General features: G+C 41.4%; 2 protein-coding genes across 3 annotated transcripts; both read right to left on the bottom strand.

The window, feature by feature from the left end:
• Positions 1-18,370: 18,370 nt before the first annotated feature.
• LOC122662655 lies at positions 18,371-26,096 on the bottom strand. The gene is made up of 2 exons (XM_043858358.1): positions 25,635-26,096; positions 18,371-18,742 (listed from the first exon to the last, which is right to left on the bottom strand). Exons 1-2 carry the CDS (start codon positions 26,038-26,040, stop codon positions 18,669-18,671), a joined length of 480 nt encoding a protein of 159 aa, XP_043714293.1. The 5' UTR covers positions 26,041-26,096; the 3' UTR covers positions 18,371-18,668.
• Positions 26,097-49,015: 22,919 nt separating this feature from the next.
• On the bottom strand, positions 49,016-256,434 carry LOC122661037. Of its 2 annotated transcripts, XM_043856340.1 has the most exons (50): positions 256,225-256,434; positions 253,262-253,339; positions 242,622-242,734; positions 242,373-242,466; positions 241,011-241,054; positions 240,629-240,697; positions 213,530-213,591; positions 195,680-195,887; positions 192,605-192,673; positions 192,404-192,483; positions 180,297-180,446; positions 177,716-177,779; positions 169,799-169,900; positions 169,347-169,544; positions 169,154-169,281; positions 165,301-165,451; positions 151,861-151,959; positions 151,611-151,712; positions 147,872-147,930; positions 147,649-147,751; positions 135,833-136,021; positions 135,626-135,742; positions 132,880-133,160; positions 127,762-129,353; positions 126,343-127,586; positions 125,875-126,003; positions 125,637-125,792; positions 118,713-119,327; positions 118,568-118,639; positions 118,031-118,495; positions 117,707-117,893; positions 116,843-117,620; positions 116,479-116,595; positions 97,370-97,643; positions 79,783-79,896; positions 79,620-79,703; positions 77,728-77,778; positions 77,461-77,637; positions 77,019-77,344; positions 76,801-76,940; positions 76,573-76,705; positions 76,287-76,371; positions 74,990-75,136; positions 61,291-61,395; positions 61,085-61,195; positions 60,919-61,002; positions 60,218-60,287; positions 59,370-60,081; positions 56,240-56,243; positions 49,016-49,027 (listed from the first exon to the last, which is right to left on the bottom strand). In XM_043856340.1, the coding sequence occupies exons 1-48, from the start codon at positions 256,319-256,321 to the stop codon at positions 59,411-59,413; spliced, it is 10,584 nt and encodes a 3,527-aa protein (XP_043712275.1). In that variant the 5' UTR covers positions 256,322-256,434; the 3' UTR covers positions 49,016-49,027; positions 56,240-56,243; positions 59,370-59,410. The 2 variants fall into 2 exon arrangements, with proteins under 2 accessions (XP_043712275.1, XP_043712276.1); XM_043856341.1 differs by lacking the exons at positions 49,016-49,027; positions 56,240-56,243 and adding an exon at positions 54,344-54,354.
• Positions 256,435-288,358: the final 31,924 nt, after the last annotated feature.

Genomic DNA, 288,358 nt, shown 5'->3' with positions numbered 1-288,358 from the left:
ATTATTTATTATTATTATATTATATTTTTTTTTGTTCACATAATCATTCAAATGCTGTAGTTGTGTTAATCATGCTATTTTAGACTGGAAACTATAAGCCCATAAGTGAATATTTCAAAATTTTCTGAAAATCCATTCTCTGGGCGATTCTCTGGGCGTTTGGCCCCATCGCCCAGAGAATCGGGGCACAGGGTATAACAGTTCGAGAGCTCTCATTTTCAACCCATTTTCTATCCTAAGTGTTCTAAACCCCTAGGGCAGAGCTCCAAAGGTTTTCTTGACTAATTCTACACCAAATCCAAGTGTCTTCACGAGTCTTTCGCGCATCCATGCGAGCCTAGGGTAAGATTTCTTCACTTTTTCTCCCTTTTTGGACTGCTGTCCACATTTTCCTTTCTTTTTGTTTGGAATTACAAATTTCAAGCCCTAATTCATTTTTTTTTTCTTTCTTGCTTGTAGCACCATGTCCACAAGTGGTAGACATAGTATAGCGATGAAGGCAGTGGCCCGCAAGCGTTTGCGGTCTGATCCTGTACCTTCATTGCCATCTACGGTACCTGCTGAATCGCCAGGAGATGATTCCTTGTCCGAGGAACCGGAGTTCGACCATTTTTGGTTTTCTAGGTACTAACATTCGCAAGACTGGGCGAAGTTCAAGTCTAAGAACATAGTGAATGGAAAGGTGGTGCAAGTTGATGACTTCCACCAGTATGGACTATATGCTAGATTTAATGACCTAGGCTGGGCATCGATGCTATCACCCACACAGCCATGCTACCTGAACCTTGTTCGGTACTTTTATTGTAACCTTGTACCAGCCTCTAGGGTGTACGGATTTGGTCTGGAGGGCAGGGTGAAGGGAGTGGATATGAAGTTCACCACTGCCATCTTAGCAGAGATCCTGGGACTGCCCGACACAGGCGATAGGTGTTATTACAAGCCTCAGGTAGATATTTTTGATATGTTTTCTCCAGAGACCAAGAGGACGGTCTTCAAAGCATTGATTGGGACAGATGGGGTTCCGAAGTCTGAGGCTGACTATAAGCCTATAGCTAGGATCATTAGCAGGTGCATCTCTTATAACATTTATCCGAAGGGCGAAAACTGGGGTAGTATTTCTATGCTCCGAGCATATATCATTTATTGTCTACTGGGGGCTGGTAAGGGGGGTCCGGTGATCAACCTCCTATATTTACTTATGCAGGTGATGCTCTATCACGCACAGAACCCTTCAGATGGAAACCTACCCTATGGGAAGTTCCTAACTCTTATGTTCCAGTACTTTGGGGTTACACTGGATGGAGAGTATGAAGATGGGGACAAGTCAAAACCCATTAGCAAGACCTCGATCCAGAAAATAAAGATGCAGGGGGAGCCTGAGAGCGATCTAGAGTTCGAGGAGGAGATGGAGCAGGAGCAGGAGGTTGCAGAGGGGGTTGGTTTGGGTGAGCAGGGTGATCCAGAGGGCACTGGTGCACAGTTTGTAGATCTGCCCACCTATGAGCTGACCGGTGCTACTAGTTCTCAGGTGCCAGAGTCCTATGGGTGGTCCGATATGATGGCACAGTTTCAGGATCTCCGCACCCAGCTGACTCAGATGTCGACGCGGATGGATCAGGGCTTCACTTCCCTAGAGGGGAGAGTAGCTTTTGTTGAGCGGCGCCTAGACTTCTGGGATTCCTATTACCGCGTTGACTCCTGACAGATTCAGCCTCCGCCGAGTGACATACCTTCCCAGGAGTAACCTTCCAGCACCAGATTACATTTTAGGATTTAGTCCCCTAATCTTTCAGCCTGACTTGATGTAGTTTTTTTCTTATCATGGATTATGTAGTTTTTTTTTTTTTTCATTTCATTTCCTACAGATGTAATTGGAAGTAGTACCTCCGTTGAACTTTATGTAGTGGCTCCTGCCATAGTTAACTGTTATTAGAAATTAATGTGTGTGTTCTGTCTTTTATTTACATTTACCCCCTATAGCTTTTAATTATTACATGTTTTATTTTCTTGCAATTTATTATTCCTATTCCGCTGTCTGTAAATGTAGAAAGAGCTTCTCACTCTGATACCAAGTTCTGTCACACCCCAAAACACCCCCTGGGAGGATTAGGTAGGTGATCCGAATTGTATGTCAACAATCCGCCAAATCCCACGGATCAAGAAGCAGTTAATCCATTTACAGACATACACATCCACCATAATACATCATGTAATACTCAGAGTGTTGCGGAAAGCTATAATTACACTAAAACATTTAAAAAGTGTAGCAGCACAGGAAATGAAAATATATACAATATTGTGTTTGTTCATTCCCTCATTCACACCCACAAAGAAAACAGTAGTACCTATCTCTATCATATACAAAAGAAATATATACAGGGCAGGGTAACCCGAGCCCCAAAAAAAAGCAAGAAGATAAAAAGTAAAACGGGAAAAAACTCCGTAAAAAATAAAAAGGAGTCTCCAAGACAAAAGAGTCAACAGCAACACCCCTCACGGGTCATCCTCAGCTATCACTGAGAATACACGCACCAACGGTATGACCTCCGTCCGGGTCCACACCAATATAGTCATAACCACCATGGCTCTCCTCTAGGTAATAAGTCTCCCCACCATAGTGACATCCACCTGTAGGATCATCTAACAGAAAAACATAAATAATAGAGTGTGAGCTTCACCGAGCCCGTGAATGAAATACATCACCATGCATGCATATGCAATCACAACCATATGAGTCCTACATGAGGTGCAATTCATTTTATTTAATTAGCCACCTAACATCACTACAAAGGCAGGTTAGTGATACTACAATCCCCAATACATGTATCCCTGGTGCGGGCTTTTAACCCCTTCCCGCGATACACCCATTGAGTTGTCGAAGAGGACCAGTCAGCTCCCGCAATTATCACCAAGGTCAGCCCGACCAGCCTTTTTCTTTTCTCTGGCTTATAGCCTATAATAACATTTTTGGTGCAATAACATTTCTTTCTTTTCTTTTTTTTTTTTTTTCTCATTCATATGGTCACTCCCACAGGCATCCAACACCTTAACCCCTGTTGGCAAGTGTGCGTAGCACGGGTGATGAAACTTTAGCCCAATATGTCTATATGGCATCATATGAGTTGGGTGGTGTCAACCGTATCCCATTCTACAAGCTACCACAGGCCCCATTTCCAAGCCGGCTACGACATCTAGTCTAACAATCACATACAGCATACAATATTCATTCATTGATTCCAGCAATCAACACATTGTTGTTTTCAGATTTCAAGCTTTATGAAATAAGTATACAGCACAATATCATTATGTTATGATTCATTTCAGCATATTAGTTATGTTACATTTACATACACGATGTAATTCCACTCACCTTGGTTTGCTCCTACTGGTTCAGTTGTTGGTTCAATTCCGACTGATGTCTGGCTGTGCACCTCAAGCACGGGATCAAATCCTAATTTAGTAAATCAGAAATGTGTTAATTAAATATTCAAAGCTGTTTTGGATAACCTAGTATTGGTCTAGGCTCACTGGTCTAATTCAGTGTTCAGTCAGTTGTCACTTGGAATTCTCGGGGTCTTGCACTGGGCTTTCGGGTCCATGTCCCGGTGCATCATCCAGAGATGTGGATTAGGGTTTGATTTGGTTCATATTAGTATAGTCAGTTGTACATGGTCTTGATAGTCATACAAAATAGTCCCCAGGTTAGTAGCTCTGCTGGACCATCCCTAGCATGGTTACCAGGCCCTGTGGGGCCCACTTGGGTACCCAAGGTGTGGATATTACCAAACAGATGTGAAGAGGGGTATTTTGGTCATTTACCACCTCTCACACTATGTATAGCTTATTGGTGAAGACCCACAGAGATAGGACAGCAGCACAGCCCAAATTAATTCTCTGGGCGATTCACTAGGTGATTGGGCCAATCGGCCAGAGCTTGTTTAAGGAGTGAACAGGCCTGGTTTCTTGGATTTTGCTGCATGGGCAGCCATGAGGTCAATCTGGATTGCATATAGGGTGGTTATGGACCCCATTTGGAGTGGAATCCAATGGTTCCCATGGTTAATGGCTTGGTTCCTCCATTTGGAAGCCAGGAGCTGTCCAGACAGCTCAGAGAACAGCAGCCCAGGCTGTGTTCCAGCTCAGAGCTATGGCTTGGGCTGCATGCAAGGGTGGTTTTACGTGTATAAACATGGTAGGGAGCAGTTCCAACACAACACTAGGCAAGTAGAAGCTTGTATGTAAGGATCCATGCCCAGACTACCCGTTCTGGGTGCAACTGGGTAGTGCAGTCTGGGACAGAGACTGGTCTCAGTCTCAGATGTAAAACAGCATTTGCAATCATGTTACATAGCTCAGATCTTGCATGCAACCGGTTTGTATGCCAGATCTGAGGTATCCCAAGGCACATCCATGGTGTCCTGGGCTTTACTAGCTAGGAACACCAACAACAAGGCAGAAATCAACAGATATCCATGGAAGGCAGCAGCATATGGAGGTGATAATGATTACCTGAGATGCGTGGGCTGCAGGAACAGAGGCTGGATGTAAGCCACAGTGTTCCCCTCCCCTTCCTCTTCTTCTCCTTCTCTTCTTCTCCGTTTCTCTCTTCTTTCCTTTCTTTCCTCTCTTTCTCTCCCTCCACGATTTGAACAGTGTAAGAAGTCTGGTTTTGGGCTGGGGTTTGCCTATTTATCGGCTAGCCATAACTAAGGCCTGTTTGGCTGCCAGCCCCCCCACTTCTAGAATGCATTTTTAAACTGATTCTAGGCCATTCTAGCAGCTCAGGTGGGGTCCATATGGGTCCAAGGGTAGGTAATGGTTCCTAAAATTTCCATCTACCCCTAGAGGGTTTCCATTGTCTATATGGGTGGTCCCCACATGTCTGGAGTCCAAAATACACCATTCAGCCACTTTGGGTGATTCACTAGGTGATTGGGCCAATCACCCAATGCATCACCTAGAGAATACAGCAATGTTGTAAATGCTCTATGCTTGCACAGGTGCTTGGCCCAGGGCTTGGGCTTTGCACCAACACCGCACCCAGGGTTTAATACACATCTTTACTAGTGTGGGCCCCATATTTATTGATAGGAGAGAGAATACTTAGGGTTTATATAGTACATTATGTTGTGGGCAGTGTAATGGGCTACAATCCACCTTCTGGCAGGTATGTAGGAGGACATCCTCGGAGGTTCAACTACTGGAGTGATGCTCCATAGTGTGTTTGGGTAACTGGTCTGAGGTCCCTATCCTTCATTCAAAAATTTCCAGCCAGTTAGGGGCAAGCTGGACATTTCGTATACCATATTTAAGGCTTGCCTGCCCTTGAAAACTTACCTAGGTGACGGATGCATTCATAGTGATGTGAATATAATTATTGAACTCATACTTATGTATATGTGTGAATTTAAAATAAAATAAATACATCCCTTAAACCTTAAAGTGTGTGTCTAGACTAATTCTCGTGCACTACAAATGTGATCTTGCCTTGACCTCACAATGTTAGTTAGTTTGAGCCCCGACCTTGGTCAAGTTAATTGTGGGTTAGTGGTCAATGAATTGGGCTATGACCGGATAGATCCCGGGTAGGTTAACAATTAAGACCTGCTTAAAAGAAATGACTTGGACTGAAACTAGTAAAAGAGTGTTTGGTTCTCGGAGGAGGACCATTGTAGACTTTCTCTAATGGATTGACCAAGTTGTAAAGTATGAGGTTGTGAAGGCTAAAACCAAAGGATGTAACAAAACCTTCTCCAACAAAATATATGAATGGGGTAATGGGTCACCAAATGCGTTCACTCCGTACTGGGAGTGAACAATAGGAGATTCCATCAATATTCTAAATCATTCTAAAGTTGGGTTAGGTAATTAAATAACCCGAAGTGAAAGCATTCAGAATATGAACCCTGTGTTGAGTACTAGAAAAAGTTGGATCCTGTAACTTAAGGATAACCAAAGTGTAATGCCGACTTGACCAGGGGGATCAGGGAACCTTTTGTTTCTTGTGACTTAACTTGGTATTTGAGGCGTTGTCCTTCCTGGGATATTGTAATCATCGATTCTTAACCCAGTTGAGTCCAGGGTTACTGTGGACCGCACCCCTGTGGTAATGCGACCCTGTAAGGAAGAGGAATTATAAGTCCTCACGTGCCGGGCCATGTAGACACTACCCCACCTTAACCGGACCCCCTGACTCAGTCTGTGTAGTGGGTGACTAGAGGTGTTGTTACTTAACAGTCCTCACCCATTGAAACCTTTAGAAGCGTCAAATTTTGGGGAAGAAATTTTTATAAGGTTGGGGGAATGTTACACCCGCACTCGAAATATATCCTAATACCCCGGGTCAAATTAGACTTTTTACCAACGGGTAATGCATGCCACGATGGCAGTGGGCAACACCTACGACCTTGAGCTTAAAATTTTATTATAAGTGTCCCCTCGAAGTCCTGAAAGTATGGGTCAAATCCCTACAACTTTCCTTGAGGTTTGGGCCTTGACAATAGCAACGGAGTCACGACTGGATTCACTCGACTGGTTTCGTTCGTGGATCCGTCCCTACTGTTTCTTGCCCTTTTAAAGTATTTTTTTGTGGGATCCATGTCCCCGTGTCCCAAACACCACAACTAGACCTTCGGACAACATGGACTCCCACCCTTACCATCAATTGATTAGTTGGGCCATGAAAGTAGGCCCACAAGACTTAACTTAAATAAATAATGAGTTATTCTATTTTAGCTTGAACCAAACAAACCTTAAAGACTAACATGTCTTTATAGGACTTAGGCCAAACCCAAACATGTCCTAATTAAGTAGACTAATTAGGGGGTGACCTTGGCCAAACAGGCCCTAAGGTTCATTAAACCTAGAAGACCATCTTGTATCTTAGAGACACTTAGGCAAACAGGCCCTAAGGTCTCTTTTGGTCCTTAAAAGATAAGGCATAACCTCATATCCTCCTATCTCTTCCCCTCCAAGCCAAACCATGGAGGAGAAGAGACAAGGAAGAAGAAGAAGAAGAAGTAGGAAGAGAAATGGGAGGGGAAGGAAAGAAGATGGAAGGCATATCAAAGGGGTTTGGCTGCCCTAGATCTTCAAAGCTGGCTAGGGTTGGGATTAGAGCTCTACTCACCAAGGTAAGCTCTATCTCTTGGTACCTCCCTCTTGTCCATTTACATTCTTGATTTGAAGTAGGTTCCTTGATTACCTAGGGTTCCATTTGGGACTCAAGGTGAGGTTAGTCCTTAAATGGAGCTCAAATGGTGAAGATCAAACCCTATTGAAGGCTTATATTGGTTGCTTTCTAGCCATTGTTGCTGATCCCTTGGTTTTAAACCACCAAACCCTACCCTTGGACCAAATGGAGCCAAACCCTTATGTGATTTTGGATCCATGAGATAAGCCTAGGTTCTAGTGACCCTAGGGAGACCTAGGACACCCCTCCATGACCCTAAGTGCCAGGTGAACTCCAGGCTCCAAGCTGGAGGGAAAACCCTAAGAAATCTCGAAAAAGAATTTTGATGGACGCACGAATGGAGTCACCATCGTGGTTACATCCGTAAGTCCGTCCAATTTATCCTAATGAAAATGGTTTGAACGGATGCAGGAACGGATTTACTCTATTGCCTCCGTCCGTGGTCCCGTTCCCTCTCGGGAATGTCTCAGGGATCGAATGGATGCAGGGACAAATTCATAAGGCGCTTCCGTCCGTAGTTCCATTCGCTCTCAGTTATGTCTCAGAATTCGAACGGATGCAGGAACGGATCCAGGTGGAAGTTTTGCCCGTGGATCCGTCCCTCGTGTTTTGACATTTTGGCTTGAACGGAGTCAAGGACGGACTCACCCTGTTACTTCCGTCCGTGAGTCCGTCCATGCTGTCTTAGTTGAAACTCAATTTTAACTTTGGGTGCATAACATAGGACCCCTCTTTACATCTTTTGACGTTTGCTCTTGCAATTGTAGGCTACCCAACTGGATGGATAGAAGGTGTATCGATGAGATTCATGTCAACCACGTCGGGTGACACCCGAGTTTGGTGAGTGAGTTTTGGGTGATTTGATTGGGCTTGAATATATACATTAAACAATCATTATCATGCTATTATATGAATTATAAGCATCTTGGGATTGCATTGTTTATCTCAAATGTGAACTGATATGAATGTGATGTGATAATGTTCTCACTATTGTATCGGGTTACGGTGTCGGGTGTACTAGTACCGAAATCCCATATTTAATTATGAAACTTGTTAATTGTCATCCTGATCTGTATGCGTCGTGCCGTACTGGTACCCGAGTACTAGATGGAATGGGACGTTGATGCACCAAGGAATACCTCTTGGGACGATAGGATTTGCATGTAGTATATCTGCGGCTAGGATTCTTGCTCCCTTATACTATGACCCTTACCAACAGGGGTTTATGTGTTGGATAGTCTGAGCACCTGTTGCCTGTGGGGGAGAGAGGCCAGGTCAGGGGTAGTGATGGCTATCGGGGTCTGCCACTGGATGGTCTAATGGCTTCTACTAGCATAGGCTCCCTCATGATAACTGAAGTTTCATTGGAGCGATAAGTTAAGTGACCCTCAGTATTTCCCGAGTTATCACTGTAGCATACACTTGACTTAGAATTTGTGTGCTAGGTGGAAATAAATCTAACATTAGCATGCATCATGAATTGGTTGAAATTGCATGTTTGCATGTATGAGTATTCCCCTTTTCTCTCTCATTAGCTAGTGGAGCTAACCCTGTTGTGCAACCCCTTTTTAGTTGATATGTAGGTAACCTCTTGATGAGCACTTATGGATGCGAATCAAGCGAAGCCGGTGGATGGGACTTGGATGTTGATGTACACCCAAGAATGGTGCCCTAATGGCATGATTTAATTATTTATTTCTATATTCATCTTCATTCATGTATAAACTTCATGTGTAATTATACGGAGGTAAATGAATGATTACGGGATATTGCAACTGTATTATGTGTTATCATTAGAGAATCGATGCTCTATATTTTCATGATTTGAATGAATTTTGCTTCCGCTAACTCTGTAATTGGAACGATTTATTCCATTAGATACGTTTCATGATGTTATCATGACTTGATAGCAGGGTGGACTGTGGCTCAGGACACTGTATCTGTGATCTTGGTGATATTGGGATGACACCTGTTGTCCCAGTCACCCCCTTATTATTGTAAAATATCTTCATCGGGATGGGGGCATGACACATTATGCATGCAGGGAGAGTATATACATATAGCATTCAAACATATAGAAAACACAAGAAAACAACCAAACCCCAACTCACTCGTGCCTTGGATTGATGTCAAGCAAGGAGGAGAATTAACCAAGCTTTAAGAGGAGGATTCAAGATAGTGTAAAGGCCTTAAAAATGGTGTTACAAAAGGTTACAGAAGGCCAAAACCCAAACCCAACCCAAACTGGGTCAAAATCCACACTCAACATAGTGTCGGATCTTCAAGCCCAGCCCAGCCTAGACCCGGGTGACCTCCCTTGAAGATCTGGGTCCTGTAATAGAACCCAGATTTTGTAGGTTTTGCTGAGTTTGGTCTCCAAACTCAGCACAAGGGGTCTAGAGGGTTTGGGGAAGATGGTGAACCCACAATTTGGGTCAATTCGCACTCATTGCATGCATGATCAAAGGATCATACATGAATCTACAAATCCAAGAAGGAATTTGAAAGATTTAAAGAGGGGAGTTTGGTCTCCAAACTCAGCACAAGGGGTCCAGAGGGTTTGGGGAAGATGGTGAACCCACAATTTGGGTCAATTAGCACTCATTGCATGCATGATCAAAGGATCATACATGAATCTACAAATCCAAGAAGGAATTTGAAAGATTTAAAGAGGACTTTGTGAGATTAAGTTGTAGGAACTCAAGAACTATGCATACAGGGTTTAGTTGGTGTTAATCAACAGAATTGAAATCCAAATCAAAGTTTAATGTTTTCCTATTGAAGAATCAACACCAATTTTGAAGGAAATTAAGAGATTCAGTTACAAGAACTCAAGAACAACAGTATAGGGTTCAATTTGATGTCTAGAACCAGAATTGAAACTATTGTAAGGGATTAGAACTTACCAACTGATGGTCAACCAAAAAGGTAAGTGCATTGGTAGCATGTATACAATCAAAGGGGGGGTCTCCAAGCAAAATTCCTCTTAGATCCTTCTTCCAAGACCAATTCCAACCTTAGCATTTGAGAAATGAATTCTCAAAGCTAAGCATGGTTATATATATCCCAGCCCTAAGGGCATGTTTGATTAGACCACTTATGAATAAGTTATTATAAAGTGTTTATTAAACTCTTAGTGGATTCTGATGCTAGAATCAGAATATAAGATCCCGAGTATTATTGAGATCATATCGGTATACGGTACGGGGTTTAAATGAAGTTAGAATATGCAGGAACCGCGGGGTAAAACTAAATATTAAGCCAGCATGGCCAGTCTATAGTGGCAGCGATAAACACGGCCAATCTACTCAGATTATGAAAAAAAGAAATTTGGTATTAATATCTAGAGAGGTTTTGGTACCTACTGGTCGGCATCTGAAATAGACAAATTCTTTATGTGCCCTATCCCACACCCTTCGCATATACAAGAAATGTGCGGGGCTTGACTGAACTCCTCGAATTCCACAAGAGCTATATTAGATGATTCTTCAGAGCCTAGTGTTAGTGAAACGGGGAATTAATGTTGCACCCGCACCCAAAATATATCCTAATACCATGGGTTAAATTAGACTTTTACCAACGGGTAATGCCACGGTGGCACTGATCAACACCTGTGACCTTGAGCTTAAATTACCATTATAAGTGTCCCCTCGAAGTCCCGGAAGTACGGGTTCAAGCCCCGCAACTTTCCCTGAGGTTTGGGCCCTGACAGCAACAACGGAGTCACGAACGGACTCACTCGACTGGTTCCGCTCGTGGATCCATCTCTGCTGTTACTTGCCCTTTTGATTTATTTTTCTGTGGAACCCACATCCCCGTGTCCCGGACACCATAATTAGACCATCGGACAATATGGACTCCTATCCATTAATTGGTTGTTTGGGCCATGAAAGTGGGCCCATAAGACTTAATTTAAATAAATAATGAGTTCTTCTATATTAGCTTAAACCAAACAAATCTTAAAGACTAATATGCCTTATAGGACTTAGGGTTAGACCCAATCATGTCCTAACTAAATAGACTAATTAGGTGGTGACCTTGGCCAAATAGGCCCTAAGGCCTCTTTTGATCCTTAAAAGATAAGGCATAAGCGTCATATTCTCCTATCTCTCCCCCTCCAAGCAAACCGTGGAGGAGAAGAGACAAGAAAGAAGAAGGAGAAGTAGGAAGAGGAATGAGAGGGGAAGGGAAGAAGATGGAAGGCATGCCAAAGAGGTTGGCTGCCCTACCCTCCCTCCTGTTGCTCGGCCAAGGCTTGAAGAAAAGAAGAAAAAGGGAAGAAGTAGAAGAAGCGAAGGAAGGAAAGGAAGAGAAGGAGGAAGAGGAGGTGGATCTTCAAGGCTAGCTAGGGCTGGGATTCGAGCTCCACTCACCAAGGTAAGCTCTATCTCTTGGTACCTCCCTCTTCTCCACCTACAATCTTGATTGGAAGTAGATTCCTTTAGCTTGAGCTAACCTAGGGTTCCATTTGGGACTCAAGGTGAAGCTCAGCCCCTCAATGGAGCTCTAATGGCAAAGACCAAACCCTATTAAAGGCTTTGATTAATTGCCTTGCAGCCATTGTTGTTGATCCCTTGGTTTAAACCACCAAAACCCTACCCTTGGACCCACTGGGGGGACGTCGGAAAATTGGCAGCATAAGCATCCCCTGTCACGACAGGAATAGAGGAGACATCCCTACGAGGACGCGAGGCCTTGGGGGCCGCCTTCAAAGCCGCCTTCTTCTTCACGGCATTGGCACGGAAATGATCGGGGTTGGGTCGAAGATTCACTAGCAACAGTAGCATAGAAAGAAATTGAGTTAGCATCAAGACAAACAAAAAGAGAATCAAAGCATAAATAAAAAACCAAACCAAGAACGCACCGGAACTCAACTTCCAAAGGAACAGAAAGGCTTCCGACTCCAACTGCCGAAAGTCAAACTTGTTACCCTTCAGGCACCAAGTGAAAGACGCGTTCTCAAAGTCATTCATGTCAAGAGAACGGTTCACATTCCTCAGGTCAATCGCCCCCCAATGGGCCGAAGTGGGCATTGAGGGATCGTGACAAAGAAAAATCGATCCCTCCAACGCTTAACTTAGTTAGGGATCCTCTTGAAGAAGTCAAAGTTAGCGAAGGGACCCTTGAGGGAACGACGGCAAAAATGGTACCACTCATCTCCCCTCCTCAACATATAAAAATGCGAGAATAAAGGAACAGTAGCGAAATGACCCAGCCGAGAAAAGAACATAAAGAAGCCTAGGATGACCCTCCAGGAGTTGGGTAACACCTGCCTAGGGGTGAGATGCTAATGGTCTAACACCAACTTGGCAAATTTAAGGATAGGGAAGCGAAGGCCGAGGGAAAACAAAACCTCATAAAGGCATATCTCATCTGCCCGGTGGGAGAAAGCACGATCACCTTCCTTAGGGGCACGGAGGATGATCTCAGAAGGAATGTGATATAACTGACATAAGGTCGCTAGGTCAGAGGTGGTCAAGACACTCTGGTACTGTCCCATCCTACTAGTCATATCCATCATTGGGGGAGACACCTCAGAATCATCTCCATCAAAACAACCATAACCTGGGCTCTCGTTAGTGCAGACGGAACCAGTGGCACCCTCGCCATCATCACTAAGTAGAGATCTAGGGGAAGGCAATGGTGTGAATTCACCTAGAGGGGGTGAATAGGTGAATGTAGTGGAAGGTATAAACTTTTGCGAAAATAAAAATGTTATCAATATAAAACAAGTAAATTGCAAAGATAACACCAAGATTTATAGTGGTTCGGTTAAAACTTGCCTACATCCACTCCTCTCACCATAGAGAGAATTCCACTAAAATCAATCTTGAGAATGAGCAAGAGAAGTCATACAAATCTTGATTAAGAGCAATAGGACTCACACAACCAACTAATCTTGATTTCGAGCAAGAGGACTTAAACTACCCTTGATTCCGAGCAAGAGGACTCAAACTACCATTAAAATAAAGGTACTAAAGAAAGAGTTACCTCAACCTTAGTAGTGTGTATGCTACCTTTCAACTTGAAGTTTAATGCTAAGTGAAGTGAAGGAGCATGTGAGAAAATATGCTTGAATGAATGCTTGAATTCTCACTTAAAGCTATTGCAATGTGAAGCTTGTATTGAAATCTCTTAAGGATGGTGATTAGTAGTTATTAGAGCTTAAACAGGTGCCTATTTATAGGCTAGATAGCTCTAATTAATTAAGAAACTGTCTTAAGATTGGATTGAATTAGACAGTCATAATCCGATATACCGGTTCCTAATCCGGTATGCTAGTTCACCAAATTTCCTAAAAAGGTCTTTGTTTCAACGGTCAAAATCACAATGGTTATATCATGATCCGGTTTGCCGGTTCAAGGTGGAACACAGCAAAACTTTGATCCGGTATGCTGGATCACAATCCAGCACACTTTGGAAGGCTATTGCAGGCATTTCCCTAAGATCATAACTGATCCGGTATCAGCTAATTTCTGCTAAAATAAGCTAAGTCCTTTGATGGACTAACTTGGGAGTTTCCAAATGAGTTTGGTCACATGACTTGGGGTTATTTTTAACCTCCTAAAGTCTATCTAAATGAATGCATGCTTGTGTGTGTGCATTACATTATTTGTGACTTTAAAATATTTACAATTTAAGTACAACTTGTCTTCTTCAAGTCTTGAACTTCTTGAGTGTCTTCAAAGTAAGTTCTTCTAACTTGTCTTGGTCTTTATCTTCAAAACTTGTTCTTCATTTTTCATGATTCTTGATGTCTTGAAAGATAGGACAAATATACTTTAGCATCAATCGCTTGAATTGAGTGCTCCCCCTCACTTGGTGTCATGCTCTTATCTATACATTTTAAACAAGAGTTAGTCCAATATGGTTTTATTTGTTATCATCAAAACAATGTTTTCATCTTGATAGATGATGGAGTTAAAGTATGAGGACTTTTGCCCAACAAATGGTGGGAGGATGTCCACATCAGACTCAGACGAGGATGAGCCTGAAATAGGTCCATCAGTGGCGTATCCCTCGTGTATAGTATCAAGATCAGAGTCACTTGACATGGCCACAGGAAGAGAAGACTTACTCGGATGAAGCTCCCCAACACCAAGTCAAACACCTCAAGAGAGAACTGCAACATGCCCAAGCAACCAAGTTAGTACCCAAAAAAAAAAAAGGGAAGATGGTAGACAAACCTGATGGAGACCGTGGACGAGACCAGTGGGCGAGACCGCGGAGGAGAGACCGCGATGGGTGAGATCGAGAGTAGGCGAGACCGCAAGCCTGAAGGCAAGACCGCGGGCGAGACCGGCGGGCGAGACCAAGGCGGGCGAGACCGAGGCCAGGCTAAGACCACGCAGGCGTGACCGAGAGCGGGCAAGACCGAGGCCGCAGACGAGACCAAGAGCGGGTAGGACCAAAAAAGAAAAAAGAGATGGGAGAGACCAAAAAAGAAAAAAGAAATGGGAAAGACAAAAAAAAAAAGAGAGATGGGAGAGACCAAAAAAAGAAAAAGAGATGGGAGAGACCAAAAAGAAAAAAGAAATGGGAAAGACCAAAAAAAAAGAGAGATGGGAGAGACCAAAAAAAGAAAAAGAGATGGGAGAGAGCAATAAACAAAAAAGAGATGGGAAAGACCAAAAAGAAGAAAAATATAGGCGAGACCAAAAAGAAGAACAAGATGGGAGAGACCAAAAAAGAAGAAAAAACAAAATCTCTCAAAGAGGGAAAATGACAAGCACTTGGGGGGCATGAAAAGTGGACTTAATGAAGAAAGGTGAAAAAAGGTAGAACTCCAATGAAGAGAGAAAATGAAAAAGTTAAGAACGAAGAGAGAGTGAAGAAAATAAAGAAAAATAAGGCAAAAAAGAAGACAAAAGGAGAATAAAAAGAGTAGTGGAGAGGGTTTCTACCCCTCACCTCTCCTACTTACTAAGAGGAGAAAAAACCATCTATCCTAAGAAGTGAAGTTCATCCAACGGTCACGAGATGCTCATCACAAAGCTCCCTCCAAAAAGCTTTAATTGCAACAAGCCTCTCACAAACTTGAAGACGACAAGGTACTACTCTCTTGAGCATTCCATTCTAAGAGAGTAGGGGGCAAGTGATAAACCAAAAATACATGGGCCAGTCCTGAGATGTCACGTGTCCTGACCCAAAGAAGAGGCTGGCCCAAGCCGGGCCACGACCGAACCCATTCGATAAATCCAAGAGGAATAGACCCAAGAAGTCATCCAGAGACCAAGTCTTCCACGCAAGCCAACGAGGTCTAACCATGACGTCACCGCCAATGTCTACGTCATTTTATCATTAAAAGGACGTTATCCCAAAGAGATGTGATCCTATCCGGACTCACACATCAAGGATTGTTATCCAACACGTGAAGAACACGTATATCTATCTATTGGGGAACCTCTTCCCTACCAAGACTCTACGTCTCATAAAGAGACACCCTACTACGTGATAGACTCTTTCACGAAGAATATTTATCACCAACAGGAACTCTCCACACCGTCATACTCAACTATAACTACTTAGGTATTCTAAGCTATGCTCGGAGTGTACCTGTGCTTAGGCACAACGATGCATTGGTCATTCCCTAGGCACAGGTACACTCTAAGGCACATCACTAATTAGCGTTCCTCCTTTTGTTTTTTAAAAGATTACATATTAAACTACGCTCAACAAAAAAATACAATGCAACCCAAGGGGGGAGGAAAGAAAGAAGAAGAAGAGAGGAAGGGTAGCAGTTAGGGAATATCTGTGTTCAAGACGGAGGGATGTTCGAACCAGGTACATGAGTCCAATCCTAGGGGAATCAATAGAAGGCCTTACAAGGATATCTAACCAAGAGGTGATTTCAAAAGAGATGTGTTGCGTTTTGAAATCTCTGGTAGGTCCTTCGGATGCCGCAACCTGCAAAAGGATGTCAGGGACAAGGGAAAACTGGTGTTGTTCCGACCTAGGATTCTCCAATGCCTAACACAAGTACACTCCGAAGCATAGCATCGGTTACCATTCTTTCTCCCAAAAACAAATTGCAACTTTACCCAGCAATGGTATTCACACAGCTAAGGAATGTTCACACCATGAGAACCTACTTTCTTGATATAGAAGAGCATTAAAAAGACAAAATCAGAGTGTCAAAGAGGATAGAAAACAACACTACTCTTCGTAAAAAGCTAAAAGAGCTACACACTGACCTTCCACCCGAAATGCCCTAGGCTTGTGAGAAACAGAATGATATGTTGTTTCGGTAGGCAGGACAAATTGGCATATGGAAGGATCCGTAGCATTTTCACTTAGACATTTTAAGGTGTCCTTAGATTGTTAGAAGACCTAGACAATTTGTCATGGAGACATAGACAACAAGCAAACTTTCCCTGACGTCAATCTGGAATCTATCCATAAGACCTAATTTAAATTCTTCATTTGGAAATGCATTCATGTATCACTTCCCACAAAAATAAAGATTCAGAAATTGCCAAGAGGAGCAATAGTTGCCATGCCACATTTGTGACCAGGAAAATGAAACAATATGGAATCAGCAAGTGTCACAGCAACTACAATGCTGTGATTGTGAACAGAGTTTCCTTAAATCCTTCACATTTTGAATATGTTAAATTCGGGTGGTGATTTCAAACTTTGTGCGATCATATGCAAATGGATAATGTTTTATACAGTTTCTGAGAAGTAATTTATTCAGAAGGATTTTAACATTTAAAAAAAAATTACTTCCTTGATGAGCATCACAGATCATGTGTTAACATCTGGAATGTAGTTGGGGTTTTCAAAAACATAATTTACATGATCATCTTTCTAGGAACCACCCATGTTTAATCTTGTACATCTTCCCCCATAATATGCTCGCCGTTCATCTATGATCCATACATTTTTTATCTTCTTTTTTCCCCCCTTTTCTCTATGTACAGAGTGCAGAGCCTGCAAACCCAAGAGATAAACCATCAAGATGGATCATTCAAATCAAATAACAGACCTTGACAGTTTCTTCCCCAAAAAAACCAAAAAAAAAAAAAAAAATTACAGAAGCAGGACAAAGTGTCAAGGACCAGCTCCACCAGCAAAACAATGATACAAGAGAACAGAGAGAGGTGGCTACAAAGCAAAAAAATGTAGCCACAAATAACAAAAAATAAAAATTGTTGCTAGGTACTAGAATTTTGAAACCTAGCCAAGACGCTGGTTAAACCAATTGACTCACTACCCAGTTTCCCATGATATGTGAAAGAGACCCTTAAACCAGTTAATCGATGATTTGGTCAATAGACCATCTGAGCAAGACAACTGAAGTCACCAAGTATACAGAGGTATGTCTCTTATGTAAATCTAGTACAGAAGATTGCTGCCAGGCTGCATGGCCACTGCACATATTTTACGGGAAAAAAGAAAAAACGTTCTCTCGCAAATGAGGCTTGAACAAACCTCTAAATCACATTTAACCCCTGACCTGACCCCGATGTTCAAAAACAGGCCTCCAGTTCAGAACATTGTCCTGTATACCAGTGATTGTCCCCAAATGTTTTATATGAATAGATTTCTTTTTTTTAACTTTAAAATATGATGTCATAGCAACAATTATAAGAGAAAATATTCCAGCAAGCCTTCACCTGGAATTAGATAAGCAAACCGTATGTTTGTTGCCACGTGGAAGGGCGACCTGGAAATTCTAACCTTTGGATGTTTAGAAAATTATGTGGATTGGATTGGCCAAATGCCAAATCTCAGATCTAGACTCAATCTATCCTCTCTAGTATGTAGGCATACGCTCTCATGTATGCCCATGCACCCAACTGCAGTCCTTGATTACTCAATACCTTTTTTTGGCCACTCGTAAACTCGGATTGAGCTGAAACTTAACAGGTCAACAGAGGACCAGGAGGTCCACCTGTACACAAATTTCAGCCTCACCTGAACTGCCATGTGGCAATTATCAGAGGGTGTGCTATTCTACTTCCGGGTCAGGGCCTGCTGAGCCCCCCTGCTCCCTAATTATAAATAGGGGGAGTGTTCAGAGCGTGGCCTACACCACCGCTCCCTGGATCTATCTCTCTTCCCCCAACAGGGGAGAAAGATGTTATTTCATATGGGAGAGGGGAGAGAGAGAGACAGAGAGACATGGAAGCACTGGCACAGGCCAGTGCTCCTGGACAGAGAACAATTTCCCTTATAAATAGACTATGTGAATCGGAAGTTCTATGATATAACATCTGGAAATATAACACAAATGTACATGTCCAAAGATGACACATCCTCCTTCCTAACATTGTTTCTTGGAACGAGGTAGCTACCTGCTCCGTAGATACCAGAAACATCAAGAAAGCTAAATTGCATTATGGACTCATTACTACCTATGGCTTAGTTGACTAATGACACAGGTAGGAGTGACAGTTATCATCAAGAAACAGTATGGACCTAGGCAACAAATACCACTCACCCTACATACCTACGTTGTCAGGGATGCAGCTCATCCTTCCTCGTCCTCGGATTGGGAAGTTTTCTTCGCATTTGTATTGCACTCCACCGGATATGGAGATTCACCTGCAGTCAAAAGGGACAATAATAAACTTGCTTATAAAATAGTCAAAATGTAATAAGGTTATTACTAAAAATTGGCAAAGGTAATATTTACAGCATTTTTTTTTTTTTTTGAAATTTGCTCAACATAAAAGACAGAATTGAATAAACATTTTGGAGTTTTACTGCTGCCTTGGTGTGACCACGGGTCAGGTGACCTTCCCTCTTCTCTCCCAATCTCTCTAGTTTGGTTTCTTCCCTCGCTGTCTTCTCCCTTCCCAGGTTAATTTCCTACTTCTCCTTGCTCTCTCCTTATATCATTAGATTTCTGTCGCTGGTACTCTCCTATTCCAACTGTTCAAACGGTACTCTATTCGTCTCACTGATCATTCCAAGTACCTCCTTAATAAACCCTTCACTAGGAATGAAGTGAAACAAGCAGTTTTCCAAATGGAGGGTCCTGGTCCTGATGGAATCCTCCACAATTTTCTTCTAAAAATATTGGGACTTAGTATGTGAAGAAGTCACAGAAAGTGTCCTTAGGTTCTTTAGCAATGGGTACTTTCTCAAAGAGCTGAACAATCCTTTTATATCTTTTATTCACAAAGTCTCTGTCCCAATATAGACCGATTAGTTCATGTACTACTTTGTAAAAGATCATCTCTAATATCTAGGCTAATCGGCTCAAGGAAGTGATGCATAAGACCATTTCACCATTTCAAGGAGCATTCATTCCCTGGGAGGCAAATTTCAGAAAATATTCTAGTCGTTCATGAAATTCTTCATATCATGAAAAATCTGAGTAATACCTAATTATATGGCCATTAAAGCTAATATCAAGGGTTTTGATAGAGTCTAATGGAGTTTTCTACTGCAGTTTGGGTTTTGGGGATAATTGGATAAACTAGATTGATCAATGCATTTCTACGGTCAAATATATAATTCTCATTAATGGTTCCCCTTCCACTACCATTAACCCCAATCATGGGCATTGTCAAGGAGGTCCCATAGCTCAGAAGCTATCTTGAATCATCAATAATAGGATTGATCAAAGGAGCCTCCCTACTTTTAGAGTTGGTAGAAGAGGCCCAAGGTTTCCCACATGTTCTTTGCTGATGATAGTTACTTCTTTGTGTGGACTACTCCTAGAGATGCTCAAGACTTTTGTGAAGTCATCTCTCCATGGAGGTGTGCCTAGCGTCAATCATCAAAAATCTGAAAAAAAAAAATCAGCAAGAATACTTCTGATCAAGTCAAAGTTGATATAATAGAAATCATCAATATGAAACATGTTTCCTCCCCTGGCATTTATCTTGGGTTCCTTCTGACATTGGTTGATCAAAGACTAAAGCATTCTCTTTCATTGTTGATAGTTAGGGATAGAGTGCAAGGTTAGAAGGAAAGACTTCTCTCCTACACAGGGAGAGAGGTTCTTATCAAATCTGTTGTTTCAGCTATTCCAAATCATTCGATGTCTTGTTTCCTCCTCCCAAAGTGTATCACTAAAGAAATTAACCCCATTCAAAGGCAATTTTGGTGGGGTCAAATCATGGATGAAAAAAGAATTTGTTGGGTAAGTTGGGATTTCTTGACCAAGAAGAGTAAAAGCGAAGGAGGATTAGGTTTTAGGGATCTCCGTCATATCAACCAAGCCCTTCTGTCAAAGCATGCTTGGAATTTGCTACTAATCCTTCTTCTATTTGGGCCAAGTGTATGAAAGCATACTATTTTCATAATGCTTCATTTTTACAGGCTCGTATTCCAAGAAAAGCCTCTTAATCCAAGAAAAGCCTCTTATGGTTGGAGAAGTGTCATTGTCGGAACTTGGAAGAGACATCCTCCTAAAGGGTATTAGAAGGATTATTGGCAGTGGCTCATCGGTTAATATATGATCTGATCCTTGGGTTCCCTTCACCCAAGATTCTTGAGTTTCCCATCCTAAGTCTGTTCACTGTAATTTAGAGTTTGTTGCTGATCTTATAGACCCAGTCACTAGGGAATGGAAAGTCAACCTCCTATCTTTAATCTTTCCATCTGACTACGCTAATGAGGTGGCAAAAATTCCCTAGAGTTCCACTATTTTTTACGATTCTTGGGTTTGGATATATGGTAAGGGAGTTTTTTTAATCAAAACAGCTTATCATGTTTCCAATTCATCTTCCCCTCCTTGATCATCCATATCAAACCCTCCTCTCCCATCTTCTACTTGGAAAGTTATTTGAAATTTAGATATTCCCCAAAAATCAAGTACTTTGTTTGGAGAGCCTGCCATGATGCTTTAGCTGTTAAATCCATATTAGAGAAATCTACTATTCTCAAACCCTTCTTTCCCATGTTGCAATGAATCTGTTACTCATGCCCTTCTATCATGTAATCACGCTAAGTTAGCCCAATTTGGATCCTCATTCTACCTTCGCCCCTCTGAGACTTACCTCTCTTTTCCTGAGCGGGTTAAATCCTGGTTTAAGATTCCTGGTTTGAATAAGAGGAGACTGTAGAAAGCTGGCTCAATTTAATGCTATTCTCTAATGGTAGATCCGGCGCACAAGAAATAGAAAAAAATTTTAAGGTGTTCATCTAATCCATATGTAACTTTATGTTTGGCAAATAGGATGATGCAAGACTTGGCAGCTATCTCCATTGACAACCCCTCTTCCACCAACAATCCCTCTTTGGGAACTTCTTTTTGGGCTCCTCCTATTATAGGTTATGCAAAGGTGAACTCTGATGGGACTTTTCTAGATGGTATATCTGTTGGTTATGGTGCTCTTATTCGGGATGATCGAGGACATTTTTTGGCTGGTACTGCTTTACAAGATAATCCCAGAACTGTCCATTTGCCGAATGTACAGCCATGAGAATTGGTCTTCAGCTGGCTTTGGAGTAGGGTACCCAAAACATAGCGGTGGAATCAGACTGTGCAGAACTGGTGGAATACATCAAACACGTATCTGATCCTCCTTGGGAAATTTTACCTTTTGTTCATGACAATGGAGTTCACTCTCGAAATTCCAATCTTCAATTGTTATGCATAGTATGAGGTCTGCAAACTCCTCTACCCATCTCTTAGCTTCTTTTTCTATTTCTTCTCATCTTTCCTCTCCTTGTTAGTGGGTGGGCATGCCCCCCTCAAATTTATTTGGGATGTACTTGATCGTTTTTCTAGCTTTAATGGATGATTCCTTTTTCGACCCAAAAAAAAAAAAGGTAATTTGTTCTAGCAGCAACAGTACCCTTATATTGATTCCAATCTCTCCCCTCCCTTTCCCTTTCTTCCCAAGATTTTGAGAGTTAAGTCCTTACCATAGGGTGGCCTAAGCCCTAGAGCTTCAGTCCAAACCAGTCCCCCTGTTAAGATAACCAATTTCAAAACATTGTGAATCTGAAATTTCATCCCTACATGATTTCTGAGATTTTTCTCAATCTGGTTTCTTTTGAAGCCATTTGTTGGGAGGGATTCAATAGGGCCAAAGGTTGAGAACCATACCCTGAAATACAGTTCAATCAGAGATCATATGAGGGAGATCTCCCATTCACAAGCACTCCCTATCCCACTGATTTTCTGGTTTTACGGAAGGAAGAAGAAGATAATATCTTCTATTTACACTAAAGCCTCTAGCCTTTTATATTACACAAAAGGCCCTGATTCTTAAACTTAGCTTCTATTTAAACCCATATCCATATTCATTTCCAGAACTGTCCTCTTCTCTTCAAATATAATTCCTGATCTGAAAGGGATCCAGACTTCCATTTATTTACAGTCATTATAATTAGATACTTATTGCTTTGGGTGGGCCCAAAGAAACCTAGAGCCAGGGTTTTGAGACCCAGGTTGCATTAGGCATTGTCAAAGAAACCAGCATATAAGGCATGCCAAGCATCCAGAGCAAAAGATAAGATACTGGCTAAACAAATTTCGTTTGACAGTCCAACTTGCCTTCTTCAACCAATATAGAATTACATTTAAGTCCCTTATATTCTAAGAGGCAACAAAGAGGATCAGGTTGGCTCAGTCCTGCAAGGAGAAAATCTAGACCTGCCCTCTTTTTCTGTGTGATTCATAAATGTGTGACATCCTTGATTCCTCACCCAGATGTGGTTTGTTATAAACGGAATGCACAAACATTTAAGGAACATCAACATGCAATCCCAACAGCAGTGAAAGAGGATTCAGCTACAGCTAAACACCCCCATATACCTATTAACAGTGTTAGCGCAGCAACTAGTTTATACCAAGATATAGTTGAGCCTCTTAAACTGAAAATGATTTTTTATTTTTCTTTTTTCCTTTTTAAATCAGGCTACCATAAACAAGGTGAAAACATAGAATCAGCCTCTCGCTAGAGCCAGCAGCAATGCTGATGGGACCAACCTCACTCCTGTTTGATTATCTCCCAAAAGGCATATTCCATTCATTTAGGAAAACTTCCTCTAAACTAGGCCCAAAAATATTTCTGTACGTAAGTCTTTAAAATCAGTTTTGCAAGTAATTTCACAGCACACCTAGAAGCAAATTTGAAGAGCATTTCTGTTCGTATGGGCAAAGCCCCACTGCTTTCTGCAAATCAAATCGATGGATTTGCTGTGGTGGATTTTCAAATCGCAGGTTTGAGAGGAGAGAGAAAGAAATAGAGATAGAAGGAAAGCCCAAATCGTTTGGGACAAGGGAGGAGAGAGGAGATACTACAATCTCTTCAACTCAAACAAACTAATTCAAATCCATTACTAAAATCGTGGGGAAATAAATAAAAGAACAAGACAAACTATGTGTTTCCAACAGCAGCATCTGTTGGGAGAATCCTTGATTGATTCAAACTTCTTAAAAACAAGAACAAACTATAAAGGAATGAAATAATAAAAAAGCTGACTTAAAATAACTAGCCGTCGACTTTTGGTAGAGAAGATTCCTGAAAATCAAGAATTCTATAACCGTATGCTATAAAAACTCCCAAAAATGGGCCCTAGAAGACACAAACTAATAGAATATCTTCCCACTACTGTAGTACTGTCACTACCACAACACTTGAACAAAAGACTGAAAAAAACTTTTAAAAAAATAATCCTCTGTATGTAGCCTACATTATTACAAAATACATCGAAGTTAAAATGTACAAATCCAAAGCCCAAAATAAAAGATCAAACCACATCCAATGGTGGTTATCATGCTCCTGCATTACTACCCCACACAGTAATTTCAAGAACTGGAATTAGCAAGCTTTCATCTGTATGACACGATTCTTTATTACTTTATTTCTTAATTATAGCCCATAATTGACAGAAACATATCAAATTATGAACTTATCAGCTTGTGTTCATAACAGCTACCAAATTGAACAACTAGGCAAGTTCCAATGCCATCAATAGTTCTAATACTTGTTTATCCATCATTTATTCGTTAAGGGTTAAAGGTTGTTGTTTAGGAAAAAAACTGCTCAGCTAGATACTAAACAATCCAAAACATTCAACAAATTTGATGTAGAATCTTAAAGCACAAAAAACAAACGTTGAAAGATATGAAGAGAAAACTTCTAGCAACCTAGATGAGCATTGTGGAAACAAATTACAAAAGAGTCTCCAAGAGTTTGATAGCTTGTTCCTTGCAACAATCATGAAGTTTGATGCATTCCTAACACATCCCTCAATATCCAGTGAGGGGACTAGTTCCAATACATACCGTCATTCAACAGTAACTATAAGCTCAGAGACTGATGACATGCAATTTTTCAGTTATATTTCATTGAGAACAAGAATACATAAATATCAAGATAAAATAAAGTCTTCCTGGACTCCGCTTGCAGCCTAATAAAGCAACCAGGAAACTAGGATTTAGCCTAGCCCAGCCCCAGCCCACCCCAATCCATGAAAAGCTAGTAACTCCACAATTAAGCAGCAATCAGAGGCAGGAGACTTTAAGGGGCTAGCTTAATTTGGACTCCTTGGAGCTTAAGATCTGGAGCATAGTCAATGTTAGACTCCTCTAGCATTCAAGATATGGTCCAACAAATTCTTTGAGCTCCTAATCCAACAACCAAACGGTGTCGATACTCAAGAAGATTAGAGCTAATTTGGAAACATCCAAATCATGATAAATCCGCTGACAAGCACCCTGTTTGCAAGTTCACTCCAGGAAAGTCCTTCCTATCATCTTATTCAATAGGGGTCTAGCCATCATGGTCTGAACACTTAGGATTATAATAGTAGTTCCAAATACGAATAAATGTAGAATGTCTTGTATTAAATTGAAGTAAACAAAATTTCCCACAAAACAGTGCTGTAAAGAATAATACATGTGGTAACCGAAAATAAATAGATAAACAAAAGAACCAAATATAACGCATCAGAAAGATAAAAGAACAAAATATGAAAGATTCAAACTACTCTAAGAACCCATTAGTAACAGTAGGGGAAAGAATTTGAATAAATTACCAGAGTCAACAATAATAATAACCCAAAAAAAAAGGGGATCAAAGGTAACAAATTTCTGTAAAGCAATTTAGTTTATTACCTATATCTAAGTCGCAAACCCAAAAACAAAAATTCCAGTAAAAAGAGCCGGAGGCCTTCAATCTAAAAGTTAAGATAAATTTTAAAAAAATCAACCCAACAAAATAATTTTAAACAGCTTCAACCTAGAAATTAAAAAATCTCACGCAAACCAATTGACAAAGAAAAAAAACAAACCTAAAATCAGCACTGAACCTAACAACATTCGGGGAAACTACAAACTAATTACACAATAAACAACCCACTACATCTCCGTCACCCCATACGGTGTTAAAACCATAATCGGATTCATAAAAATCATATATTTCAGCAAATAACAATCTAATAAACCAGAAAATCAACCAGCAAAGACTCGGATCAACATTGACCTTGGAAATCCTCGAATCAGCGATTTAACAAAACCTAATCATACCTTCAACGAAATATTGCGACGAAGGCCAACCGCGAACGGTCGTAAGAGCGAGCGATTCCTCTTCCGTCAAAGGATTCGCTAACTTCCCAACCAACTCAAGAAGTCCAGAAGGCCGTCTCCGAGGTGGAACCCAGTAAGACGATCCAGGTATGAATGGGAGCCAATCCGGTGCCGATCTTCTAACGATGATTCCATGGATTGCATCTTCGAGTCTCCGCATGCCTAGAACCTCAACTTCGTTGTCGGAATCGAGATCGACCTCGATTAGCTGCGCTTTCTCGGAGCCATTCGATCTATTCCTGTGGTTTAGAAAGCGTGACGATGGTGCAAGAGATGGATTTTTAGTTGAGAGAAACGACGGAGAAGAGGAGACTCGAATTAGGGTTTGGGAGAGGGCTCGAGCCATGAAAGAAAGCGGAGGAATCGAAGGAACAATAATTCAGAGAGAGAGAGAGAAAGGTTCTGAAATCTGAACTTCTGGTACTTCTAGATTGGAAGGAGAGCTGACATGACCTATAATAGAATTTAAATGAAATACGGAATCTGTTAAAAAATGGTTTCTACCAAAAAAAAAAATCTGTTAAAAAGATGGACACGTGTAACGATTCGACCGCTTTGTGCTAACAACCATTTTAAACTCGGAAATCGGAATCTGCCGATTGACAAGAATCGGTCCAAAAAATACAAGAATCAGTCCCAGATCCCCCATCATTATTCCGGTTTCAAAAACCTTAGAATCGGTAATACGTGTGATCAATCGTGGCCGATTCCGATCTGAATCGGTCCATACGGTTTTTAAAACGTTGGTCGTTGAGACTTTGATTCGGAGTGGAGATTGAGTTGGAGTTCAACACTGAAGGTGCTCCCTTTGATAATAATAGTTGGATTGGAATCATTATTGTTGATTGGGAGGGTGCTCCCTATGGTATCTGTTAAAATATGGAGTTGAAGTTTAACATTGGAGGTTTTCTCTTTTGATAATAACCATTAGATTGGAATATTGTTTTTTTGAAGTTTAACATTGGAGGTTTTCTCTTTTGATAATAACCATTAGATTGGAATATTGTTTTTGATGTTTTTGATAAAGCATTGTTATTAGGAAAAATGAAATATGTCTCGTCTGGTGGGCCCCTGAAAAATTAAAAATTCCATATAAAACTTATCTTCACCTCTTGCACGTGCTTTCACTGGCCACCTGACTAGGACTACCCGTAATCTCTTACCTCTTTTTTTTTTTGTTGGGTGGGTGGGTGGGTGGGTGGGTGGGGGTGGGGGTGTTGAGGGGAAATATCATCCCCTCCCCTCTAAGTATTTATAAATACCCAAGTGTTTTTTTCTTTTGGGAATTGGAGGGGGGGGGGGGGGGTGGGTTATAATCCCCTCCCCTCCCCTCTAAGTATCTATAAATATCCAAGTTTTCAATAATGATAATGCCCTCTTTTACTTTTCCAAGATTCTATCAACCAAACCGTAATTGTTAAAAAAGCGCCATTAAGTGGTAAATTCACGCCCTTATTCCGAAATGGAATATAACAGTAATAAAATGGGTGACTAGAATAACACACGTCAGTCAAATACACTATACTAGGATCACAGATATAGTGTCTCAACCACAATCCTAAACTAACATAAATGTTACATTCATATCAGAGTACAGAAAAAGGTAAAATAATTACATTTTCAAGAGTAAGCATCAAAGCGGAAGCGTTAAATCCATAGTTACATCATGTTCAACTTGTTACACCAGCACCTGAAATATACCCAAGTACCCCGGGGCAATTTAGACCTTACCAATGGGTAATGCCATGGTGGCAATGGTCAACACTTATGACCTTGAACCTAGTATTTTATTATAAGTGTTCCCTTGAAGTCCTGGAAGTACGGGTCAAAGCCCCACAACTTTCTTTGAAGTTTGGGCCCTGACAGCAACAACGGAGTCATGAGCGGACTCACTTGATTGGTTCCGCTCGTGGATGCGCCCAAGCTGTTACCTACCTTTTTGGTTTATTTTTTCGTGTCCCAGACATCATAATTAGGTCCCCGGACCAGATGAACCCTCACCCGTACCTTATGGTGGCAATTTCGGCCATGAAAGTGGGCCCACAAGACTTAACTTAAATAAATAATGGGTTTTATACCCTAACTTAAACCAAACAAACCTTAAAGGACAAATAGGTCTTATGAGACTTAGGACGTACCCAAACATGTCATAATTAACTAAATGGACGTACTGGTTTATGACATGGACCAAACATGACCTAAGGCCCAAATTAAAACCCATTTTATCCTAGAGACCACTAAGTGTTTTAGGGGTACCTAAACAAACAAGGCTTAAGGCCCCTATGGTCCTTAAAAGAAGGGATAAGTCTCCTATCCCCTTGTCTCTCCCCCTCCCAAGCAAACCGTGGAGGAGAAGAGACAAGGAAGAAGAAGAAGTGGAAGTAGGAGGGGAATGAGAGGGGAAGGGAAGAACGTGGAAGCCATACCAAGATGGCTGGCTGCCCCACATCTCCTCCTCTTGCTGCCGGACAAGACTGGAAGAAGAAAAGAAGAAGAAGAGATGGAAAGGAAGGGAGGAAGGAAAAGAGGTGGATCTTCAAGGCTGGCTAGGGCTGGAATTGGAGGTCCTCTCACCAAGGTATGACCTAAACCCTTGGTACTTTTCTTTCCATTTCCATTTTGATAGATTCCTTGAGCTTGAGCAAACCTAGGGTTCCATTTGGGACTCAAGCTGATGCTTGACCCTTAATGGGAGCTCAAATAATGCTGACCAAACCCTATTGAGACCTATATGTGCTGCATTATAGCCGTTGTTGTTGAACCTTTAGTTCTAAGCCATGAAACCCTATCTTTGGAACCAAATCCTTATGTGATCTTGAATCCATGAGGTAAGCCTAGGTTCTAGTGACCCTAAGGAGACCTAAGACACCCTCTCCATGACCCTGAGTGTTGGGTGTACTCCAAGCTTCAAGCTGGACTAAAAGCCCTTTGAAATCTCAGAAAAAGTTACTGACGGACGCACGATCGGATCCACCAATCATGGTACTGTCCGTCAATCCGTCTAGTATAACCCCAGTGACTTGACCTGAACGGATGAAGGGACGGATTCATTCTGTTGCCTCCGCCCATGGGTCAGTTCCCTCTCGGGTATGTCTCAGGGATCGAACGGATGCAGGGGCGGATTAAGATGGCGCATTCGTCTGTGGATATGCTCGCTCTCTGGTGTGTCTCAGAAATCGAACAGATGTACGAACGGAGCCAAGTAAGATGTTCCGTCCGTGGATCCGCTCTTTGTGTTTTGACCTTTTGAGCCTGAATGGAGTCAGGGACGGACTCACCCTGCTGCTTCCGTTTGTGAGTCTGCTCGTGCTGTCTTGGTTGAAACCTAATTTTAACCTTGAGGGCCTAGCATGGGACCCCTCTATACACCTTTTAATGATTGTTTTTGTGTATTTAGGCTACCCAACTCGATGGATAGCTGGTGCACCGGTGAGATTAATGTCAACCACACCGGGTGACACCCGAGTTCGGTGAGTGGGTTTTGGGTAACTTTTGTTGGGCTTGAATATACATATTAAGCAACCATTATCATGTTATTATATAAATATAAGCATTTGTGCGCATTGCATTAATTACCTCAATGTGAACTGTTATGACTGTGATATTATTCTCGCCATTGTATCGGGTGACAGTGTCGGGTGTGCCGATACCAGAACCCCAATTTATTTAATTATGAAAACTGTTATATGTCATCCTGATCTATATGTGTCGTGCTATGCTGGTATCCAGATACTAGATGGAATGAGACGTTGATGCACCCGGAATACCTCTCGGGACGATAGGACTTACATATAGTATATCTATGGCTAGGATGTTTGTGCCCTTATGCTATGACCCTTGCCAACAGGGGTTTATGTGTTGGATAGTCTAAGTAGTTGTTGCATGTGGAGGTGGGAGAGGCCAGATCAGGGGTAGTGATGGCTATAGGGGTCTGCCACTAGGTGACCGGATGGTTTCTACCAGCGTAGGCTCCCGTGTGATAATTGAGGTTTCACTGGGGCGATAAGTTAAGTAACCCTCAATGTCTCCCGAGTTATCACAGTAGCATACACTTGACAAATAGAATTGTGTGTTAGGTGAAAAATGAATCTAACATTAGCATGCATCATTCTGGTTGAAACTGTTTGTGTGTATGTATGTGCATTCCCCTTTGCTCTCTCACTAGCTAGTGTAGCTAACCCCATTGCGCAACCCCTTTTTAGTTGATATGCAGGTAATCTCTTGATGAGCACTATTAGATGCGAATCAAGTGGAGCTGGTGGCTGTGACTTGGATGTAGATGTACACCCAAGAATGGTGCCCTAGTGGTATGATTTATTATTTAATTTCTGTTTTTATCCACAATCATGTATAAACTTTATGTTTAATTATAAGGAGAGATTGAATGGTTACAAACATTTAAATTGTACTATTTGTTATTATTAGAGAACCGATGCTCTATAATTCACATGATTTAATTTAATTTCGCTTCCGCTAACTCTGTAATTGGAACGATTTCTTCCATTGGGTATGTTCCTTGCTGTTATCACGATTGATGACAGGTGGGGGGTGGCTCGGGACACTGTATCTGTGATCCTGGTAGGTATTGGGATGACACGTGTTGTCCCAATCACCCCCTTTTTTAGTAAAATATCTTTCATCAGGTTGGGGGCGTGACAGAGTGGTATTAGAGCAATGACGCTCTGCACCGACCACAGTCTGGCGTAACCTCTTGATTTACTCTCCACAATTAGGTTCTAAACTAACAATCTCAAGAGCATAAATCATTATGTGTAGACATAGGAGAAGATTGATTGTGGTGAAATGAGAACCTAGAAGATAATAGGCAACATTAAACTTAGGACTTGAAACATAGGCTGTCAATTGATAAACATGTTGATATCTAGTTGGGCCCTGAGTGATTAATAGATGGACAATTATATATAGGATGATTCACAGTAAACAATGACAAATCAAGTATGACCAACCTATAATTATCAACCATGATCCAAATAAGAGAGAAGTAACTAAATATATATATATAACTAAAAACAACTTCCAAATTGTTCTAATTCTTCCTTGAAGGCAGTCATGTCCTTCTCAATTCTGCATCCATGATTTCATCTATCCTAAAATTCAAAGCACATGCTTCAACCACCACATTGTTCCAATTCTTGCTTGGGAGTGATTATGATTCTCCAAACTCAATACACAAGATTCCAACAAATCCAATTCAAAATATATGATTTTGTCCACCCCAAATCAAAAGATATAAGATTCCACACAATTCCACCGCCAAAAGTTCCCAAAACAACTGATAAAAAAAAATAAGAAGAGAAAAGCAAGAAAACTAAAAGAAAAAAAAAAAAGTTCTACTGTAGATACTAGAATTTTGCCATCACCTTTAGCAATGATGAAGACGGGACATGGACGATGGGCGAAGCATCTTTCCCTTCCTAGAATCTGAAAGACAGGGCCCGTCTGGAACCCAAAAATGATGCAATTAGGCCCAAAAAATGAGATGGGGGGGGGGGGACCACACTGTCCACGGCGCCGTGGGACAGGCACTGTCAAGGTCCCCCCGACAAGGGTGTATGGAGCCATGCCGCCATGGGGGTTTTCGACGTCAGCCTGCTGACGTCTCCCATGGTGCCGTGGAAAAGTCCCCCATGGCGCCGTTGTGATCCTCCACAATGCCTTGGAGGACCTATCAGTGCCAGGCTGTGGGGCAACCCCCCTATAAATAGGAGGGTACCCCTCCCCTCATTTCATGGAGTTTGGGGGTAGGGAGACCCTTCTAATGTGAGATTTCCCCCTTTTATTGATTCCCTCTTGAGAGTGTCTGTTCAAGTGAGATTCCCGAACGTGGGTAGATCCTTCAATTACCCTTTCGGCATGAGAGTAATCCCGTTTCCTTCATACTTGTTATCCCGTCAGTGCACGAATAGCAAGCGGAACCCCACATTACAGCTGTCGTTCTGTCCTAGTGCTTACAACCAAGCCATCTAGAAGAGTCGTTATTCTGTCCAAGGAAATCGGCGTCGGTCCATTTGTCCGTCTCCCCTGAGCCAAGTGACTATCCAGATCTGAGGTGTCTCTTCAGAGAGGTATAATCACTGCATTTTTATTGTTCCAATGTAGTCATTAGTGTTTTACCGTTTTAATGCACATATTGTAGATATTAGTGTAACGTACATAATATGGTCCCGCCATAATAGAAGGAGAGAGTATTCATCATTTAATAGCGTCTATAACAAAAAGACCGACTTTCGTCGGGCAAGATGGGTGCCTAACACCTTCCCATGCTTGTAACCTGACCCCTTATCTAAATCTCTGACCAGACCATATGGAGTCCTGTAGCCTGACTCCGTTCATAACGGACAGGGTTACATTTATTGGGTCCTAGGCCCTAACCCTAGGTGGCGACTTTACATTTTTTAATATATTTTGATGTATGACCCTAATCCCATGATGATATGTCAAAATGACACCCTGTACATAAAATTAATAATCCTTGTTGCAAAACGAGGTTACGGAAACCTCGTCACCCGAGGACGCATTGCATGGGAACACTTTTACCCCCGTAGTTAGTCGTTGGACCCCATGAGTAGTCATGGGTAATTCACGGCAAAGCTACAACCTTTGATATTTACCATACGAGTTTAGAATCACCAGCGAGGGTATTTACTAGTGTGTTGTGGGGTGCTTTAGCCACCCAAAAAAGGCACTAGTATGACTATTCTGAGATTGTGTGACCTACTCTCCAGGTATATTAAAAGAACCACGTACCCGCAATTCGCAACCACGAGAGATAGGTATATTGGTTCTGTTAAGGGTGACCTTTTTCTGTCCTATCAGCCTACTCGTTGCATGCATCATGTAGGAAAATAGATCATATATGATTAGGGTACGACACAAACTAACCCTTGCTAGCTTCAAAAAGGACTGAGTTTAAGGTCACTCGATGATTAATCTGGCTTCAATACGAGACACCGCCCAAACTAGGGGAGTTCCATAGTCCCGCGATAGTCCCTCAAAGAAAGATGGAAGTCCACTCCCATATAATGGGATCCCATATGTCCCTCGAAAATGGGGCATCTCATGTTGATTCAAGATATAATCATCAGGAACCTGAAACTAGGCTTTCTTCTTTGTTTGTTTATTCTTCTTGTTAAGAAATGTTTGGGCGATGATGGCATTCAAAGTATAGTCGGAAAGAACTGCTATAATACCGGAAGTTTTGTCGATGACTTCGATTACTTGAGCCGAAACAAAACCAAAACAACAAAAAAATACAATAAGGATTGCAAAAAAAAAAAAATTAAAAAAGAACGAAGTACAAAAAAAGAACAATGAAGAAATTGATCCTAAACTGTTTAATATGCGAGCATTCTTAATTCAATCAATACCTAAATTAGGGCTTCTCCTTTTTTCGTAGAGGCACAATTTCACATCCGAAAAGATCATTCCCGCCCATTTGGATCCGACGAGAAGGAAGATTGATCTGAGCCAGTCCGTCACTCTTCCCAAACTCCCTGTCTTCTTCTCATTCTTCCGACTCTTCAACTGAGATATCACTTGGGGACAGCATGGATCTGATAGATGACCATTTATCTGAAAGTCATGTGGAGCACCGAGTGGATAGGTTGCAAACAGACATGGCCGAAATGCGATAACTTATGGCGCAGCTCGTGCAGTCAGTCAATGAAATCTCCAAGGGAGGATCCACATTTGGACCTGCAGAGCAAGAAGTAATGAGGACCATCTCTGTAACCCCCAGAACTCCGATCACCATAATGGTAGAGGAGGGATACGATAGTCAGCCTTCAAATCCTCCTAAAACCGAGAGAGAAAAGAAAATGAGAGAGAAAATTGCGGAACTTGAGGTGGCAGTTAAAGGCAAGGTCAAGGAAAAAGATGAGGAAGACTTGGTATTTTTCCCTAAGGGAAAAATCCTTGAAGACTTCAAGTGGAAACTAGATATGTTCGATGGGTCAGGAGATCCTCGAGCTCATCTCAAGATTTTTGCCACTATCGCTAGGTCATGGGGACTTTCCGAGAACCAAATGGGACAGGCATTCTTATACTCCTTGGCTGGATCTGCGTTGCGATGGTTGACCCAATTGGATCACACTCAAACTCAATCTTAGGCATCCATAGTAAAGGCGTTCACAAAACAGTATTCATACAATACTGAAATGGATATCAGCCGAAGAGAGCTGGAGACTCTAAGGCAATAACCAAATGAAGAGTTCTCAAACTTCATCATGAGGTTCAGAGAAAAGGCCGCAAAAATGTGGAACCGCCCTACAAAGGGGGAACAAGTCGAGATTCTACTAGAAAATTTGTATGGGGAATACCACAAAAATGTATATTACCAGCATATCAAGATGTTTGATGCCCTCATGACCATTGGAAAGAAGATTGAAGACAAGATCTTCAAAGAGAAACAAGCCCAAGGCGTGACCCGGGAGAATACAGGAACTTACTCTGGAAGGAAAAATTCAAGGGAAAAGGGAGGAAACGTGACAGGAACAATTCACCAAGCAGCAGAAGTGCAGGTAGTAACCACCGGGGCCACACCTTTCATGATCCAAGCTGGGCTAGAACCTCCTAAAAGGACTTTCGATTTTGGAGGGATGACACACACCCTGTTATTCACCAAGCTTAAAAGGGAGGGGATTATCAGTTCAGTTACCCTTAGGCCCGTGGATTTGAATAATCCACCCTCATGGTACAAATCTAATCACTACTGCCATTATCATGACCAGAAAGGCCATCACATGAATAGGTGTGTATTCCTCAAGCACGCGATTCAGACCTGATTGATGAAGGCAAAATAGAACTTCAGACAAAGCAACAACCAAATGTTACTACAAACCCCCTGCCTGCTTATGGGGTAAACATGCTCCGAGGAGATTCTAAGCAAGTGGACCCCACCTCATTGATCCAACCCATCGGAAAGAAGAAGAAATTGATGAATGCACGTGCTTATAGAGCAAGTTTGGCAAAAAGGTATAAAAGAGAAAAGAGGTGTCCAGTTCAGAAGGAAGTTTCCCAAGAGGTGGATCGTCCGGATTCCCCTTTCTATCATCCGAGGTCAGCAGGTGCTACATAGGTGGAACACCTAATACCAGCGTGGAAAGCGCAGCAGCTGCTGTTGAAAGGAACTTATTCTCCAGAATCTCCCACAGGGTCGTTAACATGTTACAAAAAGAAGCACCAATCTAGGACCTGACGACAATAATATAGCCTATCCCGTGGTATTTAGGGAAGGATGAGCAGGCACGCCAGATACGAGCTGAGAAAATGCAAGTTTGCATCCATTGTGCAAGGACGAACTGTGATGGAAATGTCCGGACGAGTGGACAATTGTATGATCGCGGCAAGGGCATGGCATCCAACAACCGGCTGCGAAAGTTGGATTTCTTAGAATTTGGGCTAGAAGGCCTAGATGTAGGAGCACCTCTGCGCAAGTATGGCTTCTCACCATTCAAAATTTGCCACCTGATCCCTAAAGAAGTAGAAGTAGAGGATTTCACACGAATCACACCAAAGATTCTCAAAGCGGTGTTGGCATTGGCCATAGGTCAAGCTCTGTTAGAAGAAATCTCTCTCATCCATATAGGGGAAACACTGATGATAGTACGGATGAAGTAGATGATATGGAAGTCCATGAAGAGTGGATGGAATATACTGAAGAAGAGCAAGACCCTGCGATAGTCAAGGAGGGATTCCACGCAATGGATTGGGTAAACAACATCGGGAATGATAATAGTGATGATCCAACCAATCTCATCCAACACATTTTGCTGAGTGATGATGAAAGTAGAGATGATGAGGAGATATCATCCCCGGAAGCTCCAAGAGGGGAGTGGACTGTATCTAGAGAAGACTTTAAACGCTAGAGCATGAGCGTCTTCTATCAAATATCAGACATACTAGACATCTCCACTAGGAAGTCCTCTATAAGGCCACTTCTCTATTCCCAGATCTGGTGTGCATTAATTTCGCGGCACGTTGTGAAAGACTAGTAATGCCAAACGAGAATGATGTGCTCGCTCGGACCCTCCATGAGTTAAAAAATATGACCTGGTTGGCCAATGCCCTGGCACATGATCTATTCGGAGCCCCTCCAGAGCACTTTGTCCTATATTCAGATACTTTATCTTACCCTGAACCACCCAAGAGAAGTGAAACATGGGAAGCATGGGTCAATGATATCAATCTAGGAGAATCTCACATTGACCCAGCCAACAACATCCATCCTATGGAGGTTGACGATGGAGAGGATTCAGATTCATCTAAAGAGAGTGAAGGCGAGCAGGAAATTGGGTCCAGAGATTCAGACGACGAAGAACCCAAACGAGAAGAAGAAACTGAAGACGAGAGCTCTGATGAAGGGGAAGAGCCTTATCGACCAAGGACACATCTTGACAAGTATGAGAATATTTGCGAACCAACGCCATGGGATTTACCGTTTCAGGTAAACAAAATTCGCAGAAATGTTGACAAAATTCAAGAAATGCTCACAAGGATGGTATTCATAGATGACAAGTACCAAGAGGAGCTTTGATAGCTGGCACCTGTTAAAGAACAATGGTCGCTCCCTCAGGCGATATGCCATCTAGAGAACTCTGTGAGATTGACTCTGGCCTTGGCACTAGATTTGTGTGGGACTCCTCCTCCTTCTCCTAACCGCGAAAGTAGGGAGCACTATGAGTGGATAAAGGCGTATGATGATTTCATCCTTTGCCATGTCAGTGAAGAAACATTAGCCAATGACCCGACAGGAAATATTCACCCCGTCATTTCTAGTCTTGAAGAGAGTGAAGAGTCCAACACTGAAAGTTCTGGTTCCTAAGAAAAGGAGAAAAACTGCAACTTCTACAAGTCCTTGGTGGAAGCAAAAAGAATGTACCAAGCTGTCCTAGAGGCTTTTCAGGCCATAAGCCAGCTGATCCCTGAGGATCCAGTAAGCCTTAATCATCACCTTATGGTCCAGCAGATTACCAAGAAGCAAGAAACCTTGTCTGAAATCCTAGGCCAAGCTCAGAGATCTATCATAGCCTTGACAGATCAGGAAGAAGTTAACCAAGAAGCAAAAAAGTAGAATCGCTCCAAAGGCCCCATTATCATCACAGATAGCGATGTGGAAGAAGATAGCCTCTGCCCAGTCGAGCTAATCATCAAGGAGAGGATCTTAGAAGTCATAGAAACTAGAAGTGGGAGGAATTTTAAAAATAAAGGGTTAACAGTAGAAAAGTACCAGCCCAACTAGCCGAGGCCAAGTGTTGAACCTGAAAATCAAGTGTTGAACCGATTGAAGAAGGCCCAAGCCAACATCTCGATCTGGGGATTGTTAATGGCTTCACTGACTCACCGAGAAGTTGTTTTGAAGGCTCTCACTAAGGTATAAGTGCCCATAGAAATGGGACCAGAAGAGTTGTCTCACATAGTAGGGGCCACTTACGCTATCTAGTCACTATTTTTCTCAGAGGAAGACTTACCCCCAGGAGGGAAGAATCACAACAGGGCACTTTACATCACTGTGAAGTGTAACAAAAATCAAGTCCCTCAAGTTCTGATTGACAATAGATTCACTCTTAATGTGATGCCTCTAAGGGCTGCAAAATGCATGGGTTTACCCCTTAACAAAATGAAGTCGTCCAGTCAAACCATCAGGGCATATGATATTCCCAAGAGGGAGGTGATTGGGATTCTCACCACCGATATCAAGGTAGGGCCTACCTGTTTTACTATCGATTTCCAAGTCATTGACATTCAGGCATCTTTCAATATGCTGCTTGGAAGACCATGACTACATTCCATAGGAGCTCTAGCGTCAAGTCCCCATCAGAAGCTGATGTTCATACATGATCAAAAAGTGATTACCATCTTCGGAGACCCAGAGATGGTACATACCTTGGCCAACATAGAGGTGGGTCGTTCGCCCTTACCAGAAGTGCAATTAGGAGGGTTTGAAATTGGAAATGTCTACATGGTATCTACAAATGAGGAAGAGCCTGTCTTTGCAAAATTTCCGATGACATGGAGTAAGGCCTCTATGAAGATCATAAAGAAAATGAAATATTTTCCAGGGTTAGGGTTGGGACAGAATCAACAAGGAATCCTGACATTTCCAAAATACAAGCCAATGCCAACCATTACGGCTTGGGTTTCGATCCAAGAAGGAACCTGAAGAAGGATGCCTTGGAACAAAGAGACAATGCAGTAGGGAGCACTTCTTACTGCAAGACTCTGAACGGATACTTCATGAAGGAAGGGGAGAACTTTCCCTATTATGGAAATCGAGAGCCATGGTTTGATCAAGGGAAAGGCCAGCTTCAGCCAGGGTTTGAGATATTCTTTGAAGATGAAGTGGACTGGATAGCCATGGAACTAGATCAAGCAAGCAAGGATGGAATCCAAGAAGATCAAGGGATTGGCAAGCTGTTTGAAGTAGCAGTAATCATCGAGGAAGAAGAAGAAGGGCCAGCACCGCAGCTCCTCATACGACCTCTTCAAGGATCCATAGCAAATTGGGCAAGGATGATGGAGAATTTCCATATCAATGAGTTTGAAGTTGTAGCCAGCTCTAGCTTAGTCCTATCTGAGTCTATTTTTGGGTCTGTACCTATTTTCCCAAAAGAAATTGGAAACTTCCAATTTATTGAGTCCATCTGTACTCCTTTTATCATGAATGAAATCGTTGATTCCGAGTACGATTCGTCTTCTTCTTCTTCTTCTTCTAAGGATGACAATATTCTCGAACATCAGAACTTATTAGAACAATTGGAGCACATGAGAGCTCAACCCGTCCGAGAGGACACAAATCTCATAAATCTAGGAACTGACCAATGCCCTCGAATGATCAAAATTGGTTCTTCTCTCAATAATGATGAAATATCCCGAATGACCTCTCTCCTTAAGGAATTCAAGGAAGTTTTTGCCTGGTCTTATAAGGACATGCCCAACATTGACCCAGAGATCATGCAACACAGACTACCCACATATCCAGACGCTAGGCCGGTTAAACAAAAACTAAGGAGGATGCGGCCGAAATGGAGTGAGAAAATCAGGAAGGAGGTCATCAAACAATGGAATGTAGGATTCCTCCAAGTAACCCAATATCCCCAATGGTTATCCAATATTGTCCCAGTTCCCAAGAAAGATGAAAAAGTCAGAATGTGTGTTGACTTCCATGACCTAAACAAGGTCAACCCTAAGGATGATTTTCCACTACCCCACATCGACATCCTAGTCGACAATATTGTAGGCCATGCTCTACTACCCTTCATGGACTATTTCTCAGGATATAATCAAATCAGTATATGTCCAAAGGATAGAGAAAAGACAACATTCACCACACCATGGGGGATATTTTGCTACAAGGTGATGCCTTTTGGATTGAAGAATGCTGGGGCAACATACCAAAGAGCGGCCATGGCTATACTGCACGACATGATACATAAAGAAGTGGAGGTATATGTCGATGATATGATAGTCAAATCCGTTGATCGGTAAGGCCATTTTGCAGCTCTAAGAAAGTTTTTTGAAAGAACAAAAGAATACAAGCTAAGATTGAATGCCTAGAAGTGTGTGTTTGGAGCGAAGGCAGGAAAGCTACTGGGCTTCCTTGTTAGTGAAAGAGGCATAGAGGTGGATCCTGACAAAATAAAAGCTATCATAGAAATGCCACCATCAAGGACAGAGAAAGGAGTGCGAGAGTTCTTAGGCCGCATCTAATATATCAGCAGGTTCATATCTCGTCTAACCGCAACATGTGAACCCATCTTCAAAATTCTAAGGAAGAAAGAACCAAAAGAATGGAATGATGAATGCCAGGATGCCTTTATGAAAATCAAAGAGTATTTGCTCTGTCCCCCTATACTGATCTCTCCCGTATTAGGTGAGCCTTTGCTCCTGTAGCTGTCAATAGGGGAAGCATCGATTGGATCGATGATGGCACAAATTCACAAAAAGAGATGGAGAAGAACATGCGATCTATTACTTAAGTAGAAAATTACTAGAGTATGAAACTCGCTATACTCCAGTGGAAAAAACATGCACTTCTCTGGTTTGGGTGACTAAAAGGCTGAGGCATTACATGATGTCACATCCAGTCAAACTTGTCTCAAGGATGGATCCAGTCAAATATCTCTTCGAGAAACCAGCATTGGCCGAAAGAATGGCCAGGTGGTTATTATTACTATCGAAATTCGATATAACCTATGTCAATCAAAAATCCGTAAAGGGGCGAGCAATCTCAGATCATTTGGCAGCATTTCCTGTGAAGACTGATTCACAATCGACAGAGGATTCCTTCCCCGATGAGGATCTACACTTTGTAGAAGAAAACCAAAATGAAGGATGACAATTATACTTTGATGAATCCGTAAATCAAAAGGGGTTTGGGGAAGGTGTATTACTCGTAACTCCAGAAGATTTTTACTTACCCATGGCATTCCGATTGGAGTTCAGTTGCACCAATAACATTGCGGAATATGAGGCTTGTGTAATTGGTCTGGAAATGGCCTTGTCAGTGGGGGTGGAAAAGATCAAAGTCTTCGGAGATTCTTCCATCGTGATCTATCAAACTCAAGGGAAGTAGAGGACTAGGGATTAAAAGTTAAAGCCCTACCAAATATATTTGAAACAATTGGCCAAATACTTCAAAGAAATCTCTTTTGAATACTTACTCAGGGATAGCAACTGGTTTGCGGACACCTTAGCTACTTTAGCCTCCATGGTGGAATGTGATCCTCGGGATAGGATCTAATCGTTTCTGATAGAAAGAAGGACTAGCCTGGCATATGGAGAGCCAATCAATGTGCACACTAAGGATGGAAGACCTTGGTATGCCCCAATAGTTGATAATATCAAGAAAAGGAGGTACCTCGAGCATTTCTCAGAAAGAAAGAAGAGGCATCTGCGGAAATATGCCACTCAATTCATCCTCCAAGGAAACCTGCTATATAAAAGATCTTATGATGGCATCCAGCTGTTATTTGTGAATGAGGAGCAAGCTCAAACCATTATGAAGGAAATCCACCAAGGAATATGTGGACCACACAAGAATGCAAAGATGCTTGCCAAGAAGATCCTCAGAATGGGATATTATTGGGCGACGATGGAAGCTGAAAGTGCTACCTTTGTAAAAAGATGTCATCGATGCCAAATATTTACCAATATTATCCATATTCCTCCAACAGAGCTGCACTCGTTGAACGCCCCTTGACCATTCTCTACTTGGGGAATTGATGTAATTAGGAAAATAACTCCCAAAGCCTCTAATGGACATGAATTCATTATGGTCGCCATTGACTATTTCACGAAGTGGGTGGAGGCTCAATCTTACGCATTCCTGACTGCCGCCTAGGTGCAAAGTTCATAAAAGAAAATATCATTTGCAGATATGGTGTGCCTTAGCAATTGATTTCGGATAAAGGATTGTATTTCAGAGGAAAAGTGGAGGAACTCTATACCAAATTTGGCATTGAAAGGCATAAGTCCACTACTTACCGACTTCAAACTAATCGGACAGTCAAAGCAGCCAATAAAAATGGAAAGGTCATATTGCAGAAGATGGTAGATACGCATAATGATTGGGCTGAGAAGCTCCCGTTGGCCTTATGGGCTTATCGGACATCAATCCGAACCTCTACTAGGACAACTCCGTACTCTCTTGTATACGGAGTAGAGGCTGTATTGCCCGTAGAAATTCAAGTCCCCTCACTTCGAGTTTTACTCGACAGCCAATTGCCAGAAGGAGAATGGGTGAGGGTTAGATATGAAGAGTTCAACCTCTTGGATGAAAGCCATGGTTAATCTCAATAAATACTAGCAAAGAATGGCTAGGGCGTTTAATAAAGGGGTGCACCCTCGAAACATTGAAGAAGGGGATTTGGTCTTAAGAGAGCAAAGGGCCCCGATTCATGATCCAAGAGGAAAGTTTTGGCCCAATTGGAGTGGTCCTTACAGAGTCAAAGCCATATTACCAGGCCAGGTAGTTCAACTTGCTGACCTTGATGGATAAGATCTTTGGGGATTAGTCAACATGGATCAATTGAAGAAATACTTTGTCTGAGTTTCTTGAGTAACTTGAACTACATTCCTCTCAAGGGATACGTAGGCAACTCGATGTATTCGGGTGCGGTCTCAAACAAAAAAAAAAAGAGAAAAAAATAATGCAAAAAGAAGGGGCAATGTGTTAGTCCATTTTGTAATCCTGCCATCCGACATCTCCTGCAAATATAGGTAAATCCCACCATTTGGCCTCCTATTCATTTCTTGGACTTATAATAGGTATAGGGTTGTTCAGAGCTGGCTATTAATTAAAGACTTATTCATTTCATGTCCAAGGCACCAATAGGATCCTTGATACAGGTAGCATGCGAGGACCAAGAAAAGAAGGGCTGGACGAACAGTTACGCCAATGGACTCTTCATTTGCACATGGATGGTCCTACACTTCTAGACGATCTTCACTTAACGGTGCTGGGAAGAATCAGATGTCTCAGGCTCCATCATGATTTACTCAAAGAAGTTTCAAAGTGCTGGGATCCTCAATTGCATGCCTTCCATTTCGGAAAGGTCAAGATAACACCAACCATTGAAGAATTTCGGGCCTGCATGATGATACCTCCTTGAGGAAAGTTGTTGCTCCTGATCGTGCGGAAAGATCAGCTTTTCAAAATGCTGGAAGAATTCTTCGCCATGGACAAAAAGGGGTTAAAGCAGATTCTTAACTACGACAAGGTTGATGCATTGAAGATAATAAGAATCTTTGGTAATAACAAGGCCGAAGAAGAAGCCCAAGCCCGATGCAAAAAACTAGCGTATCTTTTCTACATGATTGGGAAATACCTCTTAATAACTCCAGGGAAGGGAATGTCTCCAATGATCATAGAAGTTGTCAATCAAATAGGGGAAGGGTGTGACATCGTTCCTACAGTACTGGCGGAGACTTTCAAAGGATTTGTCCTCATGAGCCAATCTCAGAAGTATGGAATGAATTCGGTGTCCTCAACTCCGGCCGATGCATTATCAAGTAAGAAGAGAGACGTAGGAATTCTACAAGATCCAAGATTGGAAAGGATATCTGGCTAAAAGGACTGCTCAAGAGATCCAGTGGGATTGCCATTGGATAAGGATAAGGGTGGACTTATCAGAAACACCTGGATGCAACTACATGAGGCTCATGGGTCTGACCCACACTAGCTTTTATATTCCTTTATTAGCATCCCCAAAGCAAGAAGCACCTAAACTAAGGAATTTTTGGGCTCCAGAAGTTCTGACCCAAGAGGTGGTGATTTTGCTCTCAGAAAGCTGAAAGAAAAGTGTTGTAAACAAGTGATATCAAGTTGATCTATCTTCCTTCTGTAATTGAATCTATCATCAATAAAATTTGTGCTTTTATGAAAAAGGAAAAGAAACTGTTTCGGTATTGAATGAATGTATATAAAAAAAAAGTGTATAAATGATCTCAAAAAAAAAAGAAAAAAGAGAATAATCTTCTTAATGTACAGAGAACAACAAAATGTATATACATAAAAAAAAAGAGAGAAAATAAAAGGGGGACGGACTGTCACCCGTGACAGTAATCGTCCATTGAAAGGCTCCCCCTAGTGCCCTCGGCCACATCTCGATCTAGATGGAAACCATCGATCTCCACTATGGCATGAACCAGCTCGGCCTGGCATCTCTCCAACTCAGCCTGATGAAGCCTGTCCCGCTCTCTTTGAAAAAGGAAAAGAATCAAGCAATAAATAAAAAGCAAACATCAAGAAAAGGGAAAAGGGATGTAATGGAAGAAGACTCACCAGGTAGCATATCATCTCCCCTCGGGAGATGATGACCTCGTCCAGACTAGCAAACATACGCCGCATATTGGCATATCGGTCCGCAGTCACCTTCAAAGACCAAAAGGGGTTGAATAAAAAATTTATATAATAAAAAAAAAATGCAATAAATAATTGAACTTACCCCGTCGTATGGAAGAGGGAGGCCCAGGGCACGGTCTACTGACCTAGGGGTGGCAGCTCGACGTCCAACATGGTCAGATCATCGGGTCTGATGAACCAGGGGCGGTAGCAAGGGATGTGGTCATCCATGCCCGCCAACTGCACAAGCAGGACTCCACCAGAAGTCTCCGCCTCAGGCTCTGCCCCCGCCGTCCGAGAGGTGTGAGAAGACTGTCCTCGCCCGAAACTCCCAAGGACAAGAGGACGGACGAGATACTACAAGGGAATAAGAGTTAATCAGTACAATTCTTCACACTTTCTGATAAAAAATTAAAAAAAAAAGAAAATAGAAAGGTAATGATGTCTTACCAGTGTACCCTCCGGAGTCAAGGGGATGCAGACCATCTCCTGACAGAGAAAAGCATGTAATCCCCTGCGGCGGCCAACTGCGCCGTCGACTCACCCACTCGTAGGTGCTGGATCTCTGCCGGCTCCAGTAGATGGGGGGAGTGCATCTGAGCCGGAGGGAGATAGGGGAGGAGTCTCTCCTCAGACCGCTGCAGGGATACCCGCTCTCCCAAGTAGAAGGAGAATCCCCACGGACCCTCAAAAAGGATCCATCGGGAACAGAGAACGGATGCCCGAGCGAAGAGGTCTGGCTCGGGAAGATACTCCAAGAAGTAGAGGCGGAGTGTGGTCTGCCAAACACAGAAGGTGTTAATAAAACAAAAGACGCAAACAAAATAATAATAATAAAAATGCAAGAAAATAAAGGGAAACAGTGTCGAACTTACATCCTCGAGCTACAGCTCGTTCAAGAGACTCCGAACCGTCGACAGATCCTTATGGCGCCCGCTCTTCAACAAAGTCCTTGCGGACCAGTGCCAGGCCCGAGGGAAGGTGATGCCCTGATCCTCCCCTCCCTTGAAAAAGGGAGCCTGACAGGACATGACCTTATAGCTCCATGTCTAAAAAAAAAAAACAAAACAAAAACAAAAGAAGTTGGTTAGTTTACACAATAATAAAGATTTCTAATAGCTTTAAAAAAAATAAAAAAATACAAAAAGAGAGAGAAAGAAGGCAAGGGAAACATACCCATATGGCGTAGGACTACCCGATGAGGTTCGGGGAACCTAGGACCAAGAAGTCCATCATATAGAGGAGGTGGGCGTAAGCCGAACCTCCCCAATCAAACTTGGCCGCAGCGTCGAAGTCCTCGAAGAAGCTGCAGAAAGCGGCATCCACCGTCACCTTGCCAATCATGTCACTGAAGACGACCTCGGCCAGCAAGTAGAGGAGGAAGCACTTCGCCTCTTGGTTGTGCTCCTCCAAGGGGACTGATTTGTCACCCCTTTCACCTTCCAGAACTGCCTCATGGCGGCAGTTGGAATGCCTCTGTGGGTGACCTCGAGTTCGGTCATACTACTCCAGTGGGAGAGGCGGTTGGCCTGGTCCTCTGGAGTTAGTGCCACTGGCGCCCCTCCAAATTGTAGCCCCGTGATCATGTAGAAGTCGAGAGGCGTGATGGTCACCTCTCCTAGTGGGAGATGGGAAGTATGGGTGCTCGGCCACCATCTCTCCACTAGAGCCTGGATAGTCAGGGTGCCCAGCTCACGGACGGGGGCAGGCAACGATGTGCCCCAATCCGGAACTCCTGACCCAGGATAATACCTCCGGGTAGAGCTCTACGTACTACTCCCTCACTCTCTGTGTGCCGCAGTACTTCTTCGGCGTAGGAACAGTCTTGCCTTGCATAAAATAAGAGAAGAAAGTTTTAGTCAGATACCAGTCAATTGATAATAAATAATAATAATAAAAAAAATGCAAATTTAAACATGATCAACTCAGGCTTGTCCTGATTTGCGTGCCTAAAATGCTAAATCGATGTTTTTAGATTTCACCTCGATTTACGTGCCAAAAGATAGCCGATTTGGCATCTAATGGCATCGCCTTGGTTTTTGGGCCAGAAGACTACCGATTTGGTATCTAACAGTTGTGTACCAATTTGTGTGCCTAAAAATGCCTAAATCAGTGTTTTTGGGTTTTCCTCGATTTATGTGCCAAAAGATAGTTGATTTGGCATCTAATGGCGTCGCCTTGATTTCTGGGCCGAAAGATTATCGATTTGGTATCTGACGGCCTTGTACCAATTTACGTGCCTACAAATACCTGAGTTGGTGTTTTAAGGTTTTGCCTCGATTTGCATGCCAAAAGACACCCGATTTGACTTCTAATGGCATTGCGTTAATTTTTGGGCCGAAAGATTACTGATTTGGTGTCTGACGGCCTTGTATCAATTTGCGTGCCTAAAAATGCCTAAATCAGTATTTTTGGGTTTTGCCTCGATTTATGTGCAAAAGACAGTCGATTTGGTGACTAATGACATCGCCTTGATTTATGGGTCGGAAGATTACTGATGTGGTATCTGACGACCTTGTACCAATTGGCATGCCTAAAAATGCCTAAGTCAGTGTTTTGGGGTTTTGCCTCGATTTGTATGCTAAAAGATAGTTGATTTGGCATCTAATGGCATCGCCTTGATTTTTGGGCCAAAAGATTACCGATTTGGTGTCTGATGGCCTTGTACCAATTTGCGTGCCTAAAAATACCTAAGTCAGTATTTTCAGGTTTCGTCTCGATTTACATGCCAAAAGACAGCCGGTTTGGCATCTAACGACATCGCCTTGATATTTAGGCCGAAAGATTACCAATGTGGTATCTGACGACCTTGTACCAATTTGCGTGCCTAAAAATCCCTGAGTCGGTGTTTTAGGGTTTCACCTCGATTTGCATGCCAAAAGACAACCGATTTGGCGTCTAATGGCATCGCCTTGATTTCTGGGCCGAAAGATTACCAGTTTGGTGTCTGACGGCCTTATACCAATTTGCGTGCCTAAAAATACCTAAGTTGATGTTTTTTGGGTTTTGCGTCAATTTACGTGCCGAAAGATCGCCGGTTCGGCATCTAACGACATCGCCTTGATTTCTAGGCCGAAAGATGGCCGATTTGGTATCTGACGGCCTTGTACTGGTTGGCGTACCTAAAATACCTAAGTCTGTGTTTTAGGGTTTCACCTCGATTTGCATGCCAAAAGACAACCGATTTGGTGTCTAATGGCATCGCCTTGATCTCTGGGCCGAAGAATGACCGGTTTGGTCTTTGACGGCCCTGTTCTAAGAGCCTAGGAAGGTATTCTAAGGTCTTGCCTCGATTAGCGTACCAAAAGGTAGCTAGAATGGCATTTAAGGGCTCTGCATGGCTTTGTGCACCTAAGTTAATACCCGAGTATGGTAATACTACAATTAAATAAATGCAAATAAATACAAAGAGATACAAGATAAGGTAGAGTGCTTACCACGCGCAACCGCCCCCAGACAGTGCAGCAGATGTGGCGGGAAGTGTCCAGAAGAGTAGCCCTGACCGGGTACTAGTTAGCTCGATCATCCGCATAAGTGGTCGTCAGCAGTGGGCCGTGAGAAAACTGTCAAGGGCGTCTACGCTAGGCCATCTCACATAAAAGTGCTAAAAAATGTAGAAAATTGGCAGAGATTCGGGTCAGAAATGATGAAAGAATGAAGGGGGGACCCCCCATATAAATAGGGGAAGCAGCCATGATCACGACGTCGTGGATCATCCACCATGGTTCCTTGGAGATCCCCACGACGCCGCAGCCATCGACACTCCACGGTACAGTGGGAGAGCGGTGCCGCCCACCCCACGGTGCCATAGAGACCTCCAAAAAAAATAAATAATAATATATATAAATAATATATTTCTTTGCAGTTGATTGCAACCTTTTGGTATTAACGAAGGTTTTTACTGCGATTGATCGAGACCTATTTGTGGTTTTAGCCATCAGATCATTCCGAGGATTATCAGGAGATTTCCAATGATTTTTTGGTTTAACGAGGGATTTTATCGTTTGGACCAATTTCCTTGAGGTTTATTGAGATATTTTACCGCCTACAACTCTGCCACCCTTGAGCAAGGTGTCAGTAGTACATGCTCTTGGTGACAAAATCAGTTGGTCATGTGTCTTTACCCTTCGAATGCTGGCGCAGGCCTCGGCCAAAGAGGGGCAAACTGTAGACATTGGAATTTTGCCACCACCTTTGGCAATGATGAAGACGGGACACGGACGATGAGCGACACATCTTTTCCTTCCTAGAACCTGAAAGACAAGGCCCATGGGCCCGAACATATCCTAGAACCCAAAAATGACTCATTTAGGCCCAAAAAATGAGATGGGGGGACCACACTATCCATGGCGCCGTGGACAGTGTCCCACGGCAAGGTTGTACGAAGCCACGCCTTCGTGGGGGTTTCCGACGTCAGCTTGCTGACGTCACCTATGGCGCAGTGGAAAAGTCCCCCACGGCGCCGTGGTGATCCTCCACAACGCCGTGGAGGACCTATCCGGACCAGGCTGTGGGGCAACCCCCTTATAAATAGGAGGGTCCCCCTTCCCTCATTTCATGGAGTTTTGGGGTCGGGAGACCCTTCTAATGTGAGATTTCCCCCTTTTCTTAATTCCCTCTTGAGAGTGTTTGTTCAAGTGAGATTCCCGAACGTGGGTAGATCCTTCGATTACCCTTTCGGCAAGAGAGTAATCCCGTTTCCTTCATACTTGTTATCCCATCAGTGCACGAATAGCAAGCGGAACCCCACATTACAGCTGTCGTTCTGTCCTATTGCTTACAACCAAGCCATCTAGAAGAGCCATTATTCTGTCCAAGAAAATCGGCGACGGTCCATTTATCCAGATCTGAGGTGTCTCTTCAGAGAGGTATAATCATTGCATTTTTATTGTTCCAATGTAGTCATTAGTGTTTTACCGTTTTACTGTACATATTGTAGATATTAGTGTAACGTACATAATATGGTCCCACTATAATAGAAGGAGAGAGTATTCTTCATTTAGTAGCATCTATGACAGAAAGACCGGCTTCCGCCGGGCAAGATGGGTGCCTAACACCTTCCCATGCTTGTAACCTGACCCCTTATCTGAATCTCTGACCAAACCATCTGGAGTCCTGTAACCCGACTCCGTTCATAACGGACAGGGCTACATTTATTGGGTCCTAGGCCCTAACCCTAGGTGGCGACTTTACCTTTTTTTAATATATTTTGATGTATGACCCTAATCCCATGATGATATGTCAAAATGACACCCTGTACATAAAATTAATAATCCTTGTCGCCAACGAGGTTGCGAAAACCTCGTCACCCAAGGACAACGATACTTACATCCACCAATATCCATCAAAGATAAGAAACCAAAATAACTTATCAAAACGACTTCAAATTTGGTTGGAGAGAGAAACGGGCTAATCATCCATGCCACCACCACCATCGTGACCAAGGAAAGTGTTGATGTCGTCCACTCCTCTCTCTATGCCCTCGAGACACCGAGCTTCATTGGAGAACTGCTTCTTGACATCATCGAAGCCCTCCAACATCCTTAAATTTAGTCGTCTGATAGCCATAAGAATATCACTTCCACCTCCCCCTGGTGCACCAAAAGTCCCTGCAGTAAATGGCCCGAAACCCATGAACTCGATGTCATCATCACTATCATCATCAACATCTCTGGGTCCTCTACCCTTCCCATATCTGACTGGCTCTCCAAAACTGTCATAATCGCAGTGCAGTCCCATCTTTTGTAATATGTTGAACCTAATAGGTCCCTCAGTACTTATTTCCTTGGGCTCATGGTCAAGATCAATCCCAAAATACAGAAAGACTCGGGTGAGCAGTCTACCATATGGCAAAGTATTGTTGCGGGCAGGATTTAACACCGTGCGAGCCATATGCTGGATAATCACATGTGGCAGACAAATATGCTGGCCAGTGTATACGGAGTAAGCTAGTACTGTAGACATCAGAGGAGGCTGAGTGCTATGTGCCTTGGAAGGAGCCAAATTGGTCCTGGCTATGAATGTAAGAACTCGCTGTGAAGGAGGAAACCAGGAAAGGTCTTCATTCTCATCATACTTGTTGTTGGTGAGAGTGTTGAACAGTTTTTGATTCTCTGCTGGAGACAGACACTTGTTAGGATCATTGCCTAGGGGATGATAGACCCTATCACCCTCTGCAGATACATCCAGGAGAATCCCCAACTCCATTGCATTAAAACCAATGGTAATGCCGTGAGCCTGAAGGAAGTATACGACCCCTGTTTGGTGAAAATTTATGGGAAGAACTTAATTGCTCGACTGATCAAGTTCAACATGAAGGACTTTGACGTGATACCGGGCATGCATTGGCTATCCGCCTATGGAGCGAACGTCATGTGTGCGGAGAAGAAGATCATATTCAGGTTGAGTGATGGCTCGATTTTCACTTACTAAAGTGAACCGATGAAAAAGTCCAAAAGGTTAACTTTATCTGCCCTTTAGGCGTGAAAGTTGTTGAATGAAGGATGTTAGGGGTATTTGGCCATGGTGATGGATACCGAGGCAAAGATTAAGCCTTTGGAAGAACTAGACGTCGTTAGAGAATTTCCCGACGTCTTCTTAGAAGATCTGACCCAGCTACCGCCTGATCGTGAAATGGAGTTCACAATCGATCTGATTCCTGGTGCTGCACCGGTATCCAAGGCACCATATCGAATGGCACCTATAGAATTAAAAGAATTGCAGGTCCAATTACAAGATTTGTTGAAGAAGGGATTCATTCGACCAAGCGTGTCTCCTTGGGGAGCACCCATGTTAATCGTGAAGAAGGATGGTAGCATGCGACTGTGCATCGATTATCGAGAACTGAATAAACTCATGATCAAGAATCGATACCCGTTGCCATGCATCGATGACCTATTTGATCAACTACAGGGAGTAAGAGTCTTCTCTAAGATCGATCTTAGGTTTGGATAACACCAATTGAAGATCAAGGATAGCGACATTCATAAGACGGCATTCAGAACTCAATACGAACATTATGAATTCTTGGTGTTGTCGTTTAGGTTAACCAACTCTCCGGCTGCGTTCATGGACATGATGAATAGGGTATTCCACGATGTGCTGGAGAAGTTCGCCATTGTATTCATCAATGACATTCTGGTTTATTCTAAAAGTGAAGAGGAGCATGCTCAACACCTTAAGTTCGTATTGCAGCGATTGCGGGAGCACCAGCTATTTGCCAAATTCAGCAAGTGCGAATTTTGGCTCCACCAGATTGGATTCTTGGGACATATCGTCACCAAAGATGGCATCAAGGTAGACCCAGACAAGGTAAAAGCAGTTCTCGAATGGGAGAATCCGAAGAATGCCACTGAGATCTGTAGCTTCTTGGGTTTAGCTGGGTATTATCATAGATTTATCAAGAATTTCTCATGCATCTCAGCACCCATGACAAAGCTAACAAAGAAGGGTGCAAAGTTTGAGTGGACCGACGCTTACGAGAAAAGCTTCCAAGAGTTAAGGAATCGATTGGTGACGGCACCAGTGCTGACCATTTCAGATGGCATCGGAGGCATGGTGGTATACACCGAAGCATCTTGAACTGGATTGGGCGGTGTATTAATGTAGAGAGGTAAGGTGGTCGCCTATGCCTTAAGTAGTTAAAGGAACACGAAGAGAACTACCCCACTCATGACCTAGAGTTGGCTGCAGTGGTTTTCGCGTTGAAGATTTGACGACTTTATCTCTACGGTGAAAAGAGCGAGATCTTCAGCGACCACAAGAGTCTAAAGTATTTCTTCACCTAGAAGGAGTTAAACATGAGACAGAGACGGTAGTTAGAATTGGTAAAGGATTACGACTGTGAGATTCAATACCACCCTGGCAAGGCCAATGTAGTGGCGGATGCATTAAGCAGGAAGTCCCAAACCGTATCCCTTGCTTCCTTGCTTGTTAGCGAACAGTTGATAGAAGAAGCTTAAAAGTTTGATCTAGAACTCATGATCGAAGGGACGGCTATGCAACTAGCAGCTATGGATATACAGCCGTCGATCCGAGAGAAAATAATTGAGAAGCAGCCCAAAGACCCCGATCTAGCCAAGATAATCTGGGAAGTGAGGCATGGTGTTCACAGTGACCCAAACTTCTTGTTGGCCCATGATGGGACATTGAAATTTAGAGATAGATTTTACGTGCTTGGTGACTACAATGAGCAGGATAGAATTCTTAGAGAAGCACATAACTCACCCTACTCAATCCACCCTGGGAGCACAAAAATGTACAAGGATTTGAAGAAGTACTATTGGTGGATTGGACTGAAGCAGACCGTATCATTATACGGGTCTGAATGCCTCACCTATCAGCAAATAAAGGCAAAAAGACACAGACCGTATGGGTTATTGCAGCCACTCCCTATTCCTGAGTGGAAATGGGAAAGAATTACCATGGATTTTGTGACAAATCTATCCAACACCAGGAAAGGGATGAATGCAATCTGGATAATTGTTGAAGGACTAACAAAAGTGGCTCACTTTATCCCCATCAAGATAAACTATTCGATGGAAAAACTCACCCAATTATACATTAAAAATGTAACCTACCTACATGGCGTGCCCGTCAGCATCGTGTTCGACAGGGACCCCCGATTCACTTTAAGATTCTGGAAGAGTCTATAACAAGCACTGGGATCCCAGCTACATCTCAGCACGACTTTCCACCCTCAGACGAACGGACAGTCCGAAAGAACCATTTAGACTCTGGAGGATATGCTCAGAGGTTGTATATTAGAAATGAAAGACAGTTCGGACGCCCATATACCCTTGGTGGAATTTGCTTACATTAACAGCTACCACTCCACCATTGGCATGGCAACATATGAAGCTTTATATGGTTGGAAGTGCCTCACACCGTTGTATTGGGACAAAGTCGGAGAACGGAAGTATCTTGGGCCTGAAATGATATAGGCAACCTGTGAGAAGGTGGATATGATCAAAGAAAAGATTAAAGCGGCCCAATCCAGACAGAAGAGTTATGCCGACAATCGGAGGAAGGATATTGAATTTGGAGTCGGAGAGAAGATATTTCTCCGAGCTTCTCCAACGAAGGGGTTGCTATGCTTCAGCAAAAAGGGCAAACTGAGCCCAAGATATATTGGTCCAAGTCCTCAACAGAGTGGGACTCGTAGCATATCGACTGGCACTACTGCAGTCTTTGCAGGGCATCCATGATGTTTTCCATGTGTCAATGCTAAGGAAGTACATCAACAACTCGGCACATATGCTCTCAGCCGAACCCGAACAACTGGATGTGGATATGACCTATGAGGAGCAACCAACGGAGATATTAGACAGAAAGGAGCATAATCTCCATAACCGCACGGCCGCATTCATTAAGGTTCGGTGGGAAAATTGTCCCAAGGAGGAGGCATTGTGGGAACGCGAAGAGAAAATGTGAGAAAAGTACCCTCAACTCTTCGAACTACAAGATAAGCCAATTTCGAGGATGAAATTTTTGTAAGGTGGGGAGGAATGTCAAGCCTGCCCCAGACGGACTGGGATTTTGGATGAAGGACAGGAACCTGTGACCAGTCACCTTAACACACTATGGAGCATCACTCCAGTGGTTGAATTCAGTGGAGAAGATGTACAGTGGAGCATCAACCCTCGAGGATGTCATCCTATATGCCTGTTAAAAGATGGGTTGTAGACCCATACAACTGTACTACTCATAGTTTGATGTACAACTCCAGCCCTAGGTACTCTCTCTGCTACCCAAATATGTGGAGCCCACACCTGTTCAGATGTGTGTCAAGCCTTGGAAGGGGTGTTGGTGCAATGCCCAAGCCATAGGCCAAGCACCTATGCAAGCCTAAGGCCAAAACAACAAAGTTGTATTCTCTGGGCGATTGGCTCAAAGGCCCAGAGAATCGTCAGGAGTGGCTGAAACTGCTTTATTGGACTCCATACACTAGGGGACCATCTATACAGACCATGAACACCCTCTAGAGGTAGATGGAAATTTTAGAAATCATTACCCACCCCTGGTACCATGTGGACCCTACCAGTGCAACCAGAATGCACTAAAAAATGCATTCTTGGGAAATGGCTAAGGCCAAATAGGCCCTAGTCATCCTAGCATTATTAATAGGGAGGGACCTGCTCCCAATTTCGTTCCCTGTTCTTGTAGCTGAAATAGAAAGAGAGAAAGAGAAGGAGAAGGAAGAAGAAGACAAGGAAAGAGAAGGGGAGAAGAAGAAAGAAGCCCCTGAGCTGCATTTGGCACTGAATCAGCCTGCATAACAAGATCCAAGTAATGATCTTAGCCACTGTATGCTGCTGTTCACTATGCTTGACCACAATTCTCTGGTCTGATTGTTGCACCTCTGAACAGTAATGCTCAGATCACCACTGGGATGCCTAGGGAAGCTTGGGATCTTGTATGCATGATCATTGCATGCAAGATCTGATCATTTAATGGCATGTTATGCTGCTGTTTCTGCAGCTGAGACTGAAGTCAGTCCTGTGTTTGACGGCAATGCATATTTGCACCCAGAACAGGCAGTCTGGGCAGGGATCTCTGCATGCAATGAGATCTTTGCATACCTTAACATAATATCAGTGTTACTTCATGAAGATACATGTAGAACAAGCCATGCATGTAGCCAAAGCTGGATCCAAGAGCCTGAGCTCAGCCTGGACAACCTTTCCCTGTGCTGTTTGAGCTCCCCCAGTTTCCAAATGGGAAAACCAAACTCAAAACCAATTGGACCAATGAATTTTACCTTAATTATGGTCCATGAACATCCCATTTGCATCCTTGCTCAAAATCATGGCAGCCCCTGCTGCAAAATCCAAGAAAAAGACCAAAATACCCCTCCCCACTTGTCCTTGCTATCATCCATACCCTAGATGCTCGAGTGGGCCTCATAGGGCCAGGTAACCATGCCCAGGATTGGTTTCAGCTGGGTTGTTGACCTTGGCATTGGTTTGGATGCTTGTCTGGGCCATGCATAGGCAAGCTATGCTGTGGAAATAGCAAGTCAGGTAAATCTCACATCTCTGGATGATGCACCAGGAGATAGACCCAAAGACCCAGTGCAAGACCCAGAGAATTCCAAGTAATACCTGTGTAAATACAAAGTCAGTCTAGTTAAACCTAGACCAACTCTAGGACATTATTATAATTTTAAACATTATTTAACACACTTTTATGATCCGATAAATTAGGTTTTGATCTCGTGCTCGAGGTGCACAGTCAGATACCAACCGGGACCGAGCCGACAGCTGAACCAGTAGGACTAGAACAAGGTGAGTGAAATTACACCGTGTGTGTAAATGCAACATGGCTAACAAATCAAGGAAATTACAATGATGCTATTTACTCTAGTTCACTTATTCCAATTATTGTATATTCTGTTAAAGTAAGAAATGTTGATTGGTGAATTCTGAGAATGAACAATGAATGCTTGAAGAATTGCTATACTAGATGCTGTAGCCGGCTTGGAAATGAGGCCTGTGGTAGCCCGTAGAATGGGATGCAATTGACACCACCCGACTCATACTATGCCATATAGATGCATTGAGCTAGAGTATCATCACCCATGCTATGCAGCCAACAGGGGTTAAGGTGTTGTATGCCTGTGAGAGTGACCATATAAATGAGAAAAGAAAAGAAAAAGAAAGAAAGAGAAAAGAGATGAAAATGTTATGCACCGAAAGGGTGATTATGGGGCTGTATGCCAAAAAAAGAAATATGATATGTAAAAAAAGGATGGATGCCTGACAGGTTAATCCTAGAGTGCTGGTTGGGCTGACCTTGGTGACTGATGCCGGAGTTGATCAGTCCTCTCTGACAATTCAATGGGTGTATCGCGGGAAGGGGCTAAAAGTCCGCACTAATGATACATGTATTGGGGATTGTAGTAGCACTTACCCACCTTAGTTGTGATGTTAGGTGGCTAATAAATAAAATGAACTGCACATCATGTAGGACTCATATGGTTGTGCTTGCATGTGCATGCATGGTGATATTTCATTCACGGGCTCGGTGGAGCTCACACTTTGTTGTATATGTTTTTGTTAGATGATCCTGCAGGTGGATGCCACTGTGGGGGGGAGGCTTATCTCTCGGAGACGGGCTTTGGTTGTGATGATGATATTGGTATGGACCCGGACAGAGGTCATAACGCTGGTGCGAGCATTTTTCAGTGATAGCTGAGGAAGACCCGTGAGGGGGTGCAACTGACTCTATTTTGATTGTGGGACTCTTTTTGTTTTTACTGGAGTTCCCTCTTTTGCACAACTTTGTTTTGGGGCTTGGGTTGCCTTGCACTGTTTATATTCTTTTGTAAAGCTAGGTCGAATAGAGTTGGGACTGCTGCTATTTTGAGAGAGAGAGAACTAAACAATGTTGTTTGTACATATTTGCTTTCCCTTTTGTTTTCTTACAAGTTTTAATGTAAATATAGCCTTCCGCAGCACTCTGTGTTTTACATCTTGTATTATTGTGGATGTATGTGTCTGTGAATAGATTAACAACTTCTAGATCCTTGGGGTTTGGCGGATTGCTACAGTGCAATTCGGGTCACCTACCTAGTCCTCCCAGGGGGTGGTTTGGGGTATGACAATTTCAATTGGATTCCTTCAAAATTAGAGGCACACTGCCGGACAGGGTTCTTTTTCCCATTTTTCAGCTCTAGTACTACACTTCTTGACAAGTTAGTAGGGCCTTGGTCTTATCCCTATATCGACTTTCCATGTTTTGAAGAGATAAAGATAATTTTGCTAGGGCTTAAACATTTTTTAGGATAAAAGAATTTTGTCCGGGAGTGTGCTGTACACCAGCACTCCCATGAGTCACTCTCTCTCCTCCCCATATGAAAAGACATCTTTGCCCCCTTGTTTTGAGGAGGAGAGAGATAGACACATGGGAGTCCCAGATAGAAAACTTCCTTTTTTTTTTAAAATGAGAATAAAGGAAATGTTAAACTATTTTCTTCCTTCTCCTGCCTTCATGTAGACTGACAAGTCCGATGTGACTTTTAATCCTTATCCTCTTGGTATTGGCGAATATTGATAAAAAAAAAAAATACACTGTCTTTACCAAAAACAAAAAAAAAAGACCCACTGATCCTGTCAAGGCTCTGGGCAAGAGTCACACTTACTATTATATATATATATATATATATATATATATATTAGTAAAGTTGCACGTGCAAATGCACATGTTTGTTTTTTTTTCATGTATGAATCACCGAAATGAACACCCAACATTTTAGATGTTTTACTTAAATAATAAAATTGTTTAAGATAGAATGTTATTAATGGCGTAGAGGAAGATAAGATGTTATTAATGGATAAGATCTTAACTAATGCAACATAGAGGGGGGGGGGTTATCATGGATAATATTGTAATATTTTTTTTTAAAGATAAGATATTAATGGAGGAAGAATTGAATTTAACTGAAAATTATAACAATTAATTGAGGGAGGGTTTATCGATTGTTCAAGGAATAATGGATAATATTGTAAATTTTTTTTGGTAAGATAAGATGGGATTATTTTATACATTGGAAAGTGGGGTTTTATAGATTGCTAAACGAAAAATGGGATTATTTTACTCTGTCTTTCTAATTTCTAATTTCTAATTAATAATAATTATCTCTTATTGAATTTATTTGGAAAAAAGTGAGAAAATTTAGGGAAACGATTGTTCCCTTAATTTTTATAAAAGAATAATTAATGTAACAATGAGGGGGGGGGGGATTTATTACTGGAGGAAGAATTTAATTTAGCTGAAAATTATAACAACTAATAATTAATGAAGGATATTTTCAAAATTATAACAGTTAATTGAGGGAGGGGGGGGGGGAGTTATCGATTGTTCAAGGAATAATGGATAATATTGTAAATTTTTTTTTTTGGTAAGATAAGATGGGATTATTTTATGCATTGGAAAGTGGGGTTGTATAGATTGTTCAACAAAAAATGGCATTATTTTACTATCTCTTTATAATTTTTAATTTCTAATTAATAATAATTATCTCTTATTAAATTTATCTGAAAAAATGTGAGAAAACTGAGTAGGAAAACGATTGATCCTTTAATTTTTATAAAAGAATAATTAATGTAACAATGAGGGGGGATTTATTACTGGAGGAAGAATTTAATTTAGCTGAAAATTATAACAATTAATAATTAATAATTAATGAAGGGTATTTTTTTGAGCTTATTGATATTGTTGAAGGATATTTTTGGTATGAAAAGATTTGTCATGACTTTTGAGTTTCTACATTTATAATATTATATTATATATATATATATATATCTCGGGCTTTCACCGCATTAATTGCATTCTCATATAGAGGTTGTGGTGGGGGCATCTGGGTCTTGCTGCTTATTTTTATGACACAAACTTTGGATAAGCTGAAGGAGTGAGACTTTGACTTATTGTTCATATCTATCTTTTGCTTTGCTTTTAAACACACTGGCAACACAAAAATAATTAAACAAAAAACCATCCACATCATCTTCAAGAGTAACATAACCTACCTTCCCTAGCCATATAAGCTAGCTGCCCTTTTTTGCCAGTGATAAGCTTACCTATTACCTACTTCTTTCTAGTTCCTATGAAAAATTGGCCAGGGGAGTATCTTCAATAAGATCTAAACTTGTCCAATCTTATCTCATTTTTATTTCCCCTTGCCCATTCATGTTGGTGTTGATGAATCATGTGTTTATCATCTTTCTTAGTGATTTGAGACAGTTTCTCTAATTTTTATTTCAGTGGCAAAGCACTGGATTGATCCATCTAATGAGTAGACTAAAGACAGGCAATCTCAAGCTTTCTTTTGTACTTTATGTTGGTCTTACATTCCATCACCGTCTAGTTTGGTGAGAACACAACAGGATTGATAGGGGGGTTACTCACTTGATCATCATTTTTACTGATGGAAATTTTGAGGAAGGATGAGACCTATATAATTTTCAACCCCTCACCAAAGCATTGCTTGATGCAGGGAGTGAGGGGAAAGGTGTTACAAACAAGGTTTTAGGTCACGATATCAGTACTGGTATCGGTTACCAACACCAATACAGATACGTATTATCCGCATCGAACCAATTCAGTACAAGCAAACACTTTTTGACAAAAAACATGTCACTTTTTGATACCGAAATATGTATCGGCTGTTCCGGCCTATACCATACCGATACCTAAATCCATGGTTTGAACTCACTTAAAAGCATCAAAAGAGGCTCAGGACTCCACCACCTTCAATGTTCTAAAGATGCTAGAGATTTTCATCTGAACAACATTGCAATTTCCATGAAAAGTTGATATGTAGTTTAAAAAATTGATGACGATAAGACCTCGTGTAATGTGATGTTAAAATGTAAAAAGGAAATGCTGTTTTATGTATGCTGGAGGTTTCAACTATAAAAATGGAAAATGGAACTGCATTTTTTTTATGTACAAAGTATGTACAAACATTCCTAACCGTAATAATAGCACTGCATTCTTAATGCATGTAATATGTACACATTTTCCTTCTCTCTGATATACACTTGTTGCTTAAGCAACCTTCGAACACAGTACCCAACCTGTACAGTTTGGAATCCTCATTTCAATTCCTACCAAGAATATTTTCCCTACCAAGAGCAGGAAATGATGTTGAAAACAGTCTATTGACAGAAACATCAAATCTGGAGTTCTGGCCCATGCCCTGTCCAGTTATTGGCAATATAACTTGATAAATCCTCTTAATCTTCATTGCTTGGACACCATGCTAACATGAAAAAATGGCAGCACAATACGGGAGCAACACGGCAGTTAACCATCAAACATGAGCACAAATTGGTATTGATAACATGAGCCTTCAACGGATATTACCTTGATGCAAAACATGTAATCCCCAACCTTGATCCTTTCCATGTTCGATTGTAGCCAATAGTACCTGTAAAACATCCTCTGCCTCTTCCTTGGTTACCAATTCTATACTCATCTGAAAAAGCGGCACTGAGGCGGGAGTGCTGCATTGCTTTGTCCTTGAGCCACCTCTTTTTGATTCATGCTGCTTTAAGAAGTTATCTGAACGGCTTCCTACTATGTTCACCACCTCCTCTTCTCTATCAACATGAATCACACTCTCCAAGCCCATCTCTACTTCTATCACCCACTCTGGATCTGCAACACCTTGGAATTCTGTTGTACCCAATCCCTCCAAGCTCGAACAACAAACAACCAAGATGACTCTTAAAGTCATTATAACAAACTTCCCCGACTGTTTAAGCATTTTGCACATAACAAATATCTCATCCTTGAACTTTCTTTCATCCGCTTCCAATAGCATCCATGTCCCAATTGCTTCTTCCCAGGAATAGGGCCTCAGGGGCAACTCTCTGGCTAGAGGCCTCGGAAAGCGCACACGAAAATGGTGTGATTGGTGAGGGTTGCTTCTGTTTCTAATGCTCTGTGCAGTTTTTCCAGTGACTTCAAGAATGCTGGCCACTGGTCTGGCTACAAGCCCAGCAGTTCCAAGGGCTATTCCTGCAGGAAGAAAGTCATCAGTCACCAACATTTTTTTGCAAATGTACAAAGGAATGCACATGCATGCTCTCAAAGATTGTTTGCTGCTGCTGATGAAGGAATTGTCCATATGAATTAAAAGTGCATTTGGGAATACCTGATAGGACACCGGGAAGGCCATGTTTCTCAGCTCCTTTAATTGGTGATTGAAGGAATCCAGTGAGACCCTGTCAGGGAATAAAGTTAACCACGATATTAACAGCATTACGCAGTTATGCTGCTGACCTCCAGAGTGTGCATTTTCTTCGAAAGAGTTGTGGATGTATAAAGAATTTCAACTTTAACTGTAAAGGTTGATATGAACAGGTTTGCCCTAGCCACTGGAGAATGGGTTTATCTGTTATAGTTAAAGTAGAAAGGTATTTCTGATAAATTACATTCAGTTATTTAAGCATGAGAACACAATTTTTTTCTATGTTTTCTGATGTATGAGTTTTATAATTTACGTTATCTCAATGCTTAGGTATATCCATGTGTTACCTTCTGCATCCACAATACATTGGTTAAAGTAAACTTACCAATCCTCCCATGAAACTGGTAATTTAATCCTTGATGAGACCAATCTCATGTGAGTTCTCCATATTGCACTCAGATCCAAAATTACTGCCAGGCTGATCAATAAAATTTCACATCGGCCTTCAATAGGGAGATTGTCACTTGAGACTGGTCTCATTGACTACCTCAGAGATGCATGTTTTTGGAAACCATAAAGAGAACTTCACAGAGAAGTACATTTAAAAGTTCTTTTTACAATTAATTTAACATGTAAGAAGCACCGAGTAGATTGAGATGTTTTACCTCTAAGAATTCATTTAATACACCTTTCTGCTGCTTCTCCATTTGGGTAACAGCATGGTCATCAAATGTAAATGCAGCAACACCCTGCGTGGAGAAGTCTCCACTAACATATCAAGAATTAAGAGAACCAGGAAATCTTAAATGTGAAGATGCCATGTAACCATACCTTATGTGCAGCTTTACTGAACTGAGTTGCAGCATTACTAACTGCATAGATGGTGTTACTAAGTAGACTTGTGGTACCTTGTGCCATGCCGGTAATTAGGCCAGAAGGACTCTGCAAAAGCAAAGTAAATCCATGAATACTGGGATAAAAGGCATAGCTCATGACCTGACTACATGCTTTGAATTCTGCATGGTCCAAATGGTCACCTGCAAAATGCCCCTAGCAGGAACCGATAAGAAATCTTTTATGCCAAGTCCCACATTCCTCGCAAAGCCCATTGGATTACCAAATACACCAGCAGAACCAAATACCTGTGATAGAATTGCAAGATTAATCTTCTGAGCATTGAGAAACAAATGTTAATTGTTGGTAATAAGCTTAATACTATAGTTTTAAGATGGATCTTCTCAACACAAAGGAAGATATCTAAAAGAATAATAAACAAAATACAAAGAGAAATGAGAGAGCTGGGCATTGTTGATCTAGGAAGCCACAGCTCCTCCAGAGCCAAGTAGAGATGCCCATTATATTAAGTCAAGCTCTGACAACTGGCCTAATAAGCCTCCGCAGGAATTTTGTCTCAGGTGGGCCATAAGGATATTATAAAATTTAGTTAGCTGATTAGCTCAACCTTACGTGCATTAAGGATGTTTATCACCTGTGACTTGTGTTTACTAAAGAGAGTCTTAATCCAGCGCCACTAAACACTTAAAAAAAACTACTAAAATCAATTAAATTGAACCATTGGTTGAACCGGTTCAATTTATGAATAGAAACACCAAAATAAAACAAAGTACCAAACTAAAACAAATAATCCCATATGCAACCTAATTATCGATAATTTAGGTCCATAAAAGTGACCTATTACATTGAAAACCCATGGGATCAAAGGCCCAACATGTATATAACCCAGCCCTAGACTTATTCCTAATAAACAAGCTTGTTTTGGTGATGAATCTGCATCAAAAACCCGATTTGGATAGCTTTGGACCCATCTAAACACTTAAACAACTCAAGTGTTATGAATAATGGCAAATCTATAATTTCTATAGCAATATAGAGTGATGTTCAAGCATCATACCGGAAGAAGAAAAATTGAGATCATCAATCATCCCTTCAAAGAAGAAGCAAGGCAAGAAAACTCAAGCAAACATTATAGACGCCCAAGCAAATGAAGATCTCTGTAGGAAGTCATGCCGAGAAGATGGAGACTTGAAAAACTTAAAGGGAATGAATGCTTCACCAATATCCAAACTCAACAAATGATGATAAAATAAAGTCTTGGAAGCAATAAAGAAGATCAACCTCTAATACGATAGGTTATTTGTATTTAATTTGCAAATCTTTGTAATCCTATATGTATAGTATTAATGGGCCAAAACCCTAACAAAGTCACTAAATACCTTAAAGGAACAAACCCCAAACCTAAGTGGCTAGAAGACTAGGTTAAGACTGTCCAGACAGAATTTTGCTATCTGCACTCTGTAGTCGTCCACTTCCCCAAGGAGATGTCTGCTGACAAAGAACACGTCCACATAGCTGTGGAGACGTCTTGTTATAACTGGAGTATTTTCTCTGTCCTTTGGTCAGAAGTCGTCCATGTAAGAAGGGAGACAGCTGCTCTCTGTTTTGACCTCTGTTGCCAAAACAGGATGGATTAATGCTTAATTGAATCAATATGATTCCCTAAGCCCTTTATTATACTAATAAAATAGAATTACATGGACAAATATGCCCCTACATAGTATAAACAAAGGAAAAGAAAGAATAAACATAAGAGAATAAAACAAAAGGAGGAAAGGACAAGAATACCCCTACGGTATTCTGGCCTATATCTCTAACATTCCCCCTCAAGTTGGTGCAAATATGTCACACATGCCCAACTTGGCTAGAAAAGGATGAAACACTTTGCCACTTAGCCCCTTCGTGAACACATCAGCCAGCTGATCAGTAGACTTCACATAGGGAACACAGATTAGTCCAGCTTCAAGTTTCTCCTTGATGAAATGTTTGTCCACCTCCACATGTTTAGTACGGTCATGTTGGACAGGATTATGAGCGATGCTTATGGCAGCCTTATTGTCACAATATAACATCATTGGAAGTTGGATAGCAACTCCAATATCTTGCAACAGCCCCTTAAGCTACAACAATTCACAAATACCATGAGCCATCGCACGGAATTCAGCCTCAGCACTGGACCTTGCCACCACATTCTGTTTTTTACTATGCCAGGTGACAAGGTTCCCACCTACAAAAGAGCAATATCCAGAGATGGACTTCCTATCACTTGAACCAGCCCAATCCGCATCATTGTATGCCGCAACCTTCAGATGACCATTGGGAGATAAAAGTATCCCTTGCCCCGGAGCAGACTTTAAGTATCGTAAGATGCGAAGGACTACCTCCATATGAGAAGAATAAGGGTCATGCATAAATTGGCTGACCATACTAACTGCAATGTCAATGTCGGGTCGAGTGTGAGACAGGTAGATAAGTTTGCCCACCAACTGCTGATAACGACCTTTGTCAACTGGTGTGCCTGCTTTCTCCTTCAATCTTGTCGTGGCTTCTATGGGAGTATCAGGAGGATGACACCCTAGCAGCCCTGTTTCAGACAGTAGATCCAGGACATACTTTCTTTGAGACAGAAATATGCCCTTTAAAGAGCGAGCAACATCTATCCCTAGAAAATATTTTAGAGTTCCCAAATCCTTAATTTCAAACTCACGGCCAAGGAACAGCTTCAACCTGTTGATCTCAACACCATCATTGCCGGTCACTACAATATCATCAACATAGACTATGAGGAGAGTAACCCAATCACCTACACGTTTGATAAACAAGGCATGATCAGCATTGCTTTGCTGGTAGCCCACTGAAAGCATAGCCTTGTGAAATCTACCGAACCAAGCCCTAGGTAACTGCTTCAGCCATAGAGTGCACGCTTCAGTTGACACACCTTACCCTTGGTAGCAGGACTTGAAAAACCTGGAGGAATGTCCATATATACTTCTTCTTTTAGTTCATTATGGAGGAAGGCATTTTTCACATCCAACTGCTGAAGATCCCATCCAAGGTTCACTGCACAGGATAGCAATACCCTTACAGTATTGAGTTTTGCTACCACTGTGAAAGTCTCCTGGTAGTCAATGCCATATGTCTGAGTGAAGCCTTTAGCAAATAGCAACTAGACGTGCCTTGTGTCGATCCACTGTACCATCTGCCTTCTGCTTGACCACAAACACCCATTTACAACCTACTGGTTTTTTCCCTGGAGGAAGAGCTACAAGATCCCACGTATTGTTTTTGTTCAATGCTCTCATTTCTTCCAACATTGCTGCCTTCCACTTCCCATTTGTAGATGCTTCCTGCCAATTTTTAGGAATGGAAACAGAAGAAAGGGAGGAAAGAAAGGTACGAAAAGAAGGAGAAAGAGAGCTATAAGAAACAAAACAGGAAATGGGATGTAAAGTGCAGGTCCTGGTACCTTTGCGATGTGCAATGGATAGATCAGAAGAGGAAGGCTCACCAGGAGAAGGAGGATCTGGATCCTGAGGCGACAACTGGATGGGTATCGGTGCTGCAGTGGACTGATTCTGCCCTCTGTTAGAACATCTTCGGTTATAAGTGAGAATGACGGAATTGTCAATGGTCCTTCGAAAGTTACGAATGGTCCTCTGTACTGGAGTCAGCTCCCCCTGAGTAGGAATATTACCACCACCTGTTTCCATGATCTCCCCCTGTATTGGATTCCCCTCAGGTGAAGGGACAGCAGCCACGGGAGGCTGGACAGCAGCCTCGGGGGGCTGGACAGTAGTCACGGGAGGCTGGACAGCAGCCGGGGAGGGTTGGTCAGTAGCTATAGGTGATGAAGGGATGGGAAACCCAAGAGTATGAACCATATCTTCACTGGAACTCTCCCCCTGAAGAGGTGGGGAAGAATAATAGGAAAGGGTTTCATGAAAAACCACATCCATACTGACCATAGTACGACGGGTAGGAGGGTGGTAACACTTGTAACCTTTCTGGGTTGGAGAATAACCCAAAAAAATACATCTTAACCCACGGGGTTCAAGCTTGCCAGGGGACTTAGTATCCCTAGCATAACAGACACAGCCAAAGACCTTAGGAGGTACCACAAAGGAGGAATCTCCAAGTAAAATGTCAGATGGGCTATGGGAATCCAGAACCCGTGAAGGTAACCTATTAATAAGGTAAGCGGCAGTGAGAACAGCATAACCCCAATATTGGGATGGAACATGTTGAGCAAACATTAATGCTCTGGCCACTTCCAATAAGTGGCGGTTCTTCCTTTCAGCCACACCATTTTGGGCCGGGGTATCAACACAACTAGTCTGATGGATAATCCCATGATCGGCAAGGTACTTTTGAAATTGGGATTCCTTATATGCAGAACCATTATCACTCCGTAAAACCTTAAGAGTGGCCTGGAATTGTGTCTAGATTATTTTATGAAAATGTTGAAAACAAGAAAAAACTTGATTTTTTGTTTGAATAAGATAATAGAGGTCTTACAACTAGGGCCCCAAACATCCGAATGCACCAAATGAAAACAAGAAGAACTCCTTTTATTTGATAAAGAATAAGTTGCACGTGTCTGTTTGGCCAGAACACAAGCCTCACAAAATATTACATTTGGTGACCAAAGATGGAAATAAATGGGCTAAAATTCCTAATGGAGGGTGACCTAATCTAGAGTGCCATTGGTAAAGTTCAGAAGAGACCAAGGAGTTCTGATGGAGTGGAGAAGGTGCCGGTGGAGAGAGACGACCATCATCAAGCAGATATAGACCACCGTGTACTTTACCCAATCCAATCGTCTTCCCAGATGCCAGATCCTGAAAAACACAATGGGAAGGAAAAAAAGTTACCTTGCAATTAAAATCACGAGTAATACTACTAATGGAAAGTAGGTTAGTAGTAAAATTAGGTATATGTAAAACAGAAGACAAAGGAAGGGTGGAAGTGCAGTTGATGATTCCTTTTCCAGAGATGGAGGAAAGGGAACCATCAGCCACTTTGACCTTGTCTTTCCCAGAAGTGGGAGAATAGCGATGAAATAAGCTAGATGAACCAGTCATGTGATCTGTAGCCCCGGAATCAATGATCTAGGGATGGGATACCACAGAAGCACAATGACCACCAAATGGGATACCTGACACAGGCAAAATTTGAACCTGATGGAGCAGAAGAATTGGCAGTAGCAGCAGAAGTAGTAGAGGCAGCAGCAGCGGAAGACCTCAGCACACGTAGGAAGGCCTGTAGATCGTCCTGGGATAGACCAATGTATGTAGTCGGGGCTGTAGGAACAGATTCATATTGATTTGCCTTGCCTTTCGGTTTCTTGTTGGCAGCCCGCTTGGCTTCAAAGTCAGCTGGTTTCCCATGAAGCTTCCAACACTTGTCCTTGGTGTGATAAGGCTTGTGACAATGGTCACAAGTAACAGGGCCTGGAGTAGAACCACCAACAGATAAAGTACCAACAGGTGCAGCAAGAGCCTGGGCAGCAGTCTAGAGAGCCAATCTGTCCGAAACAGGAGGATGTAACATAGCAGTTCGGCGGTTTTCTTCTGAAGAGACCAAGGCATAAGACTGTTCAAGTGTGGGAAAAGGAGAATGGCCCAACACCTGAACACGAATCTGGTCATATTCAACATTCAACCCGGCCAGGAAGTCATAAACCCTGATTTTGTCAACATGTTTTTTATAGGTAGCTACGTTGGCAGGTGTATCAGGGTGATAATCTGAAAAATGGTCCAATTGCTGCCAAAGGCTGCTGAGAGTGGCATAATACTTAGAGAGTCAATTCCCCTTGAGTAGTATGAAGGACGTTTTTGCGAAGTTCATAAACCTGAGCATCATTACCAAGCTATCCATATGTCTCCGTACAGGCAGACCAAATCTGAGAAGCCGTATCAAGGAGGAGAAATCCCTGTGCAAGGTCTGAAGTCATAGAGCCAACCAAATAGGACATAAGAATACCATTGTTGGCAAGCCATCTAGTTTGGGCAGCACCTGGAGCAGTCGGCATAGGTATAGAGCCATCAATGTGGCCAGTGAGGCCCCTTCCAGCAATAGCAAAAGATGCAGATCGAGACCACAGCAGATAGTTGCTGCCATCTAACTTGATAGGGTTAGGATGGAGATCACGATAATCAGATTTATCATGGTTACCCAGATCAGAGGTGGCAGTCGAAGTATCAGTGGAGTCACCCATAGTGCTGAGCAGGGCTGTGATGTAAAGAAGCCCAAAAAAAAGCTAAACCAAGGGCTGAGAGCAGAGCCGAGTGCCCCTCTGTGATGAGAAACACACCCCCAAAAAAGGCAGCAGCAATAGAGGAGACCCCCCCAAGATCGATTGTGTTAGGGTTTTGGAAAAAACCCAAAAAATAGAAATCGATGTGGGGAGGAGAACCCAAAAAAAAATCTGCTGCAGAAGAAGCCTGTCTGAATCTGTCCAAGAGCCTGCAGGGAATGGCTCAGATGAAAAAAAAATCCAAAGTGAAACAGCAGCCGCAGCAGCCCTAGTCCCAATATCGATAATGCACAGGGTTTTGTTGGAGAAAAACCCTGAAAGTAAGAGATCGAATGGAAGAAGGGGTCTTCAGCACCTGTATGAAGCTTGATAGCAGCAGTCCATTGTCGCAGAAGGTCTCCAATATAGGGAGAAACAGCCCCAATACATCACAGGGCCTGATCTTCAAAAAAAATTGGAAACTCCAATTACCGCAAGAGAGAACCAGCAGCAGCCATCGGACAGGAATAATAGGTCATGAAAAAAGAAAAAAAGAGGTGGGAAGAGGGCAGCAACTAGATCATCTGATCACCTCTGCAGTGCTGCCCTAGAGAAGGAGAAGAAGCAAGGAGAAGGGGGAGAAAAAAGATTGAGAGAGAAGGGAAAGAGAAGATAACACGATGGGAGGGTGGGGGGTTTTGAAAACAGATCAGAGATATCGTGCCTCTGATGCCATGTTGTCAAAACAGAATGGATTAATGCTTATGTGAATCAATATGATTCCCTAAGCCCTTTATTTATACTAATAAAACAGAATTACATGGACAAATATGCCCCTACATAGTATAAACAAAGGAAAAGAAAGAATAAACATAAGAGAATAAAACAAAAGGAGGAAAGGACCAGAATACCCCTACGGTATTCTGGCCTACATCTCTAACAACCTCAAACTGAACAGATGAATGTTAGGCTTAAAATAAGTCTCACATGAAGTGTAGAACATAAGGGTGACAAACTCGAGACTCGTAGGATTCCAAGTCATCTCTCATTGAGATTTGGAATCAGGTTGATCAGATTTGTGGTTTTGTAAGTTATGGTTTGGACAGCTAGACTTCTCCATGCTCTACAGAACCCTGCTGACTCCATGGGTAACTTAGGAAAATACTTATGTTCATCTTTGGCCTGAGCTTAAAAATGAAAATTGTAGCTCTCTGAATCTCTTTTCAAATGAAAAAAGAATCCAGTCAATCCAAGGTCAGACGCGAAAGTGTCGGCCAAAATACTAAGACCTGTCTGGAGCCAAAATCAGAGGATGTCTGAACCCGAGTGCGGACGATCAAGCAGGGACACCCAAAAGCGTCCTCGGTTAAGGGGACGCCTGCCTGCCTTAAGCGGATGTCTGTTTGGGGGGAAAAATAGCCATTTTGCCCCTTTTTTAGCAGTTTGAGAGCCAAAAAGACTGTCTTTTGGAGGGATTCTTTGTGTTCATATATGAGGTAGTTGGAAACCTTTTCAGGTTTCTTTTGGGTAGTTAACGGAACATCTTCTTGGGTGATTTTTTGAAAGACAAAGAGGGCCAAGCTTGGAGGTACTCAAGCAGACCATTGAGATAAAATTGGAGCAAATCCTTCAAGGGATCGTGAGGAGAAGAACTAAGCCGTATGCGTTACAATGGAAGATCCATCTTCGAAATATAAATGTCTTGTGCTTAAATTGTTTATTCACCATACAAAGAGGATTTATTGTATGCTTTACTTTTTATATCCGCCTTCTTAGAGCATTGTGTGATTGAGTTGGGGACTCAATCCCAAGTTCCCAATTCAATCAAACTCTTGTAAAGAGTTGTAAAGGTTAGGAATGAACCTTAAAACAGTTACATTTGGTGTTAACTGGAGTGACACATCAGGTTTGATGGTGAACCCAGAAAACTATTAGGTTTGTTGCGAGCCCGGAAAACAACCAATGGTTGATAGGGAGCCATATAGAAAACTACACGTAAGGTTTGATTGCTACCCATTAAAGCAATTAAGACTTAGTGAGAAGCAAGGAGTGTGAGTATCTCCTTGGAGTGGATGTAGGCCATGTTGCCGAACCACTATAAAATTATTGTGTCTGTTTTGCTTTTCTTATCTTTATTTCCTTACATGTTGTTGAGTGGGTGAGAGTTCAAACTAGTTTTTGCTTCCATAAGGAAGTTTGTTCAATTGTTTAAACTAAAGTTTTAATTTAAGTAGAAGTATACAATTGGTAAATATCTTCTGCAACACCCTTTTGGGGTTGCCACCTGGTCCATCATACTGGACCAAAACCAGATTTGAACCCAGATCGTCTCAGTCGAGGCTTCCAAACAGGTTTGTGCCGGTCCACGCGCTACTACATCACCCTCAATGAGTAACCCATTCTTGTGTCTAGGTTTCCATAATGCATCATGTCAATCCATCCAATCTAATGCAATTGCTTCATTTACCACCCTCTTAAAAGAACTCGACTCCGTTGAGTTAGGCTTCGATTCTTAGATACCATTGTGGCTGTCTTGTTGCTGAGGTGGCACATATCTTGGAGAAGATGGTGATTGAAATGCAGATTCCCCTTTAGAATAGGATGGAACAACCTTGCTCACAATTGAAGATGGAGGAAACCGTTTTCCTGGCAGGTCCAAAAGCCTTCACATGAATCTTGCTCACATATATATGTTGAAGTACAAGGCAACATCAAATATTATCAACCTTTTTCCCTCAACTTGATGGTATTACGAGCACCATCATAAAGAATACCTGGTTTCCTTTTCAATGGTCACCCTAAGAGAATACCACAATTGGCTAGTGGGGTAATGATACAAGGTACATGATAGTAGAGTGGCCCAAACTGTAAATGCACTTGAACAGTAGTATCGGCCTCTTCTCTGGCTGCAGGTCCAAAACCCTTCACATGAATCTTCTTGCAAAGCTTTTTTTGTGGAAGGTTAAGTTTCCATACTAAGTTTGCTTGGCTTCTACTCTGCGTCAACAACTATATGAACTATAGTCGACTTCTCATCGTGATGCAGAATTCCCTTCTGTCTGAAGACGGGGAACCTCTTCCACAAGTCCATTACAGAAAACAGTGAGAGTAGCTGTGTAAGCTTCAACTTCATCATCATCAACATAAACGAGGTGTTCTGGATCGATAAGAAGAGCATCACAATACTCTACTGCCTCATCCTTGCTGTCCTATCTTTTAACTGTATCTCAACTGCATTCACAGAATGGGTCCTGTGTTGGCACTATGTCCTTCAACAACTCTGGCTTCTTTTCTTAAAGCATTTTGTGATCAAACTACCTTTCTTCAGTCCTAGATTTTAGCTTATAAGTTGAAGCAGTAGTCTGTTATCTATGTGTTGAGCAAGTTGCCACATATTTACTATTGTAATTGGTGTCAACGAGATTGCCAGAATGTCTGCATTTAATTGGTAAATTTAATGGGCTGGTTCAATTGAGGACCAAGTGTATTGGTTCAACTACTTCAGCAGCTCGATTGAATAGTAAGATAATTTTTTTAAAAGTCAGACTCGGGTACCACATGGATTATAACATTACTTCTACAAGGTTGCAAAGGTTAATTTGGACAGCAAATATGTTGGTTCAACCAAGAACAATTAAATTCTGGTGATGCGAATACTATTATGGACTCAAGTGCTTGAGTAAGAGCACATGGATGGTTCTGGTTCAATTGTGAGCCAGATTAATGATTCAATTGTCGGTTCAGCAAGGTGGATTGATGAAGTCAGCAGCTTAGTAGATGAGGTCAGTATCAAGCGGCATGGCATGATATGCTTACTAAAATCGTGTGGAAGAAAATAGTTTAGATATCTAAGGAGTTTAATACGATTTTCCTGTTACCTTATCTACATACTGAATTAAAGTTACAGCAAAAATGATGCGACAAAGATAAGAATGAGTTTGAGTTCCCTAAGTGTTGGCAGAACTGGGGTTAGAAAGAGAGAATGAGAGAAAATAATGACTTAGATTCATTGATAGGTAAGCCCCTCTATTTATAATAGAGGGGAAAGTTACAAAGGGACTGAAATAGACATAATTACCCCTAACTAGCTGACTCTATAAGAGCAGCAACTTAACCTAATGACATAAGAATTAAACTATCCCCAAAAGGACCAGAATACCCCCACGGTATTCTGGATTACATATTCCAACACTCCCCCTCAAGCTGGATTATACATATAAGTAAAAAGAAGCTCCAGCTTGAGCTAATAAGAAAAAAACTCCATAATAATGCTAACACTAAGGAATCTAAATGGATTGGTTGCAGCTATTAAAAAGGAGTTTTTTTTTTTTTGTTTGTATTCAAGAGTCGGAGACTATTGTTTTTAGATTTGTCAGGGCGTTGCTGCTTGAGAATTTCTATTTTTTCCGGACTCCATACGATTACTGCAAGGAGTTGATATCTCTTTTCTCTCTTTGTTTCACTGTCCAAGAGAAAGGAGTCCGGGAGGCCTTGAAATTTGCGATTATTTTGAATCTCTCTATGTTTAAAAATAAAAGGTGTTTTGCTGCTGATGTGTCAAGAAGAGTTTTCGATTCAATTTGAAACACCTTGAGCTCAGTGGATTGGTGATAATTAGCCTGCGGACTTGGTTACTTACAAGTACTGCCAGGACAAGAGATGTCCTAAGCTAAATGTGATGTTCCTTACAGATTGGTTCAATCTGGGACTGTTGATGCTGTGTGGAGTGAAATCAATTTAATGCACTTGTCTTGTCGTACTTTTTTCTCCTTTTTATACATGATATATTTCACATATTACTTATTTATAGTGTTTTATGCTTCAAAACTGTATTTTGCATCTATCTTAAAAATTTCCATATGTTTCTTTACTGTATCTTGTGTCTCTCCGATACGATATGTCTCTTAAAATCACCTTTTCGATATGATACCCGACACTGATACTTTAAATCTTGTTATGATCTATGGTGGTTGTTCTTTGGTGTTCTGAATAAGAAAGTGTTCTGAAATCTGAGTTCACATAAGCTTTGTTGCAAGGCCTGGTTCATCATAAAAGTTCTGATATCACATTGAAAGAGGTACCGTCACTACGCATCTGTGCATGCTTGGATTATGTTTTTCCAACTCCACTTTATTTGATATCCATTGAGATCTATATTGAAGAAGTGTTTGTGGTTATCACACCTAGTCTGAGAAGGTGTTCTTCAACTGAAGGTGTCTACACTACTGTGTGGATATTAGGCTTTGTTTCTGATTTTCTATTTACATGTATGTTTGCTTTGGGACTTGGGTAGACATCATGTATTAGGGGTTTTCATTGTAAACCTGACATTACTGTGATTGCTTGTAAACACTGTTATGTGGGTGCATGACAAGTGTATTTGGAGTTGTAGCTCCAAACATAGTGAGTTGGTGACAACACCTGGAGATATCAGAAGTGAGAATGCTGACATGAGTAACAAGAAATCCTGTGAAAAACACGATTGCCTGCCTGTGTGCCTTTTGGATTGTGTTTGTGCTTAAAGGTATTTGTTGATGTGAGTGCACGTGAGGGAACGATTTTAGATATCACAGATTCACCCCCCTCTCAATGATCTATTGGGTGTAATAGTTGGAATTTAGAAATGGATTGAATCTAGTAAGAGAACAAGGATTTACAGCTAGGAGAAGAAGAAGAAAAGAAGAGAAGAGAGAAAGAAAGAAGAGAGATTGAGAGAGAATTGATTGTGAGAGAGAGACTTCTCCCCTCACCTATTTTCTTCATTAATACCATTCTTAAAATTACATATGACTCCCTGAGGAGGTAAAAGGAAATAAGAACAAAAGATAGAAAATACAACTTAATATGACTTATAACAAGCCAGTTACAAAAGTACCCTTTATAACATAAACTCTAACAGTAACATAGTCTTAACCTTTCCCTTCAAATAGTTGATAGTTATTTCCAGTTAATTACACTGCCATTAGGATTCACATGCAAAGACCCTGACCAGCTAATACTCTCTAGTACAGAGTGTGGAAATGGAAGGTGCCAAGTATGTCCAAGTTCTTCTCCTGAATGGCAATAAGGTCCCTGTACGTTTGTAAGCAATCTCTTGATCAATGGGGAATGGGCGATCCAATGGTGCAGCCTTTGTGGGAAAGATTAAGATTCTCACCTTTTTTTTTTTTTTAAATAAATGTAAATGCATAGACACTGTGGGTCTGCTGAGACAAAATTCTCTAGGTACTGGTCTTTCCTCCTAATTCTTTCTTACCCAAGGGCTTCAGAAGCTTTGACCTTTAAAAATCAGAAAGAGTTCTTTAGATTTATTTGCAGACACACTGCAAGAAGGTTGAACAAGTTTAGGAAACTTTTTACAGCATCAGATAAATTAGTCAATGATCCGTAGGAATGAGCTCATACTAACTACATATAATCACAAAGGGAAGTCTAAGATAGGACTGAAGATTTTGTTGAATTTTATTAAGGTGTAAGTAGGGTATTACTTACAGTGACAACAAAATCGACTTTATTAAGAAGAAAGTATAAAGACCCAGAGCAAATAGAAAAAAAAAAAAAATTTGGATAAGCACAAAGAAAATCCAAAGGTAAGTAGGTAACAGCCACACCCAGCCGGCTACGCAAAGCTCCACAGTGAAATCCAAACACTGCCCTGTACCGAAAAATAAAAAAAATTTTGTGTTCTCGTGCCTAATATATTGTATCAAAGAAATCGATTTAATGGCATGGCCCCTTTCTCTATAGACAAGGACTGAATTCTTGTAATTTATGTAATGAATAGCAGATAAGATTTCTGTCAAAGTAATTGCTTTTATTGTGTTAGTTTCTACATGCATTTATGATTAGTTATTTATCCATTTAGCCCTTCGTTAAATCTTGAAATGATGCTGGTTGTTGCTTGAGAATTCTTCAGTCAGAATATCTTGAATTAGTTAATCAATAACTGGCGTTTGGATTCTTGACTAAGATTTCCTGATTCCTATAATCTTGATTTTCAAGATTCTACTCGTTCAACGTAAGAGGTGTGATTGAACACCTCTTATTGTAATATGTCAATCAAGCAAATATGACTTTTGACAATTCGACAAACAAGAAACCTGTATATCAGTTGAAATGGTACTTCTTCAGAGAGTAACTAGACCATGTCTACTAGCTGCATCTAAAGAGTCCTAAGAAAGTTTGAATTGGTCTCTCAGTCCATCCTATGTACTATGACATGATTTTAATGACCCAACTTTGTAAGAATAAGGCTATAATGGAAGAAAACTGCCTTACTGAATAAAATAGTTTTTGGTCCCCACTAGCATCATCTTAACAGCAAGGAGTTGAATCAGCTGTCCTACCTTTACCCACTAATTTTTAAACTAATGACTATAAACTTCCATTGTAACGGCTGGTTTTGAAAAGAAAATAACATCTCCCTGAACTTTTTCGTGGTTATTAATGACAAAGAGAATGTAATTTTGTAGATATTTTTAATAAAAATTGCACTATGTGAATACAACAGAGATGCCAACCAAATCTGCAAGAAATCATCAAGGCTTGATTAACCAAAAAATGCCACAAAACCATATCACAGAAATAACATGCGATGCCAATTTTGTGTGCAAGACTGGAGTTAAAAAATCCCAAGTGAAACTCACCTTGTACATTTCATGCAGGAATTGCCAAGTATAGTGCCTGATGAGGATATCTAGAATAGATTCCCAGCTAGCCATATGATGCATGATGGTGAGTTGGCGAAGATAGACTGGTGCTTCCTCAACATCCGCAAGAGCCATAAGGCTTCTCTGTAATCAAATGTGTGAGTAAAATAGGCAAGATATAGTTGCACATTTTATAATATAACAAGCATTTTATGCAAGACATTGATGAATAAGTATAGTCACTCAAACTGTAGCTTATTAAAACCTTAATGGTATACGTTGAAAAATCAGTGAAGATTATCTGTTACTGAAAAATGTTGACTACATGAAGACGCTGTGTGCGTTTCAATAAAATATGATGTAGAACATTTGAGATTTGCAGGTGATAATCCTGTGTATGCTGTTCCTGTTTCCATTTTATCCAAATTGAATCATGAGTTGTTTTAGAGGAGGAGGAGATCCAATGCAAATCTCCCTAACTGTAGCTTGGCGATTCAGAAACAAGAGTGAAGAAATTGAACCTTTTCAAGCCCAAGAGAACACCTGGGTCGGATAACATAGGATAACCCTTAAGGATACACGGGAAGCAAAATCTTCCAATTTGACTTGAAAAATCATGGATTTTCAACTAAAGGCAATGAACGTGTTCCTTAAGTTCTCTAGTGATCCAATGTGGGGATGGAGAGATTTCATCAACCGATCTACGTGCAGAATTTGGTCAACCAGAAATCCCAGAGGATGCCTCCTGAAAGCCTACTTTGCACATGAGTTAAGTTTCCAATATTATATTCTTAAGCTCAAATAAGGCTGATTTCTCCACCCAAGCAACATCTAATTCATGCTATTTTGTAAAGATAGTTAATGTCTGTTCTCCCACCATTCAAGATTCAAGAGGAACCAAACATAACTACCTAAACGTGGAAGACTGATCAATTACTAGAACAACCAGTATAGAGTGGAGAGAATAAGCTATCAGTTCTTAACAGTGTTTCGACAGAACTATGAAACTGTTATGCCCAAAATAAAGTTGGGACCTCTCTCAGTGGAATGACACTTTTGCCCATGGAAAGCTTAGGCTGTGGCTGGAAAGGAAGGTGATCTCTGCCTTCACACATACACCCTGAGGTCCACCATACAAACCTGGGTTGTGGCTAGAAGGCAAGATGATGTTGGCCTCCATTGCTAATACCTAGGGTATCATAGGGCCAAATGTGTCTGGTACTGCTCAAGGAACTGGCTACATGGGACCCATCCTAGTCAGTAACATAGAAGCATTGTATTTTGACATTCTCACCTGAACAGCAGTGCCACCGATGTGAACTAGAGATTCTGCTGGTGTAAGATCATAATTCCTATGCAACCAGGGAGTGCTAGAGAAACTGTAGATGTAAAGTGTATTTCAGCCATAAATTCATAAAATAGTAAATTCTGAACTAAACTAATAACCAAGATGGAATTTTCCCTTCAGGTGCCCCAATGGAACAAATAACTTAAAATAACAATGTGGGGGAGTTGTAGTTGACTGAATGTTCCACAAAGATAAGGGATGCATAAGACTGATATTAAGTTTGGGGAATTACCTTAAAGTCAATTTGATAGGATCTACATCAAAAATTTCAACATATATCTTTTTCTGCCTCCTTGCTAAGAGGTAAATTTGCTGCCAAGGAGCTCCAATCGGAACTACTGAAGGTAATGCTGGATTCCCATCGTCTACAAACATAAAAAATTCACAGGATGAAGTGGGGATTTTTTTAATTTCATTGAATCCTAATGCAGAGCACATAAAGAACATTCTTTTACACTACCTGTAGTATAGACAAGAGAATTCAGTGACGAATCTTGATGAGGCAATGCTCTGTTCTGCAACCTTGAGATCACTGTTCTAACAAATTCAAACAAGCTTAAAACCACTTCTTCCTCAAGCTCAAGACGCAAAGCTGCCAATCTGTAGGTATCCAACATAATACATTAATCCCTGGAAGTAACAACAACCATAACAATTAATCAATGTTGCAAAAGAGACCTTAAACTTATATATTCAAAAGAAACCAATGAGATTTCCTTTGTTCTCCATTTTGCAGCAGATAAACATAACATCGGTGTACATGAATTGTCGGAGGCAACGTGTATCACATTTCCATTCTTGACCTTAGAGCTGTAATCCATATTCTTCACCTGGTTGGCTGAATTTCCTCTGTGTGCATGATCAAAGGACAGGATAACAGGATATGGAGTATTATGCAGTTGGTTGTCAATTTGCAATGAATAGATTTGGAAGGAGAACTTTTGTTGATCCACACTCTGCAGTACATCTATCTTAGTGTCCTTTGCACATATAAAAAGCAATTCCTAAAAAAAAAGGATATAAGTGAGTTACTCAGAGACATTCGTCAACAATTCACTCTATCGAGATACAGAAATATCGAAGTCATAGAACTTGTAACTCGAATGTCTTGTTTATATACCTGTGGTTGAGAGTTCATCAAAGAAACTCCAATAAATGACAAATGAACAGAAATTCTCTCAGTGTAATCAACAATTTTCTCCTCCTGACCAGCTTTGTTTTTTCCTTTGAAGCTAGGAGAATGAGTCTTCTTCATATCTTTCAAGAGATGGTAACTTGAATCAATGATACTGAGTACCTGTCAAAGGCAAAAACAAAATGATTTTCTATTACCCAACCAACACTAAATGTTCCACTCAGCTACCAAGACAAAAGGTCAGAACTACACCTTAATAGCTCCTTCAGCGTGGATAGAGACAAACAATTTTCTTTCAGGTTTCTGAAGACAAAAAGAAGCGCAAGTTTGTAAAAAGTCAAACATGTAAATAAGCACAATAGGAAAAAAGACGAAGGCTCCAATTGGTTAATTAAATGTAAACAATTCAAGCTAGACAATAGACATTGTGTCGCACAATCATAAGATGCCTAAACTTACACTACCATATAATGGGTTCACAGTTTCAATTAACATAAGTTAGGGTTTCCCAAACCCTAAGCAAATATATGAAATGATAGTGGCATGCATAATGGCATTAGCATCATAAGTTCAGGAATCCAATAGGATCAGCCAACCCTAGTGATGGTTTGGCTGTACAACAACCAAGCAAAGGGTGCTTGACTGTCACGCTCACAACCACATGGGTTTATTCCAGAGCATGGTTGCGTAGACCTTTTATTTTTACTTTTTTATATATTTCTGTCAAACAGTTCAACAAGGTGAAAGAATAGTGTTAGCAGGAAGATAGAAATTCCATCCGTTCCTAGGATCATCATGGTTTAGCATTTTTTAAATCCTACACAAGTTTGAGATCTAACCTTGGTAAGCAAGTTAACAAAACATGGGATGGGACAAATTCAGGTATAATTTCATCTGATGATTGAAGCATATAATGAATTATATAAAGTTATATACTAACGGAATTTAAAAATAGAAACAAAAAACCACATGAATAATACAATTGAGGCACCAAAATACATGAATTTTCTGAACTTCGGAAAAAATAGTATTTGATGTGCATTTTTTCAAAAGTTGGTACTATGATAATAATTCAAAATTAACTATATAACAACAATTAAAAATAAAAGGACTTGCCCCCTAAAAATTAATATCCAACTAGCAGTTTGATACAAGTGCTAGCAATGGTGGAATTGGATTGTAAATGCCTAAACTGAATTTGGCAATTGTGAAACTTGTGTGTGACATGCAAACCATCAGGCAATGAATTACGCCAAGAAGAAAGTGATCCAATTCTCCTATATTCAGGTTACAACAAAAATTGCAAAAAACTTACTATCCACAACTTAAATATTAGGGTCAATGAATCCAAGCCAAGGAGCTCTCTGATGTAGGGCTTGATTCATGAAATCGGCATGAGTTATCCAACCAAATTCAAGTCCAAGAAGGGTCTTGAGTGTTTCATATCTATTCCTCCAGATCAATGGGCTGAATCAGGCAGAAAACTTTATAGATCTTGATGGAAGAATGAGGCCTAGAGGAGATCTCAAAGAAGAGAAGCAGAAACGGCAGGAGGCAACAATATTAACAATAGCAGCAGCTACCATTGGGCACATCTCTTCATATTTTTTTTTATCAGACTACTATCTTTTTCTTTGATTTCATTTGACCAGAATATGCTTTTGGGAGGCATATTGATAAAAGAAATATGATCTGGGTGTACCCAAGGCCCCACCTCAACCAATTGTGTCCAAAACTCATCTTTCTCAATGCATTGGCCCATATTTGGATTCATTATTGGGTACCTACAAGGATTCATGGGTATATTATGTTACTTTTGCTTTTATCATCAACCTATCCCTCCCCCCCGGTTTGCTATTGTAAAATTCTCATTTTGTGTTTCTGCACCAAGTCTGCCAAACGTTTGTACCCACCATTTATGATAGAGTCCAGATGTGGGTATGTCTGGACCTGATCCACTGCCATCTCTAATTCTAATTAGAAAAATATCATTTTTTGGTCAAGAAGATCACAGAGAGAGAGAGAAGGGGGGGGGGGATTTAAGAACAATACAAGTGGAAAGGATTGCAAAGAACATATGCATATGGAAATTAAGGAATTTGAATCAAGATATATATTATTGAATGTGGGAACAACTAATATACCTCGGGTGTCGAAGGTAAGCATACAGGTACATAGTCCTTCACTTGATCAAGGTCGAATGACCCCAAAACACGCTCTCCAGGTACCTTGTTCATTTGCAAATTACTATAAATTAGCCATGTTGACAATGAGTCCAACAGACAATAGTAAATGGGGTCAGAATACCTCAATGACGAGACGATGAGGAAAGCATGGTTCATCCCAAGCATAAGGGAAAGATGTGTAAGAATGGACAGTTGTGTCAAAAGTTTCACATTTTTGCTGATAAATTCGTAATTTCTACAAAGCAGCAAAAATTACAATTAAAAGACCACTCCATTGATGAGGTATTCCACAAAAAGAGGTTAGAAAGCATGAAGTTCATGTAACCTATTTTGTTAAAGTGTTTAAGTAATGCGCAATCGGGGTATTTTTCTCTTAGCTCTTATGTTTCGTGTTCTTACTTGCAATTTATTTCTTATCCTTACTTGTAATTCCAGAACTTACATTATAAATATATCTTATGGCTTACAGTTTCCCTATCTAGAGAAACTGTGAGCTCTTGTTTCTCATATACTTCTCTCCTCTCTCTCTACTTTTCTTCTCTTCTTCTTCTCGGTTCATCTTCTTGCACAGTTAGTGGCTTGCTAGTGTCTGATCTTGTTACATGCTATAAGAGTTCTAGTCCAACAGTACCTGTGGTGCTCTTATTTGTTTGAGGGGCCTTATAAGGATTCTTTCTTATTTGGTTAGCAGAAACCTATGCTACCCTTGGTGTTGTGAAACCCTAGTTTAGAGAACATGAACAAAAAATAAGGTTTCTTATTGATATGTTGTGTGATGATGGAGTATAGGTTGGTTGGTGGTGCTCCCCAATATTATCGGTGTTGATCATCCTACTGAAGCCTGTGACATCAGTTTTGGGTGATTTCTTTCATGCGCTAATCCTTTTTCTGGTGATTTACATCATGTGGTACTGTTGCCGATAATTTATCTCCATTAAACCCTGTGTTCTTGCTGCTATTTATGGTTTAATATGCCTCTATGATCTGCAAACAAGGGTGATTAACATATAATGATCTGATTATCATCTACTCGTTATTAGATCATGTTCTTGGCAGATTTGCAGCTATTTTTTGTGACCCTTCTATATTAGGAGATCTAGCCATCAGATCAGCTTACAATTTTGGGAGATTGTTCTTTATATCTTATACAGGTTTCGATAAGAATTTTATGGTCTTCTAATCATTGTAGTGGCTGATATCAAGTTCTCAAATTGTGTTCTTTCCTTTCTCCCGGCAGCTTTGGAATTCTGTTCTTTCTTGTGGTTTTACAACTAACTGTACGTATTATAAACTGTTACAGCAGTATTTTTGGGTGTTTTCAACCATACATTGAAATATTTATACAATTGCTTGGATGTCCTTCTACTCACTATTGAGTGCTTGGATTTGTTTTTGCTCTGTGACTACTTTGAGTGGTCATTTTCGACTCCTGCACTGGATATTTTCTTATGCTTTCTGCTTGACTTTATCTGTTATTATGGCTGATCATAAGTCAATGTGCAAATAACATATATCAAGTTAAATGGTGCCTCAAATTATCTTCTCTGGGCACAGGTTGTCATGGTTTACATTTATGCCATAAGTAAACTGGATTATTTAACTTCACCAGAACCTTCTCCTGATGATAAGATGTATACAGGATGGATGCTTGAAAATGACACATTGCTTGTTTGGTTGTGGAATAGCATGGAACCTTCAATAGCTGTTAATGTTATATTCCACACTACTGCTAAGGGTGTCTGGAATGTCCTGAGAGAGTTGCCCTCCTAAGAAAAAAATTTGTCACGCGTTTCTGACCTGTATGAGAAGATATTTTCTTTTAAAAGAAATGGGAAATCTGTAGGAGAATATTATGGCAGTGGTGGTTGTGGATGTGGCTCAGGCATTCCTGGTCAAGGACGTTGTTCAGGGGGAGGACAGCAGCAAAATCAGTCCTCATGCCAGTGCTCTCATAATGGTAAACTTAATCATACAGTTGACAATTGCTGGGATAATCATGGCAAGTCTGAGTGGGCCCAACAATTGGCCACTTCAGTAGTATCTGATGGGTGTTCTGATGCGGTGTCATCTAATGAAGACAAATCTGCCTTTACATCTGGATCTTGTCATTCAAGTTTTGTGTCTCGAGATGATTATAATCAGCTTCTAAAATGTCATAACAAACTTGAGGCTTCCACTTCTTCATCCACTGCCACTCTTGCCCACACATGTACTATTGCGCCTCTTGCCTCCTCTCCTACAAGTTGGGTTATTGACTGTGGTGCATCAAATCACATGAGCGGTAAGTCTAATATATTTTCTTCTTTTCATAAACTAACCATCCCTCTTGGGATATTCTTGCTAACGGTTCCTCTACTTAGGTATCTGGTCATGGTAGTGTTTCTCCCACTTCATCCTTATCATCGTCTTTTGTTCTTCATGTACCACATTTGCCATTAAATTTGTTATCCATTAGTCAACTTGTTAGAGCTTTAAATTACTCTGTGTCATTTATCCTTCTTATTGTGTCTTTGAAGATCTTAAGACAGGGAAGAAGATAGGTGGAGGGCATGAGAAAGGCAACTTATACTATCTTGCAAGTGATTCCTTTTCTATTGCAACCTCTGCTTCTTCTAGTAATGCGTCTACTTTCGATTGATAGTAATGCATCCGCTTTCGATTGACATTATCGTTTAATGTCACTCTCCTAACTCCAACAGATGGTTCCTAAATGCAAGTCGACTTCCAGCATAGAGTGTGAAGCTTGTTAGTTTGGCAAAAATAACCATACTTTTTTTCCTTCTTGGGGTGTGTCTACGAGTCCATTTTTATTTTTTATTAGTCCATTCTGATATTTGGGGTCCATGTCATGTCCAAACTCCAAAGTCAGTCAGGTTTTATGTACGTGTTACTTTTGTGGACAATCATTACCATTGAACTTGGTTGTAAAGATCGTTCAGAGTTTTATCTGTCTTTAAATCTTTCTATAATGAATTAAAAACATGGTTACCATCTATTAAAATTTTTGCGCTCCGATAATATATTGGAATACACTTGAGCTACTATATCTTCTTTTTGCTCTGAACATGACATTTGACATGAAACTAGTTGCTCTTCTACCTCTCAGCAGAATGGCGTCACTGAACAAAAGAACCGTCACTTGTTAGAGATTGCTCATTCTTTGTTATTTCATATGAATGTTCCTAAAGGTTTTTTGGGGAAATGTTGTGCTAACCTTTTGTTTTTTGATTAATTGAATGCCTTCTTTTATTCTTCAAAATAAGTCTCCTATGAGTATTGTTTTCCCTGATTCTCTATTTTCTTTACCACCGAGGGTTTTTAACTGCATTTTCTTTCTTCATATTTTACGACCAGGTTTTGATAATTTGTCTCCCAGGGAAATTAAGTGTGCTTTTCTTGGATAGTCGCGTACCCAGAAGAGTTATCATTGTTATGACCTAGTTACCCAGCAACATTTGTGAGTGATAACATAAGATTTTTTGAGTGTACACCATATTTTTTTTTTTTGGATGAATAAAAATTTAATTACGAAGAAAAAGAGGGAATATACAAGCCCAAGGGCAGCAAGCCGAAACTAGGGACTAGTTAGGGCGCAAAATGGACGTAGTGAGGCCCCAGGAGACAACAATGAGCCTGTTCCCTCGGGAATCCTTCACATCACGGAGGGGGAGGGATCTAGCTTTAGATGAAACATAAAAAAAGATGGTCTTCCAAATCATGTCGAAAGAGCGGGAGTTGGATGTCCATCTTCTAAGGTTGCGCTCCATCCAAATGTGAGAGATAGTGGCACAAAAGGTAATCTTGCCAACCGAGTCGCCAATCGACTTCCCTCCGAATGTCATGTCAATCCAAATCCATTCCCTACTGAGAGGAAGAGGAGTGCGATGACCAGGCTAACAATGGCGGAGAACACGGGTCCAAATGGAGGCAGCAAAGGGGCAAGAAAAGAAAAGGTGATCGACATATTCAGTCCCATTCCAACAGAGACAGTAGTTGGGAGGGACCTGAATATGTCGATAAATAAGGAAGGCTTGGGTGAGCCTCGGGGGTCTCGCCAGGTGCTGGAGTCTTGTCTGGTTCCCGGCGACTCCTCCGGTAGCGGTTCCTTTTATTTTTCCGGCCACGAGAGGTGTCTCCAGTAGTAGCGTTGGCAGAAACAGCAATGGAATCGATCGAGTTGGGGTCCATCGAGATGCCTTCAGAAGCAGCGGTAGAACCAACAGCGACCGAAGCAGCAATGGGGTCCATCAAGATGCCTTCAGAAGCAGCGGTAGATCCAGCAACGACAGTAGAATCAGCAGCAGGCACTGCAGCCGAGGACGTAGCAAGCTCATGAGCCAAAGACGGAGCAGATCTGTGTTCTTCTACGTAGGTCTCGGCCTTGACCTGATCCTCAGGAGCAAGCAGGGAAGTCGAGAGACTCTTGGAAGAAGGATCTGATACACAGCTCTTGGAGGTGTGACCGAAGATCTTGCAGACAGAGCAGTGGTGGGGAAGGCCTTCATAGAGAACTCGCTGAGTGAAGGAGTGTCCATCTTCTTCCTGGATGGTGACGTAGTCCGGTGGAGGGTCTTCAGCAGAGAGTTCAACGCAAATGTGAGCGAAGGAGAGTCGATCCATTCTCTTGGTGCGCTCGTCGGAGAAGAGGGGGTTGCCGATGGTCGATCTGACGATGCTAAGTCCAGAGGGGCACCAGTAATGGAAGCGGAGCCCAAGTAAGTTAATCCAAACTGGTATGAGCTTGAGGTCGATCCTGTTGAGTGAGGAACGATGATCCCACTGCCGGAGGTAGATCTGCTTCTTCCCAATCTGCCAGGGACCATCTTCCAGCGCACGAGCTTTGTCGGAATCGTCGGAGAACCTGAAGATGAACAGCCCACTTGAAAGCAAGTGAATGAAGACTGCGCCCGCAGCTCTCCATTGTTTCAGGAGGGAGGACTTGACAACATGGTAAGGAGGTCTGCTACCCAGGAAATTCCCAACAAGGCAGCATTGCCATTTTGAGATTTCATCGTCAAGTAATCCTTTGGGGCAGAACCCAATCTTGGAGGCATCAAGGGAGGTAGGGGGGACGAAATGAAGAGGATGTCCAGCAGGCTTTGTAGAGGTGTTGCCGGAGAAAAGGGGGGACCAAGGTTGTTCAATAGGGTTAGATTGGTCTACAACAAGGGTGGATGGGTCAAGGTGGGAAGCAGAGGGGGGGGTCTGGAGGAGAAGCAGAGGAGCAGGCAGCGGTTGGGGCTGCCGGAGAAGGGGAGGTCATGGCCATCAACTTCGTTTCTCCATGGTTTCGGGCTCCGGTAATTTCCAAGCTCTAACTAGGGGTCTACTGGGGGTTGTAACTAGGCAACTGACATTTTTCAATCTCTACCTCTACTTACTTTAGTTCCCCATTCAGATTCTTCAGATTCTCTACCTACATTACGGCCTGCTCCACTACAAGTTTATCGATAACGTTCTAAAACAACTGCATCTACTGTTGACTCTAATTCTCTGCTGCCCCCCATTTGATTAGATTCCTTGGATGCAGTTCCTAGTCATGTCTCTCCTTCCACTGAATTGCCAAATGCTACACGTAAAGGTACGCATTACTGTATACAGTGGTCTATGGAGCTCGCTAATTTTTCAGTCTTCATAGTTTTGCTTTGTCCCTGTCTGCTCATTCTCTTCCCAAATATAATCTTGATGCCCTATCTCAGCCTGAGTGGAAATCGACTATGAATGTGAAAACGGATACTATTCTCTCTCGCAAGGCATGGACCTTGGTTGATCTCACTCCAGGTAAGGAGATCATATGGTATCATTGGGTGTATACCGTCAAGTATCATCCTGAAGGCTCTGTTGAGCAACTCAAGGCCAGGTTGGTAGCTAAAGAGTATACGCAAACATATGGTGTCGATTATTTTGAAACTTTTTCACCCAATCGCCCTGTTGAATTCTGTTTATGTGCTTATATCTATTGTTATTAATTTTTATTGGCCATTATATCAACTAGATATTAAAAATGTATTTCTTTATGATGATTTCTTAAGGAGGTCTACATGGAGCAACCTCCTGGTATGTTGCTAAGGGGGAGAGTGCTAGTAAGGTGTGCAAACTTCATAAAACAATCTATGGCCTGAAAGAGTCTGCTAAAGCTTGGTTTGATAAATTCAGTATGGTGCTTAGTAAGTGTGGCTTTACTCTCACTCTAATCATTCGGTGTTTATACTAGTTGTAGATGTTGATGACATTATTATCTCTGGTAATGATTCGCCTGGTATTGATGAGGTTAAATTGTTTTTTTTTAACCTGGATACTACCTAGGACCTGGGCCAGCCCCTAGAATTTTATTAATGTCAAACCGTGAAAAAAGAATACACCGGGGGGGGGGGGGGCGTCCCGCCTAACCCCAACCCAAGGAGTAAAACTCTCACCAAAACTAGAACCAACCCAAACAAGCATTAACATGAAAAGCTTCACATTACTCTCCGAGAACTGGTAAACCAGCCCTGTCTTCCCGAAGAATACGCCGCAAGTCCCCCGGTGGCTGACTGCCAACGTGGAAAACAATGGAGGCACTAGTATCAAAAGCTAGGTTGGCAAGCCAATCCGCTGCCCTGTTACTTTCTCTGTAAGTGAAAGATAAGAGAGGCCGAGATGAACGTATGAGGGCCATGGACTCCGGGAACCAGTACGATCCCCTCCATAAGCTACACCTCCCTCGTTGAACCATCCTGATAGTAGTGGAGGAATCTGAGTTCACCACAAAATCAGTCAAGCCTAACTCACGACACAACTTCTATCCATCTGTCGAAGCTTGTAGTTCAGCAACAGAATTTGTGCACTCACCATAGAAATTAGAAAAGGCTGCCAAAACGACCCCTTCCTTATCCCTGATGATCCCTCCACCCCCTCTTGCAAAATTAGAAAAGGTTAAATTATATTTACAGTAGAATTTTCAGATGAAAGATTTGGGTGTTCTTAGGCATTTTTGGGGATGGAGGTCATGAGGAATAGCAAAGGCATTAGTCTCTCTGAGAGGAAGTATGTGTTGTATGATTGTATCTTCTGTTTGAGGCTGGTATGTTGGTTCCAATTTTCAAAGCCTATTAACACACCCATGGATCCACAACAACGGTTTGGAAATAATGATGGGAATCTTATTAATCTTATTGTAACCAAACCAGATATCTTTTTTCCAGTTGGAGTTATCAGTAAATTTATGGAGACGCCCAAACAGGCTCATTGGGAGGAGAAGCTTGATATGGTAGTGAACCTCGACTTGCTTGGAAGGACAGTTACGGCCGTGGGTGTTCAAGGTAAGACTTAAATTCATTGAGGAGCATGATAAGGTTGCAACGAGAGCTCTACAGAAGTGGAACTGGAAGAAATTTTCCTGGACAGGGATGGGCTGCTGTGATGATGCATATGGTAAGCACGAAGACGGGAGAGTGGGCAGAAGGAGAAGGGTCTTGGGAGAGGGAAGAAGAAGGGAATGGGGTTGATGATTGAGATGAGCTCAGGGGGATGCAGCAGGTGGTGGTCGTAATTGTTGGGCAGAGAAGGAAATGTAATGTGTATCGGGTTAGGGTTTATATCGAAGGCCGGCTGAGCGGGAGGGTCTAGCCTAGTGGGGGGAGTAGTGGATAGGGATGGCTGGGGGAGAACATTCAACACAGAGAAGTCCCGATGGGCCAAGGAATCGGGCCCAGAAGCTCATTTGTTAAAAGAGAAGTTGTAAGGGTGAGGTAGGCCGAGCCCAAAGGAATGAGGTAAACGGTGAGGAGCGCTTGGTCTAGGGACTGGGCCGATGGGTTGGTTAGAAGCGCCGACCTCAAAGGAATGGAGTAAACGGCGAGGAGGGCTTGGTCTAGGGACTGGGCTGATGGGTTGGTTAGAAGTGGGAGGTGCAAGTGAAGTGAGTGGGTTAAGTGGCTGGGGCCCAACCCAATGTCGGATGAGGGTAGGGGCAAAAAGGGAGAGGGAAGGGTTGAGGGGGTAATGAATCTTCCATTACCTTGATTGGAAGCAAGAGTCGACCGAAGTGCAAAGGAGATGATGAAGATGCTGCGGGAGTAAAAACGTAGGAATATGCTTCGTTAGGGAGGAGCAAGGCCTTCCTGGAGAAAGTGACCACTCAGAGAATCAGACTGATGGAAACTGATGGGGGTAGACTCTACTGCAGGTTGTCTAAGGATCTGTTGAGAGATTAGAATTAGGAAAAGTTAATGCTTGGAAGTCTAAGATAGACCCCAAGCTCTATATTTATAATAATCCAAAACATTACATGGACAGAATTGCCCTTACATACTAGAATGAATAATGAAGAGCAATAAAGAGGTAAATAAAGAGGTAAAAAGACCAAGAATACTCCCACGGTATTCTGGTGTACATAATTCAACACTCCCCCTCAAGTTGGAGCAAATATGTCAATCATGCCCAACTTGACTAGAATAGGATAGAACTACTTCCATGACAATCCCTTGGTGAAAATATCAACAACCTGATCAGTAGACTTCACAAAGGGAACACAAATTAACCCTTCTTCCAATTTCTCCTTGATGAAATGCCTATCCATTTCAACATGTTTGGTGCGATCATGCTGTACCGGGTTGTGTGCAATGTTGATTGCAGCTTTGTTGTCATAGTACAACATCATAGGAAGATGAACAGGGACACCAAGGTCTTGTAGCAAGCCTTTCAGTCAAAGAAACTCACAAATGCCCTGTGCCATAGCACGAAACTCTACTTCAGCACTAGAATGAGCCACCACATTTTGCTTCTTGCTACGCCACGTGACAAGATTGCCTCCTAAAAAAAGAACAATACCCAGAGATAGACTTCCAATCAATAGAACCAGCCCAGTCAGCATCGGTATACGCCTCTATCCATAGGTGACCATTAGGAGACAGAAGAATGCCTTTTCCAGGAGCTGGCTTCAAGTAGTGAAGAATCTGAAGAACAGCCGCCATATGAGAAGAATAGGGGTCATGCATGAACTGACTCACAGTACTCACAGCAACAACAATGTTTGGACGTGTATGTGAGAGATAAATTAGCTTCCCCACTAGTCTTTGGTACCAGCCTTTATCAACAGGTTCACCTTCCTTTTCTTTGAGATGGACAGTAGCCTCCATAGGAGTATCGGACAGGTGACACCCTAACAAACCAGTTTCAGCCAACAAGTCTAGGACATACTTCCTTTGGGAGAGAAAGATGACTTTAGAAGATCTGGCAACTTCAATCCCAAGAAAGTACCGTAGCTTCCCTAGATCTTTAATCTCAAACTCCTGGCCAAGCAACTTCATCAACCGGTTAATCTCATTACCATCGTTGTCGTTAACCACAATGTCATCCACATATACTATAAGAACAGTGAGTTTTTCACCAGCCCTCTTTATAAAGAGAGTGTGATCAACATTACTCTGCTTATAGCCCACAGAGATCATGGCCTTGTGAAATCGCCCAAACCGTGCTTGAGGTGACTGCTTCAGCCCATAAAGTGCTCGCTTTAGTTTGTACACTTTACCTTTATTACTGTCACAAGAAAACCCTGGTGGAATATCCATGTATACCTCCTCACCAAGTTCTCCATTAGGAAGGCATTCTTCACATCCAGCTGTTGTAGATCGCATCCAAGATTGACTGCACAAGATAGCAAAACCTGAACTGTATTCAACTTTGCAACAGGAGCAAAGGTCTCGTGGTAGTCGATCCCATATGTCTGTGTTAAGCCTTTTGCAACAAGATGTGCCTTATATCGATCCACAGACCCATCAGCCTTTCGTTTGACCACAAACACCTACTTATATCCTACTGGTTTTTACCTTGAAGGAAGGGCAACAAGATCCCAAGTATTATTTTTCTTCAAAGCGCTCATTTCTTCCAACATTGCTACCTTCCACTTTCCATCTGTGTAAGCTTCCTGCCAATTTTTAGGAATGGAAACAGAAGAAAGAGAGGACACAAATGCACGAAAAGATGGAGAAAAGAACTATAAGAAACAAAGCGAGAAATAGGATGTTGGGTGCAAGTTCTAGTACCCTTGCGATGAGCAATGGGTAGATCAGAAAGAGAGGTCTTACCAGGAGAGGGAGGAGGATCTGGGTCCTGAGCCGGCAACTGGATAGGTATTGGTGCCACAGTGGATTGATGCTGCCCTCTTTTGGTATATCCCTTTGTATAGGTGATAATGTTAGAGTTGTCAATTCTCTTATGAAATTCACCGATGCTTTTCTGGACTGGAGTCTGCTCCCCCTGACTAGGAACATTACCACCATTATTCTCTATAAGCTCCCCCTGTAAAGGATTCCCTTCGGATGAAGGGGCACTAGCCTATGGAGATGGGACAGCAATCACTGGAAATGGGGCAGCAACTAAAGGAGTTGGGGTAGCAACTAAAGGAGCTAAAGGGGATGAAGGGACATGTAATAGAGGAAACACATCTTCACTAGAGCTCTCCCCCTGAAGAGGTGGTGAAGAATAATATGAAAGACCCTCATGAAAAACGACATCCATACTGACCAGAGTACGACGGGAAGGTGGATGGTAACACTTATAACCCTTCTGGGTTGGAGAATAACCCAAAAAGATGCACCTCAACCCATGAGGGTCAAGTTTGCCTAGAGATTGTGTATCCCTATGTCACGCCCCCAACCCGATGAGAGATATTTTACAATAAAGGGGGTGACTGGGACAACACGTGTCATCCCAATACCTACCAGGATCACAGATACAGTGTCCCGAGCCACAGTCCACCCTGTCATCAAGTCATTATAATAGCAAGGAACGTACCCAATGGAATAAATCGTTCCAATCACAAAGTTAGCGGAAGCGAAATTTAATTAAATCATGTGAATTATAGAACATCGGTTCTCGAATGATAACACATAGTACAATTTCAATATCTCGTAACCATTTATTTCTCTCTTTATAATTAAACATAAAGTTTATACATGTATGGAATGAATACAGAAATTAAATAGTAAAACACGCCACTAGGGCACCATCCTTGGGTGTACATCGACATCCAAGTTATAGCCACCGGCTCCACTTGATTCGCATCCAATGGTGCTCATCAAGAGTTTACCTATATATCAACTGAAAAGGGGTTGCGCAACGGGGTTAGCTACACCAGCTATTGAGGGAGCAAAAGGGAATGCACATACATAAATACAAACAATTTCAAGCCGTATGATGCATGCTAATGTTAGATTCATTTTCTACCTAGCACACAATTTTATAAATCAAGTGTGTGCTACTGTGATAACTCGAGAGATACTGAGGGTCACTTAACTTATCACCCCAGGGAAACCTCAATTATCACACGGGAGCCTACGCTGGTAGAAGTCATCAGACAACCCAGTGGCAGACCCCGATAGCCATCACTACCCTTGACCTGGCCTCTCCCACCTCCACAGGCAACAGGTGCTCAGACTATCCAACACATAAACCCTTGTTGGCAAAGGTCGTAGCATAAGGAAGCAAGCATCCTAGCCACAGATATACTACATGCAAGTCCTATCGTCCCGAGAGGTATTCCGAGTGCATCAACGTCCCGTTCCATCTAGTACCCGGGTACCAGCATGGCACGGCACATACAGATCAGGATGACAGATAATAAATTTCATAATTAAAATTGGGGTTCCGATACCGGCACACCCGGCACTGTCACCCGATACATTCGTGAGAATAATAACACATTCATAATAGTTCACATTTGAGGTAACTAATGCAATGCGCACAATGGGAAACTAATGTAGGGGGAAAGTTTTGGGTCTTCAAATTTAATGAGAGGATGAACCCCCCTTCTCCCCCCACCTCCAGCCCTTCGCCGTCTCCATCATTACCCGCCTCCCCTCCCTTTTCTCCCCTGCACCTCTTCCGGCACTAACCCCCCCTCTTTCTCTTGCCCCCCCTCCACCCCCCCTCTCCACACCCTGTCAACCCTGCTATCCACCCCTTTGCACCTACCCCTGGTCCCACATCCTCCTGGTCTTCCCTCTTACACCAGGCTCCTTCTCAGGTTGATACCTCCCTCCATTATTTTGAATCCTCCACTGAAGATGGCGCTCCTTACGCCCTCTGCCCCAACTCAATCCTCTCCTCTGAACTCTCGAAATGGACCTCCTGCCTGGTTGGACATTTCTTAGGCTCTCGCTCATCCTTCAACATTGTTCAGGCTTCTCTCACCAAGCAATGGAAAGCTGCAGGTTTGCTTGACACCCACCTCCTTGACTCTGGAGTTTTCCTCTTCAAGTTTTTCTCTGACGAAGCCAAATCTCGTGCCCTGGATGGTGCTCCTTGGATGGTAGGCACCAAACCTATCTTCCTTCGTTAGTGGCAGCCTCATCTTCTCCTCCACAAGGTCGAACTCAACACCATTCCCTTGTGGATAGATCTCCCTGGTCTTCCCCTGCAATACTGGACCAAAGAGTCTCAACCGTATTGGGTCTGTCCTGGGCACTCCGCTTCGCATGGACCTGCGCACTCTCAAATTTAACAGGCTTTCGTTCGCTAGACTTTGTGTGGACATCTCGGCAGATGCCCCTCCCCCTTCGACCATTTCCATCAAGGATGAAGATGGGTTCTGGATTGTTCCGCCTGTGCGTTATGATTGGATTCCCCCCCACTGCCTGCATTGCAAGTCCTTTGGTCATTCAAACACTGCATGCCCTGCCACGATGTCCCTTGCCTCAGCAGCCATCGCTTCAGCACCTACGCAGCCTGCTTCCCCTTCACATCTTCCTCTTGCTGGGGTTCCTACTACTGCTTCGCTCAATGAAGCCCCCACTAACGCTGCCGTGCCCTTCGAAGATTCTTCTATTTCAGAGCACCGGGGCAGAACCCCTAAGAGAACTCGCCGCCAGCGTCGCCGGCCCAACTGTCGCCCCAGGAGCTCCTCCGTTGCCGTCGCCGTCGCCGACGGTATCACTGCTTGTTCTGAAGCGAAGCCTGTTCCTTTCACCGAGACACCTTAGGTTCTTGTTCCGCTCCCCCTGCAGTTGCCAGTGACCTCGATTAGTGAGCAGGTCGACAAACCAGCTGTTACGGTGCAAGAGAACCTCGTCTCTAGCATTTTCCCTGACTCGGCTCCCTGCAACTGCGCAAACACAGCGATGACACCCCTGCATCTGGCCACAGACTTCCCGTTTGAGCTTGGAAGAGGCTCTGACTCTTCACCTACCCCCTCTGGGTCGTTCAGCAACTCCCTTGCCGTGATTGGTCTTTCCGGTGCTGTTACAGTTGAACCTTTGGAGAAGACCTGCCCCCCTTGCCATTCTCGTGCTTGTCCCCCTCCCTCAGAGAATCCCTTGTCTGCTTCAGAACCCCTTTTGAACTCCCCTCAACTTTTGGCCCCCCCTTTATGTCCCAATCACCTCCCGCTTCCCAATTTACCCTCCATGTTTTCCCCTTTTTTACCTTTCTTTACCCCCTTTGCTCCCTACCCTTCCCACGTCACCCCATCTCTCTTCTGTTCCCTTTGGGCCCACTCCCTTAGCCCCTGTCCCCCCTTCACCTTTTGGGCCCATCTCTTCGGCCCATTACTCCCCTCCTCTCTTATCCTTTCCCCCGGCCCAGTCCCCCCTCTCATCCCAACCCACCCATCTTCTGGACCCCCTCCCCCCAGCCTAAGCCCAGTCATTCTGCACCTATAACCTGCCTATTCTTTCCCCTTGCCTACCTTTACCATAAGTTTTTCCCCAAACCCCCCTCCCAATCCCTTACCAGGTCCATGTCCTTCTCTTCCCTCTCGGACTCCCCCCTCGCCCCCCTTCCCCCTTACCCCCCGGTTCCATCTTCCCTCCCCCCTTGATCCCCCCTCCCCCCCTGCATGCCTCTTCTCCGATGCCTGGCCCTTGTTTTCTCTCTGCGACGCTATCGCAGCACCCCTCCGGTGCGTACCCTGGCTTTCCCCCTCTAGTTCTCATGTCTGATGGCTTCCTTTAGAATGTCAGGGGTCTCAACTCCCTGGCTAAACATCAGGATATCAGGTCTCTTATCAGTTCCACCCATTCTTCTTTTTGTGCCCTTCTCGAAACCCGTGTCCTCCTTGGCAATGCTTCCCGCATTGCAGCCTCTGTTGCTCCTTCCTAGTCCTTTTTGTCTAACTATAATCATTCCCCTCTTGGCCGTATTTGGTTCCTCTGGGACCCTTCCAAACTCACCACCACTCTTCTTCATTCTTCTTCCCAGTTCCTCCACCTCAGCCTTTCCGCCCCCAAAACCCTGCCTCTTTCCTCCTGACTGTTGTCTTTGCCAGCAACCTTGTAGCTGATCGCTCCTATCTTTGGCATGACCTCTCCCTCCTCAACCCCTCCTCGGACTCCGTCCCTTGGGGTTTAGGTGGTGACTTCAATGTGGTTCGTTCCCAAGATGAGAAGCTTGGTGGCAGACCGATCGACTCCCCCTCTGTTCTTGCTTTTAATGAGTGCTTGGAAGACCTCGGCCTTGAGGACCTTCGGTGGTATGGCTCCCCCCTGACCTGGAATAACCGCCACTCTGGCCCGAACCGCATTGCTTGCAAGCTTGACCGTTTCATCTCTAATGAGGCTTGGCTCTCCTCCTTTCCCCACTCTCTCGCCAATTTCCTCCTGCAGGGTCTCTGTGATCACTGCCCCTGCCATATCCAGATCTACCCCTATTCCTCTTTTGGCCCCAAGCCTTTCAAATTTTTCGACATGTGGACCTCCCATCATCTCTACCTTCCCACTGTCCTTAAGGCTTGGCGTACCCCGGTCTCCTCCCCTTCCCTCCCCCTCATCGCCCTCTCCAGGAAGCTCCGGAATACCAAAGCTGCCCTGAAAAGGTGGAATCTCTCCACCTTTGGTAGCATCAATTCCAGGCTTTCTTCTTGTAAATCCAACCTCTCCTCCGTCCAGCTCAGACTTTAATCTGACCCTCTCAACCCTTCTCTTGCCTCTGAGGAAAAATCCCTCTCTGAGGAACTGCATTCCCTCTCCTCTCTTGAGGAAAGCTTTTTGCGCCAGAAGGCCCGCATCAAGTGGCTTGAGCTGGGAGACTCTAATTCTGCCTACTTTCACAGATCTCTGAAAGCTCATCTCAATTCTAGCTCCATCACCCTTCTTCACTCCTCTGATGGTTCCCCTCTTACTTCAGTCCACGACATCAAATCGGCCTCCATTTCCTTCTTCTCTGATCTATTCAACCCCCCCCCCCTTTTCAGCCCCCCCGATCCCCCCGGACCTCATCAATAAGTTTCTCCCTCCCCTGCTAGCGGATTCCCTCATTAGCATTCCCTCCGATGATGAGATCTCCAAGGCTGTCCTCTCCCATAAATCCAACAAAGCTCCAGGCCCTGATGGATTCAATATGGGATTCTTCCTTAACTGCTGGGATTCCATCAAAGGAGATCTCTTCAAAGCCATCCGCAGCTTCTTTTATAAGCCCAGCTGGCTGGCCCAGGTCAATCAGACCTTCATCTGCCTCATCCCTAAAAAAGAGGGAGCCACCTCTCTCTCGGACTTCAGGCCCATCTCCCTCTGCAACCTCATCTACAAATTCATTGCCAAAATCCTTGCCAACAGAATTAAGGCTGTGATCCCCTCCCTGGTCAGCCCTAACCAATCAGCCTTCATTTCCGATCGTAGCATTGCAGATAACATTATCCTTTGCTCCAAGATTGTGCGGGGTTTCGACCGTAAGTCCCATTCTCCGGCCGCCCTTATGAAGATTGACCTCCATAAAGCTTTTGACTCCCTACGTTGGGATTTCATTTGCGGAGTGCTCTCTCAAATGGGCTTCCCCCCTACCTTTGTCCGCTGGATTCATGCGTGCATCTCTTCCCCCTCCTCCGTTCTGGTCAATGGTTCTCCAGCTGGTTTCTTCCACTCCAAAGTGGGTATCCGCCAAGGCTGTCCCCTCTCTCCCTTCCTTTTCTCCATCGCCTTGGAAGTTCTCTCCCGTAGCCTCCAATCCAAAACGGACATCCATCTCATCTCCCCCATCCCTAAATGCAAGCATATCAATCTCACTCATCTCGCTTTTGCTGATGATCTGATGATCTTCTCTAAGGCCACTCACTCTTCTATTTCTACGGGAGAAGAAGATATTGCAGGAATTAAGCCATCTGCCACCTTCTGGTTCTCCTCGAGGCGATGACACAGTCACTGCTTTTCTTCCGGTGGTGCATAGTTCCTCTTGGACCGATGGTTACAACAGATTTGAAGATCTGCAATTTGATGGCATCCCTGACATCTTGGTTCCCCATATGCTTGCTGCTCCTGCCAATCGCCATCATCCCAACAGCATCTCCCATGCAACTGCTCCTCTGAACCTCATGGTTTCCACTGCCCCCCACCCCCTTCAAGATTAAACTCACCTTACCACGCCTCGTCTCTCTCCCCCTTCCACTTCGAGAACCACCGGCTCTGATGAGCCTTCTCCCTAACCTCCTCCCTTCCCCCCTTCGTTCCTCCTGGTCGGCCCAGCCAATAGCGTTTTTCATGGTACTTTCTTGGGCCCACTGCTCCTAATACCCCACCGCTTCAACCCCTCTCCATATTACTTCTGCTCTTGGGCCTCATCCAGTTCGCAACCCAACCCACCCCACCTGTCCTAGTCCCATCCCAACAACTTTCCATCTTGTTCCTAGCCTCCATCAGATTGGGCCTTCTCCCCTTGGCCCAGTGTTGGGCTTCCATTCAATCCATCCCCTTTGGGGCTTATCTTTTTGGCCCAAATCCCTCAATGCCCCTTAGCCTCCAGAGCTGTTTCTCTCATCCTATTGGGTGTTCCCTCCTTGGCCCACCGGTTGCTCATGCCCTCCGGATTCTTCTCCCCCCCTCCCCTCTTAATTCAACGCCTTACCCCCTCCTGCCCTCAATCTCCCATCATCCTCCCTACGTTGTTAACACAAACGCAATATAAGCCCCCCTCCATACCCCAAGAATTTGTCACACCTACCCTCTTCTTTGCCCAGCCCTGAGAGGCTCCTGCTGCTTCTTCCGGCTTGATGTATCATGGGGGTCCTCTGGATTTCTCTTTCCACCTTCTTCTGTCCCAGAGAAGAAGGTTTTGGGATTTGATTATGGATATTCGTGGTCATGCCTATTGCCAAGTCATTTTGTTGTCATATGGTGAGCAGCCCTACATATATTGCGACTTCATTTTCTGGTTTGAGTACATCCTCTCAGGATGGTCCATATTGTCCAGATTTGGGTTTCTTTCTTATATGCTGTTAGATTTTTGTTTGCTTTGGCCCCTCTTGGTGAGCTAAATTAGTTTGTTTGTTGTTTTTTGGGTCTTACCCCTGTTCAGTCTCTGGTCTTTGCCTCCCTCCTTCTGTAAGGCTGGGCCGTGAGTTGTTTGTTGTTTTGTTCGCTCCCTGCCCCCTTCTCTTTTTCTTGGACAATGAAATCTTTTATTCATAAAAAAAAAAAAAATCCAAATAACAATGGATTACAAAAAGGGTCAGCATTAAGCTTGTATGTCTTTCCATTTACTAATGCATGGAGTTCTTTTCTATTGGGGCACCTAAGAGGAAAAGATCATAAGACTATCCAGAAGAGAAATAACTGTATAAAATTCCTTCTATTGAATATGGGAGTGATTCAGTTTCACTTCTACTCCTGCCTATACATTTCTTTCGAAATGAATCGAAAACACCTATTTTTTTGATAGACATGTAAAAGAAAAATTGTTGCATCACAAGGTCACTGGAACATTAAGTTTTTTTTTTTAAAAAAAAAAAAAAAACTACTTGCCTCCTTTGAGAAATTGTCAATTCTGTACGGCATAAAGCTAGTGTCATCATCTGATAGAAGAATCAAGTATGTCCCTGATTTTCCTTGGGAACTGCCAACAATTTTGTCATCTTTGATGGAAACATCAGCATTCTGAACCTCAACACGTATCATATTTGATGCACCAGAAACATAATTTCGCATTTTCATCTGCGTATCACCTATATGATCAGGGTAGAAGCTTCCCGACCAAAGCCATCCAGGTTCATGGAAGCGAATTGAAACTAGTAACTCCCTGCAACATCATAAAAGCAATAAGAAAAGTTCATTTTCATGCTAACCTGTGATTCAAACAAATTTCCATATTGGAAAATGATGACAGAATGATAAGAAAGGGAAAACAAAAAAGATTTCACATAACTACAACAGTGATGTCTCAATCATGCACAACAGGTTCACTTCTGAAGCATAGTCACATAACTACAACAGTGAGGTCTCACTTCTGTAATAAGTCATGGCACAAGATAAAAAGGAACCAAGCGCTGAATAGATTCAGGCACTGACACTGCCTTCATCACAGAATTTGTAATCAGAAATCGAGGAGAAGGTCACAGAAGTTCTCCCTCTGAGGAAGTCTATCTGGAACCAAACTTTCAAACTCAAAAGACAGAACAAGAAACTGGACTCTTTGATTGACAGTTCCAACTTTATTTGCTGGAAACTATGACCATGGAACACACTGTTGTAATCCCAAATAAACTGATCTCCAGGGTAGTAGATTCGACTCTTCAACAATGTGAAAGAAATTCGATCTCCAATAGTAGGATACTCAGTCTCAAGAATAGGGCAGCAGTAGTCCTCATAAAGGCAGCAGTAACAAGTCAACCAATCATGTTTATAGAAGCCAATCAATAGAACCAACAAGGTATGTAGTAAAGCTCAATAGAACCAGCAAGTATAAGATAATAACTCAGCAGATCCAATAGTAAGTGATGCAGCCAGCCACATAGTAAATAGAAAAAAATAGGTTGATATTGGTGAAATCGAGCCATATGAGTGAAACCTGAATTTTTTCAAAAAAAACTCCAAGAATGATGCTGATATTTAGGTCGTATGCTTCTCCGATATGTATAAGACTCTCCTAAAAAAATCAGCAAAAAAGAACAGCACTAACCCTAAGATCGATTAAAGTCCGGGTTTTGGAAAACCCTGAAAGTGAGATTGATATAAGGAAAAGGGGGCTGCAATTGTTGATGTAGATTTGCAATAGATGCTGATCTGTACTACTAGAATGGGACCTCCAATGCGAACATCCGATCTCCAGTAATAATGAGACTTGATCTTGAAGAGGGAGAAACACCAAAAAATTGCAATAAAATAAGGCAGCAGCTATCACAGAAAAAAGGAACTTCTTCAAGCCATTAATTGATAAGGTAGAGTCTCTCTCTTGATGGTAGAAACACCTCCATAAGATTACAGCAACAGCAAAAATCCCTAACCTAAAAATCGATGTTTCAGGGTTTTGGAAAGTAGAGATCGATTGGGGTAGGGGTCTTCAAAAAACCTTGGAAATATGCAATATTGAGGTCGATTGGTCCTTGTAATGGAAGTAATCAGCCCTCCAAAAATCAGCAAAAGCTAAAACCTGTAACCCTAAATTCGATTGGAGTCAGGGTTTTTAGCAGGTAATGAAATTAGAAGGTTAAGGAAGCCTTGCTGTAGAAACTAATCCAGCCAGCAGAAAGGGTCCAAACTCAGGTAGAGTAGGGCTTGTATAGGGTGTAACCCTTGCAAGAAATCCCAACCTGATCTGATGGTGTGATTGTGAAAACCAAGGATTGATCCAAAAATAGAAGGTTACTGGTTTGGCCAGATCTAGCCATTGGAAAAGAGTGAAAGTGGGGTCAATGGATGCTGGTTAAGGTTGCAGATGAAGCTCCAACAATGAACAATCAGCCTTCAATAGTGGTAGAGATCTGATCTTCAAAAAAAATCTGGAAAACTCCAATATCGCAGAGATGGTTCCAGCAACCATCGATCTGAAAAAAAAGGTAATGAAAATAGGTAGGATGGAAGGGGAGGGCAGCAACTAAATCATGGGTTTAGGTTTACCTCATTAATGCTGCCCCCTTACAAGGATGAGAAGAAGAAAAACCAGTAGAAGGTGAAACCGAGAAAAAAGAGCAAGGAGGGAGAAGTCGATTGAAGAGGAGGGTTTTTTCTTTCTTTCTAACCTAGATCAGATTTGGCTCTGATACCATGTTAGTAGAACTGTGGGTTAGAAAAAGAGAATTAAAGAATAGAATGTGTTAGATTCATTGATAGGTAAGCCCCTCTATTTATAATAGAGGGAAATATTACAAAGGAACATAAATAGACAAAAATACCCCTAAATAGCTGACTCAATAAGAGCAGCAATCTAATCCTAATAACTTAACAACTAAGCAAGCCCAAAAGGACCAGAATACTCCCACGGTTTTCTAGATTACATATTCCAACACGAACCACTATAAATCTTGTGTCTTTCTACTTTGAGCACTGCACTTTATTACTTTGCTTTTAATTTTAAGATAAATCAAAAAATTATAAAAAGACCTATATTTCACTAGTGATAACCTATTCACCCCCTCTAGGTTATCTAACAAAAACCACCTATATTTAATCATTCCCATGCAGTATTTAATGTAAACCATCCTATTTCAAAGGGAGTACCATGTACATTGGCGATGTCTAGACAGATAAGCACCGCCGAGTCAGCCACCCAGTGCTTTGGATCACTTTGCCACCATAATAAATATGGTTACAAACTGCAGTTCCCATAACAAAAAAATGACTCCTCCGTATGGAACGAGGAGATGAACCTCCCCCTCAGCAACTTTCACTCATTCAAAACATTCTTCGACAAAAGTTGTTAGATGATGAAAAATAAAGGGTTGAAATTTCAAAGGAGGCAATTGATCACAATGTCAAGGTTAGTGAGCAGAGGGTTGAAATTTCTGGTGGAAAATAAATTCAATGGACTCTTTTAAAAGTTGTGAGCCTTGTGGCGTTATTGATTACAGGAGAAAGAGAAAATCCCACATTTAGATAAAGAGGTTCAGAAGGCTATGGTAGCTCATTACACTTCATAAAAAGAATGAGATCACAAGATGTAATACGGGCAGGAAGTTGAGAGGCTTTCATACAAGTGGATGGGTCAAGACTCAACAATACAAGTTGTAAAGATAAGAGCTCAAACTTTTTTCATATGATATTCATTTTTAATGTTGAGAGGGTTTAGACATTTAGTAATGGTGGGGGCTACTTTAAGGGATATGGATGTGGGTTAGGAGGTTGGTTGTGGGGTGTGTGTGTATATATATTGGGGTTCTCATGTAAGAAGGTTGGGGACATTCCATTTCTGTGTGTTTGTCACTGGTGATTCTTTCTTCTGTTTCTACTACTGTCTTGGGGGATTCTCATGATCCTTTTGGTTCTCCCATGATTTTTTGGGAGTACAAGCTTCCTCTCTCCTTGTTAAAAGAATTTGGCACTTCAATGGATCTTCCATGTTAAGTAAAACTGTGAAAGAGAGATCACCAGCACTGGAACTTCTTCATAACAGCTTTCCGTGAGTGCTTTTCCCTCCAAGTGTTTTCCCCTCCTGTGAGTGCCAGCCACCATGGCTGGCCTCCCTGGTGTGGTGCAGTCACCATCCAGGCCCCTCCCCTCTCGCACCACCCGCTGATGCAGATTCGTCATCGAAATGGGCTTATGTCTTTAGAAATAAGTCTAGTGTTGGGCTATATATGTATATATGTTGGGCTTTTGATCCCAATGGTTTTCTATGTAATAGGCCACTTTTTTTTTTTTTGGATAAAAAATATATTACCAAAACGAAGAAAAGAGAGAAGGGGGGGGGGGGGAAAAAAAACCCCAAACCAAACTAAGAAAGGGAGTGGGGCTGTAAAAGAGCACTATCTAAACCCCAGGAAACAACAATATGCCTGTTCCTTAGGGAGTCACAAAAGGCCTTATGGGGGAGAAGAGTCAACTTAGAGGAGACATCCAAAGAGATGGCTTTCCAAATCTGATCATAGGACCGAGAATTGGAGGTCCATCTCCTAAGGTTCCTCTCCATCCAGACGTGGTACAGGACAGCACCAAACACAAGCCTACCAACAATGTCGCAGATAGAACATCCAGGGAAGGTCATGACCATCCAGAGCCATTCTCTAGCGAAGGGGAAGGGTCTCGTGCTGCGAGGCCAAATAGAAGAAAGGGCTTTTTGCCAGATGGTAGAAGAAAATGGACAAGTAAAGAAAAGGTGGTCAATGTCTTCAGAACCGTTCGACAGAGGAAGCACGCAGGGGAGACTGGGATTCTACGGTGAAGGAGGAAGGCTTGGGTGGGGAGGCAAAGGTTTAGGGTTCCTAAGGCTAAGAAGCTATGGCGAGGGGTGTGACCTTTGAACCAGACTAGCTTATGCCAAAGGACAGTAGGGGCCTGAGTTCTAACAAAGTTCCAAGTGGATCCAAAGCTAAAAAGGCCATTGGGGGAGTGGAGCCAAATAACCTTGTCCGATCGAGAGGGGGGGGGGGAGGGGGAAGGGGGAGGAGGGAAGGCCAGATCAGGTAGAGGGTGAGGGGAAGGGGGGAGGGGGGACCAGGAGCCATGAGAGATAATGGAGGAAAGGGGAGCGGACTTGGGGATGCTGGGGGAGTAGATAGTTATAGCCCCAAAGAAGTTGTAGAGCATCCCATTAGGGTGCCAGGGGTCAAGCCAGAGAGAGATGGAGGATCCTTCAGCAATAGAGGAGGAGGTGGCTCTAAGAGCCAAAGGGGAGAGGAGGAGGATCTTGCGCCAGACCCAGGAGGAATCAAAAGGAGTGGGGACGGTCTAAATGGAGTCATTCGTGAGGAGATGGGAGTAGACCCAATTAACCCAAATGGAGTCATGCTTATAGGAGATTTTCCAAATAAGCTTCAAAATTCCAGTCGTATTGGAGTCACGGATACGGCGAATGCCAAGGCCTCCTTCAGATTTGGGAACGCAGATGGATTTCTAGCTAATTGGGTGGAGGAATTTGGAAGTTTCCTTCCCTTTCCAAAAGAAAGCACAGAAAAGGTTCTCCTTGGCTTTGATGGTGGTTTTAGGGAGGCCAAAGATACCACAACAATAAATGAAGGAAGATTGGAGGACCGATCTAATGCATTCGAGCCTACCCGCATAGGAGAGAAGTTTGCCTTTCCAGAGTTGGAGGCGCTTGCGGATATTGTCAAGCATGGGGATGCAGTGGTGACTAGAGAGCCTAGTAGGGATGAGGGGGAGGCCTAGGTATTTCACTGGAAGGGAGCCCAGGGAAAAGCCCGTCAGGCATAGAAGGTAGTCTTTATCGGAATTCGAGATCCTAGAGAGAAAGAGCTTGGATTTAAGGAGGTTGATTCGGAGGCTAGAAAGACTCTCGAAGAGATGAAGGGAAGACATGATGGCCGAGATAGAAGAGGGAGAGGCCTTGGAAAAGATCATTAAATCATCCGCAAATGCCAGGTGGCTTAGAATGAGATGCTTACACTTAGGAATAGGGGAGATGAGGTGGAGGTCAGTTTTGGCTTGGATGCTCCTCGAGAAGACTTCCAGGGCCAGAGAGAAGAGGAAGGGAGAGAGGGGGCAGCCTTGACGGATCCCGACATAAGAGTGGAAGAAACCTGCGGGGGAACCATTGACAATGACAAAGAAAGAGGGGGAGGACATGCAGGCAAAGATCCACTTGATAAAAGCCGAGGGGAAGCCCATTTGGGCAAGCACATCGCAAATGAAGTCCCATCTGAGGGAATCAAAAGCTTTGTGGAGGTCAATCTTCATATGGGCAGCGGGCAAGTGGGATTTTCGATCAAAGCCGCGCATAATTTCGGAGCAGAGAATGATATTGTCTGCAATGCTCCTACCAGAGATGAAAGTCGATTGGTTTGAGCTAACTAAGGAAGGGATGACAAGTTGAATTCGGTTAGCCAAGATCTTTGCAATGAACTTGTAAAGAAGATTGCAGAGAGAGATAGGCCAAAAATCAGATACAGAGGATGCTCCATATTTTTTAGGGATGAGGTAGAGAAAAGTCTGATTGACCTGGGCAAACTGGCTAGGATTAAAGAAGAAGTTGCGAACGGCTTTGAAGAGGTCCTCTTTGATATGATCCGAGCAGTTGAGGAAGAACCCCATACTGAACCCATCAGGGTCCGGGGCCTTGTTGGATTTATGGGAAAGGATGGCCTTGGAGATCTCATCATTCGAAGGGAGAGGAGAGAGCTAGCCAAGGAGGAGGGGACAAATTTGTTGATTAAGCCAGGGAGAGGGGAGAGGGGAGAGGGAGGGGGAAAGGGGGGATTAAAGAGGGAGGTAAAAAAGGAGACAACCTCAGACTTGATGTCGAGGGCAGAGGAAAGTTAGAATCCATCACGGGCAATGAGTAAGATGATGGAATTGGAGCTCAATCTGGCTTTTAAAGAACGGTGGAAGAAAGCCGTGTTTGAATCTCCAAGCTACAGCCACTTAATACGGGATTTTTGGCGGAGAAAACTTTCTTCATTAGAAGTGAGGGAAGAGAGTTCTTCAGATAGCTTTTTCTCCTCAGCAACGAGCAAGGGATTGAGCGGATCCGATTGAAGGCGAGATTGCATACTGGCCAGGTCGGATCAACAAGAGGAGATCCGAGAATGGATATTGCCAAAGATGGAAGAGTTCTAAGATTTGAGGGCAGATTTAGTAAGACAAAGCTTTTTGGCGAAAGCAATGAGAGGGAGGGAGGGACGGGAATCGTGGGGGGGAGGGGTTCCAGGCTTTGAGGATGGTTGGGAGGTAGAGGGGATGAGATGTCCACATGTCGAAAAATTTAAAAGGCTTGGGGCCAAAGGAGGAGTACTGTTGAATAAGGAGGTGATAAGGGCTGTGGTCAGACAGACCTTGCAGAAGAAAATTGGCATGGGAATTGGGAAAGGTGGAGAGCCAAGCTTCATTGATGAGGAAGTGATCCAGCTTGCAAGCAATTTGGTCTGGCCCCCCTCTGCGATTGCACCAAGTTAGGGGACCCCAGACCATTTAAGATCATCAATACCAGCTTCCTCAAGACAGTCATTGAAAGCATTGACAGAAATGGAATCAAGAGGGCGACCTCCAATTTTCTCAGATTGAAATTTGATGACATTGAAGTCACCCCCAATCCTCAAGGGAAGGGATCTAGATCCGGCTTTAAGGAGAACCAAGTCATCCCAAAGGGAAGAACGGTCGGCAGCCCGGTTGAAGGCATAAACCACCGTGAGGAAGAAGGAGAGGGAGGAGTTAGGCATGGAGTAGAAGAGGTGAATAAACTGAGGTGAGGAGTGGGAAAAGGAGATGTGGATCTTGGAGGGGTTCTAAAGGATCCAAATACATCTGTTAGGAGAATGGTTGTAGTTGGATATGAAGGACCAAGAGGGGGCTATGGAAGCGGCAATGCGAGGGGCATTGGTATGGAGGACACGAGTTCAAGAAGGGCGCAAAAAGATGAATGAGAAGACTTGATAAGGGCTTTAATTTCATGATATTTGGCCAGGGAATTGAGACCCCTGACATTCCAAAAGAATCCTGCAGACATGGAAAACTAAAGGGAGTAGGGCGCCGAAGTCCTAGGGGGGACACTTTTGTACCTCCTGCGAAAGTACGCAAGGGTAGGGCAATGACGGGTAATGACGATGGCGGCAGAGGAGCTGACCAGCTCACAATAGGAAAGCAAAGGGGGAGGGGAAGGAGAGATCTGACCAGAAATAGGGGAGAGAGGGCTCTCTCATCAGACAAGGAAAGAAGGGTAAAGGGGTTTGAACAGGGGAGGGGAGGAGTGAACGGGTAAGAAAGTGTTAAAGTTGTGGGGAGAGGGTCGGGTTGGGTGTTGAGACCCGTTGATGGTGTTGGTGGAAGAGGTGGATGGGTTGGGGTTAAGGATACGGTTGGGATAAAGAGGTTTTGGGGGGATATGATGGGGAGATTATAGGTAAAAAAAGAAGGGGCAGGTTTGGGTAAAGGAAGGGCAAGGTTAGAAGGGGTTTAGATTAGGGAAGTCAAAGAGGGAGTAGATCGGTCAGGGTATGTTGTGGGACCAGGGTTATGGTGGGACCCTAGGTTAAGAGGAGGGTTAGGTAAAAGGGGTAATAGGTGAGATCTTGGGATAGAAGAGCGGTGGTCGTAATGGGTAGAGAAAGAGGGCCTAACTTCAGACTGGCTTTACGTATTCTTGAGACTCCCAGCTAGAGAGGAGCATCTGGGGTTTAGACAAAAACAATCCCTTTTAGGATCTGCGACCAAGGAAGCCAGGGGTGGCAGAGCTCTAATCGTTGAAGCATCCAGGCATGGAGAGGATATCTCGCTGGCAGCAGGAACATCTGTGGGGAACTCAACACTACGACAAGGCGAACTAATCAGCCGAGATTCAGGTTTTGCCATTAGAGAACTTGACCTAAAACAGGGAGCAATCGATCTTGAAGATCTTGAAGCAGTTGGAGGAGCCAGCCCATGGGGACCAAGGATCAAGGTTCCATCGGGGTTTGCAGACCGAGAAGGAGCATCGCTTGTCGGCGTAGATTCAGGCACAGGAATCGAGACTTCCCTGCACAACTGAGACTCAGAAATTGGAGCACGATGGCAGTTACGACGTCGATGGCGGAGGCAGACCTTGACCCTTTCCTCTAATAGGGGTTCTGGAGAGGCCTGAAGATGGGGGAGGAGCAAGGTAAGCGTCCAAGAGATGGAGCGGCGAGAGACTGAGGTGTGTCAGCAGCAGGCGAAGGCCTTGAAGATGAAGGAGCATGAACCGATGAAGGTTGAACCGAAGGAGTCAGGGCACTTGTAGGGGCGTGAGAAGTAGTATCTTGATCTGAATGAGCCAGATCATCATCAGGGGAGACGAGGAGCTTTGCCAGAGCAGTCACGAGAGTGGTATGCAAACACCTTGTAGTCGAGGCAGTGAGGAGGTAACCAATCAAACTTGATAGGCTGTTCAAAGCAAAACCCATCTTCTTCCTAAAATGGAGATGGAGGAAGGCGGTGGGCATGCAGCAGAGACATCAACACAAATTCTTGTGAAAGAGAGTCGATCCATTTTGAGAGTACGCACATCAGAGTAGAGGGGGTGTCCTAGGACTGAACCAATTCTACTGAGGCATTCTTGACTCCAGTAGTGAAACGGTAGACCTGGCAGGGTAATCCATAAGGGAATGGAGCTGAGGTCGACCTTGGGGAGCTGGATGTAGGGATCCCATTGGCGGAGGAAAATAGGCTTGGAACCGACGAGCCACGAGGTGCCGTTTAGAGCTCAAGCTTTAGTTTCCTCAGAGAAGAACTTGAAAACGAAGACACCATTGTCAAGTAGGAAGATATCAAGGGATCCATGAGCTTTCCACTGTTTACAGAGAGAAGCCTTGACAGTGTTGAATGAAGGCCTTGAGCCAAGAAAGTGTCCCATAAGGCACGATTGCCATTTGGAAATTTCTGGAGAGAGCAGGTTACTAGGGCAAAGAGCAAAGGAAACACCATCTTCAACAGAGGGCTTTACAAAGTGGAGGGAGAGGCCTGAGCTCGAGGAGGAGGGAAGGTGAGAGAGAAGGGATGATCAGGTTTTTGGACCACCGGGGGGGAGGGGGGTGGTTGATGTGTTGGCGATGGTGGTGGCGGAGTCTAAGTTGGTGGCGGGGATGGTTGTAGAGTTGGAGATGGTGGTAGCGGGGGCCATGGGGATGGAGGTGGAGAGAGTGAAGGGTACGATGATGGTGGAGGTTGGAGGTGGGGGAGGAGGTGTGGAGCTCATGGAGGAGGATGTCTTGGTTTCCGTAATAGGCCACTTTAATAGGCCTAAACTAGGGGTACATAGGTTGCATACGGGATTAGCCCAATACTTAGTTTATTTTCATGTTTTAGTGTTTTAAATTGAACCTTATTTTCATGTTTTAGTGTTTTAAATTGAACCGGTTGAACCACTGGTCCAATTTAAGTGAAATGTTCCTATTGGCTGATAGGGTCTTATATCCTATTGGTTACTTAGGAATCTTCTTAGTTTAAGTGTTTTAATAGGTTTTAAGTTGTTTATTCCTACATCTCCACTATTTCTGAAGGGAGAGAGAATCAGATTTGTATTAGGGATTAGGCTTTAAGCCTATTATTTATAATAAAACGTGGGAGACTCCCCACAAAATTTTCAGACTTAAAAAATCGTTTTGTTAGGCTGTTGGCATGAATGCTGCTGATTGCTCTTTGAGAGTGTTCTTTGTGAGTAATATCAAGGAGACCTTGTGAATCATATCAAGGTGGCAGGGATTGGTGGACTCCGATCGACTCCTTGCATCTGTTAAGATTGGGAGGTCCTGCTTAAGCTCATCTTCAAACTGTCATTGAAGAACCTGCAATTCCAGTAAGTTATTTAATATTTTCAGTCATTCCCTTCTTCTCCTAATCCTCTACAGCCTTCCCTATATTCGCCTACTTTTATTTTTGTTAGTTATATGTCCAGAATACCGTAGGGGTATTCTGGACCTTTCTTCTTTCTTAGTTGTGTTTATTATTTCGTTTTAGTCCCACATTGATTTTGTAATCTCTTTTATTCATTCATTATGATTATAAATAGAAGTGCTTGGTGATCACATTGATTATCCAAGTCTTACCCAAATTCAGTTCTCTCTACATGGTATCAGAGCAGAATTCGAATTAGGGCCACCCATCATTAAATCTCGATCTCTCTTCTCTCTCCATCTCTCTCGGATTTCTCCTCTCCTTCCTCTCTCTTCTCCCTTGTTCTCTATTGTCACATAGGGCAGCACTGATGAGGTGATCATACAATCCAGTTGCTGCCCCCATTACCTCATGAATGATATTTAATTCTTCTCGATAAGAACCAGCCATTGCAGCCTGCGGAAATTGGAGCTTCAGTTTTTTTTTGGGATTGCTTCTACTACTCATACAAGGAATCAACTCCACTTTTGAAGGCCACAACCTGCCGGCAGTATTCCCTATTGGTTCAAGTTCTTATGTCAGTTTTACAGCACTGTTTCAAGACCTCCTAGGATCGATCTTCATCAAATCAGGGTTTTTTCAAAAACCCTGACAATTGTCGATCTAGGGGATTGGGCTCACTATTAGTTCTGATTTTTTTGCATGCTTCTTCTCCACTTATAAGGAGTCATTCAAATGCTATTTGGGCCTCCACAGTTCTGGTTTTTTGTGAAGACTCCTTGAGATCGATTTCACCATCATCAGGGTTTTTTTTTTCAAAACCCTGACAACTATCGATCTTAGGGATTGCTGCTAATTATTGGATCTGTTTTTTTGAGGGTTATTTCCTCCATTATAAGGGCTATATTGACTTCAGTTGGGGTTATAATTCTGCAGTTTGGTGCCTTCTTATTCCCTTCATCAATCTCAACAAATCAGGGTTTTCTTTTTTCAAAACCCTGCCCAATATCGATATAGGGATCCTACCTTGCTGCTGTTTCTGATTTTTTAGGAGCTCATTCAGCCTAGTACTTGAAGACATTGTGGACTTCTCTGCTGCCAGTATGGGTGACTCTACCAACTCTACGGCTACTTCTGTTCATGATGGCAATAACAAGACAGATTATCTCAGCTTTCCACCTAACCCTATCAAACTGGATGGCTCAAATTACCTTTTATGGTCCAGATCAGCCTCCTTTGCCATTGCTGGTCGTGGCCTCACCGACCATATTGATGGCACTAGTGTTAAGCCCAGTGATGAAGGCCCTGCTCAGACTAAGTGGCTTGCCAATAATGGTGTTCTCATGTCCTACCTCATAGGCTCTATGACTTAAGCTTTACAGCATAATTTTCTTCTTTTGGATATTGCCGACCAGATTTGGGCTGCTTGCAAGGAGACCTACGGGCAGCTTGGCAATGATGCCCAGGTTTATGAAATTCGAAAGAAGGTCCTTCACACTACTCAAGGAGACCTTTCTGTTTCGGACTACTATGCTACTCTTCGCAGCATATGGTAACAGTTGGACCATTTCTCTGATTTTCACCCTTCTACAGTTGATGACATTGCTTCTTATAAGAAACATATGGACAAGATCAGGGTCTATGATTTCTGGCTGGTTTAAATATGGAGTATGATCCCATTCGTGTTCAAGTGTTGGGCCATCAACCTTTTCCCACACTTGAACACTCTTATGCATTGGTTTCTTCTGAGGAGAACCTCAAGGCTGCCATGTTACATCCTCCCATTACTGATAGATCTACTCTCAAGGCTGCTGCCCCCATCATTCCTATACATAGTGGCAATGCTTCTTTTGGTGATTCTCCTACGGGGATTGTCGTTTGTGAGCACTGTCACAAACCATATCACACCAAGGAGAAGTGCTGGAAACTTCATGGGAAACCAGCTGACTTTGAAGCAAAAAGAGCTGCCAAGACCAAGACCAAGACAAAGACCAAGGCCCATCAAATTGAGACTGTTACTACAGCCCCTACTACTGACACTGGTCTATCCTAGGATGGTCTACAGGCACTCCTACGTATGCTGAGGTCTTCCGCTGCTGCTGCCTCTACTACATCAGCTACTGCCAATTGTTCCGCTCATTCAGGTTCACACTTTGCCCAGTTAGGTATTCCTTTTGGAGGTCATTGTGCTTCTGTAGCCTCCCATCCTTGGATCATAGACTTTGGGGCTACAGATCATATGACTGGTTCCTCTAGTTTGTTTCATAGATATTTTCCTACTTCTGGGAAGGACAAGGTCAAGGTAGCTGATGGTTCCCTTTCATCTATTTCTGGAAAGGGAATCATCAACTGCACTTCCTCTCTTCCATTAACTTCTGTTTTGCACATTCCTAATTTTACTACTAACCTTCTTTCCATTAGTAGTATTACTCATGATCTTAACTGCAAAGTTACTTTCTTTCCTTCTCATTGTGTGTTTCAGGATTTGACCTCTGGGAAGACGATTGGATTGGGTAAAGTGCACGGTGGGCTGTACCTGCTTGATGATGGTTGCTTCTCTCTACCACCATTACCTTCTCCACTACACCAGAACTCCAGTCTCTTCTGAACTCTACCAGTGGCACTCTAGGTTAGGTCAACCCCCTTTAGGAATTTTAGCACATTTATTTCCTAGTTTGGTCACTCTACATACTAAGGATGATTTTTTTTGTGAGGCGTGTGTTCTGGCCAAACAGACACGTTCAAATTATCCTATTTCAAATAAAAGTTCTTCTTGTTTTCAGTTAGTGCATTCTAATGTTTGGGGCCCTAATCGTAAACCCTCTATTTCTGGCCATCGGTGGTTTGTATCTTTCATTGATTGTTCTTCTAAGAACACATGGGTCTATCTCTTGCACACAAAAAAATCAAGTTTTTTCATGCTTTCAACACTTTCATAAAATGGTCCAAACTCAGTTGCAGGCTACTCTCAAAATATTGAGAAGTGATAATGGAACAGAGTATAAAGAATCACATTTTCAAAAATATTTGGCTGACCATGGAATCATTCATCAGACTAGTTGTGTTGATACCCCTGCCCAGAATGGTGTGGCAGAAAGGAAAAACCGCCACTTGTTAGAAATGGCTAGAGCATTAATGTTTGCGAGGAATGTCCCGTCTCAATATTGGGGGGATGCGGTTATCACGGCAACCTATCTCATCAATAGGCTGCCATCTCGGGTACTTTACTCCCGTAGCCCCTCTAATGTTTTAATTGGAAATTCCTCCTTTATTGTGCCTCCCAAGGTGTTTGGTTGTGTGTTTTATGCTCGAGATACTAAATCTCCCAGCACACTTGAACCTCGGGGACTCCGTTGTATTTTCTTGGGTTATTCTACAACCCAGAAAGGCTATAAATGTTACCATCCCCCTTCCCGCCGTACCATGGTTAGCATGGATGTTGCTTTCCATGAGTCCCTTTCTTATTATTCTTCGCCACCTCTTCAGGGGGAGAGTGCTGGTGAAGATGTGGCTTTCGAGATTCCTCTACCTGAGGAGCCTCTGACTGCCCAGCTCTCTTTACCACCCACGACTGCTGTCCAGCCCCTTTTGGATGCTTCCCATCCACCCTTGGATGCTGCCCATCCTACTTTGCAGACTTCCCAACAACCTCTGGCGTTCCTCCCTCACCTAATGGGAATCATTTAAAGGGGGAGACCATAGCAAATAGTGTTGTTAATATTCCTACTCAGGGGGAGCAGACTCCGGTCCAAAGAACTATTGGTGAATTTCAGAAGAGAATTGACAACTCCAACATGATCACCTATACAAGGGGAAGATCCACAAGAGGGCAGTTGCATCCCACTATAGCACTAGTACCCATCCAATTGCCGGCTCCAGACACAGATCCTACATCTCCTGGTAATCCATCTCCTTCCGACCTATCTATTGGACTTCGCAAAGGTACTAGAACTTACACTTTACATCCCATATCTCATTTTGTTTCGTATAACTCTCTTTCTCCCTCTTTTCGTGCATTTGTATCTTCTCTTTCCTCTGTTTCGGTTCCTAGAAATTGGCAGGAAGCATCTACAGATGGAAAGTGGAAGATAGCAATGTTGGAAGAAATGAGAGCACTACACAAAAATAATACGCGGGATCTTGTGGCTCTTCCTCCAGGGAAAAAACCAGTGGGCTGTAGATGGGTCTTCGTAGTTAAACAGAAGGTTGATGGTTCAGTGGACAGGTATAAGGCACGTTTGGTTGCAAAGGGGTTCACTCAGACTTATGGAGTTGACTATCAGGAGACCTTTACACCAGTGGCAAAGCTCAACACCGTCAGGGTGTTATTATCTTGTGCTGTAAATCTTGGGTGGGATCTTCAGCAGTTAGATGTCAAAAATGCCTTTCTCCATGGGGAGCTTGAGGAGGAGGTATATATGGACATTCCACCTGGTTTCTCTGATGACAGGACTAAGGGCAAGGTTTGTAAATTGAAGCGTGCCCTTTATGGCTTGAAGCAGTTTCCCAGGGCCTGGTTTGGCCGATTTCATAAGGCTATGATTTCAACAGGTTACAAGCAGAGCAATGCTGATCACACTTTGTTTATCAGACGACTTGGTGACAAGGTTACTCTTCTTATAGTCTATGTGGATGATATTGTGATCACTGGTAATGATGATGCTGCAAAGGGATTTGAAAATTCTTCTTAGCCGTGAGTTTGAGGTCAAAGATATTGGTCCCCTAAAATATTTTCTAGGGATAGAAGTTGCTCGATCTTCAAAGGGAATCTTTCTTTCTCAAAGAAAATCTTTCTTTCTCAAAGAAAATATGTCCTTGATCTATTGACTGAGATAGGGCTACTTGGCTGTCATCCTTCAGATACTCCTACGAAAGCTACTACAAAACTTAGGGAGAAAGAGGGTGAGCCGATTGACAAGGGTGCCTATCAGCAGTTAGTAGGCAAACTAATCTACCTTTCCCACACATGCCCTAACATTGCAGTTGCTGTGAGTTTGGTGAGTCAGTTCATGCATGATCCATATTCCTCTCATATGGATGCGGTCCGTCGTATTTTGAGGTATTTGAATTTTGCTCCAGGAAAGGGAATTCTTCTATCTGCCAATGGTCACTTGAAGGTTGAAGCCTATACTGATGCCGATTGGGCTGGTTCTCCTGACAGGAAATCTATCTTTGGCTACTATTCCTTTGTGGGTGGAAACCTTGTCACATGGCGGAGCAAAAAGCAGAATGTTGTGGCGAGGTCTAATGCTGAAGCCAAGTTCCGCGCAATGGCACAAGGAATTTGTGAACTTCTGTGGCTTAGAGGATTATTGCAGGATATTGGTGTTACTGTCCATCTTCCAATGATGCTTTATTGTCACGCCATTAGCATTGGTCATAACCCTGCCCAGCATGATCGTACTAAACATGTGGAGGTTGACCGACATTTCATCAAGGAGAAGCTTGAAGCTGGCCTCGTTTGTGTTCACTTTGTGCAGTCTACTGATCAGCTAGCTGATGTGTTCACTAAGGGATTGAGTAGCAAGCTGTTTCATCCTATCTTAAAGTTGGGCATGCATGATATATATGCTCCAACTTGAGGGGGAGTGTTAGTTATATGTCCAGAATACCGTAGGGGTATTCTGGACCTTTCTTCTTTCTTAGTTGTGTTTATTATTTCGTTTTAGTCCCACATTGATTTTGTAATCTTTTTTATTCATTCATTATGATTATAAATAGAAGTGCTTGGTGATCACATTGATTATCCAAGGCTTACCCTAATTCAGTTCTCTCTACAATTTTATTTGAATTCCTTAAACCCTAGAAATTATCATCTCCACCATAATCCCCATCGATCCATATAAACCCTAGACCTTCATTAAGCTGTTCAGCCCAATTCCCCCATCAGTTTACCTGCAAAATTCAACAATAGCTCCTACTCATCAACCCTTCCACTCGACCTGAACCCTAGGCCCATCCTCTCCTCAAAAACCCTAATTCCCCTCAACCCCACTAAAACCCAAAACCCTAAAATACTGCCTAGACCTATCTAGCCACCCAAACCCATCCAAACTACAACTGAACTACTCTCTCACTGCCCTTAACACTCGACCAGAAGCCCTGCTCCAAAATCCCATCCTAAACCCAAATTTCATCCCCTTTTCTATTTCCCAAAACCCAAAACCCTAACCCTAATTTTCTGAAATTCAAATTTTCAGTTAAACAAATAAACATTATTCAAACCTACATTGTTAGCTTCCTCTAAACCTGCCTAGCTTTACTAAATAAAATCCCACCCCATTACCCTAAGTCTAACCCTAGTTTTGACCTAATTCCTTAAATCTGCCCCAATCAGCCAACTGTTTTAGGAAGGTCCTGGTTATTGGCTCCTAGTGAATTTATCATCTATCTAGGACTACATTACCGGCCCCATTCCCCTGTTCCCTCTCCCTCTCCCTCACCTTCTCGTCAACCAATGGCCTGGAGTGCCGTCTTCATCTAAGCACCAGCGCCTTCTAGAGAAGGTCTTCCCTTGCACTTCGTTGCCCTTCCTCTGTTGAAAGCTCTAAGGTTGCTCTCTGCCCGACTACCCTTCTGGACCAGGAAGCGAGCATCTGGCTCAATTCTTTGGAAGCAGACCACCATTTCATATTGTTAAACTCTCCCTCACTGAGCAATGGAGACTTCAAAGAAATGTAGAAACTCACCTGATGGATAATGGTTTTTTCATCTTTAAGTTCTTGGATGAAAATGACAAGCTCCGTGCACTGCAGGGAGCACCGTGGCAAGTCAGTCGGAAACCAATCTTCCTCCATCAACTGCAACTTCATTGAGCTGACAGGAGTACCATCCCTCTGTTGATCTCCTTGCTTGGTCTCCCCATCTACTATTGGTTTACTGACGGGCTCAGTATAGTTAGTTTCATGTTGGGGAAACCTCTCTTTTCAAATGCAAGAACCAAAAGGAAAGATCAGTTAGCTTTTGCTCGATCTATATCGAGGTCTCTGCTGAAGAACCCCTTCTGCCCTCCATCACAGTTGCTGATGAAGAGGAATACTCCTCCACACAAGTGTTCCCCCAAGGCGGATGAGGCTGTTGAACATGAAGATCTACCGATTTCATCAGACACCGTAACCTCTGTTCCCAGAAACCACCACTCCACCATCTACCCCCCTCCCCCTCACCCTCCTCATGGCCCAACCTCAGCTTCTGACCTTCGATCGCCCAGCCCTGTCCGGCGTCAAAGTCGCTGTCGTAGAGCCCCTAACCATTAAGAAAAACCCGCCTCTGGCTCTCCTCGGGGGCATGTGTCTGGCATTATTCCCCTACTGCTGGTCCATAGCCATACAAGGACCAACAGTAACAATCGGTTCTCCTACCTGTGGTCCGTGGAAGACAATAGCCCTGCAAGGACCTCTGTCTCTGTTGATGTCCCTGAGGCGGTGACAGTTACTCTCCCACCGAGTCATCGCTTTCTCCAAGAAGAGCTGCAACCTACTGCATCTGCTGAGTCCCACTCTTTTGATGCTGCATCGAATCTGCTCTCTACTGTGACTCTGCCTCCTTCTGTGGCTCCTGTCGCCATCGTTATCCCTCCAATTGGCATCGACTCTGCACCCCAGACTGTTCCTGTCGTTCTCTACTGCAACTCTGCTGCAGACGATATGCCTCTCCCCTGCCACTCTTCTGTACCTCTGATGGCTCTACATCCTTCCCTTACAGTCGAAGGGTCTCCATCCTCTCTCCCTCCCTATGGGTTTGCTACTTCTGCTTTCTCTCTGCCTGACGCTCCTGCTGTCGGCTTTTCGATCGTGGGGGTTAACCCCTCTTCAATCCCTCAATCCTCTTTCCCTCCTTTCTTATCTCTTCCTAACCCAAACCTTGGGGTGGGCCCCCCTTAAATCTTATTTCCTTCTGCGCCCCTCCCCTCTCCGACTCCTAATCCCGCTAGCCTTAATGGACCAGCCAATTTGCTCAGCCCACAAAATTCTTCTTCTATCCCTTTTGGCCCTTCAACCCTCTCGTCTAACCCATTTCACTTGACCCGTCCTTCTTTGGTCTCTTCCCCTGGGTTGACCCCCCCCGCGCCCCATCTCTCTCCCTCAGCCCCTCTTCAGTCTTCTACTGTCCCTTGCCTCCCCTTTCGTGTTTACTGCCAGTGCAACACAAGCTCCCCTCCTTATCCTAAGAAATGGCCTTACAGAGACTATGCCTTACCTTGCAACGAGAAGATTTTTCCTCTTAGTATGGAAACCAGAGGTCATGCCCTCTGTCGTGGCATTTCAGATCCCACTATTGGATGGTGCACTTTCATCGTTTGTGGGTATTGTTTCCTTATTGTGGTCGGGTTTTCCCCTTCTAGTGGCCTGTGGTCGGTTGGGGGTTCTCCCCTTCTTTTTTGCAGGTGCTTGCCTTTCCCTCTGTATTGGCAGGGCCTTATAATTGGCTTGTGCTTGGTTATCCCCTCCCCCCCCCCCCCCTTTTTTTTTCTTTTCCTCTGGTAATAAATTTTTTCTTCATCCCAAAAAAAAAAAAAAAAAAAAAAAAAAAAAAACACTGTGATACAGAGAAAGATACATCCAGTGAACAATAAACGGAGGAAATGTTGATCGAAGTTGGAACATAAAAGAGTTGCATATCACAAAAATCTAGCTAACAAAAGATCCACTGAAGTTGTAGCTTGACAATTAAATAAACACCTTGTTGTATCAGTCCAGTGAAGATGAGAATGTTGCCCAACTCCAAGGTTGAAAAGAACATCAGTTCCCTTTTGCTTGAAAGACAATTCCTTGCTGCAAGCATTACTAATAACATACCTGCAGAAGTTCAACGAACTCCATAAATATTTATTCCTCTGACAAGGTTAATATTGAAACTAGATCCAAATCTTACAGAGTATAAATTAAAGATAGTACCATTCTACTGCAAAAATAATAGTAATTTTTTCAATTATATATCTTATTATGTTATCACAAAGGAAATCACGTTTTAAATGAGTATAAAAGGGTCCAGTTACATTGCTAGTAATGCCAGAAAAAAAAACACTCAAATTGCACCTATTACCTGGGTTGGAAAGTTATGGCTCTTGTTCTTGTAGAAAAAGGTCCAGTAACTGGACTTGATGTCACAGATATTATAAATACTCCAGCTGTAGATGGTTGAGGAATGAGCACACTAGTTGAGCCACTTGGTGGAACAAGAAAAAATGGACTAGACCAAGAACTTTGGAAATTTTCACTCATAGTTTCAGAGAAGCTTGTGCTCAATCGAACCATAAGTTCACTTGCAGAGGAAATGGGATGAGGAGAATACATGCATGCCTTAACCTTTCTGCTGTTGTTGTCATAATGATAAGAACTCTTTTCACCTTCTTCAAAAACACTCATTTCACTCTTTATGTGCTTTGAACTGCTTTCAGTAGCCTTTTGAGCACAAGTATCACTGCTGTGAACATGCTCAAGAGAATATGTAGAAGAATCTGATGAAATAAAATCATTGCCAAGAGACCTATAGGTAAACAGGTTATGATTCTCCCTTAATGAGATGAAAACATTTGTTGGGAGTGAATTTCTCAAATCATCAATATTTTGGTCAGTGGCATTTGCACCATGCTTAGAAAATATAAGGCCAAGGCCTTGTTTTCTGGCCATAAGTTTTTCCTGCCCAATTAAATGGTAACAAGAAGGAATACTGTCGCAGTTTCCTTTCATTTCATTGCCAGAATCAGCAATGATAAGAGACAATGCAGTACAATTATATAGCAAAAACGGTACAGAGATGCAAAGTTCCCGTGCACCACAGAACGGATCCATCACCTTCTCCAGAGTAAGATGTACAGGACCTAGACAGACACAAACAAAACAAACTAAGAAAACAGACGAGTTAATAAATAAAGCCCAGACAGAATCACATTGGAAAGTGAACTACCATTGGATAACTCAGGATAAAATGTCAATGTTTCATATGAAGAAAACTTGGCTTCACTGAACTTAGACACTTCTGTAAATTTTTCTGCACGTGGAAACTTTGAAACGGTTTGTTTGAATCCATGCACATGAAACACTATCCCCAGGTCATGAGTAGAATCAATGTGAAAAATAGAAGCAGTTTCCACCTGAAGAAATTAGAGCTTTTAGTAAGCACATACAATTTAATTGACAGTTGACGCACAAAAAAAAAAAAAAAAAAAAAAAGAAAGAAAAGGCTTATCTGACTAATGGAACATTAGTTTAGCATGAAATCTTTACAAACCTCTGGAACGGATACTGTACGAGTAACTCCTCCACTTTCTATGGTCAATGATACTGCCCTTGGTAAATAGTTCTTCACCAAAAATGGAGTAATTAATGCCACCCGGTGGATAAATCGTTTTTTTGACTTCTCCAGTTTGCGCACGCCTTCAGCATCATTTTTGGCAGATTGCTTCACAATTTCTCTGACACAAAGAGGTGAACCCTTCTTTGGCACATTGGATGAAGGCAGTATGATATCTTCCACTGAGACACAACAGCGAAAGGGATCACTACTGGGATGAGATGGATAGCAAACAAAAGATCTCATAAATCCAAGCCTGTTTTCATGTGAGAGAATATTTGATAGCTGATGTGCTTCACTCCACAGGTAACTACTACCAATTGGACGCCATCTAATGCGACCGGCTTCAGCCAAATGCAAAGTCAGTGGAAACTCCTTACCAGGATATATCGGATCCAGAACCTGAAAAGGACTCCAAATTAGAAAAACCTAGTTAACAACATTTCTTTATGCTGTGGGAAAGAAAGGACATACCTTTGGGGATACACCAAATGGAATATCGAATCGTAGTTCCAACGGCATTGTAGTTGAATTGTATAGTATGACCTGAAGTTATTAACTGTAAGAAGCAGAACATAACATCATGAAGTAGACCGTAAAACTGGAAATCTGGACATACCGTTGAGTATAATCGCACTAACTTGCTGTAACGCTGTACAGAGACATCAAACACCACAGGAACAACAAATCTATCACCTGCATCCGTTCTACTTTTCTCTACAATTTTTCTATTGTACTTCAAAGCAACCTCATTTTTGTCTACTCTTTTATCTGATGCTTGAGAAAAATCTACCTCAAAATAGCTGAGGCCTACGATGTCCATTGATATGGGAGGAGACGGCCTAGATGTTCCATCAAGTTGAATTGATATCTTATGATGCAAAACCCCATTTGATTTTTTTTCACTGAGTCTATCAGAAGAGTTACCTGGCCTGAAACAAAATATCTGTTCCTCTGGAGTTTTGTCAATGTAAATTGGAACAGAAGAATCTGGTGGGACAAAATTCCCATCTTTCACTGCTAGTATATCAGAATCATCCCCATTAACAGACCCAGAGTACAGCTGGAAGGATAGGGGCAAAGATGTCTCATTTTGGAGTATGTAGGGGGCATATCTTCTTGTATATTCACTGTCACTGGTTTGACATTCCAGGAATGTCTGCCTTTCAGGAAGATCATTCAACCCAACCTGATTGCAAGCATCTTTCATCATCTCTTTCACCCTGCAAATAACCTTCGAAAAGATAAAAAAAAAAAAAAAACAAAAAAAAAAAAAAAACTAATAAGTACTGGAACTAAGGGTGTACCAATTAACTAGAGTAAATATAACAATCTTCACTCAATAGCATAAATAACAACAAACTAAACCTTATCCCATCTAAATGGGGTCGGCTACATGGATCCTTGCAAATCAAAGTAAGAGAAAAGAAGAAATGAAGACTCAATAGATTGACAAGTGTGCGAAAAGAGAAATGAAAGAAATGAAAGTAAATGAAAGTAAGAGGAAATAGGCCCAGCCCAGGAAGACATGGCATCTCAGTTATATGGGTCGGCAACATGGATCTTTGCCCTCCAAAAGGCTCTATCCGAGGTCATACTTGGTACAAGACCCAGACTACGCATGTCATTCCTCAGAATCTCTCCTATGGTAATTTTTGGCCTGCCCCTAGCTCTCTTAGCTCCTTCAATCAGAATCACATCACTCCTCCATACTGGGGCATCCTCAGGCTTCCGTTGAACATGGCCATACCACCTCAAACGACATTCTTGCAGCTTGTCATTGATTGGGAAAACTCCCAAATCAGCTCTAATACGATCTTTCCTTACTTTATCATTCATAGTCTTTCCGCACATCCATCTTAACATCCTCATCTCTGCTACACATAGCTTCTCTATTTGACATTTCTTAACTGCCCAACATTCCACCCCATACATTATAGCCGGTCAGACACTCGGTCAGCAAAAATGCATTTAAAACTCCGTTTTAAATGCGTTCCCATTTTTTACCATTTTAAACACGTTTTGCTGTATGTTTCCCAAACATACGGGAAAAAAGGACAAACGGCAAGCATTCCCGTTTAAAACACGTTCCCGTTTTTTTTGGCGTTTTTTAAGACCTTGGACTTGTTGAACAATAGCTTACTTAACTGACCATATCTCTCTCTCCCGAACTCTGATCGGCCTGATTCTTTCACCGATGTACAAATGACTCGAAAGGCTACATTTTTCATGATATCACCATCAACTCAAGGTCAATGCATAGACACCTAAATTAGAAGCATGTATTTCAAATAAAAATTGCTTAGTTTATATGAGAATAGTGCCGTTTTTTTGGTTCCCTTTTTTTTTTTTTTTCGAAATATAAACATTTAAAACCCGTACTGTCCATTTGCCATTTTTTACCGTTCACTGTTTTTTTGACAGTTTTATTTGATCGTCTGTTTGTAATTTTTAACCATTTAAAACCCATACCGTAAGATTCCGTATTTTTTTTTTGTTATTCCTGATTTTGCTAACTATGGTCGAACAATAGTCCTATAAACTTTCCTTTAAGCTTTAAAGGAATACGTCAGTCACACTATACTCTGGTCACACCTCTCCACTTCATCCATTCCACTTTAATTCTCTGTAAAACATCATCATCTATATCACCTTCTTTATTTATGGTTGACCCCAGATATCTAAAATAGTCAATTTGTGGTATCTCTGTCTCTGCAATTTTCACCATAACATTATCCATCATAGAGTGACTAAACTTACATATCATTTATTCCGTCTTTGATCTACTAATCTTAAAGCCTCTTGTTCCAAGGGTTGATCTCCACATCTCTAACTTAGCATTAAGCCATGCTTTAGTCTCATCTACCAAAACAATATCATCGGCGAAGAACATACACCATGGGACCTCGTCTTGAATGCTCTTTGTCAATTCATCCATGACAAGTGAAAACAAATAAGGGCTTAGAGCCGATCCCTGGTGTAACCCAATCGATAATTGGGAATTCTTTGCCTTGGCCTCCCACAAATCTCACATTAGTTATCACGCCCTCATACATATCTTTAATTACATCAATATATTTACTCGACACCACTCTCTTCACAAGAACATGCCGAATTAAGTCTCTAGGGACTCTGTCATAGGCTTTTTCCAGATCAGTAAGACTAAATGGAGATCCTTCTTGCTAGCTCTACATCTTTCCATGAGCCTCCTCAGTAGGTAAATAGGTTCTATCGTGGATCTACCTAGCATAAAACCAATTGGTTCTTCGAGAAATGTTTCTCTCTTCTCAAACGGGCTTCAATAACCTTCTCTCATAGTTTCATAATATGATTCATTAGTTTTAGGCTTCTATACTTATCACAGCTCTGAATATTGCCATTATTTTTGTAGATCAGCACTACACTGCTTCTCCTCCAATCATCTGGCATTTTCCTTAAGTTCATAATCTTGTTAAATAGCTTGGTTAACCAATATACCCCAGAAACTCCTAGGGCCTTCCACACATCAATTGGGATCTCTGGGCCCAATGTCCTGCCTACTTTTGTCTTTCTTAAGGCTTCTTTAACCTCTGCCATACCAACCTTTCAAACATATCTATGACGTGTGGTATCTTGATCAATAATGAAATCATTTGGGTGATTCATATTCGAGCTATCTCCATTTAATAGATCATAAATGTACTCATCCCATCTCCTCACAATGTCCTCATCTCTTACCAGTACTCTTCCATCCTCACCTTCGATACATCTCACAAGGTCAAAATCTCTACTCTTCCTTTCTCTACTTTCAGCTATCTTATAGATAGCTTTCTCCCCATCCTTTGTGTTTAGATTAAGATAGAGATCCTCATATTCCTTCGCCATAGCCTTCCTTGCAATCTTCTTGGACTTGTTTTTTTTTTTTTTTTTCTTTTGGTTTATCCTAAATATTACCTGGGACCCGGGCCAGCCCCTAGAACTTTATTAAAATCCAAAAATGAGTATACACGAGGGGGACATACCACCTTACCCCAACCCAAGGAGCAAAAACACTCTTGACCTCGTCATAACTCCAAGCCCATACATACAGGATGAAAACCACTAGTGCTATTTCTTGAGAACTGGCAGCCCTGCCTTTTCCTCCCGAAGAATGACCTGAAAAACCCCTGTAGGGAGACAGCCCTGCTGGAAAGTGCTAGACGACCCCGAATCACAAGGAAGATTAGCCAACCAATCAGCCGCCTTGTTACTTTCACGAAAAGCAAAGGACCCAAAAGCCCGGGCAGAAGAAACTAAGGCCAACACCTCCTAGAACCAGTACCAACCCTTCCACAAGCTACACCTCTTTTGGTTAACCATTCTGACAGTGGATGCAGAATCTAAGTTAACCACTAGGTCAAAGAGACCCAAAGCCTGACATAGGGACAAGCCATCACTCAAGGCTCTTAGTTCAGCAATCGAATTAGTGTAAGCACCATAATAGTTAGAGAAGGCTGCCAGGACTACACCCTTCGAGTCCCTGATGACCCCTCCACCCCCTCCAATGCCCGGAATGCCCCTACAAGTACCATCCATATTAAGCTTTACTGAGGCAAAGGGTGGACACCAATAAACTAGTATAGGGCGAGTCAACTTGGGTGTTGGAGCCAAGAGGCCAAAACACTGTAGAATCAAGCCATCCCTTACAAACTCCAGACGACAAACCTTGGAGGGAAGCTGAACCCCTTTCACCTAGAATTTAATGCACTCCACTATTGAACCAGCAGTACGCCTCGTTTCCCCATGCTTTCTATAGTTCCTCTCCTTCCAAAGCCTCCCAGACGACCAACGAAGGCAGGATTCCGGTGATATAAGCGCTAAGACTGTTATAGCTTGCTGATTGCTGCCAATGAGAGATTCGACCTCGGACATCCTGTGAGGGAATATAAGAGATGTCAAAAATATGAGAGAAGTACCCCAACACCTTAGAAGCCGTACTACCAAACACCAGGCAGTGATCGGTAGTCTCCCTCCATGGACTCCCACCACAGTTGCAGTTCGAAGCCAGGGGAATGTCAACCGCTATTAAAGAATCATCTGTGAGAATCTTTCCATTAAGGAGTTGCCAAGAAAAAAACGCCACCTTCAAGGGTACAGATTTGTTTCATAACCACTTAGCATAAGGGACCACAGGTGAAGTGCTCCTCACTTCATTCCAAGCCGACCTAGTTGTGAAACAACCATCACTCGAGGGGGTCCAAGCTAAAGCATCACATCTATCAGAGAGAGCAAAATTGATAAGAGTAATGCTATCCCTGACTGCCGCTGAATCAATGTGAGCAAGAAGGTCCTACCTCCAAGCTCCGTCCTCACCCAAAGCATCCTTGACCTGCAAGTCCATGTCTACTAGGAGACCATTATCAATATGGTCAATCAGAGGGTGTGCGCCAGTCCAATTATCCAGCCAGAAGGAAATATTTCCAGAGCCAAGCAACCACCTTGACCTATCCATCAAGAGCTCCTTACAGGGCAAAGTATTACGCCAAGACTTTGAACCAACTCCATTTACCTCAACTAGAGCAACATGAAAGTTTCTAAAGAACTTAGTCCTGAAAAAATCGCTCCACAGATATCGATAAAAAAAAACCCTCCAAAGGCCCTTAAGTCTGAGTAAAAGGCCGACATCCTCCAGAAGCCTAACCCCAAACCCCTTCATCGTGGGGCCTACAGATCTTCCTCCAACACACCTAGTGTCTGCGCTTCCCCCATTCTAAACATCCCCAAAGAAAATCAGCAAAGATCCCATATAATCTCTGAAAGACTGCCTTAGGCTGGAAGGGAAGGCTCCTATTGTCTGGGGAACTTCATTATACCTCTTTTTATCTTCTGTTTCTTTAGTTTGTTGCCTTATCTTCTGTTTCTTTAGTTTGTTGCCATGTCTTAAAACACTCTTTCTTGGTCTTGATGGCTACTTAGACCTCAACATCCCACCACTAAGTTTCCCTAGGGGTCTGACGTCTACCCTTCGCTTCTCCTAGGACTTTTTTGGCAGCCCTTTTAATACAAGTCAAAATCTCGTTCCACCTGACATTGGCGTCTCCCTCAAAGTCACACGTCGCTTGTTTGAGCACATTATCAGTAAATGTACCTAGGGACTCCCCCTTTAATCTCCACCACCTAATCTTAGGGTACATAGGTTCCCTCCTCCTACGCTTCTAAGCACTGAGATACAAATCCAGGACCTCCAGTCTATGTTGGGTGGTTAGACTAAAGTCCAAAATTGATGTCCCCTCTTCATTCTTCTCCGCAACCCCGAAGCCTCCATGGACACATTCATAGTCTCTACGATCCCTTCCAACATGTCCGTTCAGTCACCTCCAATAATAATTGATTCATAAAATCCTGCACCAAAATCATCCATGTGATCCCAAAATTGGCACTTACTATTTTCAAACAGTCCTATTTGGGGTGCATGCAGGTAAAAATATTGACAACATTTTTCTCCAACACCATTTTGATGGATATAATCCTATCTCCCATTCTTTTTTACCTCCACCACATCATTGTTTAGGTCTTTGTCCACTAATATGCCCACTCCGCTTCTATTACATTGATCTCTCGAATACCAAAGTTTAAAGTCGTCCAACGCCTTAGCTTTGTTACCCTTCCATCTAGTCAATAGCATAAATAGAAATAAATACAATATCTAAATAAAAAAAAAACAGTGAAAAAGAACACCATGAAGCAAGGATCGAAAACTCGGGTTTCGATCTGGCTGAAACCGAGTTTTGGTCGAAACCTGGGAATTTTTCATACTGATGGGGAAACCATGGTTTCGACCTCAGAAAAGGGTTTTTTAGGTCTGATATATAAGACATGCTTTAAATTGATCATCATCCAACATATATAAGCTATATTTTTTTCAAATAAATGTTGAATGAAAATGGCATTTATGAACAGAAAATTTAAAAATAATTCAACTATTAAAAAAAAAAATTAACTCCGGTAGAGTTGTAGATCAGGCCATTGTAACTCACATATATAAAATTGAAAGCATTCTACCATATATTTACTAAAAAAGTACCAAAAAAATGATTTTTTGGGTTTGAAACACTATTACTTTCTTCAAGAGATGATCAAATTGGAGTCCAAGAAGCAAATCCAAGCATTTTGTAGCAACTTTGTGGCAAGCTTGGTGCAAAAATGCAAAAAATTTGGGTAAAAAGTGGTTGTGAAGGGTCGAAACCACCAAAACCAGAGGGTTTCTATGGAGTTCTTGGCGAGACTTTCTGGGTCAAAATTTGGGATTTTATATACTTGGTTCCACATGGTTCAACCAAGTTTCGACCAACTGGTCGAAACCATTGAGTTTTGGTCGAAACCCAAGATTTTTTAAAATCACCCTTCAACTCGTCTCGGAAACCTGTGAAACCGAGTTAACTCGGTGATTTCGATAGGTTTCGATCGAGTTCTTCTTCCATGCTATGAAGCATAATTAATATTCCAATTCAATGCCAATTCATATATCAATGATCCAATAGAATGATGGTCCTAGAAACAAATAACAAGTAGCTCATTGCATTACCTCAATCAGGGGTTCTGTAAGGTTCAAATTAAGTTGTGTTGTTGACATCAAATGAAAATTCGTAATGAAAGAAGTGTTCAGAAGAGCGCTCTGCTCATTTTTTCTGATGATGTTTAGCTGAAACTTCCATGGCTCTACAAAAGGCTCCCACATGACCTAAAATCATAGTGAGCGGATATTAGTGATTAGAAACAACAATTATGTTCAGAGAAATGACATAGATATTTGCTCTATGTACCTTGTCAATGTTATTGTAGTTCACGCGAAGGTCACCGGAAACTGAGGTCTCCATGTTATCATTTGTTATGTAAGCATGCAAAAGCAGATTCCTCACCAAGATCACAAGAAGGGGTCCATTGCAAATCCACTGTATAAGAAGGGGAAAAGATTAGTTAGCACCAAAATATCTGGCAAATATTACAAAGGGCCCAAGGACAATAATTGGCTGTAGATTTAGCTGCCACTGTAGTCTGTAAACAAGCATCTGCATGAAGACCTATGCAATTAATATTAACCACCAACAGTTTAACGATGTAAATAAAGCTCATTTCAGAAGAATAATGTACAAAGCAGAAAAGAATAAATTACAAATATAGCATGCCAAAAATTACTAAGAACTCATGGAAATCCCAATAAACGTCAAGAAGAAAGATTTGAAGTTACATTGACAAAAGGTTAAAATAAATGGCTGCAGGAAACAACATACCCTTCCATCAGATAGAAGAATAGAAGCCTTTTTCAAATGCACCTTAAAATTAATGGTTCCAAAGGAAAAGTCTGATGATCCTGCTTCAAAAGTCTCGAAACCAATACCATGCCAGAAGTTAAATGTATGATATGACAGCCATACATCTAAATTTTCAATTTGTAGATCAGATGAGGCATGTACAAGTCCCTTCTTATCGTGTATTTCTCCAGCTACATTAACATGATATAACTTGAAGAAAGGCCAAGAGAAAACTCTTCCATCCTTGACATCTTCCAGCCTCCCACTTGTCTTTTCCACATTAAAATTAAATTTTGTACTTGTGCCACAAATTGTTAATTGACTACCTCTACCATGCAGAGTAACTGCAATATATTTAGCATGCTTTGGTTGAAAGGCTGCAGTTCCTTCAGTTATTTCAGTAGATAATTTCCTAAGGATCTCCTTTTGAGCTTCTGCTGATCCATATTTATCCAACACTTCTTCCTTGACCCAAACAGGGAAATGAAATGAAATGCCAATATTCTCTGCTTTCACAATAAGATGAACAGGATCTTGCATGATATTTCCGGATACAAAAGAAGTTGATGACTTGGGAGATTCTGGAGCATTTTGCAGCAAAATTGAGCCTGTATTTTCTGTCAGTTTCACTGAATGGATATCTGAATTAATAGTTGACCCAATCACGATGGAAGTCTTGGCTAAGGGCTGAGTATGGGAAACCACAAGGTCAATGACTTCCCTCCAGTCTGACAAGTGTAACCAAATGTCAAGAGAAGATATACTAACTACTAGCTCAGTGCCAGCTTCATCTGATTTGGAGAAATGAACATTGATACCCGAAGAAACTGAACCCTCGGAAGTACAGTGGACTAAGATAGCAGAAGTATGAAATGAATACAGAGTCAGAGAAGAGAAATCAACATCCAAACATAATGGTGTCTCATTTTTAAATGATGCCGATAATTTAAACTGCATGGCTGCCTCAGCTATCAGTTTTGATGGAACAGATTGTCCTCCCCTAGAATGATATAATTTTATATACAGTGCATTGACACAACATCTAAAAATGGTGAAGTTTACACTAGAGGCATCAGGATGAATAGCATGATCCTCTCTTAAACTCCTCTTGAACTGCCGAAACTGGAAGACATCCGAAGTAAAGCCTTTAGATTCTCTGTTAACTGATGACAGCTGACTAATCAAAGTCACAATAGTCTCAACACCATAAAAAAGATAGTCATCTGCAACAAAAAAAAAAAGGGAGCAAGGATGTATTAAATTTTAAATAAGCAGGTATAAATATGCATGGATTAGTATACATGTATTTCGTTAAAATTTTAACCATCATGAAACTCTATTGCACAAAGAGCAGTTGCAGACATCTGTAATAACAACTGAAGGGAAGCAGGATTCTACCTTGGGAAATAACCTGACAATTGCCAACCTTCATCATGACACATGTGGGAGCAGAAGAGTCTCCACAAAAGGTTTCACTTTCACATGGAATTCTGACCCATAAATCTGCATCTAGTGCTGCAATCAAGGAGACAAGTTGAGTATCTTGATGAAGCTCTGAAGAAGATTGTTCTTCATCCTTGATTAGCAGAAGTGATAGAGATACATCGCGCCCAAATACATTCAGAAGGTCAACTTTATCAGAAAGATTATTTGCTGGAACCATACATTCACAAGGAATGCCATTTACAGCATATACTGAGCTGCACCCTTGGACGAAACTTAAATATAGTTGTTGAGGTTCTAGTTGTACAGATTGATGTTCATTGTCCTCCAGGGGTAAAATCAATAGAGAGTCAAGGATCTCAATCTTGTAAGAAACACTAATTTGTGCATCATACTCATGATTTTCAGCAATACATTGCTTATTTCCATTTGGATTCCAGTCAGGGGAAGAAAAGTAACCAATTATAATGGCCAAAAATTCAGACATTAAAACACAGCATACATGCTGAATGCCTATGCTTATTTCAATTTGGGAACCCAATGCTCCACCATTTACTTTCCTCAAGCGAATATTAAGTACAGAAGAAAGATTCGGTAATGAGGAACCCCATAGATACTCCTGGAAATTTTGGCTAGACCATGATGAAGAGAGTAATAATTTGTCAACAGAACATAATACATCCCAATAGTGGATCCCATGGAAAAAAAGTAAGGATTTAGAGGCTGTTAGTGTTAGAGTTGCTAGAGTGCAGGAAGAATCATGAAAATGTACTCTGATTCCATTGAAATCCAACAAGACAACTACTGAATCAGCATCCTTACAACTCGCAGACGTACCAAATGCACCAGCAATGGATGGTTTAATTGTTGGGACTTTAAACATCTCTGACCTCTTCCATATGCCGAACTTTGGGCTTCTAACAGAATTTCTATCTCCAACTTGGAAATTCCTTCTCCATTGAGGAATGCTATAGACAAGTGAACTTTCAAGGTTACTGAAACAACCAGATTGGTGAATTGTTATGAAAGGAAAATTATCCAAAGGAATGCCAGCCATACTAGTGGCTTCAGTTCTGCAGAAGTTTGAAAAACCAAAAGTTTGGGACTCAAAAACTGATTCCAGCTGTGGGCACTTAAATTCCTCACAAAAGCCAGAGGAGTCCACTTCAGAAGAAGCTGATGAGTGAGCAACATGTGTAGACATTCTATCATAAAATTCAAGCAGCATTCGAAAAATATTAGGGTAGCAATGAATATCAACATCATTCAGGAACACTGTGAACCTTCGGCAAATTATGCCCACACTTCTTGATGATTCATAGTGTAAAAGAAAGCATCCTTCAGCTAACGCACTTCGGTCACCGCAACTGTCATTTGACTTGCCAAGCTCAAAACCCATTTTATGCTCATGCACAGAATTTGCAGCAGAAATATTCTTCGACAAGCACAATATATGTTCGGTAGTCCCATCTTTCACCACAGATGTGTTAATCTTCAGAGTCCTCACAGAGACACTACACTTGTCCATTTGTTCTTGTGAATAATACCTGTATTAAGGTTCAGAAGCAGATTCATTTGGACATTGACTGGAACAATATATTGGTTTTGTTATCCAACAAAAAAAATGAAAGTGATAAAAACTGTTCTGTCATTTTAGTGGTCAACCGAAGTAGGATTTTTGGTTCAAAACTGTGACTGAGAAGCTTTAATCCAGACTAAAAACTTTCCACAAATCAAACCTGTTTTAAACATTCAGGAATATGGAAGAAAAAGAATTTCTATTTTGGTTTATAAGCACCACCATAATGTTTTTCTCTCACATTTTACCCAATACCCATTGGTCCTATCCGTTTTGACATGTTCTAGCAGAGCAGAAGTTGACAAATGGACCCAAGATTGAGTCTTGCAGCTATAGTACATCTAAGGATATTTTAACCATTCGGAAACATATTTTATTTATTTATTTTTTGGTGAATAAAAAATTCATTACCAAAGCCCAAAAGGGGAGAGGAAAAAAGGGAAGGGGAATACACAGGGAAAAGAAGGGGTGTAGGAAAGCTATACAAGCCACAAGGCCTAGAAGGCCGGGCTAGGGGACTGCAAAAGAGAAGAATCTATGCCCCAGGTAACAACAATATCCTGTTCCATGGGGAATTTGTAAGAGAGCCATTGGGAAGCATATGAAGCCTAGAGCTGACATTGAAGAAAATGGCTTTCCAAATCAAGTCAATAGACTTGGTGTTGGAGGTCCATCTTCGAAGATTCCACTCCATCCAAATATGAGAGATAACAGCTTCAAACACAAGCTTGCCGGCAATATCACAGATAGAGCTACCTGAAAAGGACATATCTAGCCATCGCCACTCCCGAGCGAAAGATAGGGGACATTTACTATGGGGCCAAATGGAATCTAAGGCTTTCTTCCAAATAGTGGAGGCAAGGGGGCAAGAAAAAAAGAGGTGATCGACGTCCTCAACACCATTCCAGCAAAGGATACAGGAAGGAGAGATAGGGATATGGCAGAGAAGGAGAAATGATTGTGTGGGGAGGCAAAGGTTAAGGGTTCACCAAACATTGAAGGGCCTTTGAACCAAACTAATTTGTGCTAAGGGACTGAGGGCCATGCGATCTAACAAAGTTCCGAGTTGAGCTAGAGCTAAAAATTCCGTTAGAGAGGGGAGCCAGGTGACTTTGTCTGAATGAGAGGGATGGGGGGGAGCGAGACCCAAACCTGAATGAGACGGGGAGGAGAGGGGAGGGGGGGACCAGGAGCCATGGGAGATGATAGAGGAGGGGCAGATTTAGGATACCAGTGGAGTAGACCCCACGGGTACCTAAGAGGTTGCAAAGGACTCCAGAGGGATGCAAAGGATCAACCCAGAGGGAGGTCGAGGTCCCATCAGAGATCACAGAGGAGGTGGCACTAAGGGCTAAGGGACGGAGGAGAAAAATTTTGCGGCAGACCCATCCAGGCTGGGGAGCAGTCCAGATGGAGTCATTTTTTAGGAGATAGGAGTAGACCCAATTGACCCAAATTGAGTCTTGCTTAGTGAAAAAAATTATCTACAAAACTGATATGGATAGTATGGTATCGATTTGGTACCTATATGGATTGATACACTTGATACATAGGCCGCCAAAACCCAAAATTTCAACTTTTTAAAGAAACTTCTTCCTTTTCTGATTTTTTTTTCCCAAAACCTAACTGGATCACAGCTACACTAAAAAATGACACAGGAGGAGATTAAATAAGAAAAAATTTGCATTAAAGCTCATTGTTAACTTATGTAACCGTGTAAACAATGCACCGTGGGGTACATAATGTGGTGTGTATGTGTGTCCAAATCACGGTGAGGGGAATGTACCCATCGTGTTGTGTTGGACAGCTAGTTAGTTAGTTCTGCTTTTATATTTTGTTTCCTAGTTAGACTTATACTATAGATAGGATTAACTAGGGAAGCACTAGGGAAGCTTCTAGTTTGCATCAATTTTACTATTTATTAACGTGAAAGGGGAATGCCAAGGTAAGTCGATTCTGCTCTTCTTTCTTTGGCAGCCTCAGTATTCTTCTTCTCCTCTCTCCTTGCTGCTAGTACTGGCTATCTAGGTTTGATATTGTCACACTCATCAAAGTGGAGATCAGACATCAAAGCTGCGGGTTGAAGTATGTCAGAAAATTTTGAATTTTTTTTTTCTTGAATTTTGATTATTTATCTTGCTTGTTTTTGCCAAGTTATCACACCTAAACAGGAAAACTGACCAAGATTTGGATAAACTTGAATAATTTGTGATCTATAATATATAATTACAATTGTTGCTAAGTACTTATTATTAATAGTGACATAGTACTTTAGGTTTGTTTAATAAGTCACCAGTATAGTAAATGCGTGCATACTTAACGTATGTTACTTAATACTAAGTAGTATGTTTCTACTTACATGTTGCTTGCTTTGTTTGGACCTTCAAGGGTTACTTTAAGCCAGTATCCTAATATGCAAATAGGTCTTTCTTTCAAATCTTGTTGCTTAATTACTTCTTATTACTTAATACTTACTAATATGTTTGATATTGCACATTCAATCAAGATTTGAATTACATAGATGCTGTTAGGAAAGAGATAATATGACAGTGCTTGGATATCATTATTTACTGCTTATTTATGATGTGCAACGCTTAAAATGCTTGTTTTGCATGTATCATAAGCATATCCATACAAATCAAAATGTATCTTATGTGTATCTAGCGCCTCTCTGATCTGATACACTCCCCAATACCGATACTTGACAAACCTTGATTGGAGCTTCTAGATAGTGAACTGTTTCAACAACTCTGGCAAAATATTAATCTCAGGTGAATCTGTTAAGTGCAGAAAATTCATGGCTAATTTTTGTGAAGTAACTTGCTGGCCTCATCAAAGATAATCTGGAGATTCTTTATTGTGCCAGTTTCTAGTTTCTCTGTCATGCTTTCTGGTTGTTGGCAGTGTTGAAGCTTTCGGTCGACTACTATTGCATTTTTCTCAACTGTGATCTGGATTGAAGTGTGTAGATTTCCTCTTCTTTTTTTTTTTTGTTTTGTTTTGGATAAATCAAGCATTACTGAGGGGAAAATTGACAACTACAGCAGCATATGATACAACAAGATCAAAGGCCTGAAAGTCCCACTCCCACATGGGAGTTACTGATGCAACAGTGTGCCATGCCTGAAGCATTGGAGTAGAGAAAGGCTAATTGATGTTAGACATGTGATTCTTCTAGATGTCCTACTCTTTACTTTATAGTTTCTACGTTTGAAGATCTTTAAGTTTAAGAGAGCTCTATTTACACCCCCTGCATAGTTTTAGATACATATAGATAAGCCAGCATAAGCAACCTTAACAACTTTCTTTCTGCTTCCTACACATCTTCTAATCCAACAAACTGATATTTTTGGGGAATAAACTTTGTAGAAACTATAGCCCGTACGGTAAAACGTATGTTAGAACAAAGGACAAAATAAAGCCAAATAGAAGCGACTGCATCAGCTGTCAAGAAACATAATGAACATAAAAGAAATTCTAGACAAAGAACATACTGCATGTCCAACTCCCCCAGAGCAAAGATGAGAACCAAACTATTTTCAACATCATCTGCAAGGTCAACATGGAAACAAACACAGTTTAAATTAGCAGCAACAGAATACTGAAAAATAGAACTCCTTGGCTCCTCCATATTGAACTCAGACAAATCGAGCCTTCCATGGATTTTTAATTCTGATTTTGACTCTGGAATATCTAGATATGCAAAGCATTCCACAACTGCACCATATATTGATGGTGAGAAATGTACAGAAAGTGATGGCAAAACCAAATGAACCTGAAACAGAAGGGGGTAAAAAGGATAATTAAACAGTCGAAGAAAACTTGGACCTCTAGAAATGAATATGTAGACCTTATAAAAAGAAATTTTTATGAAAACTCATCACAAAAGCCATAATAACTAAGATATCATTACACATGTCATACTTCAAACATCTCTTACAACCAACGTATATTGTTATTTCCTAAAACAAATTCACAAGACCCAAGCTTCAGAATCATGTTTTTTTTAAGGGAAATGTTTTTCATAATTATATAATTGGGCTTAGTTATCTTGTTGGAAAGTTCAGCTACGAATGAAGACCGCTAAATTCAATTTTTAAAATTTTTTTGGACATAATTAAATGATTTTGATGAGAAATTTGGAAACTAAAGGAGTTTGTCCTTTTCATTAAAATATCATTGAAGATTAAACACATTACCAAATGATACAGTTATAGAAAAAAGTACGAACTTTTACCAATAAGAAAATTCTCAAAGAATAATTTGAATCAACATTATAAATACTCAGAATCCAAACTTATTTTACAAGAAGTGAGAAATGGGAATAGGAAGACCACTTGAGCTGGACAGATGACTACTGACAAGCTGGCATACAAGTAACAACCAGTCAACCATGTCATGCAAACACACAGAAAATAATTTACAAGGAGAAGAAAAATAAGAATGCAGGAAATAAAGAAGAGGAAAGAAAGTAAGATTTAAAAAAATTACTTTATATGAACCATTTCCAAAATATCTGATACAGCTTTGTTGTCAATAAATCAAAATGGTCAAAGTATCTGATATACCTTTGTAGACAATTGTGTTCAAAATAAATGAAGAACCACCAACCTAATGTTCATCTAGAATCCCAATCACAATAGCAGCTGACAGTCAGTACTATTTCATTTCCAGCCATCTGATCGTAGTTGGATTACAACTTTATAAAGAATCAAGATATTCAACAACTAAAGAAAGTTTTGTGATAATTGGATAGTTGTGAAGTTGGTTATAATTGAGGATTTGACTGCTGGATTTTTCATTACCAGAGAGATCAAAATCAAACTTGGAACAGAGTCTGTAAACTATCATTGAAGTCATCTTTGGATTCAGTAAAGTGTTATGCAGGAACTGAGAAAGAAAAGACAGACTTACTAGGGTACTGTGTCAATGGTGGAAAACAAAGAATAATTAACCTTGGAACTGAGTCCTAAAGTTTGTCAGGTAGTTTTATTGAATGAGGATAAGAGGTAGGATATCTCAGGAGCTAAGAAATAGTTGCTGGCTTGCTGCCTAGGAGAACAAAGTCATTAATAGTGCTTTGAAATACTAAATGTCTACTTACATTGTAATTTAAATTACTTAGCGGTGAAGATCAAATGTGTGGCTTGTCTTACATTAAAATTAAAGCGGGGAAGGTTTTTTCGTAGGTCCTTATAAGGAGATCGTGTAATGCTATTTGGAATTTGATCAAGTTGAATGAAAAAAATCCTTTTAAGTGTTCTTTCTTTTCTGTTCGGATTAGTGCTTTTGCACAAGGTCTTCCCTCCATGAAACCCAGGCTCTACATGTTTGGAGTACTCTTTCAACCACCAGCTCATCACCTTCACTGTGTCAGTTGTTCTGGGCCAAGGTGGGCAGGGTAATAGATGACAGTGACTTGTTAAATTATCCACCATCCATCGGAAGCGGCACTATCTGTTTCTGACAGCTTTTTGGTCAATGTCATACTCCCTATACTACAGACATGACTGCAAAAGTAAGTCTTGGGCTTCAATTCCTTCTCAAATAGTTTCAGAACAATCAATTTATGTTTTCAAGTACGTATTGAAGCAGAGGACAATAGAGTTGCGTAAATAAGACCATGAAAATGCTGGGTGACTGTGAGAAGCTTCCACTGTAAAGCAGAATGTTGCTTCCCTTATGGACTGAGACCACTCTGCCAACAATAACAAAGTCTGATTTTACATTGTTACAAACTTTATCATTGGTTCCTGAGATTTTAACAAGCTGCACAAGAAAGGAAGAAAACTTTCTTTGTGAGGACTGCCATGAGAACATAGGTATCATATGACCCTGATAAGGAATTGGAGATCCACAGGACCACAACTCAGAAGAAGGTATATCATCATCTAGGATAGAGTATTTAGTTTTTTACAAGAATAAGGATATGCAGATTTAACTTCAAATCGGCTTTCAGAATGTGTTCTTTTTTGCAGTTCTGTTGGTTGGTAAGTTTTGGGGCTATGCTTTTACTTCATGTGTTCTCTCCTGTACCATGCCTTCTCTTTCCTTTCAATACCTTGGAGCGTTGTCTCTCCAGTTTCACTACCATTTACGATTTTATGTTACTATGTCGGATTTTCATTGAGTAGAGAAGCAGAAAATTTGGCTGGTGGAGGGGGGGCGGGGCAGGTTAAGAAAAAAAATGATGAGAACAACCACACAAGTTTGATAATATATCTATGACAATTCAGTTACCTGCAACTGTTTCAACAACAATTCATCATGAATAATGCAAGACTCCAAGATAACAGTAGCGGTAAATTTTTCGAAAACTGACAGTGCTTGATGACTATGGGGAAATGTTATCTTCACCTGTATCATATGTATCCAAATTAAAAAATTAAAACTGAGGCCCTCACAAATGAAAAGGGAAGATCAAACAATTTGATAAGGATAACTGACCTCAAAATCAGTCAAAAAAATCTCAAAGCATTCATAGAGATCTTGAAGACGGATATTTGGTGATTTATTATTGATTGAAGTAGATCTTAGGACGTCTGAGGAAAAATAACTATGCAGACCTTCGACGCTTGATGCAGGGGAATGCATCTCCATCCTAGATCTAAAGCGAACCACCCCAACCTCCAAAATCTGCCATACATAGTAATTCACATATAATAAAAAAAAATAGTTTAAGGTGGGAAACACAGGGAATGCTAGTATTTGCAAGCATAAAATAAAATTGAAGAGAACAAAGACAGAGGAATATAGGAGCAAAATAACATTGGCTGCATGTGCACATTAAAATTTCCAATTAATAAGCAGTGACAAGGATAACAATTACAGTTGAGTCAATTGGCTTGAGAGGAAAATATAACAATTGATTTTTTCCAACATACCATTATATTAGTCATACAAAATGGAGCTGTTAGAAAATAAAACTAAGGAAGAAGATAAATAAAAACCACAGCATGATGCATTTAGAAAAAATCTTCTTACCCCAGTCAATAATGAAGATTATTTTTTTTGGTGCATAAATAATGTATTACCAAAGCCCAAGGGGGGGCGAGGAGAAGAGAAAAAAAAAAAAGGGGGGGGGGGGAATATACAAAGGGAGGATAGGGGGATAGGGAAGCGAACTAGCTAACGGGTTCTCAAAATAGAACTATCTAAACCCCAGGACACAACAATATGCCTGTTCCTTGGGGGATCCGGAAGGGCCTTCATAGGCAATACATCAAGTTTGGAGGAGACGTCAAAAAAGATGGCTTTCCAAATCAAGTCAAAAGAACGAGAATTGGAGGTCCATCTCCTAAGGTTCCTTTCCATCCAAATGTGATACAGGGCCGCACCAAACACAAGCTTGCCAATAGTGTCGCATATAGTTTGCCCAGGAAAAGTCATTTCCAGCCAAAGCCACTCTCTAGCAAAGGGGAGGGGTCTCCTTCTGCGAGGCCATATAAAAAAAAGGGCTTTTTTCCAGATGGTAGAAGAGAAGGGGCAGTCAAAGAAGAGGTGTTCAGTGTCTTCATGGCCGGTCCAACAAAAGATACAAGAGGGGGAAACTGGGATTCTTCTGTGAAGAAGGAAATCTTGGGTTGGGAGGCAAAGGTTGAGGGTTCTCCAGGCTAGGAAGCTATGGTGATGGATGTGGCTTTTGAACCAGACTATCTTGCGCCAAATGACAGACGGGGCTTGGGATCTAGCTAGGTTCCAGGCAGAACTGAAAGTGAAGAGGCCATTACGAGAGGGTAGCAAAATGATCTTGTCTGCATGGGATGGGGGGGGGAGGGAGGGAGTTCCAGATCCGGGAGAGGGTGGGGGGGAAAGGGGATGGGGGGTCCAAGTGTCATGGGCAATGATAACTGAAAGAGGAGCGGACTTGGGAATGCTGGAGGTATAAACTGCTCTTGCACCAAGGAAGTTATAAAGGACACCGCTGCAGTGCTAGGGGTCAAGCCAGAGGGAGGTGGCTCTAAGGGCCAGAGGGGGAAGGAGGAGGATCTTGCGCCAGACCCAGGAGGGATCCGAAGGGATGGGAGTAGTCCAGATGGAATCCTTTTTAAGGAGGTAGGAGTAGACCCAATGAGCCCAAATGGAATCGTACTTAGAAGAGATTTTCCAAATCAACTTCAGAATACCCGCAGTGTTGGAGTCGCGGATACGACAAATTCCTAGGCCTCCTTCAGATTTGGGGAGATAGATGGATTTCCAACCGATGGGGTGAAGGAAGTGAGAGGTTTCCTGACCTTTCCATAGGAAGGCACAGAAAAGGGATTCCATAGCTTTGATGGTGGCTTTTGGAAAGCCAAAAATGCCACACCAATAGATGTAGGAGGATTGGAGAACCAATCGGATGCATTCCAACCTACCCGCATAGGAAAGGAGACGGCCTTTCCAAAGCTAGAGACGTTTGCGGATATTGTCCAACATGGAGGTGCAATGGTGGCTGGAGAGCCTAGCAGGAATGAGGGGGAGGCCAAGGTATTTCACTGGGACGGATCCCAGGGAAAAGCCAGTGACTCGCAGGAGGGTATCTCTGTCAGAAGCTGAGACGCCAGCGAGAAAGACTTTGGATTTAAGGAGATTAATACGAAAGCCCGAGAGACTCTCGAAAAGATGGAGGGAGGACAAAATGGCCGAGATGGAGGAGGGGGAGGCTTTGGAGAAGATCATAAGATCATCCACAAAAGCAAGGTGAGTGAGGCTTAATCAAAGCTCCAATAGTCTATAAGAAATAGGATTGACTGAAGGAGGCAGTCTCCAAGCCAAATCTATAATTAAAAGAAAGAAATAGAGAAGGGGACCTCAGAAAGAAGCAAACACTCCAACACAACTGAATCTTAACCTGAAGACAGGACCCGGGGGGGGGGGGGGGAATGCAGCATGGCCAGATTGAATTCAGAATCAGCATAATTCAAAAGTTTGACTTTGTTAGGCTTAGGCAAAGTTCATCTAGGCCTACAGTGGACTATGATCTCATGGGCACAGTAGTTCGAAGAACAATCTCTTTCTGGAAGCAGCCACTACAGTGTCAGTTCTGAACTGGGGATCCTGAATGCACTATTGTAGTTGGCAGTAAGTTGACTAATTGAGCAAGCAGTTGGGAAACAGGTGAAGAAAGGGATGTCCCCACCCTAGTTGTACCAGGAGTAAGAGTGAAATACAAACAATGAAAAGAGAATGGAAAATGAAGAAACAATGCAATTTTTCTACAAAGAGTTTATCATATAAGAGAAATTTAAAGAAAACAAGCTCAACAACTCAGAACTGAACCAAACTTCAGCTGACTGATCTATAGGTGCCACTGCATCTGATAGTAAAATGCTTATTTATCTTAAAAAAAAAAAAAAAAAAATAAGATCATGTGTTGAACTAATAGTTCTTAACCAAAAGCAATGAAAATAACATTAATATCGAAACACTGAATGACCTTGTCTTGATGATGAGAAATGTAAAACTGGTTAATTGAAATCATTCAATATCCTTTTAGCTTGATTACCCAAAAGAAATATCCTGGAGAAGTAATTTCATGGACAGAGTTCTATAGTTGAGAACTCTGTTCACTCTACTCTGAAGTTGGGAAAAAAACTGGGCCTAATTACATCAGCTACTGAGGACCATTAGTTTGATTCGTCTTCCAGGGCAGAGATCTGTAACCACTTTGGGCTGGAAAGGTTTGTTGACCTTGAAATTTGGGGGAAAAAGGGGTCTATTATTTAAAAAGTTTATGTGACAGTGTAGAGAATTCTGTTCCAGAGAGGAGGCACGACTTAGTGAGTTGGTCCACTTGCCGAATTGCACACTTCATCTCTCATCATTTTCATTTACAGTTTAGCTTTCTAGTGTGAGAGTGAAGGTAAGGTTCTTAGCTTTGGCGTTTGTTTGGGGTTATGCATGTTGTAAATAAGAAAAGAGAAAGAAGAAGAAGAAGAAGAAGAGAAGAAGAGAAGAAGAGAAGAAGAGAAGAGAGTGAGGGGGAAGCTGGTTTCTCTATATTAAGAGAGACCAGACTAAAAAGCTTTATATATATATATATCAGCATTACAGGGGCAGAAAAGGAATAAAAAAGAGAGGAGGGGGAAGCCCTCTCGGTATTTGCGCTAGAATGTCTGATGCTAATCCCGAGAGGGGTCTTTCCCTTTTTACCCTCCAACATACACTTCTAACACTCCCCCTCAAGCTAGAGCATATATATCATGCCCAGCTTGTTACAAATATAGTCAACCCTCGCACTTACTAGAGACTTAGTGAAAATATCAGCACGTTGTTCTCCAATCTCGACATACTTTGTAGAGATTATGCCCTGTAGGAGTTTTTCTCTTACAAAGTGAAAATCCACCTCAATATGTTTAGTTCTCTCATGAAATACAGGGTTTGAGGCTATATGTATCGCTGCCTGGTTGTCACACCACAACTGCATTGGTGTAGAGCTCTCAAACCCTAGCTCAGTCAACATCTTCAACCAAACTAGCTCACAGGTAGCATGGGCCATAGCTCGGTACTCTGATTCTGCACTTGATCTCGCCACTACACTCTATTTCTTACTCTTCCATGAGACAAGGTTCCCTCCAACAAATACACAGTAGCCTGTAGATGACCTCCGATCCATCGGTGATCCAACCCAATCGGCATCAGAAAATCCCTCAACTCGTGTATGGCCATCATCAGTGTACACTAATCCTCGTCAAGGAGCCTTCTTGAGATACCTTAAAATCCGAATGACAGCATCCCAATGAGGTGTCCTAGGAGATGACATGAATTGACTTATAACATTGACCGGAAATGAAATATCAGGTCGAGTGAATGTCAAGTAATTCAACTTTCCAACCAACCTTCTGTACCTTTCTGGATCATCAAGGGGATCTCCCTCATCTGCAACAAGCTTGATATTGGGATCCATTGGGTTATCAAGAGGTTTTTACCCTAGCATCCCAGTCTCCATAAGCAAGTCAAGAGTATACTTTCGTTGCGAGAGAGATATTCCCTTCCGGGATTGAGCCATTTCAACCCCTAGGAAATAATTCAACTTACCCAAATCTTTAGTTTGAAATCTTTGTTGTAGATGAGTTTTCAAACCATCAATTCCTGTGTAGTCATCACCAACAATCACAATGTCATCAATCAGAAAATTTCTTCCACCACTTGTCCATTGGTAGAAAAGAGAGTAGTTACTATTGCATCGTGACAAACCAAACTCAAGAACCACTTCTGAAAATTGGCCAAACTAGGCTCGTGGAGATTGTTTCAGTCCATACAAAGATTTCTTCAATCTGCAAACTAACCCACAGTCCCTCTGAGCAACAAACCCCAGAGGTTGCTCCATATACACCTCCTCTTGGAGATCTCCATGGAGGAAGGCATTCTTAACATCGAGCTGATGCAAAGGCCACCGATGAGAGGCGGCAAAAGAAATCAAGACTCGAACAGAGGAGAGGTTGGCAACTGGGGAAAAGGTATCCAAGTAATCGACACCATACACCTATGCATAGCCTTTGGCCACCAATTGAGCTTTCAGGCGAGCAAGAGATCCATTAGCATTAACTTTGACCACATAGACCCACCGACAACCAATGGCAGATTTCCCAGGGGGCAGTGGAACAAGGTCCCAAGTGTGGTTATGTGCCAAAGCCTACAATTCTTCCTCCATAGCTGTCCTCCAGCCAGGAACAGATAACGCCTCTGCAATGTCCTTAGGAATAGGATGAGATGCAACAGTGGAAAGAAAGGTTTGAAAGCTAGAAGATAAACCAGAATAGGAAATAAGAAATTGGGTGCTTAACACACTGGCGGGTACCTTTCCAATGAGCAATGGGCTGATCCAAATTAGAAAAGAGAGGATCAGGGGTAGGATCCACAGACGGCAAAGACGTGGCAGCAAGCGGAGCATCAATAGGGGTAGCAACTTCTTCCCTAGGACGAAGTTCATAGTGATAAACATGAATAATTAGAGGCCAAACAAGAGGCTGCACAGGAGACAAAGCAACAAGAGGCTGCACAGGAGGCTGAATAACACAAAGAGGAACATCCTCATCAAAGGAAGGATCCTCAATAGGCTCATGCACATAAGATGGAGACTCAAAGTAAGAAACATCAGTAGTAATAAAATACTTGCGAAGAACAAGAGAATAACAGCAATAACCCTTTTGAACACGGGAATATTCCACAAAAATGCATTTAAGAGCTTTGGGGTCTAACTTTGACAACCCGGGAGTATGGTCACGGATAAAGCAGACACACCCAAAGACACGTGGGGGTAAGGGGAATAAAGATTCAGATGGAAAAAGCAAAGCATGAGGAATGCCCCCACCTAAAATAGAAGAGGGCATGCGATTGATAACATAACAAGCAGTTAACACTGCATCAGCCCAGAATGTCTTGTCCACCTTCATTTCAAAGAGAAGGGACCAAGTCACTTCCATCAAGTGACGATTCTTCCATTCAGCCACACCATTTTGTTGGGGTGTGTCAAAATAAGAAGACTGATGAATGATCCCATGAGTGGTCATAAAGTCAGAAAAAGGGGTAGAAAAATACTCTCGTGCATTATCACTACGCAATACCTTAATATAAGATCTAAATTGATTCTTAATTTCAGCAATAAATGAAGAAAAGATAGAAAACAAGTCAGAACGACTTTTCATTAAGCACAACCAAGTCACACGAGAGTAGTCATTAACAAAAGTAACAAAATATGTAAAACCCAACTTAGAAGACACACGACACGGACCCCATACATTTGAGTGAACCAAAGGGAAGGGATATAAGGCCAGTTTGTTGACACAAGGAGGATAACTCACACGGTGGAGTTTCCCAAACTGACACGACTCACAATCTAAAACTGATAGGGATTGCAAACTAGGAAACAGTTTTTGCAAACTCTGTAAAGACGGATGACCAAGGCGACAATGAAGCTAATGAGGGGTAGTTGTGCTTGAACAAGCAACTGAAGATGTGTCCTCAAGAAGATAGAGCCCCCCGAGACCCTGCCTCTACCAACCGTTCTCTTCGTCCGCAAATCATGAAAGACACAAGAATCAGGAAAAAATGTTATAAAACAATTTTAGGCATTGGTAAGTTGGCTAATAGGCAAGAAATTAAAAGGAAATTGAGGTAAATACAAGATAGAAGAAAGGGGCAAGGAAGAAGTGGGTTGAACAGTACTAGTGGCTCTAACTGTAGCACAGTAACCATCAGCTAAGGTGACATTCAAATGAGAAGGTTGAAAGAGGAAAAATACCTGAGATGCAAGACATATGGTCGAGGCCCCTGAATCAATAATCTAGGGCCTAGAAGTGGAGAGACACACAGTTGCATTACCTTTTTGGACAAAAGTAGCAGTGGAAGAAATGTCCTGAGCAGCCTTGCCCTGGCTGTAGCGAACATATTCCTCCTCTGTCATAGTCAAAGTCACATAGCGTTCCTCAACAGGTACAAGTGGGGCTGCAGGGTCAACACTGACAGTGTTAGCTATCTTGGACTGTGGAGATTTGCCTTGTAGCTTCCAACAAAAATGCTGAATGTGACAAGATTTGCCACAATGATGGCAAGTCCTTGGAGGACTAGATTCTCAGACTTCTCAGATGAGTCATGGGTACTAGCAGAAGGTGTAGCTGGGGGAACCTTGGCAGGTTGACGACCCCCACTGCGGCTACTACTCACAAGAGCAGAACTATTACCAGAAGAGACTCGAGTAGTGTCACGAGACACACAAAGAACTCGAGAAAAAGTGTCTGCAAGAGATGGAACTGTAACACCTCCAAGAATCTGAGACCGTACTGAGTCAAAGTCAGGGCCCAAACTGCCCAAGAAACTCATAACTGCTAGTTGCTCACGCTGTTGCTGCATCTGGGTAACATCAGAAGTAATGGGCAGCAAAGCATTCAACTCCTCATACATCCTCTTGAAATCAAAAAAGTGTTGGGTCAAGGGTCGACCCTTCCTATCAACCCGATAAAACTCTTGGGAGAGTTCATAAATCCTGGAGAAGTTGTTGTATCCAGAGTATAAAACAGCCAGATAATCCCATAGATCTTTAACAGTGTCAATATGGGTCACAAGGTCAACAATATTACTATCCATAGAATTTAACATCTGACCCAAGATACGAGCATCAGTAACCACCCAAGCATCATCATCCATGGTAGTAGGTTTCTTTCTAGTCAAGTGATGTTTCTCACCCCTTCCTGTAAGAAGCAAGGTCACAATCTTGTGCCATTGCTGAAAATTCTGACTTCCTTCTAGCTTTTTCGAGGTTACAAAATTTGGGGATAAGGATACAACCTTGGGCACAATCTTTGTATCCTTCGATGTCTCTCCCATAATTACCACCACGAAAACACCAAAGAAATAGCAACAGCCCACAAACAAGCACTAGAGATAAAGGCAACAGATCAACCAAGGTACAAATGGGCACTAAAGAGCCACCGAAAAGAGTAGAGCAGATCAGCCAAACAGTACACAACTTGGAAGTATCAAGGACATTGAGTCAGGCATTTAATCAAACAGTTCATAGCCCATACAACTCAAGAACATCCATAACAGTTCAAGATCAGTGACTCAGGCATTCAATCAAACTGCTCATAGCCTATAAAACTCAATAAGATCCATAACAGTCCATATCATATCACAACAGTCCCATAAAAATCAATCTAAGAATCGATATCAAGGCTGGAAATATTCCAACAGCAGAAATCAGGTCAAAATATGGATCCAATCACCTACAAATCCATACAAAAGACATCAAAACTGAGATGAAGGTCTGACCGATGTCTTCAAACCATTGGAGCAGCCTTTCAAACACTTCAACACTTCAGAAATGGGGTAAGATACCCCTTACAGCAGAGGAGACCCCTGGAGACTACAAACCGAGACTGAGTAGAGCCCTCTTTCTTCAATCGATTGTGCTAGAAAGGAACCGAGAGAAAGAAATAAAAAGAAGCAAGCCCTTCGTGATCAGATGAGCTCTGATACCATGTAAATAAGAAAAGAGAAAGAAGAAGAGAGTGAGGGAGAAGCTGGTTTCTCAATATTAAGAGAGACCAGACCAAAAAGCTGTATATATATATATATATCAGCATTATAGGGGCAGAAAAGGAATAAAAAAGAGAGGAGGGGGAAGCCGTCTCGGTATTAATGCCAGAATGTTTGATGCTAATCCCGAGAGGGGGTCTTTCCCTTTTTACCCTCCAACATACACTTCTAACACCTGTGATGTAGATGGACTGAGGAAGAGGAGAAAGGTCCAGCCAGCCAGCCCATTGAGCCCAACCCAATCAGCCAGCCAACCAGACCTTTAGGCCCACCTTTTGATTGAATATTGTGGCCAGGTTTAGGCCCATCATTACAATAGTTCATGCCTTGCATGGGGGCTTATTAGAAAATCTTCTTTTTCTGTTTTGTTTCTATTTTAATTATTATTGTTTAGTAATAGGTTCTAACTACATATTAGTTTCTATTTGTAATAGATTGCAATCTTTTATAAATAGCTAGGACTCTCTTATAAAGTCCACCTATTACTTTTAGGTAGTTTATAATTTTTAGTCTCTAAATTGGGTTTATCTAAAAGTTAGTAGTTAGATCTTAGGATAAGATTAGTTCTATTAAACATTGTACTACTTTGAAGGGTTATTCCTTCTCCATGGAAGAGGGAACCTGGTTGCTTTTATTAATAAAAGGAGGGGTTCTCACGATTTGAAAATTGAAAAAACAGGCAGGCTTTATGATGCAGGTTTATCACCAAACTGGGCTTCTTTCTTTAGAAATAAATATAGGGTTGGGTTATAGACATGTTGGGCTTATAACATGTTGAGCATTTGTCCCATGGGTTTTCAATGTAATAGGTCACTTTTAACGACCTAAAGTAGGGGTACATAAGTTGCATACGGGATTAGCCCTACTTATTTTCATGTTTTAGTGTTTTAAATTGAACTGGTTGAACCATTGGTCCAATTTAAGTGATTGTAGAATATTATTTTAGAATAGAATCTTTTTAACTTAAGTTATATTTTAGGGTCCACATCTCTACACGAATTTTAGAGAGGGATTGTTTTGTAGGCTCCACCTGGGATTTCCTATTCGTAGTCTGCATAGGAATTTAGGCCTTTGGCCAATATTAATAAAGAACCATTATGGGGCTCCTCTGTACCTCACTGTTTTAGAAAATTCTGGTCAAGCTGCTCTACAACTTTGTTCTCTCCCTTGGAGATTGTCTTGTGGTTTGATCCAATCGACACCTTGCGGTGTGAAGCCCAGGTGGTTCTTCAAGTTTTATTTCAAGTTCTGTCCAAGATACAATTTTTATTCAAGATATCCCTTAATTTCTAGTTAAAGATTCAATTTTTATTCAAGATCTACAATCAAACAAGCTGCTGCCAAGGAAATTCTGCAACAACAGTGAGTTTGAGACATCCCCATCCCCATCAGTCTTCTTCTAATCCTCGACAACCCCAACCCCAGTTTCCCCCTTTCCCTAAATTACCGACCAGATCTAACCAGCCATCAGAACTTCATTAAACTTCAACCACAATACCCCCAGCCCATCAGGAGAACTCGATCTCCCTTGCTGCCCATTCCAAGCACTGAAACCCTAATTCCCCCCATCTCAAATCAAAACTCAAAACCCTAATTTATGCCCAGCCCAAATCAACAGTCAGAACAGTCTACAAATCTGACGAATTATCCCTCATACCCTCCGAAGAAAAACATTCGAGTTTGGTTAACCTCTGTCCAGCCAAACTCTAGAAATCCATCTTTTCCTCTTTTCCAAAACCTGAAACCCTAACCCTAACTTGCTGCCCTTCAAGTTTACACATTTTCATCGATTGAAACATCTTAGGACCTTCACTGATAGACTCCCCTACCTCAACTTGACATAACCCATACATCAAACCCTAACCCTAACCAAACCCTAACCCTAATTTCACAAACCCTGTTTTTACCTAGCCGATTCACCTGTTCATAACAGAACCTAGTTTACTGGCTCCTAGTTGGTCTTCTACCAATCTAGGACTACATTACTTTATGCTTGTTTTGTTGAGAGACAGTGAGGTGAGACCCTAATGGTTGGTGAGAGACTGACCAAGGCTACAGAGGCCTTACTCATATCCCTTCTAGTTATCTCTCTTTTTCTTCTATCTTGTTGGTTTCCATCTTGCTTACGATTTCAGCAAGTTCTTTGCTGTTAATACCTTGCTGATCCTGTGGGATTTCATCACATGTTCAAATGTTGACGGTAAGCTTTAACAACCATTGAAGAATATCAGGTTGTCATTAGTTAAACAGACTAGTAGTACCTCTTTTATGTTTTCTCTCTCTGCTCTGTTTGGGTTATCATTACAATAATTTCTGACCTTTAGATCTGGAGAGTAGTTTGGAGGGTTAATCACTGCTCCCAGGGTGTTTATTCGAATAGAGTCTGAAGACTTTTTGGCCTTCTGATTGATCAGTACTGTTAGTTACGAAATTTGGTTCTTAGCTGCTAATATTGTGAACTGATGATCTGAGGTATTTAGCCATTGGAAGGGTTTGCCTTTTACATATATTAATTAACTCATGGTGTAATGTTTCTGTACATATTCTAGTGTTAATCTGCCATATGGATGTGGAGATTTAAGGCAAAGTTTTTCCTTCAGCAGTGGAGTAGGAAGAATTCCCTCACCACTGGTTAAGTGAGTCATGTGACCATGCAATGGGACTCTTGTCCCATCACAAACTCCGACCCCTATTGACGAATTTGAAAATACCCTCCCCCCAGGTCGCATGACGGTCCCAATGCCCATGACCAGGAATTCCTCTTTCACCATGGGTGAAGGGAAACTCGGTCCTAGATTTAATGCTGTTTCTAAATCTGGAATTTAGTTTCTAATTTCATCCTGTGGCTATAACTTCGAATCCAACCATTGGATTTTCATCCTCTTTTGAGGGATTGAGTTACTGTTAGCTATCTACACTTGACCTAAGCTTGGGGCTGATCTGAACCCTCGATTGGGGATAACTTTTGGTGTTTAACCTGCTAGTTTTGTGAGCCCTTTGATTAAGTTGGGTAAGATTCTAAATTCTACAGTGATGCTAGACTGAATCCACCAGCATGCTGTTGGCAGGACCGTCTCCAGGCTGTTTTAGTTGTGTTCGGGTCCTTTCCTTTGTCATTTTGCCCTTCCTGGTGCTTTTACTTTTCTATCTGGATATCCTCCCTCAGTCCCCCACAATAAAACTATTTTCTACTGTCACCTACCAGGAAAAAGAAAATGCAGAGCAGATTTTAGCAAGGAAATTACCATTATTAGTGATCCAGAATCAACATTTTTCCACGGAAATTTTATGATCACATCACTGAAATTGACATCCCATATAATTTTTGTGTGATTTAACAAGATGTACCTAAACAAAATAGCAAATGAATACATTGTTAGAACTTAGAAGTACATAAGCAAGAACTTGAGCAGTGTTTGTGGAGAAGTAAGCAACATATGCAGCATTTCAGCTGAAAAGGAAACTCACTCAGCTTTTGACAACAGTCGAATGTCAGTATCTTCAAAGCCATTGAGTGACAGAAGAACCTGTAGTTACAAAAGACAGCAGTTCACAAAAAATACAAATAAAAATAAAATTATTTCAAAATGTACTCATAAAAAGCAAGGCCATTATGCGTAATCAGAGATAAAGGCAAAGGTTGCAAATCTGACAGATTTCGCTTACCTAAACTCAATTTTTAGTTCCCATTAGATTACATCGGTCATGGGGCAAGTATTCATGTGTCTCCTGTTGTAATGGGCCAGTTCAATAAGTGCATATGATGGGGTAATCAGTCCTATATGAGATTTTAGTTCTAGTTTCTATTTTTCTTAAGTTTCTAAAAGTCATAGGTTAGTTTCTATTTCAGTCCAAGTAATTTTTAGGAGTTTCTATTTTCTGTTTTATGTAAGGTTTAGGCTAGGTGGAGCCATATCGATTTTCAATTTTGAGTGATATCTAGTTTTATAAGAGAGCTTGAGAATCTGGTTCCAGAAGTTACAGAAAGTGTTTTGGATTTCGTATTGCTGAAACAGTACCGTTGTTTTGGATGAATAAAAAATTCATTACCAAGGGAAAGAAAGGGGGTAGAACAAACAGCAACCAATTATGAGACCCTGCCTTTACAAAGGAAGGAGGCAAGGGCATCAAAAAAGGAAGGGGAAGAACCCCAACAAAACACAAAGGACAGGCACGAGCCTAACTATGACTCAGGAAACAGACCCAACATCAAAGAAATCTCGCGAGCACAGGATTGGGTGGACCACAACAAATACATGAAAGGCCACCTTAGCCAACATGATGTCACGACAAAGGACATGGCCACGGATATCTATATTAAGAGGCAAGAGTTTCTCATTACTGGGCAGGGAAAAGTCCGAGAGGGACCGCTTCTTAGGATAGGGAGGGGAACTTATGTCGGGACGGCAAAAGACACGGGGGGGGGGGGGGGGGGGTAGAGGAACAAGAGAGGTTTGCCCCGAAACAGTACATTCATTTGATTTAAATACTAAATCGCAGTCGAAATGGGTTGTTGTTTCAACCCATTTCGACATATTTTGACCGAAACCTGAGAATTTTACTTAACCCCTTGCTTTTGTGTTTTTTTGGCTATTGCACTTGCAAATCTTGGTAGAACAATGTGTTGGAGGCTTCTACAACACATCTGCAACAAAGATTTGGTGCATTTAAGCTAAATTTATTGAAGATTCTCAGCAAGGTATACCTTTTTATCCTAAAGTTAATTTATCCAAACAATAGGGCAAGTATGTAGTGGTTAAGCTTCAGTTTTATATGTTAGAAATTATAGGCCAATCTACGGCTTCATGGAGTTGAATTTAATTTTCTGTTTACGAATTATTTTAAAAATATTTTGGTTTAAAATTTGATATTCTTGAAAATTTTTTTTGAAAAGAATAGGGTAATACTTGGTGGTTGACTGTTCACTTATGGAGTTATAGTTGTAACACTTGGACACATGTGCGTGTATGGTGTACTTGTAGTTGTAAGTTGTAACATTTTGACATTTAATAATATTAACTTATTTTTATCCATTTGTAAATTATAATTACATATTTTAATTGTTTTCATTTATTTTTGTATGTTATAGTGCTAAATTATGTGCATCATAGACTAATATATTTGAGAAATATACAGCCAAGGTACGCCGTACACTACCAACCTCGGGTATGAAACTAAACTTTGAGTGTGTTTTTATGACAATCTAAAGATTCCATTGTGTTTAGGGATGCTTAGTTAGGACCTCCATGAAGTTTTGGGCCAAATATGGCCATCTGACCACTGAAATGGTCAAACAAAACCAACCGCCGAAATGTGTAAAGTTTTGACTGAAATTCTGTGGTTTTGCAAAATATTTTTATTTAGACTTCTGGAACCTTGCTACCAATAAATTAGGCCTATAACACACAAGATTCATCAAAACAATAGAAATATACATTATTAATGAAGAATCAGAAATCAGCAAGCATACATCAAAGTGTGAAACCATTTTAGCATTAGGATCATACATAAAGTGCTTCAGACTCCGTGGGGAATGAAGAATCACTGTAACTTCGATGAAATTGGGGAAATTTGGAAAAATAGGATGAAATGTTGGTGCAATTTAGACTCAGTGTGAAACCGGATGAGGGCGAAATTTCAGCGAAATGGGGTGACAGTGGCGAAACAGGATAAAATGGCGAAATTTTGCCAAAATCCTGTTTTCTTAATTCGCTAATTTTCCACAGGTAACATTAAACCTTAATTTCTTTAATTAAGGTCATGGTTTTGGGTCACCACCAGTTCTTTAATTTAAAGGCTAAGATACAAAACCAGAGATAACCTTTCCCTAGGTTTTCTCCCATCTATGCAACCAAACAATCGTATCTCCCATTTTCTCTGGATTTTCCTTGCCAGCATCATGAGGGAAAAGCAACCAAGATACAGCATAAAACAGAAACCAAAAGAAAACATCAGGAAAATGGGGACATGAAAATCCAGATTAATTTGTATATGGCATACATTCATGTACAATAGAGTAAAACAGAACCATAAGAAAACATCAAGAAATGGGGACATGAAAATCCAGATTCATTTGTATATGGCATATGGTCATGTACAGTAGAGTTTTTCTTTTTAATAAATACAGCGAAGTTTTGTTGACAGTTTACAGGTAGAATGGTTCCAATAAAGAACCTGGACACTACTGCCTGAGAACAGGCAAACCTGATTTATCTTCCCTCAGGATACGTTGGAAATCTCCCTGTGGCAAGTTGCCCTGACGGAACGTGGCGGAGAGCCCTTCATCGCAAGCATGATTTGCCAGCCAGTCTGCCACCCTATTGCTCTCCCTATATGCAAGGAAATGCAAGGCCTGACCAAGCCAATCAGCTCCAAAGATTCCTGAAACCAGTACCATCCCTGCCATAAACCACACCTTTTGAGGTTGATCATGCGCACCATGGAAACAGAGTCCGAATTACTCACCACCCCAGAAAGGCCCAAATCCTGACATAACTTCAACCCATCCCTCAAAGCACACAGCTCAGCAATAGAGTTCGTGCAGGGGCCATAGAAGTTTGCGAAGGCTGCCAGGACAACACCCTCGCTGTCCCTTATAACCCCTCCCCCTCCACCTTCACCAGGTGTTCCATTTTGGAGAGGACCGTGGGTGCACAAGTTTGGCTCTCGTGGTGTAGGATAAGTTTTGTTGGTTTTCAAGGTTTTTGGAATGGCGATGCCTCCTCGGGAGGATTGCCCTTCTGAGTCTGGGCTTGGGGGGGCCCCTACGGAGTCTCGACCCCCGTTTGCTGCCGTTGTCTCACAGTCTATCTGGAATGCGATTATTTTTCTTTCGTGAGTTCATTGGTTATGGTTATGTTACAAGGAAATGAAATTATTTTTCTATCGTGAGTTCATTGGTTATGGTTGTCTTTGTTTTGGATCAGCTTAGATGGATGCAAGCAAAGAATCCTATAAACTAGCTAGCCTTCTGATTCTCTTAGCTTTTACTGTCTTTTTGAACATGAGTGCAACACAGAAAGAAAACAAGTGAGCAGTATCAAGTCACTAACAGAAATTGATCTAAGATGAAAGAGAAACCCATTTATCTCAATAAGAATCATGTTGCAACTCTCTGTTGCACAGGGAAAAAGAAATCTAGTTTCAATAAAGGAAAGAAGTCTATAGATGTACGAAGAGATACAAGAAAGGGCTTAGAAATGCTTACTCGTTCATGATGAAACTGGAAGGACCGCAAAATGTAACAGAAATCCAGAAGATTAACAAAAAAATCCCTGTCAAAAGTAACTTCGATTGGTTGAAGTAGAACCTAAGCATAGAGGAATAGTCAATAATTAGAAATCCCATATCTGTACAAGTTTACTTGAGTTTTCTTTCATTCCGACCTTCAAATGATGTACAGTTATCAAACAAACTGCAAATAAATAATGACGTGTTTGTTGGACTGGTAAACCTACCTTCAATGATATTTCAAGGTCATGGTCAATTGGTGACGTATCAACTTGGACAGAGACACAAGGTTGTGCAATCTCCAATGCATTTGTCTCGCCATTAACCTACATTTACAAATAGTATACAAAAAAGTATGATAGAAAGGGGAGAAAACAGCTTCTTGTCAGCATCAGTCATAAACAATTTCTTCACAATCAAACTTTTGTGGGAGAACTTCAAAAGGCATAGTTATAATGCTCAGTTGATGCTTATTCACCTATGGGAGACTGAACAGTAGGATTTACTAAAGCAAGAGAGAGAGAGAGAGAGAGAGAACAGATACTGGGAAGGAAAGAGAGAAAAATGTTTTTGTCTATGAGAGGCATTGGATCGCCAATACATCGAAGTGGATGATCATGGATGTTGATCGAGTGGTGGAGACACAGTGTCAAATATCTGTATTAGGCAGTGTATCAGGAAGCTGGTTGTAAGAGACATCTTGGAGACATACCAAAAAGGCGCTAAGAGACAGTAGATATGCTTAAGATATGCATTAATATGCATGGATATGCATATGTACATGGAAAACCAGTATTTTAAGCATTGTTCACCATAAATAAGCAATAAATAAGGATATCCAACCAATGTCAAGCAATTTCTGTCTTCACAGCACTGATGTGATTTAAATCTTCATTGGCAAGTGCAATGTCAAACCTACTAATAAGTAATAAGACACAATTAAGCAAGCAGACCTGGTAATAAGTAGAGTGAAATCAGGTCCTCATTCGCTAATGTCCCAATGGACCCTCTCCTCTCACCCCTCCCTCTGCCTCCTTCCTCTTCTCCGGTGACCCCCACTGGCCCCACCATCTCCGCCTCCTCCTCCCCCTCCCCCTTATCCACCTTCACCACCCCGCCATCCTCATCTTCCACCACTAATAATACAATCCCCTCCGCCACCATCCCATCATCCTCATCTTCCACCGCCACCATCCCTTCTGCACCCGCTGGTCCTAAACAGTGGTCCTCCTCCTCCCCCAGCCAACTACCTCCACCACCGACACTACCCTCCATTTTGTCAAACCTTCTTCTGAAAATGGTGTTCCTTATGCCCTCTGCCCCAACTCCCTCCTCTCACCTGAAATCCCTCAATGGCAATCTTGCCTGGTAGGTCATTTTCTTGGTGCTAGACCCTCTTTCAACATAGTCAAAGCCTCCCTCTCAAAGCAATGGAAAGTCGCTGGTTCGCTGGACACCTTTCTTCTTGAAAATGGGGTGTTCATTTTCAAATTTTTCTCGGATGATGCAAAATCTGGAGCTCTTGATGGCGCTCCCTGGATGGTTGGTTCCAAACCAATCTTCCTCCGCCAATGGAAGCCCCATCTTCTTCTCCACAAGGTCGACCTAAACACCATTCCCTTGTGGATCACCCTCCCTGGTTTGCCTTTGCACTATTGGAGTCAAGAATGCCTTAGTCGATTAGGCTCCGTCGTCGGTTTCCCGTTGCGTACTGATTCTCCAACTCTCAAGAAGGATCGTCTATCTTACGCCAGGATTTGCGTAGATGTCTCGGCCGATGTTCCTCCTCCATCGTCCATCTCCATTATGGAAGAAGATGGATTCTGCTTCGAGCAACCAGTCAAATATGAGTGGATTCCTCCACATTGCAACCTCTGCAAAATTTTTGGCCACCATGCGAAGGACTGTGCAGCTACTTCTCCTCTGTCCACTGCTTTGCTAAACTCAACTCAGGCTTCTCAGCCTTCGCCTACCGCTAAGTGTCCCTCAACTTCTTTGGTTTCTCCTCGGATGGTTCTCACGACATCCCCGTCGACTGCTACTGCTCCTCCGACCGTTACTAGAATGGGCTTCTCCCTGGTTTTGCTCTCATCAATGCTTCTTCGACCCTTTCTGGCTCCCTCAGATCCCTTAGTCAAGGAAGAGACCCCGTCTTTCACCGCAATCGCCGCCGCCACCAGAATGGTCGTCAACAACACAGTTGCCGTAGCATCTCTCTTCGTGCCTCTAGCTCCCCTCCATGCACGATGGAGCTTCAGCTACCAGTTCCCAAGGCCCCCCTGGCCCCTACTGTGCTGGCTCCTTCCTTGTCGGCTTCTCTGACAATTGAGCTTGTCCTCTCGAACCATGAAGTTCCCTTTGGAGACAGTTCTTTCCCGTTTGCTACCTCTGCTAGGGCTCAGTTGCTACCCTTGTAGAGTATCTCTGTTGCGTGCTCTGAGCTTGGAAGACCCTCTTTGCCTTCTCCTTCTCTTGATGTGATGACAAGCAGGCTACACAGATCGCAAGCTCCTCCAGACGATGCCACAGTGGAAGCCCTGGCGAGCTCTAACACCAAAAGCCATTCTTGTGCTAAGGCTCCGTCTCCAACGCAAAGGTTAGTCCCCCTTTACCTAATCCAGCCTCCCAACCCCTTTTATCCAGCCACTTTCCCCTTTTACCCCCTTATTACCTAATCCCCCCTTTTTACCCCCTTATTACCTGACCCCCCCTTACCAGCTCCCTCCCCTACCACGTGCCCTCCTTCGCGACTTAAACACCCTCCCTCTCATCCATCCTTGGTCCTTTTCCCCCGATCCATGAAACCTCTTCCTTTGCCTCCCATCCTCCAACTTTCTCTCCCTTTGCCAAGCCCACCCTTTCGGCCCATCGTCTCCCTAACCTGATCCCCTCTCCCCCATCCCACGCCCAATCCTTCTTCACCTATAACCTTCCCATTTTCCAACCTCCGGCCCATCTCTATCAAAAACACTATCCCAACCCATCCACCCCCTCCCTGACCCGATCCATTTCTCACCCTTCTCTTTCGGCTAACCACCCCTTGGAACCCTCCCTCCCCCCCCCCCCTTTAGTAAATACCCTGCCCCCCCGCCCCCTTGAGACTGCCTAGCCTTATCCGCTGTGGTACACCCCCATCCCTGGCTCGGATTTGCCCCGGCCTCCCAGCAGGCCTGTTGTTCATAGCCTGCCTATTGCCTATTCTCGTCGTCAGTACAAGAGTACCCCCTCTCGGGAACCTTGCCTCTCTCCCTCTAGTTCCCCATGTCGGCCAGCTTCATTTGGAATGTCTGGGGCCTCAACTCCCTGGCTAAGCATCAGGATATTAGATCCCTTATTAAGTCCACTCACTCCTCTTTCTATGCTCCTCTAGAAACCTGTGTTCTCCAGGAGAACGCTGCCCGCATTGCAGCATCCATAGCCCCCTCCTGGTCTCTGCTCTCCAACTACAACCATTCCCCTAATGGTTGTATTTGGATCCTTTGGGACTCCTCTAAAATTCACTTCTCCCTATCCCTTTCCTCTTCCCAACTTCTCCACCTCCGTTTTTCCTTTCCTAACTCCCCCACCTCTTTCTTCATTTCTGTCATCTATGCGTGCAACCAGGCTGCCGATAGTTTGTCTCTTTGGACTAAGCTCTCCCTCCTCAAATCCGGTATGGATTCCCTTCCTTGGGGAGTGGGTGGTGACTTCAATATGGTGCGATCTCAATCCGAGAAAATGGTTAGAAGACCCATAGATCCTTCTTCTGTTAATGCCTTTAATGATTGCATTGAGGATCTCGGTATAGACGAACTTAGATGGTCAGGCTCCCCCCTCACTTGGCACAATCGTCGTGTGGGGCCTGACTATATCGCTTGCAAGCTCGACCGATTCCTCTCAAATGAAGCCTAACTCAACTCTTTCCTTCACTCCCATGCCAATTTCCTTCTTCAGGGCTTATCTGACTACAGCCCTTGTCACATTCTTATTCAGCCCTACTCTTCCTTTGGTCCCAAGCCTTTCAAATTCTTTGATATGTGGACCTCCCACCATCTCCACCTCCCCACCATCCTGAAAGCCTAGCGCACCCCGGTTTCCTCCCCCTCCCTCCGTCTCATTGCCCTTACTAGAAAGCTTCGTCACATCAAGTCCACCCTCAAAAGTTGGAACTTATCCACCTTTGGAAACATCCCTTCCCAGCTCCCCTCTTTTCAGTCTAACCTCTCTCTTGTCCAATCCATACTCCAATCGGATCCCCTCAATCCTGAGCTTGCCCTTGAGGAGAAACAACTCTCTGAGGATCTCTCCTCCCTCTCTTCCCTTGAAGAAAGCTTCTTGTGCCAAAAATCCCGCATTAAGTGGTTGGACCTTAAAGACTCCAATATTGCCTGCTTCCATCGGTCTCTAAAAGCTAGGCTAAACTCCAATTCCATCACCTTACTGCATTCTCCCGATGGGACTCCCCTCTCCTCGGTCCATGATATCAAGTCGGCAACCATTTCCTTCTTCTCTACCTTGTTCAATCCCCCCCTTTACCCCCTCCCCCCTTCCTCCTGGCCTTATTGACAAGTTTGTTCTCCCTCTCTTATCTGCTTCTCTTCTTGCCAACCCCCCTGATGAGGAAATCTCCTAGGCAATTCTCACCCACAAATCCAATAAAGCCCCTGGTCCTAACGGTTTCAGCATGGGTTTTTTTCTTAGCTGCAGGGATACAATTAAAGGTGATCTGTTCAAAGCCATTTGCAGCTTCTTCTTTAAGCCCAGCCAGCTTGCTCAGGTCAATCAGACTTTCATCAGCCTCATCCCTAAAAAAGATGGAGCTACCTCCCTATCTGATTTTAGACCTATCTCCCTTTGCAATCTTCTTTACAAGTTCATTGCCAAGATCCTTGCCAATAGAATTAAGACTGTTATCCCCTCCCTCGTCAGCCCTAATCAATCTGCCTTTATTTCTGGCAGAAGTATTGGGGACAACATTATACTTTGCTCTGAAATTATGCAAGGGTTTGACCGCAAATCTCACTCGCTGGTTGCCCTAATGAAAATTGACCTCCACAAAGCTTTTGACTCCCTCCGGTGGGACTTCATATGCGATGTGCTCTCCCAAATGGGCTTTCCCCTTGCTTTTGTTCGTTGGATTTATGCCTGTATCTCCTCCCCTTCCTTCTTTGTCCTTGTTAATGGTTCCCCTGGTGGCTTTTTCCATTCCAAAGTCGGCATTCACAAAGGTTGCCCCTATCCCCTTTCCTGTTCTCCCTGGCTCTGGAAGTCCTCTCTAGGAGCCTCCAAACTAAAACGGATCTCCATCTCATCTCTCCTATTCCCAAATGCAAGCATATTAACCTCACCCATCTGGCCTTTGCAAACAATTTGATGATCTTCTCTAAGGCTTCCCCCTCCTCTATTTCAGCCATCATGGATTCCCTCCACCTCTTTGAATCTCTCTCCGGTCTCCGTATCAATCTCCTTAAATCCAAAATCTTCCTTCCGGGCATCCCTGAGGCAGACAAAGAGACCCTTCTCCGTCTAACTGGGTTTTCCATTGGTTCTCTCCCTGTTAAATACCTCGGTCTTCCCCTTATCCCTGCCAGGCTCTCTACTCACCACTGTACTCCCATGCTGGACAACATCCGCAAGCGTCTCCAGCTTTGGAAAGCCAAACTACTATCCTATGCTAGCTGACTTGTGTGCATCCGTTCAGTCCTCCAAGCTTCCTACATCTATTAGAGTGGCATTTTTGGTATTCCTAAAGCCACCATCAAGGCTATGGATCGCCTCTTCTGTGCTTTCCTCTGGAAAGGGAATGATTCATCCAAATTCCTCCACCCTACTAGTTGGAAGTCAATCTGTCTCCCCAAATCTGAAGGAGGTCTTGGTATTCGTCAAATTCGTGATTCCAATACCGCTAGCATCCTTAAGCTCATTTGGAAAATCTCCTCCCGTTAGGATTCCATCTGGGTCAATTGAGTCTACTCCCATCTTCTCAAGAAGGATTCCATTAGGACTGCCCCCGTTCCCTCTGACTCCTCCTGGATTTGGCGTAAGATCCTCCTTCTCCGTCCCCTCGCCCTTCGTGCTACCTCATCCTTCATTGTAGACGGCTCCTCCACTTCCCTTTGGCTTGATCCTTGGCATCTGCTTGGAGTTCTTTTCAATGTCTTTGGGCCCAGGACGATTTATTCTTCTGGCCTTCCTGAAGATACCCCACTCTCCTCCCTCATTTCCCTTGGCTCTTGGACCCCCCACCCCTACCTTAATCCCTCTATTCTTTCCCACATTTGGCCGTCCCTCCCCCCCCCCCCTTCACCCCTCCCCCCCTCCTCATGCGGATAAGGTTCTCTGGCTCCCTTCCCCCAATGGCCTTTTTAGCTCCATCTCTGCTTAGAATTTTGTTCGAGACCCTTGCCCCACCATCCCCTAGCACAAATTAATCTGGTTCAAAGGTCATATCCCCTGTCACAGCTTCACAGCCTGGAGAACTCTTACACTTTACCTTCCTACCCAAGCCTTCCTTCTCCATCGCAATATCCCGGTCTCCCCATCTTACGCCCTTTGTTGGAATGGCCATGAAGACATACCCCACCTTTTCTTTGCTTGCCCATTTTCCGCCACCATCTGGAAAAAAGCCCTCTCCACGATCTGGCCCCGCTGTAGGAGACCCCTGGCCTTTGATTGAGAATGGCTCTGGTTGGACATAACCTTTTCCGGGACATCTATATGTGACACTATTGGAAATCTGGTTGTTGGCACTGCTATTTATCATATTTGGATGGAGCGGATCCTTAGGAGATGGACTTCCAACTCTCGATCTTTTGATCTGATTTGGAAAGCCATCTCTTTTAACGTCTCTTCTAAGCTCAGTGTTACTCGCTAGTCACCTTTTGGATACCCCAAGGAACTGGCATATTGTTGTCTTCTGGGGTCTTTATTTGTTTCTTTTACAGTCTACCACCTCTGCGTAGGTTAGGTTGCTGGTTCTTGTTTCCCCCCCCCCCCCACCCTTTTTCCCCTCTCTCTTATATATTCCCCCCCTGGAGTTGGTAATATATTTATTCACCAAAAAAGAAAAAAAAGCAAGCAAACCTTAAAAAAAAATCTATTGTGTATTAGGATAGTAGCCTAAAGTAACCCTAAAGGCTATATTTGAAAAAGTATGCAGTCAAGTACACTATGAACCTAGGGTACAAAACCAAATTAGCATTGACTGTGTTTTAAACAATCTAAGTGTTCTATTATGTTTGAGATGTGCTTAATTAGGGTCTCCTTGATGTTTCAGGCCAAAATATGGCCATTTGTCCACCGAAATGTTGGAAGGAAACTAGTGTAATACAGGTACAAGGGAAGAATTATCATAAGGGTATTTTAGTCTTGTACTCTATTCTGGAATGTTCCTCTATTCTATTATAAATAAAGTTGGCCTGTGTCACATTGACACAAGTCATTCTCCCATTTTTCCAGATTTCATCATGGTATCCAGAGCCAGGGAAAATCGACCTAGGTTTTTTGGTCATACGTGAGACTAAGAAAACAGCCGCCTCTCACCCCATTGCAATACCACTACCTTAGCACCACCACCACCACCACTTCTACCTCCCACCTCCAACACCGTTTCTGCCTTCCCTTTCTCTTCCGCCTTCTCTCTCTCTTCTCACGTCTCTCTCTCTCTCTCTTCTCGCGAGACCACCACACACCCTTCTCAACTTTTTTCCTTCAAGTTTTTTCCCCTCCCACTTTTTTCCGCCTCATTTTTCCTTTTTCCGCCTCTACAGCCTAAGCCGCAAGGGTCCCCTTCCCTGCCTATATCTTTCGACTTCCCTTGTTGGTGAGTGTATCCCACCAAGGGCTCTTTGCCTTTACCTATGCCTTAAATCTCCTTTTCTTTTGGAGATTTGTTTATGTGCCGCTTCGTTGAGTGATGCTTTGTGATATTTTTTTCCCTTCTCTGCGACCATGTCTGAGGACGAAAATTCTGCCATCTCTTCTAGACAAGTGGGAACCTTTGTGCATCGTGAGAAGGATTTCCCTAGTTTCCAGACTAACTCTGTTAAACTGGATGGCAATAATTACCTCATGCGGTCGAGGTCTGTTTGCTTGTCGTTGGTTCCCATGGTTTGAAAGGCCATTTGATGAGTACCACTCTTCGTCCAACTGCTGCAGGGAAGGCCCAGGATAAATGGGATCTCGATGAGTGCCTGGTGATGTCCCTTCTAGTCAGTTCTATTTATCCTGCGATTTCACAGAGTTATCTGTTGTTGGAGACTGTTGCCGATGTCTGGAGTATTGCCAAAGAAACCTATTCTAAGGTTGGTAATGATGCCCAGTGCTACGAACTCCGTCGGAAGATACAAAAGATGGAACAAAAGGATCTTATTCTTAACCAGTACTCCAATGCCATAAGAGGTATCTGGCAAACCTTGGATTTCTATGGGAAGTTTACTGCTATGTGTTAGGCTGACACTATTTCCTACCGCTACTGGGAAGAGAAGCTTCGGGTGTATGATTTTTTAGCCGGACTAAACATGGAGTATGATCCCATTCGTGCACATGTCTTAAATAGGGATTCCTTTCCAAACCTTTCCCAGGCGTATGCTATTATTGCTTCTTAAGAAAGCCGACGTGAGGCTATGGTACACCCTCCTACTATGGAGCGTGCTGCCCTTTATACGGCTCCCTCTAAAGGGGCTTTGACTTCCTCTGCGGCCTCTCCTACTGTTCAAAATCGTGGTTCTGCTGCCCCATCTGCGCAACCTCCTGTTAAGTGTAACTATTGTGGGAAAGAGCGTCACAGCAAGGATCATTGTTGGAAGCTTCATGGCCGTCCCGTTGAGTCCCGTGGGCATGGTCCACCAAGGGCTGGAGGCAGTGCTGCCCATCAGTCCATCTCTGAGGACGATTCTTCCAGTACACCTCTCTCTACCAATGAGATGACCCACCTGTGGAGTTTGATGTCAAGGCTGGAATCTACAACTTCAGCACCTTCGGCCCATGCCAGTGTTGCCTCTGCCACTACTACACCTTCCTCTGCCAGTGCTTCTACAGGTATTCTGTTTTATGGTCAGAGCTCCTCTGTCAAATCCACTTCTTGGATTATTGACTCTGGCGCTACCTACCACATGACAAGCTCTCCAAAACATTTTTCCCAGTATTATCCATTAGCTAGTAATCATAAAGTTCGGGTTGCTAATGGATCTTTTTCTCCTATATCTGGAAAGGGAGTTATAAATTGTTTACTTTCCCTTTCTTTATCTTCTGTTCTTCATGTCTCACATTTTTCTACTAACCTGTTATCCATTAGTAGCATTACACATGAGCTAAATTGTAAAGTGACTTTCTTTCCTTCTCACTGTGTCTTTCAGGACTTCGAAACGGGCAGTACGATTGCATGTGATAAGATGGAAGGTGGCCTATACCTATTAGAGCGGCCTCCTACTGCATTATCTACCGTGGCTTCTCTCCCAGGATCTGGATCTAAAACACTTGTTGATTTACACGCATTGCATCGAAGATTAGGACACCCACCATTAAGAACTCTTACTAGCTTATTTCCTAGTTTTTCTAGAGATTGTAATTTGAACAATTTTAATTATGATGCTTGCATTTTTGCAAAGCAAAACAGATCTACATACCCAATGTAGGATACTCGTAGTTTAATTCCTTTCAATTTAATTCATTCTGATGTGTGGGGCCCTACCCGTGTGGTTTCTTCTTCTGGTTTTCGTTGGTTTGTGACTTTTATTAATTGTTTTAGTCGAACAACTTGGGTTTATTTAATGCACCAGAAGAGTGATGTTTTTTCTATTTTTCAGCATTTTCATAACATGGTTTCAACCCAATTTGATGCTAAAATCAGAATTCTAAGGTCTGATAATGGCACTGAATATTCGATTGGGGCATTTCAGTCATATTTTTCTGCCCAGGAGATTGTTCACCAGACTTCTTGTGTTCATACTCCACCTCAAAATGGAGTGGCCGAAAGAAAAAACCGTCATCTCCTAGAAGTTGCTCGGTCTTTAATGTTAGCTATGAATGTCCCTGTTCATTTTTGGGGTGATGTTGTCACTACGGCGGCCTTTCTTATTAATAGGATGTTGTCTCGTGTCCAAAATAATAAGAGCCACATAGAAACTCTTCTTGGTAGTGTCACTTTCCATGTTCCACCTAAAGTTTTTGGGTGTGTTGCTTTTGTTCGGAATCATCATGTGCATGGGAAATTAGATCCCAGGGGTCTTCGGTGTATTTTTTTGGAATACTCAGCTACCCAAAAAGGTTATAAATGTTACCATCCTTCTTCTCGAAAAAATTTTGTTTCCATGGATGTTATTTTTCAGGAAAATGTTCCCTTTTACCCTGTCGCTCTTCAGGGGGAGTCTGTTCCTGTTCACCAGGAAGAGGTCCTTCAAATTCCCATAGATCTGCCTTAGGAAGAAGAGGATGTTCTTGAGGATGGGGTTACTAGTCAGGAACAAAGGCAAAGTGAGATTTCTGTTCAGGGGGAGACTCCTATGTCCTGTACTGTGCCCACTGAACCCATTATTCAGGCCAATAATCAGCCAGGCAATGGAAAAATGGTTCAGGGAGATAAGTCACTTCTGACATATGACAGGAAGGGAAAGCTCAACCAGAATAGGCCTCCGACCATCTTTCCTCTAAGATTGACTGCACCGGTTCCAAGTTCTACTACCTCTGAAGACTCTGGTAAGCTTCCATTTGTTCCTCCTTCTGATTCCAATCCTACTCTTGACCTTCCTATTGCTACTAGGAAAGGTAAACGTAGTTGCACTCACCACCCAATTTCAAATGTTGTTTCTTACGACTCATTATCTCCTATTTTTCAGACCTTTCCTGCTTCCATGTCCTTTGTTTCTCTTCCTAACTCTTGGCAGGAGGCAGTGGCACACTCGGATTGGAAAGAAGCTATGAGGGAAGAGATGAGCGCCCTTGATAAAAATAACACGTGGGATTTGGTTCAGCTTCCACCGGGAAAGAGAGTTGTAGGGTGTAAATGGGTATTTGCAGTTAAACACAAGGCTGATGGGAGCATTAAGCAATTCAAAGCCAGGCTGGTTGCTAGAGGCTACACCCAGACGTATGGAATTGACTATCACGAGACGTTTGCTCTAGTGGCTAAGATGAACACTGTGAGGGTTCTCCTGTCTTATGCAGTAAATCAGGGATGGAACTTATTTCAACTTGATGTAAAAAATGCATTCTTGCATGGTGAGTTGATTAAGGAGGTCTACATGGATATTCCACCAGAATTTGATTCTCCAGAGACTTAAGGAAAGTGTGTAAGCTCAATCGAGCTCTTTATAGGTTGAAGCAGTCTCCCCGGGCATGGTATGGTAGGTTTCATAAAGCTATGGTCTCCATTAGGTTCAAGCAAAGTAATGCAAATCACACTCTATTCATTAGAAGGACTACCAAACATGTGACTATGTTGATTGTATATGTTGATGATATAGTCATCACTGGGAGCAGCCAGGAGGAGATTGATTCTTTGAAAACATTTCTGGGCACTGAGTTTGAGATCAAAGACCTAGGAAAGCTTAGGTACTTCTTGGGGATTGAGGTTGCCTACTCTAACAAAGGAATCTCATTATCTTAAAGGAAGTACACCTTGGATCTATTGTCTGAGACAGGTATGTTGGGATGCAAGCCAGCAGACACCCCTGTTGAACCTAATTGTCACCTTCGGCTAAAGGAACGAGAACCTATGAATAGGGAGCAATACCAGCGACTGGTAGGACGTTTGATTTACTTGTCCCACACTCGTCCAGACATTGCCTTTGCAGTAAGTCTGGTAAGCCAGTACATGCATGGCCCCTATTCTACACATTTGGATGTTGCCTACAGAATTATTGAGGTACTTGAAAACTGCTCCAGGAAAAAGAATTGTCACATGAAAATTGAAACATATATAGATGCAAATTGGGTTGGATCACCTGATGACAGGTGTTCCACTTCTGGCTACTGCACTTATGTTGGGGGGAATCTTGTCATCTGGAGGAGCAAGAAGCAAACTGTTGTGGCTCATTCTAGTGCAGAGGCCGAGTATCGGGCTATGGCCCAAGGTATATGTGAAGCTCCTTGGCTTCAAGGTTTGTTGCAAGATCTTGGAATTGAGGTTGAGATGCCTATGCGGTTGAACTCTGACAACAAATCCACAATCAGCATCACTCATAATTCTGTTCATCATGATCAAACAAAGCATGTGGAGATTGATCGTCACTTTATCAAGGAGAAACTTGATAGTGGTCAGATGTCCATCACCTTTGTTCCTTCAAATGATCAGCTTGCAGATGTTCTTACCAAAAGCTTGAGTCCTAAGTTATTTGAGTCTATTGTTGGCAAGTTGGGCATGATAGATATATATGCACCAACTTGAGGGGGAGTGTTGTAATACAGGTACAAAGGTAGAACTGTCATAAGGGTATTTTAGTCTTGTACTCTATCCTGGAATGTTCCTTTATTCTATTATAAATAAAGCCGGCCTGTGTCACATTGACACAAGTCATTCTCCCATTTTTCCAGATTTCATCAGAAACCAACCACCAAAACATGCAGGGTTTCGACTACTTCTCGTACCTTGTTCCTACCAATCCTAGTTGGTCTTAATTTCTCTAAGTCAGGTTTAATGAGCCGGAAGCAAGTCCTACCTGGAATATGAGCTCCTCTGTCAATAACCTTGCAGGGATTTTATTTTCTCTTATTTTAGTTCTGTTCCTAGTTATAGGATTATGTGGTCAGCAAATAGGATAGTAATACACATTGCATTTGCCTAGTGAGTCCGAATCTGTGGTATGGGCACTAGGTTGGGGCCAGACTGGGATGGGATAGGAGGACCAACCTACAACTAGACTTTAGATTGGGCCTCAGCAGGTACATAAAACAGTCTTATCCATATTTTGGAATGTGATCGAGTTGTATTAAATACTGAGTTCTTGAGTTCCATATAAGGGACATCAGGTAAACCCACATGTTATTCTCAGTTTTTGTCATTTTTTCTTATTTTCTTTTAAGTTTTAATAGACAAAACAGTCCTTGATTTGGAACTTTAGTAGGGATGTTAGAGTTCTTTTAACTTAGAGTAGAGTTTTTACTTCATAAAAGCTTGTAACAACCATGTTTTGGTCATCTTCCTAATCAAAATTTTAGATCAGAAGTTCATATCTCCTTTGAGAACTTGTTATCTTTGGTTTGCTAGAATTTCAACAAGAGAAAATCAAGGTGTTTGATGGAGATCAAATCCTACCTTACTCTGTATGCTTTCAGGTTTCAGCTACTTAAACCAAATGATTGCAAAAGCCACATGAAGATTTCTTGCACGAAACAGGATACAATTTAGGAAAAAAAATACTTAAATGCCATTCCCTAACAACAGGCGTTCAGGATCACATCAAAACTAAAAGCCCTATTGCTCATTAGAGTGTTTTGCATCCTGCTTCCTGCTTTCCTTGGTTTTGTGAGACTCTGGTGGTGGATGGATGTTTCATGAAGAGTAAGGGGATATAACGAAACAAAAATATTAGGACATTAATAAAGAGACCCAAGCTTAAGCTTCCAGGTAGAATTGGTCAACTTAATAGAACACAAGATCAGCCAATTCCTCACTTTTGAATGCAATTAAGGCATTGCAGAGATTTTATTTAAATTGGCAAGAAAAATTAATGCAAAGGAAGTATACAAACCTTTTTGCTAAGCAAAATGACATTATTTGAACAAGGGTTGACCAACATCATGGAGTTAAGTGATGCAATGATGGTTGCAGAGTCATTCCAAAGCTTACATTCAATAATAGCTCCATCAAAAGTCAACTGAACCGTCTCCCTGCCATCCCTCCTTAAATTTTACAGAAAAACAATGAACACATGAAATTGATTAACATTAATCTCTAGCTCAAAGTACTTAAATGATGGAAATAAATCAAAGGCTCAATAAAAGAAAAACATTTTCAGTCACAATTCAATCTCAAAGACAAAGATCTACAAAAATTGACCATTTGCAATTTAAAATTCCATCCCCCTAGTCGACCCCTTGGGGTGTTTAAACAGGTGAGGCTCTGAAGAGCCTCCCTCATTCCCAGTGAGAGTCTAACACTCTCTCTCCTGTTTGACTTGAAACCCTGATGGGCTTAAGTGATGGACTTCTAATTAGTAAAGAAGCAGAATCTAAAAAGGGAATAATTTTAATTAATTAATTTAAACATTAATGAGCCTTTAATTAATTAGCATCAAGCCCATGCTAGTTTAAATATAATATTTAATAATTAGCAAATCCCAGAAATACCCCTACATATCAAATATGCACCAACCCTCGACTAAACAACATTATCGTCATGGAATCTAGGGCATGTATACTTGTACTGCCAAACCCCATTCCATGGTATATGTCCGTATCGGAGTGTCTGTGTACGTGATCGGAATCCGCAAAACAAAATTAAACTCTTTAATCAAATACATAATTATAAGTTATCATTTTTTGTGAAAATATGTTTTGCAAAAACCATTTAACAAACCGGTACAGGATCCTAATTCAAATCCGACCATCCATAGACTAACTCCCCTTGATGTTCCTCAATCGAGCAATAGAGACCATGTTGAGTGACTCTTTTACTCACACAATATTTACGTATTCCCAGAACACCGGCTTTAGTTCTCTTGAACAGCAGTTATTGATGAACCAAAGAATACACTCACATCATGCAGTGACAAGGCCCTCTCAGGTACTAGGTCTCGGTGACACATGTCTATCCCAAACCTACATCTGGCAGTAATACATTAGGGAAACGACAAAATAAGATTCTTCGCCAACACACACATCAACATGTGCGTACTCGCATTCGTACGCCAACATCAAACATGTCTAGGCATACCCAATGTGACGACGATGTGATAAGGGCTGCCCAATCCAAACCCTAGTCATGACTACCAATTTAAAGTAATACTTATGGACATACATTGCTCAAAAAGTTTCTATCGCATGTGATCATATTAAACAAAAATGTATGAAATGTCTAATACATAATAAACCAGGTCAAACCGGATTGAACCGGCTTTGATGGACTCACATATCCAACACTCTTTTCCTATGTTGGCTGCTTGAGTTAATCAGATCTGTTCTTTAGTCAGCTTATATGTATTGGCCGGCATTTTTGGACTGCCCAGTCTACTATTTCCAAAGTCTTTCATTTGTGGCTTTCTTTGAAAAGGTTGTGATGCTAATAGATTCCTTCACCTAGTTAGTTGGGATTTCGTCTGTCTCCCCAGAGCCATAGTACTAAAACTCGCAAAATTTCGGTCGAGATATCAAATATTTCGAGTATCTCGACCTGTCCGAAACGAAACGCAAGTCCGATATGAAAAAATGCAATATTTTGGAAATTTCGGTCATCTCGTTTCAAAAATTTCGGTAATTTCGGTAATCTCGTTTCGAAAATTTCAGAAATCTCAGTCATTTTTGGCATTTTACACCCACAGAAAAATACCATATTTCGACGAAATTTCGGTATCTCAGAAATTTCGGTCAGACCGAAACACCGAAACGAAACGAGATTTAGTACCATGCCCAGAGCAGAAGGTGGCCTTGGTTTGAGAAGAATCAAGGATGTTAATTATGCAGGCATCCACAAATTGATTTGGAAGCTCGCGGCTAAAAGGAAAAGTATTTGGGTTGAGTGGGTCTACTCCCGCTTTCTCTGTACTGAATCCATTTGGTTTGCCCTATTACCTCCAAATGTTTCCGGGGGTCTGGAGAAAGATTTTACAACTCAGACATCTTGCTTCAGGAGTCATCAAATCTTTGTTTGATGACAGCTCTTCTAAGTTATATCAGATTCTGGTTTGACATCTGCCACCCCCATGGAGTTCTCATTCTTTCGGTTGGTGCTACAGCTATCTATTCTGCTGGGTTTGAAAGACTTGATCAGATGTCGGATATCCCCCCCCCCCCTCCCTTCCTCCTCATTGTCAGCTGTTTGGAATGTGTTTTGCAAAGTATTCCCACACAGCCCTGAGGTACACATGATATTGTTATGTGGTCAGCATCCCAGTCGGGCCTCTTCAGTTCCAAGTCGGCTTGGGACCTAGTTAGGGCCCGAGGTCCTACAGCAGCTTGGAGCCATCTTGTCTGGTTCAAGAAGCATATCCCCTGACTCAATTTCACCGTTTGGAGGGTGTTCTCTTGTTGTCTCCCGACTCAGGCTTTGCTCATTCATACACAGATTTCCATCTCCCCCCAGTGCTGCCTTTGTTGGAATGCTACTGAAGACGTGGATCATATATTCTTTGACTGCCCCTTCTCCTCAGTTTGGCAAGGCCTTCTGGTCAAACGTTGGCCCCGTCTAGAAGGATTTTTCCCTATGAGAGATAATGGATCTGGGTAGAGATATGACCATTGCTGGAAACTCTAGCTGTGACTCAGTTGGTAAGCTCGCTTTCAGTGATGCCATTTACCATATTTGGTTTGAGCGCAATCTAAGAAGATGGTCCTCGAAGCCTAGATTCTTTCAACAGATTTGGGATCTCATCTTATTTGATGTGAACCATAAGGTTGCTGCTTCTCCCGTTAGGTGACCCAATACGCTTCGTAATTGGCTTATTATTAATGCTTGGGGCCTCTCCCATTCTCTTATTCAAGCCCATGCCTTCTCTTCTCCCCCCCCCCTCCCCCACCTTGTAATGGCAGGGTCTTGCTCCTTGTATTGTTCTTTCTTCTTTGGTAATGAACTCTTTTACTCAGCCAAAATAAATCCGCCAAAAAGAATTCCAAAAATGACCTTTATCATTTATAAAAGATAAAATGAACAAAGCATTCCATGGCCAACCTCGGCCCCCAACTCAGATTTCCTAGTTGCGGACCTCCCAACAGTGGTACACATTTTGACTGGCCTGCACCATGTGGAAATCCCTTGTCGGTAGAATGTTTCATGGTCTAGAAAGACCGGCCAACAGCTGGGTGGGACTAGATGTTTAACACCTTCCCAATATGTAACCTGATCCCTTACCAAGGCTCTGGAAGCTGCCCTTTTGCCTTAACCATCTCAGGAGTCACTTTTTTCCCCACTGAGGAGGGAAAGGCATCTAAGCAACCTAGGACCCCTAAAACTAGGTGGCGACTACAAAGAATAGAAAGGTGCCCCAGATCGACCCGATAGAGACCAACGTCTCAGTCGCATCGCCATGATCACCTTGGCCATCACCGGTCCCTGGTCTCCCCCCCCCCCCCATCCCCCACAATTGGCCAGTTTAAATCCTCTTGATTGAAGAACAACAAGAGTTATCACGAGGAACTACAAATGTAAAAACATTGTTGACAGAGGGCTCAAGTGAAGTATTTTGTTTTCCAAATGAGAAATGAGAAATACCAAAATAAATCTACTTAGGATCTAACAGCCACTCTACACTCAAATGGAAAATGTAAAGCAATACTAAATGATGCCTTGATTTTCATTCATAAGTTAATGGTCAGAAACCTTTTACAAAAGCAAAGATCATGGACAAATATAACAAAACAAAAGAGGATGAGTAAGAATGGCATCTGTACTTGCTCTTTAGTGTAGCAGTACTTTGATGAATGTTGAACTTGAATGACGAGAAATAGGTTTTATCTTTTATTGTTGAAACACCATCAAGTGAAGGTGGTGGATGGAACTCTGTAGCCTCATAGATATCCTGTTCCAAAAACATCTTTTAATTTCTGAAAGTAGCAGTTTTGAAGAGAAAAACTATATTTATACCTTGATAACTCCATCAGAAACAACACCAGAGAATTGGCTGGAATCTGCTGCTCCACCAGCACCAAGCACACCAAGAGACAACCAGTTCAGCCATCCGCGGGACCTGCCTGATGAAGTCTCGTCATTTTGCTGCTTCTCAACAGTACTATTGGAACCAGTTGGAACCATGTTGGAGGATGCAAGACTCAGTGGACTCTCCTGCAGAAGCATTTAATAATCATAAGATCTGCAGATGAATCAAAACAGAGGAACATCTCATTTTCATAAATACATAGTCCAGCTGGATACTATCAAAACATGGCTTCATCCAGGGGTGAGCTTACAAAATACAAGTTGAGACTGAGAAAATCTAAAAAACCTACCCATCAATCAAAAGTAATAATTATGTATAGCAAGCAATAAGTTCCCATTCATAAACTGAATATCCTTCCTCTTACTACAATTTTGCATACCTGCATCTCCTGTTCTGCAATAGACCTATAGCTCAGGATATCATCAACATCAGATTCTTTCTCCAACAACTCCAACTCCGAAAGAATATCGTCGCTGACAGCCTATCAATGACCGATAAAATAAACATTTTAGTAAAGCAACGTATTAAGGTGGGAAACATACAGATCCTAATTAAATAAACATTTTAGTAAAAAAAATATATTTATGTCATTACCTAAGAAAGACAGGTGCAGAACCGCTGCAGAAACACGACGAGAGGTCCCAATATACAATCCCTAATCCAGATTTCATTAAGTTTTGAAATATATTCCATTCACAAATGGTATTACTTGATCGCAAAGTTTGCTTTCTTTAATCAATTTGCTTGATTATGCCAATTGGCAAGGAGTCTTGAATGAATTGGAAATTCCTTAATCCTTAGTAAACTATCAAATTTTGAACCTTCATAACTCCTTATAGTGTAGGCCCCTAAAAAAATTATGTTAGCATTGTTATGGAGAGAGTTTTTTCTTTTAGAGTTTTTTTCTTCTTTTAGTCCAAGCTGGATCTTCCTTCTTTCTTATTTGTACAATCCAGCTTGAGGGGGAGTGTTAGAAGAATATACTCCAGAATACCGTGGGGGTATACTGGTCCTTTTGGGGGTATTTTATGTTATCAAGTGTTTAGTTGGCTGTGTGGGTTTAGTCCCACATCGCCTAGCATATGTAAGTTGTAACTTCCCCTCTATTTATAAGGGGGTCTTTTTCTCATTAAATCAATCAATTCTATTATTTTCTTCCCTCTCTCTAACCCACAGTTCAACCAACATGGTATCAAAGCTGGTCTGATCTAGGTTAGAGAGAAAAACCCTAATTTCCCCTCCTTTCCTTCCAATCGATCTCTCCTCTTCTTCTCCCTTTTTTTCGCTTTTTCCTGCTCCTGTTTTTCTCCTTTTCAGCACAAAAACAGGGGCAGCACTAATGAGGTAAACATCATATCGATGATTTAGTGCTGTCCCCTTTCTCTCCTATCATTTTTTATTAAAAAAACAGCTGGAAGCCTCTTCTGCGATTTTGGGGTTCCTCCTTCTTTGAGATCAGATCTCGATAAACCTGATCCTCTAATAGAGGAACACCCTATGCAGCCTTTTTCCATCCCTATGTTCCCCTATTCCTACACCTAACTTCCCTCTTTTCTTTCTCTCCATCAATTATTATTTTTTCCAACCTAGATCCCGAAATCGATTTCACCTTGTCAGGGTTTTTGAACCCTGACTCCAATCGATGTTGGGGTTTCCTTTGTCAGATGCAGCCAATATTTCATGGATATTTCCCACCTGATCCAAGCCCTAATCGACCTCAGTTTGACCACAATCTGATGGCTGGATCTGTCCCTACCGCAAAATCTTCTCACCCTGCCTTTTATGGTTCCCTGTTAAAACCCTAATTGAAATCGACCTTAAGGGTGCAGGTTTGAATTCTTGCTGCCTTTTTTTGAGGGATGATTACTCCACCTACAGAAAACACTCGACCTCAGTTTTTTGCCTCTTTCCCAGAATTTGAAGACCCCTAACCCCAATCGATCCTTCTTTTCAAGGTTTTTTTCAAAACCCTGCCCATATCGATTTTGGGTTAGGGTTGTTTGCTGCTGTTTGGAATTTTTTGTTGGTGTTTCTACCATCACGAAGGATATTCTACTTCAACTATTTATGGCTTGAAGAAGGTCTACTGCCCAAGATAGTTGCTGCCCTCATTATCTGCAATTTTTAGGTATTTCTCCCATGTGAAGATCAAGTCTCAATTACCAAGGAGATTGGTCATTCGAACTGGAGATCCATTCCAGCAGTTTTTGGTCAGCAAGTATTACAATAAGCAAGCACCTTTGACATGTCAGCCTCACCTTTGTTGAAGACCCCTTCCCTACAGTCGATATTCACTTCCAGGGTTTTTTACAAAACCCTGGCTATAATCAATCTAAGGGGTAGGGTAGTCCACAGTTGCTAATTTTTTGAGGAGAGTTTTATCAACATCAGAGGAGTATACAGCCCATTATTCAGCATCTTACATCAGGTTTTTTAGTAAAAAAATTCCAGTTCATTTTGTTGGCTTGGTTTCTTCAATTATCAAGCTGTTTTTCTTGTTCCTATATGGCTGGCTGCTTCAACTACCTATGGATTTGTCTGGTTATTTATCTTATTTGGCTGGTTATTATGAGCTTCACTACCTACCTGGTTGGTGTTATTGATTGGCTTTTGTAAGCATGACTGGTTGATGTGTTACTACTGCCTTCATGTGGAATACTGCTGCCCTATAATTGTGACTGTGTTTCCTCTTATTGGAGATCGAATTTCTCTCGTTATTGACGACTCGAATCTACTACCCTGGAGATCAGCCTATTTGGGATTACCACAGTGTGTTCCACGATTTTTTGGTTGCACCTACGAAACTATTCGGTCATGTGGAGCCTTTCTGGTTAATATCCAGCATACTTTGGAGCTTGCATACTAGCATTGTTACAGATTCAGATCTGACCCAGTTTTGTTGAGGCTACTTCCATTCATTGCTGTCCGGATATCTTCTTAGTACTGTCTAGCATGTGGGAGTTTCTACCATGGAATCTTTTGCACAATTGCTCCTCCCTATTTGAAGATTGAACAAGCCTTGACAATTGGAGCATTTCCTTACTCGAATCAGATTTGTATCTTTTTCAGATCTGAATATTGGGGTTATGAGTTTCTCCCCTGCAGGGGTTTCCATTCAAAGTGTTTGCTTGATTGATGGAAGAAGGTTGGAGCTTTCTATGTTACCCAAGTTAATCCTACTCCATTATCCCACTGTTGTTTTTCCTTCACCACCTCCCAAAACATACCTTTGGCATTACCCATAACACCCTTGGAAGTTAATGGTATTCTCTTCTTTACCATTTCTTCTTTTTTCCATTACACTTGGCAGCCATTGAACCATTCTGGAATGTTATATTTTGCCCTATCTCTAACCTAATCTCTCTTATGTCCACGTGCACTACACGTGAGGGGAGGATTATATACAGTATACCTACAGCCATTGCAGAGAGCAGAACATGCAGGGACACTTGGTGCAAAACATAGAAGGTCAGAGGTTTCACCATTGCCAATAAGTATCTACCTTGTTATTGTATCTACCTTGTTATTGGGTTACGTTTGCCGTAAGGGGGAGGCTGGTGTTAAAAGTTTTGAAGATGTTTGGTTATTGCCTGCCCATATGAGGTCCTACGTTTGGTTGTTTCCATTTGCTTGATCTTTCTTGCTTCGACTCATCTGCTTGCTGCCCTAGTTACTTACCTTCAAGATTATCAGTCAGAGATTCATCCCTGGACAATTGTTGAAGATTGGTACCAATTGATCAAGTCTGCCCAAGCTTGAAGGTCTATTTTTTTCAAGTTCTTGAAGTTATTTGGGAGCTGCATTCCTTTTGGAGCTGGATTCTACTACAACTTATTTTTCCCATTTTTCATTCAAGTTGGGCATTAGTACGTTGGATGCGCCAACTTGAGGGGGAGTGTTAGCATTGTTATGGAGAGAGTTTTTCTTTTAGAGTTTTTTTCTTCTTTTAGTCCAAGCTAGATCTTCCTTCTTTCTTATTTGTACAATCCAGCTTGAGGGGGAGTGTTAGAAGAATGTACTCCAGAATACCGTGGGGATATACTGGTCCTTTTGGGGGTATTTTATGTTATTAAGTGTTTAGTTGGCTGTGTGGGTTTAGTCCCACATCGCCTAGCTTATGTAAGTTGTAACTTCCCCTCTATTATAAATAGAGGGGGTCTTTCTCTCATTAAATCAATCAATTCTATTATTTTCTTCCCTCTCTTTAACCTACGGTTCAACCAACAAATTATCTAGCAGTTATCCTCTTTAGTTCTTTTACAACAAAATTGGCCTTTGGAGGTTGTCAATATAATTAGTGGTTACACACCTCAAGTAGGATTGGATAAACGTAGTAAGTTACAATTTTGGAAACACATGGATCAATTAGTGCAAGGTTTTAATCAAGGACAAAAGATTATTATAAGGGGTAATCTAAATGGACATGTTGGGAGAGATCGTAGAGGCTATGAATGTGTACATGGAAGCTGTGGAATCAAAGAGAGGAATGAGGAGGGGATCTCAGCTTTAGACTTTGTGGTAGCATATGATTTTTCCATTGTGAATACCTTCTTTGAGAAGAGAAATTAGTTATTAGTTACCTACAAAGGTGGGCATCATACCAGCCAAATAGATTTCTTCCTAACAAGACAGTCCGACAGATCTAGTAAGGATTGTAAGGTTATACCTGGGGAGAGGCTAACCACAAAACATAGATTGGTGGTCCTGCATATGTGCCTCATTATGAAGGACCGTAAGATAGGGGAGTGTATTTTCCCTAAAATAAGGTGGTGGAGGTTAAAAGGAGATTCCTTGAATGCATTTACTGATAAAGTGATCAAACAAGGAAATTGAGACTTTGAGGGAGACACTAATACAATGTGGACTGAGATGAGAACTCGTATTAAGATGATGCACTTAGTTACTTTAGCCTAGCTGGACCGACATGACCCATTTTGGAGGCCCAAACCAAGGATTGGTCCTAAACTGGTTCTCTGGTCTGGCAAGGGCTGGTAGTTACTTAGGATGCAATCCTTTAAATTATTTTATTTGAATGGGTAGATTACGTAGGTTTTTCTTTGGTAGTTTCTTTTTCTTAGATATGGTTATTTTCCTCTTTGAGTTGTTTCCATTTTAGTTAGGTTACCATTTCTATGCAAGAGTCTTCACTATATATGCATTGTAATACGGTAGAAGAGTAGTAAATTGAATAATGAAATTGATAGTTTGCTCAAGAAAGTGATTATGTCGTGTGTGTGTGTGTGTGTGTGTGTGTGTGTGTGTGTGTGTGTATCCCCTCTTCTCCCTCCCCTTGCAACTTTGAATCTTCCAAGGTTTTCCCTCTTCTCCTAACCGGCTCTCCACCATAAGAAGGTTGCTAAAGATGTTCTAGGGGAATCAAAAGGTATACGTAATGCCCCTAGGGAGACTTGGCAGTGGGATGATGAGGTCCAAGCAGTCATTAAGGCGAAGAAAGCTAGTTTTAAGACATGGCAAAGAACTAAAGAGGTAGAAGATCTAAAAAGGTATAAATTTGCCAGAATCAAAGCTAAGAAGATTGTGGGACAGCAAGGGCACAGAAATATGAAGATTTCTATAATAATCTGAACACAAAGGAAGGAGAAAAACCCTTGGAGGTTGTGGGGTTTATTGGTTAACCAATTTGTTTAACAGGATTTTGAACACAAGGAAGATGCCAGATGAGTGGCGAAGAAGCAGTGTAGTCCTGATCTACAAAAATAGAGGTGATATCCAAAGTTGCAACAACTATAGAACTTATTAAGCTTATGAGTCACACAATGAAACTTTGGGAGAAGGTTATTGAAATCCGTTTTAGAAGAGAGACTCATATCTAGGTGAACCAATTTGGCTTTATGGTAGGTAGATCCACGACTGAAGCTATCTACTTGTTAAGGCTTGTGGAAAGATATAAAGAAAGCAAGAAGGATCTCCATATGGTCTTTATTGACTTGGAAAAAGCTTATGACCGAGTCCCTACAGATATAATCCAGCATGTCCTAGTAAGGAGAGGAATTTCTAGCAAATATGTGGATGTTATTAAAGATATGTATGAGGGCGTGGTGACTAGTGTGAGATCTGTGGGAGGTCAGGGAAGGGAATTCCCAATTACGATTGGGTTACAGCAAGGATCAGCCTTAAGCCCATATCTATTCACGCTTATCATGGACGATCCAACAAAGAACATTCAAGATGGAATCCCATGGTGTATGCTGTTCGCTGATGATATTGTTTTGGCGGATGAGACAAAAGAAGGGATTAACTCTAAGCTTTGGAGGTCAACATTGGAAACAAGAGGATTTAAGATTAGTAGAACAAAAACGGAGTATATGTTGTGTAATTCTAGTCACACCGCTATGGATACTGATATAGTGCCAATTGAGGATAGAGAGATACCACAAAGTGACTATTTTAAATATCTGGGGTCAATCATAAGTAAAGAAGGTGGCATAGAGGATGATGTCTCACAGAAAACTAAAGTGGTATGGATGAAGTGGAGAGGTACATCGGGAGTGTTATGTGACCGACATATTCCTTTAAAGCAAAAAGGAAAGTTCTATAGGACTGTTGTACGACCGGCTATGATGTATGGGGCAGAATGTTGGGCAGTTAAGAAGTGTCATATTGATAAGCTTTGTGTAGCAGAGATGAGGATGTTAAGATGAATGTGTGGAAAAACAAGGATAAAGTACAGAATGAAAGTATTAGAGCAGGAGTGGGAGTCACCCCGATCAATGACAAGCTCCAAAAGAGTCATTAAGGTGGTATGGTCATATTCAACGGAGGCCTAGGGACACCCCAGTAGGAGGAGTGATATGATCCCGATTGAAGGAGCTAAAAGAGCTAAGAGCAGGCCTAAAATGACCATAGGAGAAGTGGTGAGGAAGGACATGCATAGCCTAGGTCTTGTACCAAGTATGACTTCGGATAGGGCCTATTGGAGGGCAAGGATCCATGTAACAGATCCCATTTAGCTGACATTCTCCTATCATGCTGGGTTGGGCTTCTTCGCTCTTACTATCCTTCATCTAGCATATTGCATCTTTCATTTGACATTCCCAGTTTGACATCTCTCTCTCTCTCTCTCTCTCTCTCTCTCTCTCGTGCTAGAACTCAGTTTTTCTTGTTGTGTGTGGATCCATGGAACCGACACCATTAAGTTGGGATAAGGCTGAGTTTGTTGTTGTTGTTGTTTATAATAATCTGAACACAAAAGAAGGAGAAAAACCCTATACGGCCATAAGGGTATGTGAACCCTATGATGGTGGGTGAACCGTCCTCTATGGGTGGAGGAAAACTTTCTCCTTAATAAAATCTTACTGTTATCTATTATCAAAAGTGAAATAATTCTGAAACAAAATCATGCTCTAGCGAAGGGAGATCCAGCCAATGTCGTAGGATGGAAGATGAATCCCGTAGAGGAACCATGGTGGCATGCTTATTCTTATCAGATCCATTTGGCACTTTATTTCTCAAATGCCTTGTTAAGCAAGAAGTGCTAATGAGCATAGTTCAAAATCTCGTCTCGTCTCGCCATTTCGGGCAGGTCGAGATTTCCGAAATATCCGAAATTTCCCCAAAATATGGTATTTCTTCTGCCATATTTCGGTAGTCCATCTCGGTGGGTTTTTGGCCATATTAAGGCCTGATACATCATATACACCCTTATTTAAGCTAAATAAACACATTTATACCTTCATATCGCAAAAAAAATGAACTCTAAGTGGTGTTTTGGGTTTTGCACCCTTGATTGACAGTATACGGTCGGACCCTGATGTATAAATAGTTAAATATACATTGTTTAAGTAATATACCGAAATTTGGACTTTTTTCATTTCGTATGGTCATCTCGTCTCGGCAGTGTCGAGATATCCGAAATATCGGCGATATATTGCGAGATTTTGAACCATGCTAATGAGGTGGCTGGTGATTTGGCAAAACAAGGAGTAGCCCATACAAGGCTTTTTTTATGGGAATTCTATTCCATTGTGAGTGTAGATTATTTCAGTTTTGAACGACGGGTTTGTATCTGATATAGGTTTTGGTTTAGCTCTTTGAGATGCTTCCCCAATAGGAGGGATACTGTTGTTGTTTCCGCTGTAATATCACTTCATATTCAAAAAACTAAACCTACTAAATAGATAGAAATAGAAACAGAAGTTTGTAGTCAACAATAAAACAAGAAATAAGAAACTTAGAATCCATATACAAGTGACAATGATTCTCCCCTAAAAGCATGCTTTCAAAAAATTTCATGTTTCATAACATAGAAGAATGAAACAAATGGTACAGCATTCACCTGATCTCGCTGAAGAAAATCAAGTTTTCTCTTATATAAGTTGACATATTTCCGGCGACTACTTCTGCAAATAACACAAGATTAAGACTGAAAAAGCTGCTAGCAGGCAAACAATAAAATTTACAAGACATTACTGCATGAGTGCAAGGTACAAACTATTATAACTAATCAAAAAGAAAACTCTTTTGAATATTATTCTTTGCTTGCATCAATATTTCTTGTTGTTCTAATATTTTTGTAATTCATTTAATCTCCTTAAGGAAATCATTCTCATTGTTGTTGTTAAAGCTTGTACCATATGTACCATGGGGGAACATTGTTATGTGTACCACGATACGGGGAGTGTCCCTGTCGTGGTTAGTTGTCATTACTTGTTTTGCTTTACTCTTTTCCTAGCTGGGCTAGATCTCTATTTCCTAATTAAAGTAGACTTCCTTACTAGTTAACTTATATTTTGAGTTTTCTTCTGCATGAGGACATATGTTCCTTGTCTAATTGTATTTGATTGGTCAATATATATATGCGGAAGGGGTACTGTCATGGGTGTCGATTCTGCTGATATCCTTGCCAGTTTCTCCCTCTTCCTCCTCAGTTCTCTTCTTCCTATCTCCCTCTCTTATGTGATTACTGGTATTTAGCTCCTGGTATTGTTACATGGTATCAGAGTACTAACAACCAGTTATCATCTTCATTCACTTGCTGGTTTGATAGTCCTTTCAAGGACTGCTATCGTTTCTGGTTGCAGCAGCCTATGCTGCCTACTTACTATTCACAGCCCTAGTTGATGATGATGCGAAGATAAACTAGCACATTCTACTACCATACGTTGCAGATCATGGAGTTTTCTGCCTTGCCCTCATCAAGATATGTGAAGATTATTTCTATCGGCTACTATTCTGGGATTTTTTTTAAGCCATCAAGTTCTAAAATAAATTTTCATCCAGCCATTGAGGAATGATTACTGTTGTGGAGAGGTACACTCGATCCCTGTTCTGGGCTGATCTAAGTACCTGATCTGCTGCTATTAATATTCCTTTTTTCCCTTGGACGATAACCTGTTTTGGGGGGAAAAGTCAGTCCATCGACTTCTGAAATTAAATTGGATCTAACCAGCCGACCAATCCATTTTTTTGGGAGATCAGCACCCTCTCCTAGGAGTCCCTACAACTTCAATTTCAGGTCCATCTGATCCGCTGATCTCTTATTTCATAATCACCCAAATCTGGGTTTACAACAGGTACCGGTTTGGAGTACTGTTGCTGCCGACTATTGAGTTCTTAAAAACAGTGTTGCTGCTGCCTGATTGTGTCACTACTCTTCTTCGGTTGCTGGACTGGATGCTCTCCTGGATTCCTATATTACCTATGTGACTGTGTGCATGATGGCTGATCCTAAATTACCAGTTGATAATGTTCATATAGGACTGTTGTACGACAGGCCAGGAGTAGGATGGATGAAGTGGAGAGGTGCGTCCGGAGTGCTGTGAGACCGACGTATTCCTTTAAAGCTAAGGAAAGTTCTATAAGACTATTGTACGACCAGCCATGATGTATGGGCCAGATTGTTGGGCAGTTAAGAAGTGTCATATTGAGAAGCTATGTGTAGCAGAAATGAGGATGTTAAGATGGATGTGCGGAAAAACTAGAAAGGATAAAGCAAGGAATGAACGTTACAAAGCTGACTTGGGAGTTGCCCCGATCAATGACAAGCTCCAAGAGAGTCATTTGAGGAGGTATGGTCATGTTCAACGAAGGCCTAGGGACACCCCAGTAAGGCGGAGCGGTATGATCTCGATTGAAGGAGCTAAAAGAGCTAGGGGAGTATTGTTTTCCAATAACAATGAAAAAGAAGGTATAAACAACACATCCAAATGGAAAGAGGAAATCCACAAAGCCCAAAAGTTTTAATATTTCTTCCTGAAAAACAACTAATTTAGAAAAATAATGGGGCCTTTCAGGGTGGAACCCACTAGGATCTTTTTCTCCTTTTAATTTGGATTTTTAAAGTAGCTGTAGAAATGTGTTCAGATATTAGAAACCACTTTAAAATAATTCAGACATGGTTCTCTATATATCCATGTCCATACCCTCCCTAACCGTTTCATGTTTATTGAATGAAATTGAGTTTTCTTGCAAAGTTTGATTGATCCCGGCTCTGACAATTTAAATGATCTAAGGATGGATTTAACCAGACCCTAGGGGGATCTTCAATTTTTCCTTTTATTTTATTCTTCTCTTCTCATACATTTCCTTTACTGTTACAGCAGCCCTCTTGGAGCCGAATGACAAGCAACACTTGCACCATTATTTCTCAATCAAACCTCTACCTTTAGTAACCACTCACCTTCCCAAATCAATCCCAACCATCCCCTTCATCTTTCAAACCAGGGCCATGTAATTAATTTCCCTTTCTATTTCAGACTACCTACTACAGAGTTCAGACACTTTCTACTGAAGTCAGACCTTTGGAACATGAAGAGCAGGCAAATGCACCAAATTTAGAGAACACAAATTGTCGCTCCATCAGCAAATACTTTATGTTATTGCATCAAAAAGATTGAATCTCAAGATAGTGAACTCACATTCGCCATCCAAGATATCTCCAGGAAGTTTTCCTTAATTTTCTACGGATCTCTAACAAGACACATTCTTGTGCATAGTGCCACCACATTCTTTGCCAACCCTTATATTTTTGTGATAAAAGATTAGACCAAGGCCGATAACGTCCATATCTGTAAAATTCAAGAGCAAACAAAGCAGATTCATTAGTACACATGTTTTTGGATGTGAACAACTTTTCCCAAGAATTCCGCACATAGTTAACCATGGAAAAAACATTATCAAAGTTTAAAACCTATGGGGCAAGAGATCAGATCTGTCTTCTGGGCAATCCAGCTAAGTTACCATTCACATCACAATTCATGGTACTATTCACGTGCTACTGTGCTGCAGTACATGCTACAGTGACTGGTGTTTGTTTCTTCTTTTTATTTGTTTTTTCCAGACAAGAATGCTCCTCTTGTGCTTAAGCAGGGTTATAAGTCTTTCATCTTTCTTTTAAGTTATTTTCTTTTTTGTCAGGTATGCACCTATATCCCTATTATAAGAGTTTATTTGGAATATTTTATTGTAATTAAAATTATTTATATTATAAATAAATAAAAAAAACCTCATTCATTTGTAGCAACAATAAATGTATGAATATATACATGCATACTTGAGAACTTACATAAAGGAAATGTCCTAAATGACATTGAAAACCAAGACTATAGACATCTATTCCCACTTTAAGAAATCACTATCCAAGTAAGGAAAACCAATTAGAAACACAGGACTCTCTACGGATACTTCTTAGTTAGTAGCTAGAGCCCATTACATTAGGTAAAAGCCAATGTCAGCACAAATACTTTTTTTATTGAAGTAATAAAATTGAATTAGACTTTGCCAAGAAAAGGTTTACAAGACGGATGACAAGCTACATAGCTATATAAGTACACACCCGACAAAAAAGTATCATCTCATAGCAAACAAACCAAAAAATTAAAATATGCCCTAACATTACAATCGGAATGGCCCTAAATACATGAATTTTAGTAATTTTCCAATCTTCATCTCCAAGAAAACAAGATGTTCCCTTGGGAACTCAATAATCTAGCCTTCCTAGTCAGCAAGGATCAAGAACTCGGTGCCAACACTGGTTTCGACCAGCCAGAAGCCGAGATTTCCCTCAGTCGAAACCTGGTACTTTCTTCAGGCTAACTTGAAACCTTGGTTTCGAGGCCCAGAAGTTTTTTTTTTTGCCCTGATTCTTGTTGTGCAGTCTATATTTGACATTTCGAACCCAATCCATGCATTAGTTTCACATAGAGAACACTCAAAATAATACTTGTGGTTTTGACCCAGGTTTGATAGTGTATATTGTTCTTGGACATGGTACCGAATAAGGTTTGACCGGAACATAACTCCTTCAATATAAATCAGATTTAAGCAATATTGGAATTTTTTTTTTTTTTTTTTTTTTTTTGGGATGAATAAAAGAATTCATAAACAAAGAGAGAAAAACAAAAAAGGAGGCCCCAAGGGAGAATTACAAGAGCAAATAGCTAGCCAAAGCCTCAGCTAATGGGAGCTGGAGAAACAAAAGAGACATTAGAGAGCCTCAGGATATAATAATAAGTCTGTTCCATGGGGTGTCAGAACAAAAAGAGGGAGGAGCTAACCAAAGCTTCGAGCTGATTTCAAAAGAAATGGAATCCCAAATCTGTTGATAAGAACGAGAATTGGAGGTCCATTTCCTAATATTACGCTCCATCCAAATATGATTGAGGGCAGCACAGAAAGCCATTTTCCCAACTGTGTCACAAATAGAGGATCCAGCATAGGTCATATCCATCCAAATCCATTCTCTTGAGAAAGGGAGAATTCTTCTATGGGCAGGCCAACATTTGCTCAGAATACCTTTCCAAATGACCTTCGAAGTAGGGCACTCAAAAAATAGGTGGTTCAAGTCTTCCACATTGTTCCAGCATAGGCAGCAAGCAGGGGAGACTTGGATTTGACGACTGCGAAGAAAGGCTTGAGTTGGAAGACAGTTGGTGAAGACTCTCTAGGCTGTGATTCCTGTGAAGCAATGGCGAGGGATATGATGCTTGAACTAGAGAAGATTCCTCCAAACAGCCGTCATGCCTTTCCACCGAATGAGATTCCAAGTTGCCTTGGAAGAGAACAAGAGCGAGCTGTTTGCTGACCAGGAAACACAATCACCTCTAGCTGGCAATCTTCTGGAAATGGACTGAAGGTCATTCCAAATGTGGATAAGAGCCGGGGAAGAGGTCGAGGGGGGAGCCCATTCATCATGATCTAGGATGTCTGCTATTAGAGCAAGCCTATGAAGCCCAGAAGCATAAATAATCCTTGGGGTGACCAAGTGTAAGAGGATCCCCTTAGGGTGCCAGTGATCCAACTAAAGGGAAGTAGAGAGACCATCACCGATCTGGGAGTGGATGGCATGAAGAACAAGGTGACGGGACTCAATGATCTTGCGCCAAACCCAAAAAGCATCAGAAGAGGCTGAGGTAGTCCAAATGGAGTCCTGTCAAAGAAGACCCGAATAAATCTAATCAACCCATATGGTTTTCTTTTTTTAGGCAATCTTCCAGATCAGCTTGATGATACTAGTAGTGTTCACTTCTTTGATTCTTCTTATACCCAAACCACCTTCCTTTTTTGGGAGGCACACCAAAGACCATCTTAAGGGATGAAGAAATCTTAAGGATTCGTTGCCCTTCCAAAGGAAGGAAGCTAACAGAGATTCCAAGGACTTGATGGTTGCTCGGGGAAGACCATAAATGCCGAACCAGTAGATATAAGAAGCCTCTAAGACAGATTTAACAAGCACCAACCTGCCTGCATAAGAGAGATGCTTGCCTTTCCACAACTGAAGCCTTTTCCGAATAAGATCCAACATGAGGGTGCAATGATGAGCAAAGAGCCTGACACAAATCAAAAGAAGCCCCAAGTATTTGACTGGCAGGTGGCCCTCTTGGAAACCTGATTTTTCGAGCAAGCCTACTTTGTACAGCTCAGAAACTCCAACAAAAAATAGGACTTAGAAGGGTCGATGCAGAGGCCTGAGAGCTCATGAAATTTTTGAAGACATAGCAAAGTGGACTCAAGCGAGACAATGGAGGCCTTGGAAAATATCATCAAGTCGTCAACGAAAGCCAGGAGGGTAAGCTTTAAAGCTTTACGCTTGGGCATAGGAGTGATGAGCTGCTGATCTGTACTGATCTGCATTTGCCTATAAAGGACTTCCAAAGCCAAAGTGAACAAGTATGGGGAGAGAGGGCACCCTTGGCGAATCCCCACTGAAGCTCCAAAATATCCTGCTGGCCTGCCATTAATTAAAACTGAGAACTTTGGGGAGGAGATGCAAGAGCTAATCCAATTAACAAAAGCCACAGGGAATCCCATCTTTAGCATAACTTGAGATAAAAAGTCCCATCTTAGGGAATCAAAAGCCTTGTGAATGTCAATCTTCAAGAGAATAGAGGAGGCATGATTTTTCCTATCAAAACCTCTGAGTATATCATTGCAAAGAAGAATATTGTCTAAGATGTTCCTGCCTGGGATAAAAGCTGATTGGTTGTCACTAACCAGTAAGTCCACAACACTTTTGAGTCTTCGAGCAAAAATCTTGGCAATAAAATTGTAAAGAAGATTACGTAAGGCAATGGGCCTGAAATCATTCATAGCCGAAGCACCTTCCTTTTTAGGAATAAGGCAAAGAAATGTATGATTGACACCTTTGATTTGGCTAGGGTTGAAGAAGAAGCTTTCAATGGCAGCAATAAGATCAGTTTTGATGATATCCCAGGTAGCTAGAAAGAATCATATACTAAAACCATCAGGCCCAAGAGCACTAGACACCTTTAGAGAATGAATAGCTTCCACAATTTCATCATCTTTTAGGATGGAGCTCAAAGCATCAAGATATTCAGGAGGAATGAACTTGTTGAGCAAGTGACTTGGGATAGGAACATTTTCCTCCAGGGGAGCAATGAAAATACCTTTGAAATGCTGAATAGCCAAGTCCTTTATCTCCTTTACAGTAGTGGCTAGAGAGCCATCATGGGAAGTGAGCTGAATGATGGAGTTTGCATTGACTCAGGCCTTCACTGATCGGTGATAGTAAGCAGTATTGGAATCACCCAGGTCAAGCCACTTGATTCTAGATTTCTGCTTGAAGAAACTCTCTTCCCGAGAGAGCATGGAGGATAGCTCAATAGAGGCCTCTTTCTCGGCTTCAGCAAGAAGGCTATTGAGATTGTCTGTCTGCAGCTGAATCTGAATAGAGGCAAGTCTACCTTTACACTCAGCAACTTGATGAGTAATATTACCAAAAGTGTTCTTATTCCAAACCATGAGGGCATCCTTGATATAGCAAAGCTTTCTGGAGAAAGCAATGAGGGGTAGAGAAAGCAAAAACTGGTTTGTTCCAAGCTTCCATAACCGTGGGCAAGGAGGAGGGGTGAGAGGACCACATATCAAAATACTTTAAAGGTTTGGGACCAAAGGAAGAGTAAGGCTGGATGGCAAGAGAGATGGGGGAATGGTCAGAGATGTCTGGGTTATCAAAGGTTTCATGGGAAGAGGGGAAAGTAGCTAACCAAGCTTCATTGACTAAGACTCTGTCGAGCTTGCAAGAGATGCGATGAATACCAGCCCTTTTGTTGCTCCAAGTTAGAGGGAAGCCCGACCATCTAAGGTCATTCACACCAATGTCCTCAATACACTCATTGAAAGTGTCCATAGCTTCCAAGTCTAAGTGATCTCCACCTTGTTTTTCAGAACTGAACTTGATGACATTAAAGTCACCTCCCAAGCCCCAAGGACGGGACCCAATGCTGCTGACAACGGAACGCAAATCAGCCTAAAGGAGAGTCCTTTGAGAAGGACAATTGTGAGCATAGATCACAGTGAAGAAAAAGGAAAATTGGCCCAGGCAGTCTAAAAAACTTAGATGAATGAATTGGGAGGAGGAGGAAAGAAGAGAGTTGGAGATTTTGCCAGGATCCCAAAGAATCCAAATTCGGCCATTGGGGTGGTAAGAATAGTTGGAAATGAAAGACCCGCCCGGAGCAATAGACTTAAAAAAAAATTCAGAATTTTGCTCCTTAATATGAGTTTCAAGAAGGCAACAAAAGGCTGAACGAGAAGAGCGGAGACGGGAATAAACTGTAGCATGCTTCGAGGCAGAATTCAAGCCCCTAGTATTCCAAATAAATCCTTGGATCATTGGGAAAGGGGGAGAAGGGGCAACGAAGACTCCAAAAGCCGAGCCATTACAGACCGAAATCTGGTTTCACTACGATGTCAATGCCTATAAGAGCAGTCGAAGGGAGAGGCAAAAATTGTCTTGTGAGAAACCAGGGGACTATGAGCAACAGGGATGTCAGGCAAAGGAGAAGAGGCAACTAGGTTGAGAGAGCTATCTGGGTTAGGGAGACGACCCGACCCAGTAGAGGACTCAGGTAAAAGAGTACCCGGCACAAGAACAGACAAGCCCAAGTCAGTTGAGCCCAGGTCATGAGCATAACAGGCGCACATGATTACCACATGGGGGTTTGCTGTGGGAGAGACAAAAGGAGTGGGCCCCAACAAGGATGGGTCAATTAATCCAGGAGAGGAGATTAACTCCTTTTTGCCTCGCACAGACGAAGCCAGAGAAAGAGATGATGTAGAAACCGAAGAAGGCAAAGGGTGGATTTCCGTAGGAGCCATCGACAGAGAAGCAGCTGTAGCAAGAATACCATCGCAAGAGCTAGGAAAGGGAAGGTCAGCTGCTGTGGTGTCTGATACGAGACTTGCTGCGCAGCATAACCTCAAACTGAAGCTTTTCAGGACAAGTGCAAGGATCCGTATCCTTTGCGTCAGCTAGAAGGCTAAACCTGTTCTGACCCAAGGAGGAGAGCTGCTGCCTCGAGTTAACCAAATCCTTTGTGACCACCACAAGCAACATCGCTGCACTGTGAATATTCCAGTGACGGGATCTAGTTCACTTCATGCCACGAGAACAAGGACGATGCCGATTAGGTTTCAGTTGATGCAGAAGATCCTCCCCGGCATTCAAAGCCACAGCATCGGCATTCAGAGTCACGCCATCAGGGGGAGCAGGGCCAGCAGAGGCATGGACCAAGGGAGAACAAAGATTGGAGTCATGTCCAAAGGTTTTGCAGACCAGACAGCGCAGCGGCTTCCAATCGTAGTGCACCTCTTGCTCGAAAGAGTAATCCTCTCCTTTCACCGAGATAAAAGTGGGAAGGGGATCTCGCGCAGAGACTTCTACGCAAATCCTCGCATAAGCCAGCCTATCCTTTCGTCGGGTCCTCACATCAGAGAACAAGGGCTTGCCCAAAACAGAGCCCAAGGAACTCAATCCATCAGTACACAAGTAATGGAGAGGCAATCCATGCAAGGAAATCTAAAGAGGAATCGTGGAGAGGTCCACACGCCTGAGTTGCAAGTGACAATGCCACTGCAGGAGAAAGATGGGCTTCTTACCAACCAGCCAAGGGCCTCCCTCTAGCGCAGACCTTGTCAAGAGTGGAGGAGAATTTGAAGATAAAAAACCCATTGTCCAAAAGAAAAGTATCCAGATTTCCCTGGAGTCTCCACTGCTTGGAGAGGGAAACCTTAATGATATGGAAGGGCGGACGGAAATAGAGAAAGTTTCCAACGAGACAATTCTCCCACAACTTAGCTTCAAATTCCAGAACATCCGGAGGGCAAAGGGCCACCTTGTTCAAGCCTTCTGAAGAAGGAACAACGAAATGGAGAGGCAGTCCTCTGAATTATAAAGCTTTACTCGAAAGCTTTCCAACAAATGCAAGAATGCTTAAATCTGATTTATATTGAAGGAGTTATGTTCCGGTCAAACTTAATTTGGCATGCATGAATGCTATTTAAAATCGTTCTGAATGGAAATAAATTATTAGATATCAAAACAAATAAATATTTAACCGCTCTTTTGGTTTTTAGCAATGTTTTATCATATTAAGATTTATGGAATTTTTAGATTTAAGGATCTCTATAACAACCAAAACACAAAAGAAGGGGAAAAGGGTATTTAAAAGATAGTTAAGATGAGAGAAAGGAAGAGTAGAGATTTCAATCAAGTGAGGTGTATCAAGGATAATGAAGGAAAAGTGTTGGTAAGGGATGAGGACAATGTGAAGAGACGGGATGAGCATATTTGTGACCTACTAAATGGAGATAGATCGTGTACAAATGATCCGGATGATTACATTATTCAACAAGACACCACGTGTCATAGATATGTACGAAGGGTTAGTGTGGCAGAAGTTAAAGAAGCCCTAAGAAAGATAAAAGCAAGCAAGACACAAAGCCCAGATGAGATTTTGATAAAATTGTGGAAAACCCTAGGAGGTTGTGGAGTATATAGGTTAAGCAATCTGTTTAATAGGATTATGAACACAAGGAAGATTCCAGCTGAATGGCACAGAAGCATCGTAGTCTTGATCTACAAAAATAAATCCAAAGCTGCAATAACTATAGAGAAACATAAAGCTAATGAATCACACCATGAAACTTTGAGAGAAGGTTATTGAAGCCCGTTTGAGAAGAGAGACTCATATCTTGGTGAACCAATTTGGCTTTCTGTCAGGTAGATCCACAACAAAACCTATCTACTTATTGAGGAGGCTCATGAAAAGATATAGAGATAGTAAGAAGGATCTCCATATGATCTTTATTGACGTGCAAAAAGCTTATGACTAAATCCCTAGAGATTTAATATGGTATGTTCTAGTAAGGAGGGCTGTCGAGTATATATGTGGATGTAATTAAAGATATGTATGAGGGCGTGGTGACTAGTATGAGATCTGTAGGTGGTCAGGGCAAGGAATTCCCAATTATGATTGGGTTACATCCGGGATCAGCGTTAGGCCCTTATCTATTTATGCTTATAATGGACGACTTAACCAATAGAATTCAAGACGAGGTCCGGTGGTGCATGCTCTTTGCCGATGATATTGTTTTGGTGGATGAGAGAAAAACAGGGATAAACGCTAAACTAGAGCTAAAGAGATCAACCTTGGAAACAATAGGCTTTAAGATTAGTAGAATGAAGGCGGAGTATATGATGTGTAATTTTAGTCAAACTATGATGGTTACTGACATGGTGCGAATTGAGGAAAGAGAGATACCGCAAATTGACTATTTAGATATCTGGGGTCACTCATAAATAAAGAAGGTGACATAGAGGATTAAAGTGGGATGGATAGAGTGGAGAGGTGCATCCAGAGTGCTGTGTGACCGACGTAATCCTTTAAAGCTTAAAGGAAAGTTCTATAGGACTGTTGTACGACAGGCTATGATGTATGGGGCAGATGTTGGGCAATGAAAAAGTGTCATATTGAGAAGCTATGTGTAGCAGAGATGAGGATGTTAAGATGGATGTACAGAAAAACTAGGAAGGATGAAGGAATGATCGTATTAGAGCTAACTTGGGAGTTGCTCCAATCAACGACAAGCTCCAAGAGAGCCGTTTGAGGTGGTATGGTCATGTTCAACGAAGACTGAGGGATGCCCAGAAAGAGTGATGATCCCGATTGAAGGAGCTAAAAGACCTAGGGGCAAGCCTAAAATGACCATAGGAGAAGTTATGAGGAAGGCTATGCATAGTCTAGGTCTTGTACCAAGTATGACCTCGGATAGAGCCTATTAGAGTGCAAGGATCTATATAGCAAACCCCATTTAGCTGAGATTCTCCTGACTTGCTGGATTGTGCCTCTTTCCTCTTACTTTCATCTTTCATCTTTCATCTTTCATTTTTCTTTGGGAAAATTACATACCCCTACCCTGTACTTTGGTCTAATTACACCTTCCTCCCTTGCATTTTCTCCAATTACATACCCCTTCCCTCTATTTTGAATAAAATTACTATTACACCCCTGCCATTAGCATCCGTCTATTAAGTGCTGATGTGGCATCGTAAGATTTTTTATAATCCCCAAACTAACCCTGGGTCCTTTTGAGATGACCCATTTGGCCTTTTGATTAAAAACGAATCTTCTTCTTCTCTTCTTCATCATCTTCTCTTCTTCCTCTTCTTCCTCTTCTTCCTGTAACCCCACCCACCCCCACCCCCACCCCCACCCCCACCCCCACCCCCACCCCTACCCCTCTGCAATCCCATTTGATTAAAAACGATTCTTCTTCTTCTCTTCTTCATCATCTTCTCTTCTTCCTCTTCTTCCTCTTCTTCCTGTAACCCCATCCACCCCCACCGCTCTGCAATCTTGCTCCATTGTCAACAGCATCGGTGATTTCGCTGCCACTTCCCTCGGTGATCAAGATACCCCATATCTCTGCATCTTCAAAGTTAGGCAGAGGTAGACCATCCAAAAAGAAAGAAAATCAAGCACAGAGCTGAGATCCCTCTGCAAAAAAAACTCACAAACCCATCTAACTTTTTTCATTTCTAATAAAAACCCTATCTCCCACACCACATAAGAAACCAGCCATGATTTGAGCGAGGCCACCTGCAGATGGGTTTTATCGCAAAACCCTTTTTCCTCCTCTCCTTCACTCTGTTCCTCTTAGCAATAACAAAGATAATCCATCCATTTACTATGAAGTTTAACTAATTACCATATAATTTTCTCCACCGAGAAAAGAAAGGTAAGACAGTTGAATTTTTTTTGGTAAAAAGACAGTTGAATGGATGTTATGGGTTTCATTTACAGATTCAAAAAGAGAATCTTTATCCCTTTTTCACATATCTTCAATATTCCTCAAAGAGAAATTTGATTTTGGACCTCCAAAACCATTCTTTCAAGCCTTTTATATGCTTCGATGGGCGAAATCCAGCATATGAACATGAAAAGGGCTGCCATGGCTAATCCCGAAGTTGCAGAAACTGAAAAAAAACCCATCTTTCTACCTCTCCCTTTCTCTGTTTCCTCTCTATTTACAGATTCAAAGTTGATTGATTCTAAGGGAGGACAGCAAAAGGTATTTCTAGATGGAAATTGGGGGTTCAAGAATGCTGGGAGGAGGGGAACAGATTTTGTCCCACGCAGAGATTTAGAGGCAGATTCAGGAGCTGCAAAGACTACAGTTAGCTAACCAAGAGCAACAACCCGTGTTCCAGAGAAAAAGTGATGAGAACCTTCCTAGGGAATATGCTGGGGAATACTACAGCCAACGGGTTCCTGAGAAAATGGTTCCAGCGACGATGTCGATTCCAGCGGCCTAAACTCAGCTTCTGCTCAACTTAAACAGAATTTCTACCAAAACATCTGCCTCAATGTTGAAAAATATGTTCGTAGTGTTGTTGAAAAGAAGTTCAATGAAACTTTTGTGACAGCCCCTGGCACTCTCAGACTCTTCTTCCATGATTGTTTTGTTCTGGTTTGTAGTTTCTTTGGAACTGTGTTTCAATTTAATTGATTCAAGACCGACCTGTCTTTGTAATGCATAAAAATCTTCCTAAAACTTCAATCAAACTCGCCTGAAAATCCTTAGCCGCAAAGCAAGACCTATCTTTGAACTCCACTAACGGAACGAAGAAAAATCGAAATCGAAATAAAGATTGGGGGAATTAACAAACTAGAAACACCAAAAGAGACTCAAAACCCTAAAAATCACTTAGTAAAACAAAGTGGAAAATCATTAGAAAACAACATCACTAAACCCTTACAAACTTGGAGCTTGCTGGAAATGAATGCTAGACCTTCGTTTTCCTCTGTTAGGGGTGTTTTAGGTTGAAGATGAAGATAGGGGTAGCAGTGTAATTTTACTTTTATATTTTAATACAAGGGCAAAATAGTCTTTTCCAAACTAAAACTAACAGCAGGTTAACACCGTCAGCCAGAGGGGGTCTGGATGTAATTGAGGAAAATACAAGGAAGGTGTAATTGGGCCATAGTACAGGGGAGGGGCATGTAATTTTCCCTTTTTCATTTTATTTTACATCTTTCATTTGTCATTTTGCATTTTTTCATTTCTCATCTCATTCCCATCCCTCATTTGTCATTTTCCATTTTTCATTTCTCATCTCATTTCCCCTTATTTGTTTAGACCTCAGTTTTCCCTACTTTGTTTTGTTTGGATCCATGTAGCCGACCCTAATAAGTTGGGTAAGGCTAAGTTTGTTATTGTTGTTGTTGTTGTTGGTGGTGGTGGTGGTGGGACTTTTAGGTTAAGAAAAAACCCAACATTTAAAAGTTGAAAATTGCACCTACCGCCGAAAATCCAGTTTTTGTTCTTGAACTGGGAGGCTGACTTTTTATCTTTTTAGAATTGATTTTTTTTTTAACTAATTTTATTGGATTCAAATAGGAGGTATTTGCTTATTTATGAATAATATCTTAAGTAAAAAATACATTTACTTAAATGATATTGGGCATGAAAAACTGTTTGTCCTGGTTTCGAGCCAAGTTTCTTCAAGTTTCGATGGAAACAAGTGAATTTATATAGGTGTTCAGGTCGAAACTTGCAAAATTACTGAAATATGGTCGAAACAGGGTCGAAACCATGCAAAACCCATCGAAACTTGGTTGAATTAAATTCAACCCATAACTCGTATCAGTAGCCTGCTACTTCGGTCGAAACTGCAGGTTTTGACCGAGTTCTTCCATGCTGGTCAGTGCTCAAACCTCCATGGAATCTGTACATCTTGGGATAAGGCTGAGTCTGTCCAAACAACTTAAAACAGGAATGAAATTAATTAATTAAACTCCAAAAAACTAGCCCACAATTTGGTTACTTGGTGTGAACCAGATCTTGAACCATGGGTTCAATGGTGAACCAGAAAATTGACCCAAAACCAGAACCACAAGGGTTGTTGTTATCATGCTCCTGCATTATTTAGTGTTACTGTTCACAAGTAGCATTCACAGCACCAGAACAGCATCTCTCATCCCATATATTGATATTTATTTTTTATTTTCTTCTTCAACCTTTTTCTAAGAGTTATCATTCAGCAGTGCTATTCACAAATCAAATAATCATTTAAACCTCATACAAAATGTTTTTATATCAACAGCGATGGTGTGATACTCCTTGACCTATATATATATATATATATATATATATATATATATATATATTACAGGATAAAAAACGAGAGATTAATAATAACAATAATAGCAACAAAACTTACCTCTTTCTCAGCTGACAATTGTCTAAATAATCCCAAAGAATCAAGATTTGTTGTAACTGAATCTCATTCAATACAATGACCTAATAAAATAAGGCAACACAACAAAAAAGATCAAATAACAATTCTGATCAGCATGTCAGAAAATCAGCAAAGTAAATAAATACAAATTACATATATGCCTTAGCATCACAAAGGACCAACCAATGCAGTTAATTCAGCAGTAATGGAATACTGCGGCGCACCATTCTCAATCTTTCCAGATCTGTTTACCTACATGAAACAAAGAACTCCCAACATAAAAAAGTTATAAAAACCAGTTGATACACTCCAAAAATTTTCAAAACTAGGGTTACGTTTAAGTATGGGATTTTCTTATTGACAGCTTTTGAAAATGACATAATTATAAGTCATTTTCAAATTATTTGCAAAACTCCTTTTTACCACCGACTTATGGAACTTTTGGGAATACGACAAGGGGAAATCAAAAGAAGGTTACAAGATCTAAATACACCTATAGAGATGTCATTTAGACAGTTCCTTTTAATATTGAGAATGCACCATAGTTGTCAGACCAAAATTGGCTGTGATTATCAAACCTACAACCTCATACCCAGCCAGAAAACAGAAGAGCTTTCTTAATTGAGATATCCATATTTAAACGATAATTAAATAAATTAAATATAACAAATATAAATGAATATAAAATTATTAGATACAATTATTAAATATTAACAAATATATACATAGAATTCGAAATTCAAAGGCAAACTAAATAAAAAATGCAATTCCAATTATCTTATTTGATTATTAAATTTTATTTCAATTTAATTGGATTTCCTATATATTTAGTTTTTTAGTTATAGTTTAGAAAATATTTTATTTTGATAAAAATGAGGGAGATTTATTTTTATAAGAACATGTCTATACCATATCAGAAAAATCAAGTGTAACATAGGATTCCTTTCGATGAATCTTGAAACAAGACATGACCACAACAAACAAACGAAACAAGATGGTTCGATCAAAAGTCATTGTTGCCTCGACTAAGCAATTATGTATAGGAAGTGCAATCTACAACAAGCACTATAATGCAAGGACATATCCACAACCACAAGAGCAGTCTAGCAAGAACACAACTTTAATTAAATAAAGAAATAACAATCCAACTAATGCAAAAGTCGACATTGAACCAGGGAAACCACCGGGAGAACGATTGCAGCCAGGATCAACACGATAAGGATCTATTAATGGTGTGCAACAACAGAAAACCTTAAAGATGATTGGGAATTGACTTTGGTCTTCACAATAGTTTATTGCAGTCACAGAAACAGCATAGCAGTGTATATCAAACAGGGAAGGGAGGAGAAGAGAAGAAAGAAGAAGAAGGGGGTAGGGGAATGGCTATCTCAGCCTGGGTCTCTCAACCATAGCTATCCCAGCTGTTCAATAGAGGTTTTACTCCAATAATCGAGTGCAAAAATGCCTCAAAACTTCATTCATTAATTCTGTCCCAATCAATTACAATAGTTGTCTTTATATAGACTGAGGCTAGGCTACAAAAATAGAAAGTAAAACTTAGAAACTGTTTGGAAAATAGAAACTAATGAAAATAGAAATTAATGGAAATAGAAACTAAATGAAATTAGAAACTACTAAAGGCTTTATAACTCAGCCTTCTAAACATGCAAAGATAACCAAATTAGAAACTAATATATAAATTAGAAACTACCTAATATAAAATGAATTAGAAACCAAGCCTAATAAAAATAGAAACTAAATAAAGTCTTCAAGTTGCGTTCAATCTCCACCAGTCTGTCCATATCAGCCCCAAATCACTGTTCACGTGAACAATGTCCCGTAAACAGTAACATTTTTTTTTTTTTGAATTTTGTCTGTCTTCTTCATGCTTCTCTCTGGGCTGGTGCTGCCTTAGGTGATGCTCCATCGAACCAACAGAAACTTGCCACATCATCAGACCAGGCTGCGTCTCATAGCAGTCGAATCCACAACCTTGCTGGGCTGGTTTTGGGGCTTGTTTCTTGCGGGTACATATGGACTTGTGATCTACATCACCAACACTCCAACTACATAGCTAAGCCAGCACCCTTACAATGCTTTGAAAAATAGAAACAGCTTGGCTTACTAGTTACTACTTCGGGACTCCACTGAACAAAACAGAAACCTACTAGATCTTCTAAACTCTTTAAGAACCCAACAACTAAGACCACTTTCTAATTTTCAATCTCGGATTCCACATACTATTTGACTCCATTTATAGACTACAAATGTAGCATCCCCCATGAGCGCTCCCAAATAAAGAAAATAGAAAGTGAATTTAAGCTACATACTGACATCTAATTTGAAAAAAAAAATAGAAATACAGCCCCAGTCTACACCTTGACTGTAAATTAGCCATAGCTCTTCGAAAACAACTTGAAATTGCAAGATCTTGATATATCTGAAAAATTAACTAAATACGCTTCCAAGTGGAACCTAAATCATGCCAAACAGAGAAGTTCTGCAGTAGCCCCAAAGGTAGGAGATGGAAATAACCCATATAGTGACTTGACATCTTGTGCAGTTCAAGATGCTACCATAGTTTGAAATTTCAACCGAAATGTCAAAATTTCGACGGCATATATCGTTTTTGACACTTATTGAAACGAAATGGAATGCCAACTGAAGGGCCTTCCATGTTTCTGTTTTTTACCCAAAATGGACCATTTTGCCATTTCAGCCATTTCAGCCATTTCAGTTTCAACCAGGGTCGGAATCCCAGTCAAAACCAAAATCTTGAACCTTGGCCCCAGCATCACATCTATCCCCTTTAATCCATCTCAATTCCAAAGTGATGGACAATTTGGAAAGAAAGAAATACAAGGATACTAGAAAAATAAGCTGCCTATAGGGTGCAATGATGCCAGTGAATTCGATTCTCAACCTCAATGATATGAATAACCTGCCTCAGTCTTCTTTTGGTACTAACTTCATGTCTATTGTATGGGATGTTTGCATGACTTATAACTAACCATATCAGAGATACACGAGGATACACTTCCCTTTAACAATTTTGGACTGCACATACATAAAATCACCCATCACTCAAAAGAAAATGAAATATAGTGTCACTAATTAATTTTACAAAGATATAAATCAAATAAAAAGAACCAAAAAAAAATAGTCAACAACGAGAGAACCTTAGTGAATGCAATAATAGGAAAAAATTAGAATGAAATAAAACCCCAAAAAATAAAATAATGTGTTAATCATACATACCACAAGAGAAACTGCTACATCAAGTGGGGCTAGTATGTAATCACATTTTTCATATCCCAATACTGGATCAGTAAGCACCTTAGAGTCACCAATGTTCTCAATATCAATACTACTCAGAGATCCGGGAATTGTGCTACAATAAATTTCAAGACTTGAAATCTCAACAATCTTGTTGACTTGACCTCCTCGAAGTATACCAAGAGATGACCTAGAAAAGAAAAAGACAAAAAGAGTGAATCAGGAACTAACTCATATTCTAAACTACAAATAACCATGATGCAAAAGCACTCCCACCAAGACTTTTACTTTGTTTAATTTTTTTCATTTTTGATGGGCAACAACAGAAACTTATTTACACTTGTTAAGATATTGGGGCCCGATTGTGTAAGTCACGATAGAGGGAGTCCCTCTATCGTGGGTATCTTGTTTCTATTTCTGTTACTTCTATTTTAGGAACGTAGTTTACTTTATTCTCCAACTTTTCTAGGATAGATTTTCCTCCTTATTCTTTCCTATTCTGTGTAGGAAAGTTTCTGATTGTAATACTTAGCTTCGTTTATTATAAATAAGATATTAGTGCGGGGAGACTGTATCGGCTCTGAGTTCTGTCCAGGAGTCTCTCCTCTTCTCTTCTCTCCTTCTTTGTCTCCTTGTTTCTCCTTGCCACTAGTATTATACTCTGATGTTGTAACATGGTATCAGAGCGGTAACTAGTACCTGATTCTCCACCACAATTTTCGTTTTGAGAGTCGCTTAAGTTTCTGGTTTGAAGAAGGAAACCCTAGTTCATAGAAGAAAGAAGAGGAACTAGGGTTTTGTATGGGTTTCAATAAAATCTGAAGTATGGTATGGTATCATACCTGCTGTTGATTCGATTGTTGCTGAGAAATTTCTACTACTATCATGTTCCCTGCTACGACTAGTAGCTGATTTATAATCGATTGCTGCTGATTGCTTTACTGCCACGATAGGGTTTGATCTATTGACATTTTGAATACTGTGGATTTGCTGCAATGTTTTTCAACTTCAGATTTTCTGTTATAGATGTGCTGCCATCGTGGTTGATTGCTGCTGATTATCTAATTTTTCTATCCATTGCAGAAAATACTATCGATTCTGGTGTGGCTGCTACTATTTGCAATCGATTCCTTGCTTGCGCTTGGTTCGCCGCCTCATGTTTTGAAGTTTTAATGCAGTTCTCCCCTTGCTGCTTCTTCATGCTTTAATTTGCTTAAAAAAAAATTCTGCTTCTTCATTCTTTTTATCTTTTTCTTTATCCTGGTTCTTCGGCCATAGTCTATCCAACGCGAGGTTGAAGAAACCTCATGATTGTTGTTTTAATTCTTTTTTATTTTGGATTCCAGAGCTATCCCCATCTTTACCATTATATCACTAATGTCCCACGAGTCTATCATGCATTAGTTGCTTTCTTTTATTCATTGAGTTCCCTTTTATACCCTTATCATCTTCCCTTATCCCATAATATCCATATTTTATCCTATCTTCCAATTTTACCCTTAGCCCTACTTGTGCTTTACTTGGATTTCGTCTAATTACAGCCATGCCCTTTCCTTTTCACATTGAGATAATTACAATTCTACCATTGACCCTTGCTATTGCCTGTTTTGTGTACTTGGGTGGGTCCACACTGAAGCCAATTGGGTATTTCGACCCGGTTTTTGCATCACTTGGAGATTGCATTAATTATTTACAGAATTGCCATTGGACTTACAAATTAAACAGTCATATATATTTACCATATTATTATTTGGTGGGCCCTTGATCACATCAATTTGGGGTTTCAATTTTTTTAAGATTGGCACTTGCATGACACTTATTTGCTCCAGTGAGGGGAGATTGGAAATTATTTATTGGGATCCTGTTGCAACGCTACCATAATAATTATTGGATTTTTTATGATGGTGATTATTGGTGGTCATTATTTGTCCACGTGTAATGTTACACGCACGGGGGAGATTGGAGCTAATGGATGGTGATTCTTTGTGTTGCTTGATTGGAGACCATTATTTATTGGGAGATTCTTAATCTGCTTGTACTCAAGTCATCAGCTCATAACATCAGCATATTACCAGTGGGCCGTAGCAACCTTATGCTACATATTACCAGTGGGCCGTAGCAACCTTATGCTACATATTATCAATGGGCCGTAGCAACCTTATGCTACACATTACCAGTGGACCGTAGCAACCTTATGCTACAATCGTGGCTTACACAATTGGGCCCTAATATCTTAACACAATTGTACCTTACAATTTGTTCTCTAACTGTTGCTACTGATGACTGCTATGAAATGACCTGATGAAGTTTTCTCCAAGGTTCTACACTGATGTTTGTGATGCTTCTCCTTCTCCAACGTGTATGTTTTTCAAGAATGAAGATCATGGGATGTCCTTGTTGTTGCAAGTTGGAGCTTTTGTTTGATATATGTATACTCCAGCTTGAGGGGGAGTGTTAAGATATTGGGGCCCGATTGTGTAAGCCACTCCCTCTATCGTGAGTATCTTGTTTCTATTTCGGTTACTTCTATTTTAGGAAGGTAGTTTACTTTATTATCCAACTTTTCCAGGATAGATTTTCCTCCTTATTCTTTCCTATTCTGTTTAGGAAAGTTTCTGATTGTGATACTTTGCTTCTTTTATTATAAGTAAGATATTAGTGCAGGGAGACTGTATCGGCTTTGAGTTCTATCTCAGGAGTCTCTCCTCTTCTCTTCTCTCCTTCTTTGTCTCCTTGTTTCTCCTTGCCACTGGTTTTATACTCTGATGTTGTAACAACACTGAAATATGTTGTTTGGAAGCATAGAAAAATACATGCTTTTTTGTTTTTACAATGGAATCTCTTAAGTTTCATTTTAACCACACGTTCCCCCAGGGAGCATGCACAAATAAGCATAGAACTAAAACTCGCAAGATCTCGACGAGTTTCTCGGTTTTTCAAAACCTCGAGACGAGATCTCATGCAATACGAAAAATTACCTCAACTCGAGCGAGATGTCGCGAGATATCGACCCAAACTCCTTATATGAGTGTCAAATCTTGACCAAGAGGCGAGATCTCGATGGGAAATCTTGGTATACAGAGACCTATCTATGCAAACCTTGGTATACAGACACTTATTTATGCAAGAAACCAGGACAGACACTTATTTATGTCTAATATCATTTAAGTAAATGAATTTGTATTTTATTTACTTAAGATATTATTCATAAATAAGCAAATACCTCCTATTTGAATCCAATAAAAATAGTTAAAAAATAAAATTTCCAAAGGAAAAAAAGTCAACCCCAATGCTAGGGTTTTTCTCAAATCTAAATATTCCAAAAATCTTAATAGATGTCCAAAAAAAAATTTTCATTCAGAGCGATTTTGACAGCATTCGCACATACCAAATTAAGTTTGACCGATACATAACTCCTTCAATATAAATCAGATTTAAGCAATCTTGGACTTGTTGGAAAGCTTTGTTTTGAAAGCTTTCAAAATAGTCCAAGATTGCTTAAATCTGATTTATATTGAAGAAGTTATGTACCAGTCAAACTTAATTTGGTGAGCGCGAATGCTGTCAAATTCGCTGAATGAAAATATTTTTTTGGGCATCAAAACAAATGAATATTTTACCGCACTTTTGGTTTTTAGCAATGTAATTTTAACATATTAAGATTTATGGAATTTTTAGATTTGAGAAAAACCCCAACATTAGAAAATTGAAAATTGCATCTACCGCTGAAATCCAGTTTTTGTTCTTGAACTGGGGGGTTGACTTTTTTTTCCTTTTGGAATTTGATATTTTAACTATTTTTATTGGATTCAAAAAGGAGGGTATTTGCTTATTTATGAATAATATTTTAAGTAAATAAACATTTACTTAAATGATAATAGACATAAATAAGTGTTTATCCTTTGTCTGTCGTGGTTTCTGGCATAAGTGTTTATCCTAAATCTGATAGTGCCTTTGTGTTTAAATAGCCCAAAATAAGCTGAGTACCAAGTTTCAGCCCCAAAATAGGTCTAAAGCCAGCGAAACCAGCCATCGAGTTTAAAAAAAAAATACCCCAACTCGTCGAGATATCACCAAGATCTCGACCCAACTCAAAAATTTGGCTAGTCGAAACTTGTACTCGAGACGAGTTTTAGTTCCTTGCAAATAAGAGCTTTCAAAAATCTTCCCCTGACTTGCTAACAAATAAGATGAAATGCACTTATTTGAGTATGTCAAACAACTCAAACAAGTGGTTCTTTACTTCTTTATGTTTTTTTTTTTTTTTTTTTTTTTTTGGGTGAATAAAAATTTCATTACTGAAGAAGGAGAAAGAATTTACAAGGCCCCCAAAAGGGGAAGAAACAAAACAGCCACTCAAATAAGAGGGCTAGTAGGAACTAAAGAGACAGAAGAGAGACCCCAGGATACAACAATGTGCCTGTTCCTTGGGGAATCAATACAAGAAGAAGGAGGAGCAAAAGATAACTTTGCTTTAATTTCGAAGGAAATGGATTCCCAAATCTGGTTGTAGGACCGAGATTTGGAGGTCCATTTCCTGATATTACGCTCCATCCAAATATGGTTTAGGACTGTACAAAAAGCCATCTTGCCAACAGAGTCACAGATGGAAGATCCTCCAAAAGTCATATCAACCCATATCCACTCACGGGAAAAAGGGAGGATTCTTCTTGGAGAAGGCCAGCATTTGGCCAGGATTCCTTTCCAAATAGCAGAAGCAGTAGGGCATAAAAAGAAGAGGTGATCCAAGTCTTCCATATTGTTCCAACAGAGGCAGCAGTTGGGGGGGACTGAAATCTGATGGCTGTTGAGGAAGGCTTAAGTAGGAAGGCAGTTCAAGAAGATCCTCCAGGCAATGAAGCAGTGGTGGGGGATATGATGTCTGAACCAAAGAAGCTTCCTCCAAGGGACTAAAGGGCCTCTCATGCGAACTAAGTTCCAAGCTGCTTTGGAGGTGAAGGTGGTGGAATTGTTTGAGGACCAACAGATACAATCACCTCTGTTCGGAGGCCTTCTAGTGATGAGATGAAGGTCATTCCAAAGGAGGTTCAGCTCAGGAATGGATGTAGAAGGAGGAGACCAACCAGCCTGTCCAATGATATCAGCAACCAAGGAGAGCCTGTGGAGACCCAAGGCATAGATGGTTCTGGGAGTAACAGAGTGGAGGAGAACCCCTCTTGGGTGCCAGTGATCCAACCAAAGGAAAGAAGAGAGGCCATCACCAATCTGAGAGCGAATGGAGTGAATCACCAAGTGACGGTTGGCAAGAATCTTACGCCAAACCCAAGAAGAGTCTATGCTGAAGCAGTCCAAATAGAATCTTGACAGAGACGCCCCGAGTAGATCCAATCAACCCAAATGCTCTTCTTTTTTAAAGCTAGCTTCCAGATTAACTTGATGATACCTGCAGTGTTCACTTCTTTGATCCTTCGGATTCCCAAACCACCTTCCTTCTTAGGTAAGCAAACAGAAGCCCAACTGAGGGGATGGAGGAATCTAGAAGAGTCGTTGCCCTTCCAAAGAAAAGATGCGAGGAGGGATTCCAAAGACTTGATAGTTGAGCGCGGGAGGACAAAGATACCATACCAGTAAATGTAAGAGGCCTCCAAGGCTGATTTGATAAGAATCAACCTGCCTGCATAAGATAATAACTTGCCCTTCCACAACTGAAGTCTTTTCCGAATAAGGTCCAACATAGGGGTGCAATGGTGAGCTAAAAGCCTGGCAGGGATCAGAGGCAGCCCTAGATATTTGACTGGCAGATGACCCTCAAGGAAGCCTGATTTGTCAAGAAAGTTTGCTTTGTCCGACTCAGAAACACCAGCAAAAAATAAGAGAGACTTGGCCGGATTGGTGCAAAGGCCAGAAAGCTCATGTAAGTGTTGCAGGCAAAGCAATATAGACTGAAGCAAAGTAATGGAGGCCTTAGAGAAGATCAAAAGGTCGTCAGCAAAAGCCAAGTGAGTCGGCTTGAGAGTCCTACACTTTGGCATAGGAGAGATGACCTGCTGGTCAGTGTACAGTTGGGTTTTCCGAGAGAGAACCTCCAAAGCTAAAGTGTACAAATAAGGAGAGAGGGGACAGCCTTGACGAATGCCCACCGAAGCACCAAAATATCCCGCCGGGCTTCCATTAACCAAAACAGAGAACATAGAGGACGAAATGCAGTAGGGAATCCAGTTGACAAAGACCAAAGGAAATCCCATCTTGATCATCACTTGAACTATAAAGTCCCATCTGAGAGAGTCAAAGGCCTTATGTATGTCAATCTTCAGGAGGATAGAGGGAGAGTGGTTCTTTCTGTCAAACCCTCTGACAATATCATGGCAAAGGAGAATGTTGTCAGCTATGTTCCTACCAGGAATGAAAGCTGATTGGTTGTCACTGACCAGGAGATCCACTACACTTTTAAGCCTTCGAGCAAGGATCTTGGCAATGAATTTGTATAACAGATTGCAGAGGGCAATGGGCCTGAATTCCTTCATAGAAGAAGCTCCCTCCTTTTTTGGGATTAGGCAAAGGAAAGTGTGGTTGGTACTTTTGATCTGGCTAGGGTTGAAGAAGAAGCTCTCAATGGTAGCAATTAGATCCACTTTGATGATATCCCAAGCAGCTAGGAAGAATCCCATACTAAAGCCATCAGGGTCAGGGGCACCATTTACCTTGAGGGAATGGATAGCAGTCAAAATTTCCTCTTCCTTTGGGATGGAATGCAATAAGTCCAGGTGATCAGAAGGAAGTACCTTGTTGAGTAAATGATTTGGGATAGTAGTTGTATCCACATGGGCAGCACTGAAAAGATCCTTAAAATATTGAACAGCCAACCCTTTGATGTCTTGAACTGAGGTGACCACAGAGCCATCTTGAGATGTGAGCTGGAGAATAGAGTTTGAGTTAACTCTAGCTTTCACTGAACGATGGAAGTAGGCTGTATTTGAATCTCCTAAGTCCAGCCATTTAATCCTGGATTTCTGCTTGAGGAAGCTTTCTTCCCGAGTGAGAAGGGAGGAGAGCTCAAGGGAAGTACCTTTCTCTTCTTCAGCAAGAGGGTCATTGAGGCTATCTGACAGCAGCCGAAACTGAATGGAGGAAAGCCCATCTTTGCAGTCCTTGACTTGCTCAGTGATGTTGCCAAAGATATTAGTGTTCCAAACTTTGAAAGCAGCCTTAACATTGCGAAGCTTTTTAGAGAAGGCAATGAGAGGGGTGGAGAAGGAGTAAACAGGCTTGTCCCAAGCTTCCTTAACCGAGGGGAGAAAAGTGGGCTGAGAGGACCACTTCCTTATGTTATAAGCACCATAAGCACTTATTTTAAGGCTTGCCAAATCCGAAGCTCGGCCATAAAGCAAAGGCAGCACCATCTTTAGTTCAGTAAGCGACTTGCTTATGGGAAGAACGCTTGTTTGCAGGAGCGGTAGGATAGCTAGCTCGGCTCTCTACTGACTTGGTACGGAGTTGGGCTTGGACTTGGGACCGATTCCTTAATAGGGCTCTTCTTCCGATGTAAGGAAATCACCAGTTGTTTGGAAATCCACCTTGGCTGAGAGCTCCCTCTCTTGATCTTTTTCTTTTAAGCGAAATGAGACTTTCATCTTAGGTGCCTACCCAAAAGGTACGGGCTGTAGCTCCTTTAATAAGGGTAAATGGGATCGTCTGCAACAACTTTTGTCCTGTCCTTCACCTTAAATAAGATCAATAGCTGCCCCAGATGGTTGGTTACTTTAGGATGTGACGGAAATGAAATCGGGCGATGACTCGACCTTAGCCCTCGTCCAAAACCTAGCAACCAGATCGTTGTGAACCACAAAATGTTGCGGTAGAAAGCACAAGAGATGACAGAGAAGCACAAGGAAAGGAAGGAAGGTCCCAGGCCTCTCTGACCTACTATGAGCTTAGCAACAGAGTATGCCCAAAATAAGGACAAGTGGCATAGCGATCCCTCATCAAAGTGATTTGACACCACATCTCGACCAGATCGTCCCTGCAGAGCGATTAACAGCGTCTTTTCTTTGGAGAGAATTCCTTTTCATTTATTGTTGTTAGTGCTAATTGAGTCGTGTATTGTGAGTGTTACAGATCTGGCTCTTCCAAACGGCCACTAACAAGAAGAGCAAAGGGAAGCGGGGGAATCATAGATGGCAAAGGGGGCAAAGAAACAAAAATAATAATAATAAAAAGCTCACAAACCAAGAAGCAACAAACCAACGCACCACTAAAGAAGCTTCCACCATACCTCTCCAACAACACCAACCCTCTGCAAAGAGATAACTCCCTCCTACAAAGCAGATTTTTTTTAGATATCTAGGGCTAAACTAAAAGGGAGAGGTGGTGGGAAAGCATAGGTCCAATTAGGATCTAAAGAAGGAGAATAAAATAGTAAAGAAATAGGATCCAAAGAAATTACTAAAGAAATTAACTAGACGGTGAAGTGAAGAAAGAGCATTGAATGAGGTTTTAACTTTGGAATGAAAAAAGTCAAAGCTCCAAATTTTTAGGCCATCTTTGGAGCATAGAAAGAGATCTCAGATGAAACTAACAGAAACCATTGAGATATCTCATTTCGACCGAGGTATCTCGGTTTCGCAAAAAACCGAGACAAGTTAAGGTGGGAGTTTAAAAAGTACTGGATTCCGGTTGGTTTCGACTAGTTTTGACCAATTTCGACCTATTTCAACATGTTTCGACCATATTTCACTAGTTTCAACCTGAATACCTATATAAGTGTCACTTATCCCCATCGAAACTTGAGGAAACCTGGTTAGAAACAAGGACAGACACTTATTTATGACAGAAACCAGGACAGACACTTATTTATGTCAAATATCATTTTAGTAAATGGTTTTATCCATTTACTTAAGATATTATTCATAAATAAGCAAATATGCCCCCATTTTGAATCCAATAAAAATAGTTAAAAAATAAAATTCCAAAAGGATAAAAAGTAAACCCCCTAATTCAATAACAAAAACTGGATTTTTGGCGGTAGGTGCAATTTTCAACTTTCTAATGCTGGGGTTTTTCTCAAATCTAAAAATTCCATAAATCTTAATATGGTAAAACCCTGATAAAACCAAAAGTGTGATAAAATATTCATTTGTTTTGATGTCCAAAAAAATATTTTCATTCAAAGTGATTTTGGCAGCATTCACGCACACCAAATTAAGTTCAACAGTAAAAAACTCCTTCACTATAAATCAGATTTAAGCAATCTTGGATTTGTTAGAACTCCCGCAATGGGAACCTAACACATGGTTTATTGACATTAAGCTGATTAAATAAATGGATCATAGGTTGGTTAAATATTTAGTTCCGCTTAGGCTGTGTATTTTGTTCACGTGCTACTAAGCCGCACACAGGATCCTAGACGAACGATCTTAGACAAGTTTTGTACTCTTTCGGGAATACAAATCAAGCCTCTCGATCTTTCATTATAGCCCGAGAAGTATAAAGAATTACAACCTCCATTCCACCAAAAATCCTAGGAATTCATTGATAGTTGGAATAGCTTTGTAGACCGGGTCGGATGATATGCTTTAAAATCTTTCTAAATTAACATTTAGACTATTCCTTCGGCTGGCCATGATATTCCTTTTAGCACTCTACTAAATTGCATTTCCTCCTTAGTGACTCCCTATATGAATGAGAATCTCTGTGGAATTCCTACTGAGAATGAGATTTGGGAAGCTGTCTCAAAGCTTGACCCTTACAGTGCCTCTGGACTTGATTGTTTCAATGGCCATTTCTTTATCTCTTGTTGGTCTATTATCAAATTTGATATGATTGAGGCTGTCCAAGATTTTTTCAAGGGAGCAATTCTTCCTCAAATCCAAGATTGCTTAAATCTGATTTATATTAAAGGAGTTATGTACCGGTCAAACTTAATTTGGTGTGCGCAAATGCTGTCAAAATCGCTCTGAATGAAAATATTTTATTGGACATTAAAACAAATGAATATTTTACCGCACTTTTGGTTTTTAGCAATGTTTTTACCATATTAAGATTTATGGAATTTTTAGATTTGAAAAAACCCCCAGCATTAGAAAGTTGAAAATTGCACCTACCGCCGAAAATCCAGTTTGTGTTCTTGAACTAGGGGGTTTGACTTTTTATCCTTTTGAAATTTGATTTTTTAACTATTTTTATTGGATTCAAATAGGGGTATTTGCTTATTTATGAATAAAATCTTAAGTAAATGAAATAAGAAATATAAAAACATTTACTTAGGTCAAAAACCACAAGCACCATTTTGAGAGTTTTATTTTTTTTTTGGAGAAAATAGTTCATGCATTGTGTTTTGAATGTCAAAAGTAGGCTGTATACAAAACATCAGACCTAAAAAACCATTTCTGGGCTTCAAAACCAGTCTCGAGTTGGCTGGAAAAAGCACCAGGTTTCGACCAGTTTCAACCATATCTCGGTTTCGGTCTAGTAGAAACCAAGTCGAAACCCGAGATTTAGAACCTTGCTTTAGAGCATGCAATGAAATACAAATGTGCAATTAAAATACGCACAGATAATGACTTTTAACAAATAGAATACATTCATTATAAAAAAGAAAGGGTAATATATCACTGTTCAGTCGAACTGGTGTTTGTGCATTGTCACAAGAGTAGATATCGTAAGTTAAGTTTCAGGAAGAGTTTTTGACGCAGACGGAAGGTTCAAATCTGTAATAGGGAGATCAGATCTAGTAAATAGGGAGGTTAGGGATACGATAAAAGGAGAAGACGACGTTTTAAGATCAGATTCTGATCTTGAATGAAGAGAGAAGTTGCAGGCTGTTGGGCGGTGAACAGTCAAGTTCAAAACAGACCACAATTTTGAGGTGTAGCCGTGTAGGTGAGGAAGGGGCTGGTGTGTTGTGGAAGAGATGAGGAATAAAAGGGGTTAGGTTTAAGGGTTGTAAGGTTGTTCAAAGGACTGGAAGATGAAAGGTCTAGTTGAGTTGCAGGTTTAATGGAGATGGGTTGGAGGTTGAAGATGTAAAGGAGGAGATAGCTGGGAGGGTTGTAGATTAAGATAGAAGAAGATGAGAGGGAGTACCATGAGAGAGAGCAGAAGAGATGAGATTGAGATGGGGAGAGAAAGAAAAACGAGATTAGGGAGAGGGGAGGGATAGAAGGTGATCAAACACACCTGCTGATTTCCAATTAAATCCAATATTCAATTCATTCTTCAAATCTTACTTTCATTGTTGGATTACATGAGTATATAAAGAAAATAAAAATGACTCTTGGACTTAAGCATTAATCACCTGGAAGCTAACTCCAATAAAGCATTAAATTACCTAGAAACTAATACCAAGTAAAATTAATTACTTACCACAAATTTTTGGACTCCCACATAGAAACTGAAAAGTCTAATTAAAGCACCTAGAAAAAGAAATCAACTCATTAACTAAGCCTAGGAAAATGAAAAGGCACTTTAAGAAAATTAAACTCAGGTCTAGTGGCTCTTTGAGTTGACTTCATGGGCCCCACCAGAAATAATATTGCAAGGACTAACCCTGGCCAGCTTAACTCACGGCTGGGATTAATTGGGGCTGGTTCTTGGCCCTGCGGTTTGAGTCTAGTTCTGATGTGGACCAAAACAGCATGAGGGATCTTCTTCAGGCTTGATACTGCATCAGTTTTTCTCGTTTTCTCCACATTTGTTTTTGTTTCTCTTTGTGTGTGTGTGTGCATCATGGAAGAAGAACTCTGTCAAAACTGCAAGTATCGATCGGGTTGTCTTGGTTTTGCAGCCCACCGAGACGAGATAGAGGTCAACTTTAAATTCGACCTGGTTTCAAGAGGATTTGCATGGTTTCAACACTGTTTCTGCCATATTTCGATAATTTCATAAGTTTCAACCTGAACACCTATATAAATTCACTTATCCCTATTGAAACTTGAGGAAACCTAGTTCAAAACCAAGGCAGACACTTATTTATGCCAAATATCATTCAAGTAAATGTTTCATTTACTTACGATATTATTCGTAAATAAGCAAATACACCGCACCTCCTATTTGAATCCTATAAAAATATTTAAAAACTCAAATTCTAAAAGGATAAAAAGTCAAACCCCCAGTTCAAGAACAAAAACTGGATTTTTGACGGTAGGTGCAATTGTCAACTTTTAAATTTTGGGGTTTGTCTCAAATCTAAAATTCCATATATCTTAATATGATAAAAACATTGCTAAATGTTTTGATAGACATCAAAATATTTCCATTCAGAGAGATTTTAAAACACATTTGCGAACACCAAATTAAGTTTGACCAGAACATAAATCAGATTTAAGCAATTGCAATTCCAAGATTGCTTAAATCTGATTTATATTGAAGGAGTTATGTTCCGGTCAAACCTTATTCAATACCATGTCCAAGAATAATATACACTATTAAACTTAGGTCAAAACCACATGTATTATTTTGAGTGTTCTCTATGTGAAACTAATACATTGATTGGGTTCAAAATGTCAAAAATAGACAGCACAACAAGAATCAGGCAAAAAAATACAACTTTTGGGCCTCGAAACCAAGGTTTCGAGTTGGCCTGAAGAAAGTACCAGGTTCCGACCAAGATATGGTCGAAACTTGGGAAAACTCAGCCTGGTGCGTGTGTATGTGTGTGTGTGTGGGTGTGTGTGTGTGTGTGTGTGTGTGTGTGTGAGAGAGAGAGAGAGAGAGAGAGAGTATCATCATTGAAGAGTGGTAAGAGTCATAAGTAACTGGTAGTTCATCCCTTCGTGTGAGAGAGCAGCAGCAGCAGAGAGAAAGAGAGAGTATGTCAGCAGTAAAGATGGTAGAGCATCATAACTCATACATAACTGGAGTTGTCAGGTAAAGAAAGAAGGTGTACAATAGAGATGCTCCCATTCTTTAAGAACTGCTGCTCCATATTTTTTGGAGTACGGATTCAGAACCAAAACATTCAAGGCCCAGTCTGGCCTGGCTCGTAATGTAGGCAGGCTTGGGCCTGAATGTTAGGGCCAAAGTCCAAGCCATGCCAAGTGACAGGCCTGGCATAAGGCCTTAATCCCCTAGTAACAGACCAACCCACCAGGAGCCTGTCCTAGCCTGACATACTGCTACCCCAATATCACACTAATAGTTCATTATATTGCTGATTTTTATTTCTTAATCATAGTTGTCATCATCTCATTACCAAATTAACTTTTGCTTCTTATTGATGTAAATCAGATTGCAACTCTGTTTACTTATTCAAAACAGAGCATATGGCGCACAAGCCAAAGAAACAGAGGAAACAATAGACTAATTCAATGGGGAAGACTGATCTAGTTGGAATCGCTTTTGTCGGCAAAAGCCATTAGAGAGTAATATGTTGCAAAGGATAGCACCCGATATATCTCTCCTATCTCAGATGTGTCAATTTTCTCGGTAAAGCAATGAATCTGTCAACCACTAGTTTATTCATGGTAATTTTGTGAAAGAGTTTGATTCCACTTATTCGCTCCTTGGAGTTTGCTAAACATCTCCCCTAGATATCCTCAATCTAGAATGATTCAGGAATTCTATCCCCTTTGGCCTTGGATTTCCAAAACTACTTCCACCAAAATTAAACTACACCGATGAGGCGATGATGAAATTGGGGCAATCCATTCAACAACGACCCTCTCTTTAACGGGATGAGATCTCACTACATTACCCCATTCCATGATAATATAATCAAAGAAGACACACCAAAAGCATTCTTTGTTGGAGGCCCTATGATCTTCCCTGATCAGTTTAACCCACAGTTCCAAGATTTGGTTTCAAGTCTGGTTTCGCCCAAGCTCAAAACCAAAGTATTTCGCGAAATCGCAAAATTTCAGGCAAAACCTGGTATGTTTTGCTGGATGATTTTGATTGGTGGTTTCAAGGCCCAAATGGACAAATTAGGTCCCAAAACTTCTAGGAAACCTCATTTCAGGCCCTCCAAACATAGTGGAACCCTTGTATTTAAAAAAAAAAAAACCACACCCAAAATGGTAGTTAAACTTTGGACCCTAGTTTGGTTATATACATTGTACAATGCAGTGTACATTCTCTAATATGGCCTCTTCCACACAAAATGTAGTACTAGAACACACATAATTTAATTAAAATTAAAACAAATTAAATATGCATTGGGAATGAGACATAAAATTATAAACCAATTCATAATTATTAAATGTTATACATGATTCATTACAAAGTGCCAAAGTTATGGAAGACAAGAATACAAGCAAGTTACTCCGATGCCCATCGTAGAGTTACTGATGGATGTAAAATCGAGTCTCATTGCCAATCCTTGCCAAGACGGCGAGAAGCATCAGGCTCCAAAGATAGGGTTATAGTCCTACCAATACGTAGAGTAGCTCAGTAATGAATAGCCCAGTCCCCCTGTGACGTGAAGAAACCGAAACTCTATAGTATAGCCACTAACACACCTCTGGATGATCAGTCTCCAAGTAATAGTCCCAGAAGTGAGCAGTCCAATTGTCTGGCAGAAGCTCGTTGTTGCGCTTAGGTTATGCTTTCCTACTACCACCACATCAAGTTCCGGGCAGATCAAAACCACTATAATGTTGTTGCTGCTACACAAGAAATTTATCCTTCGACCATATCACAAATGCAGACCATGTCATAGTATAGCGGAAGAAACGCCCGAAGTCCTCCATAGCATAGTTATCCAGGCGGGCAGGCGACCATGGTGTTTTAGAGGGTAACAAGCAAGGCGACACCACCATGGCGGCAAGGCAGCCGGCATGGCGCCCAAAGCGACCAAGGAACCTGGCAACGCCTTGGCAACACCTTGATAACTATGCTCCATAGTAGCCCTATAAAAGGAATCATTAACATACTAGAGGTTCTCTAACCTAGGGTATGTATCTCTGAACAGTAAAGAGCTCGTTTAAGAGCCACTGCAACTAAATGGTGGGCTACAGTGTGTTAACGTATAAAAAATGGAAGGCCAACCACCAAGTATTTACCCTATTTTTTGCAAAAATTAATTTTTGGAAATAGTAATGTACCTTCAACTTTGAATCTTACAAAAATCTTCCAACAATGCAGCAAATCATCACTTTCAATGCATTCCACTACTGGCAAACAACTTGTTACATGCTTATACGAGAATGATTTGGCTAAAAATCACAAAAACCGGAATTTTCCAAAGGTTCCCTGTCGAAACCAACAAAATGTATGGAATGGGTCAAAAAATTTGACCCATTTTGTTCGAAATATCACTTTTATTATAAAAGGGAAGTAACATTTCAATCAATATTTTGCCAAAACGATATATATTTTGATCAAAAAAAGGTAAACCTTAGGTATCGTGTTGCATTTTGTTTCAACATCTGTAGAAACTGAATCTTTTCACAAAATTTCACCAAGATTTCATGATATTTGGAACTATGATTTAACCTCACAAACCTCTTTATCCAATCTTACTTCCTCCCTAATATAGTAATACCTAGTATTTCCTTTCCTAACATATACACAACAAAACTCTCATAAAGATATACAACAACAACAACACAACAGCCTTATCCCAACTAAATGGGGTCAGCTATAGGGAAAACTGAGGTCCCCATAAAGGGAAAGTAAATTAAGAGAAACTTAAAAGAAATTGGATAAGAAAGGTAAGTAATGGAAAATGAAAGATGAAAGCAAGAGGAAAGAGGATAGCCCACGAATTCAGGAAAACCTCCGCTACATGGTGTCGATAAAATGAATCTTGCCCTCCAATAGACTCTATCTAAGGTCATACTTGGTACAAGACCAGACTATGCATGTCATTCTTCACAACCTCACCTATGGTCATTTTAGGCCTGCCCCTAGCTCTTTTAGCTCCTTCAATCGACATCAGATCACTTCTCCTTACTGGGGCATCCTCAGGCCTCCGTTGTACATGGCCAAACCACCTCAGGGGACATTCTCGGAGCCTGTAGCTGATCAGGGCGACTCCTACATCCGCTCTAATATGTTTGTTCCTCACTTTATACTTCCTAGTTTTGCTGCATATCCATCTTAACATCCTCATCTCTGCAACACATAGTTTCGCTATATAGCACTTCTTAACTGCCCAACATTCCGCCCCATACATCATAGCCGGCCGGACAACAATCCTGTAAAACTTTCCTTCAAACTTTAAAGGAATGTGTCGGTCACACCTCTCCACTTCATCCATCCAACTTTAATTTTTTGCGAAACATCATCATCTATGTCACCTTCTTTGTATAAATATATATCTACGCAATATCTTTCGCCTTGCAGCAATAGGGATGGAATCCAGAAGCAAGCAAAGTCGAGTATATCAAGAGGAGGTATCCAACAGACTCCAATGGTAATATTTTGTATTTGTACTATTATTCGTGGCCTTGATAAAAAAGGGTGTACCCATTGCACGAGGCTCCTGCCACTGGGGTCTGGGGAGGATCATAATGTGATGCCTAATAAAATTTGTCACTTCATCCCAAAAACAACAAACAAAAAGAGGAACTCAGCACGCTATACCAGGAAATTGAGAAATACTTGGCTCCTTTAAAGCATTCAGAAGGCTTGCTGATCAAAACATGAAGAAAAGGCCAAAACAATGTTCAAGTGAACAGTGTCACAGCCGGAAAGGATAGGCTGCACTTGAGAAGATTATATTTAGTTTCTGTTTTCATGTTACTAAGAATTAGTTTCTATTTTTATGTTGCAAGATTTAGTTTCTATTTTTTAGAAGTTTAGTCAAAAGACTACCAATTTTGATACCTTCTATTTTAGTAGGTTTCTAATTCAAGTAAGGCAAGTCCAATCCCAAAAGGAGATTGCCATTCTCATTAGCTTCTAATTCTTATACTTTCTATTTTCTGTTTGACTCAGCTATGAGCCCTATTTAATGTGAGGCTCTAGAGGCCACCCCACCACGATTTTGAGAAGAAGAATGAAACTTGCTTTTGAGCACTGATTTCTCCTTGTCATATTGAGTGACAATGAAGAGCTCAAGGAGCCTGGCTGAGAGAGCCTAATCCACCAATCCCAACCTTCAACTTTCCTTTTTTTCTCTATCTCCCCTTCCTCTCCATCGATCTTTGTGTGCTGCTGCTGCATCATCCAATCGAGTGACCCAGCTTCTGTTCCTGTGTGTTGACTCCCTGCTGCAACTTCAAGGCTGTGGATCTCTATATTCCATCAACAAACCCTGCTGGTCTTGAAGCACATCATCCCCCCCCCCTTCTATTACCTCCACTCGATCTCCTATTTCACCCCACGCCACAGGCTGAAACCTTCCATATGCACTAACCTTCTATTTTCATTCTCCCTCCTCCATCTCCACTTCTGGACATCAAGATTGACCCAAACTTGCAGACAAAGCTCATACCATCAAGGTCTACAATCGGTTGCCATTCGAGCTCAAGATCAGCTCTGTTTTGAAGGTTTTCCATAACCTTCTGATTGGTGTTCCTCTTATATCTCAACATCCAACCATCACATTGGATGAGATTTGGAGCCAAGAATCCTCTTACCAACCTCTACACTCGATCCAAGTTTGACCATCATCACATGGATAGTTTGACTGGAAACCCTAAGTTTCTAATTCTGAGTTTTTTCCAATTTTTGAATTTTGTGGGTTTTTGGGACTAGTAACCTAGTCTTACATTACTTGTATATCCAAAGAGTTGAATTTAACTGAGTAAAAAATAAAAATGATCTTAAAAAAATTTACCCACGCACTTGGTCCAATCACACAAATATTTAAGAAGACTCGGCAACCAACAAAGTAAATATTCATGATCAGAAAACAAGAGAAAATCTCTCACAATTTCATTTGATTTGCATGTACATTGAAGGGGAAATTTTTTTGAACAAGAAAAATACCCAACAATATTCTGCTTCATTATCATCAGACTGGAAAGCCTCAACCCAAATACAAACCATTCCTGGCAAGTATTCACCAAAGTCAGCAACATAAGTTGTTCCAAAGCACAGTAGAATGCAAAGATCAATCGCAATTTCAAATTCAATCAAGGGAAAATAAAATATAGCAATTTTACAAAAAGTAAAATAAGAAAATAATTAATAACTCTAAGTAGAGAAAACAACCCCTTTTGAAGAAATGAAGGACATTCAAAGTAATTATTCTCTCTTGATGTTAGTTAAACAGACTAAAATAAATGCAACTGAAACAGTGAAAACATGCAAAGATCAAAACAGGAGAGTTTAGGATAAAGCTGAGACAACTCCAATATGAAAACAAGACATGATACCTACGTGGACCACCTCATGGGATTTCCAGTCAACAGCTCAAGCCTAGCCAATCCAGCATGAGTGAGTTGAGAATAAAGGCTGTGGCTTGAATTACAAAAAAATGTAGTTCCGCTTATCTTTGTCAACCGTAGTTGTCAAGGTATAGGCTCCCAGGTGACACCACGCCTTATTTGATGCAGGAAAGGACCGCCTTGGTCACCTAGGCATCACCTCAAATGCTTTGGCCCACCTTGCTGCCCAGGAGGACACCATATAGTATGGTATTTTTTTTGTATATTATATGAAATGGATAAAAATTCTAACCCTATCATTGGTTTGTGTACATAATTATGAAGCACATGTGATACATGGAATCATACTTATTTACATGCTCTATAATTATGTTTCTTTATTATATGCTACTACGCTCTTAGTTTATTACTTCTTTTTTTTTTTCATGAATTTATTATATCCTATGTGCTTATTTTCTGTTGGTTTGCTCATATTAGGTCACTACTAGCATTAATTATATCATATTGTAATGATACATTTATATTAAATTACTCATATTGCATTACTATCATAATTATATTTATGGCATAGAAACTACTATAATGCACTCCTAGGGCACCTAGATGATCCCTAGTCAGGCATATTGTCCCCTTGGCAGTTGGCACCCCTCCACCGCCTTGACAACTATGTTATCATCAATAGAAGCCTTAAAATAAGAGGCAGTCTAATTGTCACCCTTTCAGGGAGACGAAGGAGGTGGTAACCTGATTTTATCTACCTCTTACGCATTGAGCAGACAACATTTATGAGGTATAAATGTTGAATTCGCCATCCAATTGGTCCAATGGGAGGAGATGAATCTCTCAATCACAAACCCTTCACGTTGTAGACCTACAAATCCAGGGTGGCAAACCAGAGAAGAACAGTGCAAGGGCCAAGTGATACAGATAAGTCACCAAGAGGAATTATTTTATTGAATATAAGCTTTCGGTTGGGTTATGTATGTGTTGGGCCTTTGATCCCATGGGTGTTCTTTGTAATGGGCCACTTTAATGGGCCTAAAATATGGGTAGAAAGTGGAAAATAGGATTTACTTCGTTAATTTAGTTAACAGTCAAGTTTTGAGTCAGTTTCTTTCATTTTTTTTAGTTTCCTACTCAGTTTTGGGTTAGGCCTTTCCTTTTTAGTGTTTGAGTCGGTTTTTGAGTCTTCTATATAAGTTTGTAAGGGGTTACATCCCTGTACACGAATTTGATGAATGAAATTGAGAAGAAAAAACATAGCTTTGTGCTTTGCTCTGTGAGAGTATGGTGAGATGCCAGTGGTGAGAGACCAAAATACAGTGAGAGGCTGTGAGTGAGAAACCCAAGTCTGCGAGAGATTACCCTATCATTTTCTTCCCTTCTTTGATTTCTTTTTTTTTTTTTTTTTTTTATATTGTTCTGAAAATTCCTGCAAATTTAAGAACCGATCGAAGTATTTACTGTTATCGGACCTGAAGTTTGTGACCCTTTTTTAGACTAGTTATAACTATTAACCAGTGACTGGGCAATGGTGATCACATCTTCTTTAATTATAGTTACTAAGAAGAGAATTAAAGTCGTGATCAAAGAATGGGCATAACATGTCAACCGAGATGATTTTTGAGCTTCAATTCAGATCTATGTTTCTAGGTCAACATCCACTTGGGAATGGCTAATTCTACTCAAGCTACACCTCAGAGAAGAAGGACCAAGAAAAGTAACTAATCAAGGCAAGCAAGGTAGATTTCAGAACTAAGTAGAAACAATGACAGGCAAACCTGATAAGGTTTAACCTTGACCTAAAACCCTTCAAATGTAGCACCCAAGTCCAAAAAAATTGCAGGATAGGAGGAAGTCCTTTCTTCATTCTATTTGCCACTTTTGCCTAAAGGTCAAAAGTTTGTCCATTTTTTTGTCACTGTAGTTCCATTCAAAACATTAAATCTACCAAATGAACGAGACCAAAATCTTGCAACCAGCATTAAGTGGTATTAGACTGAGATTTTTCCTCCTCAAAAGCTAAAGACTTTGAGACAATGAGACTACAGTAAGAGCTCCTAACTCAAGTCTACCTCCATCATGCATTTTAAGGGAAGCAGTCCATGTTTCAGTGGCTGGAAGATCTTCATCTTGCTTTCATCCAGCAACCTAAACCAAATTCTACCAGCGAAGAGCTCTTGGTCAGCTAGTTTAAGAAGCTCTCTGGATTTTTCAGTTCCATGATTCCATCATGTCAACAAACTTGAATAATCAGATTTTTTTCAACATCCTATCATATAAACTCAGGGACAAGTTCTCCTCCAGTGGGGGAGACTGACATAGCACTGACAAGTGAAAACCCTAAATATTGATGCTGAATCCAGTCTCCTTCACAAGAATGCTCGTAAAAGGATGACGAACAAGTCAGACTAGGCCTGTGGTTCAGCTTGGTCTAGTCTTGGTATGATCTGATCCAGTTGTCTGGTTCTCTTCAAAAAGAGATCATGGATCTTATGTTTGATGTATTTTCTTTCTGCTTTTTGTTTGTAGAAGGCTTGATGTGTTCACATTCCAAGTCCAATTGTGTCTAAGTAGTCAATTGTGAATGGATGTATTCGCATTCTAAGTCCAACTTGTAGGCTTAATGTGTTTAGACTATAAGTCAAAAGTTCGGGTTTTTTTGAGAGGCTATAAAGAAGTGCAAGGGCATAGGCCAAAATAACAATTTGGAATAGATGATTGAAGTTGGCTTTTACCTTCATTTTTCCGTGAGATTCAGAATAGTTTGCTGTGAGATGCAGTGACAACCTTTGGTGGGATGCCAAGGAAGGAGTTGGTGGGAGGCATAACAGATCATCTTCTTCTTCCTTCTTCAGTAATCTAAATGTCAGTACTTGGGCTAATAACTTCCTACAGTTGGTAAGAACAAATCTCCATTCTATTTAGAATAGATTCTTCAGTTCTGGCCATAAAGCTTCATTAACTTCTTCTCGCTAGACCTGTGTTAGAACCTTGTTGTAGACTTGTCTTCTTACAGGTTTCGAGGTCTAATTCCGGAAGTACTCACTAGTATCCTTGCTGCTCACATGTGTAGTTCCTACAGCCCTCAAGCTTCAGTTCAGTTGCAGAAACACAGAGTTTCTATTTTCTAAACCCTACCTACCTGTGGTTTTTAATTCTGATTTTGGAAGTTACCTTCTATTCACTGGCACTGCTCACAGGAACTGAAGACAAGCCTCAACAGATGCTATCAAGTCAATTCAGCCTCCAACTCTGAGTTTCTAATTCTGGCCCCATTAGGTTGACCAGTTTTGAGTCATAGAAAATCTCCTAGTCCTAGTTCATTTTCATCCCTGCAGTTGTGGGTTTCCTTGGAAATCCTAGCCTCAGCACTAAAAGGTCTAGGATCCCACTAATGATAGCAACAAATTAGGACATCCTTTTTATTTCAATCTATTTCCATCAATTTTAGTTAGGGCTGCTTTTATGAGATCAAATTTGTCTTGGTTGTGTGGTTTAGGTACCGCTTGAAAGGTTATGAAGTCAACTATCCAATCAGACCAAGATCCATCAGATCCATTTCTTCTTCTGTTGGCTCCTCTCCTTGGGGCATTGGAGGTGACTTCAATGTCGTCCACTTCTCCCATGAAAAATTGGGTGGTTCCCCTATCGACCACCAAGCAGTTGCAGCTTTCAACTCCTGTCTCGAGGACTCTGGGCTAAATGACCTCAGATGGTCGGGTGCTGATCTCACTTGGCACAACAAACGCTCTGGCCCTGACAGAGTCGCCTGCAAACTTGACAGGGTCCTCGTCAATGACACTTGGCTTTATTCCCTTCCTTCCTCTTATGCCTCCTTTGACCTTCCTGGTCTTTCTGACCATTCCCCCATTTCTCTCTTTGTCCTCCCTTACCTATCCTTTGGCCCTAAACCTTTCAAGTTCTTTGACATGTGGTCCTCTCACCCTGACTTCCTCCCCCTTGTCCAATCGGCTTGGAACATTCCAGTCCATTCCATCTCCTCCCCTCTCCTGGCCTTCTCCAGAAAGCTCAAAAATGTCAAGCTAGCACTCAAAGCCTGGAACTCCTCCACCTTTGGTAACATCTCCTCTCGTGTCTCCTCTTGTTGGGACACCCTCTCTTCCATCCAGCTTCGCCTTCAGGCTGACCCCCTCAACGCTTCCCTCGCTGAAGAGGAATCCTTAGTTGCTTCAGACCTTACCTCCTCTCTTTCCCAAGAAGAAAGCTTTCTTAAGCAGAAATCCAGAATCAAATGGCTTGAGCTCGGTGATTCTAACACCGCCTTCTTCCACCGCTCCCTCAAAGCCCGCTCCAATTCCAACTCTATCCTCACCCTTTCCTCCCCTAATGGCTCGACCCTCTCCTCTGTTGATGCCATCAAAACTGAAGCCGTGAACTACTTCACCGGTATCTTTTGCCCCCTGTCCCCTCTCCCTCTCCCATCCCTGCTGACCTTATCAACAAATTTCTCCCCCTCCACCTCCTTAGCTCTCTCAGTTCCATCCCCTCTGACTCTGAAATTACCTCTGTTGTTCGCTCCCACAAGGCTAGTAAAGCTCCAGGCCCAAATGGGTTCAGTATGGGATTTTTCTCCTCTTGCTGGGACATCATCAGTGTCGAGCTTATCAATGCCATCAAGAGCTTCTTTTTCAACCCTTATCAAATCCATAGCATCAACCACACCTTCCTCTGCCTCATCCCCAAGTCCTCTGGAGCTTCGTCCATGTCCGACTTCAGGCCCATCTCTCTTTGCAACCTTCTCTACAAGTTCATAGCCAAAATCCTTGCTAACAAGCTTAGCCTTGTCATTGATTCTCTTGTCAGTCCCAACCAATCTGCATTCATTGCTAGGAGAAGCATCTCGGATAATATCATCCTTTGCTAGGAAATTGTCTGAGGCTTTGACCGCAAGTCCCACTCTCCCGCTACTCTCTTAAAGATTGACATTCACAAAGCTTTTGACTCCATTCGCTGGGATTTCATCTCCCAAGTCCTCCTTAAGATGTCTTTCCCCCCCCCCCCCCATTTTTGTCAACTGGATCCACTATTGCATCTCCACCCCCCGCTTCTCTGTTCTCCTAAATGGCAGTCTGGCTGGTTTCTTCCCTCCCTCTGCTGATATCCATCAAGGCTGCCCCCTCTCCCCTTTCCTCTTTTGCCTTTCCCTTGAGGTACTCTCTCGTAGCATCTAGTCCAAAACCGACCTTCACCTCATCTCCCCCATCCCTAAATGCAAGCCTACCAACCTGACTCACCTTGCCTTCGCTGATGATCTCATGATCTTCTCCAAGGCTGACCCTCTCTCCATTGAGTCTATCATGTCCTCCCTCCTTCTTTTCCAAGACCTTTCGGGGCTTCGCATTAACCTATTGAAGTCTCAAATCTTCCTTGCTGGGGTCTCTGACTTAACCAAAACCTCCCTGTCCTCCCTCACTGGCTTTACCATTGGAACCCTCCCAGTTCGCTACCTTGGCCTCCCCCTCATCCCTGCTAGACTTTCAGCCCACCACTACTCTCCCATTCTGGATCTCCTTCGCAAGAGGTTGCAGCTTTGGAAAGCCAAACTCCTTTCCTATGCAGGTCGTCTCAAGCTCATCAGATCAGTGCTTCAGTCTTGCTACATATATTGGAGTGGTGTTTTTGGCCTCCCTAAGGCTACCATCAAGGCGACCGAATCTATTATGTGTGCTTTCCTTTGGAAAGGTGTGGACTCAGCTAGGTTTCTTCATCCTAAGAGTTGGGCTTCCCTTTGTGTCCCCAAATCTGAAGGAGGGCTCGGCCTTAGGAGAATAAAAGATGTCAACATCGCTGGCTCCATAAAGCTTATTTGGAAGATTCTCACCAACAGATCCTCCATCTGGACTTCTTGGATTTATGCCAGGCCTCTTCGCAGAGATTCTATATGGTTTGTTAGTCTTGGAGCTGACTCCTCTTGGGTTTGGCGCAGAATTCTTCAGGTCAGACACTTAGCCAGGGAGGCTATTTCTTGCAGGATTGATGATGGTTCTACCACCTTGCTTTGGCTTGATAAGTGGCACCCCTCCGGAGTCCTCTCTTCTATTATGAGCCCTAGGGATATTTACTCCTCTGGTTTGGACAGATTTGCCCACGTTGATGCTATCATTTACAGTGGATCCTGGTCCCCTCTCCCCTCCCCTCCCCTCCCCCTCTCGCCGACCTTTGGAGCACCCTTCCCCCCATTCCCCCTGGACATCGCGGTAGAGGTGACACCATCTTGTGGCTCCCATCCCAATCAGGCAGATTTAGCTCTCACTCCGCTAGGGATTTGGTTAGACATAGAAGGACCCCCTGTCCTTGGCAAAGAGTTGTTTGGTTTCGTGGTCACATACCTCGTCATAGCCTCACCACTTGGCGCGCCCTCTATGGCTGCCTCCCCACCCAAGCCTTTCTTGCTAATCGACATATTCAAGTCCCTCCCAGCTGCTGTCTTTGCTGGAATGGGACTGAAGATGTTGATCACCTTTTCTTTACTTGTCCATTTGCCTCCTCCATCTGGACCCGTGTTCTCCGCCTTTGCTGGCCCGAAAGACGCACTCCTCTCCCCCTTAGCCGAGAGTGGATTTGGATAGACATGACATTCGAAGGGAAGTCGATATGTGACTCGGTTGGCAAGATTGCCTTTTGTGCCACTATTTCCCACATTTGGATGGAACGCAACCTTAGAAAATGGACATCCAACTCCCGCTCTTTCGACATGATTTGGAAGGCCATCTTTTTTGATGTTTCATCTAAAGTTAGATCCCTTCCCCTTAAGGATGTGAAGGATTCCCCAAGGAACATGCTCATTGTTGTCTCATGGGGCATCCCTTCTTCTATCCTAACCCCCATCTAGTTCTTGCTTCGGCTTGTACATTCCTTCTCCTTTCTTCGTAATTTAATTATTATTCATCCAAAACAAAAAAGATCTTGCAATTCCAAGTTGTATCCTGAGAGATAATTGATTTATTGAAGAGGTGTTGACATGTGATAGGTTTTCTATTTTGGGATCTTTAGTTAATTTAACAGTTTAAAGTTATTTTGCTCTTTTAAATTAGTAACTCCACCACAGTTTTATGCTACCAGTCCCAAGCCGGATAAAGGAGGGTTGGTGCGTCAGGTCGGCAACCAACATTGTAAAAACTTTAGCCAAACCCTTTTGCATGGATCCTAAAACTTTATTTTTTCGACCTTATGTTAAGGCATCCCTCAGAAGCGACGCACTACAATATGACCCAAGGGTAGGAATAGTGAGCAACAGTTACTTAGGGCATCCCCTATAAGCGACGCACCGATTCAACACCCAGTTGCAGTGACAAGTGGCCAAAGATCTCACACCATTGACTAATGTCGGTAAAGAAGCTAATTAAAAAACGTACGATTAGATTAGCCTCTTGGAACATAGGAACTTTAATGGGAAAGAGTTAAGAATTGATAGATACAATGAGAAGAAGAAGAAGAATTAGCACAGCTTGTATACAAGAGACAAGACGAAAGGGTAAAAAGGAACTAGATGACTATGAACTTTGATATACTAGGAATAAAAATAACAGAAGTGGGATGGGAATAGTAGTAGATAAAGATTTAAAAAATGATGTTTTAGATCTTCAAAGAATTGGTGATAGGAATATACATCAAACGTGTGTTAGGAAAGAGGTAGTTAACATAATTACTGTTTAAGCACCCCAAATAGGATTGGATGAAAATACTCAGAAATAATTTTGTGAACAAGACAGATTAGTTCAAGGAATTAGTTAAGGAGAAAAGATTATCATAGGAGGAGATCTAAATGGACATGTTGGAAGAGATGGAGGTAATGAAAGAATTAATGGAGGATATGGTTTGGGAAATATAAATGAGGGAACTTTAATTTTAGTATTTGTAGCAGCTTATGATTTATCAATAGTAAAAACATGTTTCGAAAAGAGAGAACATTTATTAACCTTCAAAAGTGGGCAAAATATTAGCCAAATAAATTTCTTTCTCACTAGAAGGATATACGTTATTATGTAAAGGTGGTAAGGTTATACCAAGGTAAAGCTAAACCACGCAACATAGATTAATGGTCATAGATTTTAAAGCGGCATGCAACATAGATTAATAGACAGATGTGTTTTAAAGTGCTGAATCGTAGGAAGAGTGAGATTAATTGCCCAAGGATAAGATGGTGGACTTTAGAATGAGAAAACTTGATGACATTTACTAATAAATTAGTAAAACACGGAAGGTGGGACTTTGATGGAGACACTAATATGATGAAGAACGAAATGGCTACTAATATTAAGGATGTAGCCAAATAAATTCCATGCGAATCTAAAGGAAACCAATATTCATCTAGGGCAACTTGGTGGTGGGATGATGAAGTTCAAGCAGCCATTAAGGCTAAGAAATCTAGTTTTAAAACTTGGCAAAGGACTAAGAATTTGGAGGATTCAAAAAGGTATAAATTAGCTAGAAATGAAGCTAAGAAGATAGTAAGGAATTCAAGGAATATGAAATGAGGGAAAGGAAGAATAGAGGTTTTAACAATATTCGATACATTAGATGTGAAGATTATAAAGTATTAATAAGTGATGACACTATTAAAGAGAGATGAAAAAACTATGTCTACAGCTTACTAAATGAAAACGATACAAGTCATAGTTTGAGATTTCGATTTCAATCTGGGTTTCGACCTAGGTGAAAACCAAAATATTTCAGACTTCAGTCGGAATCTAGTACATTTTGTTGACCATTTCCGTGTTCAAATGGCCATATTTTGGTTGAAACTTTAGAGAAACCCTATTTACGCATTTCTAAAAATAATTGAACCTTTAGATTGTTAAAAATAACACCAAAAATGGTACTTCGGCTTCAGAACCCTAGGTTGATATTTTACGTTGTATGTTTTGGTATCCTTTCTCTTATATAACCTTATTTTATACATAATTTAGTATTAGAAAATTCACCCCAAAAAAATTTAGTACTAGAAACACAACATTTAAGTAAATGTTTTATATTTTACGTTGAATGTTTCGACCACAATTCGCAAGTTTTGCCCTAAACACCTATATAAGTGTCACTTAACCCCATCGAAACATGAGGAAATCTGGCTGGAAACCAGGACAGGCACTTATTTTTGCCAAATGTCATTTAAGTAAATGTTTACATTAAGATATTATTCATAAATAAGCAAATAACCCCTTATTTGAATCAAATAAAAATAGTTAAAAAATAAAATTCGAAAAGGATAAAAAGTCAACCCCCCCCCCCAAATTCAAAAATAAAAACTGGGTTTTTGGCGGTAAGTGCAATTTTCAACTTTGTAATGCTTGGGTCTTTCTCAAATTTAAAAATTTCATAAATCTTAATATAGTAAAACATTGCTAAACCAAAAATGCGGTAAAATATTCATCTGTTTTGATGTCTACAAAAATATTTTCATTTAGAGCAATTTTAAACAGCATTCGCACACACCAAATTAAGTTTGACCGGAACATAACTCCTTCAATATAAATCAGAGGATATTCCCTATTGGCAGCCCCACAGCTATAAACCTAAGGGTTTTAGATGGTAAGGAGAAATATGATCGGGAGGAGCTAATTCAAATCCCTTAGATAAAATAAGAACAGCCACTACATTCAAAGCCCCATTTTTACCATTAGAACACCCCTCTATAAGAACAGTGCATTCACATCTTCTTAACCCGAAATGGCTAAGGAGAGAAAAGATTCCTTTTTGTGGGTACTCTTGAGAACAAATCCTATGGAGACAAGGTGGGGTCTGTAGCTCAGAGGATTAGAACACGTGGCTACGAACCACGGTGTCTGGGTTCAAACCCCTCCTCACCCACAACCGGCCCAAGAGGGAAGGACCTTGCTTTTACCTCTGGGTGCAAGAAAATCATGATCCAGATAGTAGACCCAAAGCTATGGAACTTTTCCACGCCCAAACAAATAAACTATTCATATACCAAAAGGGTTATATCCATTGATACGCTGTGAAGAGTTTAACCATAGATGATCTCTTAACCATCCCATCAAATAAGTGGAGGATTCGTTAAACTGTGAAACGTGACCCTGCCATAATGTGATGTGCTTCCAATGCCAATAAAAAGTAACCCATCCAATGGTATTTAACATCCAGAAAACCGCTAAATAAAATGCATCCCAAGCCAAAATATCATAAGCACTGCCTTCGTCCCGACTATTGGTAACCCTACGACTATAAACCTAAGGGTTTCAGATGATACTCCCTATTGACAGCCCAAACAGGCTATAATTATATTGAAGGAGTTATGTTCCGGTTAAATTTAATTTGGTATGCGTGAATGTTGTTTAAAATCGTTCTGAATTAAAATATTTTTTTAGACATCAAAACCATAGTATAAAATCTCGCAAAATTTGGGCGATATATCGCCACATTTCGTATATCTCGACATGTCCGAGATACGAAACACATCCGAAACCAAAAAATACAATATCTCATCGATATATAGTGAGATATCGACGAAATATCGTGGATCTCACGATATATCGCGAGATATTGAAAAAGTGACAAATAGTGTGACACTAAGGGCCATTTTATACCATATTTCGCAGGTTTTGGTCGATATTTCGACCGAGAGCTGCTGAAACTCTATTTTTCTCTCTTCTTCCTCATTTTTTGCTCTTCTTCCTCCCTTCCAAGCCTCATCCAAGCATTGTTGAAGCTCCTTGTCGCCGGGAAGACGTCGGAGGGTCATCTAAGCTCATCATCCAAGCCTATTTTCATTATTTAAGGTAAATTCTATTTCTCTAAAACTATTTTTTTTTAAAATACTTTGTACAAAAGTGGTTGGATGTTGATGATATTAATATATGTTAGACACCAGAGGCCGATCAACAACCTCACGGTGTCGAAATTTTTTTTCCATATGTATTTTTTTTATTTTTTTTCTGGTTTTAAAAATTCATTTTCCTACAACTAAAATAGGAAATAATTAGGGGTAATATGACTTAGATGGTAATGAATTAAATATATGTTAGACACCAATGGCCGATCTACGGCTTCACAGTGTCGGATTTATTTTTCTGCTCTTAAATAATTATTTTAATTTTCAAAAATCAAGAAAAATATATAAAAAAATTAAAAAAAAGAAATAAATAAGGAAAAATATGAGTTTTAAGTTTAAAAAATAATGAAAAAATATGAAAGTTATTTCTATATGTTTTGAGATGCATTACATGTATATTATGTTTACTAATTTTTAGTTTTGTTGTGTTAGGTCAATACTTATATTAACATTATATATAAAAAATTGGTTTTAATTATGTGAAAAATATAAGGGTTAGGGGAAAAATATTAAATAACTATACAAGTATATTAGTAAACATAATATACTCCGATTCACGGGAGAGACACAGTTTGATCATGCCACACAAGATACGGACCACGGAGCACGTGCCCCCGCACCCCCACCCTCAAGAGGCCCCCTACATACATACAACAGGAAGCGTAGGAGTCGACAAACACAGTTGCAACCTGATCACATGGACATTGATAACCTATCTAGCTCTATTGGTGGTTTGAGTATGGGTGATAGGGAGGGAGGACCGACTGGACATTGGCGTGCCCCATCTTTTGACGCACATACCACTCCATTGGCATCGGATTATGGTGCATCACAACCTTACGGTGGATATGAATATGGATCATCATCATAAGGGCAGTTTAGTGGGGTAGGGGACTATGACTACCAGTCCCAGTCCCAGTCCCAGGGACATACTGGATCATCTTTTGTAGATAACATTTTTGCTTACCCTAGCGGACCTAGCTACCAACCTCACCAGCCATACATGCAGCCAATGCCATCGCCTCTTACGCCGGCGCCAACATCATATCACAGTGGATCATCTTCTTCACGGACTAAATCGATTGGTAACCCTAGTTTATATCCTAGGATAGGTTACCTACAGTATATTGATAATTCCATTTACGTGACACTTGTGGATGACTACACTCGTTTCTTCTCCGATTCTATACCGTGGTCCACATATGTCCTTCAAACAGAGAGCAATGGACGTCGACTTCAACGAGGCATGAGTGGGATTGATCCAGGGAGGCACAACAACTACTATTAGCAGTTTAACACTTGTAATTTGTAACTTAAGCTGTGATTTCATTGATCTATGAACTTGTGAGTTGTGACTTGTGAGTTGCGATTCTTGTGACTTACTAACTTTGACACTTAGTGTATTGCCTTTAAGGCTTTAAGCGAGTTATTGAATATTATGGAGTTTATGAGAATCATGGTACTCATCAATGTGTATTGGCTTTAACTTGATATGTGATGAAGTTAAATACTATTATTAAATATTAACTGCCTAATCTATGTGTATTTAACTATTTATACATTAGGGTCGACGACCGTATGTCAATCAAGGGTGCAAGCCCAAAACACCAATTTGAATTCACATTTTTACAATTTTATGGTTTAAATGTGTTTATTAAGCTTAAATAAGGCTGTCCATGAAGTTTCAGGCCTAGATATGGCCAAATACCCCCCGAGATGGACCCCCGAAATATTGCAGAAAAAATGCAATATTTCGGTCATATTTCGCGATATTTCGGGTATCTCGGATATCTCGGTAGGCCCGAGATACCAAGATATCGCGAAATATTAAACCTTGATCAAAACAAATGAATATTTTACTGCACTTTTGGTTTTTAGCAATGTTTAACCATATTAAAATTTATGAAATTTTTAGATATGAGAAAAAACCCTATTGAAATTTTGAATATTAGGGGCAAAATTGTCCTCTGCCTTTATTACTCCTTTTATATTCTGCTTTATCCTTGTTGAAGTGTGTAATGTAACTAGGTACACTAGAATGTCAAAGGGAGCCTCCATTGTCAAAGTTCGATGGAAATTAAGGTGGAGCCCCATTGTCAAAGATAGGTGGGAGTCTCCATTGTCAAAGTTAGGTGGAAGTTAGCTAGACTTCAATGTTCTTTTGAGAGTATATATAAGATGTAAGAGGGTTGGTTCTAAAATAAGAAAATCTATTCTCCTGAACTCTATCATTTCTCTTCTTCTTCTTCTTCTTCCTCTTCTTTTCTTCTTTCTTTTTCTTCGCCTAGGTCTGGTTGCAAGATTCAGGTATTGTAACATGGTATCAAAGTGAGGTTAATCAGACCTGGTCCTTTTCCTTCCCTCTCTGCTGGTCTTCTTCTCGGTTTCATCTCCAATGGTGTGCAGCCACCTATTGCTGCCTCTACCATTAAGTGAGCACTTCTTATCTTATTTATGAAGTACTATTTATCTATCTACTACAGACTACAGTTCCAGTGCCTGGTGATTAGAGATTGATCTCTCAAAACCCTGACCAATTGATATTGTGAGGTTGGTGTTGTTTTTTTTTTTTGGGTTTTGCTTTGGATGTCTGATTGATCTCCCTACTGGTGACCTGTTTGTTGGTTTGGATTCATTACTTGACTGCCTCTGCTGAATTTTTAGGTCCTTCATCAAATTCTGGTTTTATCTCGACCCTATCTGGTATCATTTTTTGCTGCTGCTAATGATTGTGGCTCTGGTTAAATTTATTTTTGGCTATTTCTTTTACTATGGATGAGGGCAAACCTACCACCGATACAGTTAATGTTCAGATTACTTCTATTACATTGAAAGGCATCTCTAATTATTTGCTATGGGCTCAAGCTGTGCGGGTTTATATTATTGCCAAAGGTAAGCTACACTACATTACTTCTGGTCCTCCGGCTTCTGATTCTAAGGACTATAATGAGGGGGTCAAGAATAATGCTATTTTGCAAATCTGGTTGTGGAATAGTATGGAGACAGATGTGGCTGCCAAGGGTGTGTGGGATGACCTCGAGGAGATGTATTCTCAGCAGAAGAATATGACTCGTATTTATGACTTATATGAGAAGATGTTCTCTTTTCGGCAATCGGACAACTCTCTACAGGAATACTACAGTATCTTTAAGGGTATGATTGAGGAGCTGAATGTATTTCAGCCTATTACAAGTGATGTTGAGAAACTCAAGTCTCAATGGAATGAGTTTCATGTATCTCTCCTCCTTGCTGGTCTGAATCCCACCCTGAAGGCCGTAAAGGAACACTTGTTAGCTAGGGAGATTGTCCCTACTCTCAATGACATTTTCTCCAAGCTACAGCGCATGGGTCCTCCTGCCAAATCTAAATCCTTATCTAAGGATAATTCTGCCTTTAATGCTAGTTGTGATCGTGGTCGTTCTTATAGTGGAGGCCGTGGTTCAGGAGAGGTGTAGGAATGTTGGGCAGCAAGGTGATTGTCCTCCTAGACAATGCTCCTATTGTGGCAAGGCCAATCATACCATTGACTCTTGCTGAGCCAAGAATGGAAATCCCGAATGGGCTACAATCAGGCCAACTGTGATGATGGTTTTGATACAGTACCTCCCAGTGACTCTATGTCTAGTCCACCTACTAGTGATAATTCGACCTCCAACCTTCGTGATGAGGTCCAGCAGTTGATGCACCGTTTGCAGAGTCTTGAGACATTCACCTCTACATCTACTGGGGCATCTTCTTCCACTGCTACTTTGGCCCATGCAGGTACACCGGCTTTCTTCACTAGTACTTCTACACCCTGGATCATTGATTTAGCTGCCTCTACTCATATGACTGGTAAGTCTTCTTTTTTTAGTTCCCTTTCCCCTAATTCCCACACTTCACCTGTTATTCTTGTTGATGGTACCCCTACACCAGTCAATGGTCATTAACTCCTCTCTCAATCTCTCCTCTGTGTTGCATATTCAAAAATTTCCTTTAAGCCTCTTGTCTGTTAGTCAGTTAAATAAGTCTCTCAACTATTCAGTAACCTTTTTTCCTTTGTACTGTGTTTTTCAGGATCTTCACACGAGGAAGACGATTGGTGGAGGGCGTGAAAAATATGGATTGTACTACCTTTCTAGTGCTGCTCCTACTGCTTCCACTGCTACTACAACTGTTGATAGGGTGTCTGCCTTTTAGTAGCACTGTAGGTTAGGTCATTTGTCTTTATCTAGGTTAAAACTTTTGTTTCCGTAGTTTAGGACTTTGGTTAGATTAGAGTGTGAGGGTTGTGAGTTGGGAAAGCACCATCGTACTTCCTTTTCCCGCTTGAACCATCTCCCGTAGTCCTAGTTTATTTTCCCCAGTTCATTCTGATGTCTGGGGTCCTTGTCGGGTAAGTAATAGGCATGATTTTCGTTATTTTGTCAGATTTGTGGATGATTATTCTCGTCTTACTTGGTTGTACCTCTTGATCAGAGTATTTATCTGTTTCCAAAAATTTTATCACTAAAATAAAGACTCAATTTGACTTACCTGTTCAAATTTTTCATTCTGACAATGCTTTGGAGTATGTTCAAACTGAAATTTCTGATTTTTGCACCTCTAATGGCATGATTCACCAGACTAGTTGTTCCTATACTCCACAACAAAATGGGGTAGCGGAACGTAAAAATTGACATTTACTAGAAGCGGCTCGTGCCATTATGATTCATATGCATGTTCCCAAGCTTTTTTTTTGGTGTGATGCAGTTTTCATTGCTTGCTATTTGATTAACTGTATGCCATCCTCTCTACTTGCCGACAAGTCCCCGTTCTCTATTTTATTTCCTACTTTACCGATCTTTAGCTTTTTTCCCCGGGTATTTGGGTGTGTGTGTTTTGTTCACAATTTACATTCCCATGATGACAAATTTTCACCTAGGTTCACTAAGTACATTTTTCTGAGGTATTCTCATACTCAGAAAGGTTATCGTTGCTATGACCCTACCATCCATAAACACTTCGCTAGTGCTGATGTGCCGCCTTTGAAAGCACGTAATGTAGTCCTAGATAGGAGAATTCCCACTAGGAACCAGGGGAATAGGGTTATGTAATAGGGTTGGCTGAATGGGCAGATTTGGTTAATTAAGGCAAAAGTTAGGGTTAGGGTTAGGGTTTCGAACTAGGGTTTATTTGGTAAAGATGTGCAGGTTTTTAGGAGCCTAATGGTGTAGGTTTGGATGGATTTGGATGAAATTGGAAATCTAGGGTTTCGGGTAGGAGGCCTTATGAAAATGGACTGTTTGTAAAATCTAGGGTTTAGGGGCATATTTTAGGAAAGGGGCTTATAGGGTTTTAATATGCAAGTTTAGGGGATCCTAATGATGTAAAGAGATTAGGGTTTGAAGGGGTTGTAAAATTCTGCTGTTAGGGGCAGAATCAGTTGTAGGTTTTAGGGTTTAATGGAGTGAAGGAATGGAGGGGTTAGAAGAAGAAATTGGGTGTTAAACATACTGGAGATTACACTGGCAGCAGCTTGAACAGATGTGAAGGACAGAGCCACCTTCGAATTGAAGAAGATCCTCCCAGCCGTCACGGCGTAACCGCGTAAGGAGTCAACCGGATTCCACCAGTCCCTTTCCACCTTGATAGAACCACAAGGATGCACACTCACAAGGAGCAACACTCGACAAAGCAGGGCAGCAGTAATGGCAGCAAACAAAAGCTTTTCATTAATCAAATTCGTGTACAATATTGGTCTCCCTTACAAACTTATATAGAAGACTCAAAAATAGACTTAGACACTAAAAAGGAATGGCCTAATCCTATCCCTAACCTATTAGGTAATTTAAATTGACTAGGAAACTAAAATACTAAAGGAAATAGACTCAAAACATGGCTGGACTTATAAAATCCTAATCCAGCCCAACTTACATCACATGACCACTTAAGTTGTCACATGCCCACTTAACCAAGTCACATGATCACTTAAATTGAACCAATTGGATGCAACCAATTTGAACCGGTTCAATTAGAAAACATAAAAATAAACTAAGTATTGGGCTAATCCCGTATGCAACCTATGTACCCCTAGTTTAGGCTCATTAAAGTGGCCTAATACATAGAAAACGCTTAGGAACAAAGGCCCAACATGTATATAACCCAACCCTAGGCCTATTTCTAAAGAAATAAGCCAATATCTATGATGAACCTGCATCAACTCTCCCCAACTTGAAAAAATTAGTCCTCGAATTTTGCAGTGATGAGGGGGAATCAACATGTGATCAGCAGCTTTGACCATCCCCAAACAAAATTCCGATGAGGCAAGAACATTGGGGATAAAGTCTTCAATGCATGGAGCTTTCTCTTCGAAGAACCATAGTAGCATAACAAACTCTATGTGTTCTGCCTGTGAATCAGCAGCAACTGTCAATGTCTCATCCATAGAGCCTTCAGTGTTAGCAACCTTCTCATCTAATGCATGAGACACAAGCTCCACCTCTTCAAGAGCATCATCTTGAAGGTCATTGTTTTCCTTTGGAATGCTCTCAATCAGCTTTTCATCTTCTACTGGTTCAGCCTTATCTATATTGGTTTCTTCAACATAGATCACTTCAGTAGGATCTTTTGTTGGTGCATCTGCCATTGGTGAAACTTCAAACACAGTCGATGCCACTTGCGTTTGAGTTGACATGTTCGGCAATCCCTGTGGCTGTACAGTCGATGTGGTCACCTTTGGTTGTAACCCTTTTAGAGTAAATAAATGGTATAGACGGTGTCGATCAGGTAGGACACACGAGTTATTTTCAGGTTCAATCCAACCTTGTTGCTCGTCCAACCAATCACCACCTACTGCAATAAAACTCTTTGAATGTGGTATCGGCTGACACCAAGCACCATCATGGTATGAAGAACACCCAAATTCAACACAGACTTTACCTGTAGGCATGATGCAAATCTCTCCTGATTGGGACAACATATCCACCATGGATTGTGAAATAATGTTGTTACCTCGTCTCTCATCTACAATTAATATGGTTGTGCTCCCATTGGGTAGACGAATTCGGGTCTTAAAAACGAATGGAAGTGGGTCTTTCGAGGCTTGGTTGGAGCTTCCCTCCACCATAGCTCTTATACCAATTTAATGTAGTCCTAGATAGGAGAAATCCCACTAGGAACCAGGGGAATAGGGTTATGTAATAGGGATGGCCGAATGGGCAGATTTGGTTAATTAGGGCAAAAGTTAGGGTTAGGGTTAGGGTTTCGAACTAGGGTTTATTTGGTAAAGATGTGCAGGTTTTTAGGAGTCTAATGGTGTAGGTTTTGGATGGATTTGGATGAAATTGGAAATCTAGGGTTTCGGGTAGGAGGCCTTATGAAAATGGACTGTTTGTAAAATCTAGGGTTTAGGGGCAGATTTTAGGAAAGGGGCTTATACGGTTTTAATATGTAGGTTTAGGGGATCCTAATGATGTAAAGAGATTAGGGTTTGAAGGGGTTGTAAAATTCTGCTGTTAGGGGCAGAATCGGTTGCAGGTTTTAGGGTTTAATGGGGTGACAGAATGGAGGGGTTAGAAGAAGAAATTGGGTGTCAAACTTACTGGAGATTCCACTGGCAGCAGCTTGAACAGATGTGAAGGATAGAGCCACCTTCGAATTGAAGAAGATCCTCCCAGCCGTCACGGCGTAAGGAGTCAACCGGATTCCACCAGTCCCTTTCCACCTTGATAGAACCACAAGGATGCACACTCACAAGGAGCAACACTCAACAGAGCAGGGCAGCAGCAATGGCAGCAAACAAAAGCTTTTCATTAATCAAATTCGTGTACAATGCTGGCCTCCCTTACAAACTTGTATAGAAGACTCAAAAATAGACTTAGACACTAAAAAGGAATGGCCTAATCCTATCCCTAACCTATTAGGTAATTTAAATTGACTAGGAAACTAAAATACTAAAGACAATAGACTCAAAACATGGCTGGACTTATAGAGTCCTAATCCAGCCCAACTTACATCACATGACCACTTAAGTTGTCACATGACCACTTAACCAAGTCACATAATCACTTACATTGAACCAATTGGATGCAACCAATTTGAACCGGTTCAATTAGAAAACATAAAAATAAACTAAGTATTGGGCTAATCCCGTATGCAACCTATGTACCCCTAGTTCAAGCTCATTAAAGTGGCCTAATACATAGAAAACCCTTGGGAACAAAGGCCCAACATGTATATAACCCAACCCTAGGCCTATTTCTAAAGAAATAAGCCAATATCTTTGATGAACCTGCATCAGCACGTCATACTTTTCCAGTCCACCCCCATTGTTTGAGGACACTTAGACTAAGTCTGACCCTCCTCCCATCCCATCCTTGGTTTCCATCCTTGACAGGAAGCAACCCCCTCTCCAAATTTATACCAGGCAGCAGAAGAAGAGACTGGGGCAACCTATTTCAGAAGTCACTACTCCACCTCCTTCACCGCTTGTACCGACATCAACCTCTAGTGCAGATCCTAGTCCTCCCGTACTTGTTGATTTGCTCATTGCCCATCATAAAGGTACACGCTCATGCACTAAAATATCCTTGCTCGTGTACCCCATTGATCGGTTTGTTTCTTTATCTCATCTTCCATCGTCTGTTCATGGTGTTGCTCTGTCTTTATCTACTAATCCTGTCCCCAAAACTCACACTAAAGCTCTTACTCTACCTGGATGGAAGGCTGCCATGGATGTTGAGATGGATGCTCTTATGGCTCGTTAACACCTGGAGGTTGGTAAATTTACCTCCTCGTAAGGACCTGGTAAAGTGTCGTTGGGTTTATACTGTCAAGTACCATTCTGATGGGTCAGTTGAACGGCTAAAAGCCCGTCTGATTGCTAAAGGGTACACCCAGAATTATGGTGTAGATTACTTTAAGACGTTCTCCCCTGTTGCTCGGTTGAATTATGTGCGTGTTTTTATTTCTTTGGTTGTTAACCATGATTAACCTTTATTTCAGCTCAATTTTAAGAATGCTTTTCTCTATGATGACTTACTCGAGGAGGTTTATATGGAGCAACCTCCGGGGTATGTTTCTCAGGGGGAGAATAGTGGTCCTGTATACAGGTTGCCCTATTTATGGGCTTAAACAATCTCCACGAGCTTGGTTCGAGAAGTTTAGTGCTACTGTGACCGCATGTGGATTCTCTCAGTGAAATTCCGATCATTTGGTCTTTGTTCGCCATCGTGCTAACAAGCTGGTTTTCCTAGTGGTATATGTTGATGATATTATTGTAATAGGCGATGATGAAGTTGGTGTTGCAGAAGTCGAGGCTTATTTACAACAACATTTTCAGACTACAGATTTAGGCCAACTTTATTATTTCCTGGGTATTGAGGTGATCAAAAGCAAAAAAGGGATCAGTTTGTCCTAAAGAAAGTACGTGTTAGATCTACTATCAGACACTCGTATGCTTGCTTCAAACAAGGTTTAATATTTCGCGATATATCGGTATCTTGGGCCTACCGAGATATCCGAAATATCCAAAATATCGCAAAATATTCCCAAAATATTGCATTTTTTCTACAATATTTCGGGGGTCCATCTCGGGGGTTATTTGGCCATATCTAGGCCTGAAACTTCATGGACACCCTTATTTAAGATAAATAAACACAGTTAAACCATAAAATTGCAAAAACATGAATTGAAATTGGTGTTTTGGGCTTGCACCCTTGATTGACATACGGTCGCCGACCCTAATGTATAAACCTTGGTTAAATACACATTGGTTAGGCAGTTAAAGTCTTAAAGACATAAAAGAAATGTAAACAAACTAATTAAAACTCATAAGACATAATTCATAATCATATTCTCATAAACTCCATAATACATTAATAGTCAATAACTCAAAAGTCAAAACTCAATAGCTCAAATGCTTAAAGCCTTAAAGGCAATACAGAAAGTGTCAAAGTCACAACTTCACAAGTTCACAAATACCAACTTATAAGTTACAAGTGCTAATAATAGTTGTTGTGCCTCCCTGGATCAATCCCACTCATACCCCGCTGGAGTCGACGTCCATTGTTCTCTGTTTGAAGGATATATGTGGACCACGGTATAGAATCGGAGAAGAAACGAGTGTAGTCATCTACAAGTGTTATGTAAATGAAGTCATCAACATACTGCAAGTATCCAATCCTAGGATATAAACTAGGGTTACCAATCGACCCAGTCCGTGAAGAAGATGATCCACTATGATATGATGTCGGCGCCGGCGCAAGAGGCGTTGGCATTGGCTGCATGTATGGCTAGTGAGGTTGGTAGCTAGTCCTGTTAGAGTATGCAAAGATATCATCTACAAAAGATGATCCAGTATGTCCCTGGGACTAGGACTGGTAGTCATAGTCCCCTACCCCAGTAAACTGCCCATATGATGATGATCCATATCCATATGGAGTGGTATATGCGTCAAAAGATGGGGCACGCCAATGTCCAGCCGGTCCTCCCTCCCTATCACCCATACTCAAACCACCAACAGAGCTAGATAGGTCATCAATGTCCATGTGATCAGGTTGCAACTGTGTTTGTCGACCCCTACACTTCCTGTTGTATGGTTGTAGGGGGCGTCCTAAGGGTGGGGTTGCAGGGGCACGTGCTCCGTGGTCCGTATCTTATGTGGCATGATCAAACTGTGTCCCTCCAGTAAATCGGAGTGGCTCTACAGGCGCCGTATCTTGGCCTACCACATAACGCTCTCGCATGCCGTCAAATTCTTCACCAGCATTACCACCACCAGCATCACCACCACCACCACCAGCATCACCATCACCACCATCATCATCATTTGAGGACTTCGACCAGTCTTCGTCATCAGCAACATTGCCACCAGTGGGCTGGAGTGGTATGGGTGAGGCTTCCCGTGTATGTATCTGACTCTCGTCAGCCATATACTCATCCACATCAGCACCAATCTCAGAAGCTATCATGGGGTCGAGCCTACTACCTCCCTCCTCATCCAACACTGGCTCACCTCTATCCCTCACCCAATCCACAATAGGGTCCTCATCGTCTGAGTCAACTTGAAAGATGTCAGCGAGATCAATAGTGCCCCTCTGTCCCTCATGTCCCATGCGTATGTGTTGCAGTTTCAGCCTCAAGTTGTAGTGCACATACACCATGTCAGATAAACGTTGAGACCCCAATCTGTTGCGCCTCTTGGAGTGGATGAGTGCAAAGGTACTCTAATTCCTCTCACAACCAAATGCAGAACATGTTTGGGAAAGGACTTTAATTAGTATTCTTCTTAAGTTCTCAGCCAATTCCCCATACAACACCCACCATTCAGCTGCATTACAAGTTTACAACAAAAAAGACATGTGTCAAATGTTGTTTCAACTTTCAAATTTCAATACATATGTAATTTAAAACTTAAAAGAATTACCAGCATCACTACGTGCTCTGCCTTGTATTGCAGCCTCAGTTCCAAAACTTCCCAATGCATCCCTAAATACCTTGATCTACACCCATGTGGAAAATTAGTAAGTACTTCTTCACTACTTGTTTGAAAGCATCAATAAGTTGAGTTTCCAAATGAATTGTAAGACTCAGCTCATTGTTGCAAATTGCTTGTTGTGCACCATCTGGCTCCAACTTCTTCACTTCTTGTTTCACAGCATCAATAAGTTGAGTTTCCAACCCAAGCCTATTGTTATATTGATACTTAGGGTTCAAGTAGTATGCTGAAATATGACATATAGAATAAAGGTATTGTCAAATGCATAGGTAATTAGTAAATAATAATACTATGAATTAGTAAACATAAAACAAACTTACTCACCAGCCTTATGCAGTGGATGTATAAGTTGATTCTCCCAGCGAGCATTGATGATATCTAAGAAGTGTTTGCTACTGCGAGGAGCCACACTGTAGACACTATCTTTCATCAACTCTATTGCAGCATATAGGACTGGCATGGTTGGGCCCTTTAGAGCGGAGTCAACAACATGTAGAACTTTAACTACTGGCTCCAAAACTTTCACCACTTTGCTTATTTTGGTCCAGAAGTCCTCAGATGACATCGTTGTTTGTGCTTCCCTCCCACTTACAGTCTTGGAACCCTTCCATCTAAACCACTCCTCAGAAGCAAACATACTTCTCAGCCCGGCCTTCTTTGTCTCAATGCTTTTGAGGGCAATGTAGTTGGTGGCAAATCTTGTCATGCCAGGCTTAACCAAGTCACCCCCACATTTTTCCCTCAATAGATTGAGTGCATAGGAGTAGTTGTATACAAAGTTGGTGACTTGTCTTGCACTTTTAACCACAGTCTTCATCAACTTTAACTTTCTCATATCCTTTAGCATTAAGTCAATGCAATGGGCTACACAAGGAGTCCAGAAGAGCCGGTACTTACTATTGTTCATCATCTTCTCACCGACCAGCTTGAAGTTGCTTCCATTGTCCGTTACAATTTGGACAACATTCTCAATACCCACATCTTTTTCTACTACTTCCTTTAACAATTTGTAAATATATTTTCCATCCTTTATCTCTTTGGATGCATCCACAGATTTGAGGAACACTATCCTCCCATCACAATAAACCATGAAATTGATGATGGACTTTCTTGTAGGCCCAGTCCATCCATCTGCCATTATAGTCACCCCATATGTCTCCCACATACTCCTCATCTCACTAATGTACTCATCAATCTCACTCTTTTGTTGAGGTAGATAAACATTCATTACCTCATATGGGGTGGGGCCCTTGAATCCTGAGGCTGGGCCAACCTCTGCAATGGTATCTATCATGGTATCATAATGGGGGCCTTGTGCAGTGTTTGCTGGGATGGTATGGTATAGCATCCACTTAGCTATTGATTCTTTAACCAATCCCTTCCTCCCCTTCCATGCTCCTTTGATTCTGGGTTGACTGCTTCCTTTCTTTTTATGCAATTTAGAATCAGATGCTGATGGTGGTACTGGTACTGGTAGAGGTGTTGGGGCTGCCGTCACACTTTGTGATCTTCTAAAAGGATTAAAAGATCTAGAACCTCCAGAACTGCCAGCCCCTCCACTACCCCCTACTCTCTGTCTCTGCTGATCATCTTGAAAACTTACTCTACTCCTTGAAACAAGCCGCCTAAAATCCCTAGCCTCCTCTATTGTTTGTATGTCATCAGGTACTGCAATGTCCTCATCATCATCAGAGGAGTCATCATCATCATGGCATCGTCTTCCTCCTCCCATCGAACTCCTCACTGTATCCTCAAGTTGTTCTCTTATCCTTTGCTTGTCAGCCTTCCTCTTCTTCTTTCTCCTCAAACTATCACCAATCTCCTTACCTACTTCAGTAGGGACCATATGACAACCTACAACATCTTTAGATCCTCCAGTCAGATGTTGTTTAAGTCTGCTGGACCCACCTCCCATAAATTGCATGTGACAATAGTTACATATAGATTTTCTCTTATCCCCATCAATGGGAGTGTCATGTAACCATGTAATGTCACCCCTATGCTGGCTGGCTGGTCTCTCTTGCTCCCTCTGTTCTCTTCGTTCCCTCTACCCCCTTTGTTGACTACTTTCCCCCACCTTTTGCTTGCCCTTCGCACGTTGTCTATCACGATCCGCCATAATGATACTTGTTTACTGCAAAGTAAGTAACACAAATAATTAAAAAACTTAATGTAGATGCACTTCAATTGACACTTTTAGATTACTAATACACTTGTATAGTTATTTAATATTTTTTACTTAACCCTTATCTTTTTTACATAATTAAAAACAATTTTTTATACATAATGTTAATATAAGTATTGACCTAACACAACAAAACCAAAAATTAGTAAACATAAGATACATGTAATGCATTTCAAAACATGTAGAAATAACTTTCATATTTTTTCATTATTTTTTAAACTTAAAACTCATATTTTTCCTTATTTATTTCTGTTTTTTTTAATTTTTTATATATTTTTCTTAATTTTCAAAAATTAAAATAATTATTTAAGAGCAGAAAAATAAATCTGACACCATGAAGCCGTAGATCGGTCATTGGTGTCTAACATATATTTAATTCATTACCATCCAAGTCATATTACCCCTAATTATGTCCTATTTTAGTTGTAGGAAAATGAATTTTTAAAACCAGAAAATAAAAATAAAAAAATACATATGGAAAAAAAATTTCGACACCGTGAGGCTGTAGATCAACCTCCGGTGTCTAACATATATTAATATCATCAACATCCAACAACATTTGTACAAAGTATTTTAAAAACAAAATAGTTTTAGAGAAATAGAATTTACCTTAAATAGTGGAAAAAGGCTTGGATGATGAGCTTAGATGACCCTCCGATGAGTTTCCGGCGATAATGCGTCGAAACTATGAAGATCAATGCTTGGAGAGTGGAAGAAAATCAACAAGAAGAGAAAAAATGAGAAGAGGAGGAAAAATGAGTTCTGTAGAGGTCTCGGTCGATATTGGTTCTTATCACTAAGTGTCACATGATCTGTTAAGTGAAAATGGAGTTTTTTTCAATATCTCACGATATATCGAGAATTTACCGAGATATCTTGATATCTCTCGAAATATCGACCGAAATATGTAACTTTTTCATTTTGGTTGGACATCTCGTCTCGGACAGGTCGAAATATGGCGAAATTTCACCGATATTTAGCGAAATTTTAAACCTTGCCTCAGAAGAACCACATAACTGAAACACAGCCAAACATATCTGAACAAAGTAGAAGCTAGCAGCAGAGAGTCAACTCAGAAACTAACAAGGAAGGAGAGCAGCAGTGACCAAACAAACAAGATGCCAGAATGATGACGGAGCTCAGATCCGAATAGAAAAAGAACACTTAGATCAGAAATGAAGCTAGACATTCAGATCTGAAATGCAAAAGGACGCTCAAGAAAGCAGGAACGAAGCAAAGCCCCAATACTGAGAGAAATATGCAGGGAAGAAGGAACTCAGTTCCAAAACGAAATAGAACACTCAAATCTAAAACAAAACTGGACATTCAGATCTGCAATGCAGCAGGACACTCAAGAAATCAGGAACGAAGGAAAGCCCCAACACAGAAACGGAGAAATATGCAAGAAAGAAGAAGGAACTAAGATCCAAATGACATAGAACACTCAAATCTGAAAAGAAGCTGGATACTTAGATTTGAAACAATACTTGAAAATCAAGAGAGAAGAAACAAATCAAAGTCACAGATCTGGAGAGCAGCAAAGGAGATGCCGCCATGATCCATTGCCGAGTTCTCTCTCAAAATTGGCTTTAAGAAGTATTAAAAAATTACAATCAATAACAACCCAGTCAAACAGCCCTACCCACTCCTTCATTCCTCTATTGCATCCATAGGAGCCACCACCACCCTCGTAGTAATACTGCCACTTCCATGGGAACCATCACCACCCTCCATTACGACCAGAGTGTGTCATTGGCCACATACTCAGAAAACCTACACCACCTCCTAACCTGAAAAGTCGAAGCTTCGGGTTCAACAGAGAAGGCCAACCAGTGCAAAAGTGAAACTCGTCATGTGATATCTATTTTCCAGAAGCACTTTTTTTTGCTAAGTTACCAAACGGCTAATGCCAATCCATTCCATTTAATTACTTTCTGCGAGTACAAACAGAAAAAACATACTTACTGGTTAAAACTACTTTCTCAGAGCAGAATTATTACCAAACGCAGCCTAAATGATCAGAGCTACAAAGATCAAATTGAAATAAGTTTTATATTCGTCATTCTACTAGTATTAACATATCATATCTACTTGAACAGCAGCCACTATGACCAATTATAGCCAGAATAGTTAAAAACAAGTCAAACTCTATAGCAAATGAAAATGCAGGAGGAACATCTAAGCTCTGAATGAAAAAGGAAAAACAAATGACAGAAAAATCAAAAAAGAGCAACCAAAGTACCATGTCAGTTTGCTCATCAATATACATGACATGAACATTGTTGATGGACAACTGGATGCCATCAAGAATCTGCAGATGCAAAGAACAGCAACATGAATGGCAGTGTAGCATGACATTAAGGATTTCAAACACTGAAATCCCCAAGGAAAAGTCTTCATATCTATAAGTGAATCTGAACAAATAAAATATACAAGAAATTTAAAAAGAATGTGCGAAAAATAACTCTCAACGTGACTTTTTAATTTATTTTTAGCTCTCTTTTTTTTTTGTTTTTTTTTCGGGGAGTGGGGTGATTAACATATTTTAACATCATTTTTGCGCCAAATAGGAGAATCAAGATTGAATGATATAGAAATCACAGATAGTTAAAAGGCAATATCACCTTTGCAGTCATGTATGAAATAAAAGACTGCCCAGCCTTATTATCTGCAGGAAAAAAATAAGGGTCAGTTTCAAACAAGAAGTATCCAGCATAGTTGTCAAGGCAACCCAAGACAGAGGAGGGTGCCTAAGCGCTTCGGCGACAAAGCACCCGAATGACTAGGCGACCAAGCCCAAGTGTTCTTTTTATTTTTTCATCTTTTCTAAAAATCATTTAGTATGGTACAATATATACCTTATCATCAAAAATCGAAATTAAGCCACATCAAAAATCAACATAGAAGTAGAAGACAGCAGAACTGAAGAAGCAAGCTATTAAAAGTTTGAAACAATCAAAACTTACATTTGGTCTCTATATTGTTCTTGGAAACGATTATTGTCCTAGTATACCTAGCCTCACATTTGGTTTATAATGTTCTTGGAAAATATGATCTTATCTATAAGTAATTAAACTGCTCTCGATTTAGAAAAAATGTTCTTGTTCTCTAATAAGTTTGACTGGTCAAATGATTTTATGTTTTACATGAGACTTTTTGTATTTGGTAGAGCACAAAACCAGCTTTCCAACAAATCCAAGATTGCTTAAATCTGATTTATATTTTAGGTAGAGCACAAAACCAGCTTTCCAACAAATCCAAGATTGCTTAAATCTGATTTATATTGAAGGAGTTAACGGTCAAACCTTATTTGGTGTGCGTGAATGTTGTTTAAAATCGTCCTAAATGGAAATAAATTTTTAGACATCAAAATAAAAGATTATTTTGCCGCTCTTTTGGTTTTTAGTGATGTTCCATCACAATATGATTTATAAAATTTTCGATTAAAGAAAAAAAAAACTAGCATTTGGAAGTTGAAAATCGCACTTACAACCGAAAATACAGTTTTTATTTTTCAACTGGGGAGTTGACTTTTTTTTTTGGAATTTGAATTTTTAACTACTTTTATTAGATTCATTTAGGGGTGTTTGCTTATTTATGAATAATATCTTAAGTAAATGGAGAGTTAATAAATCAATGCCAAACTTGGTTCGATACCAATAGAAACATAATAAAAGAATAATAACAAATTAAACCAGCGCCTTGCACTAAATCACCTAGACCCCAAAAAAACCGCTTGGATGCCAAAGCAGCACCTAGGCAACGCCTTGACAACTACTGTCTAATAATTAAGTTTTTCTGCCTGAGCAATAAGCTTTGTTTCTTTGAAAGGTCTTTGCCCAAGCAATGAACCTGTCACCATTTTATAATTTATAACTGAGAGGACCAACCATCATGCACATCATACTATACTCTGATAACATGATAAAAGTAGAATAGCTTCAGATTATGAACGAAATTTTAAATTAGGCAGTTAATGAACTCACCACACACGCGCCCTGATAATTTTGCCAACTCTGCAGCAGCAAGTTTGGCCTTTTTTCCAGCATATTCTCTTTTAACAACTGAATCCAAAGCCCACTACAAACAGGGGAAAAGAGAACTTTTCAATTAGATTACCATAACCTTCCAATTTTCGATATAGTTTTTAGTTTCTAAAATTATTAACAATCTGAAAAGCTTTCACGAATCACAATACAAACAGAGACCAGTGAGGCTTCTGATTCTGAAATTACCTCATTGTCATCACGCCTGCAGGCACGTATAAAGACATCCTCCAAAACAATTACAATGGGATCCCAACCAAGCTTTTTCCATGGAATTTTGATGCTTAATCTCCCAACACGACCTATCAGATTATCTTAAGTTAAGGTAAAGACAATAAGAGCAAACATGTACTCAAAGTATATTGGAAGATTTGGTGGATATTCGATTATTTGTAATTTACATTGCAGAAAAGCTCAAGAGTTCTAGAATTCATGGGGATTGAATGTATTGTGGGACTTATACCATTATTTAGCATTTACTTGGTGGGATCTCATTGATCCCTCCCTCGTACTCTTCACTGAGTTTTCTTCTTTAAAATAATTAGTTATTAATCTGATACAATGTGCCGGAATGTGAAAAGCATCCAAGGAATCCCAAAGAGATATAGTAGATAGATATTTTTTTTTTCTAAAAGATCATTTGTATTGAAAATGAACAAAAGAATTACAATCCTATAGGATACAGAAAAACAAAAGGCTAGAAGCCCCTAACCCCCACCTTCGGCATTGCCATCAGCAGGGGAGAGTTTAAGCCACAAAAACGAAAATTACAAATTTTGGAACCAATATCTCGATCTACCTTGAGCATCTACCAAAAATTTGCTTGCACTGAAAGGAAGGAAAGCTGGGAATTGTCAGAAAAACATTCATGAGGTGATGCAGAAGCAAGACACATGAAAAGTATCTATGTAGGAAAAAAGATAAAAACGAAAAAACTCCTATTCTAAGCAAGCATGACACATGGCTCACTTCATGATGTGATACAGAAGCATCTCTAACTCCAGCAAGGTCCTTTTTCCAATAAATCCAGCAAAAAACAAGTGTCGTGTGGGGGTCATTTATATTCATCACCTTTCTTCAAGGTAATTAATGCAGGAACATCTCAGGTTTGGGTATGCTCAACAGAGTATTGGGTTAGTTTTTGTGATTGGCAGCATCATTAGGTCACTTCCGTCACTGTTCTTTGAGGACACTTAGGGATGGTAAAACTTCTCTATTTTGTGTGATATTGATATCCTTTGAAAGGCTATGGAGTTTCCTATCCAATAAGACCAAGATCTTTTGATTCCCAATCATATTGCAGAAGTTATAAAATGGGATCCTAACCACCGAAACGCTAGGGTTTGAAAACCAAGAGTTTTTAAAGGAATCTCAAAGAGATATAGTAGAGAAATACAAAAAATATCATTTTTAGGGAAAAATATAGAAATGAAATAACTCCTATTATACTAAGCAAGCATGACACATGGCTCACTTCATGAGGTGATGCAGAAGCATCTCCAACTCCAGCAATGTCCTTTTTCCAATAAACCCAGCAAAAAACAAGTGGTCGTGTGTGGGGTAATTTATTTTCATCACCTTTCTTCAAGGTTATTAATGCAGGACATAGTTCTAAATCTCGCTGGGATCTTGGCGAGATCTCGAATATCTCAAGAATCTCAAGCTCCTCAAGATGAGATTACATATGAAACATAAAACCTACAGTGTTTCAAAAATTTTGGTCGAAATCTTAAAAATCTTGGTGAAATCTTGAAAATCTCGGATGTCTCGAGCTAGAAATAATTATTCTTGTTTCTTCTTGAACAATATGATGTGGCATTCATATGTCATACAGATGGAAGACAATGAACATTGGTTCCATCAGACCATGAGTGGACTTGATCCAGCACGTCATAGTTCATATCAATAAACAGTCACAGACTCACAATATTGTATTGTTGAGAAATAGAAGACCATGGTGTCTATGACATATGTATTGGTCACTGTACTTGGGTGTCTATTTAATATGCATTGCTCACTGTACTTTGAAGTTTTTACCATAGTTGTCACGGCGTCACGGCGATCCAAGTCGGTGGAGGGGTGTCACGTCGATATATCAACATGTCGCCCGCCATGGCGTTGCCCTGGCGAGCATGTCGACCATGTTTTATTTTTTATTTTCTCTATTTTTAATGTTTTAATAGATGTATACTCAAGCCATGTTTTATTTTTTCTCTATTGTTTCTCAAGTTTTAAGAAGAAAATTCAGAAATCGAAGAAGAAATCGAAGAGGGAAAGAAAAAATCGAAAGAAATCGAAGAGGGAAAGAAGACAGGAAGAAGAAATCGAAGAGGGAAAGAAGAAATCGAAAGAAATTGAAGAGGGAAAGAAGAAATCAAAGGGGGAAGAAGAAATCAAAGACAGGAAGAAGAAATCGAAGAGGGAAAGAGAGACAAGAAGAAGAAATCAAAGAGGGACGCCATGGCGTAGATCGCCATGCAGTCCTCTCCAGCGCCAGGACGCCATGGCGACGCCATGACAACTATGGTTTTTACTTTAAGTCCTTAACTATTTCTTAAATAATTAGTCAATATTATGTGTCTTCATCCATTATTGCATAATTTACTTGTTTTATTTGCCCATTATGTCTCATAGCACTCAAACAATATGTATAGGGAAATATTACACAAGGATTTGACGTTTACTGCCAACCAAGGGTGCAAATCCAAAGCACAAAATTAGGTTCTTTTTTTTTTTTTACAATTTGAAGATTTAAATATGTTAGTTAAGCCTAAAACAAGCTTCTTTTAAAGTTTCGGAGCCAACTATGGCCATTTTCCCACCGAAACATCAAACCGAAACCAAAAAAAAAAAGCAGTGTCTCGCAAAGATCTCAAGAATCTCGACCTGGTCGAGACACCTCCTCGAGACGAGTTTTTGAACCTTGATGCAGGAACATCCCAGTTTTGGGTATGCTCAACAGAGTATTGGGTTTGTTTTTGTGATTGGCAGCATCATTAGGTTATTTCCATCACTATTCATTGAGGACACTTAAGGATGGTTAAACTTCTCTATTTTGTGTGACAGTGGTATCCTTTGAAAGGTTATAGAGTTACCTATCCAATAAGACCAAGATCTTATGATTCCCAAACATATTATTACGGAAGACGGAAGTTATATGATGGGATTCTAATCACCTAAAGGCAAAGGTTTGAAAACCAGGAGTTTTTTTAGATAGCAGGTTAAGGAAAAAACCAGAATATAGGAGAAATGAAATATGAGAAAATCAACATCTGACCAGCCAATATTTAGGTCAAAGCCTCAATCTAATGAGAATAATATATCAGAAATGAAGAAAATCTAACGGTCAGATTAGAAGATATCGAATAATACTAAGATAGGTAATCAGAGTATATCACAACATAGTTGTCAAGGCATCCAGGCGGCTTGGTCGAATTGTTGGTTTTGCCTTGCGTCTAGGCCCCCTCCAATGCCTTGGGTCGCCTAGAAGCCATGACAACTATGCATCAGAATTTCTTGATTCAGAAATTCCAAGCAGAAATCAAACTAGCAAACTAATGGCCTTTAAACCAGTAATCAAAGAATGAACTCATATTTATGTCAACTGAAAAATAAATCCAGGAAAATAAACTGAAATAAGAAACCTGGAAATCGATGGAAAGATGGAATTTTTAAAACAGAAGACTAAGAAAACTAACTAGAACCTAGGACTAAAACTGGAACAGAACTGGGATGCTAAAGTGTAACCATAGTTTGAAAACTTGGCAAAATTTCAAAAATTTCGGTAATTTCGAAGGGCCCGAAATGAATAGCATACGAAACATGGGACTGTATTTGTTTCGACCAAAATGTCGCTTCAAAACTGTTTGTACCATCTCGCTGAAAATACACAAACAATGTTATAAATGTAGAACACACAATGCAGATGGTAGTGTTTGTGTGTTGATTGTCATTGTTGTCAACACAATGCATCTTGGTGCAGTACAGTCAGCAGAGTAGCAGTACAAATGGCAGTTGTGAGTACAAACATATATAGCAGTGTACTGGTGTAGCAGAACACCTACAGTGATGTAACAGGAATCATAGTGTTCTAGCACAGCTGGCAGTGATAGTGGCAACATAACAGAGGTATGACAAATGGCTGATCAGGGCACAGTATGATGTGGCAGACACATGGTGAGTTGGCAGTACATATGGCAGTATCCTTGGCAGTCTGGCATGATGGATGTGCTCACACAGTACAAGGGTCACAATTTGACATGTGTATATATATATCACAGTGTTCACAGGCTTAGTGAGTGATGTGGCAGTGCCAACTGTGTCAGGGAGTTCTGTTGCAGAGTCTACATGTAACAACCAGTTGTGAGGTGAGCAGCAAGCTTGGTGAGATTGCAGGCCACATAACATTCATGATGAGGTTGGGCATGGCATGATGAAGATGCACATAGGTGATTGCATGTGGTGAGGTGGAAGCCTTGGTGGCAAGTCTAGCTTGATGGCAGCTAAGCACAAGGGACCATATGATATGGCCACGGCAGCAAGGCCGTTTGGTGTTGGTGCAGCAACTTCACGGAATATTTGAGATACCTTCTAGTCATAATTTGGAGGAGCTCAAAACATGAAGAGTGAAGATCTCTGAGTCAGCTTTCCGGGAAATTTTGAATCAGGACAAAACAATATTGGTAGGAAGTTATGGCATGATCTTCAGGCATGGTAAGCTAGATGAAGACAACAGTTGTTGAACATCAGTCAGGTTCAAGCCAATTTTTGGGAACCGTACACTCCACCTAGGTTGAAGATGTCTTCAATATGAAATATAGCCCTTTGAGTTTTCATTCCAAAGCCGCTGGAATCGGGTCATTTAGAGTTCGGAAAAGGGAGAAATGAAAGTTTGAGTGGACAGAGTTCTGAAAACAGTTCAGACAGATTTTACAAACATCCAGTCGCCCAGATCTATTAGTCCAAACTTCCCGAGAGCAAATCTGCTTTCATTTCTAGAAGCAGGAATCAGCCGGTTGTCCAAACAGTCGACCGGATGCATCCGGGCAAAGTAGCGGTCAACAGGTATGCCTTCAGATGTCCAAGCCCTATTGCAAATGCCTCAAGCTGTCAATCGGATTATCGTGGTGGTAAACTGGATGGAAGTTAAATCAGCTCAAGATTGGAGTTTTTAAGTGGAGTTTTTAAGTGATTTGTTAGAGCTCATTTTTTAGATAATCCTCAAGAATAGAAAAGAAGAAACCTAGAGGAGAAAAGAAGAGAGGAGTAAATGGAAAAGTGCATTGATTCATCTCCAACAACCATATCAAGGACCACTGAATCTCTATTGAAGAGAGTTGAATGGTTGGTGAGCATCATTGAAATCCTTGATGAGTTCTTTGCAAGAAAGAGAAGAAAAGAAAATAGAAGAAACTGTGTATATGTGCCATTGTTGCAGACCTTGTGAGCCTCCACAAGTCTACACAAGCAAAGAGAAGAAGAAGAGACCCTCACTGTCAAGGCATCTCTTATGAAGCTCCACTGCCCATTCAGAGCTTCTTCGAATACCAAGAACAAGACAAGCAGGGTTGTAAGCATCACATCTTGGCCTTTTTGTGTTTTGTGTATCCATATTCATATGCTAGTTCTAGGTTTTATCTGTTGAATACCTAGATTGAAAGGGAAAATTTGTAGGGCCTTTTATAAGCCCAAATTGATTTATTGAGTTGTCCAGTTGCATCTGGACACAGTAGAGATTAAAGCAGGCGAGATGTCACGTGTCATTGCATTGATAGAAACACCACTGGTAGTTATAGCTACTTAAAGCTTGTAATGCAGTTCTAGATTGGTGAGAAACCAACTAGAAGCCAATAACCAGGATTTGTGATGAACTAGGTAATTCAGCTTGGTTAAAATACATGAAAATAGTGAAATTAGGGTTAGGGTTTGATGGGACCTAGGGTTAGGTCAAATTGATATAGGGGAGTCTATCAATGAAGGTTACGTAAAGTTTTAATGGTGGAAAGTGTGTTGGAATGAATTGGCAGCAGGTTAAGTGTAATGCCCTGCATTTCTAGTATAATACGTTAATATTGATTTGGATTGTTTGTTATTATTTTATTGTCTATTGAATTGTTTTATTTATTTATGATGAATAGTACAAACACGAGGTGGTATGCTTACATTAATCTTAGTGATTAAATATTGATTAGTATTTGATTAATATGATTAATTAAGTTAATCCTATTTATTAAGGGGGTTAATGAGGGATTAGTACCATGTGTCTTACTTAAGGGCTACCACATGGTGCATGGAGAGGATGAGGTGGTGGCATAGTTAGTTGCCACATGGCATAAAGGTGAGGTGTTATCAAGGGTCAGCCACCTTGTTTGACTAAGTCTAAACAGCCACCATTTGTATGAGAGAGGTGGTGGTGGCAATGCTTAGACAGCTACATGGCTGAGGAATGAGGAGGTAGCACTTGAAGTGCAACAGCTTGCGAGCAGCTTGTAAGTAAGTAGGTGAAGCAGCTATGGGCTAGGAGTTAGAAAACCCTCAACCGTGGGTTTGCTTATGTACTAAATAGAAAAGCAAAAGACAGAGCAAGAGAAAGAAAGAAAGGAAGGAAAGAAAGAAGGGAAGGGAGGAAAAGAGAAGGAGAATAAGGTAAGGAATTGACTTCGGGATACTGTTTTGCTACTATACCTGATGACATTTGATTGACTGTATTGCTGAATCAAGATTTGGAAGAAGGTATTGAAAGAAAAGAAAAAAAACAACAAGAAGGAAGTAGAAGGAGGAAGAAGCAGAACTGAGTCAACTGGAATTCAAATTCTAAAGGGATCAGGGGGGATTTTGGTTGCTGGAATTCTAAATTGAATAGAGAATTGAAAGAGGAATTGGGATTTCTGCTGAGGTGTTGGCTCGGGTTCTTGACGGAAGCTTATACACAAGTACTTTAGTACGCGGACACTTACTTTATTAAGAAGAAGTGAGTGGATCATGTGTATTGGATGATGCATTGCTATCTATATAATGTTAAGAATGTGAGTGATCATATACTGTATTGTTACACATTATTGATCGTATGAAGCATGATATAATGAGTATGTGAATGAAACATGTTTGTTGATACGTGATAATTGTACAGCAGTATATGTATTAATGTATTATGTGAAGAAATAAATATTGTTATGTATTTATCAAATGAAATGAGTTATTATAAGACCTGTTGATTCAATATGTTACATAACAGATTGTGATGTCTCAGAATGGAAATGAACAAGGACTGAACATGAACAAGTGAAATGACAAGAATGTAACATTATATGTTTGTATGAAACGAAATAAGAATGACAATGAAATGAATGTAGAACCCTTGTGGCTGCCATCCCTTTCCAGTAGAGGATTAGGTACTGGATGAGGAAAGATGTAATATGTAATACGTGATAGGTTTGGTTATAATCCTCCCCAGTGCTTCGGTGACTGGAATAAGGAGTAGACCAATAACCAGAGACAGAGACAGTAACTTATACGGGTGATTTACTAGTGCATGGTCCTCCCCAGTGCTTCAGTGACTGGAACAAGGGAGTAGATCATGTATCTGGGGGGATCATTGATCACATTCATATTGCTCCTCCCCAATGCTTTGGCGATTGGAATCACAAGTAGAATAGACGATTGTGGATGGCCGGTAGAACCTCAGATTATTGTGCACATTGGCAGGACACCAAGATGACCAGACTTAGATTTTTCTTCAGATATGATGTTTATAACTGTTCAAGTATAAGAATATCCTTTTTCTTTAGATATGATGTTTATCACTGTTCAAGTATAAGAATATCCTTATAAGTATGATTAATTATATAGCATGTAGACACTATTGTTCCTCCCCCTCCAGTATCCTTTGTTGGATCGGTCATCTATTTTTTGACTGCCCCTTCTCTTCTACCATTTGGAAAAAAGCCCTTTACCTTCATTTGGCCTCGCATTAGGAGACCTCTTCCCTTTGCCAGAGAGTGGCTTTGGTTGGACATGAGCTTTTCTGGGCAAACCATATGCGACACTATTGGGTGACTTGTTTTTGGTGCAACACTTTATCCCATTTGGATGGAAAGGAACCTTAGAAGATGGACCTCCAACTCTCGTTCGTTCAACTTGATTTGGAAAGCCATCTTCTTTGATGTCTTCTCTAAGCTTCGTGTCTTGCCTTTGAAGGCCCTCCCGGACACCCCAAGGAACAGGCATATTGTTGTTTCCTGGGGTTTAGATGTCTCTTTATTGAGAACCCGCTAGCGGGTTCGCTCTCCTCCCCCCCCCCCCCCTTCTTGTCCCTTTTCGTTTTGGTAATACAATTTTTTATTCACCAAAAAAAAAATTTACATAGCATGATTCTCCTCACTGGGCTTTTAGCTCACCCCAATTTATATGTTGACTTTACAGATGAGAAGGTAGGAGAGTATGTATATACTGAACCAGATACAAATGGATGTTTGTGCGTCAGATGCATAAACTTGAGAGACAGGGCTGGGTAGCTGAAGAGGGTTGCTAATATACTTTTGTGTTTGAAAGAATATATAGAATATGTCAAGTAAGAGAAATGTAACGGAAATGTAATAACCTTTGGATAATGAATGCTATTATCTGCCACTAGTGTTACTGTTTGTTTGTAAATACTCTTTAGAACTATGAAGTATATCCAACTCCAATTAGTGAGTCTTCCGCAATGTATGTTATGTTATGTTATGTTATGTTATGTTATGTTATATGGGAGTTGTGATAATAAATCGAGGTATATAGAAGATCATTTGATCAACGTCCATGAGGACAGTACCTTTTACCATGTCCGGGTTTGGGTTGTTACATTAGGTTTTGGGTTTTTGGGTTTTTAAAGGTGGAAGATGATGGAATCTAGGGTTTAGAATGGTCAAAAGTGGACCAGACTTGGATTGAGTTTCCCAATGGGTGAGGGGAGAATTCGATCCAAATATGGGAGTTTTGATGGCTGGTTAGGTCTGGGCAGAATTTAGGTATTGGAGAAATTGAAAGCAAAGAGGGGGAATTTACGGTTTGGGCTGTGAGAGGATTAGAAGAAGAATTGTTGGGGATGGGGATGATTCAAATTCACTGTTGTTGCAGAAAATTTGAGGCAGCAGCTTGCTTGAATGGAGAACTTGAATAAAAATTGAATCTTGCACGAAGAACACCAAAAGAAAGCTTCAAAAGAACCACCCGGGTTTCACATCGCAAGGTGTCGATTGAATCAAACACCAATCCCACCTAGCCTTGATCAAACACAAGACAATCTTCAAAGGAAGAAGACAAGTTGCAGCAGCAGCTTTAAGAGTTAATTTTTTTAAAACATTCAATGGGGGAAAGAGGAGCCCCATGAATGGCTTTTATTAAAGGCCTAAAGCCAAAATCCCAATCAGACTAGGAGACTAAGAAGCCCCCCTAGCCGACTCTATTACAAATCACTGTCTCTCTCAAATTCGTGGAGAGGTGTGGACACAAACTTATAATTTAAAACAAATAAAAGAAAGGTGACTCAAGTCACTTAAATTGAACCACTAGTTCATACTAGTTTTGGACCGGTTCAATTTAAAACTCTAAAACATGAAAAGAAACTAGGTATAAAAACTCATCCCGTATGCAACCTAATTATCCATACTTTAGGTCTATAAAAGTGACCTATTATATTGAAAACCCTTAGGATCAAAGGCCCAACATGTATATAACTCAACCCTAGACTTATTCCTAAACAAAGAAGTCCAATTTGGTGATAAATCTGCATCAACTCTCTCCAGCTTGAAAAACTTCGTCCTCGAATTTTGTAGTGATGAGGGGGAGACAACATGTGGGTAGCAGGTTTGATCATTCCCAAAAAAAAACTCTAGTAATGTAGGAACATCAAAAATAAAGTCTTCAAGGCGTGGAGCTTTCTCTTTAGAGATCCATGGTGGCATAACAAACTCTATATGCTCGACTTCTGAATTAATATCAATTGCAAATGTCGTATTCATAGAGCCCTCAACTTTGATAACCTTTTCATCAAAGACTTGAGGCACAAGCTCCACCTCTTCAAGAACAGCATCTTGAATGTTAATGATTTCTTGTGAAGTGTTCTCGACTACCACTTCACCTTCTACTATTTCAGCTTTGTCTACTTTGATTTCTTCAACGCAAACCTCCTTTAAACAGTTTCCCGATATGTATCGGCTGATACGATACTTTAAACCTTGTTGAGTACTCATTAGAGTTGCTACATTGTAATTACATTCATATTTGGAGTCTTTATTATTAAAGAAGGTCTATTTCCTAAGTGTTTTTGGAATTCGTTTTAGAGTCAAAATCCAAACTTGTTTTTAGGATGGTTAATCTATATACAGGGCTGTAGACAGCTTTATTTGGTGCATCGAGTTAATGAAATTGAGTCTTAGGGTGTTGGCATTGGTATGGAGTAAGAATCGTTGGCGATTTCTTTTTTCATATTGCTTTATTGCCAGGGTTGCGGCCTTGTGACTTTGCATTTTTATTGCTGGTTTGGACTTTTATCTTGCTGTTTTCCTTGTCTAATATTTCATCATCATTATTACTTCCGTTTCCCTTGTTTTCACCATTATCTATATATTGTTTATGTTCTGTTTTGAGATTTTCTTCTTCAAATTTCCTTGGGCCATTACCAGCAGGCATAATTGAAGATTTTTCACACTTCCCTGTGTCAGTTATTTTGTGAGTGGAAATGTGTCAATGTATTGTCATCTTGGTGCCATTGAAAATCTTATTCAAAGTTCCAAAGAGACTCAGAACTTTTAAATCCAAGCTCTATTGGGGTTGCTGTATCATTTTACCTTGCTTTAATGCAAAAGGCAACTGGAGGTAATCAAAAGCTTCAAGAATTAGTTCAACATTCTCCAATAAAACTTCTTCTGCACAACAAGAAAAAATTTTCCTTAGAACTTCCAAAATATCAATCTCTTCCTCTCCAAAAAAAAAGAATACATTCATATAAATAATAAATTATGTTGATAAGAAGAATGATTCAAAGAGTATAACATAGTTGTCAAGGCGTCCAGGCGCCTTGGTCGCCTAGGCCCATTGTTAGTGTCGCCTTGTGTCCAGGCCCCCTCCAACGCCTTGGGTCGCCTAGACACCATGACAACTATGGAGTATAACAGTTAAATTCTTCAAGGTATTCCAAAGTAATAACAGATATCCAAAAACGACCAGTAAACATGACTAAGCATTATCTTTTGGGTCTGGAGACGAGTAAAAGGAGTGCTCTGTTTTATATTTCCAAACCAAAGGTTCCATTTAATGGAAAATTATTTTTGAACAGAGTCAAATCTATACAAAACCATTGCAATCTAAATATTAATGTGTGGGTAAGGAAGGTAGAGTTGCAGTAAAGCCCATTGCTACCAGGAGGTTTGAATCTTCGGTTCAAACCTCTTGGTTCACACCTTCCCTCCCCCTTAGAATAGAATGGAATAGGACCTATCAAAAAAAAAAATCTCTAAGCACTCACTATTAATATAAAAACTGCTACTAAACCACTTCTAACAAGATGAATGCCTTCTCATTTGTTCACAAGACACCAGTGATAACTAGATGTTCAAAAATAAGGTAGGCTCTTGAAGGTGCTGGAGATGTAGGACAGTCTCCACAAACGTTCCCAGCTATTGAAGGCCAAAAGGTCAAAAACTTGCTCTGTTTGAGTCCCTTCCAACAAATAGAATACTAAACTTAGGTCTTCTGCAATCTTTATCCCTTGTTAGATAGCTAGCCCTTAGGCTCTGCTAAGGTCAAATTACCCTTTCTCTGATACTTAACTTCCTCAGTTGTGAAAGGTCTACTGACTACTACTGATTAAGCATCAATCATAATTTGGCATTACCAATTTATTGGGGAAAGGCACCAATTGAAATCCATCGCAACAGAGAGACAAGGATAATGAAGTCCTAATTTGATCTCTGAGGACACCATAACATGATAGTAATGATACCTCTTTACAGATATTAACAGCGCTAACTCCAATGAACTACTCTCACCTAAACTCTATTGCTGATGATGCCCTGGGCACTAGAGCATCTTTGTCCTCAAAAAATTCTAGCGATCTTTTCTTCCCACATACTCCGTGGGAGCTAAAAGGGTTCCAAGTGAAATTCACTACAGAGCCACATTCTGTTGCCTCACTAAAATACAACGGGAAGTGCCAACAATAGCAGTCAATGTTTAAGAAATAATTTGGAATCACTTTTCTCTGCTCTGTAATGAATAAATAAGTGATTCATTCTTGGAGTAGATGTTTCAGAACAACATGCAGCTGCATGAAGGAATGTCGGATGAACTTGCCGTGTCCACAACAAATCATCATTTCAATAACCAGTAGATATCGCTAAAGGCCAAGCCAAAAGCATTCTACTTGTGAGGGAGAGTGCAAGTCAGGCCCAGGAATATACAACATTATCCAAAATCTCTGTTCAAAAACTCACTTGTTGGCATTGTCTGAAGTTAGCCACATAAAATGCCTTCTTGTCTACCTAATGGGAATTTAAATAGTTTACATAACTAGATGAAGTTTTGACCTTAGACATATGCGAGAAATTATTAAGTACATAATAATCACAAGCAACAAGTTCTTAAAGAATTTGGATTTTCTTTGGCTCCATCTTGTTGGACATAAAATGTTGAGAAGTTAAAACAAAACGGAAATTTTCAACTTATACAAAGAATAACTGTGTAATTAACACAAAAGCATACTAAAATGGCTCCATTCGTTTTGACATGCATAAGCAGAAGGGGGGGAGGAAGTAACACGAAATTTCTATTTATAGATATTGTTTCATTAAAAGTAACTAAAAGTGGAGTATAGCTTTACAGTAAGGACTGCTATTCTATGGTTAAGGGGAAGTAAAATATATTCCCCTTAACCTTATTTAAATATCTGGCATTTTACGTCAAAACAAACAAAGCCTATATAGTAAATGAAATTTTCTCCCATATACCTCAGTTTTTTGTACAAAAGCGTGGCAAAGGAAATATCTTCCATGCCACTGGCATTCTCTTCTGAAAAAGAGACTATGTAAATTAGAATAAATGATGAATAAACTAAAATCCTCACAAAGGACATCTACTACCACAGATCTACACGTAAGTGACACTAGACAAGTAACTAAGTAAGAAATAGAAAACCCTGAAACCTTCGATCAAAATATGTCAATGGGCATCAAAGTCTATAAAAAATGTGAAAACCTAAAAGCAGCCATGTTTTGTAACCTATCTTCACTCACTAACCATTGAACCCTGTTTAAAATGAGTATTCAGCCGATCCTATGATATTTCCATCCACAATAATTCTATAAACGTCCAATACCATCAGCCCAAAAATAAACATTAGGTAGAACACAGTTCTAGGAGAGAATGATATCAATCATGTAACAGTTAATTGAAGGTCCAAACCTTACACTCAGCAACCATCAAACACAAAATTTGGTTACCCATTAGTGTTTCCAAGTCCCTACGAACCATAAACTACGAATAAAGTTATCGAGTCCATATTTTTTTTCCAAGCAATGAAACAGTGAACTAACCTATAACTGCTAATTGTCGATAAACCTAATTAGCTCAAAATTATATTTCTCTCTTCACCAAAAGATACAACCATCTAAACAGATCAACTGAGAAAGAAAATAAATTATAAAAACTTCTATGTCAATTAACGCAAGAAGAAAATACAATCCCAAACTGAAATGAACGAATTGCTAAGAGGAAAGTCCAGAGAAAAGGTGATTATAGAAAGGCTCGACTTTACCGCTCCATAAGCCGATCTTGAGCTGATCTTTCTGGATTTCTTTGACGTATCGACCCAGATAACCGAGCAGTAACTGACGAACCAGCCCTTCGAACATCGCGACGAATCACTAAGAATATCCAAAAAAGGGCGCTCACACCAGACGAAGGTTTGATGTACAGACAGCCATGGCCGGAACCAGAACAAGAAGGACAGAGCGCTAAGGTCAGCGCGGTAAGACACGTTTAATTTCTTTGATTCTCTAGACGGCCAGGAGAGAGACAGAGAGATCATCGAAAAGGCTCGTTTAATAAAGAAAGGTTGATAATGGTATGTGAAAATAGGTTGGGGGCCGAAACGAAAATTTGGGAAAATGTCACGGACACCCCAAACTTAGGAAAAATATCACAGACACCCCTTCCTTTATGATTTTATTTCAACTTAGTCCACTCCGTTAGGTCTGTGCAGTTAAGTCGCTATTAATTCTTTTATAATGGCAAAATTACCCTTATAAAAGGCTGAACTTACCATAATACCCTTAAGGGTAAAACCCTAAATTTTCCCAAAAACAAACACCATGGTTTTCGCTGGGTACACCATTCTCTCTTCCAACATTTTCGCTAGGCTGAAGGAGGAATATTGGGCACAGGTCCATGTGTTCTTCTTCTTCTTCTTCTTCTTCTTCTTCTTCTTCTACATCTCCTTTCCCTACAAACACACGCTTTGTTGGAATACATTCGACCACCTCCTCGGAGCATTATATCCACTCCCCACCGTGGTTCGGACTTCGACCCACAATAGGTCTCCCTCTGATATCTGATCTCTCTTTCTGTCTCTATCTCTAAATGCTTATTATTATACAAGACTCCAATTGATTTGTCTAGTTTGAAAAAAAAATCTCTATAGGTTCATGTATCACTCACTGGAAGATATCATGCGAGAATTAGTTGGATTACGAACAATATGAAGGTTCCTTCGATTGTTGAATACAGGCAAACACCAGGAAATTATGAGGGTTCAGCAACTGGAGAACATGAGTCGTATCGTTACTTCTTTTACAGCCCAGCATGATCCATCACGTCAAGATCATACCTTTGAATCAGAGCGCCATCTATTATTACTGTTGTGGTAAACCAGCCAGGAGTTTAGCTTCAAGACTCGTCCACCCTGTTGGTCAAACAACGGTCCAGGGATAAAACCATCGTTCCCTAGGGAAACCAATATACAGAAAAATTAGGGTTTTGCACGCCCTGGGTTATCCCATGGTGTCCCATGGGTGCCCTATTAAATTTTAGGGTTTCCCATGGTCACCCATGGGAACCCTGGTGCATCCCTATTAGGGTTTCTCCTTCCCTATTGTGTCCCATAAAATTAATTATCACAATAGGGACGGAGAAATTCATCTCTAATCCATCACATGGCAAGAGGGATCCATCCATACTCGAATGCGCAGCGGAAATTAATCGATTCGAGTTTCTTTTGCATCCCATAACTATTAATAATCAATAAATTGAAGGAATTAATAAAGAACTGCTAACCTGGTGAGCATCAAGTGTTGCTCCTTCAATAGACAGTGGTTCTTCCTCCAGTGAGCGCTCCTAGCAAACAGATCCGAACCTCCAATGGTGCTACCAAGGTTCTTCAAGTCAATCCCAGATGCTCTCGAACTCTTCAGCATAGATCTAGGGTTTCTCAAATCCTAACTCTCAAATACAGATGAGAGAAGCAAGAAGAAGAAGAGAGATCACAAGAGGGAGAGAGAGAAACCAAAAACGTAGGAGAGAGAGTGTCTGCTCAAAAAGCATGGAGAGCTTCTCTCTTCTGCGTTTTATGGTCGCCTATTTATAATATTTTGATTTAATTAAATCCTAGAAGAATTTAATAGAACCCCTGTGAGAGTCTGACTCTCTCTCTCTCTTTGTTTGGCAGTTCTGTTTAAACTCAAAGTGCTACACAGGTGGAGAAACAGAATCTAATAGGGAAAGTATTAATTAGATTCTTTATTTAATTATTAATGGATAATTATAATTAGCACCAAATCCATTAATTAAATAAAGAGCCAATTAAATTAGTAAATTCCAAATAACTTCCTATATGACCCCCTAACCAATCAACACCATCATTATGGAATCTAGGGCATGTACACATGTACTCCCAAACCCCAATCTATAGTACATGTCCATATACGAGCGTCTGCGCATCTGATCGGGTCCCGCAAAACTCGATAAAATACTTTGTTCAAATAATTATAAATAATATATCATTTTATGTAAAATAGATTTTTGCAAAACTATTTCCAAAACGGTACTGGATCCAGATTCTGAACCGACCATGCACAGATAGTCTCTATCTTGGTGTTCCCTAATCGGGCAGTGGCGACCGTGTTGGATAACTCCTTCACTCACAAAGTGTTCACGCATTCCCAGAACACCGGCTTTGACTCGCTTGAGTCTCAGTCATTGATGAACCAAAGAATGCGAACACACTTTGCAGTGACAGGGGTTCCCTCAAGTACAGGGTATCGGTGACACATGTCTGTCCCTTCCTACATCTGGCAGTAATACATGAGGGAATCGACAAAGTAGATTCTTCGCCAATGCACACATCAAACATGTGAGCACTCGCATTCGTACCCTGACATCACATGTCTAGGCATACCCAATGCGACGACCATATGATAAGGGTGCCCAGCCCAAACCCTAGTCGTGACTACCATTTTAAGTAAAACTTAGGGACACATAATGCTAAAAAAGTTTATATCGCATGTGACAATATCAAACTAAAATGTATAAATGTTCAATACAAAGGTGAATCGGGTTGAACCGGACCGAACCGGGTTTGATGGACACATACTTGTCCAACATACCCACCTTCCCCATTGAATTCATCATTGTAGGTGCGTTATCCTTGTTCATATATACCTTAACTTACAGCTTAATTAACCTGAAAATTTTACTTTTCATTTGGCTTCCCTTCCTTTTCCTTCACTTCTCTTTTCAGGCAACTTCCGAAATTGAGAAATCGTAACTTCTTTCGGTTGAGAGAAACTTGACACTTCCGACTTAGTTGGAGTCTTGAGGATGTAATAACTTACTTATTCTTTAAGTTTAAGACTTGATTGTTGCCAGATCTAGAGCTGGCGTAGGTGATGGTCGCCGAAAATGGTTGAGTTCTCCTACGGTAAGAAGATGCCCCAACGTGCTCCAACGGTAAGAATAGGGAAGATGATGGAATAAGAGTTTTTTATTGAAATTACTAAAGGGTAAGATGGACATTTCATCTTTGGGTGCTAACTGTGCTTCACGCTAGGGGGAAGGTTGATATTTTTCCAAAGTTTGGGGTGTCTGTGATATATTGTATACTTATAGGGGATGTCTATGAAATTTTCCCCAAAAATTTTGGATATTTCAATATTCTGTATGGAATTTTTTGTCTAGCTTCGGAGAATCGGATAATTAAAAGGGGGAGGAGAGAGGGTGACGCATGTTGGGCGCCCAAAGTTTTCTCTGGGGAGTGTACCTGCCCATGCCAGTGATAGTGGGGGGTGAAATGACCACCAACCCCCATGAGGCTTCTGTGCGTCCTCTCATTGGCCCATTGGATGTGCAGGGGCCACGCTCACCCAAAAAGATAATAAAAATATGGGAAAAGGGTAGCTATTCGGCCGGATCAAGCAATACCCTCACAGACAAACTTAAGCATGCGTTGATGCGGCAATCGTTAGTCTGAGATGTCTACAAGTCGGCCTAAATTACTGGTGAAAAGAAGGAAAGCAAAGCATATGTAGATATAGGTGGTCAGAATACAAAGCACATTTTATTGACCATTGGAATGCATTATAATCTGGCTCTCTAGAGGATCATCAAGCGAAGTGTGTAGCAATGATGGGTCTCTAGTGTTGGGGGCGGGCATCCAAGGACTATACCCTTTGACAACCTGTAATGTCCCACATTCCCGTAAGGCTATTTATGATTATTTAATGTTTGTAGCAGCAAGTACATTGCTGGATATTTGGCAAGGCCGACTTTGGAATATTTTTATTTTAGGGTATGTATATAGGGACTTACCTAACTAATGGTCATTGTATCATGTTGTAGTATATATATGAAATGAATGTGATGGTACTCTACCGTTAATATGCTACTAAGAATACCTTTATGGGCGATATGTGCTTATTATAAGCTTTGAAAGTTATGCAAGATAATTCATGATTGAATGCTTAATGCATTGTAATGTAAAATGAGAATGAATGGAAGGATAGAATACCATTATTTATTTATTTATTTTTGTACAAAGAAGATTGATAATTCATGATTGAATGCTTAATGCATTGTAATGTAAAATGAGAATGAATGGAAGGATAGAATACCATTATTTATTTATTTATTTTTTGTACAAAGAAGATTTACTGATGCAAACCATGTGTACAGTCGATGGCTTCAGACAAACAAATATCGTCAAGCCATGGAATGGAGATCGACCAATTTGTCATATACATGATAGACATGGCAATTCATAGCCCGTAGAACAAAAATAAAAGGAGCAGATACAAAAGTAGAACAGAATTCGCGAACATCATCAGCAACAACTTTAACATCAAGAGGTGGAACTCAGTTTGGATCTTCTATTTAGTCAATAATCTCCTTATTGTCTGATTCAACAAGGAGAGTTGTGATTCCTAGGTCATGAGCCTGCACAAGTGTTGCTCTAATGGTTAGAGCTTCTCCTTGGATTGAAGAGGATAAGACCTAGGAAATAGAGAGTACCTTAAGAGGGCAACCTGTTATACCTGCATCCGAGAATCTAATTAATTATTTATTTCTTCCATGTGACATGTAGATACTGCTTCCTTGTATGTCATTGAACTGCTCTCAATGGCGGTCAAGCCAAGTTATAAGATCATCGATCAGTTCACAGGTTTGCTTGTCGAAGAAAGGTTCATCAATCAGGATTGAGGGAGATTCGTCGATGGTGACTTCGTCGACTATCCTTCTAGTACAAGCCGCAGGAGCGAAGAGTACCAGAAGACTTTTCCTATGTCGTCACATTTAGACACTTTGCTCAGTGATGAGCTTAGCATCGCGGTTGGGAAACTTTTTGGAATCATGAAGGACACGCCGTGACGGTCGAAGGGTAAGTTACTAACCTTAAGTGTGCATGTGCATCCACCTCTCTATGACCTTGAGGTGCGGGTCTAAGTCTTGAGGCCTCCTTGTGTGTTCCTACCCTTTCAGCTGCAACGAATTTATTAATGGACCCACAGCTGGTGAGTCCGTCTGATAATCCGTTCGTATTGATTAGTCTGTTGTGTGTTTCTTTCATGTGGGACCACATACCCATGTCCCGGATACGATAACCATGCTCCCAGACATGGTGGGACCTACCCTTAACCTCCTCTATGTTGTTGGGCCATGGTTGTGGGCCCATAAGGCCCAAAATCTGCTTTAATGTGTTTCTTGTACCTTAAAGGCCCAAGCCAAACAGGCCTTAAGTGGTTACTTTCTATAAATAGAACCTAAGCCATTCATTGGCCATTTACTATCTACACCAACCCAAGACTGAGCATTCAAGAGGAGAAGAGAAAGTACAGAAGGGAAGAAAGAGACGGAGGGAGGAAGAGACTTGCCACTTCGAGGATCCATTTTAGGTATCATCCATCAAGTAAGGGCCTCAATCATCACTCACTCTCCCCTCTTCCTAAGCTATCAAAGAACCCTCCCCTCTTGGACCCGTTGTGACCTAGGGTTCTACTTGGAACCCAAGGTGCAACCTTGGCTATTGGATGAACTCCCCTCAATGGACCCTACAACTCTAAAGCACAACCCTAGGGAGTTCTCTTACAACTCATGTTGATGGGTTGCGCTCTAATCAACCTAAACCTAGAAATGGAAACATTAGGGGATCCAACTGATGAATCCCCAAGACCAACTTAGGGCTAGGCCCCCTTGGCATTGTTGGACCCTACAAGTGACCCTTTCTAAGCCCTAAGACCATAGAACAACTAAGCATTTGGGTTGGAAAGCAAACAACTCAAGGAATTCATATGCTGGTTCGAACGGATTCACGAACAGACCCAGGCATCGGACCTCTGTTCGAAAATCCGTTCAACCTTTGATAATTTCAAAACTGAACTTTAGCCTAGAAGGATTTACCAATGGACCCAGGGTCCTACCTCGGTTCAAAAATCCGTTCAACCCATTTTCACTCTTTACTCTCAGGCCTTTATTTCCTGAGAACGGATTCACGAACAGATCCACTGAGAGTGCCTCCATTCAAAAATCCATTCGAGGTCTTTGTGCTATCATGAATAGCAGCTTGAGGGGACTCTTTATGGGACCCACCTACACTCTTCTAACACTTATCTCATGCATCCCTGGGCAGTCTAATTTGTTCGGAGACGTGTATCTACCAACCTCTTCTAAACACTCGAATATTTTGCGAATCTTTGGTGAGTGGGTTTTGGGTGACTGTTTGGGCTTGCTTATTGTTAAACATACATTTATCATGCTACATGTATCACAAATAAGCATTTTGCATATTTGCATTATTTAACTTGATTGTGAATTGATATGGATGTGGTTATGTGTTTCGCTTCATTGTTGTATAAGGTTATGGTGCCGGGCGTATTGGTATCGAAACCCCAAAAATGTTATGAACTTTCATTGCTTGTCATTTTGGCCTGTATATGCCGTGTCGTGTTGGTACCTGAGTGTTAGATGGAATGGGATGTTGATATACCCAGAATACCTTTGAAGACGATAGGAATTGCATATAGTATAACTGTGGTGAGGAGCTTATTCTCTATGCTACGACCCTTACCAACAGTGGTTTAGGTGTTAAGTGATCAGGGCTCCTTGCCTGTGAGTGAAAGAGGCCAGCTCAAGGATGACTCCTGATCATCGGGGTCTACCACTGGGTGGTTTTGATGGCTTCGACCGGCATAGGCCTCCAGGTGACAATTGAGGTTTCACTGTGACGATAAGATAAGTAACCCATAGTGACTCCCGAGTTGTTATAGTAGCGTATACCTGGACTTAGATTGTGTACTAGGTGGAAAATCTACTAACATCTACATTCATCGTGGACTATGTGTGATCTGCGTGTATGTGCATTCCCCATCCCCTTATAGGCTTAGTGGAGCTAACTCCCTGTGTACACCTTTTAGACTTTGATGCAGATGATGGGTACTTGGCTGGTCTCGAGGTCCAGTCTGCTGACTACGATGGTATTAGCACCCGAGAGTCGGATGTTGTGTCAGAGGTTCACGACAATGGATGTCTTTGTAATGATTGTGCCTACGGGCCATGCTGATACTGGGGATGTCTTCCCTCTTTTGATTCTTTTAGGGCTTTGTGCTCACTTTTAAACCTTGTCTGTATTACATTATATTTTTGAGTAGTTATATGATGGTCAGTCGGATAACTGTTAAAACTATGATGTATCACTTAGTCGAATGAACATACTGTAACTACTATACTAATGCTTCCACTTTATTCTGATCTTGGAATGTAATATTCCCTTTTCCCCGCACTCTGATATTATTGTGTAATTTAATATTAGTTTGAGACTGTGGTTGGGACACTATATCTGTGATCTTGGTAGAGGTAAGACGACGTGTGTCATCCTAGTCACCCCTTTATTTGTACTTCGTTCCTTGTTGGAATGGGGGCGTGACACAACCATTGTGATTCCTAAAGATAATGCCAAGTCCACTAGTAGTATCTCCTTGAAGATTTGTTGGATTGCAGTTCACCTTTGTAGAACCCAGAAGAGGGGCCTTCCACCATTCATTGTCATGACTTGAATTGACATCCAAATTGGTTTGAGAACGGTTTGGAGAGATAATAACCTACTGGAATTCATGGAATGCTCTTTCGGATGCAAAGATCACCTCAATTGGTATCCACTCCTTTGCTTTGAATACTCCATTTCTAGCACACCACAAATACAAGCATAAAAAAGAAGCACAAGCGAGAGATTTTTGAACAACCTTATTGTCTTGGCGAATCAATAGATCCCAACTATCCAGCCATTTTAGTAATTTCGATGTTCTATTCGATGGAAGAATGTAGGATAGAGGACTCCCATACCAAACTGCTTTGGAAAAAAGAGATTCGAACAAGAGATGATCTATTGATTCTTTGGCCAAACCACATCTATGACAAGTAGGATCCATTGGAACACGGTAAGAAGAAAGGACTTAATCTGATGTTAAACCATCGTTACAAGCTCTCCATATGAATGATTTTATCTTTGGTAGAGTTTGTAGTGTCCAAATGCACTTCCAAACACTCGCAATAATCTGGTCCCATTGATGTAAGTGAGAAGTGGAAGGAACCAAGGTCGCCCTTTCGTCATTGATATTCACCAAAAGATATTTAGCTGACTTGACAGTACAAAAACCATTCCTTGAAGCCCCCTAACTTGCTTGTCTTCTCTTTGAAAGGGACTATGCTTTTTTTTGCGATTGCAGCAATTTCTAAGGGTTGAAGATATTTATTTATAAATTCATTCTCCAAGTTCTAAAGGTTGGATCTATTGACTCGGACACCTGTGACAATGTACTCCCTAGTGGTTGTGAGTGCGAGATCTTGTAGTGTGGTAGAGTTGGAACCCATCTATCACTCCAAATGTCAACCATAGACCCATCTGCAATGCTCCAGATCAGCCACACCATCAGAGTGTTTCTCCCTTCTCACAAACTTCGCCAGCCCCATGATGGTTTATTTCCCAATCTTGCATTTTTATAAAGCGAGCCCAAAAAGAGTCAAGGGAAGACCATAGACACCATGCCACCTTTCCCAAGAAAGCTTGGTTTTGTATCAGAGTCTTTAAAACCCATTCCACTATAGTTCTTTGGGCGACACAACCTTGACCATGAAATCCAACGGATTTTAGACTCTTTCTCCGCACCCACCTAATAGAAATTAGAGGCTGCTTTTCTAATGGAATCATGGTATGAAGTAGGGAGTTTGAATTGGGACCCAACACAGTTTGACATAGGAGAGATCCTTGCTTTGAGGAGGACTTCCTTTCCAGCATGTGAGGGCAGATTTTTTTTTTAATCTTGAAGCTTGTTTAGGGTATTCTCCTTTATATCTTCAAAGAGATTCTTTTTTGAGATTCCAAACTCCATTAGTAATCCCTTTAAAAATATTTTGAGGGTCCATTACCATATGGTATTTTGAGAACATGGGAAAATCATCTCTTAAATCTTTCATGGATATTTGGGCTGTTTATGTGAGGCTTGACTTTTGTAGATTAATGGATTGGCCTATAGCCTTACAATATAACTCAAGGTAACCTTTGAGACATGTGATTTCCTGGAGCTTTACCTGGGAGAATAGCAAGCAATCATCGACAAAAAGAAGGTGTGTAATGGGTGGTCCCTTGTGGCAAATTTTGATTCCATGGAATGCACCCAACTCTTCAGTGTGTTTAACCACCTGAGCTTGTTGCAGATATGACTTATGCCACCTGAACTTGTTGCAGATATGACTTATGAAGAGCTGCCAATAAAGATCTTGGACTGTAAAGAGCACAACCTTTGAAACCCTACCATCTCGTTCGTAAAGGTGCGATGGGGCAACCACTCCGATCAAGAAGCGTCTTTGGAATGTAAAGATGAAATGCGGGCTAAGTATCCTCAACTATTTGAGGCTTCATGTACATCAAATTTCAAGGATGAAATTCTTGTAAGGAGGAGGGAATGTAACACCCGCATCCTACCTAAACCTACCATGGATCTATTGGTGAGTGACCCAAACCCTGTGGTCCAACCATTTGAGGGAAGGCCTTGACATACCTTGACAGCCCCTATGTGTCCTAGGGTGGAGACATGACCTAGGGTGAGGCCCAAGACCCAACAAGGCCTAAAATCAAGCCATTGGTTGACCATGCGGAAAATCTAGTGATTCACCACATGATTTGCCGCATGGCCTACTGTACTTAAAAAACAAGTTATTTGTGATGTGAGGCCCACTTGGCTTTTAGGTTCACCTAGCCTATGGTAACCCTAGATGTTGTGGGACAGACCCATGCTTTCACATACATTGTGGGGTCATGGTGATGGGTCTACATAGCCCAAACTTAAGAAAAATGCAGTTTTAGGTTGGGGTTTCCGTAGACCAATCAAACAGGCCTTAGTAGCACTTGTCTATAAATAGACATGAGCTTTAAAAACCTCATTTCTCTCACCCTCATTACCAAATTCGTGGGAAGGAGGAGGAGAGAGGTGCAGCTGGATCACTCATCCTTGTTCTGTATCACTAAGGTTTACCTATTTCTTCTTTCTCTCAATTATTTCTTTAATTGGTATTAGTTTGGGGGTTTTCTATGGAGATTTTATTGGAAAGCCTACTATACATCTATAGTTAACCTAATTGACAATCTGGAGTTCTGGACTCCATTCCATCCTCTCCAACTTAAGGTATGCAAAACCCCAACAACCATTGAGGTTTTTTTTTTTTATTCATCAATTTGGGTTTCCAAGCTTCGGAACTGTTGCGTCAAGAAATCGCCCGGGTGGTCCTTCAAGTGCCGCAACCTACAAAAGGACGTCAAAGACAAGGGAGAACAGGTGTGGTTCCAGCCAAGGACTCCTCGATGCCTAAGTTAGATCTCTCTGAGCAATAGATGAATTGTTGGAAATCAAGATGGGTTAATGGGGTAGAGTACCTCGAAATTTATAGTGAAGTATGGCGGTGTGGAGAGTCCCAGCTAGTGATGAGTAGTCCTTGTAGTAGGTAAGTGTTCCTTTTTGGTAGGATTTATCACTTAGTTGGTTGCTCTCCCATAGGAGGTAGAGTCCCAGTAGGGAAGATGTTCTCGGTAGACAGACATGCATGCACCCTTATATGTTAGATAAGATCTTCGGTGCATGACCTCTTACAGATGGTACTCGTCAAGTGGTGAGGTGAAGTTTATCTCGGCGATAATGCCAGTGGCTTGCGTGCAGTACTTGGTCTTGAACCTCAAGTGACCTTGTTGGTTCCTTTCCTTCTGGGCCAACGAGTGAGTCTTGAAGTGGCCGGGGTTGGGTGGTCTTCCCTCTTGTGCCAGGACACATGGCAGCTCACGATTGGTTTCTATAATTTTGGTTTATCACTTGCCCCCCACTCTCTTAGGACGGAGTGCTCAAGAGAAGTTTCCTTGTCTTCGTGCCAGTGAGGGGTTTGATGTAAATAAGCTTTCTTGAAGGATGTTCCTGTAAAACCTTTAGTGAAGTGGGAGAGGTAGAGAGTTCCAATCATTCCCACCACACTTTTTCCATTTCTCCACCTTTTTTCTCTTCTTTTTGGCTATATCTTCCTCTCTTTCCTTCCATTTTTCACTTTTCATTTCACACTTTTTCTCCTCTTATCTCTCTCTTACCTTTTTCTTTTCTCTCTTGCTTTTTGCTTTTCTCTCTTGCTTTGAAGCTTGCTACCATGTCATTTGCCCCCCAAGTGTTTGTTCTTGGGTCTCAATGAGCAGGGTGGCCTTTTCCTCGCTCACTTTCTTTGCCTTCGTCTTCTCCTTCCTTGGTCACTAGTCTCTTGGTCACATTCGCTCGGCCCTGTCTTGATCACTCAGCCTCGGTCATGATCACTACTGTCTTTCTCGCCTGCTCGTCTACGCATCCCCTCGGTCATCACCAGTGGGCAGTCGCCTGTCGCTTGTGATCGGTCACCTGCTCGCCCGTCATCTCTATCACTCGCCTGCTCGCTGGTGGCCAATCACTCGTCACCCGAGCCGGTCGGCTCGGTCACTCGCCTGTCGGCCAGTCACTTGTCGCCTCGGCTACTCGCCCACTTGGCCTTGGTCATTTTGTCACTCACCCTCTTGGCCTCGGTCACTTGGTCACTTGGCCTCGGTCACTCGGTCACTTAGTCACTTGGTCACTTGGTCACTTAGTCACTTGGTTAGTTGGTCACTCGGTCACTTGGCCTCGGTCACTTGGTCACTTGGTCACTTGGCCTTGGTCACTTGGTCACTTGGTCACTTGGCCTTGGTCACTTGGTTACTTGGTCACTTGGCCTGTGCCTGCTCGCGTTCACTCATCGTCCGTCGCCCACAGTCTTGCATCATCCATCACCCGTGTGCCACTCAAGTATGATACTTTTTTCTTCTTTTTTTTTTTCTGCCCGTGGCTGGTCGCCCATGGCCCCTTGGCCCTTTTTCTTTTCTTTCTTCTTGCTCACTCATGGTAGTCGCCCATAGCCCTTGGCCGTGGCCCCCCCTTTTTTTTTTCTTCTTGCTCGCCCGTGGCAGGTTGCTCCTGGCTAGTTACTCATGGCCAGTTGTCCATGCCCATGGCCGTGGCAAATTTTTTTTTTACTCAAATTAGTCTTCTGTTACAGGCACATCTTCATGTGGGGCCTCGATCTCAATCCGTCGTGAACTTCGACCTTGAACCTCGTGAACTTCGACCTCGGACCCCATGAACTTCGACTTTGGACCTTGACCTTGGACCTTAACCTCGATCCTCAACCTTCTTGGATGTTTCCCTTGCGTTGTTGCTATCGTCCATTATGAGTACCTTTGCCATTTCATCTCTAAGACACTTCCTTGATTTTGTGTTTGTGTATGTGGCCGTACACTACTAGGGTGTTTAACCTGGGAGCCGAGGAGCATTGCCCAAGTAAGTCCCCCTTCTCCATGACTATGTCAAGTGATTCTGATCCTGACACCTCGCATGAGGGTCGTGCCTTTGGTGGGCCGACCTCTGGGTCATCCACGTCCTCGTTTGCGTCTAGAGTGGACACTCTCCCTCCTTTGCCTCCTCCTAGACCTACTTCTAGTGACGAGGAGGATGTCGCTGATAGCCCTGGCCCAGATGGTAGTCCTCCTAGAGATGATGCTGGGGTGACACCCCCGGTCCTGGACCCCCGATAGTAGGATGGGATGGTTCTTGAGCATCTTGACCGCATTGGACTTGGTGTCTTTTCGTCAATTGTACCACATACCTTCTGAGATTATCCTTTGCGCCCCTGGGGGAGTCGATCGTGCCTTCTCCCACCAAGCGGATGAGGTCTACCTTTATGAGGTTTCATTCTCCTACAACCTTCTTTTTGAATTTCTATGGTTGGATCCTCGCTCCTTTGTACGTTGCTTTTCGTTATTTGGCGTACATGACCAACATGCCTCGGTGGCATTCTACCTTGTGGCCAGCAGGCCTTGGTAGCATTATGCCTCGTGGTCTATAGGCCTTGGTGGCATTCGCCTCGTGGTTATTAGACCTTGGTGGCATTCACCTCGTGGTCAGTAGTCCTTGGTGGCCTTTCGCCTCGTGGTCATCAGACCTTGATGGTATTTTGCCTCGTGGTTAACAGACCTTGGTGGCATTCGCCTCGTGGTCAACAGACCTTGGTGGCTGATCGTGTCATTAACTGGTAAAAAATAAAACCCCAAATTAATCTAGCAAGAAGCAAGTAAGGGGTCGATCTACGGGGAACTGGAAGGCTAAATTACTAAAATGATAAGATGAAAGTGATGAATATTAAAGTGCAATAAATCTGATTTTAAACTACAAATGAAAGAAACAAATCTAAACTAACAACGATGTGAAAATACGGGAGAAGACTATCTTCAGGGTTCAAATCCCCAATGGCTTGTTATTCAATTTGGTTGCATGCTTCGGTTTCTTATAACCATATGCCTAATAATACCACAGAATGTAGGGTTCCTCCTAGGTATGGACTATCTTGACGAGTACTATCGTCCTTCACTTGTAGGGCTTGGCACGCTTAGTTCGTTCAGCTATAATCCATCATCGGTACAACCACATAAGAATAAAATACCAGTGCTTGAATGAAAAATATTGAATCATAGAAACAAAATTCCTCAACTAAATATATCAATTAAAATCATCCAAATAGGGATGGGATCTCAACATCAAGCAATCAAGAATACAAACCAGAATTTTAAATAACAAATACCATCAGTTCATCTACACCTAAAGATAGAAAAAACTTAACCAATCATGGTGCTAAGAGACAGGGGGCAGCAATGGTGATCTTCCATAGAGATGAAATTGTTGGTTTGTGATGGGGCTGCAATGCGTTGAAGACAAAGCTGCTGAAATGGTGATGGCAAGGCTACTCTCTACTTGGGCTCCCAAGATAAAACACGAAGAAGAAGAAAGGGATTGAGAAGAGAAGAAGTATGGTGGAAGATGGAAGGGGCTGCTATATAAATCGTGGACAGAAGGGAGAGATTGTGTGAGATTTGAAAGTTGGAGAGATATTAGATAGAAGGGAGAGAAAAGTGGAATAGAATTAGGAAAGATGGGGGAGCCGTGGGTGGTATATGGAGGGAATTAGAGGAAAGAGGGGAGAGAGTTTAGAAAAGGGAGAGTTTAGGAGAGATTATGTATCCCTTTTTTAATTTATCTTTAAGAGAGAGGGATTTTTTTAAAAGAGATGGGATTTAGGAAGGATGGGAAATCGTAGTGGGATGAGCGAGGAAAGAGAGAATTTAATCTAAATTATAAATTTGATCAAAATTCTCTTTTTAAAAATATCTCTCCATCCTGGCCCCGGATGGACCCAATCCGAAAATTAAAGTTGCTCCAATTAATATTCCAGACGATATGAGCCCAATATCGGATATCTTTTGAAAATTCCCCAATTTTTTGAAATAATGGTTATGCCCTTGGGTCTTCAGTGAAACTTCTTCCCATCTCACCCTTGATCACATGTGAGTCGATCCATGGGTAGACTGGTGCCTAGATTGCATCAAATCCTTCCATTCAGCATCTTTTATGCGCATGACCCTGTAACACCCTTTTTACATTTTTACCCCTGATACCTAATTCGGTGGAACTAGGTGGGGACCACCCCTTGAACTTGAAAATACAAAAGGTCTTCATTGGGCCGGGCTTGTGTTGCATGAACTCCTTCAACTTGGTTTTCTCAATTTAGGCTCTGAAAGTGCACTTGTTGTCCAATATTTCCAATATGCCAAAAATACCCCTGTACCCTGAAAATATAGAAAAATACCCGAATAGCTCCATTCTAAGCAGATAAAAATGCAAAATTACATGGGATAATTTCACACATAAATGTGTTTATCAGTGGCCTTTCCCCTTGTGGTCATTAGACCTTGGTGGCTTTCGCCTCGTGGTCATTAGACCTTGGTGGCCTTACGCCTTGGTGGCCTTACACCTCATGGCCAACAGGCCTTGGTGCTTAAAAGTGCTCGACCGATGATGGAGAGGTAGACAAATGTAGCCTAGAACAAATTAGTTCAAAATTTCAAAAAATCTCAAATAATCCTTGAAAACAGAATACTACTACGGTAATGCCAACTATTGTGGCTGAAAGCCGTAACTACTACTGGTCTATTGGTAGTACTTCTTTAGGTGCTCTGAGTTCCAGACTTGATCTATATTCTTGCCCCCTGGAGTTTTCAAGCAGTAGGTCCCTGACCATATCTACTTGGAAATTATGTAGGGTCCTTCCTAGTTTGTAGACAGATTTCCCTACTTCCTAGGCTGTGATGCTCGAGTCCTCCTTAGAACTAGATCTCCCTGGTGGAAGAGCCTCTCCTTGACCTTTGCATTGTAGTACTTGGTCGTTCGTTGCTGGTATGCCACGTTCCTGAGCAGTGCCTTCTCGGGAACCTCGTCCAAGAAATCTAAGTATGTCTGGAGCCCATCATCATATGTGCGTTCGTTGAAGTGCAAGACTCTATGGGACATGGCTAGGACTTCCAGTGGTGCCAAGGTCTCGGTACCATATGCCAGTCGGAATGGGCTCTCCTCTGTGGGCGTCCTTCCTATTGTTTGGTATGCCCACAGGACACTAGGAAGCTCTTCGACTCACTTACCTTTGGCTCCCTCTCACCTTTTCTTGATTCCCTCGAGCAATGTTCTGTTGGTCACTTCCACCTAACCATTGGCCTGTGGTTAAGCTCCGGAGACAGGCCGATAGTCAATGTTGTAGGATTGGTAGAAAGCCTTAAACTTTGGATTGTTGAATTGCTTCCCATTGTCCGTGACGATGATTCTTAGTACCCTGAACCTATAGATTACCTCATTGCGAACAAACTTTTTCATCTCTCTCTCTGTTATCTTTGCCAGTGGCTTAGCCTCGACCCATTTGGTGAAGTAGTCGATGGCGATCACTAGGTACTTTCTATTTTTGGACGCTGCCGTGAAGTCACCTAGGATGTCCATCCCCCACATGGCAAACGGTATGGGGTTAAGGATGGAGGTCAATTTTGTGGCTGGCTGATGGGGTACTAGGGCGAACAACTGACATTGTTCATAAGTTTTGGCATACTCTATGGCCTCTTCCTGCATCCGTGGCCAATAGAACCCCTACGGAGGACTTTATAGGCTAGCGCTCGCCCCCTATGTGGCTTTCGCATATTCCCTCGTGGACCTCTGCCAAGGCGTACTTGGCTCCTTTGGGTCCTAGGCACCTGAGCAATGATGCAGTGACCACTCTCTTGTATAGTACCCCATCAATGATAGTGTACTTTGCTGCCCGCATCCTTACCTTTTTGGCCTCGATCTTGTCTTCTGGTAGTACATCATTTTGTAGGTAATTGACTATGGGGTCCATCCAGCTTGGCCCCTCCTTGATCTCATTAACTTTTTTCTCCTGCAGTATTTTGACGTACACGGCACTGGCCAAATTCGGGAGCTCATCATTTACTAACCTAGACAGGACGTCTACTGCAGCGTTCTTGGCCCTCGGTACTCGAACCATCTCGAACTTCACGAACTCCACGATCATCTCTCGAGCATGCACTAAGTATGCTGCCATGCGCTCATCTTTTGCCTCGTACTCCCCATTCACCTGATTTACTTCGAGTTGGGAATTACTCCGGATGGCTAGGTGCATGACCTAGATGGTTTTGGCCACTCGGAGTCCAGTTAGTAGTGCCTCATACTCTACCTTATTATTAGAGGCCTGGAAGGTGAATCGGAGAGTGTACTAAACTTGAAAACCTTCGAGGCTGGTGAGTATGAACCCAACCCCACTCCCTGCCACGTTACTCGAACCATCCACGAACATCCCCCACGACGCTCGATCATGCTCCTTAGGTTCCTTCGCTTCTGGCTCGGCCTCTGATAGGGTGCACTCGGTGACAAAGTCTGCTAGGGTCTGACCTTTGATGGCCATTCGAGGTTAGAACTTGATGTCGTGCTCACTTAACTCTACCGCCCAGGTGATCAATCATCCTAATACGTCTGGTTTGTGTAGTACCTTTTCAATGGTAGGTCTATGAGTACCATGATCATATGGGCCTGGAAGTATGGCCTTAGCTTCCTTGCCACGATCACGAGTGCATAGGCTACCTTCTCGATCTTAATGTACCTGGTCTTTGCGTCCATCAAGACATGACTGATGTAGTAGATAGGTCTCTGCTATTTACCTTCTTCCTTCAATACACCGCGCTTACTGCAACTGGGGTGGTGGCCAAGTAGAGTTGCAACTCTTCGTTAGGCTTTGGTCGTCCAAGTAGTGGCGGACTCTCCAGGTACCTCTTCAGTTCCTTGAAGGCTCTTTGGCACTCCTCCGTCCATGTGAAGTCTTTAGGATTTTGGAGGTTCTTCAATGTCTTGAAGAATGGTAGGCACTTATCCCCAGCTCGTGACACGAACCTCGATAGGGCCACAATCCTTCCATTTAGTCTCTATACCTCCCTGATCGTCTGGGGCGGCGACATCTCCTGGATGGCCTTGATTTTTGATGGATTGGGCTCTATGCCATGTACTGAGACCATAAAGCCCAAGAACTTTCCTGATGTCACGCCGAAGGCGCACTTTACGGGGTTCAACCTCATCTGGTTCTTCCTCAGTACCTCAAACACTTCCTCCACGTAGGTCAGGTGCTGTTTGGCCTGAACGCTTTTCACGAGCATTTCATCCACGTATACCTCCATGTTGCACCCAATTTGTTCTTCGAACATTTTGTTGACCATCCTCTGGTAGATTGCACCTGCGTTCTTTAGCCCGAACAGCATGATGCGGTAGCGGTAGTTGTCCTTGTCAGTCTGGAATGCTATATATGACTCATCTTCCTCATTGATGAGGATCTGGTTGTATCCGAAGTAGGCGTCCATGAAGCTCAGCATCTCATGGCTGACGGTCGCATCGATCAACAGGTTGATCCTTGGCAGTGGGTATTCATCCTTTGGGCACGCCTTGTTTAGATCAGTGTAGTCGATGCACATCCTCTACTTTCCATTAGGTTTTGGTACCATGACCACATTTGCAAGCCATGTTGGGAACTTCTCCTCTCTGATGAAACCCGAATGACTCAACTTCTCGACCTCTTCTTTAATGGCGGCCGATCGATCAAGGGCAAAGTTTTGCTGCTTCTATTGTACTGGCTTCCTGGTTGGATCCATATGCAGTCGGTGCTCGGCTATGCGTCGGGGTATGCTTGGCATGTCGGAGGCCGACCATGTAAAGACATTTATGTTCTCCTAGAGGAGTCGCCGAAGCTTGTCCTTCTATTCCTTACTCAACAACGACCCAACCTGCACTACCTTGGAGGGATCGTCCTCGCTAAGAGGATATGGGACGAGGTCCTCCACCGGCTTTCCTCTTCGCTCTGTCAGTTCATCTCTCTGGTCATTGAGGAGGTTCTCTACACACAGTGCCATCCCTCGAGTATTGCCATTGTTCTTCTTGACAAAAATCGCATAACACTCCTTAGCTTTCTTCTGGTCTCCTCTGATCTCGCCCACCCCATTCTCTATTGGGAACTTCATCTTCAGGTGGAAGGGTGATACGATTCCCTTAAGTGTCATTAGGGATGGTCATCCTAGAAGGCCGTTGAAGGATACCACAGACTTTACTACCATGAAGTTCACCATTATTATGGTATGTCGAGGGTACTCTCTAAGGTGATGGGTAGTTCTATTGTCCCTCTGATGGAGGTGATAGCGCCCGAGAACCTGTGGAGATAGGTCAGCTCCAGTTTGAGTTGGTCGTCACCGAACCCAAACTGCTTGTAAGCTTCTAGCGAGAGTACGTCCATGAACGACCCAGTGTCTACTAGCATCCTATGCACGGCTCGATTGGCTATTTCTACCTGTACCACCAGGGCATCCTCATATGACAAGCTCAATCCTTCTAGGTTCTTGTCCGAGAAGGAGATTACCGTCTCGATCTTGGCTACTTTGCTTGGCTTTTCAGCAACTCCCACGAACCTAGCATAGGCTTTGGCCTTTCTCATAGACTCCTATCCAGGTCCTCCTAGTATGGTGAAGATGGGGGCTCCTTCAGTACCGCTTGGTTCTGCTCCATCTTTCCTTTCCTCGGGGTGGTCTCTCTCCCTATCTCGATATGTTCTTCTTTCTTCGTGCCGCGGCTCTTCTCTTTCATGGTCATGGTCTCTGCCTCCTTGGCCTGAACGGCCCTCTCATCCTCCCTTCGCATACCTATTCAAGCTCCCTGCTTTTATAAGTTTCTCTATCTCCCTCTTCAGTTGGATACAATCTTCTGTGTTATGTCCAATGCCCTTGTGGAAGAGACAGTATTTATTGGGGTTGCGCTTCTCAAGTCCTGCTAGCTTGGGTCGTGGCCAATGGAGTAGGCATCGGTCTTGAATCTGCATGAGGATCTAGGACCTATTGGTATTCAGGGGTGTGAATTTGGGGCTGCTTGCTCTGTCATTTCTCTCTGGGTGATGGTCCATCTTTACTGACTGGCGGTCACCCTTCTCCTGTCAGTGCTCGGTCCTTGATCTTTCACTTTCTTTTTGATTATCTGGCGCCGACTTCTTGTTCTCTTGAGGCTTGGCCTCATTCACTTTCTTTCAAGCTTGCAGTACCTCGGCCATATTGGCGAACTCGTTGCACCGCTCCAGAAGTTGCTTCATTGTCTTGGTCTCATGTCGTGCCAGGTCCTTGATCAAGTCTAGGTCCTTGATGCCCCCAGCCAAGGCTGCATGCTGGGTTTGGTCGTCTAGGTCTCAGACCTCCAGGGACTCCTTCGTGAACCTAGTGACGTATTCCTTGAGGGACTCCCCAGAGTTCTGTACCACATTTAAAAAATTAACCGTGGTCTTCTTCTGCTTGACGCTACTCTGGAAGCGGGTAACAAATTGCTCGCAGAGTTTCGTAAATGAATTTATCGATCTAGGTTGGAGCCTTGAAAACTATAAAGTGGCTGCACCCTTAAGGGATGTAGGGAATGCTCGGCAGGAGACCACGTCCGATCCCCCGTACAGGGTCATCATCCCATTGAAGTAGTTGATGTGATCATTAGGGTCCGTGATACCACTGTAGATTTTGAAGGTGGGTAGCCTGAACCGGGAGGGGAGTGATACTGCCATGATATCTACCGAGAATGGGTGTTGGCCTGGTACTGAGTGTGTTTCACCCTTCGTCTTCTTCTTCAGCCCTTCCAACTTCTCATCCACTTCTCGGAGTCTTTTATCTAGCTCCTCCTCACGTGACTGTCTGTCATGCCTGGTTGCATGTTCACTATGAACCCGTTCTTGACCCCTCCTTGATGTTCCTCCTGCCGTGAGTTTTGACGTGATGGCGAGTGGTCACGATGTGATGAGCCTTGATGCGAACGTGAGGGACTTTCTTCATGATAGGTCCAACTTCACCTTGGTGTACGATTTCCTCCTTGTTGCCCTTGGAATACTGACCTTCTGATCGAATCATCCGGTCTAGGTACCACCAACCTGTGTGTCAGTGACACCCCACGTTCCAATCGGATTGGCAGATCCACTGTTCTCTGGGGATGATCCAAAGGATCTCCTTGCTGGTGAGTTGGACTTGCACGCCTCGCAAGTCTCTCCAATCTTTCACCCCTAGGGGGTGACCTCCTAGGGTTTGGCTCTTGTCGAGGGATGGGCTCTGTCTTTGGTGGTGGCAACGCCCTACGACTGTGGGACGTCACCCACTGCCTCAGATAGTCTCAAAAGAGTCTTTGGTCCTAGAGGATCTGTTGTTGTAAGTCATTGATTTGATCTACATTTGCTAGTGCATTAGAGTCATATACTGCCTCCACGGTTACTTCGTTATTGAGGTCGACTATGTCGATATGTTCGTTCTCTGGGTTCTCCCTCTCCTGGGATTCATGATCATTGGCCCTCTGGCGTGAGCTCTCTGGTAGAGGTGTCTCCCTCGCAGTGTTGGTGGAGGGAGTGGCCTTCTTACCCCGTGGTGCCATTGAATGCTTGAGGAAGCAAGCTAGTAGATATGTTGGCTAGCGTCGTTCCCATAGACGGTGCCAATCTGTTGCGTCAAGAAATCACTGGGTGGTCCTTCGGGTGTCGCAACCTGCAAAAGGACGTCAGGGACAAGGGAGAACTTGTGTGGTTCCGGCCTAGGACTCTCCGATGCCTAAGTTAGATCTCTCTGAGCAACAGATTAATTGTTGGAATTCAAGATGGGTTAATGGGGTAGAGTACCTCGGAATTTATAGTGAAGTATGGAGGTGTGGAGAGTCCCAGTTGGTGATGAGTAGTCCTTATAGTAGTTAAGTGTTCCTTGTTGGTAGGATTTATTAATTAGTTGGTTACTCTCCCATGGGAGGTAGAGTCTCAGTAGGGAAGATGTTCTCAGTAGATAGACATGTGTGTGCCCTTATATGTTGGATAAGATCCTCAGTGCATGAGTCCAGTTGAGATTGTACCTCCTATGGATGGTACCCGTCAAGTGGTGAGGTTATCTCAGCGATGATGCCAGTGGCTTGCGTGTAGTACTTGGTCTTGAACCTCGAGTGACCTTCTTGGTTCCTTTCCTTCTAGGCCAATGTGTGAGTCTTGAAGTGGCCGGGCTTGGGTGGTCTTCCCTCTTGTGCCAGGACACGTAGCGGCTCACGATTAGCTTATATAATTTTGGTTTATCAAGAACCATGACCTAATCCCTCTCCCATCAATTGAAGGTCTTCCTTGAGTGTAATTAACTCAATGGAATGTGTAGAAGGTGAATATCAAACTGTCTTAATGCTTGGGATGGCCTGCACTCAAGCCCAAGCTAAAACACAATAAGACTAGACATAGGCAGCTAGTCCCAGATGGCGGATCACCATCAACCACTTGATCTGCCATTCTTGCATTTTATGGGATTTACTGTCACGCCCCCATCCCGATGAAAGATATTTTACAATAAAGGGGGTGACTGGGATAACTAGTGTCATCCCAATACCTACCAAGATCACATATACAGTGTCCCGAGCCACAGTCTACCCTGTTATCAAATCATGATAACAACAAAGAAAGTACCCAATGGAATAAATCATTCCAATTACAGAGTTAGCAGAAGTGAAGTTTATTTAAATCATGTGAATTATAGAGCATCGGTTCTCTAATGATAACACATAGTACAATTTCAAAAATCGTAACCATTCATTTCTCTTCTTATTATTAAACATAAAGTTTTTACATGTATGGAATGAGTACAAAAATTAAATAATAAATCACACCACTAGGGCACCATTCTTGGGTGTACATCGACATCCAAGTCTCAGCCATCGGCTCTACTTGATTCGCATCCAACGGTGCTCATCAAGAGATTACCTGTATATCAACTAAAAAGGGGTTGCGTAATGGGTTTAGCTCCACAAACTAGTAAGAGAGCAAAGGAGAATGCACATACAAACAAACATGCAATTTCAAGCAATTATGATGCATGCTAATGTTAGATTCATTGTCCACCTAGCACACAATTCTAAGTCAAGTGTATGCTACTGTGATAACTCGGGAGACACTGAGGGTCACTTAACTTATCGCCCCAGTGAAACCTCAATTATCACTTGGGAGCCTACGCCGGTAGAAGCCATCAGACTACCCAGTGGCAGACCCCGATAGCCATCACTATCCTTGACTTGGCCTCTCCCACCTCTACAGGCAACAGGTGCTCAGACTATCCAACACATAAATCCATGTTGGCAAGGGTCGTAGCATAAGGGAGCAAGAATCCTAGCCACAGATATACTATATGCAAGTCCTATCGTCTCGAGAGGTATTTCGGGTGCATCAACGTCCCATTCCATCTAGTACCCAGGTACCAGCACGGCATGGTGCATACAAATCAGGATGACAGATAATAAGTTTCATAATTAAAATTTGGGGTTCCGGTACCAGCACACCCGGCATTGTGACCCGATACAATAGTGAGAATAATATCACATTCATAGCAATTCACATTTTAAATAAATATGCAATGCGCACAATGCTTATATTTTATATAATAGCATGACCAAGATTGCTTACTATATATATATATATATATATATATATATATTCAAGCCCAACAAAATCACCCAAAACCCACTCACTGAACTCAAGTATCACCCAGCGTGGTTGACATAAATCTCACCAGTGCACCAGCTATCCATCGAGTTGGGTAGCCTAAAAATACAAAAGCAATCATCAAAAGATGTTTAAAGGGGTCCCAAGTTATATTCTCAAAGTTAAAACTGAGTTTCAACCAAGACAGCACGGACGGACTCATGGACGAAAGCAACAGGGTGAGTCCGTCCCTGACTCCGTTCAGGCCTACAGGTCAAAACACAAGGGATGGATCCACAGACAGAACTTCTTACTTGGATCTGTTCTTGCATCCGCTCAATTTTTGAGACACACCCAAGAGCGAGCGGATGCACGGGCGAAAGCGCTATCTTAATCCGTCCTTGCATCCGTTCAATCTCTGAGACAATAGAGTAAACGGAACCACGGGTGGAGGCAACAGAGTAAATTCGTTCCTTAATCTGTTCAAGTTCAGTCACTGGGATTATACTGGACAGACTGACGAACGAAACCACGATGATGAATCTGTTCGTGCGTCCGTCGAAAATCTTTTATGAGATTTCAAGGTCTTTCCTCCAGCTTGAAGCCTAGAGTTCACCTTGCACTCAGGGTCTTGGATGGGGTGCCTTAGGTCTCTCTAGGGCCATTAGAACCTAGGCTTACCTCATGGATCCGAGATCTCATAAGGATTTAGCTCCATTGGGTCCAAAGGTAGTGTTTGGTGGTTTAAAACCAAAGGGTTCAGCAACAATGGCTGCAATGCAGCTCATAGAAACCTCTTCTAGGGTTTGGTCATCACCATTAGAGCTCCCTTATGGGTCAAGCCTCACGATGAGTCCCGAATGGAACCCTAGGTTAGCTCAAGCTCAAGGAATCTACTTCTATCAAGAATGAGAAATGGAAAAGAGAGAAGTACCAAGGTTTAGGTCATACCTTGGTGAGTGGAGCTCCATTCCCAGCCCTAGCCAGCCTTGAAGATCCACCTCCTCTTCCTCCTTCCCTTCCTTTTCTTCTTCTCCTTCTTCTTCTTTTGTTCAAGCCTTGTCCGGACAGCAAGAGGAGGAGATGTGGGGCAGGCAGCCTTCTTGGCATGCCTTCCATCGTCTTCCCTTCCCCTCTCATTCCTCTCCTACTTCCACTTCTTCTTCTTCCTTGTCTCTTCTCCTCCACGGTTTGCTTAGGAGGGGGAGAGATAATGGAATATAAGGCTTATCTTATATTTTAAAGACCAAAGGGGCCTTAGGTCTTGTTTGTTTAGGTGCCCCTAAAACACAAAATAGTCTCTGAGGTTTAAATGTGTTTTAAGGCCTTGTTTGGCCCAAGTCATATCCTATTAAGTCCATCGAGTTAGGACATGTTTGGGCCTACCCTAAGTCTTATAAGACCTATTAGTCCTTAAGGTTTGTTTGGTTTAAGCTAGGATAGTAAAACTCATTATTTATTTTAAATTAAGCCTTGTGGGCCCACTCTTATGGCCCAACTAACCAATTAATGGTAAGGGTGGGGGTCCATCTGATTCGGGGATCTAATTATGATGTCTGGGTCACAGGGATGTAGGTTCCATAGAAAAATAAATCAAAGGGCAACTAACAGCACGGGCGGATCCATGAGCGGAACCAGTCGAGTGAGTCCGTTTGTGACTCCGTTGCTGCTGTCAGGGCCTAAACTTCGAGGAAAATTACGGGGCTTTGACCCGTACTTCCAGGATTTCGAGGGGACACTTATAATAGTAATTTAAGTTCAAGGTCATAGGTGTTGACCATTGCCACCGTGGCACTACCCGTTGGTAAGGTCTAATTTACCCCAGGGTATTTGGGTATATTTTTGGTGCGGGTGAGTCCTCACTCATCAGTAGCCACTTGGGGCAAACCAACAGTTGAGTGAGGGATACTTTGGGGATATTTTCCATGGGATGCTTACAACTAATTCACACTTGTGCAATCTATTATTTAGGGCAAACACAAAACCCCAATGAGGATGTACGAGTACACTTGAGACTCAAATTGCGGGATTGATTCACCAAATTTGAGAGACTAAGTAAGTGATTTAGATTGACTTAATTTAAGAAGTATTTTTGAACATTAGAAATCTTGTAGTCCACACCTTATGCATTCTTGTTTGTTGAATGCCTTACTCTTACTGTGAATGCTTAATCATGATATTCACTATGCATGCTTGAATTATATTGATGTCTTATCTCTTTCAATGCCCGTTCAACATGAATGATAGACTAACTTAGTTGTATATATGCTTGTTTTGATTATCTTATGGTTGGAAATGCATTATGTGTGAGAAATGGGATCTAGGAGCCGAGGGTAATGCTAGGCTCGTGATTGCCATATGGTTGCTATATTCAATGCACTCAAGACTAAGCTTGGAAACAGGTTGCAGTGGGGTTGATGGATGATTCTAGTACTATAGTCATCGTACTTTTAGTATGGATATGTCTATATTAGGGGAGATGGGAGGATGGTGTGGCCGATGGATGATTCTGGTACCATGATCTCGACCTCTATACATATATGTATGCATGTACCTCATGCTATATAAATGTATGTTAGTTAGGGTGGAACAACCCATTGCTACGACCCCTTGTCAACAGGGGGATAGGTGTTGGACAACCCGTTATGGTAGGTTTGATGAGATTTTCCGAGATACCATTTTTGTTTTACGATGAGAGTTCTTCTAGAAGCGGATCGAGTTCAGGTATTCTACTGTATCTTCAAAACTTAACACCAGGACAAGGTTGTTTGGGGTTTACTAACCAACTCATATGGGAGTCTAGATCAGCCGACTTCTGATCACAACTTAGGTTTGATATCATTGGGCTATGTTGTCTTCAGACCAGGGATGTTACCTAAGGTGTTGCAGTATTACATTACCCAGACTTAGTATTTGTTGATAGGTGGATAATTTAAAATGAATTCATCCATTCATGCGCATTACATTCATGGACTATATTGTGGGATAACCTAGAGGGGGGTGAATAGGTTACCACTAGTGAAATATTATCCTTTTAAAATTTTCTTTGAATTAAAACAAGACAGAGAGAGAAATTGCGTAAATAGAGGACACACAATTTATAGTGGTTCGGCTAAACTAGCCTATGTCCACTCCTCTCAACCTTGAGAGAATTTCACTAATTTCTTTCTTTCAGTACAGTAGGTGGGAAGAACACCTTTACAATCTTTTTCCATGGGATAAGAGGATCCCAATCTTTTAAGGATAAGAGGATCCTTGCAAAACCTATGTACAGTCTAGGTTAATGCAACAATGCTTTATAAACTCAAAAGCATAAACTAATACAAAAGAGGGTAAGGTAAGGATTACCTAGGCAAGGAGTATGATGTGTACTCCTTACAAGTGTCAAAATGATGCAAGAATGAATACTTCTAATGATGACCTCCTTTAAGACTATTCTTTAGAGTGTAGACAAATGAAGGTCATAGAGCTTGAAGTCAACCTTAGGGATGATCTTGATGTTGACAAGGAGACTTCAATAATTGAGAGTTTAAATTGACTTTTCACCTTTCACAAAAGTGGAATTTTAGACTGTAGTGGATGGGTGAAAAGGTCTGACATGTTCTCTATTTATAGGCTCATTAATGGCCTTTAGAACATGTGCAAAATGTGCTACAACGGATCTATTTTTAACCCATCTGGTCGACCTGAAGATTGATCCGGTCGATCGGATCATAGTCGTTGGATAAACTAGTCGTTAAAAACTAGCTGTTGGAGGGTAGTAGGGTCATCCGATCGATGTCCGATCGATCAGATCATCATCCCACTTGATCCGGTTGACCGGATCAATTTTGGGAACTTACCAGTGAGGCCACTACCAGATCCGATCGATACATACACTGTGATCCGATCGACCGAATCCCAGTCTTGGCTTGATTCAGATAGTATGCCTGTGGGGATTGGTCTGGGGCTTTTTTCAACTGACTCCAACATGTTTAAGGGTCAAGGAGAGTTCAAGTTTAACCTCTTAAGGTCTCTAAATGATGCATATGCTTTATCATTTATTTAATGCAAATGCAATTACAAGTATGCAGTGAGTGTGTCTAAGTATGTGCACATGAGCATCTTGATCTTGATGAAGGTCTTGGTCTCTTTCTTCGAGTGATGTTCTTCAATGTTCAAGAGATCTTCCAAGATCTTCTTTTCTTGAAAAGCTTAATATGCCTTTGATAACTTGATCTTCATGGCTTTGTCCTGAACATCTTGACTTCGTATTATATATCTTCTACTCTTTTGACTTTATTAGCCCTGTTGACATATAGACATATACACGACCTTTGTCTGATATGTTTGTTATCATCAAAACAATTATGGAGATGGGGTAAGATTCCCCAACATAAATGTCTATGCTTGTATGTTCTAATTCACTTGCTAGGCTTAGTGAAGCTCATACCACGTGGTATTTTTTTTTTAGATTATGATGCAGGACATGTTATATTAGTGGGCACCAATGACGGTATGAATATGTTTGATCATGGTGACGATTGGTGGGTTCCAGAGTATGAGGGACATGGAGCTGACTGTGAATGTGATGAGTGTGCCTATGAGGCACTGTGATCGAGGATAGGGCCCTTAAGATACTTTTACTTTACTTTCAATTTTGGATGTATTCGGTGGGCTTGACCCCAACTTTTACTTTTAATACTCTCCTATGATGTAATAACTAGTGAATATTTAGTACTTATGTCTGGATGAGAATTATGGGTGTTTAATGGATAATTCACACACGGTTACTTATATAATATCGCAACTTAGCTTTCGCATACTATTATATTCTATCTTCTGCTGCTCTGATTGTGATTATGTTATGTGGGGATATCAAGGACTAACTACTACTTTTGAGATCCTGGTGGATGTTAGGGTGCACGTGTGCATGCTAGTCACACTACCCTAGTTGTGGGAAGTGAGGTGTGAGTGTGTGACACAAAAACTGCAGTATTAATAAAATTTTGTTGCCACTTAGGGTTGTATAAGGCACGGTCCAAGTGGACTCTAATGTTAGAGGAGCCATCATGCTTGTTATTCAATGTGAAAGACGGGCCATGAAAACCCAGGTCTATAAAATTATAATCATCAAGAAAGTACCTAAAAACGTCCGTCTTGAGAACAATGCTGAGAGCCTCTTGTCTTTTCGTAAAAAAAAAGGTATGAGTTTAAATCTCCAAAGCACAACCAATTCCCTTGGCGTGATCTCCCAATAATGGTAATTTGATTCCACGCTTGCATTCTCTTGTGTTTTTGAGAGTCGCCATATACACAGATAAGAAATATAGGTAATGTGTCAACCATTGTTACTTCAACACCAAAGAATCTTGAAGTTACAGACAAGATAGATGAATTAACAATATCTTTCCATAGTAATGTATGACCCCCTAAGGCTCTATGCATGTCAATAGTAGTAAAGCTATGGAACTTGCCTAAACAACATAACCTTTCGATTACCGCCTTCTTGCATTTGGTTTCCATGAGATGCTTGATATCTAGATGCTCTATAGTGAGGAGATGGTGAACGAAATGAACTATCGAAGGCCTCCCCAACCCTTGACAATTCCATTCCAACAACTTTATTATTTCTCACGGGGCTAGTTCTCTCCAGCCACCACAGGGGTATTCCATAAAAAATGGGAGCCACTCACATCTGTTGGATTAATTGCATTTGATGTATGTGTTTATCAAACCTAATTTAATATGATTAGATTAATTAATACATTTTCATATTCTTGTGCTTATTGTGATTATTTTGATAATGTGCAATTGCCCACTTTTACCGTTATTAGTTCACAACTATGGATAGATTTTGACATTCTGTTCTAAGGTTGCCACATTGTACATTTCCTTGTGGGCACTTAATTGTTTTGAACAGTGATCCATTGGAATTTATGATTTGATATACTACCATTGTATTAGCAAGGGGAATTTTTGGTAGTTACTTTTTCCTATACCTGAGAGGCACTTATTATTACGTTTATATTTTATGCAATTGTGGTGATCCAATGGTTGATGTTTATCGATAGGACTGACTAAACACCAGATGCTCGTTGTATGATTTATATGCATGAATGAGGTGTTCATCAATAAGGTTTCACACCCCAATAGGGTAAACATTAAGTATGTGAGTTATTGGATAATGATCGATTAGAGGGGGCCTTGGTAATATTAGATATTATAATTTAAAAGATGTTTCAAATAATTTGATTGATCATTGGGCCTAATACTCAAGGTTAATTATGCAATGCACTTGCAATTTTGATGGGATGTTTTATTTCCATACTTGTGAGGGTGCATTTTGGATGTTAGTAGTGTAGGGAGAAAATGTAATGAAAGTTTCTATCATTGGGGGTTTTTTAGGTTACACCTTTTGTAAAAATGTCTTTTAGTGCAATTAAGGAAAACTTTAAAGTGTAGAGTTGAGATTTTCTTTTGTGTAATTATGGACAACTTAAAAGACTACCCTTTAGGATTACACCACTTGATAAGATCTTGACCATTGATTTGTAATCTCCTGATTAAGGCTTTTCTATTTGAAGAGAGGCTTGGTTCAAACCCTAGTGTGACAACATAATCATTCTCAACAGTTGAGGGACAGTTCTTGAGAGAGAAAAGAAAGTCTTCTTCCTCAAGCTAGGGTTTATGCCATTGGAGTTGGAACAAAACTTTGGTGATCATACTCTTGTGTTGTATTCCTTTGGAGAAACATGCCATCAGTGCGTTCTAGGTAACCTACTCATCCCAGTGATTGATTCATTATCACATGTGTTCATTGAGATCATGTCTCTATAATTTTGTAATACATTTAGTACCGTACCAAACCGATTCTACTGCCACCAACAATCTTGATGAACCATCTCTATATCTTCCATAAGGATTGAATCATCCAAAACTACTCTTGGATGTTTTAGAGATTGTAAGGTGCAGCTTTGGGTCGGGTTCATGGGTTAGGGATATGAAATGGTTTGGTTGCTCGGGTTTGGATTTGGGTTACGGTTGAGATGTTACAACTTAATAAGTGTGGGAGAAGAGAGGTTAAGGCTTGAGTAATTTCAGGGTGTGTGGGATATGTTGGAAATAATTTAGGATTTGATTGCCTAAATTATCGGTCGGAGGGGTGAGTGGAGCTGAGTGTAATTGATATGGATATAAGGAGGGCAATGAATTTATTTGTAGTAGGGTAGTTACTATATTGGATAAATGAGAGGATGTGGTCCACTCCACTGGACTTTGCTCCACAACATGTGCTAATGGGTGAAACTCATTGCTGGAACTTCGGTTATGAATTGGAGGGCGGGTAATAAATGAACATAATGATGAGGTTGAATGCTGAATAAGGAGCAAATGGGATGGTGGATGTGGGTTGAGGGAGACATGAGATAAGGATGGGATTGATGGGTTTTGATGGGTAATAAGGGTTGGTTTGAACTCTCCGAACAATAAAGGATTAATGCCACTTGGAACGGGAATAACTTTTGCAACCATGGAAATATTATTGCCCTCATTACGTGGTGGAAATGCATCGTCTGTAACGTCCAAGGTGTTACTACTTTCATTTGGGAAGGTGCAAAGTTGCTTGAAACCATAACCGCCAGTGATGATTGTCCACCGTCCACACCAAACTGCTTTGGCGAAGGCCTATCCGTAGTCACTGGTGAAGGGAAGCAAGGATCTTCTCTGGCACTTGTAGTGTTCCTATATGCATCGTCTCCGTCTACGTTAGAAATGGTAGGATACGTCTTAATCAACCGAGGTGTCAGTGTCACCCCTCTGATATCAGAGCTGCACAACCTTTGAGGTAGGAGAGGTCACCAGAATTTTGGATCATAACCAAGAATTGAATGATGATTTTGAAAGCCTTCGAATCAAATATTACGACTCTCCTGATGGTTGAAACAGCCACAATGGTAACAAAAAATGGGCAACCTCTCATAATTCACTAATACCATATGTGAACTCCTAATCTCCTCTTAACAATAATGGACATCCGAAGTGGTCGAGTAATATCAAGCTAAACACGGACCCAAAGGAATTGCTATCTTTGGCTAAGGTGGAGACCCTCTATGATCATAGCCTTTGATGACAAACCAACCTTTGATGCAAGTTATAAAGTACCTGGAGGTTCAACAGTTCTAGAGGTACCGAGTGAAGCTGAATCCACATCTCCACCTTATGGAAGTTTCATGACTGTGTTTCATTCCACCTCTCCAAAACCAAGATATTCCCCGCAACAGACCAAGGAGACTCGACTAGGACATTTTGCATGTCCAAGTCATGCTTGAAATGGAATATGTAGGTGTCCACATCGTATGACGTGATGTTGATATCGTGTTGAAGGTTCCATGTCGCTACCAAAGCCTCGGATAATGCTTACCTGCGGTATGGTTTGTATACTATGGAATAAACATGCCAATGCAATGCAAAAAAAGAAAAAGAAAATTTAGGAAGAACCTATTGTGCTTACACGTACCTATACATAAATAATGAATATAAGCATGGATGTATGAACTTATGTGAGAGTGTTGTGTGATTGAAAACTCAAACATAGATAAATAGGAATGTATAGCTAGGGGCATCTATGTCATTTACAAAATTTTTAGACCCCACCAATATCACCTCACTTGCATTAAAACATAACCTGTCAGCAGTCTAGTCGGGTTCATTGTTTAACACAGGAGATTATAGGTAGGTATGGTTAGTTCATTCACTACACATGCCTGTACCCGAATGGGGTGCTAGATTCTGTAGAGTACTGTTGTTTTGTGTACACCCTCGAGTTATTCCATTTAAGATTCTTGATCATGCTGCTTAAGTTCATATAGTGTTAAGAATGTTCATTACATTAAGACAACCATAGGAGCCTAATGTCCAAAATTTCTCCATGGTAAGGTTTGACTATGTTGTTTGGGCCTGAAAGACCCCAAACGACATGC

Source organism: Telopea speciosissima, chromosome 5 (genome assembly GCF_018873765.1).
Source record: "Telopea speciosissima isolate NSW1024214 ecotype Mountain lineage chromosome 5, Tspe_v1, whole genome shotgun sequence".
In the NCBI taxonomy this organism is placed as follows: Eukaryota; Viridiplantae; Streptophyta; class Magnoliopsida; order Proteales; family Proteaceae; genus Telopea; species Telopea speciosissima.
Note: the sequence above shows the minus strand (reverse complement) of the source record. Positions and strands in the feature narration are given on the sequence as shown.

Bases quoted from the DNA above. Each gene is read 5' to 3' on its own strand.
- LOC122662655 (XM_043858358.1), bottom strand. From the start codon at position 26,040: ATGGCTCGAGCCCTCTCCCAAACCCTAATTCGAGTCTCCTCTTCTCCG. The intron at 18,743-25,634 runs GTATGATTAGGT...TTTTGACTGCAG, and splicing joins GTCGCAATATTTCGTTGAAG to GTGAATCTCCATATCCGGTG.
- LOC122661037 (XM_043856340.1), bottom strand. From the start codon at position 256,321: ATGTTCGAAGGGCTGGTTCGTCAGTTACTGCTCGGTTATCTGGGTCGA. The intron at 147,931-151,610 runs GTAAGCATTTCT...TTGTAACTACAG, and splicing joins TCCAGTTTCATCATGAACGA to GTTCTTCTGTCACTCAATGG. The intron at 76,941-77,018 runs GTCTCTTTTGCA...GGATACCTACAG, and splicing joins TTTGAATATATAAGTTTAAG to ATTGGCAGCTTTGCGTCTTG.